The 234,483-nt window shown below is 41.1% G+C and overlaps 3 protein-coding genes across 10 annotated transcripts; all 3 read right to left on the bottom strand.

The window, feature by feature from the left end:
* Window positions 1-30,471: 30,471 nt before the first annotated feature.
* Window positions 30,472-85,731, bottom strand: LYPD6B (LY6/PLAUR domain containing 6B). 8 transcript variants are annotated; one of them, XM_054830701.1, is made up of 7 exons: window positions 85,389-85,533; window positions 54,014-54,226; window positions 40,074-40,145; window positions 38,650-38,803; window positions 37,406-37,504; window positions 36,360-36,490; window positions 30,472-34,527 (listed from the first exon to the last, which is right to left on the bottom strand). In XM_054830701.1, exons 4-7 carry the CDS (start codon window positions 38,762-38,764, stop codon window positions 34,363-34,365), a joined length of 510 nt encoding a protein of 169 aa, XP_054686676.1. In that variant the 5' UTR covers window positions 38,765-38,803; window positions 40,074-40,145; window positions 54,014-54,226; window positions 85,389-85,533; the 3' UTR covers window positions 30,472-34,362. The 8 variants fall into 8 exon arrangements, with proteins under 8 accessions (XP_054686676.1, XP_054686682.1, XP_054686680.1 ...); XM_054830707.1 differs by lacking the exon at window positions 40,074-40,145 and having other exon boundaries at window positions 54,204-54,226; window positions 85,389-85,534; XM_054830705.1 differs by lacking the exon at window positions 40,074-40,145 and having other exon boundaries at window positions 54,121-54,226; window positions 85,389-85,534.
* Window positions 85,732-87,767: 2,036 nt separating this feature from the next.
* On the bottom strand, window positions 87,768-173,609 carry KIF5C (kinesin family member 5C). The gene is made up of 26 exons (XM_054830474.1): window positions 173,305-173,609; window positions 148,760-148,850; window positions 142,662-142,735; window positions 138,116-138,220; window positions 134,814-134,862; window positions 133,926-133,981; window positions 132,968-133,055; window positions 131,151-131,275; window positions 129,268-129,372; window positions 128,778-128,926; window positions 124,259-124,407; window positions 120,858-121,033; window positions 118,663-118,731; window positions 114,776-114,982; window positions 113,618-113,764; window positions 110,354-110,542; window positions 108,029-108,146; window positions 106,842-106,918; window positions 105,326-105,435; window positions 104,383-104,484; window positions 103,671-103,731; window positions 101,456-101,527; window positions 100,553-100,657; window positions 98,051-98,267; window positions 96,949-97,062; window positions 87,768-91,459 (listed from the first exon to the last, which is right to left on the bottom strand). The coding sequence occupies exons 1-25, from the start codon at window positions 173,428-173,430 to the stop codon at window positions 96,956-96,958; spliced, it is 2,874 nt and encodes a 957-aa protein (XP_054686449.1). The 5' UTR covers window positions 173,431-173,609; the 3' UTR covers window positions 87,768-91,459; window positions 96,949-96,955.
* Window positions 173,610-183,413: 9,804 nt separating this feature from the next.
* Window positions 183,414-231,094, bottom strand: EPC2 (enhancer of polycomb homolog 2). Its single transcript, XM_054830085.1, has 14 exons — window positions 230,698-231,094; window positions 213,575-213,734; window positions 206,172-206,317; window positions 202,654-202,860; window positions 201,706-201,854; window positions 201,314-201,446; window positions 198,434-198,625; window positions 198,053-198,142; window positions 195,421-195,566; window positions 194,981-195,324; window positions 188,632-188,768; window positions 187,281-187,440; window positions 185,258-185,591; window positions 183,414-183,893 (listed from the first exon to the last, which is right to left on the bottom strand). Exons 1-14 carry the CDS (start codon window positions 230,848-230,850, stop codon window positions 183,821-183,823), a joined length of 2,424 nt encoding a protein of 807 aa, XP_054686060.1. The 5' UTR covers window positions 230,851-231,094; the 3' UTR covers window positions 183,414-183,820.
* Between the last annotated feature and the right edge of the window lie 3,389 nt (window positions 231,095-234,483).

The raw sequence follows: 234,483 nt of genomic DNA on the forward strand, positions 1-234,483 counted from the left end.
GTGGAGATGAAAAGTTTAAAAGGACAGGGAAGAAATCCCACAACAGTATCGGGATTATAAGGGCTGTAAGTCTCGTGAAGGTTACAAAAGCTTTGTGTTTCTGTAGGGAGATTATGAGGTCAAAATATCCAGCTGAAAAGGGTTTTATATGAATCAGATTATTCCAACTCCACCAGTATCCATAGAAGTATACCTACCTGACCGTACGTGCACACATAAAATAGAGTTATTTCAAACAGCCTGGAAACTTTGTATCTAAAACCACTGTTAAAATAACTCACAAAATTATATAAGTTATGAAATAAATAGTAAAGCATTTTAAGAGTCCCATACAGACTTGAGGATTAAAGAAATAATTGATGTTAACCATAAAAAAGCTAGGTAATTTATCGTGAAAGACATTTTTTTCTTCTCCTAAGGAGGGTTGCTCACTACAGCCAAGCACCATGTTCATCCCTTTGCTGAGAGCCGGAGCACTGACGTGATATTTAAAGCAGGCTCACAAGCAGCAACTAACCACGATGCTCCACGCAAGCGCTATGGTGTCTCACGCCAAGTTAAATGCCAAAGCATTGAAGGCCAGCTATTAATAGTTACTATTAATTCATTAATTTAAAAGATTACATGAAAGAATTAACAATCGTAGACAACACTGGCCGGCAACATTAGGTCTGTTTATAGCAAACCCTGGTTTTGTCTTTAGGGAGAATGAATGAGATCTGCTCCTTCAGAAATGGTTGGGGGGGTTTTGGGGGGGCCTTAAGCGCTGTGACCCTGCCTTTGTGCACTATATAAAAATAGATTTAAATCTCCACATATCTTCAGACACTTCCTAATTGACCAGGCATGAAAACACATCACTATTTAACAGCATCTTCAGTGCAGCCCTTGGTTTCAGTGCCAACTTTCAATGCATTTTATTCATCCCCTCGCTTGTGATGGTTTATGAATGATCACTTCAGAGCTGGGGAACATGAAAGCCAGTCCTTTAGCTGCATATAGCTTGTACGAGCAGCAGTGTGCATCTGCTAGATTGGATTCCTCAGATTCCCCACAAGCACTGGGAAAAGAGCTAAACTGGGACCGCTATCGTTTCGTTCTCTGTGCCCATCATGACCTACTCTAGGCACAAGGCTGAACTTCTTTGCATCTGTATCTCGAACAGTAACTCCCCTAAGGAGTGTGCACCTATTATTACTATTTATAGTTCTCCTCTACCAGCATCAGATATAACATGTCGGTCTAAATTCAATTTCACTGTACGCTTTTTTTAAAAGCCTTCTGTCGGTTTTAATCACCTTTATACCGTCGCTGAAGCCTTGCCAAGAGCACCCAGCATTTGGTGTTTCTGAAGGGATAGCTCAGTTATTGCAGGAGCAGACAGCCCCAGAAGGCACGCTGCCTATTTTCTATAACCGCCTGGATTTAGACCAAGATTTGGGAAGACAAAGCGTTAGTAAATCATTAACCTTTGGGCTTGGTGGATTTAGGGCTAGATATCCATAATCAGGCTCTACAAAAGCCAGGGCACGACAGAGATGCTCGCACACTTCAGACCTCTGAGCAGCCCCTTCCAGCCCACCTTCCCCCGGCTGTTCACCGTTTGGGGCAAAAAAGACTGTAAAGAGATGGCGAAACGCAACAGTGCTTCCAGGTATCCTAAGTCTGGATATGGAATAATGATCATTTTGATGGGAACTGGATCTCCACATCTTCCGAGATACAGGAGAGGGTCTTGATACAGAGGTTCTCCAAATTATAACCCTCCACCTATCTTCTGCTTCCTACAACCCTCAGGGAACTGAGGTGTTTGTGTGCTGACCCCAGAAAGCGCTGCTCTTAAAGAATGGCAGTCTCAGCAAGAAAAAACTCAAAATCAATGACAAGGATATTAAACTTTACATCAAATGAAAGCACTGCATTTTGAAAGTTCAAGTTCAGTTGCTACCAACATTCTACCAAATTATCTTCGTTTGGTAGAAGGTTCAAGGACAGTAGCTTGGAGACATATTCCAAGCTATCGGTGGTTTATAGTCATATTACAAATGTAAGGCTTAGGTTCCTGCATGCCCAAACAGTCCTTGGTTTCACATGGAATTAGTGACATAATTAACAACATTTAATAATGTTCAACAGATACTCAGAGGCAGAGTGGAATGAGCAGTCTAAGTGGGCGCCTTTCTATGATATCAGCAAGACTGAATTTTCCAGTCCTACAAAGGAAATGAAAGTAAATATCTATGGTGTTACTGGTCTCTAGCATTTGGAAATTACTTTCCCGGCAGTAAAACTGGGAACACACTATTAAATCACAGCATTTTGTGAAGAACAGAACATAGTGGGCATTCTTGCGTGCGTTATTTGACTTCAGACTTTCCTGGTTTAAACATCGCTTGAAGAGAGAGAACAGTCTGATCAAATACTTGTTCTAATTGCATTCGGTCTAACAGCCCAACCACCAAAGCAGTATCAAAAAGAAAAAGATTTCATACCAGTTCAGCATCCCTTCATTTTCAATGGTAACTCTCAAATACGATTCCTTTTGGACGTCCCTTCAAGAGAACATGGCTTAATAGAACAAAACATAACATCTATCTGGTGTATTAAAAAAAATAAAAATAAACGGCCCTCAATACTTCGAAGAAACAGGAAAATATTACAAGAAAGACCGAGGTAAGGTTTACAGAGAGATGGGCAGGTAAAGAAAAATTGGAGGAAAAAATTGGAGTGCTTCAAGGGCAAGGGGGTAACATAACATGGAGAAATAAGTGTGTGGGGAAGGGGAACAGAAGATTTTAGACAATCCATGGTTCAGTGACAGGGAAAATCCCTATATCCTCAAGGACCTGCCATCCTCTGCCTGACAAGAAACTAGATTAATTAGCCAGCGCAGGGTTCTGTGCCACAGCAGAAGCATGGACATGCCCAAAATCTTCTTGTACGGTTTTAGGCCATGGACAACATGAGTTGGGTTAAAAAAAAAAAGACTAAAAAAAGATAAAAAAGTGGCCACGTCACTACGGAATACAAGACAGAAGCTCTAGCCAACTAGTAACCACCAAAACACTTGCACGCAGCTACATAACGTTGTATTTCCTACTAGAAGGCACTGAAGGCGTGTGGCATGTTTTAACAACACGCTCCACGTTTTATAAACCACGGTTGTACCCACCAAGAACAATACTTCAGCGAACGACTTGCGGCGTGTTTTTCCTTCGCTGCCAGGCTTTGGCAGGAGACACCTCTGCGTCACGAAGGGAATTCCAGAGGCGGGTATCAACCGTAGAATCTGTAGTCAGCAGCCTTTCTGCCGGACGAAGGATGCTTCACAGAAAGCGCACTTCTGGATCGGCGGCAGCCATAAAAGCACGGAACCATGAAATAAAGGATTTTTAAAAAAAAAAAAAAAAAAAAAAAAAGCAAGGAGAGAAAAAAAGCAAGAGTTAGTGGAATAAAAAGGAGGTTAAATTTTTTTTCCACACGCTGGGGGTTTTTTTGCAAAGAGCAAGGCAAAAAGTGACAGGCATGAAAGAGACCCTGATTGCCTATTAGTAACTGCTAGTAGCACCGTTAGTTTATTTACTAGAGTGAAAACTAATAAGGAGACTAATGAGAGGTTTGGTTTGAGGCATTGTGGCGTTTCATTACAGGCTGGTGGAAAATTGGAAATGAACCTGATAGCTCTGTACTCCGCGAACTCTTTCTCTTGGATCTGTGTGAAAATGCAAACACACATGCCTGTGTTCAGCCGTACTTGCCAGGAGAACTCCTAAGGAATTTTTTTTTTTTTTTTGACAACTTTAATTCTCCCAGTAGAAGATTTCCAGCTATTTTATTCCTCTTTATGCCTAGCATTGCAGTATTACAACATTAAAATTCGTTTACCATCAACATACTAACGGTTTATATGCCTGTCGTGCCTTTGATCAGGGTCTGTCAAAGCACATCATGAAATGTAATTAATTAAGCCTCCCGATACTCCTGGGGTCGGTAGTGGGATACGGTGGCATCGCTTCACCTCCCCAGCATGGGGGCAGCCGGCTTCATGGTGCAAGGAGACATTAACTCCTTTAGTAACCTGCTCGGTGACGATAAACACTATCTCCAACTCAAGAGACAGGGAGAAGATAGAAAGCAAAATGGGACTGGGTAAAGAAATTGAATTCATCGCCTTTGCTTGATAAGTATCTTAGAAACTCCAGTGTAAGTGAACACAGAAATAGCACCCCACAAAGACATTAAAAGGTACTGAAAACTTTTCACGAATACATTAGAGAAACAGGAAGCAAACAGGTAAGGTTCCCGACAGTTTAGGGTGATGTAAGCAGTAAAACTGTTTTAACCCGTTGGATAATAATAATAATTAATAATAATGGATAATAATAATAATGCCATTTCTTTTGCCAGGAGCTATACATTTACAGAAGACTGACACATCATCTACCTCCTTCCCCACGTGCAGTGTCCCTGTGCATGCATCATCCCTGATAGCACCAGCAGATCTTCTGACTGTTTTTATTTCTGGTGGGGTTTGGTAAATAAACCCCCCACAACTCTGTTTTGGGAATTAATACCTACCTGAATCCTTGGTAGAACAGCAGTGTCCATCCCCCCAACCCATGCATTTCTGGGTTTTCCCTGAATTTAAAAGAGAGCGGATGGGCTAGAGTAACTCATCGCAGAGCCGATTTACGGGCGTGTGTATGTACGCCATGCACTAAGGAGAATCTAGCTTGCCTGATAAATAACCTAGCGTTTTCACAAATTTACCAAATTATATCTTTTGGGTTGCTTGGGTTTTCACCATTCCTTCTAGAGGAGCAAGCAAACCCACCGCTATCAAATGCAGCCTCTCTGGGTAAAAGTTCCATGAGGAGCATCTCTGCGTTTGCAAATGCACCAAAACTTCTGACCTTTCCAGAGATGATCCATGTAGTTTCTTAGGAGGAAAAAAGGTCATCTGGAGAAGATTCACAATAATTTCTGATATTCATAGCTGACTATTAATAATTTTGGATCCTTGATGAAGTACAAGGGAAATACCTGTATTTAAGTTCTCAGGCTTTTCAGCATAACTAAGTAGAGAGCACAACCAGGAAAAAAAAATTAAAAAGAAAAAAGTAAAAGATGGATTTAAAAGAAAATACCAAAGGGGGCTAAACTGACAAGTTTTATATTCTTCCCTCAGGGGAAAAGTCTTCCAAGCAGGTGCAGAGATAAGCAGCAGAAGGCACGACAAAGCGGTGCAAACACGACATGGAAGAAATAGCAAAAATACATGCACATGCAATTACACCTCCTTCCCCTGGAAACGGTGTCAGACTGCATAAACGAGCTGGGCAAAGCAAGCGGTTCCAGAACTGCAAAACAGCATGCAAGCTGAACTCCAGCCTCTTCCTTTGACCGTTTGTCTGTGTTACTAAAAAATATCATTAATGATTTCACTGATCCCAGGCCAGAAAGCTGTTGAAGGAGTATTTGTACACACGTTCGCTTCAACTCCTCCTCTCAGACTCCAAAAAAAAAAAAAAAAGACTAACGTGCAATTTTTCCCTAAAGGATTTTGCAAGATTCTGGGAATGGGAGAAACCTCCTGAAACCCCTTTGCCGGCATCACCCGCGTGACCCTGTAGTTTGGAGACAGTTCCAGCCTTCGGTAGGAGCATTTGATCTGCACGGTGCCCCAAAACAACAAGCCCTTGCTCAGTTTGAAGCCAAACACCTCACTTTATTAAGCCCCTGATCCAATGTCCACTGAAGCTGAATTAATGCCAGTCTCCCACCAACTCCAGCCTTGTTTGATTAGGCTGTAAAAAAAAAAAAAAAAAATTACAAACTTCTCTATTTTTTCCGTGTAGCTAAATTCCATCAATGGATTAGTATTTTTTTTTAATCATCAAGAACATCTTGGGTTTTGCCTCTTGCTTTTAGGTCAAATTTACTGGATATCTAACGTCAGCAACCCAACCGTATTGCTTGTTGCCCCTTGTTTTACAGATGCAGTTGCTTTTCAGCTAGATGTCTTCTTCAGGCTTATACATTTTCATAAAATATGAAATGATGGAATGACAAGCAGATTGAACAATTACTGCTGAATTATTTTTTTTTTTTAGAATACCATATTGGCAATTTGGCAGAACTGCGATGTGATGTTGCCGTGTTTAATATACAGGATGAACAGAAGCTTTGAGTTTAATAAAATAAGAAAATAAACAAAAGAAGGGGGAAAAGCCATTGGGAAATACTTTGCATGTCTATAGTTAAGATGTTAATGGTCCAAAATAACATCTGTGTTCTTCCTACATTCTTAAAAAAAAAAAAAAAAAATCACTTGCTGATTATGTTAGCTTGCTTTGAAAGCCCACAGCAGATTTATTATTTCCTTTGGAAAAAATGTACTTTGTTCTTCCTACAATATCATTCCCATCAACTGTAGCATGCCAAAAGAAGCTGCTTTGGGAATAAGCCAAAAAGATTGAGACAATGTGGTATACTCTAAACACAGACTGTTTGTGGGCTATGAGAGAAAATCCTTTTGTAATTTTTGAAGTCTGCATTTGGTGCAAGTTAATGAGAAAGTTTGAGAGACTGAAAGGTCTCATTATGATATGTCACTCCAAGATTGCATCTTTGTTTTCTTAATTTTCTTTTAAGCTGCTCCCAAGTTGGCTAAAAAGAATCTTTATGAGAGAGGATGAGATAAATTTCAATGCAAAGATGGCCAGTCCAGATCTGATCCAGTTATTTTGGTCTTGCTGGAGTGAATGAGCATACGAGTCACTGAGAAGAGAGACGGTTGACAGAGCTATAAAAACCCAGCTATTTTTTTTCTCCCACTCTACTGGCATCTATTTGGGCTATTTACAATACTGTGCACATTGATAGAAAGGTAGTCCTCTCTTCTGTTTGGGAATCTCTCCTTTTTTACCAGCTCCCAACCATTTTTCCAAATTATTTACTAGGTAATCCCGTGCAACAGCTGTAATCATGTGGGTTATCTGCAAGATCATTAATCTTCTCATGTGAGTAAGTAGAATCCTCTGAAGAGAAGCCGTTTCCTAAGTGGGCAAAGAAAAACCTGTCATGTGAAAAATCAAGATGGTCAAAAAGAAGCATTTGGGATGCAAAGTGGGAAGAAACTGCTACGGTTATTGATTAGCTCTATGACCTTTGCGTTGAGTGTCTAATTACAAATACATATGTGTTGGGTTTGCATGGCAAGGTTTTGGTAGCGGGGGGGCTACAGGGGTGGCTTCTGTGAGAAGCTGCTAGAAGCTCCCCCTGTGTCTGATAGAGCCAACGCCAGCCAGCTCCAAGACGGACCCGCCGCTGGCCAAGGCCAAGCCCATCAGCGCCTCTGTGATAACATATTTAAGAAGAAGAAAAACACTTAGAGGGAGAGCTTTTGCAGCCGGAGAGAGGAGTGAGAAGATGTAAGAAACTCTGCAGACACCAAGGTCAGTGCAGATGGAGGGGGAGGAGGAGCTCCAGGCGCCGGAGCAGAGATCCCCCTGCAGCCCGTGGTGAAGGCCATGATGAAGCAGGCTGTCCCCCTGCAGCCCATGGAGGAAGGATGAGGGGGTGTAGAGATTCCCCCTGCAGCCCATGGAGGAAGGATGAGGGGGTGTAGAGATTTCACCTGCAGCCTGTGGAGGACCCCACGCCAGAGCAGGTGGAGGCACCTGAAGGAGGCTGTGGCCTGTGGGAAGCCCACGCTGGAGCAAGTTCCTGGCCGGACCGGTGGACCCGTGCAGAGGGGAGCCCACGCCAGAGCAGGTTTGCTGGCAGGACTTGTGACCCCGTGGGAGACCCACGCTGGAGCAGTTTGCTCCTGAAGGTCTGCACCCCGTGAGAGGGACTCCTCCATGCTGGAGCAGGGGAACGATGAGAGGAGTCCTCCCCCTGAGGATGAAGAAGCGGCAGAAACACCGTGAGATGAACTGACCGTAACCCCCACTCCCCGTCCCCCTGTGCCGCTGAGGGGGGGGAAGGTTGAAGCCGGGAGTGAAGTTGAGCCCGGGAAGATGGGAGGGGTGGGGGGGGGTGTTTTAAGAGTTGATTTTATTTTCTCATTCCTCTACTCTGTTTTGCCTAGTAATAAATCAGATGAATTCCCTCTCTCAGTTCAGTCTGTTTTGCTCGTGACGATAATTAGCGAGTGATCTCTCCCTGTCCTTATCTCGACCCACAAGCATTTCGTTATGCCTTTTCTCCCCTGTTTAGTGAATGAGGGGAGTGAGAGAGCGGCTCTGGTGGGCACCTGGCCCCCAGCCAGGCTCAACCCACCACAACATACAACTCTGGGTATTGATGAAGTTCATCCAGCAGCTTCATGGGAGCGCTGGCTCCACTCCTGCAACCCTCACCGTCCTGGTGGCATTACAGCAGTCCGTGCTGGGCTGCTAGTTTATTTGTTTGACCCCGGCATTGCAGTTCGTTGCATGCTGCAGTGCTGTTCAGGCAGGCAAAAAGGAAGAGTAGCTAAGCTAGTGGCTGGCACACCAACCACGGAGGCGATCAGAGGGAAGGGTGTACGTCCCCTTAGGACGCAGGGGACCTACGCATGTAGCATCACATTCTTTGGCGTGATGGCTTTGTGACCGTACCCGGTCCAATAGCAGTCCCAGATTTTGGCTCGAGATGATGTTCTCATGGAATGTTTTTTCTCTTGAACAGAGTCCTGGGGAAAGCCAAAAAGCAGAAGTCAGGTACTAGAGAGAACATCCTTCACCAGCAAACTTCATCCTCAGCCATTGCAAACAGTTCTGTCATAAAATCTGTTTCACGTAGGGATCAACTTCCACATTAAACACGGAGCTCCGCCAACTGGATGGCTATTCCTGAGTCTCACAGATCTGGTGACCACCAGAAACGCTCCCCTCCACCCAGGGTATGCACTGCCGCGTTGTAAGTTGTACTGCGATAGCCTGGATTGCTCCCAGCGGCGAGGAAGGTCAGAAACAGGCTTTTCAACCCAGACCTGCTCTTTTTAGTACAACATATGTGCAGAGGAAGTCGTCAAGAAGAAATCCCTTGAGGTTATTTCTTGTACCTCTTCTAAAGGACTAAGGCAGCACGCCTTTGCCTATGCATGACTCCAGCAGGTCCCATTTGTTCTTGTGCCAACTTGTCCTTTCAGCAGCGCAGCCCAGTGCTGCTTCCCCCGAGTGCTTCCAACCCGTGGGGCTTGCTCTGTGTTCTTCCCTTCCTCTCAGTCTCCAAACCACTTACACAGCAGGAGAACATGTTCCCGGAGAGGGAGCAGTTGCTGGAAGTGATGTAGCCAAGGTTGGGGAGGAGCTGAGTTACCTGCAATGAACCTCACCAGCACGGTTATACCCCAGACCCCTTGCCCGTGCCCTTCTCTGCACTCGGCCCTCAGGGATCCACCAGCAGCACGCCCTACGTCTGCCCGATTTTCAATAACGAGTTCAATTCTGAGCGTACCTGCTGAGAGCCATGGCTCTTCTCTCCAAGCTCCTTGCACTTCTGGAGCTAACGTTAAACTAAGCTGGCGGCAAAAGTTCCCGTATTAATTTATGTGCAGAAGGAAAAATGGTAGAGCTCAACCCAGTCCTTGTTGAAAGCCCAAGTCTGAAAGCATTTCTGAACACTTGCTGCAGAACTCGGTTCCTAAGCAAACGCTCGGATTTAGCGATTTTCACACAGAACGAAGGACCCAACGTCAGCTGCTTCGATGCGCTCACGCGCTCTGGCTTTGGGCATGCATGCGAGTCCGTGGAGGAGGGCTGGAAGAGGTCTGCAGTGGTTTAATTGTTCAGCTCAGAAAAAACATTACACATATGATCGGTATAGTGGTTCTAAATAAAAGGACAGAAAATGTAAAACCATCCAAAAATACTAGCAGATGTCAGCTGTCAGTCAGTAAATAACTTTGGGTTTTTGTGCTAAATTAATAACAGCAACTTCTAGCGAATCTTTAAATTAGGTTGTGGGATTAAAACTGTACCTCGGAATCTTCTTATCTAGCGGGTGAACAAGCAATATTTTGAAGGATTTATAATGAACCTGAAAAATAAACACAACTTCTCCTATCTGTTTACTTCTCAGTAACCAGTTTATGCTAACAGCCATGGAGCCAAGCAGTCTGCTTCTCCGCAGAAATCAGAGGAGCTGTAAAATTGCATCAGTGTAAAGATAAATGCCCTCACCTGGGAGAGACAGGGATCCACAGCGAGCAGAAAAGAATGTAAGATGAGATCTTCCACAAATGCCACAACGATAGTAGCTGGGCAACACGCAAACGCTCCCCAAACTGCAAAACTCAGGAAACACAACTGAAATCCAGCCCTTTCCCCATCGCTGTGCAAAATACTCGCAATCAGGCTGAAAAGTGCTGCTTTCCAAATACTGTCAATTCAGTAGAAAACACAAATTCTTTTAAGATATAAAACGTGCTTGCGTGTTGCTTCCTGGAGTATTGGAAATTCAGATATTTTTATTCTTCATATCTTGGATATGAATATCAAACTTTGAATATCTTATATTGCTTCGGTGGAAGAGACACCAGTGGGAGTTAACCCCTTTTTGCACTTTTTCTTTTTTCTGGGTTTTTTGGAGGGTTTTTTGCGTATTCTTCAAGCTCGTTAGCTGTCACTTGAATGATTCCTTCCTTAAAATAGCATCATGACAACTGATCATCGCTAGTCTATTTTCATCACCAAAATTTTCATCACCGAGATTACTTGGTTTCACACAAAACGTAACAGCTACAAAACTCCCTGTTCAAGAATAATTAACGCTCTGACAAACAGCAGCAGCCATGGCTCGGCATTGGGAAAGCCCAGCACCATTAATCAAGAACGTATCTGCACAAGGGTGGGAATGCCTCGTTCATGGCCACAAAGCTCTCCAGCTCTTCTACCGTGGCTCAGCCCCAAAATGAGAATTGGGCTACTCATATGCTTAAATTTACACGTATGCTTAAAATTGTTTTAGATTGGGATCCAGTCCGCCTGGCAAGTGGAACAGACTCATTAAAGGGTTCTCTGGACCCACAACTAGAAGGGGAGACGGGCTCTCACTGTGGTCTTGTAACTCACTGGAGAGATGGAGGACTGACTTAGGCATCCTGGAAGGTCAGAAGGTGCAGAGGATCTACAGCTATAACAAACAGGGCTGGCCAGCATCACACCCCAGGCAGCAACAACAAAAGCGACACTCACAGTTAACGCTTCCACCTCAGGAGGCTAACTACAAAAAAGTCCGTTACTGCTAACGAAAGATAGATAAGAAGCGAGCTGTACATAAAACACTAGAAATTCCACAAAGCTGCGTATTAAAGAATCAACACACACGAGCAGCAGCGGCACACGCGGGAGGTGGCTGAGCAGGACAGCAGCACCGGGGTCTGCAAGAAATACGACAGCGCTATCTCTAGCAAAAGCAAAGGTAACAAGGTAAGAAAAACACCACCAGCGCTTTGAAAGGTGAGAGGGTTGACTCTCTTGGTTCTCCCAAACGTGAGGCACTGCAGAACCCAACACGCTCTCGGCTTGGCCCCGCTGGCCTGCCCGCAGCACACGCGTGCCCCCTCCCAGAAGATGCCCTCATCTCTCTTTAGACAAACCAGGTATCGTTGCTAAAGCAACCCTTGTGCTTTCTTGAAGGAAACCTGCCGAAGTGGAGTTGTTCTCCAGAAAGGCACACGTTGCTGCAGAGCAAAGGAATTCACAAAGGAGAAAGGCAGGGCACAGCCTGAACAGGGCTCTCCAGCGCTTTCTCCATTGCCTTCAGCCTCACACACACTCTTCCTCCCGCCTGCCCCCATCTCCTACTGCTTTCACCTCTGCCCACCCCCGTTCTGCTCCCCAGAGCACTCACATCCTCCCATGTCATCGCTGTAGGACTGGGCTGGACAGGAACAGGAGAGGAAGAAAGAGAGGCTTAACCAGCAGAGAAGAAAAAGTGTCACAAAATGAGCAACAAGAAAGAACGGAGCGCTAAAACCCATGACCTACAGAGGAAGGTCTAATGAGTGGGAGCTATTCAACCCGCAGACATTTTCTGACAGAATGAAAGGGCCAGTTCATTAAAGATCTCCCAGGGACGATCTCTTCGGCCTGTTCACGATAGATATGAACACTTCCAATGCAGCAAAAACTACTCAAGCTAGACAGGAGCAAAAACCTAGCAGTAAGGGCAAGGAAGAACTTCCCTTGTCCTGAGTAGAGGTCTTCCAGTCCAGGTTGGACAAGGACTGCTGAGGAGGACACGGAGCAGAGTTGCCTTCATCCCTATCTAGCTGAGGCTTGTTGAGGTCCCTAATACCAGTTGCACCTACTAGCAAGCTGACTGCAGATGTTCCCTACCACGTGGACACCAGAACACCACTGGAACATCCTCTGCGCATCTCTGTGCACCATGAGGAACATCTGCTCCATCTCTTGCTGCTTGGACAGCACTAAACTTTATGATGATCAGCTGTCCCAGCCCCTTTCCAGAAGCGCAGGACACTCCAAATAGTGTTTGAGAGTTCTAACTTGTTTTTCCAATTCATTAATGAACACTTTATTGTACTTAATCTGAAAAGCTGGAAAGGGATAACTGCCTTTAAGATTAATAGCAGAAACTGGGGGGGGGGAAGAGGGGAACGTGAAACAAAATTCCCTCAAGTCAAGAACATATTTTGCTAATGCAACATGATTAATGGCAAGGATGATATTATATTAATGGAGGTATTTATTAAAGTACACTTTCAAGGATTCACAATTAATCTCATTCTCCTGGACTACAAATTAATGGACTTTTTCCCAGACTCCAACAAGAGCAAAGCATAAATCCCACAGGAGAGGCACTGGCTGTCCCATGGCCAAGCACATCACTGCTAATGTCACGTTGACCTCACACTTACAGGCCAACTGCACATGTTTGTATATGCAAATCAAAAATCTTTATATCAGTCTGATGGTGTCTAAACTGATTTATAGCTGAAGATTTTGATGTGTGCTGAAAAGACTAAGTTCCAAAAATCTGCTGATAAAGATCATTGCCAGTGAACTGTCAAAGAGGGGTTTTTTTTTCTTCCCTTTATATTATAAATGATGCTATGACCAAACACATTCCTGTAAAGCTAGATCCTGTGCAAACCTGGTCTTAACAAAACATGAACACCGGTTCTTGTGGCAAGGTATGTTCAGGCCCTTCCCTTCCTCCAGCTGACTTTCCTTTCTCCGGATGTTTGAGCCCTAAACCTGCATACAGAAGGGAAATTATTGTCCCCAGGGAAGATTATTTAATCTCATCCCATCCCCAGATTCTTCTCCCTCCCTCACCTTGTTACAGATCCCAGTCTCTGTGCACAAGCTCTGGTTTGCACAACTAACAGCAGCACGCTCACGCCCCGCTGCGCCTGGCCCCTACGTTGCACGCTGGCAGCTATCCCAGCCCACACCGAGAACCGGACACACGGGTCACGCAGAGATAAGGTCTGAGGAAAGAGCTTGAGGCAAAGCACGAGACCTCTCCTGCCCACGCGCGGCCGTCTGCTTGGGACGCTGCTGAGCATCCTGGGGAAAGGCTGCCCAGGAGAACACCAACACCTCCTCCTCGGGGGACACACACGGTCCTCGTGGCTGTGCTGCGCACGTGTCCTTTGGTTCCTGACGGACCCTGACGCTCACTCGCCCATCCCCACGTGAGCCGTCTTACACGTGCACGGCTGCACGGTCCACCGGCACAGCTGGCTTTTCCATTCACGATGAACATCCTTGCACGGGGCCAGCTTAGAAATGTGCGTTTCCAACGTCTGAAGAACTTCTGCAGTCATCCCCAACCACGTCCCTCTTGCTGTTGCCCTTTGATCCCTTCCTGTTACCCTGATGTTGTTCTCCTCCGCGCCTCAGAGAGCTGCAGAGACACTTTTGTTCAGGCACAGAAATTCCCCCTCTTGCAGGCAGGTTGTCTCCTCTTGCAAATCATCCTCTACTATCTGAACTACCCAAAGATTTGGCAGCCTGTGCAAGCGAAAAATAGCCAAGGCATTTAGGTGTTCAGAATAGTGTCCTCTCCAATCGGCCGTACGTATAGATTTTATTCCATTTTTCAAGGCAGCGGAGTGAAAAAGAGAGGGTTCACCACGTTTTCTCAGCCGCAGCAAGACAGAGCATCAATTTAGGATCTTGGCTCCTTTCAGAGATGGTATTTCACCCCTCCGCCCCACATCACCGGATTTTTCTCCTCCAGACCCAGCTCGTACAAAAGCCGCAGTTTCAGCTGTGCTGGCTCCGAGGTGGGGAGCCCGGTGACAGTCCTGTGCTCTCCAGCAGCATTTTGACAATGCTTCTGTTGACTCTGACTCTTTGCTCCCAGTTTGCCAAACTTTGCTCTTCAAAGCAGAGATTTTTCTCTCCAGTTGGTCTTTTCCAAAAGTTAGTTTGCTGCTATGAAGACATTGGATCTATTTTATTCAAAATCTTCAGGGTGCAATTCTTCCCACAGTGGTTCACAATGTTCTTCATTCAATACTCTCCCGAAAACCCAAACCTAAATTGCTCTTGCTCTTTCTTTTTCTGCAGCCCTTGTTTTACCCCTGGTAATGTTTAACTCACACATGCCCTATATACCCACGGCAGCTCAGTGCTTTTCTGCATCTCCGTAAATAGGTTTTCCTGACATTTCTGAGTGCATCTGCATCCTTCTTTGGCCTTCCCAAGGCAGCAAACCTCTCTCAGGTGGGTGCGTTGTTGGCTGCGGTAGCCAGGACTACCTGGGCTGAAGCCCAAAGCCCTTCTTTACAGATTTTAAGTGGTGGTGGATGCAGCAATCCACAACAGCTTGCTTAAAAACGAACGCATATTTTTAAATAGGAAGGGAAAAAAGGCCTAACACAAGAGAAACTCCTGCTTTTTGTCCCAAACTTTACACAGCCTCTCAGTTACACCCTACATCATCCCACGTGTAAAACAGGCAATCGTTCACACCCAGACAGGCATTTTGAAGGGCAACGCTGATAAAACCCATATTCTCAGTAAGAGAAGCTCAGTAAGGGAACTTTCCCTCTTTCAGATACGTGAAGGTGTAGCGTTAGCAGATTAGTTACATGGGAACAGGAGCAAAATCAAAGACGGCAAAGCTAAACCCATCAGGTGCGTACACATAGGCCTGGGCAGGTAGAGCCTATACGAAGAGCATGGGAAAACTATGCACGGAGAGCAGAGTCTGGAAGCAACACGAGCAAACATCAGGCAGGACCAAACCAACCCGAACATGCTGAACGCCGTTTGAGATGGCTCAAAGCCACACGGAGTCGGAGGTAGGAGATTTCAGCCCCGGAAAGACAGATGCAAAGAATAAACTGCAAACCTAAACCTTAGCCTTTTCAGTGAGAATTTTCCTACGGTATCAGCTCTAAAACGCTTCTCCAAAACCTACCTTAAGGCTGCGTAAGCTGACTTTGGCCATCCCTCTCTCTGCAGTAAATGATAAAGTACTTTTTTTTGAGGAAGGATGATGATATTATTGTCATTTGTTGAATTTAGGAAAACAGAGGTGGGTTATTTCGTACATTCAGGAGTCAGTCTGAATTTCAAACCCGCGGTGCGAGAGAAGTCAAACGTGGTATCCCAGCACTCGGGCTTCATCCAGGCTGAAATCATCACTTTTAGCTTTGATGCCGCAGAGAATAAGATCCCAAATGGTAAGGCACAATAAAGCAAACCCCAACCCCCCCCCCCCCCCCCAAAGCTGTTTAGAAGCACAAAGGATTAACACCGATAGGCAGATTAGAACGAGTTCAGCAGAAACAGTGTTCTGCCCAGCATATTACCAGATACGTTACATACACTTTCTGTATCTGATTTTCAGTACTCCCAGCACTTACGAAATCATTTCACAGCCAGCAGTGGACCTTGCTTCTCTGTCTGGGGATTGAAAAATGCTATTTTATTTTTTCCAATACCTTTTCCTGTATCACCGCGGAAAAGAACATGGTCCCGATTTTCTCAAAGCCAGAAGGGCAGACTATTGAATCACGCGTTTTCAGTCTTCGAAGACCAGCATGAATAACACCATTGTCGCATACGTATCAGTGCCCAATGCTAAGGTTACACTGCTTTTGGAAATAAGCAGCCTTTAGATTACCCCTCCTAACAAGTATCATGTCTGTTTTGTTTTTTTTTTCTTTTTTAAAGGCATAATGGCATACCAAACACTAGAAAATTAATTATTAGCTAGCATTCAGAATAAAAAAAAATATGAATTTTGTCTAGCTATCGAACAAGGTAAAACACTATCTTTCCTCCAGATAACCAAAATAGCCCAGCCTTCCATTTGCACTATCTCCTTGCATTTATCAAGTTTAAACTAACAATGGGAATACTGAAGAAATCCAGCGAGGAAACACAGAGCTATTGAGCCGCTCCGGCCTATCGAGGATTCTATCAATCTTAATGTCTAATGCCACATTCTTCCTCGCTTAGATTTCAACGGATATGAGAAAGAGTTGAGCAAATTTTATGTAATTGTGGTGCACTAAAGAGCTTCAGAGGCGACTGCATTTCACATTTAGCGACTTGACAAGGCTCAGACTAGAAGTACAGCGCGCTAATCACCTGCATCCACCTCTTCCACCCGTCAGAGCAATCTCAGTGCTTCCATATTAGCCATGCAGCGTTATTTGACCTTCAGTTATAATATCCAGACAAGAAAAAGAGAAGAGTATTAAAAATTAAAAAAAAAAAGTCCACAGAGAGGTCCTTACCAGCGCACTTTACTGGCTCTTTAGGCGAAACTCGTGTTACTGCGCGATGGCTGGTGACAACCAGCTCATCAGAGGGAGGAGTACAAAAACTAGCAAAGCTGCTTTTCACGTGAGACAAATTACTCCGTCTTTATTTGCGCTGAGAAATGCATGTTCATGCTAGTTCCCCTATTTGAGTTCAGCCAGGATTAGTCATACGATTAAAACACTCAAAAATCTGTTCCTTAATGCATTTCTGGCAGCTTTAGCAATAAAACCACAGGGATTTATTAGCGATAGAAATTAGTATGATTTTTATTCTCCGTGGATAATATTTTCAAGCGTGTTTAATGACTTACAGCCTATTGACCAGTCCAAAAATTTGGCTTTGATATTTATGTCCAGGTTTTTAAGGGTATTGTAAAATTCCTTAGGAATGGTTTTAAAAAATGCAGCTAAGAAACAACTTTAAAAATCTGACCCTGAGAAACCTGTCTTTTACTGAAAGTGAGAAGAACTTTAGCCATCCCTTCCCTCGTTTGGAAAGGCCACTTTGGTATTTCAGCGTCCCAGAAGTTAAACTTTTAACAGCACGAGCAGCCTGGCTTGCAGGGTGACACAGCGCTGGCTGGGATGACGAGCGTGCCCAGCTAATTATACACCCTGGGACGGGTTCTCTCCACACCGCTTCTGGCGGGCAAAAACACAGGTCAAGGCTGTTTACGCAATTAAATGTTGAAGCCTTCGGCGGGCTAGGTGCCTTCTAATATATCCTCATAACACCTCAGACACACACGAATTGGGTATTTCACAGAAGAGCCAAGAATTACACGGCGCAGTTGTGGAAAAAGAATTAAAATCACCCAAGCATTCAAAACATTTGGTTCTGCGTTTGGGCTTTTTCCCCCAATGCTTTACGATGGGCAAACCTTTTCCAGTGCTGCTTTATTAGCCGTGGCCAGAGGTCTAATTACCAGTTAATCCTAGGGAGTATCGGGGGCTTAAGCAGCAGCCGAAGCTCAGTTCTGGAGGGTATCGGTGCAAGCCCAGGCTATATACAGCCAGTGCTAGTGCACAGATATTGTGTCATCTGGCTAAAGTGACCAATAAATAATTAATAAGGTCTCATAAAAGCCAGTGGCACAAAAGCGATACTATGACTTGCACTTTGGAGAAACAAATGGGACGCGAAGACTGTTACCATTTTAATGAGACCACACACAAATGGGTTCTGTAGGGGTACTTCTTGCTTACAAATGAAAGCAAGCCATGAGAATAAAACAAAAATGGGATTTTTTTTTTTCTGCAGAGGGATTTTCCTGCACAACTCTCCTCTATAGTTTATTTCCTGGAGAAGGTTTGTTTTTGTCAGATGGATCCTTCTTCGCTTTGTAACTGACGGGGAAACCTGAGCATTTCTAGCCTCAGGCTCCACATAAATTCTTCCCTCCTTGATAGATGTTTACCTCCAGCTCTTGGACAGGAAAAAAAAAAAAAACAGAATAAAGTCCACATGTCCCACGCTCTTTGTTGTCATACATGGCTCGTGATGTAGAGGCCATGGAAACAGTGCCCGCAGAGCCTAAAGGTGGCATCCTACGGAGATTTCTGTTGGGTTTCAATTACAGTTCAAGCAGACAGGAGCTATAGGTTCCATCGAGGTTCATCACAAGAAAAAATAATAATAATTAAAGAAATGAATTAATTAATACCTGTAAATGAGGTGGAGAGGCGAAGAGCCTCCATCCGAGACAAGCAGCGGATGCTGAATGGGTACCAGGGCTCGGTGCTGCTCTCAGGGAGCGCGGTCTTTATGGCCGCTCAGGCCAAACAGGTTTCGCCCCCAGACTCCAGGCAGAGCGAAGCAGGGGTGTGGAGAAGAGCTATTATCCCCCCTTTGCAGAAAGGGAGCTGAGACAGAGTTAGCTGAAGTCACGTAAGGAACACGCGCGGGTATTTCTCGCAGCCCAGTACTGTGCCCAGTCACAAGCCTTTGGCATTCTCATTCAAAAAAAAAGCACGAGAGCACGTGAATCTATAGGGACCACATAAACATTTTGTGCCTTTGTTTTCTGGGTCTGATCGGTGGCTAATTCAGCTAGCCTAAACACATCAGAATCTTTTCATCTCAATTATAATAAGGCCTAAAAAAATTAATTTAATATATTAGCTTCTGAATCCACCAAGCCCTTTAATCCATCAGACTATTCTTTTATCCACCTCACTACCATCCAAAGATCCACTCCCTCACCTTTTTTTGAAAATGACAGAAAAATCCCCACTGTAATTCAGTCGCTATTACTACCTCCAAAATTATCTACCCGTGCTGGATTCATAGGAGAGAGATTTACAGGATTTAATGGCAGCAAGGGTTGGAGGTCAGTTAAGGAAGCTCTGAAATTACTTGCCTTAGGATAGCAAATTCCACAGGAGTTGCAGCAAAGCCCAGGCGTAATGACTGCTTTGAACGTGCTGATGACAGATGGAAAAAAGCTCTGTTACACGTGCAGTGCCAACGTCCCTGTATATGATACGCTTTTCCTCTGGATAACCTTCCTTCTTGAAACAAGGTGTCTCGAGAAGCCTCATGAACGGCCGCACTCTCCGTTCATCCGGAGCGTCAGCGTAACCCCTGTTGCAGCTGGGACGTCCAAACTCATCCCTTCACACAGGCATTATCTCTCTGCCCCAGCCACAATGGTTTTAGGTTTCAAATCAAATTTACACCCTGCAGTTATGTGATGAATTGCTGAGCTACCGCAGTTTCACTAACCAAGATTGCTCTTTCATCCTTCTCTATGCAGAAGATTTCTGTCAGTCAAGTTTCCTCATGCTCCTACTGTTCTTTGTCTTTCCTTCCCCTCATTAACTCTCAGATTTCTTTGTAATTGGCTTTTCCAGAGAGTGTGGCTACCCCTTCCTCGCCCCTACGGCAGGCTGTGCGCACGGCTCAGCAGCTGCCGTCTCACCACACTTTCTTGCTACTTCTCTCCTAATTCTTGCACTCTCCGAATCCCCGTACTTGGGCAGGACTGCCCTTTTCCTCCATCCTTACTTTTGATTACATTTCAGGGAGGAAGGCAGTGAAAGAAAGCTCCCGGTGAAAGATCTTGCCAGGTCTCCCCAGGATCCAGGAGATGCTCAGGCTCAGGGTGATATTCGACGGTTCCTCTGTGATGCGCCATAGGGTAGCGACCTCACCAAACATCACGCGTCCTCCTTGGCTCCCCACAGTGACCCTTCCCGTTTCTGTACCAAGGAATACAGAGGAGGATGGGGGCGGGGGGAAGAGTTTAATGTTGGCTTTTTTGGTTTTTCAAAAATCAATACTACATTTTTCTATAGAACCACATAACCTCCGCATGTTTCCAGCCTACACAAGAAGGCACAGTATATTTTGAAGATAGCTTACTACAAGTGTAATAAGCTTATATCAAGCCTTTGCAGAAGCATCTACTCTAAAATGGATAGCACAACAAACTGTTGTGTCCTCTTGAATTTGCCTTTGGCTTCTATAAGGAAAAAGATTCATCTTTTCAACAGAACGGTATTTTCAGTAGCCCTCCTTTGCCCGTGGCCACCTACAAATTCTTAGCAACTTTCTAAGGTTACTGGTTAGTTTAAGAGCAACAGGCCAACCATGCAGAATACCGTTGTACGATAAACTGAAAAAGGCACGTTATGTCTGCGAGGCCATGCCAAGGAGGGAAAAGGAGAAGGGGAGATTTCCTCTTTGCTGGAATTAATTGGGAGCTCCCCAGGATGGGGCCATGAGAAAGATAAAGAAGATAAATAAATGAAATGCTCACTTCTTAAGCAGAGCAGATAGAGACCCTCTCACTTACTAAAGAAAAAAAAAAAAAAAAGATAACCATCTCTTTCAGAAACTTAAATAGCCAAAAGGGAGCTAAAAGATTTTATCTGAAGTTTCAAAGGGGACTTGTATAAAGGCATACGTAAGGGCACGCTATCTTGGCCAGCAAAGCTGTGCAATATCACTTCCATAGTGTCGGTCACCCGAGGATCCAGAACCACCCTAAAACCTGAACCACTTACACCCCACGCGTGCCCTGAAGAGTCAAGGGGATCACCACGGCTGCGCTCTGAAATACTGGGACGTGTACGAAAAACGCTGCTGTTTACCCAGCCTTTAGGACACGGTGGTACGAAGCACACGCTGTTCAATTATAAGAGCCAGGGGACTGCAGAAAGGCAACTCGGGAAGAGTGAGCGCAGACCCTGCCGGAGAGAGAGCTCCTCCGCTCTTATGCAGAATCCTGCAGGGATTCCAGCGACCAGACCTCATTTTGCAGCTAATCCAAAGAACATCTTGAAACCATCAGTTCCCGTCCCACAAAAGGGAACACAAACTGGCTGGAAAAAGGTGTTAAGTGAAGGGGGAGGTGCATTTTTTAACCTTTTCTGACCCGCACATCCCTTAAATTTCCTAAAGGACAGAGCACCTCTAGGTCTAATTTGAGCCTACCAAGAATAACGTTCCCTTCCCTCCTCGCCATTAAAAAAAGCTGCTTTTCTGTGGATCCTTTAGAGAATCCACAGACCCCTCAAGTTTTAGTTTACAGCCACAGGCTGAGACCAACCTTTGATCCAAAAATGTTGATCCAACATTTTTCTGGACATTCCTTTAATTTCCTATCTGGCCTCAAAGAAATTTAATGGAATGGAATTAGGAAAACTGACTAGAAAAAAAGAGAACATTTGAATTTAAAAAAATAAAGCCCATGAAATGCAATTACAAAGGTCATTGATCACGACATTTCATATGAACTCAAAACTTTTCCGGAATGTTCAAGGAGTTCAGAGGGAACTTTACCACGTGGCGATCCCAGGAGCTTTCTCTACTCTTCCTAAGCTCAAAGAAGGAAACTCGGAACATAGCTGCTGGCAGACACAGGCACAGAAACCTGCCGGTCTGACTTACGCGCAAGCTATACTGTAATAACATTTTAAAATCCCTTAATGTTTTGCATTTGCTTAAAATTAGGGGGATAAAGGATACTTACACATATGTTAAGGCAATGTAAATCTTAATCAGTGGTGTAGAGTTGCCAAATGGTCCAAGGTGTGCATGTCTACATGTGCTTATTTTTAAAGCATGCCAGGCGTGGAGTGGGCGACAGCCCAAAGACCCGGCCAGACCTCAACTGCCTTTATGCTCATTTAAATTAAACTTTTAACATTTAATTTAAAGGGGGGGGCAAAATTTCAGCTGCTGAAAATCCCGAGAATCAGAGGCGTACAAACGTGATTTAGAGCCTTCACTCATTAGTAAGTATTAATAGTATACGTGAAGAAAAGTAGAATGACTGCATGTCAAGAACAAGTCTGGGATTTCTTGACATGTCTTAATGTGTGTAAATGGCATACTTATTTATAGCTGCAATAACAGAAAAAGCTAGTTCTGGAAATAATTCACAAACAGAAAGGAATTAAATTGTGAGTCGAATGTCATTCAATTAAACCCCCTAGCACTGCTGATTTTTGACAGTTAGAGCATATTAGATTTATATTACTTTAAAAGAGAAACTTAAACTTCGATTAGTCAAAGCATTTTCTGAGCTAACAGAAGGAAGCTGCAGAGAGATGGAGATTTCTCTCACCGATCGATGAAGCCCACTTGCAGTGCAGTGATACCGAAACCACGGTACCCTGCGATCTTAGAAGCCAATGCTGACAGCAATCCCAGCCGTACACAGGCATCAAACACAAACAGGGTTTTGACGTTATAATTCCCCAAATGACTATACACACGCCGTCCGAGCCAATTAAACAAACAAGCAAAAACAAGAAAACCAACCGAAACCATGAGACTTGCAGATTTCTACACTAAGTTTCATACGCAGACTCCCTTGAAAGGGTCTATGATCAGTTATTCACCAGATTCTTTTAATCTGGTAAATCTAATTACTTGTAATTATACTAACTCTTCAAATACAGAGTTAAAGCAATATTAAAATCACCTTAAGTTCATAAACACTGGGTAATTCCGTTCAGGTAACATCCAGCCATTACAACATAGCCTAAAAGAGTATGTATATAACACAGACAAATAATAAGTCTGCTATAGAATATTATAGTAAAATAGAGAAGTTTTAGTGATAGAAGAACATAGCCTAGCCAAGATATCTGTACACTGAAAGTGGAATAAGGTAGAAATGAAATGTTTTTAACGATTCCTGTTATCTGCACTAATGCATTCCAATAGATCACTTAGACTTGAAACTCATTTTCAAATAGAGAATCACATTAATAAAAATGTTCAATGTTCCCTCATTTCACAGTGGAATAGACAGATTTCTTACCGAGCCGGCTATGCTTTTCCCTAGGTGTCTGGTAAGACCAGAGTCTAAGGGGTTGTTCTACAAGGCTTTAAGGACCAGAAGTATCAATGGATGAAAACCCAAGATATAAGGTCATAAAACCTACAAAGAGATTAACCTGTAATTAACACTAGGGCAGGAATGATTTAAAGCTAAATGCTTACCTACATCAGCCACAGTAATAATTAACTTCCTGACAGAATTATAAGCCATTACAGTCCTTCACAATTGCCCTAAAAAGTTAAATATTCATGCAGACTTTCTTCCTTTAAGACTTCAAGTTGAGATGACAAGATGTTCCCCAACCCAGTAAGCCATCAAGAACCACGCAGGCTGGAAGAGACCTCCGGAGGTTATCCAGCCCAGCCGCTGGCGTGAAGCAGAGCCAGAGTGCAAGGGAAGGGCTCGTTCTCCAAAACTTTCTTCCTGTAAAGACAACAGTTTCTTAATCTGGTTCAGACTCTGGTTCAGCAGATGACACGACTACTTATGGAAACTGAAACAGGTACAGAGTCAACGGCATCGAGTTCATATATCTCCCACGTCACCGTCTGCAGCCATACCCTGCTCACCTCAGAGATCAGCTCCGTTAGCTTTGGCAGACCGTGTTTAACCAAAAGCCAAGATAAATATATTGGAGAACTTCTGAATCAAATGGCGGGGGTGAAAAAGAAAAAAGGGAGGGGCATTTTATTTAAACATGCTTTATTGTGTTTCTACGGCACGAATGCACCCATTTACAGTTTCAGAGGAGGCAGAAGAAAAGTGGCAATCAGCTGAAGGAAACAAAAAATTAGGTTGAAGTAAACCCTCTAAAACTTGCCTGCAAATGCACAAATTAGTTTAGGCATGGGTTTATAATAAAATAATATTCCTTTAAAAACAAGCAAACAGGTTTTCTGTGAACAATTGTTGCTTGTACTTCTAAATAATTTAGTAAAAAAATCCTGTAAGAAGCCAAAGTTGAAAGAGTAGAGGACACTTTGCTTTTAAAAGTAACAGTCATTATCAGCTCCTGGTATCTCGATGGGGTTTTCTGAAAAAAATTTTTTTTTTTTTTTTTTTTTCCCAATTCAATCTATTCTTTCTATTTACTCTAGTGTAAAGTAGCAGAAAATTTCCTGGCAGGCAGCAAGAGATGATATTTTCTAAAGACTAAAGACAAACTGGTAAACAATCGTGAACAATACCACAACAGAAAAGCTCATTAGTAAAATACGGCTTCCATGAGAAGGATTTTTATTTTTCTTTAAACGAACTTGAGTAAGTGCCAATACACACACAATAACTACTGCCCTCTTGAACCAAACGGTGACCCTCAAATGACTGGGTGTTACGGATTTGCATACGCATTATCCCAGCAGTTCAGGCAGTAAAAGTCCTAAGGCACCAATTAATATTCGAATCTTTTGCATACCTATATTCCTTTTTTCAGAAAAGCAGTTTTATTCTCCCCACCGTTTCTTGTCCCTGACAAATCCCAGCACCATTTAACAAGATGGAAGTGAACCACGAACAGGAGCAGGCTTTGCAACAGTTTCAATAATCTCTTCTAATTCAAGTCCCATATTCTCCTTTAAGGCAAAATAATTTTCTGATAAAAAGCAAACAAACAAAACAAACCCAAAAAACCAAACTGCCAAAAACCCCACCGATGTTCTGTTCTGACCCAAGAACAAAGAGAGAAAAAATTAATTCCAGGAATTCCTTCTTACTGACACCTTCCACGGGCTGCTTTCCAGACTAGAGGAATGATGTCCCAGTTCGGGGGGTTCTGCAGGGAAAACTCATTAATATAATGTTCTCCATGAGACATTTCTAAAAAATTTGATTTACGGCCAATATGAGCTGACTAACTATGCATGACAAGTGCCCTCTAAAACTAAATGAAAGCATTTGCGCTCAGCGCAGTTCCTAATCCATTACAGTAATGAATTTTCTACTGTCAGGTATTCAAGATTGAACTCTAGTACTGCTCATGGACAACGTCTTCCCAAGGTTCTGCGAAAAGCACGTTTCCCGATTCCTGGAAGGTTACTGGCATTCATGAAAAAAATAATGCATAGTTGCAAGAATACTTCCATATTATCTCCATTGCTGAGTTTAGCAAAGCAAAATATTATGGATATTCTCTCCCTACATCAGGAGATACAATAGGCAAAGCAAGTGAATAGGCATTATTCCAGGGGTTTTCAGCGCTAACTACATGAAACGTAAAGTCGACTCAGTAATAGAAGAAATGTATCAGATATTTAATATTGGAGGGAAGCGCTTTTAAAGTATTTGTCCTTCACAGAAATAATAACACTATGATTTTCTGGATTTTAAATATCTGCACACTTTGGATCTTGGGCTTAAATCATCTCACCATTAGACAAGATTACCACAAGATTATTTGGGCAGAGCTGCTGTGCTTCAGCCCGACAGCCTACCTATATCAGCATTAATTTTCAAATGGAGATGAGTCCTGACAAGACGTATGCTGTCAGTCGTGAGCACATTGGGCTGGTTTGTGTCACTGAGGTCTAACAGAACGCAGGACACACTGCATGTTCTCTGATAAAACACTTGTGACCTCATTTAGTTCAACAGCGACAGACACAGCAGTGGTTTAAAATTCCAGAGCAGCCTGTAACAATGATACATCTATCTTTATGGAATAAGTGTTAACAGAAAACAATGGAAAAAACCAAACAACAAAACCCCCAGCATCTTTAATTGCTCTTTGTTTGGCTTCTTTACTTTTTCTGTATGACTTTTACTCAATCACAAATGTCACTATAATCTTCAAAAGAGGACTGTGAGTATTCAGTCTTTCAACTCCTCACTCAAGAGCTCATGAGCTTCCAATGAATTAATTTATGTACTCCATGTTGTAACCTCCGCTGATCTGTGTGATCCCCAGCTGCAGACCCCAAATACTTGTACAGTCTATTCCCTTCAACAGAGATTTTGTCTTTTTCACGTCTTTCAACCGCCCAGGCTGGTTTGATATTCCATCTCCCTAAAATGGGAGTGGGTTGAGGCACCCACTGCTTCTCACGCCTGCTATTACCATAAGTTCAAACACAACCAACCAACAAAAACCAAAAAAACCCCCCAAACCTCAAAAACCCAAACCAATTTTTTTTGTTTTGTTTTTTTAAATTTTCTTCTGTGCACACCATTCTGAAAGGACAAGGGCAGGAGGGAAGGAGGGAGTGCTTTGCACATCATATAAATGACATCCCAAAAGAAGCGTTGGGGGGAAAAGGCTGAGAAGTTTGGGAAACACGAGAGCTCCAAACGTGACAGAATGTGGAGGGACAAGAAGGGCCTGGCAAGAAGAGACATGGCCAGTTTTCAGGCAAGAATCACAGCCTGCAAAACAATAGCTACAAGCTGGAGATGTTGAGGAAGAGCTTCAAATTCACCTCTGAAAATAATGTAATTTTGGTCACATTTTCTAGAATTTGCTGCTTTCAGATTACTTCATTTTTTTTCCCTGAAATCAACCCAGTTTCTAAACTTCTAAGGATTTCCTGCACCATTAATCTTATTAACATTAAAGTAAGCCATATGTCTGATTTTTGTTATTTCTTAAAACTCCGTCTAGTCAGATCCATGCAGCATTTCAACAGTGACGACCATTAGGCTTTTACTTTATTAGAAAGCCTTTGTTTTGCCACTTTGGCTATCATTTCACAGGCCGACTTTCCAACAAAACTTTTCAATTGAACAATTAAATGAGCACATATATCGTCTGCAGCCGATCTTATTTATAGTCACTGGGTCTTTTTAAAAGTCCTTCCTAATGATCACATCACCATGACTAATCTCCAGCATAATTTACTGCGGGCCAATATATATATTTTTCTCTTACTTTATCAAAGCAATAATATGAATTACTTAATTGCACAGCAACACCTGCATGTGAGCAATGACTCTATAGATATATATATATGTGCATGCACTAGTTAAAGTCCTAGTCCTACTATGGTAAAAATCCCACCAACTTCAATGGAACAAGGCATTCGTTCACAGTATTTATGACATTCCCAGTATTTAAGACGTTCCCAGGTCATGAAAAACAAAGCTTTTCCAATCACATCTCATGAAACCATTTCTGTATCATATGGTTCCACAGGAGTATTTTCTTTTTTCCATAGTTAAACAGAGAAGAAACTGCTTATCAGGCTGGCAATACTAGCCCATCAAAGAAGAAAGCAAACCCAAAAAATGTATTTCATGATTGATTTCCCAGTGATCCGTACTCCATCTGCATTCAGCGAGGGGAAAAATAAATAAGATTAGAAGTATCACTATACATACAGAAATATCTATTCTGCCCCTTAAGAAAATAAAGTAGCTGTAGTGTGTTATAACCGTTTAGATATGCACAAGTTACTCTACAGGCATGAATGTCAGCAGACAGAAAGAAAAGCCAAGCGTTTGCGAAATATCAGAACGATACCCAACATTATAAGCATTATAAGCCAAAACTGCAAGGAAGCAGGGGGACAGTCCGCTACTTAGGACTCTGGCTGTAGCTCAGGAGAGAGGTCGTCATTCCTAATATATACCTTCGGAATAAGTGATGGGAGAAATTCAGCCACAAAAATCTTCAAGGCAGCATTTACTTCATTCCTCTCACCTCAAAGTGCCTCTAGAACCTCGAGCAAGTCTTTCAAACCCTCGCTCTAAAATGAGGATAATACACTCCCGCGCTCTCAAGAGGTAAAAAATGGAGTAAGAATGCTCCGAGGACCTCTCTGTGATGGATGCTACATTAACGCACGCTTGAATGGTAACCAAAAAGAAAGATGGACAGAAAGAAAAATCAGGGCCAGTGTAGTTTCTGGTACAAAATCAGAATTATATGAAGAATCAAGGCTGGAAGGACCCTCTGAAGGTCTCTGGCGCAAGCATTCTGCTGCAAGCACGGCTAACTTATCCAGTTTAGTTCTGAAAAATCCTTCTGGCTCCCTGTTCCAGGACTTAACTGATCTCACCGGGAAGAATTTTTTCCTCATGTCTACTCGTAGTTTTTGCATTCTGAAAAATTATTTTCTCCCTGTAGTTCACAATAACGAATACAAGTGGCAACGTTCATTTCTGATTATTCCCACAAAAGAAAAAAAAATAAAATCTAAAGAATGCAATATGTTTAAAAGAGACACCAAGCCATATTTTGCTATAAAGAGTACATTTAAACTTACGGGTTATCAGCTGGCTGTAAAAACAAGTCAAACTGACAAATTCTATCAATTGATTTGAAAATACATAGCTACGACCACAAGTTGGAGTTTATTGTTATTCTTCCTTCTGTTCATGACAGACTTTCAGATTTTATAATTCCTTTGTGGTTTGGCCACAAATTAAAAGTGAACAGTTTGGGATCAACTGTTTTCATCCTTCATTTAATACGGGTGTACTGCGGGGACCTTATTCTTAACAAATTCTTTGAATCCCAGCCAAAACCGGGCATGGGAAAGCCTAAGACCAATAAAGAAGTGCTGTTTGTAACGAGTTTGTGGGATGTAGCCATGTGCAAGAGATTATTTTTTTCTTTTTTTTTCCAGAGTGGGGGGAATATACAATGGAATCTGTGAAACTACAACCACGAGAAAACACTATGACAATTTGTAACACCTAAACTATACATACTTTCTTCAAATGACGTGACATGTTTTGTATTAATTCAGTGAAAAACATTACATTCTACCTTGTCATTCACTTATTTTTCACCTTACTTAACATTGTGTTTATCCCACCTCCACTCACATAGTATTTTCTATTTAACACAGTACATTCTGCCACAGCATTCCCGTTCCAGAACGGCACCATATCACCCTGGTTACAGTGGCAGAGTTCAAAGGGCAGAGATTACAAAACCCCCTAACAATAAATGCTCAGAGTGGGTCAAATTAACACAAGTGAACTGTGCAATGTGACTTTAAACCCCTACACAACAACGTTACCTTTCTTCTGGCATTAATTTATTAAAACGTTAAACATCTACAGTTTTCCCTCCTTTAAAAGCAGCTTCTTAACACAGTACTGACAATGACGTTAAAAATCACCATGCAATTTAAGCAAAGATAATTAACTGTGAATACTAATTATATTCATTCTTTCACGTTCTCCAACCCTCTCTCCCAAACCTATAGCTGTTTTTCTGCATCTCCTCGATTTCTTGAGGACAACAGCAGAACAGACGATAAGAAAAGTTCAAACAAAAGACCAGACATGTACTTTCTGCAGAGAGATAATACAGAGATAATACAGACTAATTAGTTACCTGGTTTCTTCGTTAGCTGAAAACGGAGGAGATACGAAGGCCAGGCTGCTGGCCTTGCTTTCTTACTTTGAAACACCTGCAAAAAGCAAACCCTGTAAAAAATCACGCACTGCTTACAGGGCTTCTTCCAGAGTCAAGTGAAGTCAAACAAACAAATATTTTCTATAAAAATGGCTTTATGCTCCAAAATAGATAGATTTTTTATTTTTTTTAATCTTAATCTTCTTTTGATGTTATGTGCTACATAAATCTGAAATTGGCATTTTGTCCTGTTTAAATGAGTTGACTGTGTGCTGCTCATTTCCTTAATTTGGAATTTCCACCTTTACCTGGACTTCAATTCTTCTGTTAAATTGAGATGCCAGTATAGAAGCACATATCCTGCTTTGAAACTTTTCTGATTAAATGCAATAGTAGAAGTTTATTTCCACTTGAGTGCTACAAAACTATACTTAAAATCACTTTAGTAATGATTACAGCAATCATGTTTTCAGAAATGCAAATGAAATCTAGTTTTCTTCTTGCCTTTTAAATGCCTCCGGGCACAGCGTGTCTCCATCAGGACAAATTGCCCTCCAAGAAGGGAGGATCGGCATCGGTAAAGATTCCTGAAGCCGCTGCTGGGAAAAGTCAAAGCAGATGAAATTATAAACCCTACTGAAGCCATGACAGAATTTAATTTAAACTAAGATTTTCCTAGCCTTTCCTTAGCTGTCGCAGGAGTTTAACAAGCAGTTATGCATAGACATGCACACATACATTATCCATAGTGGTACTGGACAGGACTTAGATGTACCTGTGATCTTTTCTTCAACGGAGCTACATCTGCAATGTAAAGCTACATTTACATTGCTCCACCGTATAATGTAAAGCCAGGAAAGAAGGGTGACTCTCAATTAGAGTGAATTTCTAGTGTCTATCAGAGGAGAAAGAGTGGCAGAATCTGCCCTCAGTGCAATTTCAGCTCAACAAGTTCCCCAGTGCCAACAACTCATCTCATCTTAAGCAGCAAAAAGATTTTTATCTTTTTCACCACAAACATTTTCCACCAGCAAATATTTTAATACTTTTAATTAAAAGTGCCATTTCTGGAAAAGATTTAAAACAGTAACACAGCAGTAAGAAAGCATCATACAAACCAACGCTGAATAGTGAAGAAGTTTTTCTGTATTTAAACTTGTAAAAATAAATCTTCTACAGACTGTCCAGTGCAATGTAAAAAAAAAAATTAAAAAAAAATCATTACACACATGTATCATAAAACATTTATCTTTCCTCAACTGCACAAACTGGAAGCTGGATGTACACAGAAGTATTAGCAAATGCATTTCCCTTCTGCATGTAAAGTTATGGATGTGAGATTATGGACGTGCATTTACACAAACAGCATTTCCAAAGTTGCATGGCTAATTTAGGCACAAACAAGTCATACATAGTTACATTACAACATCTGTGAACCAAAACTGAGATGCCTGGAATACAAACATTACGGAGTGCCTGAGGATTATTTTTCTCAAATCAAACAATACTCTTGTAAGTTCTTCAGTAAGAACTTCAGACAGAAGTACTTCTTCAGACTGAAGAGAAAATATAGCTGATACGTGAATATTTAATAAAAGACGAGCATTATACCATAAATTAATGTCAAGATTGCCTAGGCAGTCAATCATTAGTCGTGCCAAAAATATGCACTCTGGTGAATTTTAGCACTATTTGCTCTAATAATCAGCACACATTGCTTTTCCTACGAAGTTAGCATTTAACATTTACATTTAAATAAAATGTAAGCAGAAGCATACAGGTCTTTACATACATAAAAAGCAGCAAAGGGTAAAATTGATATCCACTCTTAAATTCCATATTTCTTCAGCCAAGTGACTATTTGTGCAGCAATAACATTTCATTAACAGCTTTTGCATATTCATTTTTCTAGGAACAATAGTCCTAAACTTTGCAATAACAAAGGTATTGATGCATCAAGATGACTAGAACTCATCCTTAATATTCTCCACTATTGGAATTCTATTATGCTAAAAAATAAACCTTTGGCAACACCAAATCCTTTCATATATCCAGGTTGCTGTCTTTATTGTTAATTTTTAAAAAATGACAATTAAAATCAAGCATACTATTTTGGCACTTCAGTGGAATGCTTCAATTTTTATTTCTTTTATTCCAAACAATTGTTTACCTAATGCATTATTTAAATCACGAGCAGATTTCTTAACTTGTCAGTATGGCAAACAGTAAAAAAAATAATTCAGTTCAACCAAGAAAAACAAAGACACAGAGACCTCCCCTCCCAAAAGGTCTTTTGGCAGTTGCAGAGAACCTGCAGCCCATTTCCTCCGCCTGAGCCCTCCCTCCGGGCAGCTCCCCAGGGTCTCCCTGGCACTCCCAAATGCTCTGGAACGGCATTTGCAGTGTAAACAAATGTCAGCACTTAGATTATTGTAAATTATTTACAGTAAACTCATATAAGACTATAGGGTACTTTAAGGCCTTGTTAAGATTGCAATAATTATTCCCAGAAGCTGAATTATGGCAGCACCTAGTGCTCAGAGGCAAAACCAGGAAAAATACCCCAAAACATGGAAGACAACTTGCTTCCCCTTTACTAAGGAATTCCCCGTTGAGCAGAGAGCAAACCTTGAATGATTTTCCTCCAAAGAAAAAAGTTCAAGTAACCTGTAGATCATGTAACAAAAAGATGATATTTAACGATGAAAAACATCGAATGTGCTTGTTACTACATCTGACACCAAGATTAATATATAGATATGTTTTCTTGGGATGATCACTGAACAAAGGAAAAATATCCTCAGCATCCTGGCCTGTTGGATGGCAGGGCAATGGTCATCAACCCAGAGCCTGGAAAACCTGGGCTTAGACACCAAAAACTTTTTTGTATTAGCAAGGAAAAAGTGTTTCCATCCAATTTTTGTAGCTACGCAATCGCTTGTCAACAAATCACAGAGTGGCTTTTAGATGTATTTATATATTCTAAAAATATTGTGTAGGCAGTTTTAGAATGTAAACAAAACCAAAAACATTGCAAAGCGTTTTTCAACTGCTAGTCTAAATACATTTATTGACATAAAATAGCAAATAATTAAGCCAAAATTTATGTAAAAAAATCCAAATTTAGAGTTACCTGAATTTTTCTCAGAACAGTTTTGAATCTCTTTTTAAGAGTAAGTTTTAATGATCCGTCCTTCCTGAAAAATATTCCAACAATCATAATTTTAACCATCTCATTCAAGATGAGAAAAAGCCACTAGAAAAAGATCGGACCAATCTATCTTATTCGTAATCGTATCAGTATATTCATAAATGAATAAACCAGTTTAGAAAAAGTGAAATGCAATTCTTCAACCTTGCTAGGTCAAATCCTCAGCTGTGCTGCAATATCTTCAGCCGTCAGAGAAACTTTATGAAAACGGTGGGGAGCTGGAAGGAAACACAACTGGGCGAAAGGAGCAGCCAAAACTTGTTAGGATTTTAGATCACATAAAGCCATACCGAGAAGTCACATAACATCAGTACCTGCTGGGCTCTACGATCGGGGGTTTGCAGTGCAAAGAACGTGTGCATTAACGAAGTAACCAGTGCAAAGAATGTCTGCATTAACGAAGTAACCAGTGCAGACGCCGTAAGTCTGACCTCTTAAAGACTGTGTTTAGGCCAGTCTGTAAGAGCTCGATCTATCAGAGCCCTGGAAAGCACAGGTCTGCGCTAGAAGGTGTGAGAGTTCACACAAGCAACTTATCTATGCTGGTCTGCATCACATTACAAAGGAAAACAAAGAAAGTTTTAGTACTTCTAACTGTAATCTCAGCTCTACTATTTGTCAAATTTGCAACCGTTCATCTAATTGAAGAACAGTCATCTAAATGATAAGGAGTCAAATGCAAATAAATCATATTAAACTTCTGAATATTGTGATGAAAAAAAGAATCTTGGCCCAAACTTTTCGAAAGGAGGTGGCAAAGCTACGTAACAATGATGTCCAGAGGTCTGGGATATCCAACAGTGCTGACTTACAAGTTGAAGATCCATCAAGGACCGTAACATTTCTGGGAGAAACTTCTGCAAATCAAGAGAGAATAGCAGTACAGAGAACAGAAGCAGTACACTTCTCTCCTTACTTAGACCAAGTGCCCACTTACAACGGTTATGACAACGTAGCTCCTTGACCGCAGCTGCAATTTCAAAGTCATGGTACTACCACCACTTCGAACAATATCACAAAGACAAAGATTCAGCTGAGGTGAGACTCTATTGCAAAAAAATAATCCCTTTGAGGGAGTGGGGAAGAATTCTGACACAGGTGCTCAAACAGTTCATCATTTTTAGACAGAAATTCTACATAATTTCGCACTGGTTTAAACTCTGAGTGTGAGACCACATTTTACAGAAAGGAAAGATATAAGTATTATGTTGTATTATTTCTAGTAGAAATGATAGCTCTGATCAAAACAGAAAAAAATTCTCTCATATATGTTCTCTATGAAAACCATACATGTTCTCTGTGAACACCATAACTAAAGATAAGCTTAAGTACACCTGTTGATCATGACAAGAAACTCCGTGTTATTTATGCACAATGAAAAACAGTTTAAAAACATTTTCCATTGAGATACCTGTTGGCACATCGTCCATCAAAAGTTCCTTTTTATCTCACCTGGGAAAGTGATTGTCTACAGACACTTTTCTCACATGCCAAGCATATGTGCATTTTCATCATAAAATAGTGAACTATAATAACTTGAGTTCACCCACTGCCTAGTCAGCCAGCAGGCTGTTGAGTGGTTGTTTGTTTGGTTTTTTTTTTTAAATACTGCAGGCCACATGAAATATCTTCACTAAAATATCCAAGGACTTCATGGTGTACGCATGTCTTTCCACTGTCCCCTTACATTTTATGTAATAAGAAATATGAGCGATTTCTCCTTGCACATATTGAACCAATCTTCTTACAGCTTCTTCTAACCCCCAGAAAGGTCGACTCGCTCAAGCAGATGTAACAGGAGTATGCTGCATCACGACAACGCAATCATCACGGCCGATACAAGCACTGCAATGTTGACTGTCCGCCTGTTGCCATCCGACGTTCTCCGGGCATGCAATACAGCAAATACCGCATTTGTGTGATTGGTTGGTATTTCTACATTGCAAATCATGCCTTCACAGCAAGAAACACATTCCTGTTGAGAAAAAGGAGATCACTGGACATAGAGGAATTCAGCAGTGGCTTTTAGAGATGTAGGTTCTTTCAACTGATTAGCTGTAACCTTTGCAAACAGACTCTTCGCTTCCCCCCGGCAGCCTGACCCAGGGCAGCAGTGGAGCATGTATGCTACAACTTCTCTTTCAAACCACGCACCTCAGCCTTCCTGGAGGAACTCATCACCTAGTGCTGTCACTAGGCTTCAAAACTGTGATGTGATGCAATACAGCCACGTTAGCTGTACTGATCAGCTCACTAACATTGTAGAAAATAGAGAATGCTTTCCACCACTCTCCCCTTCTAACACATGAGCTAAAAGCATGCATTTGAATGTTTCAAGCTTCACCTTTTCAAGCTAAAAATTCTGATGGCAAAAACTCTGTTCTCATTCATTTTTCCCCTCAAGCTTTTGTATTCAGTGTAGCTTTGCAGGCTGAACTTCAGACTTTCTTTTTCAGTTTTCTAGTGCCACAGAACCACTGACATAGCTGATTTTCAGAAGGAAATCTGAAAATAATTTTCCTTAATTGACATTCCGTACTAGAAAAGCCAAGAGAATGCCACATTTTGTCTAATCCAAAGGCACGAGAACTCTTGTAAGATAAAATGCAGCAGAAGGCAGGCTGTATACTCATTCCATGCCCTCAGTCCACCAAAACCTGCTGAAATCAATGGAAGTCGATTCAGGTAACATACAGATCCTTTTATGTTTACCGTGGATGTTGTCTGTTCCATTGCTGGTGTCTGAAATCTTTCACGTTAAAAATAACTGAGAGAATTGGGGTTGTTCAGCCTGGAGAAGAGAAGGCTCCGGGGAGACCTTAGAGCCCCTTCCAGTCCCTGAAGGGGCTCCAGGAAAGCTGGAGAGGGGCTGGTGACAAGGGCAGGGAGTGACAGGCCAAGGGGAATGGCCTGAAGCTGCAGGAGGGGAGATGGAGATGAGATGTGAGGCAGAAATCCTTCCCTGTGAGGGTGCTGAGGCCCTGGCACAGGGTGCCCAGAGAAGCTGGGGCTGCCCCTGGCTCCCTGGCAGTGTTCAAGGCCAGGTTGGATGGGGCTTTGGGCAACCTGGGCTAATGGAGGGTGTCCCTGCCCATGGCAGGGGTGGCACTGGATGGGCTGTGAGGTCCCTTCCAAGCCAAACCATTCTAGGATGCTATATGATTCTATAACCTTGTGAACTATTAGGGCATTAGTGGATAATACTTTACTGCAGTGAATAATACTTTGGTGGGATATGTTTGATTATTAAGAGTAAAGTTTTACCTAGCATCCCAAGCATGAGAGAAGGCAGCAGTTCTATCTTTTTGTCACGGAACAAAATCTCAGTTGTATCACGCTCAAAGAGTGCGGCCTTTGTGGACAAACACAGCCTTGCTCTGTGTACTGCGCAGAGTTATCCAAGCTACGTTACGCAGAGACGTGACTGGAGTACCTAACTCCCAGACGGGCTTGCCCAAGGGCTGACAGTGACAAAGCTGCAGCACCGCAAGCATCGGTGCAGGTGGCATCGCCTACCCGGGCACCTCACTCAGAACTCAGAAGCCAAGGCCCACGAGCACACTAGCAATGCCTCAGAAAGTTGAGGTGTTTCTTTAGAAGTTGTTATTACACCCTGTCACGCAGCAGCCCAAACAGGAGAGAAGGAAGAAGGGGGTAGTCGTGCTTCTGTTGCAGAAGTTAGATTTCTATTGTTAAACACTGGAGAGTATATCTTGGCAAATCCTCTTCAGCTCAGCAGGAAAAACAAGTACTGAAATGGAAACCTCAAAACCAATGTGCTGCTGTTATACAAAGAGTAGTGCTTACTGTGTGGCCACTTTCTCTGTGATGGTGGCAGCCTACGAAATGGCATTCTTCTCCAGTAGCACATTTTTTGGTGACTGATGCACTCTTTCCATGGTCTGTGAAGAGATGAACTGTCAAACAGTACTGAGTACCTACAAAATAAAATTTAAAACGTTTATTTGCATAAAGTACGTGTTCTTTTACAGAGTTTAAAAACTTCACACAACTTAGCAAAATATTCCCATAAAAATGACTTATTTGGGCTGTATAAAGTCATTTTTCAACATGATCAAAATACCATTTAGCAAGAAATTAATTGGTGATGTAATCTTAAGCTTAACTGACCCTTCAAACCTCCAGAAAGGCTGCTATCACTTAAACTACTTATCAGCACTATAATCTACACATTTCTCTACTCTTTTTTTGCAGCACATTCTTGTTTTCTTTGTTTCAGACACATTTCCTCACTCCTCAAGTTCATTTCTTCCCCTTTCCCACTGTTACTGTGAACATCACTGCGAAGAAAAATGAGGAAACATATTTCTGTTCTTTTCTATGTATCTATCATTCTCTCATACAAGTATGAACCCTAGTCATTCAGGTCTTGCTGCTCACAAGAAGCCTAGAGAGACCATTATATCTTGGGATGCTATGGAAAAGGAAGGGGATAAGGCTACAAAGGCAATTCTTAAGGTTTTTTTTAAACAACATCTTTAAAATGAATTCCTAGGAAGCCCACAGATACATACACACACACATATATATATCATTGATATATTAATAACACATTATTTACTATATTAATCATGTATTGTTATATATTATATATAATGTTATATACACATATATATAGACATAAATATTTTTTCACTGTGCTTTGCACTGTGAAATGGTCAAAATATTCACCTCAGCAGAAATCGCATGACTCAGTATTACTAACAACATAACTGAGGGCACCACTGTGTTGGCATGTTAATCCTATTCAGTTAGACTTCTCTGAGATGGCTGAGCCAGGGAGAAACAAATTTAACTATCAGAAAGAATCTCCTTACTACAGACGCACTTACTTTCAGGACACCATCTATCTTCAGCCCATCTGTTACAGTTGTAATTGTCCACTGCGTTATCACAGGTAAAGCACTTAAAACTGTTTGGAAACGGAGTGGCTTTAAAAGTATTAAAATATAGTAAGTTTACAAGTATTAAGAAAAAAATTAAGTGTTCAAAATAATACTGTCAGTGCTTGTATACATACTTACAAAAACATATTACATACATTTACATTTTTTCAATGATAAATCACTGTTAGACAAATAAAACCTATAAAACAAGTTTTGTAGAAAGCGTTTACATTTTTAACTGGTTTTGCTATGCATGAACTTTAAAACATCTCCTGTTTTCATTCTCTCACAATTCAAAATACCATTTAAGTAGTGGTGGGAAAAAAATGAAAGAAAGAATTTCTTATATATATGCACATGATGATAGTTCATCCGTGTGTATGTTTGTACAGATATACAAACACAGTTAACATTCAAATGGCTTTTGATTCCTTTGATGAAAAAAAATACATCTTCAAAACAGCCTCAGATCTTGATCTCCAACCCTGAAGAAGGCTGAACCCTTTGCCAAAGGGATCAAGAACTATTTTTAAATCTTATTTACATTATATAAATATATACATGGTTTTAAGATGCACAGTTCCCTAGATGCACATATATACCTATTATATCTAGCTGTCTTGACTTTTTTAATGACAGATATCATGAACATCTCCCCTTAAATGAAGGGATAGAACACTTCTGATGCTAGATAAGAGGTAAAAAAATGATGCTATTAGTGACAACTGGCTTCACAGGTCTCACGAGGTTTTTAATTACCTTCAGTTTCACTTAATTGCATACAGCACACCTATTCTTTCCCTTACAAAAACCCCAATGAGATAAAAGACAAAAACATCGGTTCTGTATTATTTATGAGAAATCCACTGCATAATTTGCTCTGTAGGAAGACATTAGAGAGACAAAAAAATATAATAAAAAGCACTTAAAATGTGAAAACTATTGCCCTCATGCACTCTTCAATTTAGCAATGCATGCAAATTGTTTGTTTTCATTCAGTCAACTGATAAAATCTTAGAAATAAACTGAACTGCTGTGGGTTGAAAAGCAAAAGTTTTATTTTAATTTTTTTATCCTTCATCTTTGAAGGAGACAGACACCTAAAAACCAAAGGATTGAAAGAATACGGCAATTAACTGAAATGTTAAGCTACAATGGCATACACAAAAAAAGCATAACTGTCTACTTACGGTCTAGCGGAGGTCTCACATTGTAAAAGTTGATGTTCTCAGCTGAAACCCAGTTTCCTGAAAGGATGAGGAACGGAAGAAAGGCTCTGGCCAGCATATGACAGAATAACAACATGCTGAGTATCACTGTACATGAAAAGCAAAACTCTTAGGCCTAGGAAAGAAAGGGAACACATTATTTAGGGGGAATCATAAAGAACTGAGCATGTAGAACAATAAATCTCCTCTGAACTACTCCTGAAACCCGGAAAATTCAGTCCGTAGATCTATACTGTGAAGATGGCTCATGCAAGCAAGCATGCAATGAACAACGCAAAGCTGAGCAGTTACTGCCTTCTGCTGGCCAGGATCCTGTACAGAGTACTTAAATTTCCACAAACTTAAAAAAGTTAACATTATTTCTTTAATCTACTTGTCCTTCTGAGCAATGTTAATCTCACAGATTCCTTGTAAGCATTCCTCAAAATCAACATCACAACTCAGCTCCTTTATATTCTACTTGAAACAGACAGGATTACAATACCATTAAAAAAAGCAAAATGCAGACAAACGTCATTTTTAACACCAGGAGCCTGGAACCCAAGACCAATTCCCGATCTGCTGTAGATCAGTGGATGCCTATTGACCTCAGATAAGCTACATCATCTGAACTGTAAGCGCACTTATCAGTGGCACAGCATTAAAGACCATGAGTGTAAATTAGATTTATTTCTTTTTAAAGTGCATACCAGGGAAATGCTAAGGAAGACGCCTGGTGATGTTACACAAGTTTTGGAGAACTGTGAAGTAGAACATTCAGCGAGATGAGATGCACGTATTGGGTGTGCTTTGCACATTTATTTGGGGCCCCTAAGCATTTTGGTAAGGCTTTATAGAGAAGAACAACTAACCAATGAACATTTGGTCAGTTTGATATTTAGATGTACACACATACGTACACACAGAGGTATGTATGGCAAATTGCAGTGATACTGGAAACCTCGTTCAGATATTAAAAAGCAGAATCAGATTAAATGGCACTCTGCCCATGCAAATTCCCAGCAGGAGAAACAAGCTTGAGTGGAGGCTCCCGCCAAACCAGAGACGTTGCTCTGAGCTGCCAAGTGCATTCATTCAGAAATCTCTCCGCACGCCCCTGTGTACGTGCACACTACGCCTGCGCAGGGAGCTCTGAATGAATCCAAGCGCTGAACTGAAAATGCTACTCAAGGCCATGGCAGAGAAGTCAAAGGACTTCTCTTCCCTGTTGGTTTTCTCCCCGCAACTGACACAGGAATTATTTGAAAGATGGTTTTGCCAACAAACCAATCAACAGAAAGTTCGACTTTATGCATTGGGAGTTTAGCCATCCTACTTAAGATTTGCTTTTTAATTCATGGCTTTACAAATATATTTCAGTAGAGACTGAGGAAGCCGCAGCACACCTCTACTTGCAGTGCACCTCCAAGACTACTTCCTGTGGCTGGTCCAGATTTCTTCTGACTACAGCCCAGGATCTAAAGAAGGATTAAGAAAAATAATCTGTGGAAAACAAACAGCAACTGGTGATCATAATTCTGTCCTAAAGGAACTAATTAGCTTAAACACTATATGTCCTTACTTATATTGAAAATGAAGACAGAAACCTAGAAGTGTGGTGGTTTTTACAACAAAATATCCAAAGAAGCACCTGATTCCCTCATTCCTCTGATACCTCAATGTCATAAAAGAGAAATGAAAGACAAAAAGTAAAGCAATGAGACTACTCATTCCTTCCACGAGGCTGAGTTTGCTTCTCTTGCAAGGGAAAAAACATTATTGAGGCAATGACCTGTGTGGGACCAGACTATACCAGATGAATATGTATTTCACACTCTAGAGATATATCCAAACTTTCAAGACACGCTATGACTAAAATAGAAGCACTAACCAGCAGCAAGGTAACCTAAAAGAGCAAAGACAATCATCAGCCTCCAGATCAGAGGTTATTAGCAAACTATGAGGTAAACAGGTTTCCCACAGTTCATTTCTTACTGAAACAGAAACACAAAAATGTTGGTCAAATCCCTAACACCACTGCAAAATCCAAAATAAATCTAAAACATAGTATAGTTCTCTCCAATTAAGCACACGATATTTGCACAGTGATGTTCTGCAGCATTACCGGCGGACTGTTTATAACCCACTGGACTTGTCTCACTAACACACACTCGAGGTGCACATTTCACATATACACTTGGGTTTAGTGGGGGGGGGGGATAATTTCTTGAGAGGCAAACCTGTACATGATGATGGATGCTTTTCTGCTGACAAATCAACCCACATCATATTCTGTTACGGGGATGTTGCCTCCACAGTCTTTTTCATGACCCTTTAATATTTTGCAAGGCAGATCAGCAGAATGTGGCATTACCCAGGATAGCAGAAAGGGAAAAGAGGAGACAGTGCTGCTACTACAACTCATGAAGGATCCAACATACGATCCAACTTAATTTCTCCTTCCCCTAGCGTTCTTAGCTCTACCAGTTTATGTTGGGGACAACATCTCTCCCTCAAGTTCCTTTCATTTTACACAGTTCATTTTCAGTTAGTGCTTAGAAACTCCACCCTTTGCCATCTCTAGCTAAGATTCTTCAAATCAATTTTTGCTCACAAAATAACGCTTTATCCCAGTGTCAAAAGGTGGCAAAATTTTTATTCCAGCTGACAAATTTCTTCTTTTCTTCACAGAGCAGAATTCCCCCTATTATCCCATCCCACTCTCTGCTTTAAGGTATTTTGGATCAGGCTTCAATAACCTAACCAAGAGAAGGAAGCACCGTAGCGCACCAAACCCCTTCATTAATACCATAACCATTATTCTGGATAAGATGAAGAGTTAAAGTCAAGGTAATCACAAAATGTCATAGGTACTGGAAACGAAATACAGTAGCATAATTTCTGTAAAATTATACTTTCCAAGAAAACAGTCAATCTGAGAAAAAAATAACAGCTAAAATGCATAAAGGCTAACTTAAGACCTTAATTTCCCCACACAGAGGAGAATTCTTACACAGTGATTTAGAAACAAAAATATCCCAAAGCACAGAATATGAAACGCAATTATGCACAATTAAATTAGCCAGCTCTTCAGTAACGTCCCCTTTTTCCGATGCAGAAGACACATCCCTGCTGTCATTCTATTTACAGGTTGTCCTTTCCTATTCATTCCCACAGGTATCTCCTGTCATCCATTACTGGAGTCCAAACACAGAACGATGAGATGTTTGGTCTGACTCAGTACAGCCCCTCGTTCCTACACTCCTCCCATTGATCCCACCACTCTGCACAGAGAGAGTTAAGCTACTTTTAACAGCAAGGTGGAATGTTAATGCACTGAGCCACGTTTCCCTACCTCCTCCTGCTCAACCTTTCCACTCAGAGGAACAGAGGCAAGGGGACAGCACAGCCAGTAGTGCTGCACTGTAACAACATGCGCTTCCAGCCCAGAAAGCCAACCGTGTCCTGGGCTGCATCCCCAGCAGCGTGACCAGCAGGTCGAGGGAGGGGATTCTGCCCTTCTGCTCTGCTGAGACCCCCCTGCAGTGCTGCGTCCAGCTCGGGGGTCCCCAGGACAAGAAGGACATGGAGCTGCTGGAGTGAGGCCAGAGGAGGCCATGGAGATGCTCAGAGGGCTGGAGCACCTCTGCTATGGAGACAGGCTGAGAGAGTTGGGCTTGTTCAGCTGGGAGAAGAGAAGGCTCCGGGGAGACCTTAGAGCCCCTTCCAGTCCCTAAAGGGGCTCCAGGAAAGCTGGAGAGGGGCTGGTGCCAAGGGCAGGGAGTGACAGGCCAAGGGGAATGGCCTGAAGCTGCAGGAGGGGAGATGGAGATGGGATGTGAGGCAGAAATCCTTCCCTGTGAGGGTGCTGAGGCCCTGGCACAGGGTGCCCAGAGAAGCTGTGGCTGCCCCTGGCTCCCTGGCAGTGTTCAAGGCCAGGTTGGATGGGGCTTTGGGCAACCTGGGCTGGTGGAGGGTGTCCCTGCCCGTGGCAGGGGTGGCACTGGATGGGCTGTGAGGTCCCTTCCAACCCAAACCAGGCTGGGACTCTGTGATAACAAGCCTGTTCGGAAGCTACTGTTGCCTGTGCCGGGATACGCTGGTCCCCCAGACGTGGGAGGGAGTGACACTGGAATCTCTTGGTACCACCTCAATCTCTGTACCCTTTGCTAGGGCACCATAAAGTGTCTGTACATGCAGAATATGTACTAGCTCAAAATCAGAACTGCTACATATTTAATTTTATTAAAACAAAAAAGTACAGAAACTGTGTGGAATTAAAAATACAGTAACTCCAGCACAAGGAGGTACCGATTTTCAGAGCCACAGGTTCCTGATGCTAATTACCTTGCTCTGGTGTCCCTGGACCATCAGGAATCCAGTTTTCACTGACTCTGACAGGGCAGCATCAGGCCCTTAATGCACACAGGCTGCTCGAGCGTCCTTAGTAAGACTATGAGAAGAATCTTTTTTTGTGCCTCTAATGCTAACATCCTTCTTCACAGTCCTGTTGCAAAACAGCTCTGTTTACACCCTTTGAATACCACAAGGAAGTTACTTGGTAAGCCAGGTTTAAGCAAGTAGCAAATATCAGTCTATTTTGGGCAGCTGCGTAGCGTTTCATTCTTTCAATTTTACTCTGCAGGAAGACAGGGTATTGAATCATTTCAATAACAGCTGCAAAATTTATCTCCTTAACATCTGTTTTCTGCAGTTTCAACTAGGTTGAAGAAAGTTTGCCTTTATGGGGAGACTGGTCTGTAACTTGATCTGATGCACCTGGATAGGAAATAAAAGGCACAATTACACTTGTGCCAGCTTTCTACAAATTCAAGCTCTCTTCTGCTCCCCTCCCCCAAGTTCCTATTGCTTTCCCCAGAGAAGCTCATGCCAAACGGAAAATTTTAGAGAATATAAATACAAAAAAGCTAGTCTTCAGTTGGTGTAAAGCACAGTAAATTGACCTCACAATTTGCTGTAGTCAAAGGTGTCCTTGTTTGCTAACCGGGCCAATAAATAATGGATGTCGTTTGACATAGCCTTAGTTACACAGCTGCACCAGAAGTCATTCTCAAATAAAATGGGAAAATATTGGCAAAAAAATGGCTTTCATATCTTATCCAAAATCTTTAAAATGCTTATTTTCTTCATAGTCTCTTATCTCTGTTGTACTTTCATATAATATTATCTTGTAGCATGAGTAAACATTTCATTATACCCAATTAGGAACTCTCATTAATGAAGGAAAAAAAACTGTCACACTACAGAAGATTAACTTATATAAACAAGAGCAAACATGGAGACTCAGCTTTCCTGGGGTGAGGGAAGGGCTGTTATGTACCTTCTGTAAAGAACTTGTAACTAAAGAACTTACTAAGAACTTGTAAGCACATTTCATGAAAACAAGGAGGAATACAATGGCTGAAATAATGAATATATTCCAGAAGGTTTTAAGGTTTATCTTGCAGTGTGTAACAGAAGAGTAGGAAGCAGTGTGCTTGATTTCTGATTTTAATAAAATTCAAGTCTGTCTACATTGTTTTTCCTGGCTGACTGTGGAGAATTAGCAGATTTAACATCAGATATAGAATGCAAATGAAACTTCCTCCTGTCATTTAGTAAGCAATTTTCAGGTGCTATTAGATAATTGCAAATGCTTATGTTAAGCTTGTTAAACACCACTTCAGGACATAAGAGTTAGAAATACATAGGCGGAAAGGTATGTATGTTAAGGGCTGAAAAAGTTAAAACCAACACCTGACACCATCAGGTGTTCCCTACAACAACTCAAAAAGGCCAGAACTGACACTTCAATTTGTCTAAAAGGAGAGAAATAGCTCCTTGGCTTCCCCAGTTCTTAGATAACTACTGCCATTCTCATCTCTTCCTCTGGAGACCATTTCATTTGATCTGTAAGCCACCATTTACCCTACTTCAAAACTCAGGGAGGGAATAAGTGGATGGAATGAATAAGAGAAAACCTTCATTTTCTTTGGGAAATAGGTGGAGCACATTTACAATAAAAAAGGGGGAAAAAAGAAATATTTTGAAGGATTGAAAAACCCCAAAATACTATTACAGCTCTGCAAGTTAAAACTATTTGTTATACAAGTTCTACCTTTTCTTAACTCCTGAGTTGAAGTCTCTATTTTCTGATTTCTTTTCCTTACAGCATGTTATCATTAATAAAGAATAGCACAGGGAAATGGAATTTTACAATATGCTGACAGATATCTCCAACTAGGAACACTGACAGAATAAAATTCAAGTTATCAACATCATTTTTTACACACAACACATTTTTTTATCTTCACCCACAGCACACTTAACCATGCCTGGAATTAAACTTGGTCTTAATTACAAGAAATTATAGAGTTCTTTATCTAAGATCTTATAAAAGTAAACCACATACAGATCTGGTAATGACAACATCATTTAGCTTGGGGTATAATGCTGGTATGGGAAGTGATGCAAACTGATTGCGAGACATGGAGGTGTCTAACTGCACAATACACACAACTGCAATGATTTTGAAAAAAAAAAAAAAGTATGATTAATGTGATAAATCCCAGCAGTACCATTGAAGTGAAGTATTTGCAAGGATAAAACGTGTATTTGTTTTTAAGCTCATACAAAAGAGAAGATCCATGGAATGAAAATTGCGTTACATCTCATTCCTTTTATGGCCAAAACTGCTCAGCAAAACCTAGTCTTGAGCACTGACATTTATTTTGTAATTCGGAATCCCTAATCATCTTTGGAAAGTAATTTATTCTGTCTGAAAATCCATTGATGAGAGAGAAATTTCTTATTCCCTTCTGCAAGTATATAATTTCCTCAGAGAACTGCACTTTGTCAAAGCTATGGATGGCCATAAGTTTTACACTTCAGCTTGTAACAGCTTCTATATATCACATATGCAGCTGCTTTAAATCTCTCTCCCACCTGTGCAACACTGGAAATGGGAACTTAATATTACTCTAGAACAAAGAGATTATAGGAATAAGCAGCATTTTTTCTTTCCTTGAGCTCATCACAGCACTTCTGTCAAAATCAGTTTAACGATATTAATATTTAAAAGACTTCTTTATTCCTGTCACTTTAAAGTTACTCATCTTTAGCAAGACTACAAGGTAATACTACTTACTGCACGGGGCACAAGAATGAAGTTCTTTAAGACCTGTTTTAGAACATGAGAAAGGTGTGACAACAGCATTGCTCCAGTGAAATCAAGAGATAGCTGTATATTTCTATATACCATCCACTAATTGTTATTGAAAGAAAAATGCAGGTCTTCAGCCATTTAAATTCAGCCTCAGAATTATGCCTTGGCTTTAACGCCTGTTTTTCCCAGTGAAATCCTATTTCTAACACAAACTATGCCCAATATACACAGTTACACATGCCATAAATTTACATATACCATTCTAGACAATAAAACATAAGAGATTCTAGACAACAGAAATGAGAACCTACATGATTTCCACTTGTGAAATAAATCTTACATTCCCTTTTAAACTGCAATGTCAAATCAAGATTTGGACAGAAAAGATTTGCTAGGAGAAAAGTGTTTGCATGCAGTCCTACTTCAAATCTTAAATTCACCAAAATCTGTTTGAACCTGTGGGATCAGACAAATTAGAAGGTATGACAGTTTCTGCATCACAAAGAACATTTTTCACAAGTTTCACATTCAGCTGTATCTTAAAACTAAGATTTAAGCTAGGCACCAGCTGAGTTCATAAACCTGAAAAGCGTGCTCTTTTACCCAACGCTGATGTCTGGAGTGAATTCATTGACATCAGCCTTTGCTTCTTCACTCCTGGTCATTATCCCAGTTCCTTGGATGGTTTAGGTTTGTTTTGTTTTTTCCCCAGCTGCTTGGAAAGAATAAAGAATGCAAAAAATCGGTCCCCCTGCCCTGTCCTCCAATCTTAGTTGCAACCTTTTCCCAAATCACAAAGGGTTCAAGTATTGCATATGTGCCAGTACAAACTCAAATTTTGATCCACAAGAATATGAAGAAAAGGTAAAGTAACTTTGCCTGCTTTTACTGTTCCAAGTGTCAGGGTCCAAGCTCTCATGGCAAAACGTCCTTGCTTCACTGAAACCACAGATACCAAGTTTTCTGCAATAACATAACACTAGAAGGACTATTTTGTCTTCCTTTTCCCAGTAATAAGAAAATGGTCAGCAATGCCCTTCCACCACCAGCTGATATCGGTTTAAGACAGTAGCACACACCAATCTGCACCACAATTGTAAAAAAAACACACACAGAGTCAACCACTGGTTTATATTGGCAGGACTTAATGTGGGAAATTTATAGCGCTGGTATTTGTCTGATACTATCTTTGCCTCACGTTTATATCGGTCTTTTGTTACTACACAATCCTTGAAATCATAAACAATATAATCTCCTTGAATGCACCAGGAACGACTGCAAATGTGTCTGGATCGATACCAGTAGTTCCCAGTTCTGCTATACCATGTCCAGGGAACTGCAACAACAAACTCCTGCTATTGAATGCATTAAGTTTAAAAAACAGTTGTGAAGAACAAACAGGCTGTCTTCATATTGAATTCATTGAGAAGAAGCTTTTGTTTAGAAGCACCTGAACTCATTTCAAGATCTAGGAAGTCCCATTTCTAAGAAATACACATATCTGAATTAAACTCCTTATTGAAAATGTAACTTCAAAAGCAGAATTCTTTTGCAGGTTATATTTTCATGGCCTGTGTGATGTTTTTGTTTATTAAAAGGACTTATTTGCATTGCAAATGTGCTGGAGGCAGGGAAAGACTGAAATTCTGATTACTGTCAAGTCAATACAGAATCTGCTACAGGAGTAACTATCCAATTGAGATAAAAAGTACCTTCTTTGGAATCACATTGCCTACAGAGCTGCACTGCAGCTTGGTGCCATACATCACATATAGCATTACTGGCAGTGTAACATAACTAGTTCTGAGCAGAAAAGTAATCATACTGTCACTGATTACACTTCTGAAAAATGTTTTGTACACAAAATTCCCCCTCTTCCATATTACTCTTCCACATTTCTACAGCACATACCTTCAGTCACTGAAAACTGGTCAAGTATGTGAGTAATTCCCATTACTCCGCCTTGCCCTGCACAAGCTGACAGAACATCTCAAGCAAATGGTCTTGCAGATGTCGTTCTCAGTAGATGAGCCCAAATTGTGCATTTCCCCCCAGTTTTCTCTTTGAAATCTCAGAGTACTCCCCTTTGAAGCAATGGATACTTCAAATACATCTTCCTAAATTACAGCTAAAGATTTTTCTATTTGAGGTACGATCACTAATGGAGAGATGATGAAAATCCCATTTCCAAGCCAAGGTTCTCTGTTTGCAGTACTCCAGTTTCTACAACCCCTTCTAGCTGAACTTTTCACTCCTATTATTTGCCACCAAAGGGTGAGCTGAGGAGCTACCACCGGTGGCAGTGCTTCTGATGATGTCTTTTAGGAAAATCTAATATACAGGACAGGATATATAAATATATATATCTACATGCATATTTTACAGCATTGTCTCCTGAAGTAGACATTTACTTGGAAGATATGCCCAGAAGTACACAGATTCTGCAAGAGCAAGAGATGAAAAGGGGGTAAGGAGAAAAAGGCTTTATTTTTCTAGGAGTACCAACAAAGTCTGTTTCAATTCCTTACACAGTTACAAACGCAAAAAGGCTTAAGAGTCATTTGTTTGTTCTGAAATGCTTTAAATGAACTAGGCTTAATAGATTGCTGACCCATCCAATCTGACCTAGTGTAAAATGGCATTTTCTTCCAATCAACACTCTAATCTAGACAGTTGAAAACAGCAAAAAGCAAATCTCACTTTTACTAGCTGAGAACTATTCCCCACAAGCAGCATTTGGCACAATTTGTTATTACAGCCTCAGTCAGCCTTCTGCTACATTGTGAGAGAAAAGTGATTTGCCCTCGTTTCAAGGGGAGGGACAATACAAACATAAAAAGCTCCCTTTCACAGGTTCACAAAAGCTGTGTTGACATATATGCCATATCTTCAACTACAAAACCCAAATGCTGCACTGTTTTCTTCCTCTAAGGCTCAAATTTCTGGACCAGAAGCACAGAGTTTCCATGTCTATAGCCACAACTTGGTATTAAGCATTAATAATTGAATATAATAATATTTAATTAAAATTATTTGAAAATAATTAGTTTTGTATGGTTTCTCTCATTGCCCTTCTCCATAAACATCCATGCTTGAGAACTGGAATCACATCACTATGTATAGTAGCTGAAAGAAAAATCACACATCCATCATCTTGCAGTTACTTGTTTCGTTTGCTAGAGGCTGAGCCTTGAATACCATAGGAAGATTCAGAAAAAAACAAACATCCATCATTTCCGGTCTTTTCATCATTGTCCAGGACAGACATATAGCATTTCTTCATAATATTTTTCTCTGAAGTGTCACTACTTTTTTTTTTTTAAAGCTTGAATTGAAACTGCACAGAAGACAGGGAGCCAACCAGTTCCAGTTCCAGCCACTTCTGTTTGTTAGAACAGCATCCAGCTTGTCCCTTCACTTCTTGCAGCTTTAGCTCCCACTTTATCCCCTGGCAGTAATTCAATAACAGCACTGGTTATCTTACAAATCTTAACTATTTCGAACGGTCCCATCCTCAACTTTGTAGCATACTGTATATTGGAAGGAAACAGGTAAAAGTCTGTTGCACAAAAAAAAATCCAGTCCCGACACCTGTTTTATTTCCACCAAAGGGACAGGGGTACCTCTTCTCCTCATCTCTTCACACTGCAAAAGATCCTGTGACTGTGGGTGTGCTTCACAGTCTTTGTTCTAACAAAAGCAACCAAGCATCTCAGTTTTGTCTAGAACAAACGTTCCCCTCCCCTGACACACATTTCCCATTTCTCAGCTGTTTCTTTTTTTCCCCTTATCTCTTTGGTGTGATGCTATCAGGGCACTGAAATTTTCTCACTTGCTAGAGGAGGTTACGTAAGAGTTTTATAATTAAAGTGACAGAACTGCTTCTATTCAGTACCATCCTAGCTCTTCGTGATATTTTCCAAGCACAGTAAGGCTATTTACACTTCAAATAGTCTTTCCTACCTTCACATTTCTGAAGTCCTCTCTGAGAAGAAATCATCTTTAGCTCCTGGGTATTCCTGCAGAGCAGAGACTGGCTTGTATTTCTCAACGCCTAATACTTGATAAAGCCTCGTGACTTACTCCTTTCAGGAGTAAGTATTATTCATGGAATAATAAAAAGCAAAACATGGGAAGTAATTTATAATCTGAACTAAAAGATAGTTTTCATTCAATTAGAAGGGCAATAGAAAAAGACAAAGTGCACGATCTACCTCTGCACGTATCTGCCCGAAAGACGACGACACATTCTTAACTAAACTGTCAGAGGCTAAGAAGTAACAATAAGAATGCCTCTGGGTGGGGAGATTTATTTACTATACATATTGCCTGCAATGTGCAGGATTTAATTTGACAAATTAAAGTTGGCGATTTTTCTGGTTCCTTCATTTCCTGTTCACATCTCAAAAGTAGCGCTAAACAGACAAGCACTACAAATAGAAAAATAAATAAATCCTAGTTTACTAACAATAAATCCCTGGCAGGTAAGGCAATCCTGAGTAAAAACATAAAAGTAAGCATTGTATTTTAGAAGTGAATGCCAATTTCTGCAACTGAAATATCATCAGTTGTTTTGCAGCTGAATTTCTTCAGAGATTTATGAACTGGTATGAATGGACTAAGAGCATTTGGTTCTTGAGTTTGAGCTATCTGCCTTTTTTTTTTTTTTTCTGAATTTCAGATCCTCCCGTGCATTTCCCCATAGCCTGATAAGTCTTTCTTTCCAAGAAAAGCAGACATCCAATGCTGCATCCATTTGCAGCAAACTAACTTTGACTATTGATAAAGTTCACCAGCTAGAACACATATCAAATACTACATGCAAACCATGCAATATTTGCACACTGCATTTCAAAACAGGTGCCCAACTCAACATAAAGGGTGAATAAATAGTTTCTTGTAGCTGTTTCTCTTTATTGTGCTTTTCATACACTCTAGGCCAGCTCCAAGAACTATCAGATGCCATTTGAGTAAGCTATTCATATAAATGAACACAGATGAAAACTTGCCTTGCTACTATTCCCCTCTAAACAGAAAGCAATTCACCGGGGGAAAGAAGAAATCTTATTCCTTTTGTGTATGGGAGCTCACATTCTAACCCTTCACAATCAAAGGCACCGTGTGCTTTTCCATAATGTTGCTCAGAGCCTTGCAGAAATCCTTTGTATAACCTTGGGTGTATTTTAGGCAGACAGGTCATTATCGCCAATTAGCAGCAGGATAAATTGAAAAGACAGACACAAGAAAAAAAAAATAAAAACACACAACCGAAGACTAGTAATGAAAAAAACCCCTAAACACTAGTAAGAAAATAAACACTAGTAAGAAAAACACTGCAGTCTCTTATAACTAAAGCTATTGCATACCTGTTTTTATCACTATTATTAGTCTCTTCAGGTCTACATTCTTTCACCAGGCTATACAGATTTCCCTCAGCACCTGCAAACATCATACGAAAAGGGCAAAAAGAAGAAGTATAAGGAAACACAGACGTTAGGCCATTTCATTTTGGAGGATTTGTAGGATTTCAGTTCATTTAATTATTGTCTCTTCGGACTGACACTACATAAGTATTTCAACATGTCTTTCAATACTCTCCCTTAATGGATGAGAGCAGATTTTTTCATTTGATTTTCTCCTGTTAGATAATGCATTTTTTTTCAAGTTTTTTCTATCAGGCTTCTTGTCTGTAAAGATGGAAACGTTTGTTTGGGAGATGGTTCAGAACTGTGTTTTGAACCAGGAGCGTCTCCAAAACTGCCCAGCAACGAGTGGTTTCAGGAACGAATACATGAACATCTCAGCTTACAGGGATAATTCCTCCTGTACATATTCACCCCTCTTCCTGACAATCTGTAATTCAGGGACTTCCTGGGGCAGAGACAGCGTACGTATCGTGGTGTTTAATTGCCTGTCCACGGCTTGGTTAATTGAACTGTCCATGGGTTATTACTGTCAGTTTTTTGAACCCATCTAGAGTTTTGGTAATCACAACATCCAGTGGCAATAAATAGCAAAGTACAAACACGCACCTTTTGAAAAAATACTTCCTTCTCTTTGTTTGAAACCAGCTGCCTGTTTCATTTTATGGCATCTAGTCCTTAGACGGTGACAAACCATGAATGACCAGTCTCGACTTCCTTTCCCCACACTTGCCATGATTTAATTGTTGTATGCCTGCCACAGCCCTGATTCACTTGTCTCTTTTTCTAAGCTGAAAAATGTAAACCTTTTTCAGAGAAGTTGAAGATCTTTACTTATCTTTATTGCCTTCTGCACATTTTTTGGTTCATAGTATATATTCTGAAATCAAGGGAAAAGCAACCACTAAACAAAGCGTGGGTACATTACAAGGGGGGCAGGGAGGAGAAACACACGTACACACATCAGCCCTACACTCCAACCTCATCAGACTTCATACCTAAACTGAAGGAAAAATTAAATTCTCATCACTGCTAACAGTATACTAAATTTCCTTTTGTTAACTATACTAATTTTCACAATGTAGGTCACGCAATACATCAATTATCCAGGGGTTAGAAATATACCTTTTTTAGAGGTTAAACAACTTTCAGAAATTGTCAGTTGAGAGTAAGTCCTGTGTGCACATCAAGCAATTCCTCAAAACATATTCTGTGAACACCAACAGATGAATAAAGAGTTTCAGACGGTAACTTGTAGCTTACTGCTATCATTCTGATACTTCTGACGTGATGCACAGATTATGCAGAAGTTGACGCAAACAGAAAATTAATTATCTACTTCAAGGGTTTACAGCTGAGTATAAACAAAATAAGAACATAAATGAAACATTTTCCAACTCAGATCTTCAATTCCAAGTGTCAGCCTGGAGCAAAATTTTATGTCTGAGCTACAGTATTAAATCCCCCAAACATGGAAAGGTTCAAAAAGAACATCCTTTCAGACTCTTAATTATTACTGCACTGGAAACTAGAGGTTAGCAAAGAGTCTTCACTGTGTGGTGACAGGAGGAGGGAAAAGAACAGCAGGATGGGCTGCATTGATAAACCTTACAAGACAATTAAATAAAAATATGGACAAAGGGCCAGGACAAGTTAATTGGCAGAGAATCTAGAAAGTGAGCTGAATCAGCAAATTTTAGAGCTGTAAGCGTAAGCTGAAGAGTTCTACAGAACTAAATTACCCAGCAAGTGGAAAGCTATCCCTTCCATAATACCAGGCAAATATATAGGAAGCAATAAACTTTATTGCAGGAAAAAAGAAGTACGACAGTCTTTTGAAATAAGAGAACTTTCTTGCTGCAATTCTGTGCTCTTACTTATTTACCACGAATAGGCTTCAGCGACTGAAAACCAGCAGCAGGGAAAAGAACAAGAGAGACATCATTCCTGAACAGTTCTCAGCTGATGCTTTAATCATTTATATTATCAATATAATGGGATGCTGCATCAGCAAAACCTTCTCAGTGGTTTCAAGAAGAGTCTTTGTACGTTACCAGAGAAGCATTGCAATATCTACGAAGTGGTGGATGCTCAGCAGAAGGGAACACAGCTTAGAACAAAAGGGAAATGTCTCTTACAACCAACTTTGCCTGATGAACAGAAACAATCATAATGTGCATCTGGTCACTACCTCTGTCTCTGACGGAAGAGAATTTCATTTTTTAAAATAGTTATATTGATACATGCAGGTATATGTGCAATGTAAGTATCAAAAGGTAACTGAATATACAACACTAGTTGGTATTTGCCTGTACTACAGGTATAAACCTGTAACTTAGCTATGTGATCTTAATAAAAATTAAATAGACCATTTGACCATAACAACTGATTAGAGTCTATGAAAGGTACATGTGTTTGTTTAACAAAATAAATCAGTAGCTAAGATGAACCATTGAGTGGAAAAGTGCTGAGAGAGGTGAAAAAAGCCACTCCAGAAAAGACCACCTAGGTTAGCAGAAGAGGGAAGGACTGAAAGCTAAGTTTATTGAATACAGACCAAGATAGGGCACACTGCAAGAAGAGATACTACTTTCCTCCGGCACTCCCTCCCTCCCTCCCTCCATGCTTCCAAAATCCTTGGTTGCTTAAGGACTGGTCATCTAATTAAAGAAACAAGCAGGGTACTCATTTGGATAGTTGTTATGCAATCTACTTATGACATTGCCTACACATACTCCTTCAGTCAATAAATATTTACCTTAAGCGTGCTTAAGCCTAGCCTTTTTTGTTAAAGTTCAGAGGGTTTGATTGCCCAAGAGTTTTCAAGGTGGCAGAGCAGCACCAACATGCAGTTAGTAACGTTACCAGCCTGCAGGCGCATGCAGTTATCCAAGCAGAGTTCAAGTGCTTCTCTAGTCTGCAGCACAATAATGCAGAACAGGAGAGACCTCTTTCCTCTGTCGTTGAATTCCTGCAAGTCAGAAAGAACAAGAAGTTGCATTAAGCTTTGGTAATAACTGCAGCCAAATTTCTCCGGTGCTATGATTTTTTTTCCCCAAAAAACATCCTTCCACCAACATACCAAGAAGATACACTATGATGACTCTCTTAATGCAAAACAAGATTAAAGATTAAATACGACAACAACAAATCTTTCAGGAAATGTTTAAACGATGAATGACCCTCAAACCCTCCCAGCTGCAGGGAAGGCTGCCGATCTGGTCGGATCTGCTGATGTACAAAAGGGTGCGGGAAGAGGCTTCCACTCAAATGCCTAAGAGCACTATGCTAATTTGCAATTATTATCTATATGTCACCTCCTGCACTTGCCACGCCAGTGTGAATTACCTCTTTGATGTTTCATAGCTTCAAGTCTAGCAGTGCATCACCCCACTCGCTTCAGCCTGTAATTCCACCACGAGAAATGTGTGTGTCTGTGCCTGACCTCTAATTTGAACTATTTATTACGGCCTTGAAGAGAGGATTGCAGGTTTGAAATACAGTTGGATGATTTCAAGGAGGTCGTTAGGAGAACGCTTGCAACAGACCCAACCAGGCGCATGCATGCACATCTCAACCCAGGCCTGGGGACAGAACTAAGCGAGTTTCCTCCACGAGGCAGGTCTCCGACTTCTCCCGTGAAGGACATCTGGCTGCTGCTGTTCTCATCACAGGTACAAGAAGTGGCAATACACTCACACTGCCCACTGACACATGCTTCTGCCATGTCTTATGCAGAAGAAAAATAGCAATTCACAAAATTCAAACATAAGAAAACAACGATTACCCCATAGCAAGCAAAGCACCAACTCCACATCCATCCTTCAGTCCTCCCTATCAATGGTGGAGAGAAAACCTCCAGGATGAAGCCTATTTGGGGTCTTCTGGTCATCTATCAGATCTAGAACAGTTCTTAGAAGAAAAATCCGGTTTAAATACTGATTAGCCTATTCCAAAGAACTCAAAACACAGCCAGCCAATTGCATCACAATGCTAAATAACTACCATAAAAGCATGGTGGAAGCATTTTTAAGTAACAGAATATAAAAAGATTCTAGTTTTCTACACAGGGTGAAGTGTGAATATGGGAGAAAAAAAATGTAATGCATACTTTGCTTTATGCAGCAATCTAAGTATTTTTTTATTCCTACAAAACAATTTTGCATTGAATGCAGTGAAGTGATGCTATAATAGGGGGCAGAATTCCTCCAGCTCTTATCTGACACTGTGTAAACACTATAAAGTGCCATGGAAAGATAAAGTTCTCCATCTGCTGATGGTTGCTACTGTTAGCCAAAATGGGGTCAAAAGTTAACTCACCCAGCTTATGCATGAGGTTTTTATAGCTTAAGCCCTTAAGAATGAAGCCACACACTACCCATTTGGAGAAAAAAAAATTACTCTGTACCTAAGAGATTCAGCCAAAGACAAGAGATAAGGCATGTAAAGGACCAGTTAAGCTGAACCAAGAACAGCTTACTCAAAGCAACGTGAATAATCAATAACTAAAGACAAGAAAATTAATTGACTGTTGTACAATCCTCTCCGGAACTGATTCCAAAGACAAAAGATCACGAAGAATTAGCATTAGTTTTAAAAGTTATTCATAATTAAATTTAAGTACCCTCAAAAAAAATCAATTAACTGAGCTTTTAGTAGCGTATCAGGCAAGGAAAAATGACCATCTTATTACTAGCCCAGGACTGGGAAGACGTAAGCCCAATTTCCCACTCCACTACAAACATCTATCACCTAAGGCAAGTCACTAACCTTTTCTTTTTCCACCATAAAAGAATAACTGCATATCTTAAACACATTTAATCTTAGACTAATCCATGACAGACTGGGAGGTATTCGTTGACAGCCATAAATGCTGTATTCTTATAGATCTGAATTCAATTTTACACTTAATGATCTCGAAGGAAGCAAGTTTGTCGAAACCCCCGGTCAAACCTTAAACAAACATTAGACTATTTCAAAATCTAATATACAATTTAGTGTAATTACTTCTGTTCCTTAAAGAACAGAAATAGCCAGGATTTAATCACCCAGTGCTGACACACATTGCATAAAAGGAAAAAGAATTATTTTGTTCCCAGTTTAACTACAAAAAAATTAAGTACCAAGGGCACTTCCTACAGAATAGAACAAAAGCATCCAGTTGATGATCACAGGGACCCGTATTTATGAACTAATGTGCACTTCAATCCAGTTAGGGCTGGGATTTACAGCTAGTCAGAGATTAGCACTGGTATAGAACTGAGCCAAAGCCAGGATTGATCTCTTTCCCCATTCTCATGCCTGCTCTGAAGAAACACTTTAAAAAATAAGTGGGATCTCTGGTAGCTTGCCTCAGGTGTAACACACCGAGGGCAGCTGATGGCCTTCGTACAGCATCGAGAGAAAGCTGAAATGCTTACTGTACTCTTTCATGCACGTTCAAACAACACATCCGTATTCACACATACACATCTCAGGAAAACGGTTCACCCTAGCAATTTTTGGTTCCATCTTCCAGTGTGGAAACTACATGAGTTTGTCTCTCTGCTTTACTCTGGTGACACGAAGAAGAGCAGGGATGCAGCAATTCACTGGTGTGATCATCTCATGGTCCCTATTCAATAAAATTCTATAAGCTGCCAGAAATGCCTGACACTGGAAGCACTCCAGAAACAGAACTATGACAGACATGCCAGACGGCTGGCCTCTCTTCAAAGGCTTGAAAGTGTAGGGTGGGGAACACAGGGGTGGAGTGAAAAAAATAATCCTAACTTAATTATAAATATAGCTTAAGAATCCCATCCACGTGAAAGTTCTCCTGCTTTCTATCATGAATACCTCCAGGGCTCAGAAAGCTGCCGTGAACAGAAAACACTTGGAATGATTCTCCTGAGAGTAGCTCTTAAGTGGTAATACAGGTGAAGAGGACAAAGGAATATTCCTCAGTAAGTGCTCCTTCAACAAACTGGCAGACTCATTCGTTATTTTGCTCCAAGTTGGAGGGCTGCAGTCTGTACCGACATACGGCCTCCACAGCTGGCGATCCTGGTGAAGGAGAAGGTGGGAATGACCCATAAAGCATTTTGTGGCTGCACTCTCCTAGTGTCCAAACGCTTTCTTCCCTTTCTTACTTGACTGTGACATCAAGCTGCTTGTGTTCTTTGGTGTCATTCATCTCTTCCCCATATTCCTCTCACTCTCCCTCATAGTCAAGCATTACTATTTTCAGGTTCAACTGCTTTAACTACTCTGTAATGAATGGGTGAGAGGAAGGAGCAGCAGCTGGGGATGGAAGAGAAAGAAGACACGAGATGATGCTCCACAGAGTATAAATCATGGCAGCCTGAGAAACATCTTCCAACTAATACTCTGAGAGCTCGGTCCACTTGCTAAACAGAAAGGTCTCTTGGACTTCCCTGCAAATAAAAGAGCCTTTTTGTGTTACCTATTTCCTTTGTCTATCTTTGTGTAAGCTACAAAGGAATCTGATTTTATAATTCTCTGTGTCAACTACTGTAAAATGCATCCCTCAGGTTCAAATGTAACCACTGACATCTCAGCAGAAAAAGAAAATATAATAAATCTAAGATGTAACAAACAGCAAGCAAAGATCACTGTAGCACTCTGTACCAAGGAAGGAAAGAGCTAAAGGCGTAGATACAAAGTTGTATTTACTCAAAAACATATGGAACTAGTCCTTGAAATGTCAACTGCTACTTCAACATCGAGAATTGTTATAAATTACACTAATACACTACAGAGTCCACCACTAACTGTGATATAACTGTAAATGAGCCCAAAGGAAAGCTTTATTAGATTTTTTTTTTTCCCCCTTGATTTGAGAGCAACTGCTACTTGAGTGAAGACACGGTAACCTTCTTGGAGGTGTTTGGACACTTCTGAATCACAAATATAAAAGTGTGACAGTTGGAGTTCTCCATAATTCACAAACTGGATAAGAAAAAGATCGCAAGCCTTGGGAACTATTTACTCTGCTTCTTCATCTTCCTTTCAACACTTGTCACTATGGAGGCATGCTACCAACATCAACCAACACATTTACTTAGGTGATAAGGGACCGCAAAAATGTCTGAAATAGCTCCATGCCACCTACAAAGGCTGCAGAAGCTCCCAAGGATTCTAAACAGTTTACTATTTGCAGAGCATTAACATGTGCAAACAGAAAAATGGCATTAATTTTCACATAATCATTTTCATGTTATCAAGATAAGTTCCGCAGAGACAGCAAATACGACACGCAACCCCACTAAAAGCTGAGAAACGGACCAGGTACGTCGGTAACGAGGGGTAGTACCATTTGAATTTTTCATAATCCTGGTAATATTTGGCTAATTGCTCCCCTCCCTGCTTCCAGGGCACAAAAGCCAAGGAGGGAACACCACTGCGGCGCTGGTGGAGCCAAACCGGCTGTAGCACGCGTGGTCCTCGCACAGTCAGCACAGCAATGCTCCCCCAAAATACGTTCCTCCAACAACTCACCAGTTTCAGCGGCTCGGAATTTCTGCTTAGCAGCCGCTGCTGAATACCAAATGTTGTGAGGGTTTCTTAAAAATTTCTTTTCAGAAACGTATCCTACATACCTTCCATTCTAAAAGTCACCCTAAACTTAATCTTGGATATAAAGTATAAAAAACTGCTGTAACTCATCAGTCTCTGCTTATTCAGGCTTGACAGACAATATAAAAATCAGCATCCAAATGCTTATGTTTCATAATCCCTTCACTTACAAAAGTATGACTGTTGGCAGAGTTTTCTACTTTAAGCGTGGTGTTTTGCTTGTAAAAATGCTGAACAGAAGTTTCAAGGCTTTAGCTATCATGGTAACTGTCACAGCTGCTGAGAAACTCACCCTCTGTGCTGTGTATCTTGTACAACTGCGACATTTTCTCCCATTATGTTGCTGACAAGGGTTGGTTTTCTTCCCCTGTCTCCAGTATAAAAATATCTTAGATATCCTCTACTTCTAAATAACTAGCCTGCAAATGTATTCACACTTTTCTGTTTGACTTTTTATAAAATCCTTGTGTCTTAATAAATACCAAATGGTTCTAGTTTTGGATAATCTAACAAAACAGAATATAAGCCCAGAAGAAAATAGAAAGAAAAAAAAATCCAAAATTTTATTCTCTATTCTTACACCATGTTCTTAACACCATTTGTACAGAGCAGGAAAAAAGAAAAAATAAATCTTTGTCATGGCAGCTGGAGGCCGTGGAGGAAAGCAGGGACAGGCAGCCACGCTTTGGAAGATGAAGTGGCCAGCAGCAAGGTGATGCCACCGCCCGAGACTGCAGGTCGGACATTCAGCGGCATTCCTTCTTCAACTGGTTTAACCAGGAGCCACCTGCCAGTCCCCAAATGCTCCTTCCGCCCCCCAGAAGGTCTGTGCGACCACACCATGAACGGAACTGAGGAATTGCTCCGGCTTAAAATAAACCCAGAAAAGATTGCTTTTCAGCCACGTTCCTTTTCCTGGCTCGCTTCACTTTGCAGCTGTACAAATGCCTGTGCAAACACCGCACAGGAACGAGCAGGAACAGACAACGTGGTTACTGTTTCATGCTGTCAGAAAGCTACCTATGAACTTCACCCCCCAAGCAGGCTGTCTTAAAATAAACTGTTCTTTCATTGCCGCTCCGAGCTGGTTCCTGGGTAGCTGGTTTGCATTCCTCACGTGCTTTGGTAATAGATCAATAAATACTCAGAAGGTATGCCCGTATTTAGACACCTAGGTGATACAAATACTAGACACGGATGAATGCAAATTGCACTGTACAACAGCCTGCGGGGTTATGCCTGCAGATTTATGGAAGGCTGTGTGACTAGGCCCAAACAAACAGTTTTGTGAGGCACAGGCTTGTGATTTTGACCTGATTATAGTGTAGACGATGTTGTTGAGCATGGTTATTGTCATTAGTCCATATGCAAGAACGTACACAGGCTATTTAGCCAAGACGAAAAAGCAGAAACAATGAAAGGGCACGGTGGAGAAATGAGACTGCCAGTTTAATAACTATTCAGTAACTCAAAGATTTGGAAAATCAACCAACACGAAGACACAAAACTCTGAGAGAAGCAGCGGCGAGCTAGAAGAAGGTAACTCGGGAAGAGCAAGGACCGGTGTATCGCAAGGACTAAGCAATTAATAAGGGAGGCTGACATTCACAACCTGCCTACCAACCACCATCAGGTTGCTGAACCACGCACAGCAAGTATTTTAATGTTTAACCTAGTACCATGCTGCTTTAATTTATTTCTTGTGGCATTAGTCAGAAGTCATAGGAACGGCTGTACACTCAGAAGCTGTACATGTGACTGTGCAATCTAGTCTTCATGCACAATAAAATACACCCAAACAAAAGTGGTCCAAAGTTTTGCTGGGTGCACAGCTAAACCCATGCGAGTGCTGGGCTATCAGCTCCCCTCCCTAGCCATCGTTTTCACGGGGAGGGATTATGTAGAGAAGCCCTAGTGTAGTAAATAAATGAATAAATAAATAATCAATCACAGGTTAAGTAGCTGACCTCCTTGGCATCGGCTCTGTATCTACCTTACCCCACATTCAGCACACCGAGCGAACTTTTTGGCAGAGAAGCTTTCTGCCACATTAAGCATGCTGGAATGGCTTGGCCCAGGTCCAGCGGGTTGCAGACCTTAAAGACAAAAAGATGGGAACACAAGGCATAAAATGGAGAAGATTGTATCACAGAAGTCAATAGTTACACTGGGCTTAGGCTGCCACGGAACTGCAGCAAGACTTACTGAATAATTCCCAGCTGCTGGATGGGCCATAAATTTGTAATAAATCTGCAGTAAAGAAGCAAAATATATTTCCTGGTCTAAATTACTAACTTCAAGACTAGATTATAATCTCCAATGGTGTTTGCCTACTTTGTTCTGCTGTATTAACAGCTGCCAACATCAAAACGATCCGCTCTGTTCCTATTTTGTTTAGTCAGCTACTGAACCCAGGGAACAGTCTTCTCACTATTTTTATAGAGACAGGATATCTAGTGTGACTATTTTTTTTTTAAAAATGAGACTTGTCTATGAAGGCCATTCAAAAAAAGAAATCAACTACTCATAGAAAAGCATAATGACTGTTCAAAGCAACTAATGAAATTTGACTTGGCTCTCTGGGGATGGACAAAGCAGGCCCACCTTAAATCGCCTTCTTGAGGCTGAAGATTATGTCTCCCAATTAGCATAGCCAAGTTGCTGTACTTTGCCCTCTCCGTGCTCCTATCCCCAACCCCAGCTTCCAGCAGTATAGTCCGTACCCACCTGAGAGCGAGGGGACGAGTGCTTCCCCGTCAGGGCACTGGGCTCCACAGGGCTCTCGGCACTGGCACTTCACGATTAGCTTAAAGAACTTCAAATACCCAAGAATGCAACGAGCCTATTATATTGCAAAAAATGTGAAGTGGGAAAGAAGCAAGCAAACAACAAAACCCAAACTGTTTCCCATGGACCAGATTAGCATCTGGGCACAGAAATACAGTTGAGATTCCTTTTTGAGGATGTCAGCACTTTTCCATAAATTTGGAGTCCAAAGAAAGTGGAAGAAACAATAGAAATATTCTTGAGCACAATTTTAAACTAAATGAAGATGAATGTCCCTTGATATAAGGGAGATGATATAATTCATCAACAACTTGTAAGACTAAGAAGGAAACAAATGGTGAGGAAACCAGAGCAGTGAGTGACTATGAAAGCACAGCTGGAAAGAACAAGTCAGAACAAAAGACAAGACAGTCTGTACTGAAAACCAATGCGTTTACATGTGGCTGAACCATACCAGAATCTCTTCCATTTGATTATCCAAATGCAAAAATTAGTTTTTTCACTTCTGGCCCTCTTACCACAGCAGCTGAACTTGTAGGTATGGAGCTGTTAGGACAGAACAAATACACTGGTGGATACGAAGAGGGTTTTCAGTCGGTACAGATCTGTTCTGGGGATGTAGCTGTAACCACCGTGCCATCCAAACAGCTACTCCAAGTGGGACAGAACCGTACTGATGAAGGTATGGTAGGATTCAGTAAAGTGTGTGCCAATCAAATAGACAGTTACCAGTGAAACATGCAGTGAGTATATTTCAACTCAAATTATCCACCGGAGCCTGGTTCTCAGCGCGTGAATCTTCCCTTGCTGCATCCCATGGCGGTACTGTTTTATTAAGAGGGACTGAAGACAGGCGATGTGACCAATGAAGCTTTTTATCATTATAGATTAATTTTCTTTGCTCAGTGGTCATTAATCATGGTTTCCCTGAAAGGAAAGAGTAGTTCAAATATTTTTCTAAATGGATAGAAAGTTTGCTTGGTTGCACTGTATCTTCTGTAATCCCTTCCTATCACCTTTTAATAAAAAAACACTTGTAAAGTTTTACAGCAAAATACAGCATCTTCCAGGACTTCTAACATGATGCTTCATAAAGGATACTGTTAATTAATAACTTTTAAGATGGGCTTTTAAAAACTGTTAAGAAATTGGAACTTGATAGCCCCTTCTGCTGCATTTTATAATTGAGAAAACAGAAATGTTACACTTAAAATACATACTGAATATATCCAGTATGTTCTATCACACCAGTGAGGTCAATTGGATGGAAGAGACATCTAATTCACCTGCAGTCTTAGAAATCACTTGCAATAGTGTCAGTGAGAATAATATTTCAAAGTTGATGAAATATCTAATTTCTAAAAATCAGAATACCCTGGACAGTCAGGCAGAAATTTGAAAGAGTATTGCGACCAAACACTAATACCATAGCCTGAGGAGCACTTTAAGGTATTTTTATGGAAAAAAGCCCTACCATTGCATAGCTGCGATTACTCTAATAATATACTCAGTTGTATGAGCAATTGCAGAAGCATCCGTATCGCCTCTCCGTTCTGCAGACAGCCTGGCAGCAAACAAGCACGGGGGAGCAGGAGGGTGGATGGACTGCACCGGGAGGTGGGAGTGAACGGGGAAACAAGGAATCGGAGAGCCGGAAAATCACGCAGGCTCTTTTGGCAGCAACGAGCCTCTAATTCACTTCATCGGTTATCACAAGAGGGCACAGAACGTACATCTTCACGTGTCATTTTGGTTGTGTTTGGGGATTTTTCTTGGATTATTTTTTTTTTTATTATTAAATCAGTTTCCTTACCAAGTTCATACCTATGGAGATGGCACATTGATGTAGAGAAAGCACGCTAGTATTTCCAGAGGCAACATATCCCTGAACCACACCACCCCCGAGAAACGCAATACTAGTACTGACCAATCAATACCTGCCACACACAAATGCTTAAAATGCCCACGACTGAAAAATCCCATTTAACAAGTGTCCTCCAATATACCAGATGAAACCATTAAAAAAAACCCCATTAAAATAGAATAAGCTTGTCTCATTTAAAATGACTAGAACAAAATGAAAGTCAATAATTGTTAGCAGTTTCTTTACAGCACTGAAGCATCTCTAAAAGAAGGGGGCTCATTACACAGCATCTGATAAGTTCTTGGCAGAGTTTAATGATAAACAATGGGACTCTGTCTGGAAGTCCGCTAAGAATCGATGTCCTGCTAAACTCCTAACTGCCAAGGAGACACAAACCAATGCATTTGCAATTTTCCCAGCAAGCTAAAGAAAGCAGGGTGGCTAATTTACTGGACTAAAGCCAAGCAGAATTACTGTATATTCAACACCTGTAGGCCATACGCTTTGCACTTAAAACACATCAAGCATAAGGACACCCTTTTTCCAGTAACACAAATCCTATTTCATTTGAAGCACACCTTTTAAATGGTTATTATTTTAAACAAGTGCTTTTTTTTTTTTTTTTTTTTTTTAGAAACAAGGAGAAAATAATGAGAGTTCGAGAACAATTGTTTCCTTTTGTACAATGAAAGAGACAGCACACTTGTTTTATGCAAAGTAGAACAAGATCACTGAAGGCAAACAGTTGTTTAGGCTTGGAGAAAAACCCCTACATATTAAAATAAACAACTTCTCAATTTCTCTATGACTAGTAAAATGAATACAAAGACAATAAACAAGCACATGGTTTACATTAATTCCTGACACTTTGAGTAGAACTACAGATTAAAGAATCTGAAAAGTTTGCAGGACAACTAATCTCCGGGGAAAGATTGCTTTGTTTTTGTAATATGGAACCACATTTTGAAGTAGACAACTGAACAACAACAACAACAAAAAAAAGCCTTCTTCCTAAAGGAGCACTGCACTCCGTTACCTAGCAAAAGGAATAAATGTTTGCTTGGTTTTTAAAGTGCTGAAAGCATGAACTATGTAAAGTATCTTGAGATCAACAGAAACCTAGAAGAAAACATCACCAGATGCAAGTAGGATTGTAGTGGTTTTGGCTAGGAGAGTTAATTTTTTTCATGATAGCTCATATGGTGCTGGTTTGGATTTACAACCAAAGCAGTGTTGATAACACACTGATGTTTTAGATATTGCTGAGCAGAGCCTGCCCAGAGCCAAGGGCTGTTCTGCTCCTCACGCCCCACCAGCGAGTGGGCTGGGGGTGCACAAGGAGCTGGGGGGACACAGCCAGGACAGCTGACCCCAGTGACCCCATTCCATACCATATGACGTCATGCTCAGCGTGTAAAGCTGGAGGAAGAGGGAGGAAGGGGGGGACGTTTGGAGTGATGGCGTTTGTCTCCCCAAGTCACCGTCAGGCGTGATGGAGCCCGGCTTTCCTGGAAATGACTAAACATCTGCCTGTCGATAGGAAATAGTGAATGAATTCCTTATTTTGCTTTGCTTGCATTAATAATTCATTAAATAAGCACTTCATAAATTGAAAAAGATTATTTGCAACACAGGAGAGTGATTATGGATGCGGAGTCCTCCACAGCACTGATCAATCAGGAAAAGTACAAGTTACGTGTAATTTCCCAGAAGGGAGAAGAATCTACTTATGTCCCATGCACACATATTTTAAGAAACTATAGGGTGCATCAGCTACCCAACTCTGCAGACAGAATCTTAGCACAAGGATTCTCCCCTGCCCTGCTTTCTGATTACACCCTTGGACTTGGACAACCGGCTGCACAGCCTGCCAGAGCTGGCTAGCATCACTTCTCTTCCCTCGTCCTCTCAGTCACTCGTATGTATTTCCTAGATCACCAAATTTTTCTCCAGAGTTTCACTCTCTATGTAAGCATCACTAATTTGGTGCTTCCAGCTGGATCATCTTGGACACCACTACAGCATTCGAAGCATGCTGTTTCTTTACCAACAATTGCAAAACCCACCTGTAGTACCTCATAACATCAGTTGCATCGTTATATTCAGAGGTGCTTCTAACTCTCTCCATTACATACTATCAACACTATAAACGTCTTCAGCATTTCAGATCAGCAGCAATCTGAACACAGTGAGAGAAAGTGCAGGGCAAAAATGCCAAAAGGCTGTGTATGGATTTAAACAAGAATTCAGACCAATGTTACCTGCTTCACTGTGGCTTTAGCAAGCCCCTTGACATACTTCATGTGAAGCTAACAAGAACTGCGTACCAGAGACGTGAATTTGATCTGATTTTGGTTTCCAGTAAAGGGCGGTATGTGCAGTTACCCTTAGCTCTTGCTGGGAAAGGCCACAATTCTACTTCAAACACGTTCTCAGTGCAAGTCAATTTAAAAAGAGGGCTTCAGCACAAATGTCTCTTCTAATTTCACAGTCTCCATCCAGACACTCGTTGAGGCCCATTCACCCTTGGCAAGCTCCAGTGAAACCTCCTCATCCCTAGTTTGCACTAAAATGAGTTTCACTACAAACCTGTTGTCTGGTTCTAGACACTGTATTACAACAACATGAAAATCTAACAGAATCTAATTTGTGGGAAAGATTTGCTAGCTTTTCAAAGCAAAAAGGTTGTTGCTTTGGTTGTTTGGGGTTTTTTTTTCCCCCCACAAAAAAAACAAGCAGGCACATATTTAAAATACTTTAATTGCCCCAATTCATTTCCATGGCCATAATACAAATTAAGGCGTAGAATACTGAGAGGATTCACAAATAGTATCCCAGCTGCAGGCAGAACACTGATTATCAAGCACTCAGCTACAGAAAGCAAGATATGAAGGGCTATGCAAAAAAGGCACTTAGGTTTCTTCCAGGATGGGTATAAATATGTACCGGAAAACTGTATTAAAAAAAGAAAAAGAAAAAAAAAAAAGGATAGTCGTGTAAGAGCCAGGTATTCTAAATATTTCTAAGCAAGCTCAGCATAACATCAAATAAAGAAAAAACCCTCAAATCCCTCCCACTAAGCAGTTTGTACGTATGCAAAACATTTTTGCCACCATCGGCACCACATAAACGAATAGCTATAGCCTAATAACAGGCCATGTGGCTGAGAGGCAGCAACCTCTGCCAAATACTGCACAGGAACTTTCCAGAACCACCAGAGAGAAGCCGCTGGTCTGTGCTGGTGTTCTCACCTACATCGACTGCTCTGTTGTACTGGTGATGTCAGGCCTTGCGTTGTTTCTGACACTGCAGGAGATAAAAATAAATGAAGATTCCCCTTTTTCATATTAGCCAGTGATGAATTTCTTAGCTTTCTACTATAAACACCATTTGAATTTATTTGAACTATACAGTTATTCCTTTATACTTTTTTTAAATGAGAAAATACACAAAGTATATGATTTACGTCTTCCATATGGTTTCTTGTATCACCTCTTTTCTTTTTCACAATATGCACTGAGCCACAAAAATGTTGTTGGTTTAGGCTAGAAGAACTTAAACTAATTTTCAAAAATTAAGATGAAACCTTGCAAGTAGTCTATTTTATAAATGTTCTGAAGGTATACTGGGTGTTGGACTTGGAAGGGAAGAGAAGCACAGAAGAAAAGCATTACTTTCAAATATTGGTTCTTGCTGTTAAAAAAAAAAAAAACCCAGTTCAGTATCTATTATGTTACTAGACCTGATGACATACCTAAAAGCTACATCTAATGTCATAGTTCTCAGCCTTTGCAAGTCTGTTTCCATGTCAGGAGCTTAATGAGCAGAAAAACAAACAAGAACTCCAAAGAAGATCAATGTCATTCAACAAAACCTTCTTCTTTTGCCTTTTTTTTAAAAAAAACATTGCAGGCATTCCTGAGAAGACAATGATGACAGATTGAATGTCAAAACCTTTTAAAAAAAAAGTCTAACCTTTTTTTTTTTTTTTAAGTCTTAAAAATAAGCATTGTTACTTTCAGCTTATGCAATGTGAAAGCCAAAACCATGTAATAAAAGGTACACTTTGCCTTCATCTGAAGCTAATTTAGAGACTATTATTTCTTCCACAGGTCTAATCATATTTTATTGTAAGAAATACCTTTCTTTATTATGTTAAGATAAACATTAGGGTGTTTTATTGTGGTAATTTCTTTAAGATAGTGAATATGGTGCTGACATGATTCAAGTCAAGTGCAGGAAGCCAGAACTCTGGAATTCCCTTCCCAGCATCACTCCTGGCTGCTATTTACTTTTGGAAAATCATTGCCCTACTCTGAGGCTTGGGATCCATTCATCCGTAAAACATCTTCTCACCTTCGGGGCTGGTGCTGATGTATGTCATACGAGCAAATGCTGATTAACAAAAACATAATTTCACCTAAAGTGTAAATTTCCAGTATGTTCTTTAGTCAACCTCACTAGGATCCCAGACCAGCAAAGCTCTCTGCCACAGGCTTTCCCCATCGACTTCAACAGATTTATGCATAAAATTAGATGCTTGGCTTAATCAGAGCAGTACAAAGATAAGCCAGATTTAGTTCACAGTGCGATTCCAGACCTAGTAGAGCTGTAGCAGAGATATCCCTGCAGAGAATTGATTGTCATGTATTTTACGTTCCAGAAAATCTTTTGAATGAGTTCAAGGGAAAGTTACACGGACTGAAAGCACGCTGCTACATTGCGTCACGGCCCAGAGCTTCCCAGGTTAGCGCCCAGTGAGCTGCCCTAGCAGAGGAAGGTGAATAGCTCTGCTGTTGGGCTACGCTGCCTCTGGGACCTACACCACTGCACGTCTCCATCAGCTCACTAGTATTACTGCATGGCGTGATGCCAAAATGCGTTATGAATGACACCGATTCTACAGAAAACGGTCATTTCTTCTTAGAGAACAATGGTCATTGTATTACCAAAGAAAGGAAGAAAACTCCATGGACAGCATCTACCACCTAACACTACAGAGAAACAACTCAAGAGACTGTCCATTTCAATAGGGAGACCCTGATATTCTTTACATTATCAACATCTTTATCACATGAGACACACAGATATGGGGACCAGCAGGCTTTTGGGGTTGCCTGTCTACAACGTGTATCTGCTGTCTGCCACCTAATACCTGTCCTTAAAAATAAACCTTCTGAGCAAACATAGATGAACCTCCATATGCTATTGAAAATATAACATAATCAAAGCAACAATTTGCTGCTTTTAAACAGAATCGATTTCTCAAGACTCAAGTCACAGTGGGAAACGGGATCTTAAGTTTTGAGTTGTTACAAGTCTAAGCAATTAAATCTCATACAAAAAACCATTAATATATGGACTACAAGTTTCTGAGGTGATGAAAGATTAATAACCCTGGTATTTAACATACTGGTACAGCTACAGGCACAATGAACTTCCCCTGTGTCTGGTATCCTATTGGGTATTGCATTGCACGATACATATTCACAGCCTCAGGCTCTCCTATTAGAACAGAATATAAAAATTCCAGCTAAGCCACTGGTCACTGCACTGACAGGTCAATCCATGCAGCAGACAGAGACATTTGGGTGATTTGTCAATACCCAGGATGTGAAAAGGCATCCAAGCACAACCTACTAATCCTTCAAATTTAAGTCTGTCTTCACCAACATCGAGACTGGAAAAAAAAAATCTAAACCCAACTCTAGTCGAACCATTCCTGTGTTAGAACTGATATTAGCCATGAACTGTACGGCGTGCATATACATAAATCCACCATCAGAAATTATTTCTGCAATTGGATTTCAGAGACTTGAGTTGATTTTGACGAGAAGGACTGATGTGATATTTTTCTTGCACAGCTCAAACAGCAACTTTTCAAGCACCTAGGTTTAAATACACAAAAGGAATTTGTGCTTAAAAAAAATTTTAAAAAAGTCCCAGTAGACACACAAATGAAAAACTGCAATCTTCACACTCACCCTCTCAGCTGCTACCAGGATTCCCCAGGCACCTCAAAGTTTTCCATTCTCTAATCACACGAAATTTTGCTTTCAGGCACACCCAATTTTGGCAGGCCTGAGCAGCTTACCACCCTATCTTGCAGCTTAGCCTCACACTTGTATTCACAAGCCCTTCTTGAGGGCTTCATCCGAGGGGTTTGATCCAGATGGCACTCAGACCAGATTCCTTCACTTGTGGGGAGGGAGGCTAATGGGGCGAAGTAATTAGAGGTCGGGCTGCTTTGCCCCACTCAGTAGCTCCATTCAACAGGAGTTAACTGGCATGCTTGCCTCACACGTGGGAGATCCGAGTTAATTCTTGCGACAATTCAGACCACCGTTTCTCCAAGAAAGTGTTGTATCAACAGCCGATCTGTTCATTTATAGCGGGAAGCTCTTGATCTCTCTTGTTGAAACTGATACACCTTGCAGGGAACATCAAAGGTCCATCCTGCAGACAGAAAGACTACACACACACACGCAGAGCAGAGGTTCACCTGGGAGGAGGAGGATCTGCATTCCAGTCTTTGTCTCAGTTATCAACTCTTTTATGCAATGAGTTTGGCATATAAAACATTTGAATTTTTAGTGAAGATAAACGCCTCTGGTAAACCAGAATAAAGCTCCATATTTCCAAGAGAATCATTGTTTAAAAATTTGTATTTCCCTAGCCTACCTCTTCTGCATACCTTCAGGCAACTTCCCACAGGTAGAATGTGGGCCCTTGACAGCTGCCGTGAATTCCCATATATTAGCAAGGCATACAGAACACTGATGTTACGGTACAGAACACTGATGCTATGGTTCCATGCAGCTTTTCCTTGATTTCAATATCATTTTAAGGGCTATTTTTGAAACACGTATCGGAGTTTTCTGGATTTAGCTGCATGCCAAAGCCATATAATCGATGTCTATTACAGCAGACTGTCGAAAACACGCAGCACTTGCTGCTGCTGCAGGGAAAATGCATTTCACCAAATTAATTCAGACACTTTTGAGTATTGTTGATAGTGATTAACAATTAACCCTCTTCCGAGCAGACTTAGAAGTTGATTAACTACTGCATCCTTTATACAGAAAGGAAACAACTCAGTTAAAGAAACCTGAATAAACACAGTTTAAGATTCTCCCAGAAGAAAATAACCTGTTTATAGGAGTTCTGAAGGGATTTCCCCTTATCTACTTCTTCAAAGAATATGTACTATATTCACAATACAAACCAATGTGTTTTAGGTGTTTATACATTACAAGCATTTTCCTGCAGTAGTAAAATGAGGAAACCTGAAACTTTCAAAGTAATTTTATTGCTCATTTTATAGATTTTCCTAGCCCTTTGATGAGCTGCCATTCCAGAAGGCAATCTCAGCTTCATACCTTTGTTGCTACTACTCATGTCAACCACACCCATTTCCAGGTTGTCTGTGGGAACAGAATGCACTGGGAATTAGCCAGGCATCTCCCAGCAGTAATCCTCACAGCAGAACGCCAAATCCCAAGTAGTGTCACAAAGACGTTCTTCAGCACGTGCGCTTTAGCACGAAGTCCAGCACGGGGAGAAACAAAATAAACCGTGAATAAGATACAGAGACGGAGGCCACCAAGGAAATGGTATTCTAGAAAATCCAGGCTCACCAACAGCCATTTATTAAGTAATCTGAAATAGAGATTGGATTGCTTTATCTCATATTAATTAATAAATAAATAGAGCTTAAACCAGGCTGCATCTAAGTACCAGAAGAGCTAAACATTCTCCTTCTAGCAAAGCAGTAGCCATAAGCATGCCAATTCTCTGCAGGTGTAAGCCTCTAATTTCCAATGGGTCAGATTCCAGTGGACATCTTTAAAAATAAAGACAATCATACTATTACACTCATCACACAGTACTTTATTTCTAAACAGAGTAGAAATAGTTGGACTGGGAGCTGTTCCATAATCACTGCATGCAAAATATTCCCTCTCATGCAGAAAGCTCATCTTTCACTGATGCCTACATCCTACTCCGACCAGCGCTGGCATTAAAATTACTAATCAATAACACTGCCAACAGTAGGGACAGAGCCACGACGCGCTCCATGGAACACGTATTGTTCCCTTCAGGCAAAGGAGCAGCAGTGCTGAGGCTGACCGAGGAAATGTAAATCTTATACACAGCCCTAATCAAAGTATCTGGCATGGCAAGGTGTAAGAGGAAGAGATCAAAAGCACTATAACCAAGTAGACAGATAAAAATGAAGGATACTTGCCCCAATCCACACGATTCCTTCTGCCGCCATTGTTTGGGGGAATAATCAAATGCTCAAGGTGCTCATAACAAAATCCTTTATTTAAATGCCCAGTTTCAAAAGGAAATACATAACAACTATATTCCACAAAAGCTTACCTAGAAACTTGGCTGCAAAGATTATTATTTTTCAGATTTGTTCTGCAGAACAATTCTGCAGCATGCTACAGTCTGGTGGAGGACAACCCACTCATCTGCCTAGCTAATTTGACTGAATGCTATTAATGACTTTTATAACAGATTTTATACTAGATTTCTATATAAATTTTATACAGTCTTTTAATATATTCACACACACATACATACATATACACACTGTGATTTCTCTGGTAAAATAACTAGTACTAAAACATGATGACCCTGGTGGCATACCCCAATTGCTCCAGCTCAAATATCACTTTTACCTGATAAACTTTAGTGAAAATTGAAGCAAGACTGATGCTAATAGCCGGGACGAGGCCCAGATTAAGGTAGTACTTGAAAGAAATTATCTTCGCTTTTTTGTGATAACTAAGAAACAGGAACAAGAGTTAAAGAGATGCACTGTGGCTGCTTTTAGCTATGTGGAGTTAAAAGCGTATAAACTGCCAAGTTTCGTATCTTGCATATGTCCAGACATGTGATTTAGCACATTATCAGAGCAGTCTTAACAAGTGAAGCCTCTTCTATGGAAGCACTGCAGGAAAACAGTGTAGTGTAGTGTTACGGAAGGCCAATCACTACCTTTCCAGCTACAATGGATTATTCTGAGAAACAGTTGCTTAATAAACTGGTAACATTCCTCACAGCACTGAAAGCTCTTCTCAAAGCCAAAGACAATAGAAAAAAATAAAGCACAAAGTAATTTAAATGTGAATTGTATCATCAATCCGTTACGTGTTAGCACTCACAGTAAGACAGCCCATGATCTTATCTAGTGGTGGTTAACCACAGGCAAGGTTGTAAACACGGATTTAACTAGTTAAGAGTGCATTCTGACAATGCAGAGCAGATCTCGATTCCCTTTATTTTGGCAACTAAGTATACACGCAAAGATTTCTTTTGCAATTATGAGTTTTTCTTAAAAGAGTTTACCACATAATTACTTTACTGTGATGGTCAAACTACCCTGACAACTCACAAAGCCACCTACAGAAGTATATCTTTAATAAACACATACCTTCCACCTATCTGGGTATCACTGGAGAAAAAGCATTTTCTATCCACACAGAATAAACGAAACCCTCTGTGAGAAGAGTGATACAAGTTGGACTTTCTCATCATCACAGAAGCAATGCTGCGTTCTTGGCAATATTAAAGAAGATGGAAATACATTTTTAAAACCCCCAAACCCTGGAAATAACTAGAGGTTTAACTAAACTATGTTTTAAAAGATCAAGAGTCTTCACGTATACACAGAATTCCACAATTAAACATACCCAGCTAGAATATTAAGACAATTGATAAAATTAGAAAAAACTGATTTGGAAATACCATGCCAGTACAAGAAGTCTATTAGTACTATTTATTTTCTCGAGTACACATCCAGAGAAAGCCTGAAATATCTTGGGTTCTTTCTTTGAACAAGTCTTTGTAGTCTCCCCTGGCCATCAGCCAGAGGAACCACCATGTTCTCATGGTTGTCTGTCCGTTTGAGCTACAGGCACTAACTGCCCCGTTTCATGGTTTATAATAGCCATGTTACCATTTCCCTGATAAGCAACTGAACGGACCCAGAGCGCATCCTTCCCAAGACCTCCAGGCCTTGAGGTCAACCCTAAAGCCATCTTCGCTCCCTCATTTCTGAATGCTTAAGTCAGAGCTGTCCCCAGAAATAATGCAAGGCTGCCCAAAGCTTTGGAAATACTTCCTTCTCTTTCTGTGCTGCCTAAAATTATCCTACGTGGATCTTTGTGACTATCAAGACTGTACACAATGCATTCACTCAGCCTTCAAAATCCCAGGATCTATCTCTAATTGTACTTACTCTAGCATGACACTGGGATACAAAGAATGTTCATAAATAAATTCATGTGTCCAATGACATTTTCCGGTGTTTGGACGCCACAGGACATTTTTTTCAAGACAGAACAATCCTTAAAACCAATTAAAAGTGGCCCTGTTACTTCTTGATTCCTTGTACCTACTATCGTTAATATTTCTGCATTGATTTTTCAAAAGATCTGATTTCAACAGCTGACATCTGTTTAAAAACCTGACCCATACTGTAGCTCTTCAAGCATTTCTACTGAATTAAGGCATCAGAAGAGTTGCTGTTAGCCCTGTGCATTTTTTAGAAGAAGTGAAAACACACCCTCTTTGAAGCCAAGGGTAGTTTTGTCATCCAGCCTTTTGGGAGGCAGTATTCCAGCTTACACCTGCAATTATTAAAGGCTTTAAAGGTCTTATTTTGCAAGGAAGGGGTGGAATCTAGCGGTTTGAAAATTCAAGAGCAGCTGGAATACAAAACACACAAGAGGTTCAGGTTATCAACTATTACGGTATGTCTAATGCTCCAGAAAGCACTAGTCACTTCTAAAAACTGCTTTATTGAAAATACAGAGAGAAGTGAAATGGCCCCAAAAGCCACCTCCTTTCTGAAAGTTAAGAGCTGGAATGCTGTAGGTTAGTCACACTGTCTCTCCAAGAGTGAGAAAGCTGGTTGTTTCCATTCGCTTTTCTTTTCCCAGGTGGGTCACACCGATGGCAAGCCAAGTCGAAAGCGGGCAAGATTGGAAAAGCTATGTAGAATGGTGCAAGGGTCCTGCATGAAGTTTTGCCTGCCTTACATCACTAATAACATAGTCTTTGGATTTATATACTGCCAAGTCATTAGGTACCTACAGTAACATGAAGTTTAGGTTCTGTAGTCTCTCTCTCTCAGTTCTGTCTCCTTCCTCCTTCAACCTGCGGTTGATTGACCCCAGACAGCAATTAAATACTCACCACACAAGGCTTGCTCTTTCCCCACCTCAGTGGGATGGGAGAGAGAATTGGAAGACAAAAAGAGAGAAAAACCTCGTGGGTTGAGATAAAGGCAGTTTAATAAGTCAAAACCAACAACCTGATCACAGAATCGTTAAGATTGGCAGGGACCTCTGGAGGTCATCTTGTCCAACCCCCCTGCTCAAGCAGGGCCACCTAGAGCCAGTTGTCCAGGTCCATGTCTAGACATTTTTTGAGTATCTCTAAGGAGGGAGAGGCCACTACCTCCCTGGGCAACCCATGCTACTCCTCAGTCAACGCAGAAAAACATATTCTGATGCAGAAAGACAAATTCTGGTCATTGCGTATGTTACATAAGAAAAATGCAATGCATTAAAATATTTGATGTGACTTCTATTACACTGCGTATCTTTTGGCATACATAACAAAAGGTAAGAAACCTCTCTTTCTCAAAAATCCAAAACTAATAACTATCCTTTTTTAAAGCTTGCCCTACTAGGTTGTGGGCTCACTAAGTTCTAAAAGGGAAAAACAAAGACCTGTGGTAAGAAAGTATGTCATCAAAGGCCTTTTCTTCGTCTCCTGTTAATTCTTAGCGAAATATTTTTCTATACCTCTGAAATCTGGCTTTCAACTACAGCAAACAATTCTTTCCCATCAGACAGAGATCTATTTGTCAAATAACTAGGGCGTTGCTAAAGTCAATGTTGGTCAGGAAGGGGAGTAAAGTCTACTTCACCATTCTCTCAGGACATTCACAATAGCTGAGGAATTGCTCTAAGTGAACTGAGATTCTGAATCCTGGCAAGTAGGTGGAATGTATAAATCTTACATATCAAGAGTGTTTATACAAAACAGTCAATCCTACAGTCACAACCAGGAATGATTACAGTTGGCAAGTATCACTGAGGAAGGACACATCATGGTGAAACACATACAAACAGACGCACAATAAAAACAAATGAACAACCACCATGACAATCATCTATCTTCAGTATTCACACTGTTCCACACCCTAGCCAAGATGTGAAAGTCTAATTAAAATTATTACTTGGAGAAGCACAAAACTTCACAAGGTAATGTAATGACAAATTCAAACCTCATCAGCCCAGAATATGGACAAATGTGGAATTTTTCGTTCTTGATAGATGCCTGGATATACACCCCTTGCCTATCCCAGCCTACCAGGCACCATTGACACTACTGCCCTGTGCCACCCATGAGCTACAAGTGTGCAAGTCACATAAGGCGAAGGCACTGGTGACTCTGAGCAGGTATCCCCTATGCAAGCTCATATTTTAACTCCAGAAGTTTCCAGTTCAAGACTAATGGCACCATCCAAGATGGCAGCTGCTACATTAACACAAACCAGTTGCATTTTGATTCTCTGCAAGACAAATTCATAAATAATATACAGTGATGTCTTTATTATTTTGAAAACAAAATCTGCTTAGTTCCTCAGAACCCAGGAAGTACTTGCACTTTCTTAGAACCAAATAAGCTATTGCCAAAACCATGACAAAGCAAAAAGGACCATGTAACATGATCATAACTCATTAACTTGGGCATGAGGAAGAGGAAGATAGCTGGAATAACACAAATGACAGTTGTTCCACTCCATGTTTCACATTAGATACTCTACAAGTCCTTATCAAGATGGTACAGTATTGAGTACATACACTACATATCCAGAGATTACAATAGTATAGTAGTCTCAGGAAGTGTTATTAGCTGAAAGTCCTAATACCCAATACTTTCAAAAAAGCTCATTATTCACAGTATCAAGGGAGGAAAAATAGAGAACTGTCGTGAGCCTGAACACCAGATGCCCTGAACTCCAAGTTAATTTAGCACAAAATTCATGGCACCTGGAGGCAATGATAGCCCTTAAAAGAATGACAGCCATGCAGATTTTAGTTAAATTAGCAGGCTGGTTCAAACAAAAACTTATTACTCTAAGAATCTTATAGAACCGTAGAATGGTTTGGGTTGTAAGGGACCTCACAGCCCATCTAGTTCCATGCCCTGCCATGGGCAGGGACACCCTCCACTAGCCCAGGTTGCCCAAAGCCCCATCCAACCTGGCCTTGAACACTGCCAGGGAGCCAGGGGCAGCCACAGCTTCTCTGGGCACCCTGTGCCAGGGCCTCAGCACCCTCACAGGGAGGAATTTCTTCCTAATCTCTAAAGATGCCAGATTCGAAGAATTATTTTAATGTCTGCAAACTGAATTTTTGTGAGATGCAGACATTTCAGAGCCACAGATTTCTAACCTGTCCAGCAGGATGTACTGTAATGATTTCCAACCTTTTAATTGCTCTTTTTTTCCTCCCTCAGAAAGCCCGTAAGGGCTGTGTCCACACTGAATGCTTGGTCCTGTACCCGTATCACAGTGTACAGCGCAAACAACACAGCCCTACACACAATTCTGTCAGAAAAGGTATGAATCTGTTCTGCACACCGAACCTCGCATTTCCTATAGCTAGTGAAGCAGAAATCCTACCTCACTTGACACATCTTTCTTCTTGTCTAATTATACTGTAATTATTAACTTCATTTTGTTGCTTCACAGAAAAAGAGATATTTTCAAGTCTGTGCAGACTAGCTGTAAATCGGCAGCTCCTCTATATCTCATTAATATTTTAAACTTCTATTTTAAGTTTTTCCACACTAGACATAATTTGTGGCAGGGTAAATTCTTTTTAGCCGTAGTCTCATAAATCAGGGAATCTCTTCAAATGTGAGACTCATGACAGGGAGAGAAAGGAAAGATGCGAATTTTGTTTCTGAACAGGATTATTTTGAACTTGGATCATTTCAACAAAACAGCTCGCAAAAGAACTGTACTGAATCAACAGAGCAGAGGCAGGTGGGAACCACAAAATAGCTGTAGGTATGCGTACACACCCTCTCTCCCACAAATCTCACTGCCATAGGGATGCTGGTAGCAGAGTCTGGTCAGACTACTCGGACTACTGACAGGTTTAGTACCGAGAAAATACAGAAACTATAACATTACTGGATGTGGGCAGGCTGAGAGGGAAAAAGTAGTACAACAATATAGTCAGCAGTTCCTCTAAACAGGATTGCCTTGGTTTTTTTTTTTTTTGTGCGTGTATATATTGACACAATTTACTGCTCCTTATTCCCCTTGGTCAGGTGTCCTTCAAGGACAGAAGCTTGTGTTTTTCCACCTTTTTCCTCTAATATAAATGAAGCCAAACAGTCAATTCTGAAATGTTATAAAGAAAGAGGTAAGTCCTCCTGAACCTAACAGTGATACTCTTCTAAAGCCTAATGCTTCGTTATCATTTTCACTTTTGATCTAATGAATGAGTGAGATTTGAAAAATCCTGTTCTACCATTTAACAATAACTCCTGTAAAACTACAGTACGTACCTCCATGTATAACATTATACTTAGTTTGATTTGTGTTTTGATAATATACACATATTAAAGCAATAAATCACTCAGATTTATTTTTTTTTACACCAAAAAAACTTGATACGAAATGTAATAATTAACGTACAGAGTATTTTATTTCATGGCGTCTGATCAGAGAAACTTCCTTATTAAAAAGGAGAAAAAAAAAAACAAAACAAAACAAAAAACCCTCAGACTAAATTAAGTTCAACAGTCATTCATTAAACAAATGATATTATCAGAATGTAGCTGCCCAGTGACAAGCAGTCATTACTGTAGCTTCAGTGAGGTGCTATTAGAAGATCATTATTCAAAGAGCTATAAGCAAGTACTGGCCTAAATATGGGTTATCGCCTGTTAGAAAAGACAACAGAAGCAAGTTTTCAGTAAGATGAGAGGCAGACATGGGAGATGGTGGTATGAAGCAGGGGAGAATGTCAAGCATCCTTGGTAGAAGCTCCCAAGGGAGAAAGGACTGTCCAAAAAACCAAACCACCACCACCAAAAATCTCAGGAAGGCTCTTTCCTGAAGCTGCAAACTGCAATAACTTCTCCCTTCTGTGCTGTGAATTTTGAATTTTATCAGACTAGATTGGTATCAGGCAGTCTTGTAATAATCTTTAAAAAAATAAACTAATTAAGAGGAAGAGAATGCAGCCCAAGGCTGAAATTAGCATCCAGAGCTAGCTTTGCACCAGGAGATTCCCCAGCCCTACAACCACACGGTGTTTTAATAACTGATATCCCAGAGGAACAGCTGCTATGCCAGTATCTCACCTCTAGCTTGTTCGGACAAACAGCTTTCTTGACATCTGTAGTATCTGTGCTGTTGCTTTTTTAAAATAAATATATATATATACACACACTTGAAAATATTTTAATATGTTTATATAAACATCCTCTAATTTGATTCTACAAACCATGTAAGGCATATGAGATACCGTTACCTTGAACTTGCACCCCACAAGTGGAATGTTAAATTGACATGTTCCAAAAAGAGACTAACAAAGGGTCACGTCTTCAGGCATACCACATAAAATAAAATTCACCGTTTACTCTGTAATCCCAGTGCGCCAGTGTCTGGAAACCAGTCTGTTCTCTGACAGTCCGAAAGAGGGAAGAACCACTGTAATCTTTTTTTTTTTTTTTCTTTTAAACGTTGAATTTGTAGGCTTAGTTTTAAAGGATAGATATAAGACCTGCCCTTTGAGCAGAATCAAAGTTTGGAGCAGCCACATTACCCTGGAAAGCTGAGATCAAGCATCTGATAATGCTCTCTGTCCTGCCACTCTTGGATGAAACGCCAATTAGAGGATTATCCTACACAGTCCTGCAACCACAAAAAGCTGGAAACTACAGAAAAAACTGTAACGATGAGTCTATGGAAGATGTTACATTATTTGAGCCAGGCACAACAGATGGACACAGTGAACCTCAATGAAAAACGATGACCGCAGCCAGAGAACAGTGCCGGGACCTCAACACCCACCTGATGCTCTGCAGCCACGGAGCTACAAGCTAAGGAAAACCTGGCCAGAAAAAACTATAGCCAAAATAGATTTTCTTCTTTCTTCTTTACCAGTTGAAAGAAGGAACAGCAACACTTTATGCTCACATCTTAACAAGTATTCCTTACGTAGCACCAAAACTCTTCGTACCAGGCCTTAAATGAAGTTTTAAGTCTGAGGCAAAAATGGTACCTGCAAAAAAGGTTTTAAGCGCTGAGAGGATACACCTAATGCTGACCACGTGCGTTAGCAAGCTCAGTAATACAAGGCATGTATGTCTGTATTTCCCTCTATTTCATAAGCTTTTAGCTCCATTTCTCTGTATTAAGTTGAGCTCTGAATTAGTTTAATTTGCCACAACAGGTTTATTCACATCAAGACAAAGCTGGGGCAGCATTTTTCAAAAAAAGGATTAGATGACTGTAACTACTACCATCTGCACTTATGCATGTTTAGACTCTGAGAAGGGTAATCACCACACTTCAGGGCATGATCTGCAGGGGTCAGAGAGATAATCTTACGCCCATCTTTCTGTTTTTGACATTGCCCAATTGGGTAGGTGCATAATAGAGGATATTAGTCTTCCCCGAAGCGTTAGTTATTCATCACTGCCAGAGGCAGCTTTACAGATCTAAGGTTATGAGCCAGTCTAGTATGGCAACCTGTTCTTTCAAACTCCGAAACGCGCTCCGCGGTCCAGAGCCTGAACACTACGTTGTATTTCAGATACAAATAAGAGATAAACTATGAGTACGCCACAAGATTTCACGGAGCAATTTTGGAAGGGATTATTATTATACCAAGGCCCTACAGACCACTAGAGAGAGTGAGTATTTTATGGCGGTTTTTTTGTTTGTTAAATTTCCTTTTAAGTAACAGACAGAAATTATAATATCTTGCATTTAAATCTAGGGCAAATATATAGATACAAATCAAGTATTGCTCCTGCAACTGGTGCTAGTTTTCAATCTATATAACCCAAGAGAGACCTAAGGATTTCAGGCTCAACTTCTCTATCATTTGGAAATATCAGTGTAATCTTCTTAGGCTACAGGGAAGGTAAACATATTTCTTTCTAGAAACACGACAATGCCACTTTGACCGACATAGGAAAAAAATGTTTCTCACAGACACACTAATTTACAAGCAAAACAAATTAAGAGTGGAAAACAACTACATTTCCAGATTTTGAATAAGTAGTAAGTGCAATCTATTTATAAATCTGATTTTTCACCTACCTACTGGAAACATCTCCTCCCATTTTGCTTATCAGTATATACTCCTATTTTTAAAAAAATGAAGGATAAAGACTTATTTCCACGAAGCTAGCCAGCAGATACATTCTGCAGGATGGAGCGGACCCTCCTCTGGCTTGAGAGCTGGCAGTGGGAAGAGCCCCTGGCCCCCACCAGCCCTCCTGGTGGGAGCAGCACTCTCCTTCCCCCAACTCAGACGCTCACCTTGGAGATGATGATCTGATTGGTCTGCAAGTCATTACAGTTCAAACGAGTTGGGTTAGCTAAAACACAGAAATAACCGGTCTTGGCCAACCCAGCACATTTAGATTGCAAGGGCGTAGGGCACATGTACAGAACACAGCCCTGCCACTAGATCCCAGAGACCGCAATTCTCCAGGAATAGCGTTGAGGGCAGGATGGAGTTCAACCAGCAGTGAACATGTCACATGTATAAACTTCGAATAACTTTTGTGGCTGCTCTTGAGGTCCCAGTCCACAGTACTGTGACTTTACATAACTCACTGATTAATAAATGGCACTGCTACAGTACAATGTGGGTTATTTTATCTCAGCATTTCAAATAAGCAGACAATTTTTTCTCACCACACTTTTGAGAGATGTGATTTGTTATTGAACTATTTTACAGATAGTGAGAAAACACAGAGAAGGAAATAGAGTTTAGAATTTTTTTAAATGCTCTGTTAAATTACTTTAAAGCTGGACTACCCAACACTGAAAAATAACTTTTTCTAGACATGCTATAGGGTTTACATAAACTTTCAGGCAGAAACCTTCATCCTGGACCTTTCCACCACCCCCACATGACTTATCAACATCTTTAATGGGAAAGAATTCCACCTTCCATGTGTACTGCAGTACATGGTTAGACCGAAACACAGGGAAGCTCAATGTTCTTGAACCTTTTGGGGTGAAATTCACACCTTTAATAACACTGTCATTGCAATGCTGTTTGCACTAAGAATTCCTTACAAACTGATCAATTTTCCCAGCATTTCACAGAGATAGAAAATTCATCATTACTCCAACTAATGAGACGAGAACTAGGTAGAAAGAAAACAGGTAACTTGTCTAGAACCATTCAGCCAGTCAGAATATAGCTAAAGCCTAGTTCTTTCAAAAAAAAGTTCTAATCCTTTACTGTAAACTGACAGTAACAACAGCTTTTGTCAGTTTATTTCAAGCAGGTTTCACACAAGTTTAGATTTCTTTAAATACCAAAGCAAAATCTAGACAAAAACCACCAAACAAACGCCATTTTAGCCTAATTTGGTTCCTCGCCAAAGCCTGTAGTTCAAACCAGGTACATCAAAAAGCCCCAAGCTTCAGGCAAGAAATCCCAGTCTAGTTTTGTTGGCGTAGCTAGAGCGGTGCCGTTTCAGTGTGAAAGCTCGTGCCTTGTGTTCTGGCTTCTCATGGGCACTAGGTTCTGAGCGAGAAAAACAACGAATGCGAAGAGTTATACCTAGCCTTCATTTCAGCATTTGGCACTCAGAACCAGCCCGGTATTCAGATGTCCGCTGAAAATACATGCAAAGTCTAGAAGATGAAGCCTCTTATTTAGACTAAACGATTCTCACAGTAATTAATGGAAAAATAACTGCCAACAACACATGCATCACACAATACAACTCGATCCTTAAGGAAAGCCGCAATCTGAAATTCCTTCTGAAGTTCATTGGCATGGCACTATCGTACGTACCTTTTCACCACTTCTGAACTGTTAGATATGCACCTCATCCAGAAGTCTTTTGAGTCACACACTTGAATAACCGAAGCATTCCTTTCCTTTGAATCTACAAAATCCAGCTACTGGATATGAAGAAATCAAAGAAAATATTGAGAAATTTAGACTTTAAAAAAAGGGGGGGGGGAATTTTCTAAAGTATCAGAATTTCTGCAGCAAAATTTGTTTTAAGATGAAGGACTTTTGTTCTAAAGACTCCTCAAACTAGTAAGATAGAGGGGAGAGGAGGGGGTTTTTTGGCATAGCTTAGGGCACATTGGACTGAGAAATGACAGACAGCCCTGGAAAATTCTTCACCCTTAACTCTTGAGAGCCATCAAGCAGCCTTAATATGCAAGGTGTTGTCGTTCTCTTTCTCCCACCTTTGTTACCAAGTTCCTTACCTGCTGCCTGCACTGGAAATGCCCAGCAGGGATGGGCAAGATTCATCGTCCCACACCACACACAACAGTCTCAGTGACTTCTGTTTTGTAACCTCAGTTTGCAACTCCTAATTTCAGACAGGGCTCTCCCACGTGGTTGACACGACTTGTATCAACAGTATAAAAGGAAACATTCCCTATCTCTTCTCCCACAGCTGAAGCTTAGGAAAATGGAAAACAGGGCAGGAAGAGATCATGATAAATTGACTGCGTGGCATGAATCAACCTATGAGTTAGTAAGGTACAGGTGTCTCTTCTACAGAGTTCCCAAGGGTGCAGGAAAAGGTGCCCGTTCTTGTAACGCAACTTCTTTCCCCTGCAGCACCTCGCACTTGCCAACCATGTGCATCCCCAACAAGGAGACCGTATCTACCCTCTTTTCTTGCTGCCAGATAAAGCATCCAGCACCTGGTGCCAGCCAGAGGATGGAATTCATCAGAAGTGTTTCGAGGATCAACACACGGGATCCATCCTATATAAGCTGATTACAGGATTTATTGGACTCCTGACACTTAACATCACACAGCCAGAATGCCAGATGTCATGTGTTGGAGATATGGCTCGGATAAAACCAGGATAAGGCAAAAGACCCTAAGATTATCCCCTCTGGAAGGGATGTCACTGAGAGGATGCGGCTCGCTGTGAACAGAATGCTGCAATTATCATGCTGGGAAATGCTAATTGACTTAAAGCAAATAACGCATGTCGAGAAGAGGGAAAGATTCTCATCAGCAGCACTGGTAGCTAAGTTAATTATGGATTGACTAGAAGAGCAAAAGTATTACCATGCAAAGATTGATGAATCACCAAGCCATGCCCGCTGTAACAAACAGGACAACTCCCTTCATCCGTGCTATAAAACATCCATCTACAATTACCCTGGAATTCACCTGCAGGACTGTACTGCTGGTACACAGTCTTCCACACTCACATGGCACGGCTATGCGAGGCAGAGGCACCGAGATGAGGACGTACTCTTTCAGCTTTGAATTCTCCTCCGAGGTGGTGTACATATTCTCAAACACAAGGGAGGACTTTATTCTTTGTCATTGTAAACCTTTAAATTTTTGTCCTTTTCTTAAAAACTCATCTGAGGAGATGTAGAATGGGGTGCTGCCATCAGGAGGTTGGTAGTTATGGAGGAAGCTCGAAAACTTTAACCTTAGAGGTTCAAAACCAACCTGAGAAACAGCGATCTCAGCATTTAATATTTTATTATTTTAAAAAAAAAAAACATGTTTATTGAGGGAGGGAAACTTGACTCATTATCTGAGCATCTGGGATTACCAGTACTGTATTTATGAAAGAGGTTGCAGTACATGGCTCTCTGCAATTGCTCTGATCTCTGCATCTGTGGTTCCAGGCTCTACCCGCATTACCCTCCGACAGACGGGAAACCATACGAACCTATTTTCCTGAGATTGCCCTTAGGAATCAACCAGCTGAGTCTTGCAAACCAGTTCTATCTGCGTGAACCGTGTACACTCATCAACCCCGGGACTGTTTTTATTAATCGTATTACCAGAGCACCCATAGGCCTTCGGCGCCCTTGATACCACACAAACACTGCCAGTTATTGTTCCAAGGACTTTACAGCCTATTTCAACACAAGGATATGCATTCATGTATAGGAAATAGGTACAAGAAGCCCGCGTCCGCTCCCAGGAGAAACACCATGCGAAGGGCAGCACTTCTACAACCTGCCAGCACGAGCCCAGCATCTGCTTAGGTACCTTCATGGTGGGTGGCTTGCATTTTTTACTTACTTGTATTATTTACTTGCTTGTATTCACTTCATTATGTACATATTTTAATGTTTTGTTATTTTCTACAGTGTAGCCTAACACAATTTTAAGAGGAGTGAAAAGTTTGCTGACTTACCTGTGAAAAACGAAGAGTAATTTTTTATTTATCTTTTTTTTTTTACAGCTATATAATCATCAGGAGCAATGTTGTAATAACTGCAATTTTACAACATACCTATAAAACACAGTCTGCGTTTTGGATCTGAAGCACTTGACGCTGAACACCCAACGCTTCTCACAGTCTCACTTTCCCGCGACTGTCACCACTTTTGCCTCTCTACACCAGATTTAGATTCAATTTCCTGCTCCCGGCTAACGGCGGGGCTCGGCACCCCGGGCCGGGCGGGACCGGCAGCAAGGAGCTGGCCCGGCAAAGGCCACCGGCCACCCGCCCTTCCCGCCTCTCACCCCCGGCGGGCACGACGCCCTGAGGGGAGGCGATGGCGGCGCCGCGCCCCGGCAGCCGTGCTCCACGGGCCCCTTCCCCTCCTCGCCCCCTCAGGGGCTCCCGCCGCCCGGGGGGAACACTCACCCTCTGTGCCGGCGGGTCCCCGGGGACGGCGCGGGCTCGGCGTGAGGCGGCGGCCGGTCCGGGACAGCGGTAGCAGCGCCCCTGGCTCCGCGGGAGGCGGGCGGTACTGGCTGCCCGGCGGAGGTGGGGCCGGGGCGGGGAGCGAGCGGCTCGGACACCCCCGCGCCCGCCCCCCGGGCGGTGCCGCGGAGCCCCGGCGGGCCGGTGGGGCTTCCCCCGAGGGTGGGGGGGCTGGGGCGGCCGCTGCGCCGGGAGGGCCGCCCGCAACACCTGAGGGGAGGGCGGCGGTTCCGCCATTCGCGGACGGGGCTCCTGGCCCTGGCAGCCGCGGGGAGAGGCGGGCGGCGGGCGGGCTCCGCAGCGGGGGGCCCCAGCCCGGCAGGGTCCGGCGGCGGCGGGGAAAAGCCGGGCCTCAGCGAGTCCTCGCCCTTTCAGCCACACGGTAAAGCAGGCAGCGAAGCGGGGGTATCACGGGGCTCTTGGTCGTGAGGTAGGAGTTTTCAAATGAGGTGTAGTCAGCTGAGGAGCTCGGTCCACGCGTTCCTCACTGTGCTTATGATGTTGGATATCTGCACTGAGGGGGTTGTAAATGACAAAGCACCGTTTTCTAGTGAATGCAGGGCTTGCGGAGGAAGCCCGGCACTCGAGGAGCCGGCAGGAGGAAGAAAGGTGTGCTGCCAGCGTTATCCCAGGAACAGACTCGGCCTTCCCTACCCGCTGGGACGTCCCAGCTGCCTCCCTGGCATCGACACGGCCGCTGCCACGGGCCTGGCTGCTGCGCGAGGCGTCACGCTGGCTCACGCGTCAGAAACACCAAAGTATGGACTGATGAAGTGTGAGCCACCGGGCATTTTAAGCTAAAACTACTGAAGGTCCTCATTTCAGGGTAAATACAGTCTCCATGGAGTTCAGCTCTGCTGGAAGATACATTTAAAGTATTTAAGTTTTAGCTAAGAAGTATTTTCATCAGTAGCGATAGATTTGCAGTGACTTTTTCTAGGGATGCAAGCCCCTATCCTTTATTTTTCCTGTACTCTTGTGTAAGCTGAATCTTGGAAATGGATACAATAACGTGTGTTGTTTTGATAAAGAGTTAATTAACTTACGCAATCCCACATTCTGAAAATGAAATCGTAGGGATACACTTGCAAACAGTCTGCTCTATAATTGAGTTCATCCTCCGGGATGATCTTTATCTAAGAGATCTTAAAGGGCGCATCTTTTTGGCTCATGGTAAAAGCTCTGTGGCGTGGCACTGTGCGGTGTTCGCCTTCGTCTGCAGGACTAGCGGGGAATGTTTGGGACTCCCTGGCTACTCTCCCTCATATAAACCACCTACACTGGAAAGCCCCTTCGTCCCCAGTGGAGCCAAAGCTCTTCATCCTGCAAGCGGTAGCTTCTCGGACAGCGCAAGGAAGAATTGCCTCTTATGCACCGGAAGCAGCACCATCAAAAGTTCATTCCGATGTAGAAATAATTGACTTTAAATTTAAACATTTTCTAATTTCCAAGTTTGCTAGGACAGTGGCCTGCCCTACTAAACATCCCTACTAAACACCATCAGCATGATTAAATCAGTAAATCTATGTAGTTAGTGCATCCAAGTGCTTAGTTGCCACAAATTATGTCTAGTGTGGAAAAACTTGGCGGCATTTAGCTCTTGGGGACCTGTACTTGTCACGCTGACCATCGGTCACCCATCACCACAAGAACAGCTAGAGCTGGGCTGTAAGTGGCTTCCTATGCTTCTGGGTTCCTAGCAGGCCCCGAGCAAAAGCACCATAAGCATATGTAAGTAATGATGGAAAACCACATAATCCTCGTTAGAAATCTACTCGGCAGCAAAAATGGAGCAATCCATTCCTACAGAAATTCTGGAGTGCCAGAAATTTGCATTGCTGAGTAGAAAAGTAACGATATAATTGAGAAATGCTCAGAGTAATTATTACTGAAAATAAGCTGTTTATAAGGCTCCAGAGAATGACTTAAGGGAGGTGGCAAGGACGCAGGAACTTTTACTCTGTATATAAAGTGAGTGTAACATTCCTATAAAACTGGAAGTGCATGCAGAGTGTAAGAGTCTCCCCACCATCCTCCAGGCTACTGAAAAAGAATAGGAAGAAGAAAGATTTCCATGCACAGGTACTTACTTATCAAAAAAGAAAAAATAATCCTGTTCATTTCCCAGCGAGTCATCCAAGCCTTCCAATTAACTTCCTACAGATTTAGAGGAAAAGCCCAAATCCAGTGGACTCCAGCACGCTGTCAAGCGCGGTTCCATTGAATGGGTCATTCCTACGTGACCCAGGCATGGCACAACGCCCCATAACATACGTACACGTCTGTATGTACACACATGTCACACAACATGCCACACCGCAAAGTTTAGTTCAATTTTATTTTCCACTGTAACGGTTTTCAAATGATACATCATGCAGTCTGCCAGTGTATCCATCCATCGCTGATAGAATTTTAGAAGGAAGATAAAAGACTTATCTCCACGGGATGGGGGAAGGAGGGTTCAGATCTGCTATCAAGAGTTTAATACATTTCAGCATCGTTTGATGCAATGGCAAAAAATTTCCCCTTGTTACCAGCAAAACGTGTCCACAATTTATTTTTTTTCCTAAATTGAACACTACTGTAAAGATACATAGAGCCCAGAGAATACACATCTGCAGTACACGTTACACACTTTACAAACTAGACATGTATAATTCTACAGAATGCCTCAACCCCCGTGGTTCTCCCACAACGAAAAGTGTTTCAATGGACAAGACCGTGAGAGCGAGAGAGGAACTGGTGGAGCAGTGTTCCATCCTGCACAGCGGATGTTCTCCAGTGCACTTCGCAGTTCGTGTGGGCACAGCGAAGACAAAAATCAAAGCAAGGGTAGATTAAGATTATCCTGCCAATTTATTTTTGGATTCCTTCCATTTCCAATTGAGCTGTGCTTCATTCATTTTTACACAAAGTCTCTCTCCCTCCAATAAGGGAAATTTGATTTAGGCCTTTTCCTTTTGGACCTGTGTGACAATTTGGTTTAAATACCCATTTATTCAAGCGAAACAATGTGCAGCTTAAAATTCTTTATTTTGTTTATTTCCAAGCCTTATTTATCAAAAAATCAGGCAAATGCGCATCTTGGTCAATTAGGCTTTATAAAATGAAATTTAAAAGTTACTCATAAGGTTCTGTTGGCAGAAATTATTGTAGTAAAGTCTTCTGGAGACTTATTTTTTTAGTTTTCAGTATATTTGGGATAATCCACTCTCACCCTTGTTGAGTAAAATACAAACTTAAAAATGCGTCAGCCAAGATCTTCCCAAGTTTAAAACTCCCCTTGCTTTTGAGAAAACAAGTCGATGAAACGTGAACTCAAGGACAAACACAAGATATTTGAACATATCATTAAGAGAAGCTCAAGTGAGCAGGAAATACTTTTTAATTACTAGCAAAAAGAACAATATGCACTTTAGTTCCATCTGAAGTACGTTTTCCATTTGTGAACAGTATTTCCACCAAAATTTGTCCCATGCATGACATTTTAGATGTGAAATTTAATTTGCGCTATACAAATCACAACTTTAAAATTAGCCTGGAATAAATGTAGCACGACATTCAAAGAGCAAAGAAAGTAAGATAGCATCAAGTAGTGGAAATAGCAGGAGACGGGTTTTGCTCTCTGCGGAGCAGGTGTGTGGTTTTCATTTCCAGATATAAAATGTGTAAGACTTAAAAATGGTACAAAAGTTGAATATACAATACGCAATACAAACTTAAGTTGCCTAATTAAAATAGGCTTACAAAACAAGGATCTCTATATAAGCAGACTAAGTTCAATTGACAGAATTCATTTCCAATTGACTAAATATATTCTCTATTTTTTTTTCTTCAGAATTTTAGCCTAAGGCATCTTTTCAGCATTTCAGTTGTAGAAAGTCCTCCTACAGTCTTGATGTAAAAGTTAACTTGGAGAAACTTAATTATTTTAGCTAGGTGAACTGACTGGCTGATCAGCACTAGCACAATTAAGAGATGTCAAAGCTAACTTACTGCTCAAGCTGAAGAAAGCTGTCTAAACTGCCGTACATAACTAACGGTGATGCTGTGAGGAACTTAATACAGGTTTTTAAGCTAATGCTGCATCTACAATATACTTCCAGACTGAACTCTGAATTCGAGAGACAGAAGAAAAGTTTTAGTACAATACAAAATCTTTGACAGCAATTAAGTTTGATATCTTTTCCAAGACAACTATTTTAGAACCAAAACAAGAGGATCATTAGTTCATAGTAGAAACTTCAGCTCTGGACAGCTGATTAGATAGCACAGAGTAGTTCTGAATTAGTAATTTTATTAAAGATTGCATATGGCAAGTTCACAGTTCATTTTTCTGGCAGTGCACATGCACATAAAGAAAGAAAATACAAAACTTTGGAAAATACAAAATAAATTAAATACATGCAAATTTGCAACTTATTTAAATATTTTTAGCAAAATGCTTCCCAAAATAGTGCAACATTAAAAAAAAAATAAATTATGTCCAACTTACTTTTCAACAACCTAAATAATTTCAGTAGAAAAAAATACCTAAAGTCAATTCACAATCTTCCAAAACGGTCTACAGTAACTAAATAGTTCTACGGCTACTAACAAACACGTTCCAAAATTAAAAAAAAAAATCAATCTCAAATTAAATAAGAGCAAATGTTTGCAAAACAAGACTAGAGGGCTACGCTTGGCCGTAACCTTCCTAGAATCCACACTTCGTTAGGACGCAAGGTTGCATACTATGGACATCTGAACAAGGAGGATACGTGTGTGTGGCCCAGAGGCGGTAGCAGGGAGGAGGAGCAGTTCCTCTGCCTGCCAGCGGAACCTTCCCAGAACGATTCCAGTGCCCTCTTGCTGAGAAGATGGAAACTTTCTGTCTGGCACGAAAGATCCAAGAAAGGCAAGCGGTCTCATCCTTACCTCCGTGCGCACAAGCGTACCACCCGTAGGGCGACTTGCATATTGTAAGTTATAAAGACATTCTTTTCCCCTTGCAATATGCTCTTCACCTCCTAACAAACATATTCCCAAATTTGGTCTGCAAAGGACAGCTCGAGTGTACAACTCTCACCTCCTTTTGGACTCTCTCTCTCTAATTTTATTTTAAGGTAGGGTCTGGGGTTTGGGGGATTTTTATTTATTTATTGGGGGAAAGGCGGGGGATGCTTGTCGGCTTTTCCAAGACGAGATTTCCACAGCATTCTGAAAGCCTTCAAAATTTCATAGAGAACGACGCCTACTAACACATGGCTAGCCATCACACTCCAGGAAAACCCACCACCGTAGGGAGAACTACAAGCAGATCAGATCTTAATTTTTTTAAGATAGGTCACACAGATATATTCATGTAACTACCAAACTTCAAAACCTAGATCTATACTAACAGATTTCTCTGCATCCCGTTTGATCTTTACCAGGTACTGCAATAAAGGTTATTTTATACAGTCCAAAGATTTCATCAGGATATTACAAATGGTTCTTTGGGGAAATTTACTTCTGAAAATGTAAGCAGTAAAATTAAACCATATAGCAGCACATTTTCATCCCCTAAAAATATAAAATAATATGTATATTATACAGTAAATCAGTCATGACAGAGCACAATCACCTGCCTTTGATGGCACTTGGTCATTGAATAATTAATTCTTTGATGCCAGAAGTCGGGATTTACTGATGCAACAGAGGACTTCGAAAAAGCATCAATCTGAGTGTAGAAGCCCCAACCTAACCAGCGCCAAGGGGTCAAACGCAGTCAGTGAGAGATTCTGGGTGGCAGACTTCCTATCCTTACTTAGATGGTTATGTTAAATACATTGTACAAGTATCTGTAGAAGAGTTGAGCTGAACACTTCTGTACACGTGGAGATCCTACGAAGCTCAAAATACCTGGGACCAGTGCATTGCAGATGGCTGTAGGAAGCGCAGGACGAATAGGAGGTGGATCAGGTTGAAGAGGGGGAAAAAAAGAAACTAGTGACTTAATGACAGTCCTTAGCATGCTAAGTGGAGTTGACCTGTCAAAAGAGAGCAAGAAAGGTAATGATAATTAGTGGATGTTTGAGATTAGAAAGCAGATGCCCGAGGTGGCATATCAACCGATACCTGCACTTCCCAGAAACGCCACGTACAGCAACCAAAGAGTCACAACAGTGAGGAAATGAGTCACGTAAACACAATTTCAACAATTCATGAAATGAGGGTCTCGGTTACTAAGTCTCAGAGAGGAATTTTGTGACATCTATCTCTAAAATTTCCAGCCCACAAATTGGCAGAGTTGTAATGAAACAATTTTCTTGATGAAATTCATTGTTTGCCACCTGGAGTACAGCCTTATGTCTTGCCTACATACAGCCTTAAACACTAGCTAAAGGTCTAACTTTTTTTCCCCTTTTATCTCTCTGTTCTTTTAATGGGATTTTTCTCTCCACTGGTCGGCACTTGGATACGCTGAAGAGCAGATACGTATCTCATACAAGAAGTACGGAAAGTAACTGCACTTGAGTTTGAAAACTTACTATAAAATGAAAGGCTGAAAAAAATACAAATCCCAAACAATCCTTCTGGTTTCTGTGTCTCCTGACAGAAGGGTGCTTTCCCAATGTACACATACATATATAAAAAATATACTTAGACAAATATATAAAAATATTTTATATAATATCTTGGTAATACAGTATAAAAATATACTATAATTGTATATAATGTGTATGCATACTATACAGGCATCTTTCTCACTAATTTAATAGTAATTCCATCCAGAAGCAAAGTTCAAGGCATGTTAGCAGGTGTAAAGGTGATTTAAAGTTGATTATAAAACATTTGAAATACAGACTTTTAAAAACTCTTGGGGTTGAAATTTTTTTCCCCCCACATTTCTCATTAGCCATATGGAAAGCACCGCATAAGGAACTGAATGTGCCTAGCACATTTTTAAATTACCTGATACAAAATCAGCCTTACAAAGAGAACTATGTTTTCCTCAATTAAGCATTTTCTTGTATAGTTATTTTTTTTAAAAAATTGTCCATATTCAGGAACAAGTTATAAAAATAAATAAATAAATAAATATTGATGCATCTGTGTTTTTAATTTTACCCTAAATTAACGGTGGGAATTGTAGTTAGCTCCTAATTGTCACCCTTACTAACACCTTAAAGGAAACCAGGATAGCTATTAATTTATGCCTCTTACTGGCTAGATTAACTACGGTCTGGCTCAATTAAATGCAGTTATTCATCTTGCTCAAGGATGGGAACATACCAGAGACTTTAGGATAAGGGACATATAGACAAGAGCCTGTTTGCATAGTGTATTTCACAAATATAGATCGCAGTGCAAGTTGCTTTAATATTTTTTTAAACGATATTTTTAATAATGTAATAATTTCAGCAGGCCACGATGGAGCATTACTGCAATCGTTGTCCCTGAGCTCTGCTACCGGCCCTCTGTGCAGGGCCAGGTGAGTTCCAAGATGTAATTAAAGGAGACTCAAGGATGATCTCTGCTCCATCTGGAGCAAGTCCTTCTCAAATCACGAGCTGGAGAAGTGCGGCACCACCGTGGCTCACCTTTCCCTGAACAACCTGCGTAACAGGAGCGCGTCCTCCGACAGGGTGTAGGGGGGTTCTGAGCAGCTCTCTTTCATGAATTTAAAGACAGAACTTCAACACGAGCTGATTTGTACTAACATGGACCTGGCCACATATTTTAAGCATGAAAAATAATGCAATATATATATTTCTATCACTTCATGCATTCTTTTCCCATTATTCACTTGAATCTGGCAGTTAGTTACTAGCACGCTGCAAGGGCCAAGTTTGCTCAGACACTGCCTTTATGCTTATTTCCATTTCTAAAAGTTATTATTATCGTAAGTTTTCTTTAATGATTTAGAAAAAAAACCCACACATGAAACCAGATTGTATAGTGAATTAGATCTTTTTGTGCAGTTTTTGGCCTAAGCTTTGTGGGGCAGCATGAGAAAGAATCAAAACAATTTGGGGTTTGGTTTGGGTTTTTTGTACCTATCTAAAGCAAAACACATACCATAGGGTTTTTTTGCTTTTTTTAGTTCCAGGTATTATTTGAAAAACTTTTAATTTTTTTTGAAACCTGCACCGTGTGTAGTTACCTTTAGAAACTATGCCATATAGAGCTTTAAAAACGCCAGTATACAACTAAGCTGTGTAGTTGGCCAGCAGAGAACCACCCCCACGACATGATTTGCGGCTGTTCACACATGGGCAGTATTGCTCTTTAAAGCTTTGTCAAAATACTTCTCTCCACAAAATTAAAAAAAAATTCTAAAGCTTACACTGAATAGTACATTTCCACCATTTTTATTAAAACAGAAAAGATTAAACTGTAAGAACTGACTTAAAGCCGTGCTATAGAAATAAACACTTAGAAATCCCCAAGGCCGTCTCCGTGAAACCCTGGCATTCATTTAGCCACACGGTTGTAGCAATTCCAGCGCCACCTTCTTACAGAAATACACTATCCACACAGCCCAAACAGGGCTCCTGCTGCAGCCACCATCTGCACTGCTGTGAATTCCCTTTCTGACCAGTTCTGAAATCTAGGTTTGAGGCACGCCCCACATAACAAAATCACTGCGCTTGTATTTTCAAAAACTTCTACAACGCAGACAGAGTGAGGAATTCTCTCTGAGAGATTTGCAGACGCTCCTTGGCCTCCTGAGTCTCCTGTTTAAGCAATTTGCAATTTCAGGACCACATTTTATTAACGCCCACATTTCTTTCACTCCCGTCTGCTACTGTTATTCATCAAATGCTACGCTTTCTGGGGTAGAAATCATCTCCTTGCATCATGCACGTTGCACCTAGGCAACACGGCCCAAATGGGCGAAGCCTGAACTTCGTCCTGATGAGTCTCACAGGTTTGCTCCGTTCTGCAAAAGAAATTTTACCAATGAACTTCGTAAAAACAGCAAAAGCAACGCTGGCTGTTACTGAGGGGTACGCTGCTGGGTTAATAAATCATAATCACTGACCAGTCTAACAGCAAGAAGTGTCTATTATCTTTACTGTGAATGATGAATGAACATAAGATAAATTACCCCTCATCCTGGTATAAAATTTTCATTCCAGAGACAGGGTATGTTACTTGACAGCAAACATTTATATAGAAACCCCACCTTTCTTTCACTGCTGTTAAAGGAATATAAAAGAAAGTTCTGTTCTGTGTAGAACTGCGCCGCTCAAAAGCATGGTGTAGTTCTACAGAGCATAGAAATGTCTCAATGACATTATGGAAATAATCTGTGTTAAATATTCCCTGCACAAGTAGTACCTTTACTAACACTCTTACTCAGGCCCCTGGGCTTTCAGCCAACAAGCTCAAAATTCAGATTACTCTGATACTCCCAAAGTCCTTTGGCAGCCAAATAGTTGCAATTTCCCAATAATCATCTTAACCAAAGAACCAAAAATGATCAGAACTGACCTTCTTTAATCACTGCCCGGCCTTAGTTTACTACATCTTTGAGACATCTTTCCAGACGTATGCAAAAAATCTAGAACTTGACTGAGTTTAAAAAACGATTATAAAGCCTAAAATGTGGTTCTCTGAAGTAGTAATCATGGAATAGAATCTTAGAACGCCTTGAGTTGGAAGGGACCCATACGGATCTGAGTCCAAGTCCCATGACATTTCAAATGGTTGCGTTACATATACTGTGTAATACATAACACAGCCGGGCGTTAGACTCCATCTGGAGCAATAAGGAAACTCGACCGATAAAAGCCATAAAGGAGCATTACTGTCAGTTAAGAACCCTGCCCCCCCCCCCCCCCACTTTTTAAATGGTTTCATTCCAGCCTGTAGAGCTTCCATTTGGTTTTCAGAATATTTTTTCCTATTTTTTTTTCAGAAACCATAAATCCGTAAGTTTATCCCATTGCTTCTAAGATCTTCCATCTTCTTCTCCACCCCTGTGAGCTCCTCTGCAACATCTTCCAAGCGTGTCCTGAATCTGCTCATCCTCCACCACCCTCAAACCTAAAACTCAGCATCTAAAACATTTGAGAGGTATTCTATGCCTTCTGATTGCTTTTTGTTGACCTCCAAAGGCCTGTCATGTTATACACCCATCTAGTTTTAAATGTATTTAGTTTGTTAATAACTTTTATTAATCTACAGTTGTTTGACATGTGCCTATACCTAATGCATGGCCTGTTTGAGTCTGACACTTACTTTCAAAGCGGAGGGTATATTAAAGACCCACCCAGTTTAGGCAGGTAGCAGCTTTTTTCCCACAGAGCAGCTGTTCTGATACATGGTTGAAAATATTTTACATGCCTCTGTATCACACTCTTTTCCCTTTGCTCTTTCACAGAGGTGGGAATACAGTGAAGTAGATACACGGAGGCTATGGAAAAGCCAATTTCAGTTCAGAACGAACTAATACACAAAAACCCTCGGCAAAGACTTGCCCTAATTCATCCGCAGCGAAAATATGTTGCTTGCAGCTACACCGCTCATGGAAAACACAATGAACAGAAACAATCCGCACAACACAATAACAGCTTGAGTGCGCCGTGATGGATGGTTTGCATGCATGCATGACGTGAAACATTCTCAAGGCAAAAAAAAAAAGAAAAAGAAAGAGAAAAAACCACCCAAGAATGCTGAGTGCCTAAAGGAAACCACATACTATTAGAAGAGAGTCATAAGACAGAATTAGTCCTCAAGGAGGGAAAAAAGCCAAACTTGGAGGGATAACTTAGCAGTCCACTGGCTGCTTTTCATAGCCACACACTACCATCCCACTCTTAGTATGCCTGTAACATAAAGTTACCATCTAGAATAACAGCAGATGTAAAATGTCTCAGAAATAATGAGCATTTCAAGCAATAAATGTGGGGGTACATGAAGTAGTCTCATGGGAATATGCCGCTCATCTTTCCAGGACAAGATTTTTGCTTAGGAGAAACCCTCAAGCCCTTGCAATTAAAGTAAAATATTTACTTATCTGAAGAGAGCTGAATAAGAGTGCAAAGCACAGGAAACACAAGTAAAGTTTGCCAAATTGCGACACTCAAATTTGGAGAGCTCTGTGCTACTGCCACTTACGGCTACTCTGCTCCTGTCCCAGGCTGGAATATCACAACAAGGAAAGATATTCATGGTACAGAAAGCAGAAAATTGTATCAGCAGAAGCAACCTCTGGAACTCTATTTTTACGACATGAGTTTCACACCTCTGTGTGCCAATTTCAGTACAGATTTACCAGAGCACTTTAGTTTACTAAAAAAGTTTTAAGTGATAAATCATTAAAATAAAAACCCTCATCAGCAGCTTGCAAAGCATTCTAACAAGGCACTCCTCACTTAAAGTACTGACTTTCGCAGTTAAATTATCAGCAAACGACTCCTACTAAAACTAGAGAAAAAATAGTGTGGGTCTTCTAAAGCGAGACTGAAATAGAAGAAAAACTGGGTAATCAGTGAAAGTACAGATGAGTAAGTTACTTTGGTCTTACTTCTCGTCTATTTGGTGCTGTGATAGTAGCTGGAGTTTGACATCCCTCCCCCTCGGATGGCGTGGACAGCCGTTGGAGAAGACGCTGGGTAATGACCAGGGCGGATGGGCTTGGCTGCAGAGTAGAAGTAGGAAACGGAACAAGACATTCAGCTTTCACACAAGGTTTTTTCTTCCTCCCCTTCTCCTCTCGTACAAACCCCATCGCTTCCAAACAAGGAGCCGTGCTTGGCAGAGTATTCCATAATCCAGCTCTGCATTCCCTTACCTCGGCCAACAGCAAATACATCTGTTTGCTGCTTGGGACAGAGCCGTTTAACCACCCCATGCATGTCCCTCACCTCTGCAAAGAATGTGGACTGGCTATACAACAGAGGGAAGTCACGACCCTCTTGGTGGTCAGTGATGTACCTTCTATGTCCAGTTTGACTATTTATATCACTCCAGAAGGTGCTGAGACAAAGCTGTCCATGGCTTTCTACAAGAGGTAACGTACAGCAGGAAATACTGTGTGCTGCCTAATTCCCTCTCAGGTTTTAAGACGCCAGTATTAGCATCACCATCCAAAAATTTACCCTTTGACTTTAGCAATTCCAACAAATCATTTCAAAAATTGCCCCATCTTAAACGCCGTTGGATTGTACGCACGCAGTCAGATTGCGCCACAAAGATATATCCAGCGTCTGAATTACACAGGAAGATTTTTGACTCTAAATCCCAAGGAGAAGTAGTCAGGGAAAAAGCGTGGAAGGGACAAGGTCCCAAAAGGCAAGGAAAGAATGACCACAGAAGGAGAGTACGTGGGGGAGGAGGAAGAAAGTGAGAAACTAATTTAGAGAGACAAGTTTTCAGGTCACTAGAAGGGCACACAAGACCCATTATGCCATTTATTTACTGAGTTAAATAGCAGAGGCGCTTTAAACTTCAGGTGGGGCAGATTCTATTAAAAAGTGAAGTCTTTGAAGATTCCTGTGCAGCAGAGGAGAAGCAGACCCTGTGGTTTGCCCTGGACTGCTGCTTTCAAAGCTCTATTTAAACACGAGCAAACAGACCAACCATGAAGTATGTGAGCAACCACTAACCCTTTAGCTCCATGTCCTTACCAATTTGAGCAGAGTGTGCTCTCCGTGCCATGTTTTTGGCTCTCACAGCCTCCTTAATGCGATCTACCTCCTGCTGGTACCGTTTGCGGTCTCTCATGGCGTTCTCCTTGGCCTCCTTCAGTGCGCTCTCCAGGGCCTTAACTCTCTCTGCCGTAGCTCTAAGTCGTTTTTCCAGCTTAGGAAGCTCACAACGAAGATCTGCATTATCACGTACCAACTGCAAGAAAAGAAGTTTCCAAAATATCCTATGAGAAAGTTTATTCCAGTCAACAAAATTCCAGAGATCTCATCCTGAAGGGTGAGGGCTCCAGGACAAACCCTGCTGCCGCAGGGCACTCTACTCCCATATCCGCTTTTCTAGGCCTTAAGAGCAACTGCGGCAGAAACTCTACATTTCTTCAGAATGCAGAAATGTCCAGCATTTCACAAATACTCGATCACCTCATTATTTTGAAACAGTAATGCTTAAATATGTCTTGCAGACAACACTGGTTATCATCAAAAACTCAGCATCCCCACTGGTTATGGCACACTTACCTATTTGTTCCCTACTCAAGCATACGGGAAAATTGGAAACTTGAATGCCTCAAACATCGTTAAGAAATCACTTTAAGGTGTGAAGCTATAAATGCGATGATTACATGCAACTCTGAATTCATGCACCTCCTCAATTAAATACGAACCTGAGCAAGGTCTATCGATTATCAGAATAACATCTAACTTCACATGCAACTATAGCCAAGATAGAGAATTGATTTTTTCATAAATAAAAGCCTGATGCAAACAGTTAGAAAATCTAGTACAATTTCTACTGAACAGATTATACCACTACTAGAAGTCAACAGAAAACTGTTCCAAAGGAGTGATTCTCCCTTTTCTGGAGTGAAGAAAGTGATTTAACTACCACATTAATAATACAGTAAAGCAACGCACGTACTAACATTCACACGTTGTTTGACAATCAAAATGTTTTACACCTGCTAGTCCAGGCTTAGTGCCAGAAGAAAAACACAAAGAAAATTTAAAAAAAAAAAAAAATTCACAACGTGCTCTTTCTGCAAGTGTTGAAGCCTGTTCTACCAAATAGTTATGAAATAAGAGCAGGATGGTATCACATTCAGGTCAAGTCCAATGTCATTTTTCCTTTTAAGTTTCTTATGACACATGGACTCCTAGTTGGTTTTGAGTAAATATATGCTAATGGGAGCTATAAAAATCCATATCTGAAAACCCAGCAGATGCGTGAACTGAGTGCAAAAAAGGCAAAACAGTAAGAGAAAAGACACTCCTAACGTGTCCCGATTTCCACATTTAGAAACTAGGTCTTTAAACCATCTGTTCACTGGGAATCTCAAAATACTGAACCTTAGCGGACACTTGTCACGGTCCAGCATCGCTTGCTCTTTTGGCATTTCCACAGGAATAAATAAAGTGAATCTCAGAGCGTGTTGTATCTCACCAATTACAGATTCAGAAAACTGCACTGGAGAATGTTATGTTGCTCTTCAAAAATGAAATCAAAAGCATCTTACTGCTTTGTGCTCCACACTTGAACAGCAGGACACAGTTCAGAAATACCGACACCTGAAGCATACATACTTCTTGGCAGAAATGATTCAGTTTTATCTAACGAGGTGCTCCCTCGATACATACACCCACCATTGATACCTACACACTTCCAGTAAGCAGAGGTTAGGGCTCTTTCCTCGACCTATACCCAAACCGCTTGCCCACCGCCCATCCTCTCCACCCCCCGTTTGCACGGTGGGTACCAAGGGGGAAGGGCTCTCCGTAGCCCTTGTCTCTCTGAACAGCAGGGTTGCAAAGGAAAGGGGAGCTCCGTGAAAGAGGGAGGAGACAGAGATGGATGTGCCCAGAAACGGCAGCCTCAGCATCCCGGGGAGGCACCAGCCCTTAAGCTGCACAGAAAACAGCGGCTTCTTTGCTTTTGTACTCTGCTGGTTGACGCCACTCAAGTCACCTCCAAGGGTGACTCTAAGCAGCTTCAGACAGACCAGGAGTCAAAACTGGCGATACACAATCCATCTAGAAACCAGCAATCTGCACACAAGGCAATAACAAACATTTTATTCTGATTTTTATGTGTTGCACCAATACAGGGACAATTAGTCTTGCCAAAACTGCTAGAGTCTATTTTCATAGAAAAAAATAAGTGCTTATTTAAGACATTCATAAGAAGTACGAGCGGTTGGAAGAGCAGCTCTAATACCAACCCCTAATGCCAAGAATTTTAGTTGAGAACTATAGGTACTATTTCCTCAGACGATACCTACATGTTATCTTCAAATATCCTTTTAAACATAAAAAGTACATATTTTTTTAGAAAAGGTAATTTGTAGTACTACAGAACAGTGATACACGTAAATTTTTTCTCGTAGCTGAGTTTTCAGAAGAAATGACTATTAATCAATGAAAAAGACACCAAAGATTTTGAGTTATTTTGATTTATAATCAGACACCGGCAGGATGCGGAGCCCTTACCTGTTTGTGAACCTTTGTAAGCTGTTCCAGGTTGTTCTCAAGAAAGGAAATTTTCTGCTTCTGCGCAGCGCTTCCACCTCCGTCGTCGCTGTCAAGTTCAACGCTCTGCACAGAGAGTTGCAGCATTCAGCAAAGCCAGGCAGAAACTCAAGAGGAAGCTCAGGACTTTTGTGAATTTAAGCTTCCCAAAGGTAGAAAAGTCTTCCGGTGCCCCAGATTAAAGAGAATTTATTTTACCTGTTCATTTGCTATTTAAGAGCCACATTCCCCGCTACACAAAAAATAAACTCTTCTTACTGAACAATTATGGGGGGATCCTGAATAGGAAAATCATAGATTTTAGTGGGGAAAACCCCTTTTCCCTCTTTTTCCACTCCTGGGAGACATTTTTATGTAATATGGGTTTTCAACCTTAAAGAAAAAAAAAAGTATAAAACCTCCTCCCCAAAACTCCTCTAAAGGACTGAAAAGCGTTGCGAAGCCTTTGACTGTCATGCAGCTCTGACTTTTCTTCAACAGTTAAAAATACATTAATTTCTGCCAAAGAATAATTGTTCACAAGCTAGTCATAAGCCCCTAGAAAAAAAGGGCTGCAGCATTCAGTGTAGCATAAGTTAATCCAAGTCATATTGAATAATTTCTGGCACCCATTAATGCCATCTTTGAGAATTTTGTAACCAAACTGAATTGGATTGGTTCACTTTGATTAACCACCAAGACTTGTCCTTAACAAATTAGGACCAAATGAAAGCTAATAAACATCAGAACAGTTTTAATCATATTACTCACTGGTTATTGAAAAAGACAATATCCCATTTTGTAACAACGTGCACTAAAGGCTTCCAGCAAATTACAAGAATACTACAAAAAAGGTAAGATGCTGGTTTAAGAGTACAGCCTTACTTTTTTAACGCGGGTGGTGAGATCTTGGACAAACAGTTTGCGTAGGTTGTGAAGAGTCTGAAGTTCTCTTGCCTGGAATCAAAATAATAATTTAAAAAAAAACCCAAAACCCCACAAACCAGTAAGACATAGTAGACACTCTGGTGTAAAAATTCTCCTCAGATTTGAGTTGGTAATATGACTTTGTTGTGCTTTACTTCTAGCCTGTAGGCATAGGCAGCTCACCGAGAGGCGGGGCCCATGCCTTCCCCACCGAGGAGGTCTTGCGCCTCCCAAGGTGTTCACCACACCGATGCTACCAGGGAAAATACCTCGACTCCATCTTAGGGGTGGGGAAACAACAGCAGATAGCTGAAGTCTCACCAGCTGGCCGTGGTTACACACATCTAGCGATGTGAAAGAGCTCTGGATTCACACATTGGCCCACTCTGAATGCTTATTCACAGGCACTTAAGATGTTTAAGTGCTTTTTAAGTTTTGGCAAAAATCCAGGCTTTTTTCGTATGAATCAACTTCTCAGGCTTGGTGAAATCATCACGTTACTGGAGATGTGACACAAGGAGCGGCAACCCCGCGCCTACTCCCAGAAGGACGGAAGCACTACACCATTTGCAGGAATGGAAACTCTACGGGTGGGCAGCTGGCCCCGGTGCCAGGCTGTGCCAAAGCCGTGCTGAACAGGGCTGTCTTTCCAAAGGTGCTGAGGCAACCTCAGCTTTCCCATTTTGTGCTTATCCACTCACAGACTGGAATTTAAGAGAATCGCTCAATAAGCTCCACCACAACTACAAGCTTTTGAACTCGATTATTTATCTTTGTATCTCAAAAGAAAAAGACAAAACTGACTAGAAACCAAAAAGGAGAAGCTTTTACGGCTAGAAACCGTACGTTACAAGCACAGCTTATTTAATATGAGCGATGTGGTACTCAGAAGAGGCACCGTGTGCCATTCTAAAGCAAACACAGCTGCAGAGCAGACACCTCCCCGAGAGCTCCCCTTCAGGGTGCTGCTCCAGCAGACCTCCACCCCGTAACCCCCTCCCACAGGTCCCCTGCTTCTGCTTTCTCGCCAGCCCAGCGCTGGGAAGAAGGAGTCGTCAGAAGCCAAGGCAGCAGCTGTGGTCCCACCAAGACTGTTCTTCATCCCCTCCTTCTCAAAGTCATCGCCCAAACCACACGCAGTGCCCGCGGAGCCTGATGTCTCTCCACAGCAATGGGCAGGGATGAGCCACTTGTTTGGCTTTTGAGGGCTCGTGATTCCCTGTAATTTGTTATGCTCGATTTTTTAATTCCTGCTGCAGTAATCATTAAAATTCTAACAAAATGAATAGAATTTTAATGTAACACAGTTCAAAGATGTTTATGCAAAAATTAAAAAAATACCATCTGGGTTTCTGCAAGCTGATGGTTTCGTACTGCCTAACTGATTTCCAGCTGCCTTACTCATTCAGCGTACAGGGCAACTCAAGTCTACGTGCAAGCTCTGTAAGTATCTGACGAGTACAGTTCATACCAGAGAGGTTGGTTACATCTGTCCCTCACGTGAGTTTATTTTAAGAAGGCTCATGTCAGGGGGAGCCATCAGGATCCAAACAGTTCATCTTCAGTAATGAACTCCAACTGATCCTGAGGCCAGTATAAACTTAATTTTTAAAGCGTCACACAGAGGAGAAAATGCTGGTTTTGAGTTCATAACCATGTTAACACGAGCAACAATCACCGTATGGTGCCCCTAAACCAGCTGTGGTTTTGACCAGCTTCTGAGATCTTTGAGAAAGCTTGCATATTTTACAGACAGATAAAAACATAGCTTCCAACAAAAGTGTGCAGCAACATCTTCACAACTGAAGTCATCCATCATGGATTGCATTTCTAACATTGCATGCACAGTATCATATTTCTGGTCAAGTTAGAGGCAGGTATCTGTCACCTAATTGTAGCTACGCTATTCAGTACGCTGGTTATTTCAGGTGATTTGAAGGACAGCAAAATAAAAGAGTACCGGTAGACTTATCACTGATAGGTTATTCACAGGAGGCAACAATAATATTATTTAAATTTTAAAATTCAATTTCATGATTTGGCAAAATGCACAAATTTAGCCTATTATGATATAAATTGGTCATTTCCTTGGGCACAGATCCAAGTGTTTGGTGATAGATCAGTGATGAAGACCTAGGGGAAAAAAGCTCAATGAAGTGTAATTAAGACATACCACTGTTTCCTCCAGCCCCTTAAGATCTTCTCTTGCTTGTTCCCTTTTATCATTAAGCAGTCTAGAAAGATCACAACATCAAACACGAATCAAAAATGTTGAAGTCATATAAAACAGAAGAGACTCAGTCAACATTCAGTTTGAATAGAACATCTGCAGATGTGAGCAAATTGTACATCTCTTTGCATCTGTAATTATGCTCTCGACTGTCCCAAATACGCAGCTTTCTCACACGGAATGGCTGAGACGGTATCTCCATTTTTTGTGTCCACAGATGAAATTTTTATCTCTCATTTCCAGAAAAGACATTTATTCAGATGTCTGATTTATTACCTAAAAAAAAAAAAAAAAAAAAACAAACCACAAAAACCCCCCACGCCCAAAACCCCAAACTTCTTTCTTGTTTGTTTTTGCTGTGCATTAAGGAATGAGGGATTTCACACTTGCTATCATATTTCATAAAATCAGAGCTCTCAAAACATCTTTTTTGGCAAGCATCAAAGCCACTATTGAAAAGCCTATTATATAAAAACATGGAGTAATTGCTAATCATTTATTAGCACCGCATGTTGGCTTTCTTACTGAAATGATATTTTCAGCGTAAATCTTTCAACACAAATGCCTCTCCCTAAGCGACACTATATTCAAAGTGACACTATATTTGAAGCGCCACCGTATTCAAAGACACCAGATGAGAAAACTGTTGACTTACATGAGCTTTTCTAGTTTCATTTCTCTTTCCTGGTCCTCAATTTTTAATTTATCATAATCAGCGCTCAGTTTTTCTTGTTCCAGTTGCAGCTTCTGATTCATGCTAGAACGGGAAAGAAAAAGTCAGTACAGCTCAGTCCTGAACCCCACAAACACGGGTGGGTAAATCTCCTCCATAAACAAAATGGGATTAGAGAGAGAAAGTAAAGCTGTACTCTCTACTGAAAAATTCTGAAAGATATTAAGCATAAAGGATCTGAAGGACAATATTTAAAAATATTGGAGAATGAAATTCAGCGGCTTGCTTCCTTTATCCTAAAGGACACAAACTGTTCTTGCCGTCTTTCTGTCCCGCCCCTCATTTCCCTACTATTAGTCTTTGGCCACAGAGTGAATATGATGAAGGAACGAAGGCTACATCAGGATTGCCTAGATTTTATGAACACTGACAAAAAGAAGAGTACAGGAGCAAAGAAATCCATTTTTCAGGTGCTGGAGTATCTGACTAACAGAGCTACACTGTCGTATCAGGAAGAATTATTAAGGGTGTGAAAATGGGACACACTGGAGTCACCCAGACTCTTAGAAAGTTGGTGGCAGGACTAATTGCTGTAAGAGGCCCTCAAAATCTTTATCTTTTAAAATCTGTTCTCCTCCAACCTTCCTTTACCTACTGACCTGCTGGTGTAACATTATTCTTTCTTTTTTTTTTCCCTCTCTATTATTTTATGGCCTTGTTAAAGCTCCACAGTAAAGAACTAGGCACTATAATCCACTGTGCAAAATAATTAGAGGGGTGGCTGTGGGATGTAAGGACACTACTTTCTGTAAGGCACCGAAATATATAGCCATCAATCAAAACTACCAAAACCAACCCCAAACCATCCCTAGAGCGTCGCAGAACAGGACAGGAATACAGAAAGCGATGGAGCGAGTGAACATACTCTCTGATTTCATCGATGATTTTCTGCTTCTCTTCAATTTCGTCCCTCAGCCTGGACAGCTGCTTCTGGTGGGCTTCCCTGTGACTCTCCATCTGCTGCTCCAGCGCCTTCTGCAGCGTGCACAAACCAGAGCCACGCGTGGAACAGCAATCGGGTAACACACAGCTAAGCTTCCTCCTTACGGGTCAGCTAAATCAACCTATCCTTCTGGATCTGAGTGAAGCTTATCAAGTCAGGTTAATTCAGGAATCTGCCCGGTAGATCTTTCTGTGATTACCAAACTGTGCCTCTACTCATCCAAGCATTTAATCCAGACAGTTTTTAGCCATGGATGTACATCAATTTCTACCCATTTTCTTGCAAAAACTACTGCATGTGAAGGCCAGGGTCTTAGCATATCGCGTGCCAAGAATGCGACTGTTCTTACCAGTCCTCTGTTATTTCACCTGCTTATTCACCAGGAAAACGTGTGTACAGCTCTACCTGTGACAGAAGTAAAACTCAAAACACCCTCCCCCTTTCGGAGAACTGTTTATCCACAGCTCTGTTATTTAAATTCTAGGATTAGGCATAACTCAAGTGGTAAGAAAAACTCAGTGCATCTCTTTAGATTGCTAATAAAGGATTTGCTTTTTTTCTGCCAACTGTAAGGAATAACTGTACAACCTGTACGACTGTTTTAATAACTTACAACTCTTTATAATGGAGGTAAAAGTTCTGAGGCTGACAAACCTCTATCGCTATCCTTGTAAAATTATATTTTTCCTTTTATGCAATTTGCAACCCCATCAGAGACACAACTCGCACATTATTGCCGAACATTTCTTCTGAGCGTTCCAAAGGAAGAAGAAAATACCAGAAAACAGGCTTACATTTCATTATTATTTCTAGGGGATAGTCAGAATTGCCAAACAATTTGGGAAAGTGGTCTGGCCTCTTTTTTATTGAATTTGAGTACCTAAATTATATTAACCCCAATAGTCTGATTCACTACTTAGCAAATTGACTTTCAGCAGAGTTCCACTGGCAAAAAATTAGAGTACCGTAGAGGTGAATCAGTATCATTTTTCAATCACACATAACAAACTGTTCTCGACTATAGATGCAATATACCAGCTCTTGTATTTCAGTTCTCCGTCCATGTGATTGGAGGAACGCAGGCATCTCCACTTCAGCAAACACAGCCCACTGAACCTCTCTACTCTTTGAAGCTGGCTCAGCTTACAAACTGGTCTCAGAAGACGCGCTCGCCTCAGATATTCAGGCTGTAACTTACTTCTTTCCATCATCTGGTCAACAACCTCAATACTAGCAAGTTCTCTAATTTCACATAGCGAAGGTCACTCAATTACACGAGGTCAGGTTTTCTAACAGAGGCTGGCAATTCTGACAGAGGCTGAAAGTGTTTTCTAAAAGCACATGACATATACAGGAAGGCAAAATTACACCCTAATTATCAGCTTAATGAACGATCTCACTGAGAAATGCCTTCTAAAATTGCCGCACGCCACACTACCTTCATCTCCTCTGCATCCTGAAGCCGGGTCAGATGCTCCTTCTCCTTATCCTTGAAACTGACTTCGTGCATTTTCTCTGTTTCAAGTTGGAGACAGTTGAGAATTAACCACACAGTTTCAGAACGTGCAATTAAAAACCCCCAAACAATTCCTCTTTTTACAGGGGGCAGTGAGATCAAGGGACACAGCTTTGGAGGGGCAGAAGCAGCCATGGTTTGGAGTATCCACCCCGTGACCGTACTGCCCAAACCTCCTTCTCCTCCACTAACAGCCCACCCAGCACCTTTCCGACCTACCCTTGTCTCCTCGTAACCCCTACGTATCACAGTCCTCCCTGTCCCCTTTTACTCTCTGCTGGGAAATGGTGCCTCCAGAACCAGGTCATTTCTTATGAGTGGGGTAGGAAAATCAGGAGAAGGAATAAAATTCTGCCAGAACTCATGTAGGGGATGTTTTTAAAAGAAAGAAAAAAAAAAAGTTAAATAAAAAAATCTTGTCACCACCTGCTGCTCCCAGAGTCAGAGAAGATCCCTCGTGCAGAAATTCAGAATAATGTTAAGGCTAGTAGGTCACATTGCAATTATACATAAACCATAGCATTGCAATGTAGCAATGCTACAAGAAAAGCTTTTGATATACATCTTCCACATTAAATCAGAAGGGGAAAAAACAGCAATTCTTGAAATGAAGTCAGCTGGATCCTATAGGGGAGCTAGGGAAGCCACACCTTTTACTGGATCCTAAGGGAAGTGGCTTCCTTTTGAACGGGGCAGGGCATTTGCCAAAGGGACAACTGAAATTACACGGATATCCAAGAGTTTTACAGAATAGAGATTTAGCAAGACTGATTGGTGCTGTTTTCCTAAAGTTTTTTTATTTTATTTTTTACATCATTAAAGCATAAAGTGAAGCTTGTCACAAAGTTTTTGATTCTTTTTAAAAACTAAGTTTCTCTGTATTCTGTGAATGGACTAGGCTGAAAGGGGGAATTCTGGGCTTATCTGCAGTGTAATGTACTACAAGGAAGTGCAGTGCGTTAAACATTCTGAATCACAATTTTATGTCTTCACCACAAAATACTAAGCAGATAATAAAATGTTGTAGGGCTGCTGTACATACGATACTTCAGCCAATACTGAAATATAGCTGGTAAAAGAAACGATGACCACAAGACCCGATGTTGTACCTTGAGCACGTAACTTGGCAAGTTCTTCATTGAGAGAATCCTGTGACTCTTCCAGCTGCCTTCTCTTCTGCTCCATATTTTGCATGTAGTCTGTAAGGGACTTGATCTTTGCTTCATGCTTTAAAGACATAGGGAACAGCAATGAGATGTGAGTACCACAGCTTGTTACCTAAGAATCCAGGTACTGCCCTACCTGGAGGGGGGGAAATAGAAAGCTCTCCACATCCAGAGCTGATGACAAGCAGAAAATACAGCAAGAGATCTGAGAAAGAGCTAATGGACCGAAACAGACTGCGTTTTTAAAGGTCACACGCAATAGCCCAAGACAAACACTGAACAGCGCAGGTGGTAATTCCAAAACATCGTGGGAAGCTCATGACTTGGTGTTAAACAAACAGCAGCAGCTTTCTAAAACCAGCTGAATACCGAGCTTCTGAGGTGGCTTCCTGGATGCTTCAACCTGCAGAAGCTCAGATGGACTTTCCCCAGCCTTCCTGATGATTTGTTTCTTGCTAACATCCTTGTGAATTAGAAGGGCGTATGTTTAAATAGAAAAATAGCGAAGAACATAGGAAAAACATCAAAAATTGAACTACAATTTTCTAATTTGGGGATAAAATTAAGATACTGTCTGGGAATTACTACATCCTATTAATGAAATGGATGCACTGAAGCACTTGTGGTTCACTGTTCTTAAAGTTCACCTCGGCAGAGAGGGGCTGAGACCTCTGGGTTGGTGCTACTTCTATGCACTGAAGATCAGACTTAAAGAGCAGTAATCCTTAGCAGGAACTAAACCAGTTCAGCCCGTCCTGGCACCGAGGTCTCTGGGAAGGGAAGGGCGCTTGCCCGAGTTGCACGCATTGGGCAGTAAGTCCTCCAACAGATTTCTCAACCTGACAAGAAATCTAGTCAACTCCCAGCTTGGCTCCAGAAGGGAGACTCCTGGTATGGTACGCAGAGGTGATGCAGCATTTTACGGATCAGCGTAACACCGTACCTGCGTAGCCCTATGCTATGGCATTGTCATTGGTAGCAACAGGCCACCGGCTTTGTGCTGAGCTTGCAAGGCCTCAGGACTGAGGCTTGCCAGGCTTGCTCTCTCTGAGCTCTTCTTGACCTGTCTGCGGCTTTTTTTAATTTTACTTGGTGGCTTTATAGATAAGGTGTGTTGCCCATTTTGATTTTGAACATAACAACGCCCAGCTTCTTCCTGGTTTTAAACACAGATGGGCCTCAACATGCACCTAGCTGCAGAGCTTCCAAAATACCAAGGCAAGGCGATCACCTGCTTACGAGTTATTTCTGCTTGGTTTCTTCATCACATGAACATACAGCACAAGTGTAGGAGAAAAAAAATAGATGCAGCCTTGCAGTCTCACCTCTTATATTGCCTCTTTCCACAAGATTAAGTCTTTCAAATCCTAAACGTCCAGTCTCCTGTCTGTAAATAGGTACTGAGGACAACAGTTAGGTCATGCTTGTGACAAGCTCTGAGCATTGGAGTGGCCATGTCAGCCCAGGGTCTACTTTAAGACAGGATGAAAAGTGTAGTTTTTACTTGACATTTTTGGACAGCAAATCCCCTCAGGACTCCAGCCTCCCCTTAATACTAAGAAGCTCACAACTACACCTTTATCAAGCAGAACTTAATAAAGACATTCTGCTGCCAGACAAGAGGCTATCCTTGCTTCAGATTTTCTTAGGCTAACTGGTATCAAATGGAAGACAGTAAACAGTATCATCTCCTCCCCTTCACATGTCCACTTCAAGCAGTTGAGCATGGCAAAGCAGCGAGCCCCCTCTCCTGCAGCAACCATCACTGCTTGTAGCTGCCGCCCATGGTGAAGCCCTCCAGCCATCTGGATTTCTAACTTATATGGTAACGTTTCCCATAACATATTATTTTATATACTGCTGCCTGGCTATCTTGGTAGCATACTAACAGACCAGATACGGGGGCTTTCCGAATGTTTTGCTACTGAACCACACAATCGCTGCTTCCTTTCTCAGGTTGCTTTTAAGGTGAAAATACAAGATACAAATTCATGCTGAGGAAATCACTCTGAGGAGGATTTTCAGTATTATACCATAGCATACATTCTGAGATCTACAACAAGGCACGATCTTGCCACAGAATGTGCTGAAACACATTGAGGGGGAAGAATGGGAGAAGAGAGAAAACAACAACAAAACAGACAAGAGAAACATCACTCTGCTCCCCAAAGTTTCATTTCTCGCTCCTAGCACATACATTTTATGAGGCAGGAGGCTGAGAAAGTCATCAAACCTTGCTGCAAAGGCACAAGGAAGGAACAAACGTACTTGTGAAATGAGGAGCTGGCAAGCTGCAAGCTCCCTCTCGCTGGCGTTCATCTTCCTGTTGGAGTCTATCTGGGCGCTCTCCAACTGCTTGCTGCGGTTCACCAGAGACTTCACCTCAGACTTCATCTTGCTGATGTAAAGCCGTGCCATGGTGAACTCCTCCTCAATCACCCCGTTCACATCTGCTAACTAAACACACACAAGATTGCAATCTTGAAGGTGTGGTTCTTACAGGGAAGTCAATGCAAAGCAATCTTCCTGCTGTGAAACTCTTGTCTAGAGCTAGGAAGCTTCTGTGAAAGCAAGCAGTCCTCAAGGAGTACTTTTAAACATGTTATATCACTGTTTCTGACAGTCCTCACTGATAAGCCTCAAAAGTGAGAAATTAAGGCTTGCACTCACAGTGTGCTTCATCAATTTAGTGATTCAACATCTAACGTACTCAAGCCCGCCATCATGGCCAGAGCCCGTTTTGGAGAATTCTTCTCATGTCACCGGCACAGGAAATTTTGCTTCTTTCAAACAGCTAAAAGCTGAAGAGCATTTTCAAAGTACTCCTTAAAGAAGTCTCCTCTTGAAGTGTTGTGCTTCTTCAATAAGGAGCTGTAACACAGACATGGGTCTGGAAATCTCACCTGGCAAGACAAAAGTAATCTCTCTCATCCCTAAATATTAGTATCATTTTACTTATATATCATTTCCTTCCCTGGTTGAACGTGTTGCCTTTTATTTGCAAGTCTCTCCATGATTTTTCTTCAAGTACTAAATTCATGTAACCTACTGACGAGCTGTGAAGGTTCTCCTTGAGCGAGCAGATGGCTAGCGACTTCATCTGCTTTTCAGCTTTTTCCCAGGACCGCCAAGGGGAAGGTAACACGCGCTGTACCTTCTCCCAAGGGCCTAAAAAATGCGACTGCTTCCAAAACCCTCAGTCTGGTCTGAAATTAGACACACTTTGAGAAGCTGCTAATTGCCAACAAATTTGAAATCGTTCTTCTAAAACCTTCTCAATCTGGCCTTACTTACACTGTCAGCTGTCCTGTAAAATGCTGACATCTTAGTTACTATAAACATTTGTATCAAACAGCCTCCAACCTCCATTTTCAAAGATTTCCTCGTACAGTTCCTATTACAACGGCCACCAGAGGTTGCTGTAACATCTAGCAAAGGCTGGTCTTGTGGTCCTGGCATCTGCATAACCACATCAGACAACAGGGATCCTATCCTCTGCAGTAAGAGTGGGCCGGAGCATCTGCTGATCTAAGGGGGCTTTAGCAGGATATCAGCAACTCTCAGAGTCATCTCAAAGCACTCCGGCCACGCACACTCACTTTTAGCTTTGAATGTTCAGGAAAGCTCATTGCTCAAAAACCAAGAAGTGAATTAAAAGCAAGAAAGGGGAGTGTGGTGCAAGGAAGTTGCATACATCTTGAAAATTAATTTCTTATCCAGTTTTAGCAATTGCTCTTTTGCACGTGGTTTTAAATGGACAGATGACATTAGCATCACCAGGAAGATGTTCCAGGCCATGGAAAGTTTCCATCAGAGATGTGCCATTTAGCAATGACCTAAAATATCTTCTCTGAGGCTTAGCATTTTGCTCCTCTACAACAGGAAAAGATGACAAAGTGAGCAGCTACCTCCTTTACCGTGTCTGTAAACCCAAGAGCCAGACAGAAGGCAAATTTCAAAGCAAAGCTGGCCAAAATTTGCATCATCTCCAGGCACGTTCAGATACCAAGGTTTCTGCTGCTTCAACCACCTTCACTGCCGTTCCTACCTTCCCACCTCAGAGAAAAATGATCCTCTGCAATTTTTCCTCTGTAACGGTCATTAGTCAATACACAAAAGTTAAACTGGTCCTACCATCATGTAAATATTTATGTGGTATCTAGCATAAATTTACCAATGCTGGAAATCAGTACTTTTAAAGCATCTTGTGTTCAGAAACACACATCAAAATGTGAGCTCTTCGATGAAGCCAGCCACTGTCGAACGGTAGCAAACAACAGAGTGCAGAAAACACAATTTCCGTGCGGATCTCGTCATTCAGGTGCCCTGGGCAGCCGTCAGTACGGACCTCTGGCTGTGGGAACTGTTCGCCTGCTGCCACACAACAGTTTTAGGACAAACTTCAAACAAAAAGGTAGCCACCCAGAAGCCAAATCCCACCAATAAAGATTCTTCAGATTCTGGGACTATCGAGTCATGCCAGCTAATGAAGGAATGGGGCTACGTGTGTCTTGTTTTGGGGGGGGAACGTGGTCGTCCCCTATTAATAAATGCATCAGCACACAGATGGGCTGCGTTAGTCTGGCCCCAAACACTGAGCTGGGAATAAAGGTGTGTCCTGGTTTCGGCAGGGATAGAGTTAATTTTCTTTCTGACAGCTGGTTAGTGCTGTGGCTTGGTTTTAGGATGAGAACAATGTCGGTAACACACTGCTGGTTTCAATTGTTGCCAAGCAGTCAAGGACTTTGCAGCTCCTCACCCTCACCCTGCCCTGCTAAGGCGAAGGTGGGGGGCACCCAGAAGCTGGGAGGGGACCCGGCCACGACAGCTGACCCAAACTGGCCAAAGGGGTATTCCATACCATACGACATCATGTCCCGTTTATAACTGGGGGGTGGGCTGAGAGGCGTGTAACTGGGGGCCTGGCACGCTAGCTGGGCTCTTGCGCGGTGGTGTCGGAGTGATGGCGTTTGTCTTCCCAAGCGACACGTGCCGGAGCCCGGCTCTCTGGGGATGGCTGAGCACCTGCCTGCCATGGGAGGTGGGAATGAACTCCTTCTCTTGCTTCACTTGTGCCTGTGGGCTGGGAGGCTGGGCAGCTGGGGGTCATGCGTAGCATTGACTTTGGGTGATGAGAAATTGTGCTGGTCATCACTTGTTTTGTATATTACTATTATTATTATTATTATACTTTTTGTGTTTGTCCTATTAAACTGTTTTTATCTCAACCCATGAGTTCTCTTACTCTTCCGATTCTCTTCCCCATCCCGTCGAGGGGGAGTGAGCGAGCGGCTGCATGGGCCTTAGTTGCCGGCCGGGGCTAAACCACGACAAGGTGGTAATTGCGTGCGCAGACGCTGACCATCGCTGACCCAGACAAAGATCTCCTCAGTGTGAAACACTGCTCCAGCCAGGATTCAAACAGCAGCGTCCTGGCAGAAGGACTGCTGTACCACACATATTCCACATCAAGTATTTTAATATTGCAGGAGGTATCGGGGGGGGAGGAAGCAATAAAGATAGCCAACTTACTGTTTTAACGTCGTTAGTACCAATGATTCCTCCAATCTCGCCCAGGTCCTTAAGCAGCAAGTTCAAGATTTCAGTCGCTCTCTTCTTCTGATGGTTACTGAGCTCCTGCAACTGGCCCAGCTCCCTCTGGGTCGCTGTCAGGGCACTCTGAAAAGGTTTAAAAGCAAAAGTTACCCTCTGCTCCGCGGATTGGTTATCGGTTCTTTTCTGATTATCTACGTTACGCCGTATTGTCTGGTAGTTCCCTGAACATGCCTATGGCTCAATGCACTGATGCTAGCAATTCCAGCGTGCCATAATCCGCTTTCACAACTCGCTTCCGAACAAGGCTACTTTAGATCTATTAAATGTAGTAAACCCTGTAAGAATCTCATTTGCATAATACATGTCAAAGAAGGTTAATCACAGAGAAACAGGTATAGAAGGATATAAAACTCCATTTTTTTTTTTCTAACAGATTTCATAGTAATCTGTTTCACTGAAGTGGATAACAAAGTCTTCCATGAAAACAGACCTGTTAACAACAGCTGCCTGAGTTTGTGTAAGGAATTAAGGAACAAAGATGCATTAAGCTAGGAAGCCAATCTTGATTTTTCTCACATCAGATTTTTTCCTTAAGATCAGTACACATCAGCTGAAAAAGCGGAATTTTTCCGATTCCTTTTCCTTGAGATCCCCCGACTCTGTACAAAATCCCTGCTCCACAGCGCTGAGTCCAGAAAAAACAAAAATGCTGCAATTTGCATAAAGCAGATTTTCACATCTTTCTTGGCATAATACAGTTTTTAAATAACCAAAACACAGAATGGCCAGTTCTCACATTCAGTTTAGCTGCCACTATGGTGTGCAAAATACAGAGGTTGCAACAGAGCCACAATCTGCCGTCAGCTTCCATAGAGCAGTTTCTGAATTCTCTTAATTTTATCGTTTAAAAAAGACAGAGAAAAGACAGTAGCACTGCTGAATATGGATCTTTTAACAGCTTCCCTGCTACTCCAATTTTTAAACTACATAATAACCTACTTGGCAGCAGTATCTGAAAGATGCCTGAGATGGCATAGGGTAGCCGTTATCTGGGAACCCCCATGGAAATCTCGCGGGGCGGTGCGGAGGTAGGGGGCAGGGAGGGAACCAGCTCTATAAACAGCTTGCTCTTACACTCTTCTGTGCCAGCTCGTCAGCCAGCTGCTCGTTGGCTCTTGTTTTGTCCTCCACTTCTTGGGATTTCTGGTCATAATTGACAGCTAATTCTTCCAGGGCTTGAAGGACCTCTTTCACTTCATCTTTGGCTGCTTCGTTCTCAATCTGAAGACGGGTCAGCTCCTCCTGAATCTTCTCATAATCTCTCCTAGTGGAGGCCAAAAGCTGGAAACCAGATATCACAGAAGCGTTAAGTCACCCAAGAACTCATTCAAAAGCCAACACTGAAAAGAGCAAAACCAAAGAGAGAGAGAAAGCATGAGCACGCAAGCGTGTGTGCAAGAAAAAGAATGCAGGAGAGAAGAAATCCTGCTACTCTACCAGAAACAGCATCAGTTGCAGCACATTTGAAGGAAGCAAAAAAGGCTCTGAACTCAATGGAAAGAAAAATCTTAATCAAATCCTACTAGGACACAACATGGAGGCAGAGAAACTTATTTTAAACAGTATCATAGCTCCAAATAAATTTTCTGCCCTCAATCCAAAGCTGCAGCTAGGACCAAAAAAATACCACAAAAAGTAAAATGTTTAAACACAGAATCACAGCTTTGAAGTGAACCGAGTAAAAGGGCTCTCTGAGGCAGTCTCAAAGACCTTGTGGCGTTAGAGGAATATTTTGATAAGCAAACCTATGATGATAATCCTTAGTTATCATCTGAAGCATGATGCTGAAGACAGATTAGCTGCTCATATTTGCTGAGGCAAAACATTAATCAAAGAAGAAAATACAGGCTTCACACATACTAGTGACTATTTCCAATTTGTAAAACTTACTAAATTTACTCTTTGCATGCTACTAAGAGAGATGCCGAGGTTTCGGTGACAGTGCTGACTGTAAGGGGTCACTTGCACGGTCATCTCCCTTACCCTTGCACCACTCTGTCTTCATTCAGATGTTAAAGTCTCAAATGCAGGTATCAGGTTCTTAGCACTAAACCAGATTCAACAGCAGTCATATACTGCAGAAGGATGTGAAAATAAATAAAAGTGCCACCTAACATTTATTACTAATATTGTACTTTTGGGAACCAAAATTGGGACTTAACATTGCATAAAAACATAAAACAGAGAACAGTAACACATAAAACTTAGTGCCTGAGATGCAAGAAGGCATTCACGCTCGCAGGTCATCCTAACAGCAAAGATTGGCCACTCATTCACAAGACTCACTTATTTCCAAGCCTTCCAATGTATGGATTAGCGGAATGTTGCTGCACTGCAGCTCTCTCGGGCAGCAGAACAAAACCTGCACTACCGAAGCGTGCTGGTGGACTTCTCCTGACCTGCCCCAGCTGCCCACTGCTCTCCACTCCCAGACCATGAAGAAGTTGAGTGAGACCCCAAGCTAAACAGAAACATCTCTCTAAAACGGACCACCTAAAAGGAGAAATGTCAGAGAAGACACTGCTTTTTTTGGCTCTGAGTGCTAATGGAAAATAGGAAACCAAGCAGGCAGCTTCAGACGCTGGCACGTGCCCAAAGTGGCGAAGAGAGGATTCAGATGTAAGGGAAATTTATCTCACTGGTGATGCTGCAGCCTCAGAAGTGCACTCACGTTACGGAAAAACCCACTGAATTGCCAAAGCCAGATGGCATGTAAATATTTAAACAACAAAATAGCTTCAAATAATCTTTCTACTAAACACAGATGGAACTATTATTTACATTTACTTAAGAAATTTTCTGCGTGAATATTACTGTGACTTCAAGTAAAGGGAAGTGTTATATATCACCTAGAGCATAAACACAGCTCCCCAGAAGATTCTTCTTGATATAATGTGGAAAGAGATACCAAGATTTTAAAAAGCTATTAATAACGCATTGTACCGATCAGTGGTAAACAAAGGGAAGGAGACGACGGCTGCAGCACTTTGGGGATCTGTTCACAGCACGTGAGACGCAAGGCTGGAAGATTCAGAATCCCCCCCAAAACACACACGCAAAGAAACAGCCAGCGGTGAAAAGGTACCAAAAGATACCAGTGTCGGCACAACGCCAGCTGTGGCAGGCCTTAGATTTATAATTAACCTGCTAGCTTAATCAAGCAGAAAAAAGTATTCTGGTTAATTAGGGGGAAGCAGAGTGAGGCAGCTGCTCTGCAGCACATATATCATGGAGCTAATCACAGCTCTAAGAGAGAACGGGTACATCGCTCCCGCAGCACAGGTGAAGCTTACACGTGGAAGACAAAACCTTGAAAAATTAATTCAGTTCCCTTCAAGAACAAAAATATCGCTTTAGCTTTCAAAGGTAAGAGATGGACAAAATTCTCAGATGGACCAGCTAAACCTTCTGAACGAGCGGTGCAACGTCAGCTGCAAAGACTTCAGTAAGACAGCAGAGCAGGAATGGAGCATGTGCAAAAAGGGGAAAAAGTGGTCTGTAAGGATTGGAAGCCACTGAAAACTTGATTCATCTTCCAGGTGTAATATTGAGTATGGAACACAAAGAAGGTGAGGAATAAGTACAGCGTGCTCCCAAATATCTAACAAAGAAAGGAATGCACATCACCCAAAAAATAAGACACAAGAAAAACCATGAGGGGAAAATAAGCTTTAGATGAGAACACTGATGTAAAAAAGATGGGAGAAGTGAGATCGCATACATAATGCACATCAGAAAATAACGTTGCTAAGAATGCATGAAATTCTGTTACATTTGTATAGCCACGGACATGGGTGGGATGCAATATAGGGCAATCAAAAGGAAGTTGTGGCAAGTGGATGAAGAGCTTAATCCTGGAATAAAATCAAGGTGGTGGTTCCTGCAGTGAGGATAAGTCCCCAAAGGCAGCAGGTAAGTCATGAGCGATGAGTAACAGACATTTTCATATGTTGTTCTCTCCCTATTAAGGGGCTAAACATTGGAAACCCTTTCTGCGGGCTTGGATAAGGAGTGAGACATGGAGAGAATAATTTTTCAATTACAAGAGAGGTTTCACACCCAACAAAAGCAGCCAGCATAATGCTGTATTCCAACTGCAGTGGCTCAGGCAGCTGGGAGAGGCGCTCTCCAAGCGAATCACAGCAGCGTTCTGTGCAAAGGGAGACCAACACCGATGTCGGAACACTAATGATGGGTGAACTCCCACACCACATTTCTATTCTTGGTCTGAATGGTCCTTCTCCAGTTTCCCACGGTTCGAAAACCAGCATAGAACCATCTTCCGAGAAACAGCACAGCGACATTTGGGGAACTTGGTGTTATTGCCAGATTTTGCATCTTCAAAAGCTCTTGTAAACAAATGACAGGTAGGGAAACGACTGGACTATTAGTTCAGTGATCACATTCCCCATCTTAAAAACAACAATGTACTCATTTTACGGACAGAAATAACGAAATAAAAATATTTCAGGTGAGCAATCCAAGATTTTAAAGCAAAACTGTAGCAGCACCAATAATGAATTTTTCAGTCTCACAGATTTCCCTCAGTACTGCCTCTAATTGCCAAAATTATGAACACCAGTAATTAATTACCAGGAGTAATTTTTATACTGTCAGACTAGGAAATCTGTAACTACCTGCAGTCCATAGTGTCTGGACACCTGAAAGGATACGGACATATTGAAAAACATGTTTGAGGTGAGGCCACGCTCCTACCCTGGTGCCTCCAGCATCACCTCCCAGCAGCATGGTGTGCTGTCATGAGGAGCTACCGAGGCTTAATGCTTTGCTCAGGATATTACGGAATTTGAAGTTTAAACCTAGCTGTCACACAGCTTTCTCTTACCTATTGAATTTTAGCCAGTTAATATCAACAACAACTGTGACAGAATCACTAAACAAGGGGCTCATAAGTAAAATGTAAGGGGTTTTTTGTTTGTTTGTTTGTTTTTGCTTTTTACCTCCTCTTGATCCAGCATTTGTTGCTTTAGTTTTTCAGCCAACTGGCTCTGCTGGTTGATTTCATCATCCTGCAATGAAATAGGTTTGGAGATTTTTAGTTTCTTTTCACAGTTCTCGTTTGGTCACTTTTATTTCCCCTTTCTAGAAAAGAAGGAAGAATAAGGCCATAGCAAACCTTGTGCACGATTGAGGGGTGTGAGAGGAGAAAAAAATATACATACACAGAGCTCCTAGTAAAAGCAATGCCTACATACAGTTGTCTCTAGTATATATCTAAGCAGAGGTGTCTCTGATGGTAAAGACAACACTGATGTGGTCAGAGTTGCACCTTAGAACTTGCAGGAGACTTTGTCAACATCTGTGATGTTTTATAGGTGTACAAATACATACACACCCTCTCTGCCTCTCTTACTCTGCCCTCAAATTTCAGCTGAAGAGAGATCGTTAGAGACAGGTTTATTAACCGACTACAGTTTACAGCTAGCTCCGAACTGCATTAATGAAAGAGGAAGCTCAAACCACAACACAGAACTTGGACCCCTCAGCTGCAGGATTTGTATTTTCCTACTCCATCACAGCCCTTGAAGAAAACACTGCCAGGTAACGCACAGCCAGGCATCCAGTTGTCCTGGCATTTCAGCGGCCTTGTCAAGGCAGCATCCTCGTGGGTAGGAACTGATCCTAAATACAGAAGAGACAGGATGACGGCCTCCGCTGTACAAATCCTTCCTCCAAAACGCCCCAGGAGGCACACCAAGCACAGCCCCTGACCAAGTCCATCTCTGTCCTGGTGACGGATATCCTTCTCTAAAGGGACTCACCAAAGAGAAATTGTTGCTTTTTACCCTATCAGTCCATCGATATTCTGTGTTTCACTGACAAGTGTGCTAATACATTGATTTCTGATAGCAAATACAGCTATCAAGTAGAATATATCAAATCATTTGTTAATATTAAAATAGTACCAGATATAGCATAAAAGTGGTCTACACTGTGACAAGTTATAAGTGGCGATATTTTGGGGTTGTTTTGGGGATCCAAACCTCCTCATTTTCTATAGTACTGCAGTAGTGCACCAAATTATGCTTCCTGTGTTTTCCAGGGTAAAACTCAAACCTGCTGCCAGTTTCCTCAAGTACAGTTCAACCAGCTTTGCTACTTTTGATGAGGGAAAATGAAAGAATGACTGACTTTTTTTTTTCTTCTTCTAATCAATATGTAAAAACTAGAGACTGCTACCGGGAATGTATTCTCCACCACAGAAAAGCTGTAATTTCTAAAAGACTTTAACTGTTCTTTTGAACGCCATTAACATACTGCTCGGTGCGACCGGACTGTGCAGAGAGACCTCGCATACATCAGAGTTAAGGCTTAAACACAACTATCCACTCCCTCCCTCGGTATTCAGAAACAACCACACTTTAATATTAACATACGAGGAAACAATGGGCTTTTTTTGTGATATTTTCCTGCTAATTACAATTGAAAGTTAAAATCAGGTTTTGATTCATGGTTAAAGGTACCCTGAACACTTTTTCTAGATAGCCTTTTAAGCTGTTCTCGTCCATAATGGCCAATGGCTTTTGTATGCCTTTTTTCCCCCCACTTCTTATCTTCACGCAAGCCAAAGCTATTAATGGCAAGTGCTCAGTAAATGTACTGCTGATAGCTGTAAGTGCCAGCGATGTACTTCAAGCTGTGCAAATAAATAAAAAAGCCACTAGCACTCCAAGCAGTGTTCACAGCTGGAACAACATGAGCAAAAGAGACCCAAGGGATGGTTATCTATTTTCCTTAAAATTCTAGTACACAATAAATATGTAAGAAATATTAAGATACAGACTCCCTTTTTTTCTTTCTCCTGTGACTCCAAGATGACATTACAGTTTGCTGAGGGATTTTACAAAAACCACTGAAGAAAAGGAGTGCTGAAAAAAGTCTGGACTGAGCCTTTAAAACTAAAGGCAAACTTGGCTCCGATTTCGGGGAGAATGCCCCAAACACTCTCTGCCCAGGGAGCAGAGGCAGATAGCTGATGGGAAAGGACAAGACCTGGTTTTAACGCAGTGATAGTGTTTTGAATTTGGGACATTTTCCAGTTCGCGGTGCTCAAGAAATACAGAGACACCCCCACCCATTTCAGCTTAGTTTTCTATTTACACCCAGCGAATGGAGTCAACCCAAACGTTCACACCTTGTCGTCCAGCTGTCTGTAGAGACTGGCAATCTCCTCGTCATATTTCTGCTTCTCCTCTGTCGAGATGCTGGCAACAACTGGTGTGATGTTGTCAATAATCGGGGTGTTATCACAAGGCTCCAGGTTCTTCTGGTCCTTCGCGCTGATCTGTTCATCTTCAGGCACAGCTTCTCCTGTAGGCACATAATCAATCCCTGGTCATTACAATCCAAGAGACAGGGTAGCCCAAACCCACGGACGTCCCAGGATGGTCCTTCAGTGTTGCCAAGTGGGGCTCAGCGAAGGAAAGAAGGGCCGTATCCAGCTATGCAAGGCAGGCAACTGCCATGCATACCAGCGACAGGCCAAGCTGGGTGGAAAGATGGCCATCCTTGTCATGAAGATGACCTCCAGAGACAGAAACACAAACATGCAAGATGCAGCCACAATTCAAATGGCTGCCATCGAAAGCACTGAACTCCCGGCTCCCCTTTCACTCAAGCCCTCTATAGATGGGATTTAGCTCCATGGATTAACAGGAGGGAAAAAATTGGACTTTCAGCCTAAAGTCTACTGGCAATTAAATGTCTCTTCCTCTCCAGATTTCCAACTGCCTTATTAACTCTCCCTCCCCCATAATGAACTGCTAGAGCATCAGGACAAGAAGCAAGACAGCTGCATGTAAAACTATATTCACCTTCTGCCTTGTCACATCTAAAATTTACGCGCATACACCAATTTTCAGATGTTGCCTATGCATACCAGACAGGATGTTCTCCCTACACATTTTCTTTCAAAATCATTTTCTCCGAGGAATATTTTCTTCAGTAACGTTGGTGCATTGCAATTATGAGCCTGCTGCAGTTCAGTGAAGAGGGACAGGCAAGGCGCTCATGCCAGAAATTGAATCTACTCTCATTAGAGTCTGGTGAGAGTCTCTGCGAGCCGCTGAACGCTGCACGCGTTGCTCAAGGTGCAGGAAGGTTGCATCCAACCCTTCTGCACTAACAGGTTTTGTCCATTTCTATGAAAATCTACAATATTTTAGTCCCATGAAGCTTTGCTAGCCATTCCTCTTGCCAAAACAGTGTAGGCACTATTTATCTTACTGGCAGGGGAACAAGTAAACAGGAGAAATATATCAAAAAATAAAAAGGAGGGCTAAATCAGGCCCCAAAGCAAACCAAAACATGACATGGAAGAGCACGACCAACTAATGGAGAAGGTAATTTTTTCAAGCTTAAAGAATGAAAAAGAATAACCTTAAATCAAGCACCCTAACCTCTATACAAGTATTACACTCAAAATATTTTTGTCCTGTTGTTAATGGCTTGATGCCATTTTATATTATTAATGAGAAAATGTAAATCGATTTTTCATTGTTGCATTTCATTGGAGCAGACTAGGAAAGGTGGGCTCGGTCGGACCGCGGGACCTTGCACACGCGGCAATGCTCCTCAGACTGCAGAGAATCCATCAGGAGCCTCCCACAATGGATCTTTAGATTTTCATTTCATTGTGGTATTTCACTCAACTCAGAAGCTTTGTATGGCAGACTACCACAGGTGAAAGGAGGAGGGGAGCCTAAATTTGATAGCGATGCTTGGATGAGAACATCCTCCTACCTGTAAAACACAGACCAAATTGCGCACTTGGATACCAGGCTGCTGAAATCCTGCTTCAGTGAGAACCGGGCACACCCATTTTCTGCTACAATTTTATTTTGTGTATTATTTTCTAAATTTATAGAACAAGCTAACTGAGTGAGTATTTATGCATGTATCTCGCATTTCATATTCAAGATGCAATTTCTGTGACACTTCCATTTGTACAGAGCCTCCTTTGACAGAATATCCTCCCAAACAATGCTATTTCAGAAGGTCAGACAAGAAATCAATAGTATTTTGAATGCATTGAATGTATCGCTGGGTAACGCCAATGAGACAAGCAGGACAGAGGCGAGGAGGAGGTGTGCATATTTAGACAAAACAACAGAAACAGCACGTTATAAGGTTTGTTTACACGGCATATAAAAAGGACCTACACGGGGTTTGCTAAAAAAATGTTTTAGAATGGGAAGGAAATTAAAGTCGTCACATTTAGCAAACACAGAATGAAACACGCAGAACACAAGCGGGTTATAAATCCCCAGCACCCCTCAACGCCAACAGCAGAGCGACCGTCTCCATAGCAATTGCACTATGCTGATAAGGGAAATACTCCCTGTGCTGAAGTCTCCCGAGAAAGACGCGGAGCGCAATCATTAGGTAACGATCTCATCTGAAATGCAAGTAAACAGCACAGGGAGCTGAAAGAGGAAACAATTTTTTGCACCCATAAAGGTCAGGTATTATCTTTTAAGTAGTGATTTCACTCAGGATGTTCAAAACCAGACTTGTGCATGACTCTGCATGACAAATTGTGACTAATAATTAAATCACAGATTTGTTCTCGCTTTAGATACTTCACCTTCGCAAGCGTTACATACTACTGAGCTGCTAGACGCATCAACACGTAGGACCTGGATGACAAGCAATTCAGAACATAAAAACAACTCCAAAGAAGCAGCATTGTACTGTTGGGGGGTTGTTGGGATTTCAGGGTGCAAGGGTGTGCAGGGTTGGTTGGGTTGGGTTTGGGGGTTCTTTGTTTGCTTCTTGGGGGGGTTGGTTTGGGGTCTGGTTTTTTTTGTTTGTTTTGGCTTTTTTTTTTTTAACACGTGGAATAAAAATGAAAAGCAAGGATGGTTTGCTAAAATTATTTGTCAATGTTCCAGATTAAGTAAAAATTCTTTAACTGGTATGTATATGCATAGAATATTCTGCCTCCACTGCCAACCTGCACTTGATCTTACTACCTACCCTGAACAGCAATTCCCTATGTTTCTAAACAGAAAATTAGCTGTTCTCAACATAAATTTCACTTAGAAGCCACAGAAGGGGACAAGTGGTGATTATTCTCATCAGACAACACTCCTAATCATTGTACTAAAGGACTAATTATTCTAATGTTAAACTCAATTATAAAAAATCCTCCCAAGATCTAGTTACCTTAAAGCATAACAGAACTGATTCTCATGTCTGAGGAGAAGAGTTCCTTTTTAAAATATCAACATAATGACATTTTACCCTTTCTTTATTAATATGACTAACATTATCAGAAATTACCGATGCCTGTCTGTATTGTCTACAACTGCTATCATGCCAGTTTGGGCATTTAAAATGGTACCTTCGGTAAATGGCAGCTGCTGGTTTCCCTGGTTTTTGCTTCTTCACTTTTCTATTATTATTATAAAGTGTGAGCTACAACTCTGAATGGTGAGCTTAGAATTAGTATGACTTTTGATTGAAGGCAACATTTAAATATACGTAACTCCAGAATGCAGAGACATGTACCCATTCCCATTTTCTGGTACATACCATTTCTCCACCTGTTCAGTTCCAGCTCTAGATGCTGGATGACATTCTTTAGACTCTTGTTTTTGTCTTTCTCCTTCTCGTACTTTTTTTTCCACTCCTCCGCGGTCAGCTCCAGATTCACAGAGACCGTGTTCTTAATCGTCTTAGCTCTGCGCAACAAAACCAGGCATCAGTCGCTCTGCAACTTTTATCTCAATACACCAGTAAGGATTCAGAAATTTTCCCGTAACACAAGGGGATACCACTGAACATTTGCAATTTATTTTCTAAAGCGCAATGCCACAATTCCGTTTTCTCTCAAATCTTCACCGGCATTACTACCTGGAAGCCTTGATAGAAATTTTTCTGTATCAAAATCCAGCAGCAAGTTGACTAGCTAGGCATGGATCTGCCTCTTCAGATTCCTCCAAAAAGAGAAGGTCTGGAAACTGTTCTTAGATAAGACAAAACCAAGTCCTGTCATTGCCGCTCTGCCAGGTAACCTGTCACCTCGCAGCTTCTCCTGGCCTGGGACCCACCACAGAGGACCCCACACCAGCCTCTGACCATGGGCTCACCCCATCTCTTAACAACCATCCCTGAAACTCCACCAACAAAACTATTTCAAGCATCACAGCATGAAGGATGTCAACAGAGTGAAGCAGAGATATGGAAACTTATCCTTCCTGAAAGCCAAAGAGTGCTTTCAGATCTATTTTTGGGGGTGGGAGGAAGGGAAAGAGGAGAACCGCTGGTCACCACCGGGTAACTGGGTTACTGCTGGGCTGCAGAAGGCGCTCAGTGGGAAGAGAGCCCGAAATCATGCCTGTGCCGCTGCAGGCAGGCTCAGGACTTACTGCCTCTCTAGGCAAAAATATCACAAAATTTAAACCCTTCTAACAACAACCACCACCACTTTAGTACTGTGAAAGCGCTTAGCTCCAGCTGAACCTAAACAATTGCTCTAGAAAATGCAAAGTGAGCAGAAAAAAATGCACAGCACCTACTCTAGCAAATCCACATGTAAAAAGAAAAAGCAAACAAATCAGTATGAATTAAGAAAGCTTCAGATCTTTGCGCTTTGCTGCTCAGACACCGAGTCCCTCCAAATGACTCTGGTGTCACTGAATAAAAGAGAGGCTATGGAAAGGAACAACAGACAAACCTCCTACCGGTCTGTAAAGCGTAGGCTGAAACGTCAATGCAAGAAACTACGCCTAGGAACGGGCTACAGATACACGAGCTAACTCTCCTGTGGGGACAACATGTGATCTTAATTATTTTCTTTGCAGCTCCACTTGCTGATTCTAAAGCATCCTTTAAATGTGGCCAGTCACTAAAAATCCTGAAACTTTGTTTTGTCAGAAAGAAAACACTCCCTGGGTTTTCTGTGCCTCATATTCCAAACTGCGCTCCAGTGATTTGCACTATGTGGCAAACAGGAGTATTATTACCTTAGAAACATTTTAAAATATCCCTGTACTTTTAAAATATGCAGACGCCTAATGGTTAGCTTTTACGTATTGTCTCTGCCAAAAGCATGGCTCAAGTTTCCACTCATTTAACTGCGCTAGGGGAAAAAACGCCACACCACAAAGTTTATTGACTGCGTTACCCTAATGATGGATGAAGTACTTACAAGCAACTAAAATGAAAAACAATATCAAAACACAAGAAAAGATGGAGCAGAAAGAGAAAAATCGGACTCACTACTGACAGAGGAGCGTGTGCACGTGTTGATTAGTGTGAGCGGGCCTCTGAAGATGAATTTTACCCTAACGCTTACTTTAATGGTGATATAATTCTTTCTTGCTAGGAAAGATGGAGGAACCAGTAATCACCATGACTCATGTACCTTCCCTTTAATGTTATTCAGGCCCTTAGTACTGTCACATCAGAAAAATGAAACACCACAACCGACGAGTCTGTAAAAGAAACCACTTCCCGTAGACAGCAATATTCCGATCCAAAATGCTGACAAGTAACACTATGTGTGCATAGTGTGGGTGCTGCTCTGCAGGTCCAGTACATCACCAGTCCTCCTACTTGTATTTCCTTTCTCACAATTGAATGTTCTCCACGAGGAACTCCCATTTCAGCCCAATTCTATAGCTCTTAAGCAAACAAAAAAACCCCAGTAAACCCAAACCAAGCACTTTCACAAAGTATTTAGCTATTTTCTTTCAGCTGACATCCTAGTCCTGAGTAAGGAATATCTTAAAAATGTTCCTCTTCCTAGAAAAGTGTTAGCCACGTCACATCACTCCATGCTCTGCTAGCCAAGACGTGCAGAGTCGGTTTGAAAACTACTTCGCTCCAGACAGAAAGGCAAGTTTTATCGATTACTAAAAGAGAAATGAAACCAAGAGAAATGTAAACTGAAATAACATGAAAACTGGACTACTTCTACACACTCTTCCTCAAGTACCCAAGGATACTTGTCCCCGCCCGCAGCAGGGGGGTTGGAACTAGCTGATCTTTGAGGTCCCTTCCAACCCAAACCATTCTATGATTCTATGATACAGCTTCCCAGACCTGGAGCACTGTTACACATTACAAAGCAAAAGCAAACCCTTTTTAATCCAGATTAAAAAAAAATTAAATATTTTTTTAAACAGCTGCACTACCTTTTAATCCCCTTAATCTGAACTATTACATTTTCCTCCTTACATTTCTTTTTACTTCAAACCATCCCTGCAGACAGAGTTCAGCGTAACAGCAAGCAGACTGAAACCTAACACAGTACTTAGTCATCTATTTAAAATTAAATGCCCCTATGGCTGCGCTACTGCCCTGCAGCCTTATCCAGAATGAATTAGCAGGAATTTTGGGACTGCTCTTCTGTTCTACAGAGGTGCAAGATTCGCACTTGTCTGAAATCACCTGCAGTCAGAAAATTGGACATGGGGAGTTTGAAACTGTGAAGCAACAAAACATTTAAACTTTTACCATCAAGAAAAACTGTGCAACTCATTATACTTCAGAATTGTTAATCCTCTTTATTAAATTACTGCATCTTAATATTTGCATTTACTCAAAATTTCTGTAAATATAATCCCACAATATATGGGATTCCAGTAGAAGCTTAATCTTCAATAACTTATGTTCATCATACAACAATGAATTAAAACTGCACAGCAACCCTTAACCCGATTATAAGTTAACGACCACTTCCTCCCTTTATAGTCCTTTTCCATAAAAAGTTACTGCAGCAACCTGTGAAGTTCCCTTTGGGGAGTTTTTCCCTGCACACTGTTGTTTGAGGGAGTAGCTCAGAGGAAGGACACACCATAGGAAGCAGACATGAGAGGAACTGGTGCTTTTTGCAGCTACCTGGCTTTGCAGCACGTGGGTCCCTCCCCACCTTCCACAAACCCCAGCAGCAGAGGACAAGGACAAGTTAAATCTGGTTCTGCGATGCAGGTGGGGGAGCGTGCTGCAGAACTGTCCTCCAGCCCTAACCTGCAGCTCTCCGTTAGAGGCACTGCACCCAACCGCAGCTGGTTGTCCTGCACTCTTACGTACTCGTGCATGAACACGCTAAAGGGATCATCTCCCCTCCTGAAAGCCTACGGGGCAATGAATTAATAGAAGATTGTCAGATTAATCTTTCCAATATAAAATGCTCCTTAACAGTGTGGGCTTTGATGCAAAACTTATGCATGGTGGAAAACAACCCATTTTTAAACAAATTCATTTATTGTACAAACTGTTAAATAAAATCTATTTCAAACAATCATAACTTGCGAGCATTTTTTCTTTCTGCTATCACGCAACTAAAACATGAGTAATTTTCCAAAGTATCAGAGTTCTCCTCAATTACAACAAAAACGGTAATTATGTAATGAACTTGACCTATTTTTGCAAACTTTCCAAATGTATTTCATATGACTATTGCCAACAAACACATATGGAAGAGAAATTTTCTTTCTGAATACTTCCACACTTATTTTATCCTTGCTTGTTTCTGAGGACTTGTTCCTAAATCGTTAAGATTCTTCAAACATAAAAACGTCCATGAGCTATCACAGTAATCTATTGAAGTTGTCGATACTACACGGAGTCCACATTCTTCATTCTTCTTAACAGTTATAAAATATTTTTTTGCAACCATGACAATAATCCCTGAGATGCCATTCAAGGAGCAGACACATCTTAAAAGCATCAAGAGCAGTATCAGATAAAGCAAAACTGAACATTTTCCACCAAGTTAGCCAACAGAAAACTGCCCAATACCATTATCTTCCCCATAAAATTTCAAAGAACTACGATAATGCGTTGTACTTTCTGCAGGAAAAATTACCAGAGCTTCTAAGTAGTGCAGCTGCTGGCCAACATTAACATTTATTTTTCTGGTACCGTAGGGAACGAAGAGACAAGTTTTCTCAACTTCTCCAGCACTATTTTTGAATGACTCCAGAAACCATAACCTCCACATTTTAGAATGCCTACTCATCTCGCTCCCCTCAGCACTGCTGGCTCGGAACACATCGAAGAGCCTGAGTAAGTGTCATCCAGCCTGATCCTGAGTAGGACTCACCGCTGTCCAAACATCAGGGTCGACTTTGTTTCTGCTTCATTGAACACAGAAGGAGAACAGCATATCACGATGGTGGTTCTGCAGTTCCCACCAAGGGAATCCTGAAGTATTCGGGTCATTTTGCTGTCTCGGTATGGAACATGGGTTTTCTAATCAAAATAGAAATAAGACACAAGAACAATTTTTTAAAATAACGATATCGCAATGAGAGAGAACATGAGTCGACAATGACAGGTTTAATGGATTTGAAGTGTACAATCCTGAAGAGTAATTGTTTTGATTGTGCTACGATTGGATAGTCACTCAAGTGAAATCACTGAGAATTAGTTTCTTATCTTTAGTAGAATAGCAAAAGTGTCACCAGTTTGTTGTGGGAAAGCTAATACGTTCTTCTTTCTGAATTGAAATGTTAGCTATTTTTTAGTGTGCATGGCAAAGAAACAGATAGATAGAAAGCCATTCTTCAACAACACAAGACAGGATTACTTACAGTTCCTTCTGCCAAGGCAGATATCACATTGCCTAAAGCAGACAAAGACTTATTGATATTTTTAGCTTCATCAAGAACAGCGCCCTCCGCTCCCGTTTTGCTGACCTACCAAAGAGAGCAGGCAACAGTCAGGCTCAGCTACCAGCAAGCGCCTGTACAAATACAGCTACAATGCAGACACCACAACTGTTAAAGATGCTCTTGGAAGAAAAACAAAACAAGCTGATCTTCAGTATGAAGGAGGAGAATTTTATATGCCCTTTTTTGTTAGCGGAAGCCTGTAATAATTCCACCTTTCTTCCAGTGTAACAGCAAGTTGACCCTTACTTTGTTCAGGGAAAAACTGGTAAGTCCGTGCTCTCCTGAGGGACACTTGGGGATCACTTCCAAGACCAGACTGCCCATACAGATAGGGAACACCACAGGGATATTCTCAGGGCACACTCAGGGGCACAGCATATGCCACCAAATGAGTATCTTGGCTTTGTATTTTGCTTGCATGGGCTGAGAATATCAGGACAGAAAAAGCATGATCTCGCTCATCCTGAACGTCAGGTTTACTCATCCACAAACTGGATCCCACGGTGGCCCAGTCAAGAAACTTGGTGGCCTGGGACCAGCACTTCTTCAGACAGCAACACAGTTTTTTAGTCTTTTCTCAGAAAAGTAGGATAAAGCCATTTATTTTTCTCTACATTAAAACTACAGTATCTGTACTTTCCTCTAAAAATGGCACATGACATAAAAGGAAACATAATTGTATGTTTTTCAGAAGACAATCTACCAAGGAAACCCTTATTTCAGCTTTTCTGTACAATGTCCAAACAAACATAATGACCCACGAAAGTGCAGTTTTCAGAGGAGAGCAGAGCCTGACTAGGCACTTATTTTCTAAACACCACTAAGAATTTTTAATTTCACTTTTAGTATTATATGCAATACTAGAAATGAACATGATTAATTACCCTGGTGAATGGTTTCAGCACTGTACCAATGGGTTATCAACTAGTGTGTCCCAATGAGCAATCTGAAAGCTGCCTGACCTATCAAACAAAATCTTTTATTTTACTTCTCATTTTCAGTAAGATATAGAAATCTATGACCACAATGAGAGACAATTCATCATGAGTAATTATTTTGACATGGACAGTAGTTACCAAGGATCCAGTTGGAATAAAGAATTCCATAGCGCTGCAAAATGACGAGGTTTATAATGTATTTCTTTTACGGTTGAACAATTTTGAATGCTCCAGAAGACGTTAGAATGAGAACTGGGAAACAACGACATTTTCCCACTGCGGTACTGTTCTAGACCGTTACTCTTTTGGTAAACAGACACAAGTTCTTTTCTGGGTAGTATTTTTCTCTATTGGAAAGCAGAAATAGTCACCACAACCAAGAGAGTCATTCTGAGAGCTTCAAATAGATTTCAGCTGTATCACTGCATTAACTGCTGTTATTTCGTTATCTAATATGTGAAATAATTACAGAAAATCTAGAAATAGGACATGTCTGAATATAACCAAATGAAAATATCAGGCTAATTTTACAACCGCATAAAACTACATGACTTTATTCAAATACTCATAACTAAATGTGAAGCTACATAAAAGTAGACTGGTTCAATTCCCTTCATTATAAATGAAGATATATTGCAGAGGTTTGGGGGCTTGCATTTTGTACCAATAAACGGTTCCGATCTGTTCCTTTTCTCCATCCCACATTAAAAAAAAAAATTGCCATACTAAAGATAACACGAGATAAGACTTCTGTAAAACTTCTGTAACTATACCTAGCCTAATTTTGCACTGACACACATTCACCTCATCAGTTTAGAGATCCCACCAGTATCATTAAACAATTCAGGAAAAAGGGAAGATTACCTTCTCGCTCCCAGCCAGGTCTACCAGGTAAAGCTTTCCACTGAGTTTCTTCTCAGTTTCCACATTCTCTTGTTTAATATTAATGAGGAAGATGCTGTGGCTCCTAGAGCTGTGTTCATTCATATCTGCAATCACATTAGAACAGTTTTGTTTAAATGACTTTATAACCTGACATGAAATTTTATTTCATCAGAATTCAAATTCAAAAGTACGAGGTGATTTACTGAGAGCCCAGAGCACTGGAGTGACAGCAGTGTCTGTGCCAAGAGCTGCAAATAAAGCTCATGGACTACAGAATGAACTCCTACTTTCTCCCAACATCACCAAATTAACCAGATTCATGATAAATAACAGCCTTAGAAAAAAAGATTTTTTTTCCTTCTTCTTTCTTTTTTGAAAGGTTTTTTTTCCCCTTGAGGCAATAAAATTTGACCAGAAATGGTACAATATAACAAAAAAATATTCATAGCATAAGAATAATAAAATAACATTACACAGATACAGTAAGAAATAAAGGTTCTATCCTTTTATGCTTCTTCATGAGTGTAGACAGCTCACACAGAAAACTGCTGTGATAGAACAGACACTATTTAGACATAGAACTACAAGGAGGATGTATGTTCAGCATCCTGGACAGAGGAATAATTTTCAGCTGAGCAAGAGAATTTAAAGAGAAGTAACAATAATGGCAATAAAAAGAAGTTGAGCAGGTCTCAGTGCAATTAGGTGAGGAGATCTCCTAACATTTTAGCTAAAGTTTTCATCAAAACCACACTACTTAAACTCAAATTTCAGAGTGATTTTTATTGCTTATGTAGTTAAAAATCCCCCTTCACCCAGGCAGCAGATAAAACCCAGGCAGTCACAGTTTCAGCTTCCGCTATTCTAAGTTTGATTGTAACCATGTTATGCTTGAAGTTTCATAAAGTAGCCAAAAAAAAAAAAAAAAATCAGCAAACCACTTTCTCATCTGTTTTCTCTATTTTCTCTACTACCATAAACCCCACTCCCACCTTTCTCCCATTCACAGCAATGTTTATATTTATCTGAACTCCCTTTTTCTCCTCCATCTCCAAACTCATTTTTTTCAATAACACTTTAAAATTTGTTTCTCACCACTTCAGTCTAGGTAAAATTCATTCTCTGTCGACTTGTGTCGGAACTTTTTTGCGTGCACCAAGTGCAACAGGTAGTACCGTAACAAAAGGTGTATTTGGATATTTTTTGTTAAAGAGAATAGCAGAAACAACAGGAGGAAACATTACTCGGAGAAAAAAGTGAATACATTTTATTAGTATGATGAGAAAGGCATGGGAAAGCTAAAGCAATATCGTATTTATCAAAACAAGAAGGTAGAGACATGGAAGAGAAAGAAGGCATCCAATTGCTTCATAAAAAATAAAATAAAATTAAAATAAAATTAAAATAAAAAATAAATTAGACCAAAACCCCACCCTACCACCAAGATTTGAGTTACAAGCTGAGGTTCTGCCAAGCTCACTGCTTGGATCAAAGACATCTTACAGTATAAATTGGGAAACAATACAAATTTTGACATTTTATATAACAACGCTATATAATGCCATATATTAAATTCAGGGGTTCTCAAAGCTGAAACAGTCAATAAATGTTTCTGTATGCAGTGAAGCGGTAAAAAAAGTACACTCTATTAATTTTAAAGCGTTATCATTTGTGCATCATTACATCGTTCACATAAGTAACTCAAAGTACTTTGTGACCACGCAGAATCAATACATCATTAGGACGCTACAACCACCCACACTTTATAGCCAGAAAAGCCTCCACACAATACTCACTTGTAACGGCTACATGGCGGTTAGCTTTCCCTTCATCAATGACATCCAAAACTTCTTCAGGACTAGATACAAATCTTTCTGTACAACCCTAGAAACATGCAAGTTGAATACAGAAAATTTAGGAAGTGTCCTAGTACTCCAAATGCCATCAGGAAGAATACTTAGCACTGATGAACAAAATAATTAGAAGAACCATCAATATCCAACATGATCACCAGCGAGGCAATGGACCAAAACGTGCCGTTGTATGACTTTCAGGAGTCATCCATGGGATAACTTGACAGACAATTAAAGACTCGATCAAATCCAAACATGCAGCAGAAAAGAGTTTCTGTGTGTAGAACACATGGAGCGACATGGCGTCTATTCCTGTTACTAATTTCGGTCAGATTACGTACCCAAATTAGTTTTTCTCTCTCAAACTACAAGACAACATGCATGGTCCTTGTTCTCTGCCTTAATGCAATACTACTGGCGGAATTATTTTATCAATTTTTTTTGCCTTCCCCAGGATGAGAATAAACAGAACAATAGTATATTATTAAGGCTTACATATGTTCATACCAAGCATATTACTTTTAAGTGAGGGCCCAGGAAGTCATAAAACAAATTCCTAACCCAACAAATCTGTTCTAAAATATTGTGAGATTACAGCGTCTATGCAACAAAATATTAAAGAACAAAATTTTTCGAGATGTTCTCTGTCATATACTTAAAATCTAACACCATACTAACAAAATGTAAATGTTTAAAGTCAGGAAAATAAAGCAAACATGATTCAAGCCCACTAATATTTCAGGAAACTGTTTAAATCCAGGGACCCATACTACTTGAACATCCAAGACCTTGAACATGAGTTGAATCGTTTCAGCAAACACACTGGGATACAAATGGAAATGTGCAAATAAATGCATACGTGAGAAAGAATGAAAAACTGAGCACCAAATTTTCCTCATACCTTAACATACGGGACTCTGTTTTTATCTTCATGTACAGCGAGGTTTGTCTTTGACACTAGGAGAAAAGATGGAGATCATTAGGAATATTCCACAGGTAATAATGTGGCAACTATAGGCATGACAGACAAATACCGTGAATGTTTTAAATTTGTGAATGAGAACTGTAGTCGCTTCCCACTCCTTATGAACTATCAATATTTCTGTCACATAAAACTTGTCTCTTGTTCTGTTAATCTTGTACCCATTTCTTTAAGGTGAACTTAATGGCACAAAAGCTTTTGTTTATTGCTTGGATTAATAAAATAAACACCAGCCGAGTTGGATTTTGCCAAAGCAGCAAGAATTTCAAAAGAGACAGAAGAACTCATGGAATTCAGAAACCTCAGATACATGTTCCTGGGACATTTCTCTGTCTTCAGACTGATTCAACACACACAATTCACATTTTCGTTAACATACAGCACGCATATACAGACACACAAATTATAAAAAAGATAGAGCCCTCCCAACAAACTCTACCTAACAGAAGCAAAGCAAGGAATAAGTTGAAGCGAATGTGTTCTAAATTTAACCAAAAAAACCTTAACGTTTTTAAACCACAGTTTTACTTTAAGAATGTACATTGCCAATGAGGCTCAGACCTGCCTTGAAGTCTGTAAAATTCTCTGTACTCATTGATTTATAATCAAGCTATGTAGCAGTGCAGAGGTAGGTGCACAAGAGTCAGAGATCAGATGACTTAAACTACAAAATTCTCTTTCACAAGCCCAGTCATATAGCTTAAATTTAAATCACTCTCAAAAAGTAACTGTTTCCCCTTAAGCAGTGATTTAAAGCGCTATAGCAAGTCAAAAAGCACTCAGTCACATAAGGAATGCAGAACTTACCATCAAGTAGGTCCCTTATTTTGTCCAAATATATCTCAAAGTAGGAAACCTAATTAAGTAATCATAAACATTACAGATTTAAACTTTGGGGATTTAAAAATCTCTGTACTTATATTTCCATATCTGTCAAAATAAAAAGCATCAAACTAAAAATAAACCCCACCTCCCACATAGTTTGAATTACATCTTCCATGTGAACTTCCTTGTATTTTGAATGATTTACAAGTCATTGATCTTTCTCCATTTATCAATGATTCATCAAGAAAGTAGACAAAAAAATCCCTTCAGACAAATCTTATCTTCTTTTTTTTTTACATAGGCAAAACTGACAAAAATATTGAACAGAATCAAATCAATTCAGTTACTATCATATCAGTACAGCTGCATCATGAGAAGGGTCAAGTTTGACAACTGTAAGAGGTATATTGATATTCACCAGCACAAAAGCAGACAGCATCGTCAGTGGTTTAACATACAAGTTACATAAGCCTAAGCAATATACATTAAATCCAACTTTTAAATGAAGCATATGTAAAAGTTCTGTCTTGAATCACATCCCAAAGAAGAAACTGAAAATGAGTTTTTTCTGTAACAGAGACAAGATTGTCCTAAAAAAAAAAAAAAAAAAGGAGAGGCAGAATGAATGAATGACACTCTCAATAAAATGGTATTTGAGTCCCAGAAGCAAATAGAAATGTGTTAGGGGCGTAGCGTCTAACCATACCCTAAATAGGCTTTATTTAGGGACTATTTAGCTAGAATACTAAATGGCTAAATTCTAGGTATCAGTAAACTCTAGCTATTTAGTAAAGTATCACTTTTTCTTGTGAAAAATAAATGATGTCTGGTTTTTTATACTGATGAGTTGATCTTCCTGTGTGACAGCTGCTATTAAATACAGACATATTTTGCTTTTGTGCATTTACTTCACCTGTGTCCCATTTAAAGCCATCCTCTAGACCAGCTCATTTCAACAGTCCAGTTCACCCAGACTCAACTCACGTGCTTTATATTATCCTACTAACACACTGCTGAGGACCAACACACACAGGAGATACCAAGTTCCCTTCCCTGTTCTAAACGGGCTCTTTAACAAGGCCAAGTGCAAGGTCCTGCACGTGGGTCGGGGCAATCCCAAGCACAGCTACAGGCTGGATCGAGAATGGATGGAGAGCAGCCCTGAGGAGAAGGACTTGGGGGAGTGTTGGGGGACGAGAAGCTCAACATGAGCTGGCAATGTGCGTTAGCAGCCCAGAAAGCCAACTGTGTCCTGGGCTGCATCCCCAGCAGCATGACCAGCAGGTCGAGGGAGGGGATTCTGCCCCTCTGCTCCGCTCTGCTGAGACCCCCCTGCAGTGCTGCGTCCAGCTCGGGAGTCCCCAGGACAAGAAGGACATGGAGCTGTTGGAGCGAGTCCAGAGGAGGCCACCAAGATGCTCAGAGGGCTGGAGCACCTCTGCTATGGAGACAGGCTGAGAGAGTTGGGCTTGTTCAGCCTAGAGAACAGAAGGCTCCGGGGAGACCTTAGAGCCCCTTCCAGTCCCTAAAGGGGCTCCAGGAAAGCTGAAGAGGGGCTGGTGACAAGGGCAGGGAGTGACAGGCCAAGGGGAATGGCCTGAAGCTGCAGGAGGGGAGATGGAGATGAGATGTGAGGCAGAAATCCTTCCCTGTGAGGGTGCTGAGGCCCTGGCACAGGGTGCCCAGAGAAGCTGTGGCTGCCCCTGGCTCCCTGGCAGTGTTCAAGGCCAGGTTGGATGGGGCTTTGGGCAACCTGGGCTAGTGGAGGGTGTCCCTGCCCATGGCAGGGGCTTGGAACTAGATGGGCTTTGAGATCCCTTCCAACCCAAACCATTCTAGAATTCTATGATTCTATTAAAGAGGGAGAAAAAAAAATTATATTAATTTTCAACGTTGGCTCAGTTATTAAAAGAGTGTGACAGTTTGGTTAAATTCTCACTCCCAGTGACAGAACTTGCGTTTCTCTTGATGACAGCTCCTTGTATAATCACTCACTCATTCATTGCTATTTAGGCAGCTTTTCTGTTAAGATATTCATAAACGTCAACTATGATAGGAAACCACTGAAACAATTCAGTTCTGGCAGAATGTGATTTATAAAGTGATAATCTTCTGCAGGGACAGGAATTTACTATGTCTTGTACAAAGGGGTCCTCATCTGTTGGTATCCAAGTGCTATTATGTAGAATAGCAATGGCCACAGGAGAGCTTTACAGCTGATGAAAAGAAATCAGTGTCACTCCTATGGAAGCCATTTCCATGAAAATTCAGAGGTGTCTCTTCTTAAGAGGCCCAATATTTTACAATTAAATTATTATTTGTATATATTAAAATATTTAGATTGTTTATTTGTACTTTATATTCTGCTTCTTCTGTCTGTACTTTGTGAGCACACCCACAAACAGACACTGCTATAAGAAGGTTCTCGACACAAAATGACCTAGTCCTTCCAGAAGATCAGGAAGTGATTCAGAGGTCTATTTTGTGTGTTTTGGGGGAGGGATGACACAGAGGAGTACTCGTTTTTCCTGCAATCTATAGGGTAATTTTACTGATGTCCACTTAGAAGAAAGCTGTACCCTGACTCCAACCCTGCCAGACCGACCGATTCCTCACCACAGCTGAGAGTTCCCCAGGAGACCGGATGGACAGTAGGAATTAAGAGTCACTCAAAAGTATTTGAGAGATATTAGGGTTGGGATCATGACAGCGACATGGGAAAACATAGTAGCTGTCCAAATCGAGACTTAGTCCACCATCTCAAGGAATCCATACATAAGCCTTTGAGCTAAAAATTACTTCTAAACATCCTTCTGTAAATTGCCCAAAGCCATCTTTTCTCCATTTCACATATTATGGAGGGCTGCTTATATCATTGAGATAGGAATAACATATCTGTATTCTGTGATTCTGTGTATTCTCTCAGATGTCATGCAGATCAATGGTATTTGTGGTCACAAATAGAGAGGCTGAGGTCCAGTCTTTGGAGAAGCTGCAGTGGAATAAGTGTTTTCTTTCTTACCAAGTTGGCTAGCCTATCAACTGCAGTGAGAGACAAGGCAAACAACGGACTAGCAAACCTGAGCTGAAAACATACTCCAAAAAAAATTTCTATCAAAGGCTAGTAACTGTATTGGATTATTTCTAGTAAATGTCCTCAGTAAATTAAGGGGGTTGTGAGTTAGAAAAAGGAGAAAGGAAAAATTCTGCAGCACAACGTTGCAACGCGAATCCAGATTTCCCATCCACCCGACCCGTTACGTAACACGTCATTCCACATTTACCTTTATATGAAACTCCAGGTTTTCATCCATGGAATAGATGTGATCAAAGATGTCATGTGCAATTCTTGGAATGATTCCCATGAGCTGAGGGTCATGCAGCTTCCCCTGCGGACACAAAAGCCATCCGTAACCTGGAAAGCCTTGCTTGGGCACAAGAGAGGAGAAAGCCTTGTCCAAACACACCTTCCTCCAGTGGGCCCCTATGACCATGTCTGCTGCTCTGGGGGGGGATTTGCTTGATGTAAGTGCACAGAAAAGGTGGCAGAATGACTCGACGTGTTAGCACTCTTCACCTGACGGAGCACCTATTTGTTTTGTCAGCTCCTGCCATTTGCCAAGCATGCTGTCCTGCCGTTATTTACACTGTCACTCTCCGATGGAAGAGATACGAATAAACACAAACAAACATACAAATCACAGCCTGGTTCTCCCAGTTAAATCAGATATTTGGAAACATGTCAGCAACAAGAAGTATTAAAGCATTTTGTTTCTCTTTCACCACTACGGTAGAAAGCTAAAGGGAAAACTGGGTTGCGGGGATTTGGGGATTAGAGTAATATATTCTGATTTGAGCTTGCTGGGCCTATTGCCAGAGAACTGTGCCTTACAAACACTACTGTTCTCCATGTTAATTTGCACAACTACCTTCCTCTGTTCTTTCAAGAACTGAATATTAAATAAAAACAACAATTTCCCTGGCTGCGTGGCTCCTTTTAGTTGCATTGCTCTTTTTGAAAAAGCCAGACACGTACAGAAAAGCTAACACCACTTGAAAACCAAATAGAAATACAAACTCCAAATAAAAACCTTTTCTGACTACAGCGTACACTGCATTGTTATTTCTAAATGTTTTATGAAACTGTTTAGATATGCAATAACAAGTCAGTAGTCATAAGACTCCATCAGAACATAGCATCTAGAAACTCGTACTGTACCTTTTGAATATATCTTTGTCCAAGTATTACTGCCCATAGCAGCACAACAAAGCATCTTACTCCAAATACTGGCAGAGAGTATTATTTCATTTTTTTAAATGTAGTGGGTAATCATACAATTCCAAATCATGGGAAGTCAGATTTCAGCTGTAATTGCTAACAATTATTAAACACCAACAATTTTTAGCAAAATAGGAAGAAAATCATATAGATATACATGTGTTTCTCAATAGTACGCATGTTTGTAAATGGCTAGTGAGTCACCTTGACCTGTTTTCCAAGTTTCTCAGCCTGTATTAGTATACTCATAGTCTTTCTAGACATCGTTTCCTTTATGCTAAAGCTGGTGAAGTGACAGTCAACTTCTACGCATCAACCTAGGACGAAGGAAATTTAGCATGAAGAACGGACACAATCTCTCCCTCTATCTCAAAGCTTGTATTTAAAGCAGTTACTGGGTTTCTGCCCTTGAATTACACATCTTGGGGGAAAGAGGGGGGGATTTAAGTAAATCAGTTACATTGCTGACTGCCTTCCCTACAAAGCAGCACTCAGCTGTATCTAAACTGTGAATATTTTATTTATATTATATAAATAATATTACCTTCTGCAGCAGAAGCAGTTAAATGCTATACCATACCCAACATCCTATTAAGCTTCTCAAGAACTAAAAAGTCCTTGTCGTATGAGACACTATTTTATTTCAGACTATGAGAATGAAAAAGAGGGTGATTAAACTAAATACCTGATGGAGGGGAAAACTTGTACGCACCAACACGCACTTCAACCAAACCCCAACACTTTGTTTTCACTTGCCAGCACTGCACTCCGTTGTATCGCACATCCCTTCTCGCTGAAGAAGGCCGTGAAAAGCTCACTGAAACCAACCAACTGCCTCATACTGCTGCACGGAGAGTTTTCCCAAAGAAGGGAAAAGAGTTTTTCCTAAACTAGAATAAACAGAGGTTTGCTGGTATTTCTTCAGTGCACACCAATACAACCAAAGGTATGTCTATGCTATACAGCACTGCAAGAGGCACGATTCCTAAGACAGCGAAGGCAGCTACAGAACACGAAATGCTAGAGCTACGCAGTGCCCCCTTTTCCGTAGCAGCTTTGATTGAGCTGGGTAACAACTTAGCTCAGCCAAAGGACATTTTGAATTCAAAGTTTTGTTGCAGGGACTTCTGTCTGCACGGAGGTGCATCTGCTTTGGGTCACTGCACTAGGTAAACCTTTCCTCTAATAATTGCTTAGGCTCTGGATAAGTGGCAACTTATAAAAGTATTTAATTAAACATTCTCCTGGCCTCAATAAGCCCTGTTATAATTATGCTTTCCTTTACATAGCTTTCTCTAGCTCAGAAGAGAAAGCAATCTGTAAAACATGATTAAGTGTGCATGTAACTCCATCACTGCATCTACAACTTCTCGAGCTTTGGCTTTCTCACTATTTAAGTCAGTAGAAACTTCAGAGAAGCAAGATCACATTCACCGCTTCGTGAAGAATGAATTAAGATCTTTAAAACACTGTAACACTAGCACTCTGTGATGTATTAAAAAATAATATCATTTTTACTTTATCATCAATGGATTTTTATTAAACAAGAGATGATTGAAGCAGGTCCCACTACAATTTATGGAGACCATAAGCTGGAAGGGAAGAGAAAGGTAAAGGTAAGCTATTCACTGGAAAGCTGGAATAAAAAAAAAAACCCAACCCCACTCTCATGGATTTAGCTATAACCTCAGAAAGAGTTTGGAGAAACATGCTGCTGCTGCCATGCTGACATTGCAGTTAGTAAACTCCCCCAAAGCACCAGGACGGAGAGTTCTCTGCTCATTAAAGCCTCTCATTTTAATAAGAACATTCATTTCCACATTTAAACATAGCAGGCAGACAGGAGCTAGTGAAGTGTGACGTTTGAGACAGTGCTGTTTTATTTCAGATGTTGACATAACTACAATCTATAGGGACCCACTATTGAAAACGCTCTTATAAGGTCAAAGCCTATCAATATAATCTTATAGGCAAAAATGCATAATTTTTAAGAAGGTTTTGGTTATATCCTACTATACAGGTTGGCAAATGTTTTATCTAGCACAGGAGAAAGACCTATGTATGTCAGAAAGCCTATCCTGGCTATATTATACTACCGTGTCCTGTTTAAGCTTAACACTAACACTATGAAGCTTTTCACATTTCACAGAAAATCCTCCATAACAGCTTTACCCAGAGGATTTACTATTTCTTCAACTTCAGACTATTTTTTTTCTTCCACAACATACTTTAGCAACTTTACAAGAGGATGTTAGGTTAAAAGGAGGATTAAAACTGAATATAGATTTGATTCCACTTTGAAATGACAGCTTTTTCTTTATTAAAGTAGTAAACCAGCCATTTTTCTACAGTCATTTTCTTTATCACAGCTTGTAATTCTGAATATAAATTGGCTTTAAGAGATCTTTCCCCATGCCATGTGGAAGCACCAGCTCAAGCCCTGCAGACATTTTGATTTAATTACATTCAGAGCTGGTGGATTACTCAGCCATTGTGCCATCTGTGAGGGCTGAGCTAGTGATTTCCCCCATCCTCACAAGGACAGACTTAATTAGACATGAGGCATCAGTTATTGCATCCTCCAGGAAAGGAGCAACTGTGACAATCGAACAGCAATTTCGCCAGGGCCTGTTGGCTCCAGAGAATATTGCTTTCCTTCGCCTTTAACCTTCAGGTTACGTAGGTCACCTGTGTTAATCGTGTAGCAAAGCCATCTGATGCTGTTAAACAAATGAAAGCTCTTTTTTTTTTTTCTCCTTTCATTTAGCAAAACTTTGCTGTAGACCTCTTGTTTAAAGTTCACAATTGAACTGAAACGCTCCAAGACACATACACCCAGCTTGTACAGCTTTGTGCTGGAACAATCCTCTGCATGGATCAGATGCTTGAATGATCCTCCTTCTTTACAGCAAAAGACTAAAATATCTGAATGTCTTCTAACTGAACAGTTAAAAAAAAACCAAACAAACCACACACAGGAAAAAACCTACACTGTCACACTTCATGTAGCAGAAATATGAACAGACTCAGGACTTCAGCCACTGGAATTTGGTATAATTTGGTATTGTTCTCCTCCAAAGCAACAATTCTCAAATTCATCCATCTGTGCTGCAGCATGCAAGAGTGGTATTCCCAGAAGGGGAGTGCAAATGAGAAAACCAATAACCAAGGCATGAATTTTCATAATCCTGCATGCAAGGGAACTCTGCAGACCCTTATTACTGTTTTCATTTGTGGATTAACAAATCTCACTCAAATCCTTTAAAATATACACATACCTACACCGCTATGACAAACACGATGAAGCTATATTTGATATTTTCCCGCTCACCATTTGTTAGTTTAGCTAGATATCTGTAGCCATCACTTGAAAAAAACTCCACATTGAAAGAAATACTACAGCTTAAGAGGCAGTAGAAGCTAAATATACCCAGATCTCATATTTTTATATGTCACTCACAGCTGAGTGCTCCAGATAGCTGGGTTGCTCAGGTAATTGGTACGTATAATTCTACTGCTGCTACCAAACTGATTTAATTTTGCCACTGTACCTCCATAGTATGCGTTTTTCCTGATGATGTCTGTCCGTAAGCAAAGATTGTGCCATTGTAGCCTTCAAGAACATCTGTAAGAAGAAGGAAAACAATTAAAACTCATATTGACATCTTAAAACTGGATTATCAGCATTTTCTAAGTCTTCCACAATGTTGAAGCTTAATTAGAAAATAGTTTGCACAATAAAGAACAGGAAAAATATGACATGAGTAGCTATGTTTAGGGGGAAAAAAAAAAAATCACAACAAAATCTAAATTAGAGAATTATAGAATTGTTAACATGTCTCTCACTTCCCTGGGGAAAAAATATATATCTAGACCCCAGATATTATCCAATATACCTGTGTAACATAGAAAAGAGAAGACTTAATTGCCTGCATTTTAAACCATCATGCACCATAGAGAAATGACACAAACTCATACTGTATATTTCTACTACTAGAACATCCTCAGCAGCTCATGACCTCATTAATTTCCAAGCCTGTCTGCAAAGCAGGAGAGCAAAGCAAGAAGGAAGTCAGACAGGAATTTGCTTTATTGAAAATACACTTCTTTCAAGGCAGAATGAATCATTTTACATTGCATTAAGATATAAAAATATCCATTTTTAACTTTGCAGAGGTTAATGTCTATAGTAGCTTTCAAAAATCCGGGAGGGTTGTAAACCAGCTGGTTTTTACGCCCAGTCCCACATCCATTCATTGCCGTTGGGAGGATTACTGGGTTGGACTTGCTCCATGCAAGTGAATTTAAAGTCTTACGTAGGGCCACCTATTTATCATGTAAAAACTTATTACAGTTGCTAATAAAGAATGAAGGAAATCTTCAATCTAAAAACCAGTTTCCATCAGTCCCCCCAAGAGACCCCCCACCCTGGGAAGGATGGAGGGACCCTGGGAAGGATGCAAGGACCCTGGGTACCAGAGCTCTGCCATGGGCCTCCAGAGCCAACACAGTGGATAGAGATAGAGCAGCAAAGCCAGGAAAGAGCCAGCGGCAAGAAAAAAAAAGCAAAAGGAGAGCTCCACTCTTGCAGCCTGCGGGGGGGACAGGGAACAGCCACCAAAGCCCAACTGCCATCTGGCAGGGCAGAAAGCCTCCAGCCTTCCACTACCTGAAGGGGCTCCAGGAAAGCTGGAGAGGGACTGGTGACAAGGGCAGGGAGTGACAGGCCAAGGGGAATGGCCTGAAGCTGCAGGAGGGGAGATGGAGATGGGATGTGAGGCAGAAATCCTTCCCTGTGAGGGTGCTGAGGCCCTGGCACAGGGTGCCCAGAGAAGCTGTGGCTGCCCCTGGCTCCCTGGCAGTGTTCAAGGCCAGGTTGGACGGGGCTTTGGGCAACCTGGGCTAGTGGAGGGTGTCCCTGCCCGTGGTGGGGAGGTGGCACTGGGTGGGCTGTGAGGTCCCTTCCAAGCCAAACCAGGCTGGGACTCTGTGATTCTATGAAAGGTTCCTGTCCATGGGCATTCCTGAATGCATCTCCTGCTTTTAGAGTTGGCTGCCTCCACTTCTGAAATACTTAGTACATTTTCCACCCTCTATATCTATACGAATAGAGGAGAAAAAAAAAAAAAAAAAAAAGATGTGTGTCTATATATGTGCACATATTTATAGTAAATATATATATGGATGCGTCTATATTATATATTATTGCATATAACATCATATTATTACAAATACATAAACACACACACATATAATCTTATTTGTATCTCCATATGTATGTATATGGATGGTCCAGCTAGGAAGGAGAATTAAATAGGGTATGTTAGAAAAATATAAAAAGAATGAAGAAGAAATAAGTGTGAAAAAATGAGATAAAAACCACAAAAAGATAATTTCAAAGAAAAGAAATGGATAAAAAGAAAGGAAAGGCAAAGACATTTTTTTTCTGAGACAACCACGATATAGACCCACATTTTCTATACAGCCACACTGAGTAAGGATGAAATTGGAATAAAGCCATTTAAAAATATATAGCGTAATTAAACACAGAGTGTAACTCTAAGTTGTGGCAGAACTATTTTGGAGAGCTGAAGAGGACAGATGTGCCTGAGGATGTATAGACCTCCACAGAGTATTGCTGGGTAAATTTTTCAAATCTTGAAATCTAGGAGAATGACAAAGCTAGAGACTATAATAACTGTCATTTTGGTATTAACATTTTGTATGAATTTAGCATCCTCATCTGTTTATAAAACTAGAGACACTGCTTATTCTTGCTTTAAGGAAACAAAGTTTAAGGTAAGGAATTATAAATAATAATTGCATAGATAAAACCCCCAGATGTCCAGCCATAGATGCAGTGCTACCCTTAGTTCATGCCTTCAACCCATTCCTTCACCAACAGGCTTCTAAAGAGGGCCAAATTTCATCTGATTGGTATCTCAAAACATTCATTTCCCAGTTAAAAACAATCTAAGAGTTCACTACTACTGTTTCTTCTTTTTGCCAAACTTGAGTTAACACTTAAAGAAAATTTTTTGAATTTTTTTTTAAAAAGGCTTATTATCTCCAGGTGAATGCAAGGCACAATGTCAGCTCTGTACTGGTATGCAGCCTGGGGGGGGGGAAATAACCTGATTAATCAGCTGTTATGTAAGAAAATTGCTCAGAATTTGCATCCATGTATACTAAGATACATTGCTGCTTGAGGAAGCATAGATAAGTAATTTACCTTCCCAATTAGCAAAAAATACTTTATTCTATAAGAAATAGTCCTTTGCATCGCCTGCAATTAAAATGGTTGGTGGTCTCAGTAGTAGATTAAGTTATTTTTGTTGGAGGGCTTTCCACCTTAGGATAGTTAATATACCATCTGCCAGCTGAATAACGAGAGAAGACAGTCGCTGATAGAAACAGCCTGCACAAAACTTAAGAGCAAGGGAGAGGGGGGAAAAAAACCAGATGAACAAAGTGACTGAACAAAGATCCATTGGGATTTTTACATAACTCATAACAAAGAAAAAAAAAGTCCAAGTGCTTTTCTTAATTCCTGGTTCAACTCCCTCTACAATGATTTTCAGTGTGGTTTACCCTCCCCACAAAAGCCAGCTCCTCGACTCAGCCACTCAAGTGCTGCCAGATGGCCTTTTCCTGACAGGGTGGGTAGGACAACGGTTTAAAGCCCCAGCCCTTGTGTCGAGGCTACAATACAGACTCGCCCAGATTTTAGGAATTCTTTTAGGAAGGCAGGAACTCTTTCCAGCAGCACCGGAGTGCCCAGCTGAGCTCTAACAAACGGTCAGGGGCGGCTGTGGACTTGTGACCTTTCAAATGGACCACTGACAAATGCAGGAGTCTTAATGGCAAGAAGAAAGACCAAATGGCTTTATGGAAGTCCTTTCAGCCTCATTACTACAACCAGATTTTAGCTCTATACTTCTTTTTTCCATCTCTAAACTTTCTAGTTCTGCGACTCAGTGTTTGAGGCCCGTACTTGTAACCAGAATAGAAAGCCATTAAACTACCCAGTGAGAGCAATCCCACCACCCAAAAAATCATTAAAGCCATCTTCTCCTCCTCACAGGACACACATGCGTTCACACGTGCACTGACACGCTCACAGCTCCAGTGCTCAGCAATAGCTTGTGCCATTATATATTCTCCCCTCAAAGTAATTGTAGGAAAGATGCAAAATCCAGATACAGATATCCATCTGTGTAGATTCAGACGATGAAGATGTTTTCTGGCAATAGAGAGCAATAGGAAACAAAGCAAAGGCGGTGGCAATCACACACTATTGTTCCCATTCAGATTTAGTGATAGTTCTTAGTTAAAAAAAATGCACAAGTTCCCAAACTGTGGTCATTGCACCAGTGATGATCCCCCCACACACTTCCACTACTGGTACCTCTGCCCTCGGGAGTACCGTGAACAAACACCATCTCAACACTCACCCTGATGCAAATCGCTGTAACACACAGATTGCTTCTCCTCTACAAAACTTGTTTCTAATGTTTCTCACGTACAGAATGTGAAATACTTCGACTTAGTCATTGAGCTGTTTACTTAAACCTAATCCCATTTCTTCTTTAGTGAAAAAAACCTCATTTAGATCATTCCTATTGTCAACATAATTATTATAACCATTGTTTTAGAGCCTGTTAGGCCAGCTGGCATTTTCTGTAATAACATTAATCACAATGAAACCATCAGCCATTTCATGGGACTATAATGAAATCTGATAACAAATGGTAACCTTGAAAAGCTATCTAAAAAAGTCTCAAAAGATTTAAATAGTGCTCCAAGTTGTAATGTCGTAATGCACTCAGCTCATATTTCCATGTAGTAAATTACATTGTTCCAGTCTATCAGAAACAGCCCAGTCCATTTCACATTCTTCACTTTATTAGGCTTTAAACTGGAAAGTAAACATAAGGAAACGCAAGCCGAGAGCTCAAGAATATCACTCTGGCTACCTCCCTCCCTGTCTTATACTCTCCTCTCCCTCCCCATCACTCTCCTTCTCACTTTCTCTCCTTCTCTTTTTTTTCCCATTTCTCTTTTCCGTTCTTCTACACCTTCTCCCCCCAAACTTGCCATTCCAGTTATCTAGAAGGTCCAAGTGAACACACATGTAAAAGTATGTTTGGACTCTATGTTCAAATAGGACTTGGGAAAGCATTTGCCTTTATATTTGGTTAACAAAGAAGACTTAATCATTGATTTAGGTCTTCCAAATTGCTCTTAAACAGGATTTTATTTCTCTCACCATTTTCAGAGGAAACCAGCTTCCACAGGGGATATAAATACCCTCCGCAAGTCTACAAACAGCGATGCGCTGCTTCTGTCAGCACACATTGTGGTATTGAAACAGTTCCCCAAACTTCCAAAAGTTGAGTGGTGTGTCAGCAACCTGAACTAATGATTTCTAAGCTCCAGTCCCACAAGTTTTTATTAAAGGCTTACCCGTCTGAAGTCAGAATTGCCGTAATTGGGCTCCCCTCTGAGAAGAGGCAACTGAAGTCTTATGACTCATTTCCTCTCTCCAACATCAAATAATTTAGCTTCTGGTCCTCACCCCTGATCATCTAGACTCCACGCACGCTGCTTTGCTTGAGGCTGTCCAAGTGAGCCAACCAATTTCCTCCAGACAGAACCCAGGGTTTGCAGTTGGGCTGCTCACCCCAGGGACCTCTCCCCACCACAGCACACGCAAGTCCTCAGCAGATCCAGCTCCACGTCTGAAATGCCACCGAGCCCTTCAGCACTGCTTCGGTAGCTCCTGCACCTCTGAGCAACCCCAAATCTCTCATGCCACATAAATCCCACAGTTTTCAACATTGCTATAAAAGCACAACTCTGACACCACTCCCACTGTCTGCATACTTTGATTTAAAACCAAAAACTGAGGACCAAATCTTGGGGGGCACAGGGAACAACGAGATCAGGTACTACTCATAACCCCTGAGATGCTGTAGCAGTTGTAATACCATCATGGATGGGACTATCCAGCAGCAGAACCAAGTGAGAGGTCTGAGGGGGATTTAGGAGGTGGGAGAAGTGTGGCAGGCAATGAAAATGCACCCAAAAAGTTTGATTTTCAAGTTAAAATCTTGAAATGTCAACAGTTTCTGAAGGTTTTGTTTTAAACAAATAGGGCACTATCCAATAGGCACTGGCGCTCTCATTTCATTTTTAAATGCAGGCTATCTGCATGCAAAACAGCTACAAAACCAGTTCCTTCCACATTTTCCTTTAATGGTCCATCTTTCCATTCAAAGGCACAGCTATTCCACGCTCATCCCGTACTGAACAGTCTCACGCTGCATGAAGAACATGCTTTTTGTTGCTTACATATATCACAAAAAGCAAGTATTTGTGTGGAATAACAGTCACACACAAGAAGAATGTAAGGAACAACTACTGCAATTCCTTCCGCTCTTTTTCTTTTTTCTTTGTTTGGGGTTTTATTTGTTTGTTGTTTTTTTTTTTTAACACAGACAAGTCCTTAAAAAAGGAAACACCTGGAATTACTAAACTCCCATAAAGACATCTAAACATTTATTCTCCTGTCTTTAAACAGCTTGAGGGGATAGGGAGACATCTTTTTCCCTCCCCACAAGCAGGAATAATCAAAGACAACACCTACCTTTAACAATCTGCTTGGCACAGGCATTATAAACTTGTTCCTGGGTTGTATTAGGAGGTAACACTCTATCAAAGACATACGGCTTCCCTTGCTGCAAACAAAAGAGAAACTCTGTAAGACAAAGAACATTTAAAACAGTTTATAGACCCAATTTAACAGGCATCCTGAAACGCAGCATTTACTCCAAAGGAAGTCATTCAGTGCAATGGAGACGACAATATTTTGTTGACTAAACAGATGTGACATCTCCTGTGCTCTAAATCCATCTTTTCTATAGCTGGCAAATAAACCGTGGCATATGTTTTCTGTGTGTTCGCATTTGGGTCAGCAGCCACAGTTGCAGGAAACAATAAGCTGAAATATCAGCAATTGAAAGTTGATTATTTTCTCCCTCTCCTGAGGGTTAAGGGGGAACAGCCATATGAATATTTGCAAACGATTTGCTGTTCATTACTGCAAACTAGTGAAAGCTGTGGTGTGAGAAATGAAAATCAGACCTGAGAGAATCAGAAGTTTGCAGGTCCCGAGAGTTGCCTTCTGCTGAGGCCAGGGTGGCCCAGCACGGGCCAAGCACGTGTTCCTTCAGCAGAAATGCCCTGGTTTCATTTCTGTGCTAAACATGCAAATGTATAGGGTAGACCCAAAAGAGGCAGCCCAGTCAGACTGTTTTGTTGCCCTAAGCTTATATTTTATCCAGAAATTGCCATGATTTTTATCCTTAACACCAACAAATAACAAGATGCCATGCGGAAAGAGCTCCAGACTGACATTTTGAAGGGGACCAGGGCCACTTCCAGGTTGTGAACCACCACCACCACCACCACAGAGACTGAGCTGCCCTAACTCCCAGGTGAACCACGACTGACACTTATTCATATGTATATACAGTGTAGCACCACCCGCACATACACTCCCAGGGAATTTTGATTCCTCTTTGTAGCGAGTATAAACGGTTACAAGAGAAACATGTATTAATAATCCTAAAAATAGGTTTGCATGACACTTAAAAGGCAAATCAATTTTTAAGACAGCAGTTCAGCTCCTTACAACACAAAAACAAGCAAGATATTTGCATTTAAAATACAATACCTTTATTTAAAGGTATACTAAGCGGACGTGTAACATCTTTCTTATCTTCCATCAAAACCTGTAATATGTCTCCTCAAAGACATGACACCTGCTCTGAGAACAGCGTAACGAGGGCTTCAAAGCTAACTGGATACCCGATGCAGGAGTCTTGTTCTGTTGAGTCGACGTGCTATTTCTGCCACTTGCAGCCAGCTGTTCAAATGCTGTGCTCAATTAACCATTTTTGTCACACTGATTTTACTTCAAGCAGATCATACGCTTACACTTGCCTGCTCCTTAAACTCGGGTACTTAACAGCCACAGGGGAAAATAAGACAGAGAGGTGTTTGCCTGCAACGTGTTTTCTTCACGTTTCATCCCAGAATTTCAGATCTCAAGAATAAGAAAGCAATTTATAAATCGTTTAGTAAATAATTCATGGTTCCGTGCTGACATGGGGTGAACACTGGGCCATCCAAGCACCCCACTTGATAAAACGCAAGCCTGAGGAGGCGACTGAGACTGACATCCCAACGCAGCCCCAGACCCCAATCCTCGCCCCCGGGAGAGCGGTGGGACTGCTGGGAGCGCCCAGCTGGCACCTACCCCAAATTCTGTCTCCCCACAGCTTTCCACGGACAGCGCACATTGTGCGGTGCTCAGCTGGACAGAGGTCTCCCTTCCCAGGATGAGAAGGGCTGCCCAGCCCTGCTACAACTATTCTGGAACAATTTCTCAAATGGACTTTTTACCCACCTACCCCCATTTTGCTTCTTCCAAGCACTAGACAATAAGCCCTAATGGAAGAGGCCAAACCCCACATGGACACACAACCTCGGCCATCCACTTATCCCATTTATTTCCTTCATGCCTGAGTTGAGGCATATTAGCTAAGCAACATGAACGTGCAGCGGAGAACGATGCCAGTACATCATCCTACCATGGCAAACACGGCACTCCAGGCAAACATTGCTCCAGTGCAATCAACCCAGCTCTTCTACTGAGCTCTCAACAACTACAACGTCAGAGAGGCCCAAAAAACAATCCTGTCGTAACTGTGCTGCACTGCAGCTGAAAGATGCGCTGGCTGCAACTGTTACTTATCTGCCAAACTGAAAACCTACAAATGTAAAGCAGCAATTCACAAATGTGCTACATTAAGTCAACTGTCTTCCTTGGGATTTTTGTTCTGGGAAGCTAAAAGACTGGAATAACCATCGCTGATACCTGAAGAAAATAAATGAACGTGAAGGATCACAAAGCATCTGTCACCAACCACACAAAATGAGAGCGCTCCATTATCCAGGCAGCACCTACAGGGTTTTGAGGAGATTTTTTTGTGCTTCATCTCTGCATTGATCTTAGACAAAAACAACTCAAGGCTAATGCTTCGTTCTGCAAAGGAGAGCGTGATGAGCGGGCACAGACCCTCCTGCCTATCCTCAGTGAGAGTTTATACCACGTTTGCTCTACTACCACTTCTCCTCTGCCCTAAATCCTCTCAGTCCTGCTCAGCCCTCTTCTGCCCACCTACATCGCCAGTCACACTCCCTGCTCCTTAGACTTCTCAACCTCCTCCCTCTTTCTTTGTTCAGAAATTGCTGCTTGGCTCTCTGATGGCAAAATGTTGGGCACCTTCCGTGTCACCCCACTCACCTTGTTCAGCCTCCTGACCCTTCCATCCCACCAGCTCTCCTTGGACCACTCCTCACCACCATTTCCACTCAGCTCCAGGCTCCTGGTGGCAGGCTGTGACCTTCACCACCTCTCTCATCGGGTTGTCCCTCAGCCCTTCCACATCCCAGCCGGGCAGCTTGCAGCCCCACTTGGCACGTGTCCCGCAGGAGCTCACGCTCAGCTTTATAGGGGCTGGAGTAGACCACACCACCTTAGACAGGGAGAACACGCCCAGCCCGAAGGAAAGCTGCGGCGATTCACCTGCCAACATACTGTTAAAATAGAAGATTTTTCTCTGGAACAAATTGTAAGGTTTTGGGTTTGGGGTTTTTGTTTTGGTTTATTTTTGTTTTGGGGATGGTATAGTTATAAGCTCTTAATTTTTGGCAGACTTTCCTCAAAGGTAGCAAAAGCCATATCCATCCTACAAAGGCAACGGTGCTGGCAGAGCCAAAGGTTTTGCTCCAAAACAGAGAAGGAGGGTGAGCAAGCATGAACGTCACCTCATTTTTAGCATGTTCCCAAGCAGTACTTTTTCCCCTTATTGTCATCTTCAGAAATAACACAACTGCTTTTATTTTTTTAATTAAAGTGTAACTCAGCTTGAATTAAATACCAAAATCAGGAAGATTTCAGCCTTATTAGAGCTTATTCAAGAAAGCAGTTAAGAAGCTAGAAATAATAAAGTGTTATTTTCTTAGTTGATGCTAACAGTTTTATCTGTGTGCCGCCTCCATACATTATTTTTCAAACTTTCTCATTATATGCAGTGTATTATCTCTCATACATAAATCACATCTTCCTTCCTATGCGATTACTTCCTACAGTCCCCCTGACAATCTGTTCCATTAACTTATGCCACTGCGGCATAATGGCTAGGATAAGTGCTCCCATCCACCCACACAATTCCTGCTGAAGTTGTATTGACAGCAAGATAGATTCTGTTCTGGCCCTTCCATAGCAGGAAGAATGCTATTCATATGTATTGCCAATTACTATTTCACCAGCTTAACGTTTAGAGTCTCCCATCGAGTTTACAGGCTTGGCATTTAAAAACCTGAGGATTTCACAAGCGCATGAAAGAATCCTGACCATAAATGCATGTGTTACTAAACCCATCATTTTACAAGCAACATCACTAGAAGCTAATACAGTCCCAATTAAAGATAACCAAGTATATTTCCTGATTTAAGCAGAAGTCTCAACTCTCCTAAATTCCACATGGACAGGAAATGAGAAGTGCTCAGTGCTTACAGCTGCACGCTAAGAATTAGGAGCCTTAATGCAATTTCATGATTAATTCCCTGTGATCTTCAGACAGATGCTAAGAGTTGCCTCCACCAGTGTATCTGCAGGTTACGATGCTAAGCACGACGACAGCCGACCTTCAGGCATCTGAGCTCGGAGTCCAAGGTCTATCCCCAAAGCCTTATAAAAACCACAGGCAAGGTGAGATGGCTTAGAACATAATTTCCAACAGCCAGCATATAGCTCAGTACATAACTGCTAAAGCAGAAAGAAAGAAAAGAACATACAAAATCCTGGGTTTTGTTGCTTTTTTGGGGCTGAAAGGAGACATTTGAGTGAGATGAGGAATTACAGCCTGAATTAGAGATACCATCCCCTAGAATTAGAGATACCATCGAGATTTCTCCCAGGACAGATGCAAGTTTGTTCTGCTTGAGCAGGCAACAGCTGTGAGCAAGTTATAGGACGACTGGCGGTTGTGAACATGCCTAGTGCAGTTCTGACCCCCAACATAGAAGCCCTGCTGATGGCAGAGGTGAAGCTTGTTCATACTTGCCTGCAAAATACCCTGCCAGCATATCCTCGAGGGGACATTGTTTTGAATGAGACTCAAGGAGAGGTCACACACTGATTTTTAAAAGACAGAAGAACATCCATCAGTCCATCCAAGGCTCATCTCCACACGTCCCCAGGAGCACAGAAGCACAAAGGCGGGGGGGACCCAAATGGCAGATTCCGGGAAGAGGTACCCTGACAGGGATGCTGCAAGGCTGTCCCTGGAGAGCCCATCAAGACGGCTCTCAGGATAACCTCTCAAACTGCTTAGGGGTACAGGACATATTATGGGATGCAGGGGAAGAACATTTCAGCATTGCACAAGAGTTAGGGGATGATTAGTCCTCTGTCCCCTCAGAAGGCAGGAATGTTCTTTTCTCTACAACCTGGACAAACAGAGGCATCCCCTTTCCCCCTGTACAAGGGGTGCATCAGCCATGCAATCATCAGACAATAGATCGGGAAAACTTTTCATCCCTGCAGAAACAAACCAGTGCCAAATCACGTGGCTCGGTTTATCAGATTAATCGTTTGGCAAACCGTGACTGCTGAAACTCTGTCATTATTGTACTGGCTCTATATTCAAGTCCAAGAGTTTTATAGATGCAGCTGGAATGAATGATCTATGAGTAGGTTTAACATGCCATACAAGATGCCACTGCCAGTACATACTATGGATGAGTATACAGGTAACAGAATGATGTGATATGTAGGAACTTAATTAATGGGAAATTGTTTCGCAGCTAGTTTTCACCACCGTAAGTGCTCTTGTAGGAGAGGTTTTATAAATAAAAGATATATAATTGCAGGCCTGGAAGACAGAATTTTTCAAAGAGCAGAAAGCAAACTAATACTGGTGGCAATTCAATTTTTCAGTCGAGGCACATCCTTCGTGCAGCACAGAGTTTCTCCCTTGGAAGGCGGCATAAACCACATTTCTTCTCGCCAGCCTATAGAAGTAGGAACTAAAGTATTTGCTCCCTTTGAAAACACAGAGGCCACGTTACTAAATGCTGCATGAAACTTGCTCCATTCGCAAGCAGGATAAATAACTGGACCTGCAAATTTCCCTTGTAATTAGCTAGAACTAATTAGATAAAAGAATTTCTTTTCCCCACAAGTTACAGAGATTCTACAAGGAGGTTGTTACTATTTCGCTGATAAAGCACAAGAAATAAACAGGACCTATCCCATTCTCCCAAAGCCATCTCTCTCTAGGGAGGACTGAAAACATGAGGATTAAAGGCAGAGGGAGAAACCAAACACACGTCAGTAAAACAGTTAATTTTAGTTATTATGTTTTTCCTTTATTCAGTCATATTCACTAAGGAAATGCTATTGCCATCTATCCGTTTTCTACACTAGCTTACTCTTTAAAAACATTAGCACAGCAGCAATTCACCTAGTAGATGAGAATTCAGAACACCTGGGATAGAAAAATATAAGGGAATTTATTCATAATAACCTGAACACACTACATAGTCAAACCAAGTGCTCCAAAAGAAACTCTGAAATCTTGGTAATACTCCTAAAACTCAGTTGGCAAATAAATTAAAACAAGCAGTCATGTATGAACAGGCACTGCAGAGCAATCCGAGCCGAACACAGCATTACTTTTGCATAGCGGGCTTAATTATTGATCTACCTTATGAATATTTCTGCGGAGTGATGGAATTTGGCAGGAGGCCAGCAATCCACTTTTAGCTTTCACCCTCGGCAGAAAGAACCTTTAACTCCTTGCTATAAGTCCTGTTTTCAGAAAGCATTATTTTATTTTGGTATAGATCTGCAATTTAGGAAACCAAACCTTAGAAATTATTTTAAAGCTCTTCTTCCACCTGGACGCATGACCTGGAAAACACACCCTTTAAGAAACTGTACATGAATTTTAAGATCTCCCAATACAAAGCCAACTATTAAACAGTACTCTTTAGCAACATTTTTTTTATACTTCTGACACAGCAATACTCAGAGTCACAACTCTTATTATTTACTTGTTTCGGTACAAGCTAGTCACCTGAGGATGAGATGGACCCAGTGTATCCACCCACCACAGACCCCACAAAAGCTCTAACCCCTCGCTGGCACCTCTCAGCCGGTCAGATGGGATGTTACCAACATAACGCTACTCACAAAAACAAAAAGCAGTGCAGAATGTCTCCCAGCCCCCAGCCCGTGCATCAGATGCTGAACTGCAGGCTGCCAGACTCCTCGCAGCGGGAGGAAGGCTGGGGCACAGGGCTGGAGAAGCAGCGTCCCAGCGCACCCCAGGCTCAGGAAGCTCCATCACTGCTGGAGGCTGCAGCCCGGCTGGGAGCACCCACCAGCACCACAGAAAATGGGACCTCTTCTTACTTGAGAGCAATCGACTCGCTACTCCTCTTCCAGGAGTCCCCAGTGCCGCATGGCTCGGGAACGGGACGGGGAGGTGGAAAGACCCCAGGACACAGCATCCTCCAGCTCCTCGCCGTCCTCCTCGCTTTGTGGGCAGATGTGTTTTGCAGGCAGACTGAACGCCTGGCAGTACCACGCACCGCGTGTGGATGCTGCGTTACCAGCACCGCTTAGTCCGTGCATCCTTTGGTACTCCTTCCACGGTGCAGCCTCATGCCGTCAGGATTAGCAGCATCCTTCCAGCCCACCAGCACTCTGCACGCCATGCAGCAGCTTGCAGATTTGGGCCTCGATTACTTAACTGCTTATGCAATGGCACAAAACTGGGTATTTGGAGAGCAGTGTTATCCTCCTGCAGTTAAATTTAATCTCTGAAAAGATGAAGCTATGTTAGCGATTGTGGGAAAAAGGATTTAATTTGGTGCTCTGTACAGCACTAGCTGAAGATGTGCATCATTCCCCCTTTCCTGGCTCTTTCAGCCCACATTAAGAAATTAAGATAACTTTTTCACACTTGTGTTTATTTTGCAAAATTGTTTCTTTCATCCCTTCTCACAAAACTAAGTCTTAAGCAGATATGTGACTGTAAGTTCAGCAGACCTCTCTGCTTTATCATAGGTATAAAGGCATCTGAGCGAGGAATCAGACACAGACTACTTGGACAGTCCTCGGGGAGACAGGAGAACGTCGTCCCCAGCACCATCCCTCTGCCTTTCAGGTGGCTTGCACCACTGTATCATGTGTAACAGATAACTACTAGTTTAATTTAATGTGCTCTAACTAATTTAATAGACTTTTTCAGGCCTATTCGAAGCTACCTTCATAATCTACTCATTTTACTTCAGCAAAGCACAGATAAGCTTAATTAAATTAACTTGAAAATGCTGTCACTCGCATTTCAGAGAAAGATCCTCTGGACATCTGAGGTTCTTAAGTAAACTGAAATCTTGCAAGGATATTTACTACATAATATTTCAAGCCACGATCAGCACGCAGAGGCCTTGTCTAACCTGCTTTTGATAGCTTCTACCTTCAACAGACACCCTTCAAACCCTTCTAGAAAAAAAGCACTCAACAAGCTCTGAAGGTAAGCCAGATTAACTTTTTCTGGTTTTACCAGGCTCCAGCATTTCAGCTAATCTACCTTACTCCTTGACATCAATAGGATAAGAAAATTTATTTATTTATAAAAATAAATGACAAATATTTTAGAAAGAAGAGACAGAGAAATATTCTGGGTAGAAGAAAAGAGAAAGGTAGGTACCATAATTATAGAAGCCTGAGACTCCTCTAACTAAAGGTCTTGTGATTTTGGCAGCAGTTGATAAAGAAAAAAACCACCACGTATTAATTGTCTAAATGTCTAAATATCGTAAAAAATGCAATACTTCAAATTTGGTTTTTGAACTACTGTTTTTTTCTTATTTAAAGAACACTATGATTTTCTTTTAATAAAAATAAAAATTTCATAGCCAGAAGATAATGTAATAAAACCTATCCTCAGGCAGCAATGGAAGAGGAGTCAGACAAGGCCACCTCATGGGTGGGGGCCATGGGAATCAGTTTTGCATGGAGCAGCATCTCTGCTTATCGTCAGCGCTTATAATATTCCAACAGAAAGCAAAAAAGCTAGGTGGATATTTCAAAACTTGAAATGACCAGTTTTGGTGAAGTAGAAGTCCCAAGTAAGATGCTGACCTTCAGCTCCACCTACAGAAGAGCAACATAAACCAGCCCCGGTTCAAGACATAACTACATCTTAATTCTGCCATGGCAGAGTTGTGTTAATCTCCGCTTTGTTAAACATATCACTTACAGATTTATGGGGCAACTGGGTGGCTCAGGAGATTAGTAATGGGATACTGAGCACTGTCAGTTGTAGATTCAAATCCATCTCAGGTCAGGAGAGGTCAAACTGAAATGAGAGGGCATCACTGGTCCATAGAACAGCTTTCTTTTCAGCATGCTCCGCAAAATCAAGGCTTGAAGGGGATCAGAGAATAAACTACACCACTGGTCATGGAGCATCCCGTCAGGCAGGATATATATTGGCAAAAGAAACAAGTGAGATACTCGTGCCCCACTGCCTGCATTGTACGGTATTTGTTCTGCAGAGAAAGCATTGCACAAGCATAAACTGTCGCATTTGCAGCTAGGCTATATACTCATTCGGTCTCCCGGGGATTAATTCAGAGCCACTAATTTATTGTGCGGCTGAATCCTGAAGGGTCTCGAAACTGCCCAGGCAACCCAACCAGCAATGAGCCCAGACCCCAACAACCGGTGCAGGCAGCGAGTTCAGGCATAATTCTGCTCTCCAAGTTCTCATCCCATTATCACCGACAGCAAACTGTAGGACCAACAGCAACACTGGTACAGGTAGATTATCTTCCTCTGCCCTCAAGAACTGAAAGATCTCAAGTGTTCAAAAGCCCAGACTAGTAGCGTCCAAGACAGGTGAGAGAGGAAGATACCAGCACCCAAAATCTAATGGAGTAAATGGTACTCCCAGAGATCAGGAAATAACCCCCACCCTTGGTACTTGCTGGTTGAGTGTGTTCCTGATTCGCTGGGAGACCAGTCACAACAATTTAGACTTGCTTCCTCATTTACAAACCGAGATACTAAATGCCAGCAGTGCTGGGAGCTTGAATGTTTACTGACCTGATGCGGTAGCAGGAATTTAAAAGTGTACAATATAACAGAAACATTATCACTAGTCTGCCCCAGCCTCCTTTCATGCAATCTAATTAAAAAGGCATGCGCTGAAACCACATCGGAGAATTAAGGAAAGAGAACTACAGCACCACTACTTCTGTACTTCCCTCTCCCTTTTCCATTGAAAAGTGATACTCAAAAGAAGTGAAAGGGCAGCACAGAGGGCAGTGCTGTATCTAGCTTTATCTGCAGAGATATTTGATGCACAGCTGTCCTAGCATTACCTTCTCTTTTGCAACTTGACTGCTTGTAGCCTGGACTTGTGTTGTGTATTGGAAATATTCGGCTCTGCATCTGCACAGCTGTAGTAACAGCTACAATTTGGAAGAGCCTTCAGAGAAGCTCAGATGTTGAGGCAGGCAGAGCAATTACCCTGTCACCGAGTGATGCAGACAAGTTGCTCCTGGCAACAAACCTCTTCAAACATGGACGGAGAGCGGCGTTCAGAGAACAGGGGCCCGATGCACGAGTGTGGCCATTTTGATGAGCTTCTGTGCACCCGCCATTTCTCTCCGTTCTGGTATTGCGGGCTCTCCAGCACCTGGCGCAGACCCATTACCACAAGGTCTCTGTGAAATGCTCATCTAAAAGCTTATTTAATAAGAACATGGAGCTGGATTAGATCTTCCAGGAAGGAACATGTAGGAACTGCAGCGTTTCATTAAAGCCTTTGATTCCCACCACAAAATCGCTGACCTCCTTTCACTCTGGTGAAAGGACTTCTATTGATTTCTTTTACCTTTTCTTCTGATTTTTATCTCCATTTGCCTTATTGCTTCTCCCCCTGCTTTTTCACCCAATTTAAGAGGGGCAGGCACAGAGGAGAGAGGAGAGAGGAGGCAGCTCCCCTTTGGGAGGAACAAAGCCACCCGCACCGGCCAAGCCTGCACAGCAAGGGACCCACTCACTCCCATCCATAACCTTGCATCAACAAGCTTCTGCTTCTTGGCTTGTTGCACTGATTTCCTTATGTATCTCATCTCATTATCTGAGGGGGGAAAAAAAAGCAGAACTCTCCGTTTTACTTGATACATCCACATCTTACAATTTTAGCACCAATCATCCAGTCTTCCTCAAGGTAAAGCATTTGAGGTTACGTAATTATACAAAAAATCATAATTTTTAATAATATTTAAAAAAATAAGGACTCTGATGTAGTGGGGGCTAAGAAAGCTTAAATAGGAAACTGTTAAACAGAGACCCCAATGCTATTTGTAAAACCCATACATTTGAGGAGCAGGGTCATGCTACTGCAGTGCTTGGTTTGGTAATACTCAGCAATTCTGTTCCAGTACAGCCATTCTTATTTGTACCTCTAGTTCATAAATATCACATTAGGTAATTAGACAAGTAGAGAGAAGAAAAAAAAAATCCTTACAAAATCATTGCAACCCCTTACAAACTAGAATTACTGCCTCCTCCCTTCTCATACCAGTTTTCAAGAGGAAAACAGAGTATTTAAGAATCTGGTTTTTGCATTTCTGGTAATTTAATCCATCACTGATCAATTAAGTCAATCATCTAGAAATTCAGAATTGTTTAAATCTCATTCAAAATTCAAGTGGAACTGGTTCCAAATCGCTTTGCATTTGGTAGTGAGAACGTCTATGTCAACTTGTCCCATATGGAGAAATTTGTGGTGACAAGTTGTGCTTTCCTGGACAGCTGGCAAAGGGGTTCTGATTGTGTTACTACACAGAACACAGCTCAAAGAGTTACACAAATAATACGAATAAAAGTGGTATTATCAAGCTGATTAAAACACGCGCACCCAGGCCCACAGAACAAAGTATTCTCCTGTGAACTTCGTAAGAACAAAGAGATGCAAAATTTCTTTCTGAAATGCACTGCTTGGACCTTCTTTGGTAATTTTTAGTTTTTTAAGTGCAAAAATAGATTTTCTGGCTCATAACCTCTTCCTGTGCCCTCCCTGCAGCTAGAAATGCATTACAGCTTACATATACAGCACATCTCTTACAGCACAGCAATGAGATCAGCAGACCAGCCCCGCTTTCTGCTAAATTATCCAGAAACAGGCAATGCTGCCTGGAATTATCTGACAGTAATTCTATTATCAGATTTAGTAATGCTGATATATTCCTTCTGCGTTTCCCAAATCTTCAAAGCAGGGTACAATCTGGCCTGCCAGTGTTCAGGAGGCACAAAAAGTGATCACATTAAACGCTTACACCTGTAGGTAAAAGCCCTCGTGCTGTTTCTTGACTTGCTGTAGCAAGGAAGATGAAGAAAGGACCATAACCTATAAAATGACAGTCACATAAACACAGTACCTGTCTCGTATGTAAATCATGATTCATATTCCTATTTCTCTCCAGCGGAAACAAACAAAACCTGCAAGACACAGGACTGTCACCTAGCAGAAAATAAGCAGCATGACCAGCAGGTCGAGGGAGGGGATTCTGCCCCTCTACTCCACTCTGCTGAGACCCCCCTGCAGTGCTGCGTCCAGCTCGGGAGTCCCCAGGACAAGAAGGACATGGAGCTGCTGGAGTGAGGCCAGAGGAGGCCACGGAGATGATCCGAGGGCTGGAGCACCTCTGCTATGGAGACAGGCTGAGAGAGTTGGGGTTGTTCAGCCTGGAGAAGAGAAGGCTCTGGGGACACCTTAGAGCCCCTTCCAGTCCCTGCAGGGGCTCCAGGAAAGCTGGAGAGGGGCTGGTGCCAAGGGCAGGGAGTGACAGGCCAAGGGGAATGGCCTGAAGCTGCAGGAGGGGAGATGGAGATGGGATGTGAGGCAGAAATCCTTCCCTGTGAGGGTGCTGAGGCCCTGGCACAGGGTGCCCAGAGAAGCTGTGGCTGTCCCTGGCTCCCTGGCAGTGTTCAAGGCCAGGTTGGATGGGGCTTTGGGCAACCTGGGCTAGTGGAGGGTGTCCCTGCCCATGGCAGGGGTGGCACTGGATGGGCTTTGAGGTCCCTTCCAACCCAAACCAGTCTGTGATTCTATGATGCCCTTCACAGCAGCTTACCTAGAGAGGCTGAACACTGCCTACTGCGTGCATCCCGGGCAACAAGGCATCTCTGTCAGCAATGCTCCACTGAGATGCTTGTTAAAACCTCCCAGCGCAGGATCAGAGCTGTACCAGCAGGACAGCGCTGCCGCCGTTGCCCCTACACAACTCCCAGCAGGAGATCCTGCTCGTGAGCCAGAAGAGCAGAAGCTCCAGCGTTTGCCCCTGTACACCTACGACTGTGTTCACACAGTGCAGCCATTGCACACGGTAGAAATACACATATACGGCTACCGATGGCTCTTTAGAAAAGCAGGACAGACGCACAGCAACGCTCTCCAAAGCCTAAAAACAGAAGGTACCTCTCTCCAGGACAGAGTAATTGCTCCGGATTCCCACGTCCACTAGCAAGACTACAGAGACACGCAGCTCCTTCAGCTTTCAGGCTTCTTGCTTTTTAAAGAGCAGGTCCCAAATAACTTTCTCAAAATGAAACTGAAATGTGTATCGGCAGCTACCATAGTACCAAAAATCAGAAAACCCTGAAATTTAAAAAAGGACTATTTCCATTGTATAAACAGGGCACCAAAGAGCTGATGAGCCTAAGGTCACTTCCGAGTCAAATCCAGGTTTGTTCAGTTCCAGTGCAAAGTCTGAATCCAAAACAGGCCAAATGCAAGCTCTACTAAGGTGAATAGATGAAGAGTTGTATCAAGCCAGAAGAGCAATGTACTCAGCTCAGTTAAAATTATACACTCACATAGTACTGCCATTGCTGAAATAGCACATGTACATATCATAAAAGTTAAGAAGAGTTCACTTAATTTTAAGAAAAACATAAGTCCCATGTTAAGTGATATACTATTGACCAATTCTGACAAAAGTGAATTAAAAAAAAAATATTTAAAAAACTGGGCACATCCATAAGCCTCTCCACTAGCTCTGCACACAGCCAGCCTCCATAAAGCCCTGCAGGCAGCACCAGGAGCTGGGTCCCCTGCGGCAGCTCCCGTCCTTCTGCCTCGAGGATGAACAGCCCAGAGGGCTGCTGAAGGCAGCTCCTTGCACCACTCCGAATGAGGCAGCCACTCCTGCACTTACACGTATTCGTAGCCATCTCAAATAAGCAGCCCTTCAAACATCTTGATGGAGGATGGAGACAGCAGTGACTCATCTCAGCATCTTTTTTCCCCAAGAGGAACGGTTCTGCCGGCGAGTCAGGTGTTTCCCATGCCAGGCGCTGACAGCCAGGGATTTCCATTTCTCATCCTATTTCCCAGCTCTGGCAGCGGCTCACACGACACGCATGCTATGAAACCACCTTGGGTGCTTCCATTTTCCTTCAGCTCTTAGCAGCAGAGTCCTACCTTCCTCCCGCACAGAAAGAGGGAAGGCAACTCTTACGCAGTGCTTCACAGCTCAACAATCACATATGGTACGATTAAAATAAATTGTTTATGCTGGCAGCAGTTTTGTTTGAAGTTTATGGCTAAGGTTATTCTATAATACTCAGAAAATCTGGGCTGCACATAAAGCAAGCAATGGACAGAATAAATCCTCTATTACCAATATAAGCAAACATTTTTCTCAAGTATAAAGAAACATGTGCTTCCGTATAGCAAGATTAACTTTGCTTTAAGATTTGTTTGTATCATTGAACTACTTTGCTTTGAAGTTAAATTGTAAAAGATACCATAAAGTGAAAAATAATCAAGCCAATGTGTTTATCAAATGACAGCAGAGTTTTCCACTGGGTATTTATGGCTGACCCAGAAAGTGGTAAGAAAATAAAAAAGCATACAGATCGGTTCTAAGAGGAGAAAACCAAACAAAATGCAATGTAAAAGGAGAGAGGAAAAAAAAAGTAATACAAAAGGGGAGAGAAGTATAAGATGGATATGACATGGAGGCAGCAGTTCGAGACTAACAGGTCAGTCTTCAGTAGTGGCATTTTGTATGATTTATATGGTGACAAAAATCAGTGTTGGGCTGTTAAAGAGGAATTAACTGCTGCAGTTGGAGAAGACTGAGCTGTATGGGTGCAGACAACTGTGTCTGCAGTGCAAGTGAAACAACTACTACGAGCATCAGCAGTAAAACCTACGAGTAGTGTGGCTTCCCAGGGTCAGAGAAGTCAGCGCGTTTTAAAAGGGCACATGGCATTGATCAAGCCATCACCAAATTCTGTCAGGTACACAGCAAACAAGGCAAGACGTATACATTTGCTGTGCCTGCTCCAACAGGCACAGATACATCGATATATACATAGATATATACATCCTCCAACTGCATTCTGTGCTTCCCTCACTGGGCTCTAGTGCCTGCAAGTACAGCTGCTCAGCCGTTTGTACTACAGAGCAATGTATTAAAAAAAAGCCAGATGACTTTCCTTAGTAGATTTTTGGAACAGATTATTACTAAGTGAACAATACAAAATCTCAAAGCTCTGTGAGGAGTTGCAGCATTATCCACATCTCGCTGTTGGCCTAAATACAGAGATGCAAGCAATTCGGGAGAACTGTACAGTCAGGAAAAGAGATTACAACGGCAGAAAAATCCGACTTCTGTTAACAGCTTTGCTAAAAATATTCACTAACCCAGTTACCCCAATTCAGATAACGGTCTCCTGCACATCCTTTGCTAATTGAGAGAATAATTTAGCAGTCAGAATGATACTTGTGTATCAGAGACTCAACTTCCCTGCAGATTCCCAATGTGACTTTAAAAGTCAACTTTCACCCCCCAAAAGAAGAGGTCGTCCTTACCTCTCAGGCTGCCACAAGGACAATTAAATAGAAAAGCCTGTGTCACAGCAACAATAGCTAAGTAAACTCAGGAATATCTTCTTCAGGAGTACAACAAAAGTTATTGCAAGCCTTTGGGCCATTTGACCTAGAAGAAAATGTGTTTTCCCGTATCACATCCTCCTCATGCAACAGAAATGTCTAACAGCAGCTTCAAAAGAACCACAATTCTTCAAGAATCCTACTGCTCCCTGACCCAGAAGAGAGGGAGGCCCTTACACTGACCAAAAGCATCTCCTGTCCATCATTGTAACTAGGAAGCAGAGTAAGATTTCTTTTAGCAGAGAGTGAAGCACTGAAAAAAATGAATCACTTTTAGCAAAGCCATCTAAGAGGACAACTATTAAATATTTAAATCCCTATCTCTGAGTACTCATTTCTCATGGGGAAAAAATCCAACATTCTTGGTTTCAATTAGACTCTATCTCATAATTTGAAAATATGCATTTTCTGAAGTTGTCGTGGGACCAATTATTGATATTATAATGGGAATCTGGTAACAATCACATGCCTTTCCAGGACATCCCATAAAAAGCCAAGAACCAAAGAGACCATAAATATTTAGAAACGGCGTGGCTCTTTCCAGCAGGTGAATAAACCCAGGAATCCATCAGAAATACTGCGCCTGTGACTCCACACCTTGACGACTCTGAAGGATCCCATTTCGGGTATTTGGAGGTTAAGGGGTTTTTGCTGTTGTGTTGGTTTTAAGTATTCAATATTTTCACATTCCAAAATCCCATAAAATTGAGTAAAGGTATTTCCCCAGTTCACAAAGCCATCACACAGACAAGCACCTTATCCGATGTGTACCTTCTAGTGGAGTTGGAAAAAACAAACATTGGCCACACCGCAGTCAAGTCAAAAGCATCAAGCAATTACTGAGCAACTCTAAATCACTTTTCTGCTTCTACACCCACAGCGTCAGCTGAAGCACGGATCACCCCGTATTGCACACCCAGGGTGTTGTCTCAAATGACTTGGATCCAGCATCCCTTCATTTTTCAGCCCGCTGCCAAAGCAGAGCTCTGCTGCCTCACCCTGCAGCGTCCTCGTTCCCAACAATACAGAGGACTGAGAGCAGACCCTGAACCAGGACTCATTCCTGCACACATACAGGGGTTTTAAGTCATCTGAGTATCCTGGTAAACAACTTTGCAGAATGAGTCTTACCCTGGCATGACCTCTGAGTTTTAAATGGCTGCAGGAACACAAAAGCAAACTAAAGAGGGAAAGTAAAGGGTCTGGAAGTAGTTGGTAGGTAATTGTGTTTGGTCTTGTTGGCTACATTAAGACAAAACATGTCAAGCTCAAAGGGACCCAACAAAAACAGACACAAAACATCCTGTGCACAGGACTGCTGTCTATGTTAAGAAAAAAAGAAAACCCAAACCACAAATAAATCCCCTTGTGTAGAAGAGATCTTTTGATGACAACATTCACGTCAAATTCCAAATGCACTTTTGTATTCAACTAAACCAGCCAGAATTTAACAAGAAATGCATCAGCAACCAGACCGTCCCAAGCCATGGAAGCTAATAGGTGCAAACTGGATTATAGGTGTTTCTTTTCCAAGCAGAGATCACCCCATTCATTTGTTCCCCCTTTTCAACACGTATCCACAACTCCCCTTTTCCCTATGTCTACAGTATTAACGATGAACACCACAGCTCAATTTATGCAACTGAAGTCTTCAAACAAAAGAACAGACCAATACTGATGACACAAGATATTTAACTTTCATTTAATATTGTCCTCAGCGGAAGGAAAAGCCCAGCTTTAAGAAAACACAGTTGTGAGATCTGCAGGTGTTGCACCTCTGCAGCATGCTCTGATACGCTGGTTACAGAGTTAGAAACGTACATTACTGCCTGGAGACACATTCGGTATTTCAGAACAAGTAAATTTGGAAGAAAACAAATCCTAAGGTGAGTCATTTTAATGATAACAGGAAGGACACAAAGGTAATACCCAGGGTGTCAGCAATCTACTACAGAAAAAAGCATATTAACATTAAAGACTTATAAATGGCACCTCACCCTTCATTTTATCTTTTGTAAGGGCTTTTGTTCTTCTGGCACAGTTTGAAACACTGAAATAATGTGTGGAGATATAAGTACCCACCACTCCCTAACAGCTTCCTTGCTGCATGTTAAGCCTTGGTTTAGGGCAAGAAGCTTCAGGAAGAAAGCGTCTCCAACGATGCAGAAAAAATAAAGTACTCCCAGACTTCCCCAAATACCAATAAATCTGACTGTACCAGACTCAACAGCCATTTGCAAAAATGAATCCAAACACCAGTGACTAACTACTGCATCTCAGGGGAAGGAAACAAAGACTGCAACAAGCTGCAAGGAGGTACGTGAGTACAGATGCTCAATGCTCTAAACCTTCTGGTCTAAACCAAAGGCATCCTGCAGGAGATACCAGAGGAAAAAAGACAACACCGAGAGTGGCATCAGACCACGTTTTCTAGTTGTTTGACAATCTATCTTATTGAAATATGTCATCTGTATTTTAAGTTTCAAAGCTTTAAGTAGGAATCCATGTTTTTGACAGGATAGGTATGCAGGATGAAGATATTTTTAAAGATATCCAAATGGGATTAGACAAAGATAAAAAAGCCTTCAGTGCCCCGAGGAAACACAAAAGGGAAATTGCTCTGGTGAAAAAATAATAAGATTTGTATTTTGAGTAAATTATCTTTCTGGCACTACCACCAACAAATAGAAGCTATTTTCACACCTTATTTCTCACTACATTTTTAGAAAACAGAAAGCACATACAAGTAGAACTCCATTCAAGAAGGACCCACTGATCCATGTTGAATAATTTTCCCCCAGTTCAGCACTTACAGACAAGCTTGAAAGAACATCTCTTCCAGAAGAGGAACAGCAGAGGATTCAGAAAAGAAACAAACAGACACCCTCAAACCACACTGTCCCCGCAGAAGTGACGATCTATCCTTAAATCTAGCAAGAATGTGCCAAGCAGTGCTTAACAAGCCGAGGATTTTGCTTCGAACCTTAACTGGGAGGAAAGTATCTCTGTCTCAGGAGCATCTTAGAAAACTGGTTTGGTGCCAGCAGAGTCCCGGGAGGCAAACTGGCCAGTGCTCATCCTGAAACCTGTGGTGCAACCTGGGGGAACCCCCCCGAGCATCACCGACCCGGGGGCTGGGTCAGACACGAGGGCATTGGTCATGCAGCTCTGCCCCGTGCGATGTCGCAAAGCTCCGCACGTGCCAAATCCCCATGCAAACCCACTGCGTTTCCTCAGGAAAGCTGTCTGCCCATCCCACACCGACCCAGCCCAGGTTACGGCACTGGACACATGCAAAGGCTGGTGGTGGAGAAGGAGAATGTTTGGTGTTTGGAGAAGCTCAGAGAATTTTTTTTGCAAGCCCTTATCAAGACAGGTTTTTTTCCACTGACTTACATTACAGGAGAGTAAGTAATATTGTACATTAAGTTTGCTTCAGTGCTTTATTGGAGTATTGCTGTGTCAAGAAATAAATGTATTGTATTTCTTGATAATTAGATCCAGAACGGTTTGATTCTTTAGCCAACACACTGTAAAAAAAGAAGCAGAAAACTACTCTGTTGGTCATCTCATCTGTCCCGTGATTTTAACCTTCTGCACAAGCTCCTGAAAATGAGTGGGAAGCACAGCACTATGCCTTAGGAAAACAACTCCTCTCTTTAAATATCAAGCACACGAGCAGCTCCCCGTGAACGGCTACCACAGCAGTTCTTCAGTAAATGAAATCATTTCTTCTGCAAGGCACAGAAAAGCCATCCTGACCCAGTGGAATCATCTTGTATTTGGTCTTTCCCAAACAAACAGCAACGTGCTATGATCTACAGGCTTCCGCTTCTTCCCAAGACTGGCTTAAGCTACTGAGAGAAATCACCCCAAAAAAAGCAAGTGCCAGATCTGTCAGTCTTGTGCTGCGGCTGCTCTGGAAATAGTCTGACCTGAAAGCAACATAGCCCAAAGCCTCAGAGGAACGAGCACAGCACATCGTGGTTCATCTCATCCACAAAACAGGAAAATGCAGCAGGTTTGCAGCTTATGCCAGGGGAAAAATCTTAGGGTGTAGGAGGATTAGCAACACTTGTGAAAGAACTGGCTCCCGCAAAGGTATTTGTCAGCTCTAGGTGTCTTTGGATACCATCGCTTCCATATAAATGTCATGCTTAGCTTGTATCTCCCAACAGCCCTTCACAAAAGCTTTCATCCAAAACTTGCTCAGTCTTCACTGGAAAAGAAGAGTTGAGCAGAGCTGGAAAACACGCCAAAGATGCTAGGGGACAGAGCAAGCGTTAGGTTCCCAGATTAAGCCTTCTGCTAGGAAAATGGCATGTTGCGTATCCACTGACATATTTTACACCAAGATAGAAGTCCCATCTCACTTCACAGCCTACATCAAACTCGTATGAGCTTTTTAGAAAAGGTATTTATAGATACATCGTGAACAAACTCTCTGTAAGCAGAACTGCTGTGCATTGAGTTAGAGACTGATGCTTGGCTTTTGTTAGAAGCACAATGTACCACACCCCATGAAAAAAGCCATGCAGCGCAGCGTGGAATCTTAATTTATTTTTTTAACTAGTCATTTATCTACTATCCCATGGGTTTTTTTGTGGATCCGTCTTAACCACAGAGTGACAACTGCTTCACAGCCTACAGAGATCTCTGTACAGGAGGGACTTAAGAACATGACTTTTTTTCATTAGCACAAACTCTGCTGACTTTACTGGCGTACATGAATTAAAAGGTAAAATCTATCCAAATATTCTAGGGATGGAAATAAGTGAGAATCTCTCCACAAGGCAACATTCCAAACTGTACTTAGAGCAGGAAGTATTAAAAAATCCCCACAGCCCTGCTCAGATTCCACCCCACCATCAGTTTGACCAGCCATCAGTTTGCTTTGTATCAGGTGATGACTTTTTGTTTGTTTGTTTTTAGGCACAATAGTTAGTTATGTGGAATGTTTCACGGATGAAATAACAGAACTTTCCGCCATGCGAGCAAAGCCCGATCCTGCAGGGACCCTCCTGTTTACCCTGTGGCGCTCTGCTGGTTTTCCCATGGGTGGTTTTCTGCGGGAGCTGGCAGAGAGTTATGCCAAAGCCCCCCCCAGCGCAGGCAGGGCAGGCAGCGAGGGGCCGAGGAAGGCTCTGCGCTGCCCGCCTGACACCGAGCGCACAGCGGAGAACTGCAGTGCTCAGCAGCTCCTGCTAAGCTGGGCTTTACACATGCCCTCACGCTGCAGCTCAAAAAGCAGCTGACAACCAGAATGAAGAGTCTTTTATCCTCCTTCTGGTAATATTAACATGGGGGGTCCAAGGTGGCTAGAAAGATTTGGTTTAGACATTCTGCTTTCTGAACAGCAGATATTTGCCTGAAGAATCCGCTTCAGATCAGCGGTTGCTCTAGACCTAAAGGAGAAAGGAGATGAAAATGCTCCTTCACAACTACATTCCTCTATTGCTTGCAACAGGGGAGGAGAAAAAGGGCTGGAGGTGCTCTCCCCTGTAAACTAGGAAAGTATCCTCAGGGAGAGCATCCCACCAGGCACTGAGCCTCTCTGCATCCTTCCTTGCAGGTGCTCAGGAATAAAAGCACTGGGCGGAATGGGAAGCATGAAGAAACCACATGCCAGAAGACTGCCTCAGTTGCTTACTACAGCAAACAGCCCCACACTCTCCGACAAGACCGTAAGAAGCAAGCCAGCTAGAAAAATACATTTTAGGTATGTCAGCCAAGACAATCAATCAGAGAGTCACCTTGAGGTTGCAGAGGAGCAGAAACATAAAATGAAACTGCAGTCTGTTGAGACTGTTGGGTAGCTAACCACAAAATAAAGCGATGGATTTACCACCGTCACCTTTTCCTGCCATGGTTAATGATGAGATTCATCTAAAAGGCTTCTATATTTAAAACTTTAAAGTAGAATTGAAATACAGTGGGTTTTCTCTGTTTTAACCAAAGGAAAATTTAAGGTAAGACATTTTAATCTTCCATACTTCACTGCGTTGCATGTGTAAAGCGTGTGAAGTTGGATGGAAGAGGCCAGAACATAAGACACTGGGTCAAATCCCAGCTCCAAGGGGTTTAACTGGTTTGAACAGAGTTAGGACATTGCCCTAGGACTTCCCTGGCAAAGAGCTCTGAACCACGCAACCATGGGCATCGTAGAGACGCGGCTTTATTCGTGGCATGAAAGCCATCCTGGGGAAACTCAAGCCTAAGTTGTTAAACTTCCTTCACTGCTGCTTGTTTTTAAGAAATCTCATCGAGTCATGATCTTTAATTTTTGTTGGAAAATCTGCTCACAGCGCTAGAGAAGTATAATGGGAGGTGACGGTGGGAGGTTCAGAAACAAAGCGTTTTCCCCACAATTTTTGTTGGGAAGGAGAAGAAAATTGATTCAGGCTTACTAGTCAGAAAAAAAGAGATGTTTCCTTTAAATCATTTGGATTTTCATTTTTCTTAGATGATGACAGAATTCCTCTGGGGGTTTTCTGGTGGTTTGGTTTGGGTTTTAGATTTTAACAGAACCCCTTTCTTACCACTATTTTATGGAACAAAAATAAAAGCTGCATTGCAGTGTTTTTCAAATGCTATAGTAAAACACTAAAAAAAAAAAAAGTGTTTGGTTCTGGTTTATTTTTGCTTTATGTAATGTTTCTAAGAGCTTTTGGAGACTAAAATCCTGCTTTTCTAGAAGGAAGTCTATTTCGGTAGTGCCTTCCACCAGAATTGGGATTCCTTCCCCCTGCCAGGCATTATTTGTTGGAGCTAAGCAGTCCCTCTAAACCAGTAAAGAATAACAAACGGTCCCGCTTTCTACTAACACACTGCAGTGGCACCCGCTGTAGATCAAGTTACAGTGAGAGCTCAGCACTGCGAATAAAGAAGACAAAGAATATGGGAAGATTTTAATGTTACAAAACTACAAATATCCCCACGGAACCCCAGCCGGGTGGTTTCTCTTCGGGGGGGAAAAAAAAAAAAAAAAAGCAATATTTGAGGAGATATTTCACTAGTTAAGATGACTAAAATGCACCCCTAAAAAAAAGCCCCATGTTTTGCCCTGCAAAGGGAAAGGAGAAGCATATTCTAAGCTTCTGACTAGATTTGCAAGGTGGCAAATAACCCCCAGAAATGATCCTGCCAAATTGAACATATATAAAAATAAATATTTCTATGTATTTATATAAATAAACACATGCACTTTTCTTGTTTCTCTGTTTAAACTTCCATGGGAGGAAATTGACAGTTGCTGTTATTTTTCCTTTTTACCCTTACTAAAGGAATCATCTCCTGTCTGCAAGATATAACCACCTTTTTTTCAAAGCATTATAGTTACTGTTTTCCCAGACAACAAATACTTTATAGACATAGATACATTATATACTTACACATTCACTTAAGTGGGAAAAAAAGGGTTCTAAATTCCACTTCTCTTAAAAAGACAGCATTATTAAGGGATTTACAGTAGATGTATTTTAATCTACTTTTAATATGTCTGAGAGTTTATTTATTTAAGGGGGGGGAAGGGGAATTTGCTGACATTTGGTTCCATATGACTGTGCTACAGTTACACTTTCATTCCAAGTATTTGTTGACCAAAGACAGCCCTCCTTTGCTGGCTGAGATCAATAACCAATTTGATTATTCTATTGGTAACAGATTGTGGTGGGTGTCATGACTTTAGCCTTCAAAGAAAGACAATTCATTTGGCTACGCAGAAAACATTTAATAAAAATGAATTAAGAAAAACAAGTTAGCCATTGATGTCCAGAACTAATTTTTTTCCTCGCTTTTCCATAACTGTCTTGCAACTCTCGTGAAAAAAGTTGCTAAAAACCTCAAGGTTTTAATAAGAGTCTTGACAAATCATACAAGTAATTATCAATTAGTTTGAAGCTCTCTATCATAGCACAGCGTGGATCATATTATTGGTTTAACCACAGTAGACCAATCTATCAAACAAACCACCAAAGACACGGGCTGGTTGGACAGTAAACCAAAAAGGTACCTCAAGTTCAAGCTGGTATTGCCTATGTACACCCCCAAAACCAGCACCGACAGACCCCTGAACGCAACCCCAACCGAGACACCCTTCGAGGACGAAAAGCAAAGGCCCTTTCCCGTGCGGGGCCGATGAACGCGCTGCGCCATGTTCAACGCTCGGCAAAGGAGCCGCATCCCGAACCACGGAGGGCCCAGATACCCCCACGCTTTGTTCGATTTAAAGCCTTTGCTCTTGGGAACAGCCTACCCCCTACAAAGCGCAGGGAAAACGCAGACTTTCGATACGTTATTGCTGCAAGCAGGTAGTGACTTGATGTTTAAACTAATTTTTTTTTTTTTTTTAACCGAGAAGAAAAAACTTCACTTCGCGTGGGTCATTTTAACTAACGATGCTCATGCAGTCCCTCCGGTTGCTCCGCAGGGACCCGGCGCGTCCAGCAGCCACCCGGGACAGGCACAGCGCATCAACCCGCCCGGGCACCGTTCGCCCCGGGGAACAGCTCGGTATTTCGGAGCCGGCTCGGCTTTGTCTCTCCTCGTCGGGCTCCGCGCCCGCGGAGGATGCTGCGCGGGGCCAGGAACGCTGCGCGGCCCCGGGTGCGGAGCGCTCCGGCAGCCCTGGCGAAGGAGATCCCAGCGGCCCCCCCGCCCCGCGCACCGGGAAAACTTTCTCCCCGGCGGCTGCCGCAGGGGCGCGGCGGAGGCGCGGACGGCCGCCCCCGCGGAGCGCCGGCGAGCATGCCCAGTCACCGGCATGACATCAGCGCCGGCAGCGGCGGCCGCCCCCGCTCCCCCACCCCTCCCCGGACCCGGCCCGCGACCCCCGGGGGGAGCCCAGACTCCTCGCCCGCGGTGTGGGGGCGGCAGCCCCGCCGGAGGGGAGCGGGCCCCGCGGGGAGCGCCGCCGCCCCTCCCTCGCTCCGCCGCAGCGGGAACAATGGGCGCGGGGCCCGGCGGCGGCGGGGGGGTGGTGGTGGTGGTCCTGCGGGCGGCCGGACCGCGGGGAGGGATGCTCGCCCCGTCACGGCACCGCGCAGGCGGGAGAGGGATGCGGCAGACTCACCCCGATGACCACCGTCTCCTCGCCCTTGAATTTAGGGATGAATTTGTCCCCGCGGAGGATCTCCGCCTCGTTGAGGGGCCGGAACCGGCACATCACTTTGATGCTGCACTCGGCGGGATCCGCCATCTCGGCGGGGCGGGCGCCGGCCACAGGGAGCGAGCGCTCCGCCGGGCAGGTGCCGCAGACGCCCTGCTGCTGCTGCCGCTGCTGCCGCCGGCCGGGCGGGGCGGGGCCGGGAGCCGCCAGGAGCCGCTCAGCGCCGGCAGCGGCCGCGCGCCCCGGCTCGCCCCCCGCCCAGGCGCGGCTGCGCGGGGAGGGGCGGGGCGGCGCGCGGAGCGGAGCGAAGCGAAGCCTGCGCCCCCTCAGCGCCCCCCCCCCCACACGCCCCGGCTCCACCGCACCGCAGCGCGCGGGGCCTGCTGGGAGGCGTAGTCCGCGCGGCAGGTGGCAGCCGCCTCCAACGGCTCTAACGGTCCTAACGGCTCTAACGGTCCTAACGGCTCCCCTCAGCGGCGCCCCAATGCCGCCCTCCATCGCCACCTCTCACATTACCCCTTCGCCCTTGGTGATTTCAAGTAATTAACGGGGGCTTATCCTTCTTAGCCCACACCAGAGGAGGGGGAGGAAAAAAAAAACCAAACCAAACCAAAACACCAAAACCGCACAAAAACCAACAACAGAAACGCACAGATAGGGAGCAGATATTTCATTTCCACCTGGTCTTGTCTGCTATATTTTTAGGTATAGGCACTCTCTTCTGGACATGCCCCCAATGCAGCTGCTCTCTCAGGGGAAAATAAGACAAGGAGAGGACTGGAAACCTGCGCTTCGCCTCCCCCACAAGCCAGATCTGCAACCAGGTTAAAGGATACTTACTCCTCCTGTGGTGTCATGCCAGTGCTTCCCTTCATTACATTACCCTTATTTTCTGTGAGAAAAAGCAGAAGCAATAGCATCTCTGAGCGATGCTTTGACCTTGTTACATTTACAAGAAGTTTGTCACGATGCAGTCAGTGAATCAGCATCTGGGAAAGACACAGTCTGTAGCCTGTTCCTACACTTCAGGGATGCTCTCCTCCTCCTCCACTCCCTGACAAAGGAGCACAGCAATTTTTCTTCCTTACCTACCACTTACCCTCCTACCCCCAACCGTGAGCCAAGGCTAGTTCATTTCACTGGATTAAAGTCATCCAAAATAGTCTGACATAGCACAGGTAGTCCTCTCCATCATTTTCTCCCTGCACGTGTCTTTAAGCAGCCCAGCTCCTTGCAACAACTGTTGATGCCTTCTGGAAAGCAGGTTCAGCCTCCAGACTTCAGCAACTCCTGGAACAGGTTTCCTCCAAAGAACACAGTACCAGTTTCGTTAAATTAGCCTGAGCCATGCAATTAAGACAACAGTGGTCAGTTCTTCAGCATTTCTACAGCTATTTCCCTTTCTTCTAGCCACAGTGGTTGTCCTCATTACCTGATGTGGGTGCAAGAACAGCAGGCGAGTTCTCCTGCCCTTCTTAAAAGCAATTACATTAGGGAGTGTTAGCAATGTGCAGCATGTGATAAGACGTTATTATATAATGTGATTTATTCCCGTGGATTACCAATTATCTAGCCCCTTTTATTTCTCTTATGTTTCAAGCTTTTTACCCTGAATAGCAAATTCGTTAGTCATGACAAGTAGGGGCTTAGTCATAAAAGACAACCATTTTGATTAATTAATCCTTATTTTTCTCCATTATCAAGAGCTCATTTTGGAACAAGATAGGCAAACCCCTCTGTTTTCCTATCAGGGTAGGTATAATCTGCAATCAGCAAGAATGCACTGAAGAGCCATCTTTTCTCAGCAATTTTCTCACAAACAATATTGCATTGTCTGTATTGTAGACAATACCATATTGTCACAGAGCTGCTATTTTTACTACTTATTGCCAGATTAGTGGGTTAAGCAGCCCAATAGGAATGTTAGTTTTCAGCCAGGAGTGATCAGAACCTCCCCGAGCTTGTGAGCTTCTGCCAGGCTGTTCCGGATGCCTGATGGAAGGTATGATTTACAGTTTATTGGGAAACTGCTTCACACAAAACATGAACTACCAAGATACAGAAAAGTAGTCATACTTTGCTGCCGTGATCTTAAGCATTATCATTATTAATTTCTTTTATTCCTGAAGTCATGGCATTTTTCAGATTGCGTACTTGCAAGAAACACCGCTACAGCTATACCCTGCTTGGCTTTGTTGAGCTACAGCACAGCAGAACGCAAGAGAGTTTTCTGGCTATGGGTACCACAGAAGTAAAAGAAAGCAAATCTTGATGTCATCACATTTTCCTACAACTGTGGGGCAAGTTCTCCAGCTAGATACTAAGCCCATGGTTTGACTCACTCTGGCAGATTAGCCATGGCTTGACTGTGAGTTTTGATTTTTCCTGAAGACATTCTCAAGCTGAGCCAACCTCAGCTGGGACAGTTCATTGAACAGCTCGGGACATCAGAGATCTCCAAAAGGAATAACAAATCCCCTCAAAGACAGGGGTGAAGGGGGACAACCGTAAGAGAACGAGATTCCATTTCCCTGTAGATGAGCCACCAATGTAGCTAACCTGTTCAGGCTGCAGGAAAACCAAGAAGGGGCATACAATACAGGTTCCAAACAACAACAGAATATGGATTCTAACCAAGAGGTGGTCACACAGAAATGAGGGAATAGACACCTGAGCATTTCAAAAGGGAAAAAACAATTTCCTATCCACGAAGCCAAAAGAATATTGCTTCCTTTCATTGCTTCTGGGACCCAGGAATGAGCTTTGGGGTTGGGAAAGAATAAAGAGCTTGAATTTCTGCCGTCTTTACCAATTCAGTGCCACAGACACCAGTACTGGCCAGAGGAGTAACACCACCAGGGAGAGCAGGTTTGGTGTAGATTCCATTGATCATGCTGTCTCAGCAACGGCCATCGAGATGAAATTTGATGTTACGCCTGTGTCATCAGTGCTGAGATATGTCTACGGGTAAAGAGGTGGTAAAGTTTTCTTGCAGGAGATACCAAAAGAGTTGGGATACCCAGGACAAAAAGCAATTTTAAATGTCAAGGACAGTTGACGTCCCACAGACACCCGACGACACCGTTAGGAGTGCATTGGGGAAAATGTTTATAAAGCCAGAACATAAAGTGTTTAACAGGAATACAACTAATCAAACAAAGGAAGCCAAAGACTGAAGAATAGGCAACAAAATGAGCTAAAGAGTGCTGAGCAGGCAGCTAGGACGAACCAAGATAGAGAACAACCTAATCTGCATACCCACACATCACCAAAGGCAAGGAGACATACCTATAATTCAGGAGAGACTGGGCTACAAGACCATTTGTCCAGGCAAAGGAAAAATTGAACAGCAAAACATATAGGATCTGCATAACTGACACTGAGTCACCTAAGATGATTATCCCAGAAGCAACATTTCCTTTGACTGGACAGGTAACAATTTCTTTGGCAATCAGGGGTTCCTTTCTCACACATCCACAGAAAGGTCAGATTTGGAAATAGAGTACTCCCAATCTAAAGACACTCCATCAGAAAATGTTTGGGCTATGCTAGCAAGGAGTTGAAGAGCAGTCATTGCTTCTGATTTGCAAAACACTTCAATATTTGCTTAAAGTATATCTCTAAAGTGTGTTAAGTGCACACATAAATCTCAATCTTCATATAAATTATTCACATTATGCATAGTCATATATATCTGTTAACCCACTTATAAAAAAATGGGTTTGCTAAAAATAAATCAATCAATTTTTACCACTTTGTATAAAAGAGAAAAATGTTTTTGTTTGTTATTCAGTACTCAAAGTATTTTTCCAAGTTACAATCCTTTCATTTGGATTACTCAATAAATAACCAAAGTAAAAGGATTGTAACTTGGGGGGGAAAAAAAGGAAAAAATATTTGTCTTCCTTAACTATATGAAGCTATAAAGCAATCAAAAATCCCAACCAACAGAACAAAGAACCCAGAACCCACTAAAAAAAATGCACAATCCTGAAACACAAAGCCTCCACCCCGAATTTCATTGTGAGGGAGAAGATGTCCATTGTCAAACTCCCCCACCCTTATGGATGAAGATCCAGAAAGAGTTAAACAGCATTACAGGCAGATGATGCCATCTTCTGGTGTCACTTACACAGCTGTTGATTTAAAACCGCGATGACTAGTCTAGTCAGATCATCATCAGGAAGATGGGGGACGATGTTATTTTAAGCATCACTTTATCCCCAGGGCAGAGTTCAATGAAATAACATTAATTCAGGAAGAGTCAGTGAAGCATTAACAGCGATGGTGGGAAAGCGAGCACCAGGCTGCCATCAATTCACAGCTAGCTGCCACCAGCCCATCCCCAAGGGTGAAGTCAGGCACACGGGGCTACACCACAGCTTGCTGAAGCAGGGCCTTGCATCTCCATCAAAAATCAGTCTGAACTGGTACTGAGGTTTTGAAAGTGTAACTGTTAATTGTGCCTCGCCTTAGTCAGTTGATCATCTTCTGCCCCATTAACTTCTTTCCGCTATCCTTACGAGAGTTCAACAGCTGACAGGCACAGTAGTGGTTTATTTTTACAGACATTCCTGAGTAGATCAGATCAGATCTTGCCAGGATATCATAGGATAGGTATGGTGCTGTGGTCAGTCTTTTCATTTTACCTGTCAGAACTCTAAGGAAGTGGTTGTGTACTCCTGTCAGAGAAGATTTAGGCTGATATATCTGTTCTGTTACAAATTCTCTCTTAATGATAATAGTATAGCCTTAATTAATTGCCTCCCTCCTTCATTTGCCCTTTGCTCTCTAATTGATCTTTCTACATTATCCTCCCTGTATAATTACATTTGTATTTGAGTTAAATCTGTGTGTAATGGATTGAAGCCAGATTGGACTAAACAGATTTTCCCATTCTTAAGTCACAGAAACAATTGTAACTTTAGAGAAGGAAAAAAAAACCCCAAACCCACAAAACAGTGTAACTGGGGTACAGTGCAAAGGCTATCCTGGCACATCGACAGGGCTCAAGGCATCTCTCAGATTTTCTGCAGAGGAGATTTTGGGCCATCATGTCTCTTCATGCCTGCATAGCCACTCACCCTGGGACTGGGGAGGGATGCTGGGTTGTGCTACTTAATTTTCACAGTTGGTACAGGGACCACCACTTTCAACACTACTATGTCTGCAGCAAGAATGGGAAGATGATGCTGAGACTCAGAGAAGACATAGTCCGTGTTCAGGAAGCAGTTCAGTGCTTCACTATTATTCCCTTTCATTTTTCAGATTTTAGTCCTATTCCAACTATTATTTTTTGTCTTTAAACTGTAGTTACTGGGTGACAATACAGACTGTGATTAAATGGGGTTAAATTCATAGCAAAATGTAACTTGCATAGGTGGTCTTCATTAATTTTATGAGATTAGACCATTAAAATAAATACAAAGCACACAGATTGCATTTTAAGATACACTAGGTGACTTGGAAACAAGCAAAGTCTCTGAGGAAACAGGGAACTTAACTTGAAACTCCCTTTTCTTCCTAGGTAACAGAAAGGCACTTCAGAAACAAACATTCTGACATCAGGGAATGTCATTTTGGGTACCGACCATCACTGCAGTAGGACGGCACACAATCAAACCAATGTAAAGCCAAGCAAGAACCTCACATCACCTCGCTCCAGACAGTGCTGTTGGGTTCCTCCAGGTAGGATGCTGGTATTCCTAGGTTTTCCCTTGCAGTCAGTGAAGATGCAAGATGCAACTACCTGCAGTTAACAGAAGTCATCTGAAAGTGTTCTGAGGTCACTGCTTTAAGGAGGCTCTGTACTCACTAGCAGGAGGACAAGGCACACAAGTTAAGTATTTGGTGACCTAGGTGCTTCAAAGGACAGGATAATGTGTAAGAATTGCAGCCTTCTTCAAACTCATATTCTTAGCCAGTGGACTTCCCTACCACACAGAAATCAAATCAGTATTACATTCACTCAGAAGTGCATCTTTACATTCTCCTTCTTGCCATTTAAGTAAAGCTTTGTAAGGAAAATTACCCAGATATATTCCCAGGTCATACAACGCTATTCTCACACATAATCACTGGCCTACAAGAGAAACACTGCCATTAAGCCCATTTCAGCACCCTACAAACAGCTGGAAGGCTGCTGTATTTCCACGCAGGCTAGAGCGATGTAGCAGGGTATCTGTAACGTGACCTCTGTTAAAGACAAGCAAGAGGCTCCCCAAATGACAACTCCAGATAATGCAGTTACAGGAGGATGTGCTGGGAAGCACAACAGCCCTTGCTGTGGGTCCACTCCCCTCATCGATCCCCATCTACCCCGTCCCTACCATCTCCTAGCGCACAGTGTGCCCTGACTTCAGCTAACATTGCCTGTTACCCTAAAACCGCCTGTTCTTTCCCCAAGAAATCCCCCTTCCAAGCTGCTGCCTGCTTTACGGCGCTCCCCGGTACAGGTGGTTACACAGGCCAATGTGCCGCTGTCTCCATATTGATAGGTCTGGATGGCTTTCCTGGGAAACTCAGGGGACTCACAGACAGCAACCGTCCTCATCTAATGTCTTCCACATAATTAGCTGGCTAGAAGAAAAACAACTATCCACCATGTGCCTTTGTTAAATGTAAACACTTGGATCTAATTGCTAACCCAACTGGTGTTGCCTGGGTCTCCTGCTACACAGGAAACATTTCCTTTCCCTGTTAGAGATGTCTGTCTGTCTGCTTTCCCAAGTAGCAGTTTACCGTGAAGACAGGCTTTAATTTATGAAGGTTATTTTCCATCCTTCTAAGTCTGAATATTGCAAAACCTAAAAGCAGAAAAAATAGGGAAGTGAGGTTTGAAACTGTTTCTCTGAAGTCAAATCCAGGAAGTCTGTTGAGATGACAATCCCGTATGAAGAGTGTTTACTTTGCCATAGCCTTCAGAGCTTTCCTGTTTGCAGGTGTGAACTTCTACCAGGACACTGTTCTCGAGGTACTGGAAACAGAGGAACGCTGACTAGCTGTGAGCATAATGCTGAGTCCACTTTGGGATGTCACCAGCTGAAATGTCTGAGGGTTTTGCTTCAAAAATCAGAATTACTGTAATAAGAAAATAGGAAACATTCCTGTTATTCTCTACAAAGGAGCTGGAGGTGGTAGAAGAAAATGGAGTATGGGGAAGGGAGAGTCTCAAAGTCAGAGCCTCAGGAAACAGCAAAGGGCTGCAATGACCGAGTAACTGTGGTCTTGTTTGTAGGGAAAAATCCAGCACATACAGTCCATTGTGGAGGATTTTTTTAAATCCTTTTCTTTAAAAGGGGTGGCTCTGTAAATAGAATAGAGTATTGTTTAAATGTTGTTTGGAGAGGGGAGGAAGAGCCCTACAGCAGAATTAGAAACAGTTAGATGCCTACAATTAAGTATATACCAAAACTCTGGTCCAGCCACAGATTAAATAAATTAGAGAAACCTTATTAGAAAAAGCATCATTTTCTAGTGTCTGGCACTTAGGGGAAAACTCTGCACATTAGAAGTCCAGTATAAATTGCTGTAGATAAACTACATCCAAAAATCTGACCTGAACAACATTCCCTGATACATAATAAACCAAAAATCACTATTCAAGTAATCTTGCAGGTGTGCATGATGTTCAAATAAGGAAGTTAAGAAAAATGTCATATCCTCAACACACTTTTAAAACACCGCACAGAAATAACTCAGTCATTGCTATTCCCTGCTCTGTGCCAGCATCAGGAGACAGTAGAAGACTTTCTAACAATACTTTTTTTTTTTAAATTAAGATTTCTATGGACTAAAGTATTATTCATCACTCCTCTTCTTGCACTGGAGGCACACAATTAATTGCTAGAAATCCTTAAGATGACTATTATAGTTCTACTTTACAGTAAAGCTACTAATCCTTTAAATGAAACTCATTCAACATATGGCACACTTACCATTACAGCCTTTGGAGTTCATGACAGCCTTTTCTCCACCTCACATTTTTCCAGACTCTATTAAAAGTTAGAAGCTCCAGCAGAAGGTTGAAGTAATTAGATGAGGATTAGACTGTACCAAGTCATAGATACACTGCAATCAGAGACATTTTCAGTCCAATTTATCTTGTCTACGCTTGTAGTGAGAAGAGTCTATACTACAGAGCTCGGTAGCTGTCATTTGCTAAGCTTAGAACTCTCAATTCACAGAAGAAATGACTTCACAAAGTTCATTAAACCTCAAAAAAGTTTTGGGGGTATGTTAGAGAAGCAATGCTATTTTTATATAGCAAGGAGAGTAACTTTTTTCTTTTTCAGACTGTTTTGCAGCAATTCTGCTTTCAAAAAAAATCCATTCATACTTCAGACTACACAGGTCGTAGTCATTCCCAGAAATGAACCTGGTTCTATAGAAAGCCTTAGACATATGCGAAAAGATCACGCGTGTGTAAAGAACAATGCCAGGGAGCAGCAGTTCTGACGAAAGCACGGTGCAAGAAGAGCGATGAACACGCATGCGTTGGCACAGGTGCCCCCCTTGTGCTGCCCCCCCGACCCTGCCACGGCGCCTCGCCTGACCAAGGCAGTAACACCAAAGTGTCCCACGTTGCCCTGACTATTCTCAACAGATACGATCGATTGTCATCTCTCCTTGGGGACTTCTTACTGAACAGAAAATAAAAAAATCAGTTAAGCAAGAAATAGTTCATTTTAGACACCTGAGTTTATGACAAACTCCCAGTATTTAAAGCTTTGCCAAGTGTTTCTAACTGTCAGAACTTTTAACTTACAGATCTAAGACAAAATACGTTTAAACACAACTGAAGATTAAAAATAGGTCTTTATATAAAAAGCTAAGAGGAGAAACATGCTGACTATATGACATAGAGGCAAATCATAGCTTGACATGGGGGGTGGGGGGAGCTGGACTAGACAAGGTCCTGAGGTTCCTTCCAATCTCAATGATTCCATTATTTCTAAGAAATAAAGAAACATTATCCAAATTACAGGTGGAGAACCACACAGCAGAAAATTCGAATGATTCACCCAAAGTAATACGTGAAGTTTCTTTGGCAGAACAAGAAGCTGTCTCATCCTGATTATTCACAGGTCTTGGGTCCCAACTACCAGACCATCCCTCCCCTGCTATATACTGTAAGCACAGGAAAATCATCATAAACTAAAACCTTTTAGAAAAAAGGTGCATATGCTTTGGCCAAAACCACCAACAGACCACTAATATCGGCTAAAATTGACCCTTACATTGCTTGCACATTGTGAAATAAACACATATGCAACATGTCCATGTTTTGATATGTATTTTTATTTCCCTGCAGTTTTCACTTATCAAGAACAAGTAACAGGGAAAGTTGTCTGAACTAGTGCATAAACAAACATTCTGAAACACCACTACACGTATCTAATTTACAAGAACCGTATAAAAAAAGTCACTAAAACACTACACTACGAAGGTGTCCAACGCTTACAGTCAGACTTTTTCCAACCCGTTACTTGCCTTGTAGCCACAGGAAAACTCTCCAAAATTGAAAAGACAATCTTGCCACAACCCTCCCTCCCCCCCACCACCTGGGATGGCTCGATATCTAGACATCCAATAATTAATTATTGCAATGATATATAATGCAATACATACCTGGTAAAATATCCTTTATGTGGTGTGTTACAGTTTTAAAGCCGGTTAAAATATGCAGTCTTCAGATAAAATGTAATCAGTTGAAAATTTTCTCATATCTGCACAATTTTAGATGTGCCAGATGCATAATTTTCCTAGTCAGTTTTTTCCTGTGTAATTATTTTTTATAAACTGGTATTATAAATAGAAATATACATTCAAAATATATGGAAAAGTGAGTTACTACATTAAATTTGCATGTATCGATCCATCCCTTTCCCCTGCACAGTAATAGAAAATACTATTTTGCCTTGAACTTCATATTTGACAGTGAAATGCCACTAAAGTATTTACCAAAAAGTCCATCTAGTCAAATTGTGAAACAAAATGAACCAAGTGAAAACTTTACATTTTCTTTAGAAAAAAATTACAAGAATTTTGTTTCCTAGCTATGAATCTTTAACTTTTTTTTTAGACACAAAGTTGGATTTATTTGTACAAGATACAAAATGTAAACATGGCAAAATAAATAGTTAAAACAAGTGATGCAGGATCCCATTTCATGCTCATGATCCCATTAAAGAATTATTTTTTAATCCATTCAGTTGCAAATTCAAGTGCAAAAGCATGATGATGAATATCTACTATTCAAGTAACAGAAATAATATTGATGATACAAATAAACTATTTTACAAGGTAGTGATTTTCCCAATTTTACAAAATTTACATTATATATCGACTTAATACACGATATAATGATAGTCCATTTAGGTCCATTTTAGTTCTCTGTGATCCACAGAGCGCTGTATTTTGCATTCAGTTGGAATATAAATGACTACACCATTAGCACAGGTTGAGCCACTGGTTGAGGTTATGTCACTTCCATTGCTACTGTTGTCTCTGCTATGCCATTTAAACCCAGTCGTTCTGGTTCATGGTTCTCTCTGCAATAAAAAATAGTCAATAATTACAGGTAGAACACGAGTATTTCCTTACACAGCCTTAGTAATTTCTTACATGCACTACGTGTTTTTACACAGCTGTTACCCGGATCAGGGAGAAACCTTAACACATACACAAGAAACAGATGATTTAAAACTAAATGCTGACATTTAAGAACTGCTTTTATTCCACTGACAGGGCATACCCTTCCACAAGATTACTGCATTTAACTGTAAATTACCAGCCTGAGTTATGGAAAAGAATACTAAAAAGTCTCTGGAAGGAGCAAAGTCAAAATGCAACATGATGACTGAGTACCAATTACCAATTATTCTGTTACTGAGCAAAGCATTGCTCTAACAGTTTTCCCTCCATCCAATTCCACTTTAGAAATCTTAAGTGTTTTTCTAATTTATTATCATTCTCTGCAGAGAAGCCCAAGACCTATGCAGCTGATGTGGTGCTTAACGCATTTGCTGACAGGACTTCAAATAGCCCTCTGACTTGAGGGAAATAAGAACTAAATGCATTGATGAAACAAAAGTATGCTTTAAGGCATGACTGCTAATTTAAAAATAGCTTTTCCTCAATCTATGCAGTGACTAAATTGTACATGCAATTTTTCATCTCAAAAAGCTCTTTTTAACCTCCCCAGAAGCATTATGAAATAATCAGGAAACCACATTTACTGATATCCATTTTTTACTTTTCTAATTCATAAACAAATGTGACACTTTTTTTTTTTAAACATCACACAATCTAGCAGAGACTTAAAACAACACTCAAGTATCATAATTTTCAGAAAACTTAGCCAACTGCAAGCTCCTGAAAGAATACTGCTGCTGCTCAATGAGAATAAATATCTATCTATATATGTAAGATGCAGGCTGGCACATATCTGGTTTATATTTTACATAAATACATAATGAATATATCCATATGTATATATGTAAAATAGGTATGTGTCAGCCTGCATCTTACAATATGAGCACACAAAGTTATGGAGAGAACATGTGGAGAGTTTGACAGAATCTACCTCAAAGTGCTGCATGAGAAGGGACAAATGAAAATGGTTATGATGAAGCTATTTTAAGCACAATGGAAGTTTACCAAAACTACTGGTGCCTAAAAATCAGTACAAATTATTTGGGGGTTGATCTGAAAAAAATCCACTCTTGTGGTTTGTCACGGCCAGGCTGAAGTTGGCAGCAGCCAATGTTTTTGTGAGGTTGAAGGTCTGTTGAGTAGCCTCTCAGAAGTGAAAACAATTCTATTTAGTGCTCTAGCACAGAGTTGGGCACAGCTACGGCGACATTCACATAGCACAAACGTCACTTAGAACTGCTCCGACCTGCCGAAGGCTTACCTTGCTATACTGCTGATGGCACTGCTAGGAGTTACCTTTGGCACTCTGTCCATACTGGCAGCAACTGTGGCAAGTTTTAAGGCTGTTGGCGATGGTGCTGAAGTCCTTGTATTGATATGCACATTGACTGGAGAAACAACACTGACATTGTTGAGGTGCACTGCGTTCGTCAGGCAAGAATTGTTCATGGGAAGCGTCTGAGGGCTGCTTGTGCACAATGCTGGAATTAAGTGGTTTGTGGTGGTGTGGCCAACTGTCCTTACAAGCTGTACAGTTGAAATCCCTGGGCTGGATGATAAAGCCATGTTGGTGGAGTACAAAGTTCTAGAGGTTCCTGTTACAAAACAAATGTTGTTAATTAAAGATATGCCATTCCTTAGATTCAAAGCCAAAGATTAACCTCAAGGGCAATGCTTTAAGTATATATGTCACTGGAACTGTGCAAGAACCTGTTTTTTAAAGATGCACAAAATGTAAAATTTTAGAAATATTTCTAGGTAACATAGAAATATTTCATCTTTTTTTTCCATTCACAAGAACATCAGAAAGTGAAAGAAGCTACTGTATGACGAAACTTTTATATGGCCCAAAACGTACACCTCATTTTAGGTGCCTTAAAGGGGCAACGTTCCCCATAAAGTAGATTGAATGGGGAATGCCTTCACTAGGCAACCTCAGACACTGACTGCAAAGCCAAATTCTGAAGCTTTGAATCCCCTCCTACCTTGTTCTGCTGGCAATATAAAGAGGTTCTGTGCACCTGTCTCCCTCAAGGGAGCAAAACTAGGGGTCTAAGGCTAGGGCAAGTAGAAACTCCTTTCAGATCATGATGCACTACTCCGCTTGCACTCCTGAGTTGTGAGAAACTTCAAGTTTCAAGGTGCGTATTCAAACCAGAAGATTCAGATTTCATCTTGGTATCCCAGCTATTCACTGTTCTGATTCGAATCACAAGGGAACTACGTACGTCTTCCCCTAGATTCTTATTCCTGAAAAAAACCTGCTTTCAGCTAACGTTTGCTCATAAACGAGTCTTTCTATCCTAAAGAGGAACAGTTATTTTACATCATTGCCACTTATAGCTTTAGAACAGTAACAGAAGTCTAATTTCATATACATATTTGCAATGGTTTTCATCAATCATAAAGCTGTCTAGCATGTACCAGCACAGTACACTACCATGTGCCTGATGTTATACCCCTCAAAACATCACCCTCTCAGGTAATATCTTAGAGAATTATGCATAGATGTCATCTTCTTTCCTGGACCTGTTCCAGTATATTGATTTTATTCAGTTGCGGTTTTTTCTCCCCTCTATTCATTTCATATTATCATCGACCCAGCCTGGCAGAAGGTCTATAAAACTAATCACATCATCAGCTGTTAAAACAACAAATTACTTTAAAAGCCTTTTATTTGTTATGGCAGTCAAACGCCAAATCGGCAACATGGCTACTGCCCCAGCACAACTGGCATTACTGCCTTCTGGTAACAGAGGCTCAGAAGGTGGGGGGCAAGGTAACGAATGCCAACGTCTACACTTTTACCTGAATTTGGGAGGAATCCTAAATGCAATGAAATCTGAAACTTGCAGTAATGTCAAAAGAATTGCTAGAAGCATTTGATTAGTATGTTGTCTGAGTGTGTGAGACAACGATCACATAACGTAGCAACTTCCCTATTTCCTTCTCAAAGTACTTCAGCAATTGATTTATTTTTAATTACACATTCACACTGTTTTTAAAATGCTGCCACTTATGCCTTTGATCATAAGAGATTATTAAAAGAGCCTACAAAAGAAAAAAGGAACAATGCTCTTCCAAACTAAAAGAGCATTTGGTACTTTTATTACCATACTAACAACATGCCATTGCACAAAGGTAGTTTTAAATATTGCTCTTTAAAACATCACAATTCACATATTTCATTTTTTTTGTTTATTAAGTAGTATTTTAGAAATCAGAAATAAGATCAGTTGACATTCTCAGCTCACACTAGACCATGAGTTTTAAGAAATCATCACCTGAAGGCTGGACAACACCATTGATATTGTTGTGGCTGGTGTTTTGTTCCTTCGTTACCTCAGTGCGACCAGGAGCAGGTGCACTAACCACTGCAGATGCAGCAAAGTGGGCACTGGCTGAATCAAGTGTTTTTGACATGCAGTCAGAGGTGCTGGAGCCCTGTGGGAATTAAAAAAATAATTTTTTTCTTTATAATTATCCAAGTATAAAATGAAATACCATGTTAGGATTGCTATAATGCACAATTACCAGCAAATAAATCAATAAATCTTCTAAAGGTAACCTAATACACCATAAAATTAAAGATTTCCATATCACAAGTCTGATGAAGAGTTGGAAATTACTGTCCAAATGAGCACTCTAAGTCCTGCCCAACTCAGTCAGTCAATGGCAAACACAGTTCTTAGTGTGACAGATTTCTTTCACGATTTGTTCAGCCTGGAGAAGAGAAGGCTCCGGAGAGACCTTAGAGCCCCTTCCAGTCCCTAAAGGGGCTCCAGGAAAGCTGGAGAGGGGCTGGTGACAAGGGCAGGGAGTGACAGGCCAAGGGGAATGGCCTGAAGCTGCAGGAGGGGAGATGGAGATGGGATGTGAGGCAGAAATCCTTCCCTGTGAGGGTGCTGAGGCCCTGGCACAGGGTGCCCAGAGAAGCTGTGGCTGCCCCTGGCTCCCTGGCAGTGTTCAAGGCCAGGTTGGATGGGGCTTTGGGCAACCTGGGCTGGTGGAGGGTGTCCCTGCCCATGGCAGGGGCTTGGAACTAGATGGCTTTGAGGTCCCTTACAACCCAAACCATGCTATGGTTCTATGTGTTTGAGAAGTTTCCTCTAAGAAAACAACTATGCCTTAAGTTTCCTTCTCTCTTCTGTCTCCAGGCAGCAAATACACTGAAAATTCTTTAGACTTGGAGTTGCAGTGTTTTTCAGGAGAAATGTGATTCTTTTAGAAGACAGTAGTAGTAACACTGGGGATGGGGAAGGAATCAAATTAAATATGCGAACCTACCTTTTTCCTCTTAGAAGCTATCAATTTTTAGTACTCACTGAACATCTGTTCATAACAGAGTACATTACCTCATCAAGTAGTTTTAATAAAGAAGTCTCTTTGGAGCACTTATACAAAGGAGGATAAAACCAGTTAAATTCCAAATAGAAAAATGAAATCAAGCTATTTCCACTAGCTACAGCACACAGGCACTACACAGCAAAGTGGAAAAGCATCTTGACCAAAAGCCATTCTACATTCATTCTAAAATTTAACATATTTACTGAGTTGTTATATTTAGCTCATAAGACAGATAAACACAATAAACAAAAAGGAAGATATCAGCATATGACATTTAGGGTACATTACCTGTGCTTTCGGATGTGTCTGTTGTGAGGAATGCTGAGATTGCTGTTTCTGCTGAAGCTGAGCAAGTTGTTGCCTCTGCATTTGAACTAACTGCTGTTGATGTGTCTGAAATTGTTCCTCTGTGATACCCCCTGTTACTACAGAAAAGAAAGTGAAGCTAGAGTTAAATAGTCCTGCACAAAACAAATACATCTGAAATGCAAGAGTGAATCCATCTTGGATAACAAGTGGTTGAATACAACATAGATTGTGTCAGATGCTTGCAAATATCTTCAGATATTCTTACATAAAGGAGAGGTCAGGCTAAAGTTGTTTGTTGTGTTCTTTTAGCATTGAATCAATTTACAACAAAAGGATTCATAGCTTTCATTGCTTTTAAGCAGTTTCTATCTTTGGTGGTTTTCTTTCCAGTACCTTTAAGCAAAAGCTTAAAGAAATTCTTTTCCTGGCTCTCAGAAAACAAGCATGTCCTAAAAATCGTTGCTGAGGAGGAAGTATGCTGGGCTGAGCTGGGTGTCTTCTCTCCCAGTAAACACTGTTGGTTTATTCCTGTACAACTTTCCTTCCTACAGTCCCTTGCTACTGTCCTTATCTCTGACACCAGAACGGACTCTGTAAAGGAAGCACACAACTGACACTCAAGAACACCTACTTTGACAGCACAATCAGAATTCATATATGTAAATAGTTTGTATACAGTCCCATACCAATCCTCACTTGAAAGGACTATAACTAATATAACAGTGACAAAGCTATTCTCCAGGTCTAAAACTTAGTAAATGTTTGCAAATATCAAAGCACTGCTTATTTAGCAAATCCAGTTTGACCTTCCTATTTCACACTTCTTTTTTCCCCTGAAGGAAATGTTTACATTTCACCTGAACAGGATTTTCTCCACTAATATTTTTTTTTAACTGGAATACAAATTTAAGAACAACATAATACATTTGTTTATTGATGAGAACCAAGTTAATGCAACCCCAGTAGTATCATGCTCTCCACAAACGAAGGGAACTGTGAAGTCAGAAAAGCTGTTCTCAGTATTCTCCCCCTGAACTGCACGCTTGATAAACTGAAAATACTGTCAAGTTTCATGTTAAAACCTGAGTTTTGTGCAGTTGATGCTAACCTGAGAACTACGTTCTCCTAGGAGGAAGTAAAAAGAGAATTCATTTTTGAAAAATTCCCATTAACTACATCTCAACAGTTTATCCTGAACTGTATTTTTCAAAGACTGAAGCTGTCATCTCAAACACCTGGATTCTGCAGCAGTATCATCTTATCAACAGACACAGAGCTAACATTAAAATATGAAGTGACCTATCTTTCAGGGTCTGGCTCTTTCTTTTACTAGCTGTAATACTCACAGTTGTCCCGAAATTCTATTCTGACTAAATACCAAAATTAAGACTGACTGTTTAGAAATTCATACTGAAACTTCTTCTCTACTACTAAGTTATTAAAACAGGCTTCAACCACATTAGAGGGGCACTTAAAAAATCCAATGACTTATACAGTTACTCCTATTAGATTCTAGGGATTTTATCATAATTTCCAACATATTCTAAAATCAAATTTATTTCATATTTAGCTGTGCTTTGTCCTTCTTGAAGATTCTTACCTATTAGTACAAGCACTTAACTCAAAGTTCAGTCAGCTAAACCTGTTAAGTTCCCTCACAACAGTCTCCCAAAACGTGTTGCATTACTAAAGGCAACAGAGCCAAGAACAGCATTATGGAACATTACATATACATGTATTACTATTTTTAAATTCTGAGGTAACAAATTCCAGAACTTGCCTTTTCTTTTAAAAAGAGTGTTTTAGAACAAGCTTGTACAGCACAAAAAACCCCGTAAATTGCATTGAGCTGTAATTAGCTATTATTTGTCTGCAGTAAAGGGGTATTCATCTACACTCACACTTGCATTCTTCTATGGACTGTAAAGACATAATACAGAAAGCAGTCTCTATATCACAGGATCATCTAATTCAGCCCACATATCAATTCTGTGTTTTCAATCTCCCTTCCTTCTCGGTTTAACACAGACCATCAAGTTGTGAAACCCTCTGTTACAAGGTACAGGGAAGATTACCCTAGTAAAGTAAAAATTGCTTACTCTGCCTTTACATGTTTAAGTTCCACTCGGCTCACTACCTATCACCAGATATTTATTCAGTGGTCAGACTGAACTCAGATGTTAGCCTTGTTATAAAATACAGCAGATGGTCATTAGCACATTTAATATCATTTGCTTCTTCCAAATCAAACAACTGGAGGGTCCCGGAGAACAAAATCGCAAACCTCTTCAAACATCCCATGGTAGCCTTTAAGGTCATAGCTAAGAGCAAGCATTCTATAGTTCTTATAAAAGGTTCTATTTAACAGACTTTTAGCTTCCACTGCTAAATATCAGGATTTTTGATTTTACCATAGCCTGACTGTATATTGAAATACTACAACAGAGCAGGAAAAAGTCTTCCAGGCTCCTCTCCTCCTTGACAGCTTTGGTTTGGATTATTATGTCACTTCTCTTGAGATCTGAAGGCTTTAATCAAAGATCACATTTCAGGCTGCCCCAAAAGTGGTATTTCATTAATCTAATTACTTCTACATGCTATTTAATTCTGGAAAAGAAAAAAACAAACCTCTAAAAGGTAAGAGCTTGCTCCATAAGCAAAATTCTTAAACTGAGAAAGCCACTATCTGCGGTGGTCTTTTGTACCTAGGGACATGATAACTAAACAGACAACTATCTGAGGGGGTCCCTGGAACTGACAGCTGAAGCAGACTGAAAGCCAAATGCAACATACTGACTGCACTGCAAACTGCTGAAGGTTTTGCCTAAAGCCAACTTCTTTAGTCCCAAAAATAAGCCGAGTTGCATCCTAGGAATTCAGCAAGCAGGTTAAGTATTACTTTGCTGTGGGAATTATTACCATCTACAAAGTCCTAGTAACTTCCTTCCTCCATCATCTCTCCTGACCATCAGTTGTATCCCTAGCTCATCAGTTTATCTCGTTTTTGATTAAACAGAGAATTCTTCTGGAGAGGTCTCTGGCAAAAAGACCAACTTACTTTTCCAGACATTGTCTGTAAGACTATGAGAAGTTTACACAATTGATCAAAGGGATCAGATTGGTTCAGTGACCTTGTCTCGTAAAGTTCCTCAAATTTGCAGTTCTTAGGAGATGAGCAAGAGAGTAATTTAGCTTGAAATAGAGGTTCTTTATTCATGCACTGATTTGCTACATTCAAGAAAAGACTACTCACACATTTTTAAAGTAAGTCTGTCTTTCTGTTTGTACAATGCGCAGCACTTGAGGAAATACCAGAGTAAGAATTGCTTTATTAAAACAAATGAAAAATATAAGGTAGTGGTAACTTTAAATATTCTTGTGCACCAAAAACCACAGTAAGCAACTCCACGTCTTCTCTAAACTAAAAGAAAAACACAAAACCGATTAGTTTAACTACTGTCATTGTTTCCTCTAGAGGCAACTTTATGCTTACAGGTAAGTGTGGTATAAAGTCAGCTGATTTCAACAATCATCTCCCAAACAGAATTACTTTAATGAACACAGCGATAGTAGCCGTGCTCATTTAATGCACAGACTTTGACCAGCCCTTTTAAAATTTACTCACTATTTACAAATGAGAAAATCTAACAACAGTGCCTCTTGCTGGCTCAGTTATTTGGTGAAGAATTCTGGTGTCTATTGCATCTGATCCCTTACCAGAATTACAGGATCTGTTTTGTAATTTAGATCTGGAAAGAAAAAGGTCTTCCATAACCATAAGTTTCCCTGCATAATGTACTTCAACTACTGAGTTATCTCTATTCTAATCTAAACGTATTCCTCAGATGATTTCTACAATTATGTAACAGAAGTTAATTACTATTCCTCTACAAAGTGGCTTAGATCCATCAGATTTGGTTTTATGCATTTTTTTATATGTCTCTATTGTCTCTCCCATCATTAAAGTGTATATTCCTCTATTCTTTCCTTTAGTTCTCTTTCCCTAAGAGTGCAAATCCCAAAGTACACGAGTGCTAGTCCACACATGTACATCGGGTCTGTCATTAATTTGCCAAGTAGCACCAACAATTTCGGGTTTTTATTGTTGCTGATGGTATTACCCGCATCAAGAAGGGCTGACATTTTCTTCTTATGCATACACAGTTCCATACCAAGATACAGGCCCCCCTTCCTTGAATATATTGCTTAAATGCTGTTTTCATTTTTGATTTCTTATGATGTGGTGTCTTTCCTGTAACTACTGGAATTCTCTTCCACTGCTGCAACTGATTTATACTAAAGCCAGGTATGGAGATTTCACAAATCTCTTCAATCTTTTTCCTTCACACATTTGTTCATATACTATTAAAATCAGATATATCAGCTTTCATCCCAAAATATTCTCCTTTTTTAGGTAGACTCCACTCTCAGAGTAAAAAAAAAAAAGTCTCCCTAGAGCAGAATTCAAAGCCTCAAAGTTTTACATCTAACTAATCCTTAAATAATCAATTGATATTTATTAATTATCATGAAAAATTCTACAGAAAAAAATAACTAACTTAACCTGTATCTTTTTAGCAACTTTCCTTACCTTGGTGTCATCATACTTTATTCATGCAAACAGAAATCTTGCAGTATCACTTGTTCTTGTTACATAAAGAGCTACCAGCAAATTCTTCGTTGTTCCTTACAGCTTATGGTGCACGTTTCACATCCTTAAATCTGAACAAATTCCTTTCTATTTTCTGCATTTGCTTTAACAAGACATCTCTTGATGCTTATCAATAATCCCATCACACAAAACTGCCCCTTTCTGCTACAGGTGCAACTCTCCAGCCCTTCCAGTTCCTTACAAAAAAAAGATTATACAAAATATGACCATAGCACATTACGTCTGTTCTCTTCATACAATGGAAAAAATATTCTTGTGCAAATCTTTTCATGAGAGAGAGAGAATAATATAAAGGTTGCAATGACTATACTGAAGAATAAGTTATTACAACAGATATTCTGTGCTTACATTAGTACTACACTGATGTTACTCAATAAGCTAATGCTCAGTCTCTTAGAACCATACAGAAAACAGTCTTCAAGAAATTTATTTTCTACACATGAATTCTAAAGTTATGTTATTGAAGATTAAATACCCAATCCCACAACTGACTTCAAAACGAGACAGATCATTCCACATCCATATAAAGTTAATTATGGAATTTAGAATCAGCCTATTACCTAATTATCCTGTTTCACAGTACCTAATTCTGTATATACACTCAACAAAGTAGGAAAACACTCAGATGTTTGTTGATGCTTGGTAGTAGATCTCTTTTGGTACATCTCCAATTGTTCAGCTTTTTAAAGACTCATACATCCTTTTACGATTATAAAAAAGTGACAATGGTAAAACTTAAGCAATTACACCTCCTAATACACCAGGCAAGTGATGTAAAGACTGCTAATGTAAGCTTAAAGCAATTTTTTCTTTTGGTGGCTTTTTATTCCAGCTTTAGTGCTTCTATACCCAAATTGCTAACAAAGGGTCTACAAAAGACCAGAAATGTTGCATGTATTTTATATTCTTGTGAAGATATTACAAGAAACTGTTGGTTGTTTTTTTTTTAAATATAAACATGTTTATATGTGAACGGCTGCCTTGCTCATCTGGAGCTGAACCGTAAGAGATGGCTGCATTTGCTATGAGAGTTAGAGACAACATTTACAGGAAAAGGCAATTTCCTACCATGCTAGTCAATGGCTGATGATTTTCTGAAAAATCAGAGAAGGTGCGTCACTGGAAGCTTCCAGTGTCAGATTTTTTACTATGACAGATACCAACAGAAAGCGCTGTTTTCAGACTTTTTCATCGTTGCTCAGTATGCTTACTAACTTACTATTGGTTTTCTGAGATATTCCAGCAAGATTTAAAAAGAAAAACCGTGACAACAAAAATGACACCCCAACCCCTCTCCAAAAAACCAACTGCTTTTCTTTTGCATTTATAAAGAGCATTCTTCTCTCCTTAAACAAGGCTAGGCCAATTAAAGTCTTTAAGACTCAATCACACCTAAGCAATTCTTAAATACAAGCAAAGTTCCTTCAATGCACATTTAAGTCCAGCACTTTATGAAGATTCTACTGAAACTAACAAAAGCAGGAGGAAGAGGACTGTTTCTGGAAATTTTCATATATTCTAAGAAATACAAAATAATTAGCTTGTATCTTTGCTTTAGGTGTACATCACTGTTGAAGACATTATCAGTCCAATCACAAGTAAAAGCCACTAGAACTTAGTATTTTAAGTTCCAGAAGAATTCAAATCCTTGCCTACCTGATATGCCATTCTTGCTGGTGTTCAATAAAGCTACAGATGCTGCAGAGACTCTCTTATTATTCACAGTCTGCCCTGGTTTCCGTGAGGTACATTCTTCGCTATCACTGTCCTGTGGATTTAGTAGCCTTGGCTGAAAACACTGCAGTCGACATGATCTGATATTGCTTAGTATTTCAGAAAGGGACAGTCTGTTTTCACAATGTTTATTGGAAGCATTGGTCCGTGAAAAATTAGAAGAAAAGTCTAAAGTCTGGGAAGAGCTTGAAAAACTGTTCAGCATTTCTGGGTCAATCTGCCTCAAGACAGGATCGTGTTCTGTGGATATTCGGTCCATTATAACCCTGATGAAAGAGGATAAAAAAAAAAGACCTTAGTTTAACCATCTAATACTTTTATCCTTTGAAGGGGAACAAAGAGAAAAAATAATGCAGCTGTACCTTCCACCCCTGCCAATTCGTCTTCTTGCAAATCCTATACATCTTCTTGGAATTGTAAGGGTTGTAAGGCAATGCCTGAACCTCAGTTTGTCCAATTCTGCCAATTCTGAGTTTTCATATGAAGAATTAGTTTGGTCCAAACGAGGCTGTAAATAAAAAAGAAAAAGAGATTTTGCACTCATTTAGAGCGTATACTTTGATTAGGTTACTGCTAAGTGACTATCATGCGCTGCCTACAGTATAGAAAATACTGAAAATGCCCACAGAACAATCACTCCATTAATATGCTCAGACCATAAGAGAACTTGGAAGATTTTTTTTAAAAAAACCCCCACGAATTCATGAAGCAGAAAATCCTCTTTCCTTAATTAGTCATAAAATTAGGCACCACAACCAAAAGATAGAACAAGCCAGCATTAATTCACTCTACCAAGAAGCACATAAAACTGTCCTACTCAGACACAGATCCATCTAGTCCAGTACCTCCTGTCTGATAATGGCTCTTTTGGTGATTCTTCACAAAATAAAAAATACCGGAAGCAATTCTTTTCCTGTTACAGCCTCTGAGCTTCAGGCTCTTAGAGGCCAAGGGACTTCCTGCAGGCAAGGCTGCACCTTGACCACATTTTGTAATCAGCTGAGGGCCTGTCCTTCTCATGAATTTGTCTAATCCCGCTAGGAAGAGTCACTAGCATAAAAGCTTTTGTCTGTAAAAATGAATTTATGAAAAATAATTGATAGAAATACCTCAAAACTATATGCACAGCTCCAGTGCTAAGTATCACACTACAGAACACTTTTACTACTTATAGTGACAAAGGAAACACCAAGAAGGCCTGTTTGTTTCTCAAAGATCCTGCTGAATCACCAGCTGTACAAAGCAAAGTGACACCAATTCCCAACTCAGACAGCTTGCAACCTAAGTATGTAGGCAATTTCAAAAGGGGTTCCTAAATGTGCAGTTTCATTTTACTCATGAACCACGTACTGCCAAAGAAAACAACCGCTGATCTGAATGGCCTTTGTTGCAATACACAGCATTCAATTACCAGATCTTGACAGTCTATTTTCTGTATCAGCTTACCTTAAGGGCATTTTTATTACTCTGTGAATACCTTCATTATTATTATGAACTCAAAACTGCAAAAATCTTTACAAGCAAAAACGCTGCCTGCTGTCTGAAATGCCTTATATGACAGGTTAATAAATATTCATTAAAATAATCAATTTTTGTGATCAGGTTAAACCTACAGCAACAGTAGTGCTGTAGATCCAATTTATGTTAAGAGTTAACCAAAACTCAAATGGCTTTAGTAGTTAAAAAACCTGAAAGGCTAACAATAAGGCTGTTAAATAACTGAAAACTTGTATTTTCATTCTTTTCTGTTACTTTTCTGTTGCTGTTTACAAGCAGGTTATCGCAACTTCTTTTGGCAAAGGAGTTAACTCAAGAGTTTAAGAAAAAAAAAAAGTAGGATAAATTCTAAGCAAGAGAGAAGCTTCAGCTAACCCTCTGGAGCTAAGCAGAAAAGGTGACTAGATTAGAAATCAATAGGTAAAAAAAAAAGTTAAGAGGCCACGCAAAAACAGGCGACAGAGACAAGCGTATCTTAACTAACCCCCTAATAAATCTCTAAAAGGAGAAGATTAGCTAAAACCAATGACATATGCTTGGAAAGATGGAGTTGTCTGTGGTATTCTGGAAATGACTACAACACAGCAGGACACTGCAAAGCCAGCACAGGAGCAGGTGCCATCACACATCTGACCTGTGCAAAGGACTTCCAGTACAACTTGTGGGAGATGCCCATGCTATAATTTGAGTATTCTGGGGGATGCTTGGGCTTCTGAAACAGCTACCTTGTAACTAAATGACTTCTTGATAAGTGGCTTTAAAGGCTATGCAATTACACAATTAGTCATGTAACCATTCTTCCCATGGCAAGCAAGCAAAGGAAAACCAGGCCCATTATAGTGTTGTGTTGCTCTTCTGGGTCCTCTGCAGCCTAAAGCTCCCCATCTATAAGCACACGCTTGGTAAAAAAATTTCACTGTCAGTGGTTCCAAGATGATAACGACAGGACATCTATAATTGGTCTCTGTACTCTGCACATTCTTGCAGTTGCAGCCTAATGTTTTTCAACATATCTCCAGTTTGCACTGATTTCAAAGAAAATTTTTTATTTAACTATGTGAAAAAAATCCTCAACAGATTAAACCCCTGTGGTTCAACAGCAGACTCAATGCCCCAGTAGGATCTCTAAGCAGGTCTGAGAACTGGGACAACTAATATCTAACTCTAACGAGCTCTACAACCTGGGAAGAAAGGACAGGCTAAGAAAACTGAAGGGGACAAAAAAACCTCTCCCTTCTTAACAGGGGCTGAATTGGTCTGCAGGCAACACATTTTATTACCATCAGGCAATCACAGCGGAACAGTACAATGAGAAAAATTCTCGTGAAAACTGAGAACAACTTTCTTTGGATTCACCAAATCATCAAAGCTTTAGTGTTCAAAGTGGGAACAGAAGAAATATTACATTAGCCATATGCCAATCTAGGTTTAAAAACAAAAAAAAAACCAACAGAAAACAAAACCCGCCACACGAAAGCCAACAGCAGATAGTCTTACAGCATAATACTGGCATCCTGCTCTTCTCCTGAAAGCACAAGGTCCATCAGGATCATTTTCTTCTTCTGCTTCTGATGCTGGCGAGGGTACCTAGACCAGAATGCAAAGTCATTCTTCTGCCACATTTATCTAATACAATTTTATTTATTTATTATACAAGTTTATTTTTATATAATATCAACTGCCACATGTATACATTAAACGTAATCTCCTCTGAAGCGTAACTTAGAAAAAGAAAAGAAACTCATGGTTTATGCAGCTATCTTCTCTACGTATTCATTGTCCAACAGAGTTATTCTCTGTTTCAAGCTAGACTGGCCAAGTCACAGGCAACTAAAATTTCTACCTTCTGTATGCTGAAGTTTTTTAACAGAGTATTACCTGTGGGAACTCATCTTCATCTGAGCTATGGAAGTCATACTGTTTAATATCGCTCTTGCTGATAACAGGCAAGGGCTCAGCAGAGGGCTGCTGAGGAGTTACTACACACTCTATTTTAGGCTTCTTTAGATACTTCTTCTTTTGACGTACAACATCTGACACCTCCTCCTTTAGAGATGAATGATGAGGATGCTGTTTGTGAAAACAAAGAGTTTTTTTTTTAAAAAAAGTAGTTAACATTTCCTCTTCTCATGCCTTAAAGACATGACTGCTTATCTTCCAAAGCCTCTCAACAGGTAGCATCTGCACTATTTCAGTCATATAATGAAAAATGTATTCAAAACATTAAAAACCCCAGAACTTTAGCTCTGATTGTCTTTACAGGTATTTATTAATAAACAAACTGAAAGCTTTCAAGCCGTATGACTACTTAAGAGGTTCCTTGCTTTGCTGTATACTCAGTATATTGTAATTGGAAATCCTATTCCAACTATTTTCTGAAATCTCAGTTTTCGATGGCAAGCACTTCCAATTTTCTGCACTCCTCAGATATGTTGCAAAGAAAAAAATTCTAATTTGTTTCATGTTTCTCAGCCCACCTTTTTGAAAAGATGTGGTTTGTTTTTGCTATTTAAAATTTTGCTAACAAACTCTCTGCAGTAAGCAACTCCATCAATATTAAACTGTTTACTTGAACACAAATGCTATTAAACTTCAAAGCTTTTAAACTAAAAGGAAAATTACTTCACTTGCAAAATTCTCAATTACAAGTAAAAGCCAGTGCAGTTCCGAGAGTGTTCAAATTTACCCCAAGTTACCACTCATCAATAAGTGTCTGACTGAAACTAACTCCAGTAACAGAGCTCAGCTTCATAACTGGTGATGAGAAACACAAGGCATAACAGAATTCCTGCACAGAGCCAAGGCAAGAGATGTGTATGAAATTCAGTGACCACTAGGTGTCGTGGGTGATAAATACAAATTTCCAAAGAGCTTCAGCTCACCAGCCTTACATCCAAGCATTTTATATCATTTAGGAGTTCAGGTTATTTCTCAAAACCAATCTTAATTCAAAGTTGGATGCATTTTTTTTCCTGTCACATTAACAGTGGAACATCAGGTCTTATCCTTTTTCTATACTGTACTCAGTTCAGTGAGCTTAACTATAATGACATTAAAATGGCTTGTAGTGGAAACTTGTTTTTTGTTTGTTTGGAGTTTTTGTCTGTTTGTTTTAAAAACATTACCATCTAGTATTTGTGTTCTAAAGCAAAGATACCTCCTAAAATGGACAAAAGTACTTATGGCTTAAGTAACAATTATCAAAACATGATATGAAGAAGCAGAACCAAGACAAGCAGAACAATCATTAGTAATAATATAATTATTCTAAGATTGAAAGCAGTTAGTTTTGCAATTAATGCCCACATTAACTGCAAAAAAACCAACCCCAAACCTTATTCTTAAGTATTCATTTAAAAAACACTAGCCCAAGATGGATACATTTGTCAGCACTGCTGTTTATGACTATACTGCTACCTTTAATTTCATTCTATTGGAACCACATATCACCAGAGCCAACAAATACAGTCATAGTCATGGTTAACTAGGATCCTCCTGAAAAAAGTATTTTATTTCTCTTCTGCACAGATGTAAAAACTGTCCTCATAGGAAGATGTAATGAGTACACTAAACATTACGTTCTAATTCAGTACTAGACCTGAAGAAGACAGAAGAGTCCCCAGTCCCCTTTGATTTTTTTTGTTTGTTTGTGTTTGGTTTTGTTTGGGGTTTTTTGAGTGGAATATGTTTCCTCATTAGACAAGGGGAAAAAAAAAAAAAAAAAAAAAAAGAAGAGAGCCATTAAAGATTAGCATTTCTAACTATGGGTTATTCTTCTATTACTACTTTTCCAGATGTCACTAACAAGGTCAATTATAAAATAAAACTAGATCCATTGGGTTTATGTAAAGGAAGATTTTGTTAAAGTAGCATTAAGTATAGCATTCCACAACTTTGCTAGTTTTAGAAAGACAAAATAACTCGTGTGTGACACACAGCAACTCAAGGCTTACATCCTTCTGCGCTCATTCTCTCAGAGCAGCCTTCCATCCCTTTGCAGAAACTAAAGGTTCCCAAATTTAGCCATTCGTTCTTCCACCTTCCTATGTTTACTGCTTACTAATATTGAGGGCCGAGCAGTGGCAGATATAAAAATGCCTACTCAGTATTACTACAGAAGCATACAGGCCGTGGTAGTAACATGCTACTACAAATTCCAGTAAGTGTTTTTTAAAAACATTAGTTGCTAGCAACTTTTTTCAGCTGTCAACAAGATAACAGTTGCATTCTTGTGCCTGGAAACGTTACTAATCGAAGATCACTTAAACAGTTCAGAATAGTTTCTGGAATCCTTTGGCATTCTAGCTGTGATTCAGTAAAATCCTGTATTCTCAGGACTATCTTTGCACTGAGGGCCACAGTATTCACAGACAACACTATCCGAAAAATTCAGTGCTCTAGTGTCCCTTTGAAGGCAGAAGGAAAAAATTCACTATACTTTGCAATCTCACCATCAGGAAGTCCTGATGTTCACTGAACACATTGCCTTACATGGACAGAGACAGAACTGAGAAGGAAAACAAAGACTACTACAATGCTGCTGTTTAAAGAAACAAACAGCGATGCCAGTCAATTGTTTCAGAACTCAAGTGGCAAAGACAACAAACATTAAACTGGAAGCAAGCATAGCAGTCTCCTGGTCTCCTACCTTCAAGTATGGCAGCCTCCTACTCAGTTTTCCAACGCAAACATCTGCGGGGCGTATCCAAAAGAACGGTGACACCGGTAACAAGAGACTCGCAGCAGAAGAAAGCTTACCTTAACTTTACATTCTTGAACTTTGTGATGATTTCCATTATGAAGAGCAGACGAAGCTGTGCTCATCTCTTTTTCAGGTCTATTAAGCTTCACTTCATTGAGGATTTCACCTCCATAATCACCCAAATGGTACCTCAAAAAACAGGATTAAAAATATAATACTGCATTTCCACTGGGAAGCATTTGAGACAAAAGAGGCAAATGGTCTGCATAAAATCCTTCTAGTTTAGCTTCTAAAGTTTATGGTGCTGTATAAGTCTTCACCCACGCATGTGCGCAGAAGACTAGCATCCATACAGAAACAAATTACAGGAGGTATTTTCAAACTTATTTGATGGAAGTTAAAACCTCAGTGTTATAAGTGACCTCTTAGATATAATTTGCAATTTTACCTTTTCTCAACAACTTCTAACGTTAAATGCAATAGCTCGCGCTTTGTTTTCTCTCTTCTCTTAATCATCTCCAAAATTGTTATGGCTCTGCTAAACTCTCTTCTTAATTTCAACATCTTCTCATAAGACGCTTCATCATTCTTTCGATTCTATTGAAAGATTAAACAAATTTTAAGTCAAAAGCAAAACCTGTGAGGCATAAATAGCAAAAAAGAGTTACATAATGCCGCTGCAGGTGAGAACCCAAGTACACTCAGAAGCAGCTTTTCCTAAAGCATAACCTAGATGGTAAACAAAGCCACAAAAACCCAACCAAAACCTAACTTAAGTGTAAGCTGAAAAAGAGCTTTTCAGTCATTTCCCACCCATGCTTTCTCTGCTCAGATTCCATATCAACTCAGTGGAAGTGCATCAGAACAAGGAATTCAGGACTCGGTTCCTAAGACACTTCGTCCACCTTGATTCTGCACACAGTAAGGTTGCGTACATATGTGTACAAAGTTGATGTAAAGAGTAAAATTACAAAATTTCCTAGTTCAAATCAATTCATGCTACAAATACAAAACCTGAACTATTTACTCTGTAGCAAATAGAATGTAATTTTCCCCCTTTTCACAGAAGACAAAGCTTGCAGCCTAGTGAGTCCCACTGCTGCTTGTTTACATGCCAATACCTATAAATCGCCCTTTGACTTTCAGCTTTCCAGAAAATGGGCAGACTGTAAATTGTCTATAGAGAGCTAATGGATTCCACACTGACCACATCATTCAGCAGGTGTGAGACTTAGCTGGGTCATCCAATACTGCAACTATTAATAGAGACAATCAGATCAGTAACTGTGGATACCACAGGACAGATCCTGCATGATGCCGGATAGGAATCAAAATGACTCCTATTAGTGCGGGATTTAAAGTGACAAATTTAAAACAGTAAAGTCTGACAAGTTACCTTTCTCGTCTGCATCTTCTCAGTTCTCCTCCGGAAGGCAACATAAGGGTCATTGTTGGTGGAGCCATCCCTCTTCTCTTGTTTGATTTGGGGGATGAGAGATGGCCCTCTGCAATTCTTACGCTTTCTCACCCAGTAGTCATATACAGCCTTAATAAGGTAGTCATCCTCATTTAGCAGCAATTTAGCTTCCTGAAGTGTTACAAGCTGAAAGAGAAAATTCAAAAGGTGCAATTGAGATGGGGTGGTGTGGTGATGCAGGGAGGAAGTCACCGCACATTCACATCTCTTGGACACCTTCTAAATAAACTTGATTCTTTTCTAGCACAAGAGAGTAAAGTGAGGAAAAAATATTGATCTAAATCGAAGTGCTTAAGCCACCAGTTGGTGTTCCTAAGTTAAATATATAGTTTCCAACTTTTTTGACCCAGTATCATCATCATCTCTCAGAAACTTTCATACAACAGCCTACAACTTCATCAATTTTTCATGAAATCCAGATAACAGTTTGAAACAAATACAAGCACAGGATATAAATAACTTACTACAGTCTGCAGACCATAATTTGGGAATCACTTTGACTATTTTTTTTCCCTAAAAAAAGAAGTTTCTTATTGGCTAGCCATTATTAACATATGATTGTTTGCAGTTTAATGTTGATCCCCCTAGAAGATATTTTACTGTAGACAGAATATATTCTGAGGTAAATAGTTTCTTAATTTTCCCCCAAAAATGTTTACTTCATGCTAAAAAAGGATAATGACTGTCCCTGTTTATTACAGCCCAGAAACAAAGACGTTTACTTTTTAGGTAAGTTACTTCAGTAGGAGAAGATAGTAAACACAGGTAATTAAATGATAATTTTCCTTTTTATGTTGAGCTTTTTATATGGAAATCAGACTCTAAATAAATGCAAAAAACCATCATTGACTAACTAGTATATTAGTTTAACATGCTCATGTCACCTTAAAAACCTTTATTTCGTAAAAAAAAATAGTATCTCTAGTATTACTTAAAACAGGAAGTTGGACAGCATTTCATCTTTCCCATAATTTGAAAAACAAACAACTGAACAACTTAAATTTGCAGTTTTGCAACATGTCAAACTCTGTTAAATCTTCTCCCTGCATTAGGATAAGCAGAAAAAGAAACAATATGTTGCAGAAAAATAGAGATATCCTAACTGTAACCACTGCTACTATGTAAGTGTTAACTCCAGCCTGGTCCAGCAGAGGGTGGCGCTGCCCATGGCAGGGGGTTGGAACTACATGGGCATTGAGGTCCCTTCCAACCCAAACCATTCTAGCATTCTATCTACAGCAGAATTAGAAAAACATTGAACTGTTTTTAAAAGAAAGAAGAAAAAATCATCCTTCTGTGCTTATGACCTCTGGTCATATATAAAACATTTAAAAAAATAATTTTGCATTTGTTCTACCTAGAATGGACATTAACCTGGTTAATCAAACACACATACTCACCAGCATACCCTATCTGTATGTAACAGTTGATAGATTGTGTGTGTAGGTAATACACAAAACATCATCCCACCACTGTGAATATTGCTTTAAAATAATCTCAAGTCTTGTTTGCCCTTTGCTCCCATTTTTTTTAATAAGAAATATGTTAATGAAGAAAAACCAGTCTACTCTGTACACAGAAAAGTTAAATTTTGACACTGCTTGCTTGTTTTTGCAAGTACCACCAGTAACATGGATGCAGAGTCCCTGTATTCCTTGCTGAAAACACGTTATCAAAACACCCAGGAGGGATGTCTGGAGCCCTCTCCTTGGCAAGGAAGGCATTCCCACCGGCATCCTTTTGTATTTCAGAGGTAAGTCACGTAAACTCTAAGTGAATTGTGTAGTAGCCCCAAGTGGGATTTGAAAGCATTATAACCCCACGTGGGGAAAGCATCTGCCAGGCAGCCAAATTTCTTTCTTTCCCAGGCTCCAACAACCTGCAAGAGTTGTTTTTATCTTGACATTTCTAACACAAAGCTCAGGACAGAGCTACTCAGCATCAGCTGAAAATTTTCTGTAGCCCAAAAGCAGGACAAGAAGCTTCAACACATATCATAATCTCTGAAGTTCAGCAGGCAATACTACGCAGGAAGTCCCATAGAAATTTCATCTGCAAAGAGGGATTTCTCCTTACACACCTTGCCTTCAAGGGGGAGCCTGTGTTATAAGAATCAATTACAATGCTTCATATACACATAAGATCTTTTCTGCCACAAACTTCCTTAAATAAGCACTTTCTGAATCAAAACACTATTCACCTCTGTAACACTTTAGTGTTATTTACATTTAAGGGAAAGGGGCAGCTGCCTTACACAGAAAAATCCGCATTCTTATAATATTTTATTTTAGGAAAACATCTCCCAGTTCTTAAATTTAACTTCATTACTGAAGCAATGAAAGATGAAACCAGCATAAGCAGGATGCAAATTAATCTTGAAAAATGATAACCAGAAGCACTTTAACTGTAAGCCAGAACAGGGGTACCTACATCAAAGCTCTAAGAGACCCGAGCACCACTTGTTCAACAAGTATCACCCAGTGTGCTCTGCAATTTTTTTTCTTCACATCCCATCATCTTAGCATAGTAAGCAATCTTCATCTAATCCTTGTTAAAGTTGCTCTAAGATGTAAAGAATACAATGTTTTGGCCTCCTAACACATAGCATTGAACTAAATCAGGTTAAGTAACTGAGGCAGAGCTACAGATCCTGCAACAGATTTTTCACTCCCACAAAACACCTGTGGGAAGTAACTACCTATTTCAAACTTGCCTTTCAGAAACTGATCCTTTGGATGTAATTCTTGAGTAATGTTTTTGGCTTTAAGACCCTTCTACAGAAACTGACCTCCTGGAACACCTCAGGAACTGTGTGAACACCTCAGATACTGGTACCCTTCTGATAAAATAAGTGACTAAATAACACACAGCACATACTTGCTTATAAAGCAAAGAAACCAGCCTCTGAGTCTGAATTGGAATTTGATTTCTCTCTCACATCCACGCAGTTTCTACTACAAGGGGCCAATCTTAACAAATGCTTTGCTTCACTGTCTATGCTTTTAAGTTTCTAACCTTCAAACACCAACTGAAGTCAATGTCCACTAGTACCAAGTGGAGCAAAGAATTAGGATTCTCATATATGTTTATAGCCAAATCTATACACCTACCGATCACCACAAGCTTCTCTAACACAGGTAAAACAAGATGTTCTAAGTTGTTCTCTCTAACACACTGTGGTCAGGAATTCAAATTTAAAACCAACTCCCCCAACTCACCCCCAAAAGCTCCCTCCCCACCTGTTTCTTCTGTTACCAGTACTGACAGTAAGAGACAGCAATGTGAGTTCTGTAGAACTGCAGACTGACACAAATATACCTATTCTGTTAGCAGGAAACAAAACAAACTGAAAACCAAACAAAACCACCACCCAGAACCACCCACCAGAAAACTCAGAAATCAAAAAACCTCAGTGATTTCTCAACACAGTACAATACCTGACTAGAACTGGCTTTTTCAAGCCTGTCAACCATTATTTCAAACTGCAGCGGCTTGATTTCCATCTTCCGATTTAGTCTGTTCAGTAAGGTTTCATCCTCAGAGTCCATATCATAATCTGGCTGTTCATTGTCCAGATTAAAGGCTGAAACAAAAATATACATGCACAAAAAAAAGAAAATGTAAATCCTTGGTAAATAGCATACTATGGCAATACAGAAGCATGCATCTGACAATCAGAAATCAAAAATGATTGATAAAAGTTCAGATTAACACATCTCTACCATAACACTTTCTTTATGCTAAAAAGTTTCCCCATATAACAGCTGCACAACAGTAGTTAGAAGTTGCTTGTCTCTGACTTCCAATACAAGGGGAATCAAAGAAGTTTCATTTTATTTTAAGTGGCTTGAAGGGGTGACAGGAAAAAAGCTTTAGTTTAAAAAACTACCATAGAGGCATAGAAACTTTATCTTTGAAAAACACGAGCAAAAATGCTTTTTAATGCTGTTATAATACAGTTCCTCCAGAATATCACGATAAGATTCTGAACAATTGAGATAACTTTCAATCAAATCCCAGACTTGGAGAAAAAGCACTTACACTGAAGTTCCAATTTCAGTTGTCCATTTTTAAATAGTTCAACAAACTTAGAATCTTAAAATACTTCACAGACTAAACGTTTTTTCCCCTTGATATAACTGTGTGACAAGCTATGAAAATGCTAGACCAATCCTGTGGGAATTGTTACTTTTTCTCCAAAACCAACTCAACTCTAGATGTAGAGCCTCAATATTCCTCCATACTCTCCAAATAGTAACTTCCCGACTTTACAGCAAAGCTCATGTCTTTATTACAGATTGTGCTATTCACTTTCCATACTTAAAGTTTCTGGTCCTACTAAAAGCAGAAGGAAGTTACCATTCAGATAACACAGCAGAAAATAAATTTTACAACAAGTATGAGCAAATTGCATACAACAGCAAGAATTCTTAATGTGAAACGTTAACTGTACCTAATAAAACCTTGAAGAGGTGAAACACTAACTACAACACTCCAAATAATTCAATCACCAAGTTACTGCATTAACAGCAGTGAAGGCTTGTTGAAATAAATACTATTCTTATTACACAAATAGCACTATCTTACCTTTACGCTCTTAACTCATGACTATATCTGAGCGCTAACTTAAAGAAAACCTCTGCTACTGAGCTTCCCAGTGTGCTTTCAGAGGACCTTACAATAAAAACTTGGAAGACCAGGAACAAAAGAAAATTGCTAAAAATATCATTAAAGCAAATTATACTACATTCTCTCCCATGGTCTGACCATTCAACAACAGGTGGTAAGTAGCATATTTTTTCCAGATCTTAGACTAGCCCGATATCATTCTTTCTGTATTCCAATGCAATAAATCAGCTAAATCACTACCAGCATTTAATCTATTTGGCTATGTATGGAAACTCAGACACAGCTAACACAGAAGTGCTAATAAGCAGTCCCTTACCATTTCAGCTGCAAACTGCTACATGTCTCAGAAGAGACAGTGCTTAACTGTACTAACTCTGACACTACCGCTTGGTCAGAAGGCTTCTCTGGCCCAACACACACGCTGTAAACATACTATAAAAATTTATTTCAAGAAGTTACACCCTGTTGATATTGTTAATTATGTATTAAGTGGGATTATTAATAATATTAATTCAATAATACAAGTTGCATGGCAACTTTATTTAAGACACTGTCATTGGGCATGTGACCCTCAGCTCTCCCTCTAACAATTAACAACTGCGTATTAGACAAACTACAGCTTACAACACTGGATCCTGCCTCTTTAGTGACAGTCTGTAGGAATCAAAAGTTTTGAGATAAAAACTGACCCAGACTTCCATAAAACTGCATTAAAAACATCACCAGGCAGGACTATGCACTTGAGAGACTGTTACAGTGCCTGGGGTGACTGCCACATGATCCTGTTCGAAGAGCTGACAGCCAGTGACTAGCCAAATATCAATGCACTAGATGCCAAGTATCAGTGCTGGACTCGATGAAACCAGTCTCCTATATATCATCTTGAGCTCCTGCAAGCTTTGCTCCAACTTCTCCTGTGTGGTCCCAGCAGAAGCTGCCTGGGAGCGCAGGGTGTTGCCACCAACAGCACATCACATCAGCCACACATTGAAATGGGGTGAATTGTCCCACCTGAGCTGTAACTCACACTCCTAAACTCCACTTCCCAACACTGGAAAAAGTGTCACTCACACAGCACTGACCACTGTTCAAATGTGGACTGAGTATGTCTTGACTCCACCTGTTACTCACCTGAGTTTCAAAACTCTTCAGAGCCCTCCCAGCCAAGTCCAACCTTGGCAGCTCATACTTCTCCTGCAGAACGATGCCTGATATTGCACTTCTCCACTCAATCTGTAATTTGATGACCTCTTACGCGTAAACTGCCACTTTCACGAGAAAGGAAATTGCAAAAGTTTCCCCCAGAGCCTACAAAACTACTATGGCCCTAATGTACACTGTGAAATCACATTCAAACAACTCTGCTCAAGGGAGGTGGCCAAAATTTTCTAGACCAGATATTCCCGTCATTTTGGAAGACCTGTCCTAACAATAAAGCAGACCTCTTTATTCCAAAAAACAGATGCTTAATCACATTCTTACAGATGACATGAGAATGCACAGAAATCCATTAAAGTCCCGAAAAGGCACTGCTTGTTTACCCTCAGACAGATGTTGATCTTATACCAAAAATAGGTCAACCTATTAGCTGTCGGTAGGTAATTCAGAAATTCCCCACAAACAAAACGTTTCAGGTCAATTCATCTAAATCGGAGTATGATTGAGCAGGAGGATCCCTATGACAGAGAAGGCCTGATGCTGTTCACGTGTAAGCTGTAAGCAGTGCCGGTAAGCTTGCCTTCATTTCCACAGTGAGAAAAGAAGAGTCACTGAGAGTTCTTGACCCATGCACCTTCTTGAACCACCTTTCAGAACAAACAGCCCATGCAGAGGTTTCCAGTGAGCATCAGAACCAGCTCAAGACACAGAGGGGTGTATGCAACCAGAAGGGGAACAGGGAAGGAAAGTCAAACCTCCCCTTCTGCCTGCCATCTTGGTTCATCTGCACCTGTGAACCGCTAGTTCTACCACACAGTAGTAAATTATTTGCTGATAGAACACCTGCTCTCTTAGCAGTCATTTTGAATCTTCATGAATAACAAATGAAGTGCTGAAAAACTAAAAAATGGAAAAAACCTAATCCTTAAAAAAACAAAACTACACCCTGAATTTCAACTCTACAAAAATATTTTGACAAATAATCAAAATGACGAGATAAAAGGTATCCAACATATACTTGCCAGGAACAAGCTACTTCAAGAAAATCTAGTCTCATTTTCTTATACAAAAAGACTTTGGTACTGAGAACAGTAGTAGCCCTTGTCACATATCTGCTTTTCATACCTTCTAGCAATGCTTTTCTTTTGCTAGCAATGCTTCTCATACTATTTGTCATGACCTGTAGTTATCAATACAGTTCACTTTCAAAGACAGAGGGTTTATACAGAGGCTGCAGGTTAACGACACTGAAGCAATGGAAGCAGTACTTGTGTTCTGCCTCCTGTTCCAATGCAGACAGGAAGGCTCAGCAGGCTTTGGAGGTCTACAAGTCTCAGAAAATGCAAAGCTATCACTCTTCCTTTAACTGCTGCATGCAGTCATAAGGAGTTAATCAACCCCAAGCTGGCTCGCCACAGCTCTGGGACACTCATGGAAGTGTCCTCCTTCCCTGAAGTTCATCTGTCACTGCTCTTTGAAACATACTTTCAGTGACATCCTTCATCATCAGTTTTGTTCTTTTCCCAAGCACTGAGTGAACTGTACTGGTTCCAGAAAAAGCCACTTTTCATCCTGGAATTGGCCTTTAGTATGGCAGCTTGTTGGCTTCAAAAGCCACCAGAAGACACAGGTGGTTTATGTGCTATAACTATCACCACCCTCCATTTCTGCCCCTGCCATAGCAACAGATCCAACTGTTCACTCACGCCTGCAAGAATTAGCGAAGAACTGCTCAGCCACAGAAAAGCACTGTATTTCAGATGACCTGCTACTAGTTAGTGTTTTAAGAACAACCAATCTGCTAGCACATGCAGTTAAAAATGGATCATCTACATCCCTTCTTCCTGGTAATTCCTGGGAGATTCTTGTCATTGACTGATGAATCTAGTTTTCCTACTCCAAAACTTCTGCATTTCTCCATATTGCATGTTTCTACGGTGCACAGGGCCCTGGTCATCCTACTGGTAGTTTACCTCATATGAATGCTCAGAACTTGTTGGCTTGCTAATTGCTGTTGCAAAGCCAACATCATCATTTACATCCCCTGCCACTTTAACCACTCCTGATGGCCATACCTTTCAGAGGGTTGCTTTTGTTTACTTGAGCTCCCCTAGGAACTGAGTCTATACTAACTTACAGAAATGCAATTTGTTTTTAAGTTGAGTTACATTAAATTGGGTTTAACTTAACTAAATTAACTAATTTCATTCAGCTAACTAAATTAAGGCTGTGGTTTCACAGGCATTTTAAGCTGACATAGCTATGAGTTACCACTGAAACAAGCGGTTCCACTAGCTTCCTTCCCCAGCAAGCCACATTCCTACCACCTCACTTTTGCCAACACCAGCAATCATGCAACAGGCCAAGGCAGAAAACCGATAAATATGGAGGTTCACCTAACCAAAAAATGAAAATGAAAGATAAGTTTTCTGCCAGATCACCTCCCTGAGTTAGCTCACCCATGAACACAACTGCCACCAGAAAGGTGCTGGCAGTAAGGGAGCAGTGGGCAGTGTTGATCCTGGTGAGAGCAGATACACCTGTGCTGACCAAGCACAAATTAAGAACCACCTCATGGTAATTGTATCCAAAGTAGTAACAAAGCAGCAGAACAGCACCTCAATGGCAAGTCTGCAGCCCAGGACAGGAACAGAGCTTCCAGCACTCCCCACCTGCACCGAAATACCTCACCTCCAGAGGGATCATGCAAATACCTGTTTTACATACCCAGGCTGCAAAGCCAAAGCCTGGACAGATCCTGCTACAACATCCTCTAAGAAAGTGGAACACACAAATAAAAGTGGCCAACTCTCAATTATGTGAAATGCACACATTTCACTTGCTGGTTTTTAATTTAAAGAATGACTAGAGTTCATCCCACACAACTTAATGAAGATTATTTGACCTATATTTGAACTACCTGACTGCATTACTTACAATAAAGCATTAGCTTGGTATCATTACCCTTTATATACAAACGTAGGTAAAATATATACACATACACTAACAATATATTTTTTGCTCCATTCTTATTGTTTCTGTTAGGGACACTGATTTTCTTACATCCACTTCACTATAATTCTAGCACAGGTACAAGTACACTAACTTACTCTCTGCAGCATATTAATAACTCACAATGCATCTCCATGTTACTGAAACTACAAACATTCTTAGAAAGTTATTCAGCATACTGGAATAATTAGAATAGTTCAAGGCTTTTGTTTTATATTCAGTTCAAAGTCACCTGAGTTGCTGCTACCTAGGTCAACTAATACCTGGAACCATGCTTATTCATGAATTCCGTGCCTCAAAGAAATTAACTTTTCTCTGCTTGGAACCACTGGTCTAAATAAAAGAATTATACTGGTAAAGCTAAAAATTTTTAAATCCTTGGCTACCAGATGAACAGCAAAACATAATTTGCTAGAAATAATGATCAGTAAGTACAGATTACAGTATGTGGCCTCTTGGCATCTATCAGTTTACATAACTTCCCTAGCCAAAGTACGGATTGTTGCTTTTTGTGCTCTTAGCATTAAAACAGACTTTCTAAGCAGTTTATGTAGCATAAAGCTGCCTTGTATCACACCTACTCTAACCAGAATATGTGGGAAAAATTATCTTGGAACAGTATCTGATGTTTCTCTTCAGCAGAAATACCTTCTGTAATTCTGTCCAGAAGGACTGTGAGTCTCAACGAGACAAAGAACATTTTGGCATAATATATTTAACACTTTTAGACATGTTTATTAACAATATTTACAGTGTTTCTGGCAATGTCCAACAAAGAAAAGAATAAAATACATTCCTCATACAGCAGCTTCATTTCAGTTAATTCAACCTGCTTTGCTTCCAGCTTTGTTTCTTCTATTAAGGAGAAAAATACTTAATTTCCTTTAGCTCATTTCTCACATTACCAGTATGATATCTACTGTATCAGAGAGGATTTTGATTATGTTATGTCCAAAAATCTCTTATTTTGTAAATACATGGAAAAAAAATTGGAGACTTCACCATGTTGGTAAGAAATGATGCAAGGATCTTCAACATACAGCTGGGTATGGGCTTAAGACTCTTTGCCTAACTTCAATTTCAGTTATGTCTATAAGCAGAAGACACAACAACATAAAATGCTTTTTCTGCTCAAATCTACATGCAGATCAACAGCCTCTTGTTGAGGCAGCTGAAAAAAGTGTGCGAGGAACAGATTATCCACACACTCTGCCTGGCAAGATGAAGTTCAGTAAGATCAGTACTGTCTGCACACACCCCAGAACTAACAAATGAGGGCCACATGCCTGCTTAAGGTGCTTTAGCATACACACCCCTTTCAATAGCCTTGCCAATACAACCAAAAAATGACAAGAAAAATTTCCTCTGCAGAGACCCAGGACTGAATTTGCACTTTACCGTAAGGACTGACAAACCACTGTGATGATTGAATCTAAGGTTTTTGCTACAAAGGTAACTCCTGGGAGAAGTCCAAGTCACAAAATAACCCCCTGGAACCACATGCTGCAAAGGACAAACATGATTTGTGTGCCAAGGAACAATTATAAGTGTGTGTCACTTGTCAACAGAACAACCACCAAAGTTTTAAAATTAATCCAGAGACCACTACATTTAACTATCATTAGATCTTTTAAGACATAGGAAGCTAAACTCATGCAAAAGAATACTTTCTTTTATCTATAAAATAAGCTCAGAGTTCTCCACAGAAAGGGAATTCTCCACAGCTTTAGCAAAACGCAGAGAAAAATAACCGTTACCCATAGCCTAGAACACATCCATGCTATAGTGAATAGCTTGAACTCCACTGTCAGCATGGTTGAAACTGACCCTTCAAGAATTTGATTACCATCAGTAGAATGAAGTCTCATTTCACTACAAAAAACTCTTCTAGTTTATTGATCTCCATTTATATAGAACTTTTGAGTTAACAGGCATTCCAGACTCATTCAGCGAGCAAGACAACCCCTCTTCTACTCCCTGCATTTTTGAGTCCTCTCATTTTCTGAATGTTGTAGCAACTTCGACATTTTTTTAAACTTACGTTGAATGTGAATGAACTGCTTTGGTTGCTTAAACTCTCCTTTATACAAACGATTGTAATAGTTGACATTGCTCTCCGCTTCAGGAACTGGGATAACCATGCTCTCTTTCTTTTCTCTGAAAACTTGTTGTGCTGAGATAGCCCGTTGCAAATGATGTTCCTGCAAGAGGAAATTTTAAGAGTTTGTTTATTTAGGTATCAGTACATAGAAGTGCATAGAAAGACATTAATCCTTTTCTCCTACTGTTTTCCTGGTGTTCCACAGGAAACCCAGATAAAAAGAGCTGAGACTTTACTGTATTTTTGAGGACAGCAGGATGCTTGCTTCCAGATTAGTGACAGGAGAAGATGTGTTCTCCATCATTTAGTATACCATGGGGTTCTTAACTTACAGGAATGTTAGAGCTCCAGTGAATGTATGGCAGGACCACAAACAGATGACAATCCCTTCATTCAGACAACAGCACACACCTTCTACCAGACTTGGAAAAATCAAACGTTCAAACTACACAAAATAACCTTAGTAGAAAATCAGGGCTGGTATAAACCAAACACATCAAAACCTGTCATAGAGAAAATTTATGCAAGATCAGTTAACAAATGCGTAGTAAGTCCTTTAAAGTATTATAAGCAACAGATTCAAATCAAAAGAATAGCTAATTTCATCATTCCTGTCTACCCAGCAATTCTCACTGGCTTGCTTTCTTTAGAAGTTCAGCTAGTTAAGAGCACCAGAAAGAATAGTCCTCACAGATTAACACCTGAGCAGCACAGACTCCCTAAACAGGTATCACCACATTTTATTCTTACAGGACAGGACTCAATTGCTACAGAATCATTTCAAGTAAAACAGAGATCACAACAAATGTATTAATTTACAAAGATTTTTTTCACACAGAATTTTATTAGTTAACTCTGTGAAACTCATCTACTGCTGCAAGTTAGCACTAACTTTTCTCTCAAAGATTTTTCATGAATACTTGTGTTAAAGAAAACCAGTACAAATACTGAGTATTCTGATTCATGCTACCATCTCTGTATCATTTCAGTGCAATCTGCAGAACACCTGATACGAACTGACCAGCAACAAGAGAAGCCTGTCTGGCAGACTGTCAGAAGATGGGATGATTTTTGTTACCCCTCTTGCTGTCTCCCTCCCTGAGCCAGGGGCTGGCAGCTGTACAGTCTATGTGTAAGCTTCAGACCCTCCAGTGCAGTTTCCTTATTTAAACCATTGCAAAAACATCTCACACTAAGACTCCAAATGGCTAAGTTGGCACATGCTGCCTTCTGTGAGTCCAGTAAAGAGGAAGAGTGGTAGACTTCACTAGAACAAGATCTTAAATCACCACAGCCATTTACTTGGGAAAGTTAAGTTATGAACTGGCCATTCATGCAAGTCGAATATAAAACAAGCAAACTGCAGTCTCCAAGCAGATTAACTACTAGTCTCCAGCAGAACCAGGAGCCTGAAAGTTTCGTTCTCTTTTGACTGTTGCCCCCCACCACAGAGTTCTTGCCTCCAGCTTCCAAAATTTGAGGGAAGGGAGGAAGACACAGCACAGTATCAACCTGAAATCAATGCTGAGCTGTCATAGATCTATGCAACCCTACCTTGCTTATTCCAGGGGCTTCAAGTTATCCTCTAGCAATTCTCGCACACCTGACTGCTGGAAAGAGCATTTGCTCCAAACAGAAAAAACAAATCCAAAACCAACACAACAAAAAACTCTGTTATGTTGTCTCCTCCTTTGGTTCTCTGGGATACCCCTCCCCTGGATTAACACTGGTGACTAACCAGCCTCACAAGAGGTCAGGCATCACCACCACAAACAGAAGAACCAGCCAGCGTTTTGATAACTACATTGCAATGCAGTCTCACAGACACGGTGGTCTTGCACACAGAGATTCTGTGCTGCACGCTTAGTAAGCTCGCTCAAGAACAAGATTTCTTCCTCTAATTCTAACATTATTTTAAAAAAGGTAGCAAATAAAAACAAATCTTTAAAAGTATTTAAATTATATTAAATAACTTATACCCTCTTAAATATTAAGATCTCACAGAAACACAAATAATGTAATTTCTGCAAAATTAGAATATAACAAATCAGTGACTGGAAGAGCAGCTTGGGGAATCTCCTGGAGCAGATGAAGCAACATTAAATCAAACTATCAGGCTCCCAAGTGAATGCTATTAGAATTAAGACAAGCATGCAATCAAATATCTGGTGTGATCTGCTTGAGTTACTACATACTGAGTAAATCTGTCACTTCACCATTAAAACGCATCTTTGAGAGCTTCACAGCACTGAGTAGGTAATTCAACTAAAATAAAATTTGTTTCAATATTGTGTTGCTTTCAACTGATGTCCCTAGAGTTCTCCTAACAGTTGACACCACAGTACACAGGAGCTCCACAGGAACACTGTTACCTGCCCAACTCCCACTTGAAGATTATTATCTACACCACCAGATCGGTCACCTGTGACTTTTTCAAGTCCTGAAAACCTCCGTTTTCCACAGCCCCTCTAAGTAACCTGTTTCAGTGACATACTAACCCTCTTTTGCCAGAAGTAACAAGCAGTTCTCTCACCCTCTCCTCAGAGTAGCTTTTAGCCACCAAGATTACCTTCCAGTTTCTCAACATCTTTGAGAAATCTGGGGAAAGCAGAGTAACAGGAAAGAACATTCCAAGGGCAGCCTCACTACTGACAAGTGGAGGAGCATCATAACTTTCAGAAAAAGTAGTGAAAAAGGACAGACAGCAACCAAAATTCAAAGCATCTTTTGGCTCCACAGCCCATTAAACAGTGCAGATGAGCAATTCAGATTCTCAGTTTTTGGAATACTGCTAGTAAGCATACAAAGAGTTCCCAAGGAATATCTGACAATGGGTGTTAGTACTCACTTTACTATAAAAAGCCTTCAAGCATAACACAGCTTTGAAACAGAAAAGTCTTAACAGTATTACTGTCACTCAAACAGTGGATCTTCAAGAGACAGATAAACCGTGTAATTTTTAAAATCAGGGGGAAAAAACCCCCCTATCTTTCTGCTGAACATGACGTTAAATAGAGAAGTTTTAATTCCTGAAACAGTTCTGTTTAAACTCTGAAGACTTTTATATGAAAATTGGTTTAATTAAATGACTTTATTAAACCTGAAAAAGCATTTTTAAAGGTAAATTAACTGGCATACCAATACATCTTTTTGTCTATTTTTCACCTTTTCCTATGGTTTTGAAAGACATACACCATATTTTAACTTGTACTTCCTTCTGAAGTAGGAGAGGTAAAAAGATCTCTCATAAAATAACTGAACATTAGAGAAAACAGCAATGATAGCAAACAGAACATGGTGCCATGGGAATAAAAAGGAGTATCTGTCAAAAGAGTTATTACCCACTAATTCCTTAAAAAGCACATCCAAACCTTTCTCACTAGTATGGCAAAAAATTTCAAACAGATGCAGCTTAGATAGTCCTATTTTTTCAACTGACAGCATAACAGAATTAGAAATATCTGTGTTTTACATATACTAAACTGCTGCTTTAGCATATTTGTGCATTAAACCAAAATTGTTCTCAAGTGAAACATCCATCTCTCTAGATGCACTTTAGCCATGCAGGTACCTTCGCTGTACAATCAACATACTGACAACAGTTTACAGCAAATTGCTCAAGTCACTGGCTTTATATAATCCAGTAAGTTTTCCTTGGTGCAGACAGCCTGTCCTGCCAGCATAAACGCACTCACTCTGTGTGGAGTGGCGCAGTCTCACACCCCCTCCTTTGAAGCTCCAATCCAAATGACTTGACAGCCATGCACAACAGGGTTGACAGAGAGAGTATCTGCTCTAGTCCAGAACAAGACTTGAAATCATGCCTCTGAACCCATACTGAGAGACTGCAATCCTTGCTTTAATTTTTCCTCAGAGGGGAAAACCAAAAAATCCTACACCACCAGTACCTAAAAATACTTAGCTTTGGTTGCACATGTTCAGAACCAGGCTCAAAGTCCAAATAGGAGCAAGGTACCTTCCCTGCTATGTCCTTTCACCCCTGAAGCACCACAGGTTGCATGCTCTTTCTCAACTTTCTATCTGAGAGTTTCTTCACTATGAAAAAGCGTTTGACAATAGCAATAAGTCAACAGGTAATGTTCTCATAAAGATTCTTTTTGTTAAGCTTCAAGGGAAACAGTGATCGATACTGAAACTTATTTTTACCCATGAGAACTATATTTACCAACATACTCCCCTCTATTCCACTGCTGCAAAACAGAGCCCTTGGATCCTACATAGTTTGGGTTTTTTCCTTATCCTTTAAGTTCCCTGTTACCATCACCCTAGTATTCTCTATGAAATAGAATTTACCATACTTTAAATAAACGTTCTAGGTTTTTTGATAATCATGGTTGGAGATGCCTACGATTGAATACCATCTTCACACTGAAAAGCTCATCTGTCTTAATTAGGAAACTCCAACGAGCAATTCCTTATTGGATACAGACATCCTAGAAGACAAACCTTTAGGACTAAAACATAGCTGTTCCTTTCTTCATTCCTTAAAACCCCACCATACAAGCAATGCTACAACTCTTCAAAAAGTTATTTCACCACTTTTATTCACTTACCAATATTTACATTTACCCTGTGAGGTACAAAGTAATGAAACATAGTACAGTTTACTGTGACACTATTTAAGAAAAGAATTTCCTCTTTGCCAGTCCTCTCACAATAGAGCTTCAGGTCACACAATTTACATTAGATATCTGCAACACCGCAGACTTAAATGAAAGAAATATCTTGACAGATGTTACCAAGACTTAAGGGAAACAAAACATAACATACCACAGCTTAACTGTTAAAATCAACTCTCTTAAGATAGATGGCTTTAACTCCACAGCACTCCACTGTAAGTACAATAAAGGAGAAAAGTGAGTTTATTAACTGCTTTACCTACTCGAAATAAGGTATTTCTCAGACAACCTAGTCAGCCTTCCACTCTACCTGCAATCAAGAATAGAAAGCAAAGCAAACAAGGAAAACTTACTAAAACCAAGAGATCCTATTTGCTTAACATTACAAATTAATTGACATTTTTATAACTTGAATGTATTTCCTATTTAATACAGAGATTCAGAAACAAAAAGTATAGAGTTTTAATCTGAAACATGCAGACTCATCTTGCGAAGCCTCAACCACAGCTAGTAACAAGACTTACAAAAAAAAAAAAGTACCGTGGAGCTCAAAAGCTACTTTGATCAAAAGCCTCTCCCCCCTTCTAAAACCACAGCCCAACCTACTCCCTCTTTGCAAACCCCTCCCCAGTTTTTTTTTTTTTATAAAAATTTCTGGTTTTTTAATAAATATTTCCAAGTCAAAAATGTAAACTCAAGCACCATCTTTTGTTTTCTTCTGTGGTTAACCCTTCCAATCCTTAACTGCCAGAAAAAACATGGCTAATGAATATTTATCTTCCTCAGTGCAGAAAGAGCTTGGTATTTTCTAACAAGAAAGATTCATTTGTCTCCACAATACCAACATGATGAACCTTTTCTTGAGCTGCTAGTAGCTTACTGGCAAAGTGGGTTTTAGGTTTTTTTATTTTATTTTTTTAAAGGAGATTGCCAACTTAGTCTAAACAAAATGATGACCAATTATCTGAAGTATGACTGACTTCTTGCTCTAATGTTATCATAACTGAAAGTGGATCTAAGCAGCTGAAAGGCTTAAGAGGGAAAAAGTAAAATAAAAAGATACCTACAGAGCTGTTTTCCTTTCTTTCCCCTCCCTCTGTCCTGGGACTGAAAACAGTTAACTGAAATAAGGAGCCACATATAGAGCGGGAAACCTGTCTGTGCCCCACAGCAATTTTTACCCTTGAGACAGCAATGAGTAGCTTAGGAGAAACTCATTGCTTCATTTCCAAGTTATTTTGAAAAGCAAACATTTTAGTGAATTAGCAAAGCTGATCATATATTATTTTCTACTGATCCAATGAAGAACTAATCTATTCAGCAATCATATGTTTCCTTTTGCCACATGGTGTCCCCTTAAAAGGTTATATTAGTTATGAAGTAATGCAGAGAGCTGGGCAACAACAAACATTCACATACTAAGTTCAAACCAGCACACTCAGAGCAAAGCTGCTGTGTATGACTGAAAGCTCTCTCAGTTTCCCTAAGGGGTTTCTGACTCTCAGTGGAAGGAAGCTCAAGAAAACCCACAAGCAGCAGGAGAAGGTGCTGTGTAAGGCCCTCTCTACAAGCAGAAGGGCTCACGGAACCACTTCTCAGTTTCACTTTTGGCCATATCATGTTTTTCCAATATGACAACCCCCACCCTTTTTTAAAAAAAAAAAAAAATCACAAGAACCACTTGTCACACGCTTGCCTTCCATACTGCCAAATTATGACTACAGGGCAAAAAATGCACTAATAGTAGGCTGCTGTTACAGATGACTCAAGGAAGCAGCAAAGTGAACCAAACTGTACTACTCCATCCTAAAAATTCACGGAACTCCCTAGAACAGGTAAGATTATTATTATTTAGCTATTCTAAAGTCACTCCATTATTTCAGAAGTGAATGAACTCAAATGTCAACAGAAAAAACAAACAAATCACTTTTCTGTCACTTTCTTCCCTTTTCTACTTCTTAAACAATTGCAATTTCAAAGCAATGCTAGTGCTCTCTAAAAAACAAAGACAAGTCATTCTGTGAGTACTCTACATACAAATCATCTGATTACAGGTAAGTCACCTGAATGTTATCTCAAGAATGCTGATGTCGGCTGAAGCAATACAACAGAAGAGCCACCAAAAAACACCTGAGCCTGACATCCTTGGATGGCACTTAGTGTCTAGATAGATAGGCGCACATAGACGCTGTATATCTAAGTGAAGAAAATCCAATTTGGACGAAAAAATACCAAAAAATTCCTTCATTTCCTCTCTGGCAGTCTGGCTAAAGCCAATTTAAGCACTATATAGCAACTACAGAATGGAAATTAGCCCATGAGACACTGATGGAGGTACTGGAGGTATCATCAGTCTGAGATGACCAGAGAATAATCACAATCATTTTTCTGTTTCTTTAGTTAACCTTGCAGCACAAAACCACCCCACAAAATAAAAATCTCTACATACATTTAACGCTGAAAAAGCAAGAGATGCAATTTCAATCATCCTGTGCAATAGTGGACAGGAAACAATTGTGAGACATGCCAAATATTACCCTACTAAGTGGGACAGCAGTAATGTATGAGAAGATGAGCAATCTCTCATTCCTATAATGATTTTTTGCTATTTACGAACATATTGACACAAAACTGTCACTGTTTATGAAACATCAAAAGCACCCCTACAGCACTATATTTTAATGCTACAATTAATTATACAAGTTTCCAGTCTGCCAAAACTTGAATACAAGTTATTAAAAACAGAATTATTGTTATAGCATAACAATTAAATTGAATTATTAAAAATTCCTTTTGGAAAATCTAAATATGGTACCTTATGAGAAATGTATGTTTCCTGAAAAGCAGGACCTTTTCCCCCCCCAGGATGCCTTTGCATGACCTTAAGAGAAAATTGTTACAAGTACTGCAACATGTAGTCAAAAGACATAGAAAGCAGTCTTCAGCTAGCTCCTTGTGATACATTTGTATCATTCACCAGGTAACAAATGAAACCTTACAAAGAAAATTGTTAACAAATTGCATTTGAGGAATTCCTTTTTATTTTCTCTACAGTTTGCTTCAATTAGCATAACTTGATTGTCCCAAGTCAAACAGGGATGGAAAGACGTATATCTACATATATAAATATTCTCTCTTATTTTTAATGTAATTAAACCCACAATGTATTTTAAAAGGCTGAGATTCCACGACAACTAGTTTTCCTCTTTATTAAGTACAGTAGCATAGCCACAATCTGAACTCAGCTTGATTCCTGGCTCCAATGCCATCAAGACCTTCACATGCCCACGAGTCACAAAACTGCGCTCCTTGCAGAGGAGAGGAGGGAGATTCACCAGGAGGAAAGACTGGAAATTCTCCAACTGAAGCTGGTAACTGCTCCCCACGGGACCTGTCTCGCTGCTGGGAGGCCACAAGGACCTGGAAAGGCTGTGCAGTGGCGGCTGCTGCCTCACTTCATCCCACAATTAGAGATTTGCATTACCCAACAACTTCATAACAACATGCGGCATCTGGTCCCAGCACAGAAACCTGGCTTGAAGCTACTCAATGTGGCTAAGATGTCTGAGGCTACTTGCTCTACGATATTTGTTAGCAAAGAAACTGAGTTATATTAAAGGACAAAGACATGCACTAAAAATAAGTTCCTGTGGTCCAGGTAACTTCCTGCCTTTAGCACTGAAGTTACCAAGAGTCTGGGTACCAAACGAGCCCAGTAATTTCATCTTCATCAGCAATGCAATCCCCTGGAAAGTTTCAGGAATAACTTTCACATTGAAGAAGTTGCTTACAGTACCTCTCCCTCTTACTGCACTACGTATTTAATCTTCTGACTTGTGCGTAACATTTTCTTTCCACAAGTAAGAGCCAAAGTTCATATTATGGATTTTTATTTAACTGAGATACACACACCAATACCAAGGAATTTGTATTTTACAGACTGTTTAAAACAAATGTCCTCACCAAAGTGATGAAGCCTGGAGTGCTGAAGACCTGACAAACAAAACAGAAATCCATCATATTATAATAAAAAAAGACACCAGAGATTGGTTCTAAAGTTAGGTCAACTTAGGAAAAGGTTTAAAAAAAATTAATACACCAATGCAAATACAGTAATTGGTAGTAATAAAACCTACAAAATTCCATTTTAACTCAAGAAACATATATATGATTTTTTTAACTTTCTGTAATAACAGTGTCTTATTTATCTAGTCATTGGATACCACTGCAAGACATCCAGTATTTTGTTTATATTTAAGTTTAGCACAGGGAAATCAGACATTACGAGGACACTTCACAGTAGAAAAAGGTTTTGTTATGCAACTCAAACTGGTCAAGCTGATTAAAAGTGTGCCATAGAAATGGCAGAAAACTAAAAAAACCCTAAATTATAAATTAAAATGTAAACAACAGAAAACAACTAGGGAAAAGGGGGCAGGAAACACTTCTAAATATGGCTAAGAATTGATATGTACATGAATTACTTTGTGTCACAGGGGACATGGTAAGATCAAATGGAGAAAACAGTAGTTCATTGATATGGAAAACTGATGGAAAAATTACTTTAAACTGGAGAACAGTCTCACAAGGCAAGCTGTGTAAGCCCTAACCTCTCGCAATTTAAGATGACACAAGCATGAGAAAATACCTCACAGAGAAAAATTCTACTGAAGTAGACATGTTAGTGAGGTGTACAGCACAGCAAACTTCAGGGACCAGAAACAACTCTATTAGAGAAAAGCAACCCAGTTCGGTCCTCACGCATTTACCAGTGGGGAATGACTTCTTTCTTTGCCAAGTAACTTATTTGAGAGGATACAAGTCTGCTATCAGCTCACCTACTCTTTCCTCTCTGATGCATGCATTTAAAATAATAACAGAGCAAAGGCATATTTCTATCTAATAAAGTCTGAGATTCTTACTCTAGGTATTTACTTGTTGGCTTATTTCTGAAGAAATAAAGATTTTTTTTTAAAAAAAAATCAGAATCAGGTGCGGTAATCTCTCCTTTTACCTTAAAGGATTAGGTATTTTATTGGTGTAAATGTATTAATCACGATTAGAAATGCACCAAAGTAAATTGGGAAAAATAAGAACTCAGAATTTTTTTTTTATTTTTTTTTTTTTCTTTCTGCAAACTTCTGTTCCCTTATATTTAGAGCAGTTCTGTTATGGACAGGGACAGTATTTTAACCCAACACCTTCAGTCATGCTATATAGTGATTATTATATATTAGCAAGAAGGAATTTGCAAAATGGATTAAAACCAAAACTTCAAAATAGTATATTCCAAAATACTTCATCTCTTTAACTAAGAACTAGTCAACATTAAATGCAAAATTATAACAGTCTATATTGATATTTTTAGCTTCATAAAATTATTCTCTCTACTTCTTACTCCTTTTCATACACAGTAATTCAGTTCTGGTTCAGTTCTTGTTACACAAATTTCAGTTCTACAATAAATCTTCACCACCAATGGCTTTTGGGACACCTAAGGTTTAACCCTAATTTTGTTTATGTAAATATTAAATGTGTTATTTATATTTTAAAAAGTTGAACAGTTAGAACAATAAATATGCTAAAGCATGTAACTGTAAAGTAAGTATAAACAAGGCATAGTTTATTAGCTTTGTCAGCAAAATAAATTACAAATAACCTTCTGAATGACTCGCACCAATCAAAATTATCTTTCTTATTAATCTTGATTTTAATTATCTTTCATATAAGCAGATCTAATGTCTGTTGATCTAAATTATTCAAACGGGACATCTCAACTGATCTCAATCAACGCAGAAATTGTACAAAGCTGACTACTGCTCAATTTTGCCAAGCAGGAGCAACAGGAAATCTGGCACCATGCAATCCAAAGCACAACTGAAGCTGCCCAAGGTATTTCTTTCCAAGGTTTTCTTAAATTGAAAGAAAAGGAAAAATTGCTACCTACATTTGAGACGTTCCAGAGCTGAGCAACAGAGCACAGAGAAGCAGATTTCAAAATGTTCTCCTAAACTTTCATCATAGAATTACACCTCATCCTGAGGAAACCAACCTATAAGGGAAAGTTCCTGCATAATGAACCAGGGTGTGACTCTAAATTAGCATCCATACAGATACCATTGTTCTCCACTAAGGACTCAGGCACCCAAACAAGTCAGGACCAATTTCACAGGCCAGTGTTAACTGACCCACGCATACAACACTAGCCTGCAGCAAAAACGCAACTTTATCTAAATTAAGAGTGTGGTTTTAAGATACGGCTGAACCCATCTAACCTCAGGATGACACTAAAAGTGTAGTAGTCTCATGCTTCTCCATTTCCAAGCCTTCTATCCCCACATGCTCCTACCACTTCTCATAAAACTACAGGATGTTCATCTTTTCCATGGTGGGCTTCCACCTCACATTATTGAGTCAGAAGAGCCTCAGTACTCTGAAAAGCAGATCATCCCTCCCAGCTGCAGACCACAGCTACTCTGGCTCAGCCATATCTTAAAAGCACACTCCAAGATAAATTACATGACATTTGTCACAGGCTAAGCCTATACTCACACATAGTTGTTACAGGTTAGCTGATAGGTGTTAATGTGATAAACCCTAATAAACTGATAGTGAGTTTGAGACTTAAGAGCAAATCTTTGTGTTGGTTTAACTTCTGCCACATAAATACAGCCAGAACAAATTAAAACAAAAGCTACTCAGTTTAACAGTTCACCAGTTAACAATGCTCAGCTACTCTAGCATTTAGATGGGGTCCCCATTCATCAACAGTTTATTTTCATCCCCAGTGCAGTGTCAAGCTAACACAACCCAACCTACTTAGTGTTTGACATACTATTATCAAATGGGACGTTAAAAAATGCCAGCAGTGGTCTGAAAGGATGCGTCTGTAAGGATGCGTCTGTTAGCTACAAAAGTATTTTGCAGGTGAAAGCACAGGAAGGACAGAGGATCACAGCTGAAAACGGAAATAATGGCTGGGAAATGGAGCTGAAACGTGCACTTGGGAGGAACATCACTGCGTGATGCAATGGATCTCAAAGAGAGGGAGACAAACACAGGACCTAAAGGCAGGGGAAGAGGTCTTATAAGCAGAACTGAAGTTTAAAATTCCATGAATGAAGATTACAACACAGCATTATGCTACCTACTACCAAACACACTTAGGTAATCCCAGCAGTCTCCAAACATACCCAAAATATGGAAATAAAGGTGCCGAACTCAAACTGAGAAATAAACTTCTACTGGGAATTACATTTCCCCAACACAAAAGCCAGTTGATTCTAATCAAACAATCCCCATTTCTTTCCTAAGGAAAGAATGTCTTGATTTCACCTACTGTTGCATGGAAGTACAATCTTTTGAGTTTCTCACTTTGACTTTCATAAAGTATTTTTGAGGGATTTTTCTTTCACAGAATATTTGCATGGTTTGAACTAAAGTTATCCTCTATTGACCTTCCATTTTATACAGTGGTGTCCTGACTTCAGGTTATGAATGCACATACGAATCTCAAGTTAGAATAAGTTCTGTCCACATGGGGAGTCATTTATGTACATCTATGCTTTTAAACCTAAACCAGGCAGGTACTTCTGATCAACATCTTAAGTCCTCACAGATTTGATACCTCCCACCTTGGAGATACTCAAAAGCCATCTGGACATGGTCCTGGGCAACAGGCTCCAAGTGGTCCTGCTTGAGCGGGGGGGTGGCCAAGATGACCTCAGGGTCCCTTTCCAACCTCAAGCTTTCTGTGAGAGTCTGTAACACTTGATTGTATTTAAGAACCTTCCTAGAAGCCATGGATGCCAACAGCACAAATGACAACAGAACTTCATCTCTAAAAGAAAATACCATCACCATCATCATGAAATTTAAGCAAATTTTTTAAGACACCTATTGGTTAACAAATATCATTTAGTATAAATAATTATTGCTAAGTTAGGGGGAATAATAATCTATCCATGCTATAAAAGCACTATCTGTAACATTCCCATATATAAAAACAACTTTAAAAGATGTATGCTTCCCAATAAAGATGTGAAAGTGTGTCTGGAGTAGAGGTGGGGTGACTCGAGCAGGAGCAGAAAAACTGTTACACTGAATTCCAAACTCTGAGTTCACTGCAGAAAGCAAGCAGGTAGCATGAGGGCTATCAACACAATTCCAGTAAATAGCATATGTAACCAACATGACTACTTGCCTTTATGTTGGCAATTAGCTGTAATACGTGATCAATTCCATTAGTCTCCTTATAAAAAACCAGCACTATCAGTTAATGCAATGTACAAAAAAAGAGCATAATCTGTAAACTGTGTAACATTTCAGTAACAGACAAAATGGGCAGAAGCAGAGCACCTCTGAAATCCTCAGCCAATACCAGCGTGCTTATGCTCATGCATGCAGGATGAAGCCCCTCCAAGAAAAGATTAAGAAGTGACTATTATTTGATCTCATAAACAGAAATCAGGAAAAAAAAAGTTTAGGCATAAGAATATGTGCAAGAAAATGTGAGTGTGGGACTGGGACATAACTTTTTTTTTTAAAGAGCAAGTGAGCTTTGCCATAAAATTAATGATATCTGTGTGTATGCACATATTTTGAAGTCCTCCTGATTGAACTCTTCCAGTTCGTTTTATCAGCAAAACGATCCAAACAAAAAACCTATGACTTGTGCAAAGTTAATGCTTCCTGCTTTAAAAGGAGAAAGAGTATGCTGCTTCAGAAGCAGCTCCAGGACACTTTCAAAGGCAGGTGCTGAACTGAATGAACTAAAGGATGGAGAGAGTACAAACAGAAGAGAAAGCAAGAAAAAAAATTCTTAATTTAACTACTTCCAACCTGTCAAATACTCAAAATTGAACGTTATATTTAACGACCAGTGAAAGATCATCCTGAGGTGATCACTCAAGGACCGAGAATGAAAGTCACTTTTCATTCGTACTCTGTCAGCATTTCAACAACATTAAACCACGTCCTGAACTTGCTATTCATGCGCTTTTTCCTCTAGAACCTTAGCCTTGTCATGTGATGTCAAACTTAGCCATAAATGAACGTATGTTCAAACAAGAATTTTGAGATGAATGTTCAGATAGCTTTGACCTGGCAATCTAGGTATCATCAGTTACTACCATGCTTTTAGCTTCCTAACAACTCAAGTACGTTTATTTCTGAAAGCCTTCAGCCTGAATTTGCCTCATTATTAAGCATGATTTTTTCCCCCACAACATGCAACTCAACAATCTCCAGTAATATACATTCAAATAAAAAACACATAGTTATGTGATAAGAAACAAAACCAGGGCTTATCTGTTCTGCAACTTCCCCCCTTCTAGCCAAAACAATTAATTAGCATTATGAAATACAACTCTTACTCATCAGAAAAAAAAAAAATGAAATGCTCCTGCTCAGTTTCTGAAGCTCACAAGAGGACATCTTCCTGCTTTTGCTTAATAGTAATCTCTCTCACATGAGTTTAAAAGCAAAACAAAACACAAACCCACACAATTTTCTTCCTCAGGTTTAATTAGGGTAAATTATAAACACTTGCTAACATAAACATGCTACAGACCAGAAGCTCAATTCTTTCACAGCTGGGATCTCCAAGTGAGAAAAATGAGTTGCTGATTTGTAAAATGTTGCAAGTGGAAATAAGTCTCCAAGATACTGAAACAGAAATGGTTCCAACATATTCATTACGATCAAATCAAAAGAAAAGTCAAACAAAGATGCTCATACTGACAAACTGGGCAGTATAATTTTTTTGTAATGGGATGATCAGCAGTGTGTCTTGTTGCCCACTCTGGGACTACAGTGACTGTATGACATTTTAATACACAGTCCAAATAAGTTCAGTAATAGTAGCAGAAATGAGTGATAATCATTAGCCCCACACAGGCTTTAAATCTATGATCCAAATAATACTACTAGTCTAAAATCAAAACAAACAAACAAAAAAACTCCACAAAAACACCACATTAAAAACAAAGGGACCAAAATCTGTATTTTTGTATATACAAAATACCAATCATGACCAAAACAAATCATACGTCTGTAGTAGCAAGACTAGGTTGTAAAGAACAGGTCAGACATGTCAATCTTAACCATTTTAAATCTCACAAATCTGTACATACATAGTTATTTTCAGTGAAAGTCAGACGCGGAAGATTATATTTGACCCCATGCTATACTGTACTACAAGACTTTTCTGATTTCCTCAAGGCTTCACACAGGGTGGCACAGCAGGGACAGCAGCGTACTGGGGCCAGAGTACCATCAGCTTTGTGCCTTTGTACAGCAAATGTAAATCATCAGCCACCCCGATGGTTCAAACACCGTTCACAAGATGCATCCCTGGCCAAAGTCTGGGCTAAAAAAAGGCCTTGAGATGTCAGAAATGACTACGTGGATCTCTCCCCCCACAAAAAAAAAAGTCCCTTTCAAAATACATCAAATCAATCACAACAATATTTGCTATGAATAAAAGCTGTTTAAATATTTCCTAAATATTTAACTACTGTCATCTACAACAGCCTCTCCTAAAAGGACTTCACATACCACTACCACAAAAATTTACATTAAAGAATTATTTGTGCAACACTAGGAAAAGGGCTACTCCATTAATGAAACTGTCACTACAGAGCAATAATCTAAACAATCTATTAATAGTACAGTTAATAATCTTGTTTGGCTGATGTGTCTACCACTATGTTTATATATTGCTTCAATGACTATTTCAAGACTACTGCATAACATATCATAGCCACATTTCAGTGCAGAGAAAATAAACTTCATTCTTATTGAAAAGCAATATTTTAGTACAACACTAAAGCAGTTTTACTGAAGTATAAATCTAATCTTCTTCACAATCATTTAAGCAGCACGCAAGCAGCTTGCTTGAACTCTGATAGCAATTTTCCGTTAACAAGTTTATTTAAAACATGACTTATCAAAATAACACAATCATTTTGAAAAATAAACCATATTTTATAAACATTAAATGCAAACACAGCACTGCAAGTAGACTTTAAAGACTGAGAAAACCAAATCACTCTGCAAGATTGCTTTGTTAGTACCACATTGTTGTTGCTTTTAAATATACTCCCAGATTCTACCAGAAATTTATGGGAAGTTTTGATCACAGTGCATTACACATTGTGAAACAATGGGGGAAATAGGGGAAAAAAAAAAAACAAACCAAAAACAAACGCCAAAACCCAAACCCAAACAACTCACAACGGTAAGGCAGAGGATTCCTTTTAATATCAACAGTCAAGTGAGAAAACCAATCAGAGAGGCATGGAGCCTCCTTTGACAGCTGTAACCTCGGAAAAGCCAATCCACACGCATAGAGAACTGGCTGAGGCGGAGACACGGATTCATTGAAGAAATTCTTGAGAGTGCATTTACTATCGGCTCTACATACAAGTACAGACACATCAGGCGACAGCCTATATCTAAGCCTTATACAACTCTAAGGAGCACAAGAGTCAATGTTTAAAGATCAGCGAAACAAACCAGTAGATTCAAACGGCACCAGAACTGTCAGCAAGCATTTTCAAAGTGGTGCCGTCCTACTGCTTGTCAAAAACCCCAGAAACTTATCTTTACCTAAGTGGGTAAAAGCCTTTCCCCCCCTATACCACCACCAGAAGAACAAGCATCACATATCTTTTTTTTTAACGTTTGCTGATTTACTTAGAAGTCATCTAAAAGCCTAATAATGCAATAAGTCCATCTGATGCATCTGACATTTGATGTACACGCAGCACAAAACATCCCTTTTTCAAAAGTACGCGCAGGACGCATACTCGTTACAACTACCGAGAATCCTTCAGGGATTGCAGGGAGCTGCAAAAGCTCTACAAGCCGGAGCTGCTCGCTATCCCCTCCAACCCCCCCTACTCTGCCAGCGCACATGTGGACAATTTGTAGTAAGGAAGCGTCCCGCTTCCTCCGCTGCCCGTCCGTAGAGCCGCCGCAAGGCCGCTACAGCGGGCAGGTACCCCGAGCCGCGCCGCTGCCGCCCCGCTCCTGTTCCCGCTCCCCATGCACAAGGGAAGCGGCAGCAGCAAAGGCACGCTACGCCAACTGCGGCCGCAGCGCTCGCTCGCTCATTCAGAGATGCATCTAGCGCCTTCCTCCTTCTTACGCTAGCGTAAAGGCCTCCCCCAACCCCCCCCCCCCCCCCCACTAATCAAAACACTCGCGAGTCGGGACGCAAAGAAGATGGCGGAGCTGGGCCCGCTTACGGCGTCGGACAGCAGTTTACGCTGCGCTCTTTGCGCAGGGCCCCATAAGAACCGTGCAGCGCTGCGGTGGGGAGCGTGCGTAGTGCGCTTGGTGAATGCCAATGGCCTATTTCCCGTGAGGGGAGGGGGGTGTCTGATAAACAATGGTGCCCCCCCTGCGCGGCTCCCTTACCGATTCCTCCTCTTTCTCCATCCCCGTGGGCATCTGCGGCACAGCCCGGTTGATGGAGACGCAGTCGTTGAGGTCGGGCATGTCCTTGCCGCGGTAGATGGGCAGCGGTTTGGCGGCGTCTAGCGCCCGGGCTCGGAAGGAGAGTTTGCTCATTGTCTCCCCCTCACAATAACACCCCGGGGCCGGGCGGGCGGGGGGGGCCTTCAGTGCGGCCTCGCCGCCGCCTCCCAGCCGCTCCCGCACCCGGCCCGCACCACCATGGAGGGTCCCGCCGCCCCGGAACAGCTCTCCGCGGGGCCGCCCGTAGCTCACAGCGCACGCCCCGCAGCCCTAGATCCGCTCCGGGCTCGCTCGATCCGCTCCCTGCGCCATGGCAAACATGGCGGACATTAACCAAAGCGGCCAGCGATCCCGACAGCCAACGCGAGAGCTCGGCGGGGGGGGGGAGGCCGGGAGGGAGGAGGGAGGAGGGAGGAGAGAGGAGAGGGGCAGCCGCGGTGCGCGCGCAGCCGAGGGCGGGAGGCTGAGGGGGGCGGCGGGGACGCGGCTGTGTGAGGCGGCCGCTGAGGCGAGGCGGGACGGGACGGGACGGGACGGGACGGGACGGTGCCCGCTGAGGGGAGGCCAGACGAGACGGGCCAGAGGGGGGACGGACGACTCGCTGCCCCCGCCGCCCCCCGCTGCGGGCGGAGCACCGGCAGGACGAGGCGGGAGGAGCTTGTGACTGGAAAAAGCGGCGCCGAGGCGGGTGGTGGCTGCGAGCGATGCGCCCTGCCGTCCCCCGCCTCTGCCGGCCGACCCGGAGCCGGTGATGGACACTGAGGGTCACCCCGTGCCGGTGGTGGGAGGCCCGTGTGGTGGCGGCGGCGAGGCGGGAAGGGCGGGCTCCTTCTCTCCGGGGCTGGAGCCCGCATCCCCGGCCCCGCGCTCCTCTCCTCAGCGCACGGTGCGAGCTGATGGCTCGTATCATTGGCTGTTTTGGGATTAAAACGTTTTAGCAGTAAAAACAGCCGCCACGAGAATTAACTTCAGTTATTGTTACAAACCAACACTTAAGAAACAAACTCATACCTGCTCAATTATTGGTTGTTGGTTTTTTTCAAGAGTGATGTCCTCTACTGCTCTCTGCATGCACTGAGCCTCAAAGAGCGGCTGAAGTTCTGCCTACTGCAAAATAAGGTGCTTCTGACGCACAGAACTTTATGTTAAAGACTTGTCCGTAGGTCTGGAGTTACTTGGGGATAGCTGTGTGGTGTGTGCTCGTTGATGCTCTTCTACTGCAGAAGCACCTCGTTCCTATTTGGTTCGGCCCGCTTTCAAAGGACACAACGTTAAACAGGAACAAGGCATCTGACTTGGAAAGAATAATCCCACGTTCTCCACGTGGACAGTGCTCTACCGATCCAGACCTTCCCACATCAGTTCCGTGTATTGACTTGAGTCTGCAAAGCCCTTCATCAAAGACCTTTAGTACTTAAACACCTCATCACTTCCATATTATTTTGACACCCTGAGATCAGGCCAGCTGCTTTTTTCCCTTCCACCGTGGAGCTCTTACAGGAGTTGTCAGTGCAATCTTCTATCTCTGAAATAAACTGGAACTGTTAGGCAGACAAAACTTGGGCATATTACCAATTGGACCACAGTGCCAACTCTAATATTCCATTTTTTGATTAAAAAAAAAAAAAAAGCAAACTTGACCAAATAGGTTCAGTGTCTGAACTGCTGTTCATTTTTAGTTACCTGCTGCATTTGTTATTTATATGGTTTTATATAGCAAATACAACTGCTGTTCGTGATAAACACATGATTTACAAAATGAAGATTAAAGAATTGTGTCAGCTAGAGAGAGAGAGATAAGGAAGATGAAACAAGCGCAGTAATACACAAGAGGAAAAAAGAAGCAGCAATAACATTACATTTATGAGCCATGGACCCAAATTAGCTTGGAAAAGAGATCTGAAAATTATATTAGCTACTCCTATGAAAGCATCAGGTTAATGTTCAGTAATTGTCATATGAACAAATGAAGCTTTAAAAATTATGAGAAAAGGAACAGAAAACAAAACTGTGGTAGATTGTACTTATTTATAATTCCCTTAAAATATTTTTATTCATAAAGATAGACAATCCTTGACTTGGATTAGAATTAACACGCAAATATTTAAAAGCTGTATAGTTTCTAGCTTAGAGTTTTGTAGTTCAGCACCATTTTAGAAGTGGCCAAACTTCCAACACCCAAAATTGATTTGATACCCCAAAGTGATTCCCAATTGATTGGTAGCAGCAGACAGTTGCCATTTTCCAAACTGTAATTGCGACGCAGCTTTGGCATCTCTGTCTTGCTGTGCAGCACCAATTCGGAGATTGTGAGGCAAATTAAGCCATGGGCTCTTCCTGAGCTGGAGATGCTGCAGCTTGTACATCCTGGCAGCTCTCTGGAATAAGCTAGTCCCAACAACTTGGAAAAACTAAAAGTTGAAGTCACGATAGTCATGCTGTTTCGGCTAGTCAAAGGTGGCAGCAAGGATAGTTACTAGAGCTCTCAGCAGCTCGGGAGTTGCGTTGGCATTTTGATAACTGATTTAGTCAAAGGAGGAGAGGAGTTTTGTGAATGTTCCCCCAAATCCAACTACTTGAAGTTCTCTTGTTTAGCAGCTACTTAAATGTGTGCCTAAAGTAAATGCTGAATCGAGTTTGACCTCACCCACCGGGACCTACCTTCACAGTCTAGCAGAGACGTTCAAAATTGTACCCAAGTGTGCGCTTCCCCTACTTTTGTTGACAAACAGTGTATGAGGGACATGAATTCCAGTCTCAGTAAATAAAATGCATTTTCAGCTTAGGTTTCATGCATTTTCCATATGAATGCCATTACATAGATTCTGTTACGACCCTGCTGTACAGATAATGTGCATTTGAAAAGGTTAGGTTGGCTGCGTGGAACAGGCAGTTCCTCCCAAAGTACTTCCTCAAGTAAAAAGACAAGAAGGACTTTCCTCTTTCTGCTTCCCCTCTAGCAAGAAAGAGGCATTTTACACAGGGCTGTAAGGTTTTTTTTGCTTTTCAGTTAGCACAACTGAACAATAGATAATAATAACCTTTTCCCTTTGTGCGCATGTTCCATTCTTTTTCACTGCTTAAACCAAACCAAAAAAAAAAAAAAAGAACAAAAATGTAACATATTTACCCTCAAGGTGGCTCTTAGTCCTAAACTCATCCCATTATTTTATTGCTACAAGCAATGCAATTTTTTTTAAATGATGCCCTGTAGGATATTGAGGGTTTTTTTATGTAGTCAAAAAAGCCATTGCAGAGCCGAACATGGGTAGGACTAAAGTTTTGACTTACGTTACATTAGCTTAGCTTTAAGCCAGAACCATACATCTTTTCAATACATAACCTGATCTCTTCATCTTATAAAATATTACAGGTTTTCTGAAGAATTTCAGCTGTAAAAAAATTATGAGCTGTACCTGGCTGATAGATAAAATAAGTTAATTTTGATGCACACATCAAGGAAACAGTGTCTTAAACGAAATTGTTTGTTCAGTAGTTGAATTCTGACTTGTCTTCATATTTTCTGTATGACATAATGGAATTGAATATGCAGACTCGCATACTAGATAGTCAAAAAATACCCAAATTTCATGTGAACACATAAATCAATGGAAATGTTAGAGTTATATAGGCTCGGGTGCTTTATCACGTCCTTGCTTTTGGTTCTGCTTCTCCCTAGTGACTTTTAACACAAGGAATGCTTGTTCTTGATGTAGCTTCCTAAAG

This window comes from Grus americana, chromosome 6 (genome assembly GCF_028858705.1).
Source record: "Grus americana isolate bGruAme1 chromosome 6, bGruAme1.mat, whole genome shotgun sequence".
NCBI lineage: Eukaryota > Metazoa > Chordata > Aves > Gruiformes > Gruidae > Grus > Grus americana.

Bases quoted from the DNA above. Each gene is read 5' to 3' on its own strand.
- KIF5C (XM_054830474.1), bottom strand. From the start codon at position 173,430: ATGGCGGATCCCGCCGAGTGCAGCATCAAAGTGATGTGCCGGTTCCGG. The intron at 133,056-133,925 runs GTATGAGGAAAA...GCATGTTTCTAG, and splicing joins ACAGAGTCCCGTATGTTAAG to GGTTGTACAGAAAGATTTGT. The intron at 124,408-128,777 runs GTGAGTCCTACT...TTTGTTGCGCAG, and splicing joins ACCCTGATGTTTGGACAGCG to AGCTAAGACGATTAAGAACA.
- EPC2 (XM_054830085.1), bottom strand. From the start codon at position 230,850: ATGAGCAAACTCTCCTTCCGAGCCCGGGCGCTAGACGCCGCCAAACCG. The intron at 198,143-198,433 runs GTAATACTCTGT...ATTCTGGTCTAG, and splicing joins ATGAAGATGAGTTCCCACAG to GTACCCTCGCCAGCATCAGA. The intron at 183,894-185,257 runs GTAAGCCTTCGG...TTTTTATTGCAG, and splicing joins GCCATCAGCAGTATAGCAAG to AGAGAACCATGAACCAGAAC.
- LYPD6B (XM_054830707.1), bottom strand. From the start codon at position 38,764: ATGTTGTTATTCTGTCATATGCTGGCCAGAGCCTTTCTTCCGTTCCTC. The intron at 37,505-38,649 runs GTAAGTAGACAG...ATACTTTTAAAG, and splicing joins TGTGAGACCTCCGCTAGACC to CCACTCCGTTTCCAAACAGT. The intron at 36,491-37,405 runs GTAAGTGCGTCT...TTTATTTTGTAG, and splicing joins AGATAGATGGTGTCCTGAAA to GTACTCAGTACTGTTTGACA.